Source organism: Oreochromis niloticus, linkage group LG10 (assembly GCF_001858045.2).
Source record: "Oreochromis niloticus isolate F11D_XX linkage group LG10, O_niloticus_UMD_NMBU, whole genome shotgun sequence".
In the NCBI taxonomy this organism is placed as follows: Eukaryota; Metazoa; Chordata; class Actinopteri; order Cichliformes; family Cichlidae; genus Oreochromis; species Oreochromis niloticus.
Window position 1 is genome coordinate 11,171,232 of NC_031975.2, and position 280,372 is coordinate 11,451,603.

At 40.2% G+C, this 280,372-nt stretch overlaps 22 protein-coding genes across 57 annotated transcripts; 13 read left to right on the forward strand and 9 right to left on the reverse strand.

Moving 5' to 3' along the window:
- The first annotated feature begins 477 nt into the window (after positions 1-477).
- srrt (serrate RNA effector molecule homolog (Arabidopsis)) lies at positions 478-8,861 on the forward strand. 2 transcript variants are annotated; one of them, XM_005472034.4, is made up of 20 exons: positions 478-633; positions 1,465-1,583; positions 1,800-1,928; positions 2,010-2,159; positions 2,289-2,477; positions 4,062-4,231; positions 4,402-4,583; positions 5,376-5,483; positions 5,574-5,730; positions 5,843-5,991; positions 6,112-6,173; positions 6,276-6,354; positions 6,477-6,668; positions 6,758-6,928; positions 7,058-7,211; positions 7,519-7,712; positions 7,901-8,057; positions 8,172-8,264; positions 8,367-8,480; positions 8,597-8,861. In XM_005472034.4, exons 2-19 carry the CDS (start codon positions 1,465-1,467, stop codon positions 8,471-8,473), a joined length of 2,562 nt encoding a protein of 853 aa, XP_005472091.1. In that variant the 5' UTR covers positions 478-633; the 3' UTR covers positions 8,474-8,480; positions 8,597-8,861. The 2 variants fall into 2 exon arrangements, with proteins under 2 accessions (XP_005472091.1, XP_005472088.1); XM_005472031.4 differs by having other exon boundaries at positions 8,367-8,469.
- An 86-nt stretch (positions 8,862-8,947) lies between these two features.
- mogat3b (monoacylglycerol O-acyltransferase 3b) lies at positions 8,948-13,898 on the reverse strand. Of its 3 annotated transcripts, XM_025911041.1 has the most exons (9): positions 13,752-13,898; positions 12,262-12,385; positions 11,745-11,835; positions 11,488-11,595; positions 11,014-11,084; positions 10,401-10,605; positions 9,914-10,088; positions 9,645-9,829; positions 8,948-9,561 (listed from the first exon to the last, which is right to left on the reverse strand). In XM_025911041.1, exons 3-9 carry the CDS (start codon positions 11,824-11,826, stop codon positions 9,407-9,409), a joined length of 981 nt encoding a protein of 326 aa, XP_025766826.1. In that variant the 5' UTR covers positions 11,827-11,835; positions 12,262-12,385; positions 13,752-13,898; the 3' UTR covers positions 8,948-9,406. The 3 variants fall into 3 exon arrangements, with proteins under 3 accessions (XP_025766826.1, XP_003456853.1, XP_025766827.1); XM_003456805.5 differs by lacking the exon at positions 13,752-13,898 and having other exon boundaries at positions 12,262-12,474; XM_025911042.1 differs by lacking the exons at positions 11,488-11,595; positions 12,262-12,385; positions 13,752-13,898 and having other exon boundaries at positions 11,014-11,086.
- Positions 13,899-14,049: 151 nt separating this feature from the next.
- Positions 14,050-42,441, forward strand: nyap1 (neuronal tyrosine phosphorylated phosphoinositide-3-kinase adaptor 1). Of its 8 annotated transcripts, none has more exons than XM_025911015.1 (8): positions 14,528-15,083; positions 21,951-21,980; positions 28,757-28,994; positions 35,752-36,122; positions 36,211-38,016; positions 38,113-38,355; positions 38,835-38,941; positions 39,555-42,441. In XM_025911015.1, the coding sequence occupies exons 3-8, from the start codon at positions 28,807-28,809 to the stop codon at positions 39,996-39,998; spliced, it is 3,159 nt and encodes a 1,052-aa protein (XP_025766800.1). In that variant the 5' UTR covers positions 14,528-15,083; positions 21,951-21,980; positions 28,757-28,806; the 3' UTR covers positions 39,999-42,441. The 8 variants fall into 8 exon arrangements, with proteins under 8 accessions (XP_025766796.1, XP_025766800.1, XP_025766798.1 ...); XM_025911013.1 differs by lacking the exon at positions 21,951-21,980 and adding an exon at positions 26,279-28,268; XM_025911012.1 differs by lacking the exon at positions 21,951-21,980 and adding an exon at positions 26,279-27,735 and having other exon boundaries at positions 28,173-28,994.
- Positions 42,442-43,824: 1,383 nt separating this feature from the next.
- Positions 43,825-54,737, forward strand: atp1b2b (ATPase Na+/K+ transporting subunit beta 2b). The gene is made up of 7 exons (XM_005472036.4): positions 43,825-44,324; positions 48,844-48,972; positions 49,065-49,172; positions 49,360-49,565; positions 49,770-49,829; positions 50,715-50,810; positions 50,992-54,737. Exons 1-7 carry the CDS (start codon positions 44,234-44,236, stop codon positions 51,157-51,159), a joined length of 858 nt encoding a protein of 285 aa, XP_005472093.1. The 5' UTR covers positions 43,825-44,233; the 3' UTR covers positions 51,160-54,737.
- A 702-nt stretch (positions 54,738-55,439) lies between these two features.
- Positions 55,440-59,389, reverse strand: gltpd2b (glycolipid transfer protein domain containing 2b). Its single transcript, XM_005472035.4, has 4 exons — positions 58,829-59,389; positions 57,294-57,352; positions 56,971-57,143; positions 55,440-56,855 (listed from the first exon to the last, which is right to left on the reverse strand). Exons 1-4 carry the CDS (start codon positions 58,896-58,898, stop codon positions 56,240-56,242), a joined length of 918 nt encoding a protein of 305 aa, XP_005472092.1. The 5' UTR covers positions 58,899-59,389; the 3' UTR covers positions 55,440-56,239.
- A 989-nt stretch (positions 59,390-60,378) lies between these two features.
- On the forward strand, positions 60,379-71,722 carry chrne (cholinergic receptor, nicotinic, epsilon). Its single transcript, XM_003456803.5, has 12 exons — positions 60,379-63,233; positions 67,556-67,689; positions 67,892-67,936; positions 68,063-68,172; positions 68,268-68,423; positions 68,526-68,626; positions 68,744-68,944; positions 69,365-69,479; positions 69,585-69,699; positions 69,790-69,997; positions 70,159-70,292; positions 70,422-71,722. Exons 1-12 carry the CDS (start codon positions 63,167-63,169, stop codon positions 70,656-70,658), a joined length of 1,623 nt encoding a protein of 540 aa, XP_003456851.2. The 5' UTR covers positions 60,379-63,166; the 3' UTR covers positions 70,659-71,722.
- A 360-nt stretch (positions 71,723-72,082) lies between these two features.
- Positions 72,083-92,901, forward strand: pld2 (phospholipase D2). Of its 6 annotated transcripts, none has more exons than XM_005472038.4 (25): positions 72,083-72,237; positions 76,278-76,438; positions 76,530-76,657; positions 77,505-77,519; positions 78,251-78,393; positions 78,540-78,633; positions 78,739-78,804; positions 79,695-79,753; positions 79,846-80,091; positions 80,187-80,330; positions 80,416-80,499; positions 80,635-80,713; positions 80,838-80,948; positions 81,066-81,275; positions 81,394-81,550; positions 81,676-81,791; positions 82,234-82,347; positions 85,488-85,592; positions 85,943-86,031; positions 86,966-87,079; positions 87,593-87,639; positions 87,818-87,952; positions 89,602-89,755; positions 89,983-90,100; positions 90,215-92,901. In XM_005472038.4, the coding sequence occupies exons 1-25, from the start codon at positions 72,143-72,145 to the stop codon at positions 90,437-90,439; spliced, it is 3,009 nt and encodes a 1,002-aa protein (XP_005472095.2). In that variant the 5' UTR covers positions 72,083-72,142; the 3' UTR covers positions 90,440-92,901. The 6 variants fall into 6 exon arrangements, with proteins under 6 accessions (XP_005472095.2, XP_005472096.2, XP_019219379.1 ...); XM_005472039.4 differs by having other exon boundaries at positions 72,092-72,237; positions 76,302-76,438; XM_019363835.2 differs by lacking the exon at positions 72,083-72,237 and adding an exon at positions 72,780-73,097 and having other exon boundaries at positions 76,302-76,438.
- Positions 92,902-93,581: 680 nt separating this feature from the next.
- mink1 (misshapen-like kinase 1) lies at positions 93,582-125,857 on the forward strand. Of its 4 annotated transcripts, none has more exons than XM_013265107.3 (32): positions 93,582-95,001; positions 100,204-100,269; positions 100,693-100,875; positions 100,964-101,074; positions 101,709-101,799; positions 101,893-102,023; positions 102,110-102,164; positions 104,895-104,973; positions 106,197-106,372; positions 106,479-106,548; positions 106,632-106,842; positions 109,186-109,287; positions 109,901-109,987; positions 112,546-112,722; positions 112,810-112,980; positions 113,260-113,526; positions 113,820-113,899; positions 114,016-114,119; positions 114,220-114,311; positions 114,610-114,633; positions 115,434-115,585; positions 115,699-115,816; positions 117,613-117,729; positions 117,996-118,107; positions 118,311-118,460; positions 118,543-118,686; positions 119,279-119,413; positions 119,549-119,649; positions 119,776-119,925; positions 120,001-120,160; positions 120,242-120,381; positions 120,642-125,857. In XM_013265107.3, exons 1-32 carry the CDS (start codon positions 94,945-94,947, stop codon positions 120,723-120,725), a joined length of 3,897 nt encoding a protein of 1,298 aa, XP_013120561.1. In that variant the 5' UTR covers positions 93,582-94,944; the 3' UTR covers positions 120,726-125,857. The 4 variants fall into 4 exon arrangements, with proteins under 4 accessions (XP_013120561.1, XP_013120560.1, XP_005472097.1 ...); XM_013265106.3 differs by having other exon boundaries at positions 93,583-95,001; positions 109,180-109,287; XM_005472040.4 differs by having other exon boundaries at positions 93,583-95,001; positions 109,180-109,287; positions 113,368-113,526.
- Positions 125,858-127,256: 1,399 nt separating this feature from the next.
- Positions 127,257-139,565, reverse strand: gnb2 (guanine nucleotide binding protein (G protein), beta polypeptide 2). Of its 2 annotated transcripts, none has more exons than XM_003456832.5 (10): positions 138,676-139,565; positions 136,895-136,974; positions 136,742-136,780; positions 136,131-136,237; positions 135,073-135,136; positions 134,682-134,844; positions 131,482-131,548; positions 131,175-131,376; positions 129,978-130,194; positions 127,257-128,307 (listed from the first exon to the last, which is right to left on the reverse strand). In XM_003456832.5, exons 2-10 carry the CDS (start codon positions 136,949-136,951, stop codon positions 128,201-128,203), a joined length of 1,023 nt encoding a protein of 340 aa, XP_003456880.1. In that variant the 5' UTR covers positions 136,952-136,974; positions 138,676-139,565; the 3' UTR covers positions 127,257-128,200. The 2 variants fall into 2 exon arrangements, with proteins under 2 accessions (XP_003456880.1, XP_005472103.1); XM_005472046.4 differs by having other exon boundaries at positions 136,895-136,977; positions 138,676-139,564.
- Positions 139,566-143,161: 3,596 nt separating this feature from the next.
- On the forward strand, positions 143,162-153,344 carry slc12a9 (solute carrier family 12 member 9). 5 transcript variants are annotated; one of them, XM_025911018.1, is made up of 14 exons: positions 143,162-143,444; positions 145,202-145,439; positions 145,550-145,684; positions 145,782-145,919; positions 146,042-146,344; positions 146,444-146,551; positions 148,179-148,290; positions 148,367-148,524; positions 148,610-148,692; positions 148,772-148,896; positions 149,940-150,132; positions 150,232-150,406; positions 151,412-151,558; positions 151,654-152,480. In XM_025911018.1, exons 2-14 carry the CDS (start codon positions 145,235-145,237, stop codon positions 152,478-152,480), a joined length of 2,709 nt encoding a protein of 902 aa, XP_025766803.1. In that variant the 5' UTR covers positions 143,162-143,444; positions 145,202-145,234. The 5 variants fall into 5 exon arrangements, with proteins under 5 accessions (XP_025766803.1, XP_005472099.1, XP_005472098.1 ...); XM_005472042.4 differs by having other exon boundaries at positions 143,163-143,454; XM_005472041.4 differs by lacking the exon at positions 143,162-143,444 and adding an exon at positions 143,750-144,050 and having other exon boundaries at positions 151,654-153,344.
- hsd20b2 (hydroxysteroid (20-beta) dehydrogenase 2) lies at positions 153,288-157,502 on the reverse strand. The gene is made up of 11 exons (NM_001279798.2): positions 157,260-157,502; positions 156,273-156,319; positions 155,670-155,745; positions 155,483-155,593; positions 155,324-155,391; positions 155,198-155,242; positions 155,063-155,097; positions 154,889-154,970; positions 154,708-154,773; positions 154,344-154,493; positions 153,288-154,259 (listed from the first exon to the last, which is right to left on the reverse strand). The coding sequence occupies exons 1-11, from the start codon at positions 157,408-157,410 to the stop codon at positions 154,146-154,148; spliced, it is 945 nt and encodes a 314-aa protein (NP_001266727.1). The 5' UTR covers positions 157,411-157,502; the 3' UTR covers positions 153,288-154,145.
- Positions 157,503-164,779: 7,277 nt separating this feature from the next.
- On the forward strand, positions 164,780-177,799 carry gucy2d (guanylate cyclase 2D, retinal). The gene is made up of 19 exons (XM_003456801.4): positions 164,780-165,095; positions 166,698-167,698; positions 167,972-168,273; positions 168,399-168,771; positions 168,857-168,941; positions 169,012-169,126; positions 169,274-169,393; positions 169,503-169,583; positions 169,754-169,930; positions 170,014-170,167; positions 170,272-170,421; positions 170,557-170,705; positions 170,787-170,950; positions 171,496-171,688; positions 173,132-173,306; positions 174,156-174,254; positions 174,898-174,992; positions 175,077-175,159; positions 175,320-177,799. The coding sequence occupies exons 2-19, from the start codon at positions 166,834-166,836 to the stop codon at positions 175,402-175,404; spliced, it is 3,465 nt and encodes a 1,154-aa protein (XP_003456849.1). The 5' UTR covers positions 164,780-165,095; positions 166,698-166,833; the 3' UTR covers positions 175,405-177,799.
- A 2,518-nt stretch (positions 177,800-180,317) lies between these two features.
- si:ch211-284e13.4 (insulin receptor substrate 1-B) lies at positions 180,318-201,265 on the forward strand. 7 transcript variants are annotated; one of them, XR_003221990.1, is made up of 4 exons: positions 180,318-181,037; positions 182,511-185,648; positions 187,725-197,030; positions 199,211-201,265. XR_003221990.1 is itself a non-coding variant. In XM_013265075.3 (3 exons), the coding sequence occupies exons 1-3, from the start codon at positions 180,689-180,691 to the stop codon at positions 187,730-187,732; spliced, it is 3,495 nt and encodes a 1,164-aa protein (XP_013120529.2). In that variant the 5' UTR covers positions 180,318-180,688; the 3' UTR covers positions 187,733-201,265. The 7 variants fall into 7 exon arrangements, 1 of the variants encoding a protein (XP_013120529.2); XR_003221994.1 differs by having other exon boundaries at positions 187,725-196,611; XR_003221991.1 differs by having other exon boundaries at positions 187,725-195,072; positions 196,482-201,265.
- A 1,733-nt stretch (positions 201,266-202,998) lies between these two features.
- On the forward strand, positions 202,999-209,569 carry slc25a15b (solute carrier family 25 member 15b). Of its 4 annotated transcripts, none has more exons than XM_003456799.5 (7): positions 202,999-203,392; positions 205,086-205,172; positions 205,510-205,768; positions 205,858-205,995; positions 206,138-206,313; positions 207,819-207,977; positions 208,105-209,569. In XM_003456799.5, exons 2-7 carry the CDS (start codon positions 205,118-205,120, stop codon positions 208,224-208,226), a joined length of 909 nt encoding a protein of 302 aa, XP_003456847.1. In that variant the 5' UTR covers positions 202,999-203,392; positions 205,086-205,117; the 3' UTR covers positions 208,227-209,569. The 4 variants fall into 4 exon arrangements, with proteins under 4 accessions (XP_003456847.1, XP_005472106.1, XP_025766829.1 ...); XM_005472049.4 differs by having other exon boundaries at positions 203,016-203,392; positions 205,082-205,172; XM_025911044.1 differs by lacking the exon at positions 202,999-203,392 and adding an exon at positions 203,416-204,453 and having other exon boundaries at positions 205,082-205,172.
- A 74-nt stretch (positions 209,570-209,643) lies between these two features.
- Positions 209,644-213,510, reverse strand: tm4sf21a (transmembrane 4 L six family member 21a). 2 transcript variants are annotated; one of them, XM_025911054.1, is made up of 5 exons: positions 213,218-213,509; positions 212,787-212,852; positions 210,211-210,350; positions 209,896-210,126; positions 209,644-209,790 (listed from the first exon to the last, which is right to left on the reverse strand). In XM_025911054.1, exons 1-4 carry the CDS (start codon positions 213,392-213,394, stop codon positions 209,928-209,930), a joined length of 582 nt encoding a protein of 193 aa, XP_025766839.1. In that variant the 5' UTR covers positions 213,395-213,509; the 3' UTR covers positions 209,644-209,790; positions 209,896-209,927. The 2 variants fall into 2 exon arrangements, with proteins under 2 accessions (XP_025766839.1, XP_025766840.1); XM_025911055.1 differs by lacking the exon at positions 209,644-209,790 and having other exon boundaries at positions 209,895-210,126; positions 213,218-213,510.
- A 2,873-nt stretch (positions 213,511-216,383) lies between these two features.
- On the reverse strand, positions 216,384-218,791 carry LOC106096671 (transmembrane 4 L6 family member 5). Its single transcript, XM_019363829.2, has 5 exons — positions 218,513-218,791; positions 218,234-218,299; positions 217,235-217,374; positions 216,930-217,150; positions 216,384-216,818 (listed from the first exon to the last, which is right to left on the reverse strand). The coding sequence occupies exons 1-4, from the start codon at positions 218,687-218,689 to the stop codon at positions 216,958-216,960; spliced, it is 576 nt and encodes a 191-aa protein (XP_019219374.1). The 5' UTR covers positions 218,690-218,791; the 3' UTR covers positions 216,384-216,818; positions 216,930-216,957.
- A 6,051-nt stretch (positions 218,792-224,842) lies between these two features.
- LOC100705800 (transmembrane 4 L6 family member 1) lies at positions 224,843-227,328 on the reverse strand. The gene is made up of 5 exons (XM_003456800.5): positions 227,112-227,328; positions 226,605-226,670; positions 225,486-225,622; positions 225,223-225,409; positions 224,843-225,129 (listed from the first exon to the last, which is right to left on the reverse strand). The coding sequence occupies exons 1-5, from the start codon at positions 227,286-227,288 to the stop codon at positions 225,121-225,123; spliced, it is 576 nt and encodes a 191-aa protein (XP_003456848.1). The 5' UTR covers positions 227,289-227,328; the 3' UTR covers positions 224,843-225,120.
- A 985-nt stretch (positions 227,329-228,313) lies between these two features.
- LOC102080194 (mannose-P-dolichol utilization defect 1 protein) lies at positions 228,314-233,684 on the forward strand. Its single transcript, XM_025911047.1, has 7 exons — positions 228,314-228,547; positions 228,782-228,847; positions 230,541-230,673; positions 230,901-230,986; positions 231,791-231,906; positions 232,026-232,136; positions 233,318-233,684. The coding sequence occupies exons 1-7, from the start codon at positions 228,457-228,459 to the stop codon at positions 233,438-233,440; spliced, it is 726 nt and encodes a 241-aa protein (XP_025766832.1). The 5' UTR covers positions 228,314-228,456; the 3' UTR covers positions 233,441-233,684.
- Positions 233,685-235,876: 2,192 nt separating this feature from the next.
- Positions 235,877-242,185, reverse strand: slc25a35 (solute carrier family 25 member 35). 2 transcript variants are annotated; one of them, XM_019363827.2, is made up of 6 exons: positions 241,642-242,185; positions 241,462-241,527; positions 241,230-241,382; positions 238,867-239,001; positions 238,414-238,612; positions 235,877-237,042 (listed from the first exon to the last, which is right to left on the reverse strand). In XM_019363827.2, the coding sequence occupies exons 1-5, from the start codon at positions 242,011-242,013 to the stop codon at positions 238,442-238,444; spliced, it is 897 nt and encodes a 298-aa protein (XP_019219372.1). In that variant the 5' UTR covers positions 242,014-242,185; the 3' UTR covers positions 235,877-237,042; positions 238,414-238,441. The 2 variants fall into 2 exon arrangements, with proteins under 2 accessions (XP_019219372.1, XP_003456846.1); XM_003456798.5 differs by having other exon boundaries at positions 235,877-238,612; positions 241,642-242,184.
- Positions 242,186-249,225: 7,040 nt separating this feature from the next.
- Positions 249,226-258,383, forward strand: grk1b (G protein-coupled receptor kinase 1 b). The gene is made up of 9 exons (XM_003456840.5): positions 249,226-249,560; positions 249,725-249,785; positions 253,611-254,323; positions 254,809-254,936; positions 255,027-255,184; positions 255,460-255,543; positions 255,842-255,966; positions 256,059-256,260; positions 256,392-258,383. The coding sequence occupies exons 3-9, from the start codon at positions 253,625-253,627 to the stop codon at positions 256,673-256,675; spliced, it is 1,680 nt and encodes a 559-aa protein (XP_003456888.1). The 5' UTR covers positions 249,226-249,560; positions 249,725-249,785; positions 253,611-253,624; the 3' UTR covers positions 256,676-258,383.
- Positions 258,384-260,933: 2,550 nt separating this feature from the next.
- On the forward strand, positions 260,934-266,069 carry LOC100692754 (claudin-15). The gene is made up of 5 exons (XM_003456835.5): positions 260,934-261,303; positions 264,201-264,365; positions 265,077-265,158; positions 265,272-265,382; positions 265,478-266,069. The coding sequence occupies exons 1-5, from the start codon at positions 261,087-261,089 to the stop codon at positions 265,575-265,577; spliced, it is 675 nt and encodes a 224-aa protein (XP_003456883.1). The 5' UTR covers positions 260,934-261,086; the 3' UTR covers positions 265,578-266,069.
- Positions 266,070-268,101: 2,032 nt separating this feature from the next.
- Positions 268,102-273,898, reverse strand: sat2b (spermidine/spermine N1-acetyltransferase family member 2b). Of its 2 annotated transcripts, XM_003456844.4 has the most exons (6): positions 273,739-273,897; positions 273,527-273,578; positions 270,263-270,346; positions 269,684-269,785; positions 269,542-269,582; positions 268,102-269,374 (listed from the first exon to the last, which is right to left on the reverse strand). In XM_003456844.4, exons 1-6 carry the CDS (start codon positions 273,799-273,801, stop codon positions 269,195-269,197), a joined length of 522 nt encoding a protein of 173 aa, XP_003456892.1. In that variant the 5' UTR covers positions 273,802-273,897; the 3' UTR covers positions 268,102-269,194. The 2 variants fall into 2 exon arrangements, with proteins under 2 accessions (XP_003456892.1, XP_013120565.1); XM_013265111.2 differs by lacking the exon at positions 270,263-270,346 and having other exon boundaries at positions 273,739-273,898.
- Positions 273,899-280,372: the final 6,474 nt, after the last annotated feature.

The window sequence follows — 280,372 nt, forward strand, 5'->3', positions numbered from 1 at the left end:
GGGAAGAACGCTGGTTTGAGCGCGGAGTCAAGGAGGCCATTTACGTGAAAAGGGAAAGACCATCTCTGAATCGAGGAGGAGGCCTAAGGGTACATCTTTCGCCATCTTACAATGCTGTGATTGCAGCCATTCCTCAACTCTCTGTGAATGGTACTCATGGCCATTGATCAGTGGTCTTTGATCAGTGGGTTTTGGTCAGTGATTGTTGATCAATGGTCATGGGAATTTGCATAATTATGATTAAGGAACTGACCTCACAGCCCATTGTTCCTTCAGTGGGCTGGTTTCAGTCATTATGCAAATGTACTGTTTATAAGGGTTGGGGAAACCTGCAGTCAGTTGAGACTGAAGAAGTCACTTGGATGAGTGACGAAACGTTTCTCCCACAAAACGCTACGTCCAGATGAACAGATTCAACTTTTGGAGATTTATTTTCCTGGACAACCAAAAAGAATGACACGCACGTAAACTCTACCAGGGCGGAGGTGATAAATTGTGGCTTACCCTCCAAACCAGTTGGTGGCGCTAATTCCATGTTTAGTTGTACACCATTTCCAAGCGAAGAACAAGAAGACGTGAAGGCTACGGAGAAAGAGGGGGACGAACGAGACCATCATACAAACTATTGTTAAGGTATTAGCGTAATTTATTGACTTTTCCTCAGTTATATCAGTTGGTCTGTTATTTAGAATAAGACAGGTCTGTAGAATTAGACCGACGGGTAATTCAGTTTATTTAATTTAATTTAATTTATTTCATTTTATTTTTAGCTAACTCACACAGCTAGCGTAGTGGCTAACGATACATGGCTGGATTATCGAGGGTCCTAACTCGCCCTGAAACACGAATTTACAGGTTTTGTTTCGACTGAAAGACTCAAACCTGTATGTCCGGATAGCTAATAATTTTGATCTCGTTTTTTTTGTAAATTTTGTACATCCTAGTCTGATGATATCAATGATAGCTATTATGCAAGACAAAGGAATCACTTTACGGCAAGTTACGCACGTCGTCTGTGACAGACCATCTGCATTTCCTTGTTCACGGTCCCCCTTGTTTGAATGACTGCCGTCACCAAAATCCTTTTGAATTAGAAGGTCAAATATTAATAGTCACTTGTTGTAAGTACCGTCCCGGTCTCCATGTGGCAACCGCACATACTGAATACAGACTAAAGGAAACAGTTTCCCTGGTTTATAATGAGAACAATCTTCAACGAGCACTTTGCGGACATGGTTTACTGACTTGTCACACTAAATCAATGCACATGTGTTTTGAGTTGTTGTGTTATATCATAGCAGTTTCTTCTTGGGAGATGTAAATCATAAACTTTGGCTTTGCACTTTGCACTTATCAGGTCTTAATATCAAAAGTAAAGCCTTCCTTAAAACGATTCTGCTTGTAGCCAGCTTAATAGTAATCACTGGATACTACACGTCATCTGGATTTTCTTTCTTCATGCAGATGGGAGACAGTGATGATGACCATGATCGCAGGAGAAGGGACAAATTCAGACGGGAGAGAAGTGACTATGACCGTTCAAGAGAGAGAGAGGACCGGCGCAGAGATGACTGGAATGACAGGTAAGAAAGAGAGACGCTATTGGGCACAAGCCAGATTCAGTGAAACCTGATACAGCCAAATCATATTCGGATGAACAGCTAAATGCTATTAAATGGTAGCTCTTTGCTGCTCTTACACTGAGTAAAGTGGATATTAAAGATAGACTTGTGTGTTTCTTACCTTTCTTTCTTTCCTCATGTTTTCTCTCCTTCCTCTGATTGTGATCATTGGCCCAGGGAGTGGGATAGAGGCAGGGAGCGGCGAAGTCGTGGAGAGTACCGGGATTATGATAGAGGTCGAAGGGAGAGATTTACCCCACCCAGACACGACATGAGTCCCCAGCAGAAACGCATGAGAAGAGACTGGTAGGATTTGCAATGTTACTAATTCACAATCTCTATAACCATCTCTTATTTTACTTAAAGCCCCTTATCCGTTCCTGGCAGGGATGACCATGGTGGAGACCCCTACCGTGGGGGGTATGACTTGGGTTATGGTGGTGGTGGAGGAGGGCCCAGCTATGGACCACCACAACATTGGGGCCATCCCGACATGCACCTCATGCAGCCTCATCAGGGCATCCCCATTCAGGCCAGGTAATTAATTTAAGTTCAGTTTTGAAGTTAAATGTTACTTTACATATCTTTAAAGATGTTTTTAATGTTGTTACCTCAGATATGTCTTTTTGCCAACTAGCTTCTTCCAACATCTCTCTCTTTCATTAGGCTTGGTAACATCCACGACTTGGACTTAGGTCCTCCCCCTCCAATAATGAAGAGCTTTAAGGAGTTTCTGCTGTCCTTAGATGATTCTGTGGATGAGACTGAGGCAGTCAAACGCTACAATGAGTACAAGATCGACTTCCGGCGGCAGCAGATGCAGGACTTCTTTTTGGCTCATAAAGATGAAGAGTGGTACGATCTTAGATGCCTTTCCTACATAAGCCCTTATCAAGAATATAATTTCTTTATTATAGTCGTAATAGAATTATTGCATTGACAGATCAATTAGCATTACTTAAGCTGTTATTTTCTGTTGTCCTCACCAAATGTGATTGGCTCTTTATTTCTTTATTGGCCTTTTAATCATTTTAGATTTAATTGCTATTTAAAGGCAAATATAATAGGCTGAGCCTGGTCCTTTTGGTGGGTTTATCTTAGAATTCTATTCAAAAATTCAGATGATGTTTTTATTTGTAATTGATGGCTAATGAAATTGGTACATTAAAACAAGGTGCATGTATATGCCATCTCCGTTATGTTCTTGTTAAACTCACAAATCAAAAGGAGTGGAAAGGCATTTGGTATGACAGTTTCACCCAGTACGAGGACCAGGCACACACAGTTAATTTATTTCTAATGACTGTTGCTACAGTACTTGTTCACAAAATAAGAAAATCAACCCAATTTCAACATTAGTTTATATTTGTTATAAATGTATTTTAGGAGTTTAAATTTTTTTATCCATAAATATCCATAGTTACACTTTTGTGTAACTGAATTGTTTAAAGTCATCATTTGGTGCAATAACGTGCTTTGACCAAAACGTCTGTGTTCTTTGGGTTGATTGTCTTATTTGGAGTAACACAAGATTCATAATTGTGTGCTGTCTCTTAATGCTTTGACACTTGTTTCACAGGTATCATGCAAAATTATTCTGTTTTGTCATAACCCATTTTTCTTCCCTTCATTTCAACTACCACGTTGACGACGATTTTTTTCAAGATGAGAAAAAGTGGAGTTCATCCGCAAGAATCGGTCTTAGACAGACAGGGCATGCACTGCGCACAATGCAGTTGCTCTTAGACACACAGTAACAGGGATTTTAGATAGACAGCCATGTCCGCACACGGAGAATTTTTTTCTTGTTTTATCCTTTTTCGACACAATTTTCTTTTTATATTCGGATCAAATCCCAAAACCGAATTTGTGTGCATACAGACACACCATTGGGGTGAAGTGGAGCGCACTTTCACAGAAGAGACCCCGCTCTCTGTATTTATTTGTTATTAAACTGGCAGAACAAAAGGTAACTGTAGTCCACTTAATGCTAACATTTTTAATGTGACATTTTGAATATGTAAATGTTTAATTTGATCATCTCTGTTGTGTTTTTTTTTTCCTGCCTTTTTTTTTCTTTCTTTTTTGGTGAGTTAATCTCAAATCTTCTAACATTGTGGAGTAATTGGCTATGAAGACCACAGTCAAAACTTGGAATTACAGAAAGATATAATAACTAGTGTATACTGAACACAAATTACATTCTTTTCATATGCTAGATTGCTTATTGAATTGGAGTTGTTTAACATTTAAAAAAAAACCTATTCAGAATATATATTCTGTTAAAAATGTGATTAGAAGAAACTGAAAAAAGTGTAAAATACACAGATGTAACGTAGGCTTGTAATATTTATTTGTTCTCTAACTTTTGCTTCCTGCTCATCCCAACCCCCATCATTCTCTCCCCAATCTGTTGTGGACGCCCAACTCTGGACACAGGTTCCGATCCAAGTACCACCCTGACGAGGCCAGACGACTTAAGGCAGAGGCCCAGAGGGCTCTGCACAACCGTCTGAATGTGTTCGTGTTCCTAATGGAGAATGGCTGGTTTGATAATGTCTCCCTGGACATTGAACAGACCCCAGCCATCATCAAAGTTCTGGATGCAGGTGAGGTCTCAAACAACTTAAAGAGCATTGTTGACCTGTGGAGTTTTCATTTGTATCTACAATTAAGTCTGCTTTTGCAATAAAAGCAAAAATGATGTGACCTAATTGCATGGATGGTACTTAGAAGAGTACTCCTATGGCTGAACCATAACGTTCTTTCTGCATTTCAGCTGTGATTAAAATGGAAGGGGGGACAGACCATGATCTTCGCATCTTGGACCTGCCATCTGAAGAGGAAGAAGACCGAGAGAAGTCAGCATCTATTTCCAGGGGCACTGAAGTTCCCAAGAGAGAAGACCTCAAAGCTTTGGGTAGTGACTGCAAACCAGTGGAGAAAGACAGAAATGAGAAGGTATGTGTGCTCTGTTAGACAGGCGGTAGAAATTTCATGAGGCTCTAGGGCTGTGCGATATGACCAAAATCTCATATCCCGATATAAGACATCTATCGTCCGATAACGATATAAATCACAAAAATGTAACATTTTCTGTAAATTCTGTGAATGTCGCGCAGCTCGACTTGCGTGAAGTGTTTCCAGCTGGGCGTCGCGTACCTGGAGTCGAGTGTTTTAACTGATGCATGAAACGATACATTTTTAGACATAGGTTGTAACGGCTGCCGTTTTCTTTGTGAGTATTTATTACACGGCGTGCTGCGGGGAAAAGCCTGTTCTAACGTTTGAGTCTAAGGTTTATTTTTTAGCACCTGACGGCTCTTTTTTGCTTCTCATCCGTAAATACTCTGCAAGTCTGCATCTTTCACGTGATTCAGTTTATTTTGAAAAGTCTCAACAGGATCTTGAGCTTTATTGTGAAAGGTTTATGTGGAAAATAAACAAGCGGACACGAGGTGGTTTTACCGTCGTTGTTGCTAACCACAACGCATAAAAACAAGTGCTTGTCCGGCTGTAGTGTGGTTATATTAAATATAAGAGAAAGAGAGAACTTTAGGAAATTAATTTAGCCACTACAGTGACCATCAAAATAATGAAAAAATATTGCCGTAAACAGTTTATTTTGCGACACCACGAAACAAACGATAGCGTAAAATGAAACGATAGACGTTTTTATATCGTCATCCGATATATATCGTTATATCGAACAGCCCTATGAGGCTCTGTTGATGACAATGAACTGTGCCACAGGAGGGTAGTGACTCAGCCAGCACAGAGAGAGCTGCCACAGCAGAAGGAGAGAATGTAAAAGAGGAGGCAGAGAAAGAACCAGCAAAAGAAATTCCTGAACCTAAGAAAGTAAGTGTTCCTTCTGATACTGAATTAGTTCTTACCAAGAGAAACAAATAAACTGAACTGGCCTGATTGTTTTTCAATTTGATTGTTTAGCCAAGAAGAAAGAGGAAGCGCAGCGGGGACAGCGATGATGAAGCCAGCGCTTCGGAGAGTGACTCGGACTCAGATTCAGACTCCAACTCTAACTGCTCTGACAAACCAGTGAAGAAGGAAGAGGAAGACAAGGATGAGGAGGAAGAGGAAGGTGAAGGTGAGAAATCATGCCTGTAGTGTCTGGTTATACATTTTCAGGAGTATAATATGTATCTTTCTGTAATTTAGCACTCATCAAATAAATCTCCCTTTCCTGTCTAATTATCCAGAGGAGAAACCTAAGGAGAACTCTGAGGAGGACAAGAAGGAAGAGAAAAAGCCCAAAGATGACTCTCCTAGACCACGGCCTCTCCACAGAACTTGCTCTCTGTTCATGAGAAGCATCGCTCCCACCATCTCCAAGGCTGAGATTATTGCTGTGAGTTGTATAAAAGAAGCGTACCTAACAGATCCAGATCTTTAAGTGCACTAAACAGATACGTGTCCTGGTTTAAACTGAGCATCTGTGTTCTTATTTGTTGTTTTTTTTCCTTCTCAGCTGTGTCGACGTTACCCTGGGTTTCTGCGTGTTTGCTTGTCTGATCCCCATCCAGAGCGCAGGTATGAAAAATGAAAACTTGGCATTATTTGCTACACTAAAGTGTAATTGGTTGGATTAGTGTAGTCACTCATGACTTTGACATGAAACCTGCGCCGTTTCAGGTTTTTCAGACGTTGCTGGGTGACTTTTGACCGTAGCGTCAACATCAAAGAAGTCTGTTGGAACCTTCAGAACATTCGGGTAAGTGCACCAATCATAAGTGTTGGCACTGCTATAACTTTGTGTTGCAGGTGGTTTTAGAGATGCAGAGATCTTCCAAATTTCAGCTGAGGCCTTTACCACTCTGTTTTTACCCTTCACAGCTGCGAGACTGTGAACTGGCACCGGGGGTGAACAGGGACCTGGCTCGGAGGGTGCGTAATGTTAATGGCATTACTCAGCACAAGCAGATTCTCCGCAATGACATCAAGCTGGCTGCCAAGCTCATTCATGCCTTGGATGAGAAAGGGGAACTTTGGAGCAACAAGTCCCAGGAAGAAGGGCAAAGCACTGAGGTATAGTACCTGTACCCATGGGATTTAACCAATTTTTCTCAAGTTATTTGACCATCATCATCATTTGTGGGGTTTTGTTATTTCCACAGTTGCCAGCTCAGAACCCCATCCTGAAGAATATTACCGATTACCTGATAGAGGAGGTGAGTGCTGAGGAGGAGGAGCTTCTGGGCTCCGGGAGTGGAATGGATTCTGAGGAGGGCATCAAGGAAGGAAACCCTGCAGAGATGACTGTTGAGAGGGATGACAAACTTGTCAAGGTCATTACTTTACCACACGTAGAACAGTTTAAGATATAATATCCATCTGATCTTCTCTTTTGAAAGTGGGTTTCTCCGTTTGTATCTTCACTGTGCTAGGCCCATCAATTTTGCCATGTGTTGTTTCAGGTTTTGGATCGTTTGATCTTGTACCTCCGTGTTGTGCACTCAGTTGACTACTACAACACCTGTGAATACCCCAGTGAGGATGAAATGCCCAACCGATGCGGCATGATTCATGTACGTGGACCCATTCCTCCAAACCGCATCACACATGGAGAAGGTCAGTGTTCTTCCCTTTTCATGTTACGCGACACAAAGGAGACCTCTGGGATGAAAAACTAAATGTTGATTCAGCTGTAGTGAAAATGAATCTTCCAACGTCCTGGAGTTGATGTGAATTTTAACTGTTGTGTTTGCTAGTTAAACATTTGCTATGTTTAGATTATTTTACCACCTATCATAAACAGTGCCTAAATATCAAATGTAGATACTGCAGATTACAAAAGCAAGTTTAAGTGGAGATTTTAAAGTTTTAGTGTTGATTCAGAATTTTAATAAGATGACATCACTGTATCCTCATTCAACAGTGCAACAGTGGGAGAAGATGATGGAGGAGAAGTTGGCTCCCTTGTTTAGTTTAAAAGAAGTCTTGTCTGAAGAAGAGGGGGTGAAGATGGGCCGCAAGGACCCTGAAGAAGAAGTGGAGAAGTTTGTGTCTGCCAACACACAAGAACTGGGAAAAGATAAATGGCTCTGCCCTCTAAGTGGAAAGAAATTTAAGGTTGGCACTTGGAAAGAAAAGTATTCGGGACTGTACAGCATGACCACAGTCAATGCATTTTATTAAACACAAAGGAGATATACCAGTAGTTTTTGTTAGAAGTTCTGTTGTAATTAAAACAAAAATAATAATCAAGAATTATTTTTGTATATTTTTTTTTAAATGTTTTATTTCAAATCAAATTCAAGGGTCCAGAGTTTGTACGGAAGCACATCCTGAACAAACATGGGGATAAAATTGAAGAAGTGAAAAAGGAGGTTGCTTTCTTCAACAATTTCCTGATGGATGCCAAGAGGCCATCACTGCCAGAGATGAAACTTCCTCCTCTTCCAGGCCCAAGCCAAGGTCAGTTTGAGATTTTTGTCTAATCAACCCGTAAACCCAGAATTACAGATATTTTTCAACAGAGATAAACAGAATCCTAGGAAAAAGATACACTGGGCCTGTTTCATCCCGCAGGTTTGCTCAGTCCTAGTATGCCGTTTCCTCCCCAAGGTCCTCAGGGTCCAATGGGCTTCGCACAGCCTCGTCCTCCTCTGATGGGCTACGGTGGTATGTTCTGAATTTACCTTTTTATACTTAAAGTGAGAATGTGCTTTCCAGTCAAGCCGCAACATTTTTTTTCTTTTTTCAAATTAAAATCATTTTCTGAAGCTGGTGGGCCTCCTTATCCACCCAACCAATATGGTGGAGGCAGAGGCAACTATGACAACTTCCGCGGACAAGGTGACTACCTGGGTAAGCCGCGCAACATCAGGTGAGACCGCTGTACGTGTCTTTATTTTGCTACAAACATTTTCTTTTTACTGCTCATGTGGAAGTTTGAAACTCCCTTTAAAAGATCGTTTCCACTGTTTTTCTGTTTGCATTGCCATCCATTGCAGAATGTCACGAGGTGACCCACGAAACATTATTGAGTACCGCGACCTGGATGCACCAGATGATATGGACTTCTTTTAGAAGGTTCACATTTAATTTCTTTGCTCTTTACCAGTGTTGTGTTCCGCCTGCTTCTTGGAGTAATGAGATTATTTCTTTTCTTAAAAGGCTTGTTTTGTAATTATTGTGCAACCAGAACTGCTGTAAACAGATTCATTAATAAAATTGTGATCAAATTACAATAATAAGTATTAAAATACTTGTGAAGTCGTTCTGATATAAAAAAAAAAGCAATCTGTGACAAAGTGCATCATCATTGTTTACTGGATCTTAAATAATACACAGCTTTTTTTGGGGGGGGGGGGTACAGTACAGTTGCATTTTGTTCACAATCAAAACAACACAATATCCAGTAAGATTTTTTTCTTTTGTTCATGAAAACTAGTGGGATTGTTTTAATAATGCAAACAACATAGGAAAAGTACGTCATATTATGAGATGGTAATTGAATCATTCCAAATATGTACAGCTTTCAGAAACACGTGAGAAATATTTTTTCAGTATGTTGTTAAAATTATTGCCAAACATGATTAAACCAATAATCCTCCAGTGTTTTCACTACAATGCGAATACAGCGGTGCCACATAAAGGCTTCACATCATAATTATTTAAAACATGTGATGAGGAGTTTTAAATACAGGCACGTTTTTATAGACTGATGATCACAGAAACCTTCAATGTTAATATAGGTCCATCACATCAGATCCATAGTGACTCCAAGTCGTATTTGGTGTAAACAGTTTATGTCAAAATATCTAAATTATCTGAAGCTTGTGATTTTCTGAAAGTCCGCAGCTGACCTTGTGTTCATGGAATAATTTGGAAAGGGCCTCCATGTAAAGTGTGTGATAATGGTCGACTTCCTCGTCTGTGGGCGTGACACGTTTTGGCACGGAGATTGGACTTCCCACTGAAAAGAGTACAGTGTGAGAATAAAATGGGCTCAGTACATAAAAGTGGTATTGGCTATTTAAAGAATAATAAAATACCCACCAACAGTCGTGATTGGAGTCCTGTAGGGTAGGAGAACAAAGCGCTCACCGACAAAGAGACACGGTGCAAAGCCCATGATTTTTTTAAACAAGTCCTGTAACCGGCGGCACAGACTGCCCTCTGCGAAAATCACCTGCTGGTAGAGCTCATTCTCCCCGAATGAATAAACGGGCACCAGATCAACACTGTGGAAGGTCAGAGTTCAGGTTTTTTCAGGTTTCAGTGTTTTACATATAAACATATTTTCTTTCTTAGTGTGTAATTCTCACCCAAACTCAAGGGCCACTCTGACAAATCCCTTTCTTTCCTTCATGACCACTGTGTTGAGTCCGGGAGAGGATGCCAGAGACTCAGCAGCGCCCCCTATCACAATTACCACTGCATTCCCTTTGCCGCTTTTTGAAAGGAGGTGGACCAGGCTTGGTTTGCTGACTGGGTAAAGTCCTTATCAGACAGAGTAAGAACGTCAGAAGTTCAGGTCAGGAACATAACGGGGACTTTTTTGTTAAGCTGTAATATGCAGGTCTACACTGTCAACAGGCTTTCAAATTCAGTTTGCATCAGTAACATGTAGGTATTCTTTATCTTCCATTTGCGTTCCACAAAGTAAAATCACATTTTTCTGCAGAACATGAACTGTATACTGTAGTATGATCAATAAACTGCTGTTGATGTGCGTTTTGGCCTAATGTAAAATGCTTCTCGGACTAAGAAGCGGAGTAGTTTAATCCCCTTGCTGAAACATGCTATAATTACCTGCGCTCATGATGTACTCCCTATAGAATGGTATCCTGAACAGGCCCGCCAGTATCGCCAGGCTGGCTCGCATCCCGGGAAATGCCTCGGCAAAGCCACAGCTCTCCGTGCTGAAGCAGGTAAAGGCTCCAGCACACATGATGCCATGTGGGTGAGAACCTAGGATGTAGTTTTTGTTTGGATTCAGCTCGCCTGTCTTGACCAGCTAAGAAAGAACATTGACACAAGAGGGTTAATGTTGGTGATCACGGATGTTGCTGCTGTTAAACAGCCAAGTCCATTTTCACTCATCTGACTGAGGCAAAGATTAGATGCAGTTTCATGTTAACTTGTTCTTGCAGGCTTTTTACTGGGTTCCCTGCGTGAGGGCCTCAAATATAATATGCTCTTTGCAAAGACTAATACCAGGATTTTAGGTTTTCAGTGCTTCAAGAGTGCACTGGAGGAAAAGTGTATCTTTCCGTACCCCAAAAACATCCCAACATGGAATTCAATTGGACATTTCACAGGGTTTTTTGAGATTTTTGAAAATATTATCTGTCCTGTACACAGTAAGCATCTGTGTGTTGCAAGCAAATATAAACAGATTTAAAGATCTTTGCCCAAAACTTACTTTAACAGGAAAGTAGTCTCTCATGTGCTCCCATACCTTCCACTTTCTCACAAACATCGTTCTTCTGCCCCCTGATGGAGACATTGAAAACCTTAGAAACACTGAGTGTCCCAGTTTCACAGTGCATGTTAGCAAAGCTAAATAGTATCCTGATGTGATCATTGGTATGCAAAAATTGTATACTAAATACAAAGAGTGATAAAAGCAATGGTAAAACTAAAATAAAGCTATTTATAAGCAGCAAACCCGTTTAATGTAGCCAGTATACATGCATATACTGTAAATCATAATTTTTGAGTGTGCTGTTACACACTTTAAAAGGTGGACCTTTTATTACTGTATAAACTGCATATTTTGTTTTTTGTATCATCATTATTTTGCCACTTCATTGGTGTGCACACCTGTTTGGAATTTCTACATAACACAGACTTGGACATGATTGTGTTATTTTCATGCATATTTAAATTTCTTTACCTCTTTCGGGTGTATGCCAGTCCATCACCAGCCATACAAAGTAGAGAGCAGACAGCGGCCACAGAGAGGTAAACATAAGATACACCATCAGTATAATACAAGCCACTCCTGGAGATGGATGTTTTTCATGCCATGTCGACCAGCATTGGAGTTGGGAAGGAGCAAGAGATTTATTTTAGGAGTTAGTGTATTAATTGCATTATTAATTGATGTTTGTTAGGAAATGATTAAAAAAGGATAGTATGGCAGCTTCTTACCCAAGAGGAGAAAGCTTAGCACCCACTGTAGAACACTTATTGACTCTAAAAACTCCTTCAGCTGAGTTTTTTCTCGAGTCATTCTTGCAACCTGGAGGCCAAACCATCATTTTTCAGCTATCAATAACATTTTAATGTGGACTCTCATTTAGTAAAGGTCATGACTGTAATGAATAGTATAGCTTATGGCCTTTGAAACGACAAAAGTGGCTTTATCCAAGATAATAAAATTTTAAATTGATGTCTTTATGACAGACAACAGATTTCATTGATGACCAGCACCTAAGCATGTACTCTTAAACTTCCTTTAGGGAAGAAAGAAGCTTGAAACCTTGGAAGGCATGCAGGAGCCTGATCAAATGACTCACTTATGAACAAGCTCACAGGCAAACTTACACACAAGGTTTTTTTAACCTGCTGAAAAGTGAAACTATTAGCAGTCCAGCCTAACAAACACTGCAAATCAAGAATCAAACAACTTTTATGCTGCAAAGTACCATAAAATGTTGTATTTTACCTTAGTAGAGTAAGTTCCAAAGTTAATATGAATGGATGCAGATTCGTTGCTTCCCCACAGATCAGCACTATGCACTTTGACCAGACCGTGTACAGCTGCTGATAACAACTCCACTCACCCAATACTGTGTGACACAAGTAACTTATGTCAGAGATAAACACAGCAAACGTTAATGGGATTTAATAAGATACTGCAGTTATTTAATCTTTGTACTTTTACATACAGTGAGTTAATTATTATTGTCCTTTTTGTCTTTGGTCTGGTGATCATCAGGATTACATGTCAGTCTCTTTAGCTGGTGTTATTTCTAGGAATCGTCTCATGCAGCTTCACAGCCACTTGACTTGTAAAATGCATAAAGCAGACTTCCCTATAAGTCTTCTCATGAGCTGATGCTGATTTTCCTGCTACTGTAAATGTCATGAATGTGTTTCTCTCCTAAATGTTGTTCTTGCTCACTGATTTACTGAGATCATTTCTACATGCTTGCCTGGTGATAAGGCTCTGTCCTGAAAGCTCAGCATTTCCTGCATGGTTCAAGAAAGTCAAGTGTTTCTGCCCTAAGCAACACTGAGAGATTTTTATTGTAAAGTAATAAGGAATAATCAACTGGTATAGCAACAATGAAATAGTCTGGCATATCGGATCAAATAAGGAAAGAGTGAGGCTTAGGTTCAGACTGATCAAGGACTTTTTTGAAAAACTGATATCAAAAGCGAGACATACAGAAATAAACCGCAGCACAGGCCTTGCCCTCCTCCTCCTGCACATTTGCTCCTGTCAATCAGAGATTTAATACTAAATCTTATTATAAAACATTTTGAAAAATTTGAATAAGGGGAGCAATTTTTAAAAATCTGACTTTCTCAAGTTTTCTCCATCAGTATCCATGAACAAAAACAACACGAATACGAAACACAAAGCAGACATTTGAAGTACTGTAGATATACTGCCACACCACTTCTCATAACACTAACCACCACTCAACTGCTCTGATCCTTAATCATATAAAGAGCTAAAGTCCCACCGGGTCCGTCTGTATTTCACTGACTTTATATATCCTGTGCAGTGGAGAAGTTTCTGTCATCTGCTACTGTACTGGACAGTCCAGGCTCAGCACCATGCCATTTAAACAGACAGAAAGATTTGATTATTTTGTTTCATGTCCTGTCTACTGCACATTAAAGGCTTGGATTTTCTTCTGGTTGGGCCTCTGAACCTATGCTGCGAATGTTGCAATATCACTGTTGACTAATAACAGTGATAATAATCTGTTAGTTATGGACACGACTTTTAAGGAATGTGTCAGGTGCAGCTGTACGGTCAGCATGCATGTGCATTTAAGTTAGATTAATCCTAAATGGGCTAACACCAGATTTTATCTCAGCAGATCATCTTTAGGCTCCAACAGCGATAGATGCATATGACATAAACGTCATATGCATTCCTTAAGTGACTTTGATCAATATTTAGAAAAGTTTTAATCAAACCTAAACATGGACTTTGGATTCACGGCTCCACTTGTGGCAGTCCAAAGATTCCACTGATACACATGATTACAGCGTGTTTCTCAAGAGGGAGCACTCCTAATCTCGATATCTGAAAGATTCACTTTTAACTCCAACCCAGTCACCCATATAGTCTCCCGTTGACTTTAGGGGGCGTGTCAGACTCACACAGGCCATGTGTTGGCTAGTTGGTCATGTGACACCCACCTTCAAAAAAAAAAGAAAAAAGAAAAAAGAAAATGCCAGTGTTTGATCATATCACCGGGAAATATGAAAGAAAATAGATTCTGAACTCAACAGTGGGTATTTTCACATTTAATATTATGATGTCCTCTAATATTGTTTGCTTTCACTGCATGGTCATCTGGAGGCAGTTAATACAAAATGTTAATATTCCTATGACGGCTTAGCCTACTTTGTGGTACTCAGCGCGGGCTTTTTGGCGAGCTTATTTTATACTTATTAGTATTTTATCCTCCATTACATCACCGCGATCCTCCTACAATGTTTTTATATGGCAGGCTGACTTTGTTTTTGCACATCGCAGCACTCTGGTGAAATAAAAGGGCTTTTTGTTGTTTGCATAAAAAGCCTTTAAAAAAAAAGTAAGGACATTTAATGAGTGTCCTGTTAATATGAGCAGTTTCTGTGGCTTTCACTTTCACTGAGAGATAAATAGCAGGATAACAGGAATCAGCGGCACATTGGATGTTTTTTTTTTCTCAAAACAACCACTGGGTTGCTCTCAGGAAGTACTGTATGAATATTAATATGGATGCAAATGCTCAGTGAGGATGCCCAGCGCTTGAACCAGCACAGCGCGCTGACATCTGCGCATTTTTTGTTTTGACGTTTTTTTTCTTCTTTCTGTTCATCCCCGCATTTGAGAGCGTGTTTCCTTTGCGGATGATTTTGAAAGAAACACAGACACAAGGATGGTGTCGGCTGGGGAGCATTTTAACGTCGCATTGAATTGCATATTGGTTTTCAATAAGATCTCGCACCGGCCAGTCTACAGCGATCCTCGGTAGTACAGTGCGCCGTTTATCCCCTCCAAAAATGGAAGACCTTTCACGTCAAGAAAAGGCGTCAGTCCGGTGATCGGCGTCTGAATATCTAATTTTTTATTTCCACGTCAATTGACACATCTGGGAAAGGATTCATTTCCCTTCGCTCCTGTTTACCAAGACAGCTGTGTCATCAACAACCGGCGTGGTTTTGTTGTTGTCTGATTTTTTTACGAGTCTGGGCAACTGGTTTAGGCGATCGGCACAGTCTACCTCTGCGCCAGCCGTAGACTCCACAGCTATCAAGGTAGGTATCACACCTTCATTTGTGTTTTGTTTTTGATCCATAAATCACAAAATCGTTTAGCCTACGTAGACAGCTGTCGTGGTTATGGTCTGCCTTATTAGCAAAGGAAAACATGGTATATTGCGGAGGGACGTCGGGCATTTTTTACGCGTAAATTTCACCGGAGTGCACGGGTGACAGCGAGCCGCTGTGTGTTCACTAGCCAAATTGTTCAACCTTGAAGCCTCGAAGCTCGCGTCATTCCATGCGAGGCCCGTATTTTAGCCCCAAACGTAAAAGATCCGTGCAGATATCGCCACATCGCCACGCAGTAATAACACACAGCTCGTGTACAGTCGTGACATGCCCGTATAAATATTTCACCAGAAAACAAGCCCGCATCAGCTGACTAGTGATGCTGAAGCATGCACGGCGCTGTTAATCAAAAATATCTACAGCACAGCGGTGACAGGGGCGGCAGTGTTTGGAGTCTTAATCTGCATGGCCGTGATGGGAAACATCTGCATGTTTACGGATTATACGAGTCCGTAAATGCAGCACGGTTGTGTGTTTTTGTGGGTGCGTGTGTGCGTTCGTGCGCGCGTGCGTGTGTGAATGGGCGGTAATACTCTGATTGTGAATATAGGGGTGACGTGTGTGTGTATGTGTGCGTTTGTTTGTGCGCATCCAGGTGAGGATGTGTTGGCGCGTCTTGGAGGTGCGGGAGAGAGAGAGAGGCAGGCGTCTGGATGGAGGGAGCCACATTACTAGATTTCTTTCTCTTTTCTTTTCTAAAGGGAAAGCCATCTGGTGATTAATACTCGATCAACTGCCGCAGTATTCTTCCTTAGATCCTCCATAAGACGATTCAAAAGCGTCGAGAAGTTGTGAATCGAACGCAAAATTAAGGCTAGTCAGCAATGTCTCCCCCCCTCAACCCATACCCCACCCGCCTTCCGGGCGTGACAGCCTCTAAAAATGAACAGCACTCCCGCTGAGAGATTTCTTCGTCACAGTCCACCCTAAAAAGAAGAAGGCAAGAAAAAAACCAAAAACAACAACAACTTGTAATTAGACTGCTTCAAAATATTATAGATAGGAAGCTCGTGTTGGAAGAAAATGGAATATCCACTGTGAATATCCATACAGTTTATTGTAGGTATATTCTGCCTGCCACAAAACAAATAAAAGCATTTAAAAAGGACAAAGCAGTGCCAACATGAATAATAAAGGCCTCCACTTTGAATGTGGAATTAATGTAATCATTTGCCTTTAAAGATGCTGGACCAGCAAGACTGAATACTTCACTGCTTGAAACTGAGACTGACACTATTTACTAGCTGGTCCCAGTTGACCTTGGAGCTTAATAAGACCAAAATCTTCCTATACGTTCATTTAAATCTAGCTTAGGTTAACAGATGCACATATCAGGCTCTGTTATGTGAGCATCTCTTGTGCAGTTTGGCTTAACCACTCCTAGCTACAGAGTGGATCGGGGTTGGGTGAGAGCAGCTGTGACTTTGGGGTCATTGAGTGGAGGCTATGAGCTACGCATGCTGTGCAGTGTGTTTTGCATGCAGAAGAAAACTGGTGCTCAGACCACCTGTCACTGACTGCCGGGCTCACCTAGTGATCTCAAAATGTGATTGTCCCAAAATGTGATTAAAAACAGGAAGTGGCAGCTCTGCGTTGCGGGCGCAGTCATTTTATTGTGGTATTAAAAGCAGGAAGTGGTGGGAATTAAATAGAGTGGGTTTCATTTCATGCCCTTCAATCCCAGAGAGGTTTATCCCACTAAATTAATATTTAGAGCTTTTAAAAAATACATGAAATATAGCAAGAGACTTGAAGAAGAAATGAAATTGAGCAGAGGTTATGGTTGTTATTTACTAATGGAAATAATTTAAAAAAAAGGAAGTCCCTAGTGTTTTTGATAAGGAAAGAAAGATTCTCACTGCATTTGAGCTTCTCTCCATCAAGAGGATGGAAATGCTCAGCTGCTCTAGCCCGCTGTGTGCATCATGTCTGATTTAAAAACGAATGAGAAATTACTGGATCCAGTGAGGATGAGGGATGGCCTATGCGTGGCCACAGAGGAGAGGGGACTAATAGGAAAGAAACACAGAGAGTGAGGGGACTGATGGAAGAGAGACAGACTTGGCAGATGCTGACATTTTAAGCCCATTTCTCTGGTGGAGTAGATACCCGTGTCTAGATGAGCACTAATGGGTTTTTTTTTTTTTTAACTGAAGCACCAAAACAGATTGTTTCCCTAGAGTTTGAATGTTAGCATGCTGTTAAAAGTAATACTATAGTGTAATGTGGGCAATGTTAGCATACAGTGCTATTTTTAAGGAAGAACATGAGACATATGGAATCAGAAATGATCACGATTGCCTCTGTTACAGACTGTGATCAATGTGAGTGACTGCAGACAGTTAAAAAAGCACATTTTGATCAACTCTTCCTCTTTATTTGGTGTATATTTAGTTTACATCTTTTCAGTGGGTTTCCCGGGTGAAGTCTGGCCACATTTGTACCTCTGTCGCTCATCTTCACTTCCCCCCATATATGTTCAAAAATGTAATGCTTGCAAAAGTGATGAAAAACCAAAAGAATACTACAGCTGAACATCATTTTTTTTCTCAAACGGCAGCAACATATGATGTTGATCCATGTTTAACTCATTTTTTAAGGTAAGCTAGTGAAATAATGCTACACGTTCACGTGTTCCTGCTTCTCAAACAGGTAGATTTTCAGCTTCTGTTTGTAAAATCTAACAGTAAAATTATGGTTTACACACATTTTTGAAAAACTGTGTGTAAACCACATTTTTGAAAAGATTTTTGCAGTGTTGTATCAGTTTAAATCCATGATATTAATTGTTACTGCCCATGCTCCTTTCTAAAATGACAGCATATCCTCTTTGTATTTTTACTGGCACTCCTGTGTGAGTTTACATCTGATGGAAATCTTTCACAAAGGGAGATTCAGATGCTTTGAGGAAAGTTTGTGATATTCTTTTGTGATTGTCTTGTATTATGGATATGCTAGAGGAGAGCTGTGGGTTTAAAAGAAAAGTCGTTAAGGCTTTATATGCTTATAAATCAGGAATCTTTAAAGGTGTATTTCTTTTTTGTCACATTGAAAAAATCCTGGTTTATAAATATATGACCCCTGATGAGGCTGATATTCTGTTTTTGTGTCCCATAACTGACAATACGGCGATTATCAGTTGTTAATGTGGCATCATTCTGGCCATAATGTCAGGCTGAGCTTGCTAAATAATGAGAACTCTAAGAGACCGATTAAAAAAATGTTCACAGCTGAAAGAGCAGAGGATATCCTGTGATAGGCCCTAGTAAGAATGTCTACACAACCCATAGGACACCACAAAAGGACCAGTCTGAGCCTTCTTTTTCTGCTAAGGTTTATTCCCCTTGTTTGTCCAAACTCAGACAGGAAGGTTAATGTTTTAAACTTGGAAAAAAGTCGCAAAGTCAACGCAATATTTTCATTTCCAGGTCCATATTTCTACTCTTGGATCTGGATTCCCTTTAAGATAGCTTTGTCCTGATTGGCTGCCCCTTTTAAACAGACAGTTCAGAACTGAAGGGAGTGGGACTTTTGTGCTTACAGCCAGAACCGTGTGCCTTAGATGGGATATCCCCTCTCTCTGACTTCTTGCAGAATAGAAAGTGTTTAGAGCTGTCTCAAGCCCGAGCTTGTGCCTCACCGGGATAACATACACCGACATATGCTGATCTCATTATTTCAAACTTTGGCCATGTTTATTATGATTTCCCCCGATGTAAAAGTATATGTTTATAAAAAAGAAGGAAACACATAACAGGTCCACTTTAATCTAAAGCTGTATAAAAACTGGTTCAGTTTTAAACCAGTATATCACCAGTGCCCATCAAACACTAAAGCCTATGCTTGTAGATCAGACTCACTTTTTCATGCAGCTACTTTAAGCAGACAGTGTATAGGAGTACATATAGGGCTAAAGGTAACGGTCTCTAGCGGCTTCTTGATTAAAGGGCATGCCATTTACAAACCATGTCCTGGATACAAACCCAGACCTGAACATTGTTCGATGACTGCCCCCCTTTGTCTTCTGCTTTTCCCCCCGCTTTACTCCAAGACTACACAGAAATAAAAGAAGAACCCTAAATTGATTCTCATTAGGCTTCTTCTTCTTCATCTTCATCTTCATCCCCCACTATGAATTCTTTCTTTTTTCTCAATAGAGAAGACTGAAATACTGGCCACTCTTCTTTTCTGTGTTGCTCTAAATACAGGCTCTGAAAAGCAAAACAAAAACACAGCAAAATATAATAGAATAATAGGCAGGCCCTGCACGCACTGAGGGAAGAGGTAGGGCTATTATTTTGCGCTGCAAATGACTCCTCGGTGCTTTATCTGGGACGTCCCTCTGCGTCCACTTTGTTGGATGCTGTTGCTTTGTGAGAGCTCTTCACATTAAAAGCTCATAGATGTCTGTCCCTTGTCTGACCGGAGGATGACTGAATGTATATGGGCAAATTAACCAATGAAAATTTAAATTAAATGCCCCATTTAAATGCTTTCTTTCTGGATTGTGAGTATCTTAGAGCATCCACTTTCACTGCAGTGTGTAGTCAAGAGTAATGATGTGTGGTAATGATTTCCTTGAGGCAACTCATCTTTGTTCATTTCCCCTCTGTTTTCTTCTCATTAAACCTTTCAAAGTCATTTGCATGGTACCATGCAAAATAAATAAAGTTAGAAGCCAGCAGTCACTCCTCTCTTGTTGGCGCCAGGCTCAAGCCACGTTAATCACCAGCCTCCTGTGTGCATCTGTGTCTTTGCAGCATCATAAATGAATGCAAACAAAATGCAGATGTTTTCATCAAAACATAAATATATTTACACATTTTTATGAGCCATTCAAATCTTTTTTTTTAAACCATTATTATTATTTGCCAAGAAGCTGTTAGCAAAGTCATTTCAGGGTCATTATGTTGGAACAGTAATTGGCAAAATCTGAAATTACAGGAGGGACACAATGCAGCTTTTCTTTTCTTTTCTTTTTTTTAAAATTATACATGTTTAGGCATGCATAAATGGACCAAAGTGGTCCATAGTGTTATGTTAATGCCCCCGGTCTCATTAATGTTTCACATTTATGCTAAAGACCTTCAAGAGACCTTCATTAATGTTTGCTAAACGATTAGGAGGCAGAAACGTGTTAATCGGGGCAGTTGTGTGATGCAAACAATCCAAAGCGTATCATGTTCCGCAAATATTGCTCCTCCGCATGTCGCTGTATTGTGTGAGTGAGCGGGTCTCAAACTGATGGGGAGACATAATGGTCTTAGGAGTGTCTCACAGTGATAATTTATTGTCTATGACATTGCCAAAGGTCACCGCAAACCAGCAAAAACTGAGAGCACAGCAGTGTTTGAAATCGGCGATCGCACATTCAGAAATGTAAATTCTAATTGTAGTGTAACTTAAATATGCTTTTTAAATGTCAGAGCAATTTTGCCTTGTCCTGTTAAAAAAAGAGAAAAGACTGCAGCTGCTCAGCTACTTGGCAGCAAAAGGAACTCCAGCTAATTGCACACAAAAATATGTTGGGGGGTCCCAAAAGCAATATGAGTTGTTGGGATTGGGGTAGGGATTGTACATCATGTGGGTTTTTTGATCTTTGCCCCAATCTGGGCCCATTTCTTTTGAGAATTAATTCATTTTTTAAAAGTCAGTATCTTAAACCCTGTAACGAGTTTAAACGCTTGAGTATTTTAATTCAAAATCCAGCTGGCACTCTTTCAGCTCACCACATTTGCTCACAGTTTTTTGCGCATTATTGTGCAAGAGAGCAAGACGTACAGCAGGTACATCAAAAGCTGACGTAGAGGACGTTAACCTGTCAAATGCTACACGCCTGTTTTTTAGACACGTATCTCACAATCATTTTGTTATAAGTAACATTTTTTTTTTCCATCTGCTTTTTCTGGCCATGTGTCCAACGCGACCACAACGCGAGTACGGCGTATGAAAGCACTGCCTCCATCGGGCCCCCTGCAGTGTGTAATCTACCATCACCTGCCATTTGCCCCAGTTATGGCCTTTTCATTTCATCACTGTCAGTACAGTGAGCAGCGGGAATGACAAGAATAGGAATTGCTCAAGTGAGACCCCCCTGCTGAAAGCCTGCCAATCATACCTGTATGGACAACACACCTGTACCTCTCTTTCATTTCAGTTTGCACTGCTTTGAAAAGCTCTCAGACATGCTTGACCTGATTCAACACCTTTAAAAAGTCCCTGTTGCGATTTTATTCACCTTATACAAAGACAGAAAAGAGCTGGCAGTTAAGTGTGTGTGTTTTTCTTTCTTTTCTTTCTTGTTTTTTTTTTTTTACCAGCTATTAACATCATGTAAAGTTTGTCATGTCTTAATGTGTTACAAAACCCTCTTCTCATGAGTTACTGTCCTGCTGTTGAAGACTATGGGGTGCATAACATGGTCCCTAAGAGACGTGATTTGTTTGTAATGAGATCAATGAGTGGGAGAGCTGTGTGTGTGGGCATGTGTGTGCTTATCCTGTACAGCCTACACTATGACTCGCTTATCGGGGGATTTTGAGCACGAAGAGTAGGCTGATTCAAATGTTGGAAGACCACTTGTGGCCTACCTGGCTTTGCTAATCACACCAACGCGGCCGTTGCTTCATCTGTCAATCAAACGAAGGCCGGTCTGACACGCAGGGTTTTTTTTTTTCAGTATGACTAACTGGGGGAGAGTTCTGATGCTTTCTTGTGTGTGGTGATGTTTTGATTTGATTTTTGAATAGAGGTCACCTCGGTCCTCATGCTTGTTTTTTTATTCTTCTGCAGCTATCTCTGGACATTGTTCTCCAGCCAGAGGCAAGTTTTTTCTCTTTGTTTTTTTTTTTTTTGCTTGTTTGAATGCGTTAGCTCTGGGAAGATGTGAGTCAAGCCCATAAACTGCTGTGAGGCAAATCATATGTGTAGCTTTTAGTGATGTTCAGCTGATCCTTTTTTGCTTTGGGCTATTTGAGTTTGCTTAATTGTTGCTGAATAGTTTATAAGGTTTGTCATGTTTGGGGAAGGGACATCCACAGAGCTGCAGATTATTTTGGTTTTGGCTGTTATAAAATAGATAAAACATGCAAATGGATATACTGAAAAACATGCCTTTCTACCTAACAGAGAAAGGCAAGATGCTCAAAACTGAGCATCTTGAGTTTTATCTACTTGGATATTTTCACGATAATTTTGTAAACTAGATATCTAAATATATGACTTTAAGCTGAAGAAACTAACAGGAAGACAATATTGCAGGGTAATCCACATCCGAAAATGAGTCAGATCTTGGGTAGAGAAGGATGCTGGCTCAGTGAAGCGTGTGCAGCTGCGGAGTGGAGCTCTTCCCCTCATGCACAAGTGGAAGCATTAAGGAGTTTTTTTTCTTCCCTCTTCCACAGTTCTTACTCTTGTCCCTGCGGCGCTATACCTCACAGTCTGGGTTTCAACGGCCAGATGAAAAGACAAACAAAACAGAGACTACATTTTTCTATATGATGTGAATTCCCTCGATTTTTTGTTAATGCAATCTTCGAAAGCCAGACTAACTTAAAGGGACCCTGCTCGTTTTTCAAATTGTAGCACATCTAGTGGCGGCACTCGTCAGCGTCCACATGCCGCTGCCGGAGAAAAGTCTGCTCTGAATTTTATCTCTGCGGTATGAGTTGATATTCCCACAACCCTTTATGCATGTGATAGAACAACAAGCTGCAGACCGAAGGAAAATCTGCCCAGTGTTGTGTAAAGGCTTGCGAATGTGCAAGCTGTTAAGTGTTCATGTATGCTAAGTGCAGTGGGTCACCTTGGTTACTGCAGATTCCAGCAGAAGATGATGAAGGCAAGGGCAAGCTGAGGTGGGAGCTGGAGATTGGGAGGTCATTGGCTCGCTGCCTCTTTTTGACCAGAAAGACATCGTTTGCAGCGACATTATTTCCATTTTTTTTTGCAGTTATTTCATTATTGACCAGCTGCGACTGGTCATGTTTTCTATCCACGATCCGTGCGTTGTGCGCTCTAACAATAGTGGAATTATTTCTTGGCAGAAAAGGTGCATACATTGAGCATCTCTGAACGTTTGTTGTGGCTCAGGGCTGTATCCTGATAGCACAGGGCACGGAGGAATCAGGGAACGCTTTTTGTGGGATATTTTTGGTAGCGCTCCATGAAAGATTTAGTGGTCACTCAGTTTGAACAACGCTGAGGAGGAGAACCCAAAGTGTGCGAAGCGCCCCGTTCACATACTTTTAAGTGAGTGTACATGTGTCTTCTGTGTGTTTAATGTTTTGAAGCAACGACTTTGTCGTTTGGTTTTTTACATCCCAGTTTTTCCTGATAGCTGCTTTGCGATTCTTTCATGCCCAAAACATGAGAAAGACATTTAAAATGTTTCTCTATCTCTTATGCACCAGCCTTCCATCCTTGTCCTGAAATGATACATGTTCCTCCTCCTCCTCCTCCTCCACCTCCTCCTCCTCCTGTCCATTCTCATCATCCACAGGCATCTCACTGCACAATGCAATATTGTAGAGAATTTAGCACACAACAGCAATGCATGCAGAGAAGCTGAAGGCACGCTTGAGCCTCTGTAACCCTCAGATGAAAGTGGTGACTTTGGTTTGAGAGAATTTGTCCCATCGTGCACAAACGCAAATTTGTGAGTCCCACAATGCACAGTCTCACACATTCACAGGTTTTACTTTAAGTGATTGTTTTGGTTTGAGGAAGGGTTACATTGATTTGTTTGTGTGTACGGGCCCACAAAGCAATAGGTGTCAATTGAAGTGTTTTCTAGCCTGCAGGTTAGCTGGCCAGAGTGTAAAAGGTCTTTGATTTTAAAGGCAGAAATATCTTTAAGTGTTTAAGAGCCGAAGTCAGGTCCTACACAGCGGGTGTTTGACTGAACCTGACATTAAACAAGTTTAACCCCGATTCTGGAGGAATAACACGTGCAAAGTATTTCTTGAGCTGATCATGAATCATTTATCAGTGCTCCAAATGGACATCTTCTCCTTCTGATCCCAAAACAGGCATCGCAGAATTTATGAATGTGACATTGTTCCCGCGTTCAGATGCGTTAAAGGTGGACAGCTTGTCATAAATTATTAAATGATTTGACTCACCAAATGTTTAGGACAGCATTTCCCACTGCAAGTTCAGTTTCTGTAAACAGAAAGCGTGAGAAAAATCTGGCCATTAATATATTTGCAAGCATGTTTGTACTTGCAAAAAGGCAACTTTTCGACAACTGACCATTCCTCGTCACTCTGCCACACACCGTCTCTGTATCACGTTAACTTTTTATATTTTTCTGCTGAAAATAACCAAATCTAACAAAATATTTCGAGAGATCTTTCATGGGAAGATCCAAAAACCTGCCAAAAAACCTTGCTAAATTAGACTAGCACAAAGACTGGAAGTGGGAAAACAGCAAGCCTTACTATGCTAAAAAAAAATGCCTCCCAGCACCTCTAAACACACTATATAAATAAATGTGATATAGTGTGTTAATTAGTGATCTTCAGAGGAAGTGGCTGGGGAATTTTGTTATCTTTGGACACAGCTCAGGCTTGCTTTTCCCCCACTTTCTGTCTTTTGAGATCCGATAACCAAAGTAAACTGGCTTGTGGCTTTACCTTGCAGACATTAGATTTGTATTTATCATCTCATCTGACTCTCTAAGCATTTTATAGTGGTCTAAAAATATGTGCAACGATATGATTTGGTGGAGTAATTTGTTAAATCCCTTTTCCCCTGCTTTGCAGGGAGTTTATAAAAATTGTTTAAAGTTATAATAACCTTTAAATGATCATGTAGTAGTCTTTTTTTCCCCCATAATTATGTATTTAGTACCCTAGTGCTACGCTGATGCTCTCGTGTCATGCTGTAATACATGCTGTAATATGTTTACTATAAATGAGTATTTCATTTGATTGTTAAAAAGCAGCTCTTCACCAGATGTTACCTTGTTAAGGAAAGTGCTCAACACAGGTCATCATTTACATTTGACATTAAATGAGCCTTGACTCTATCAGATTTAGATTTCCTATTCTCAGCCCTGCATGATAAGAAACTGAATAGACTTCTGTGCCTGGAGTTAAGTATTTCAGACTGAAGCAAAACATAGACATAAAAACAGCTCATATAAACTACTGCTATGATTTGGGCTGAAAGAAGTAATGAGCTGTTTCACCCAATAATGTGTATCCAGCCAATGTGAAAGTTGGCGTTTAACTGTAAAAACATTTGTGATGGCTATTTGAGAAGAAGGAGGTGGGATTTCACATCCCTCCTACTTTGGTGTTTAATTCTTTACAGTATTTAGTATATCAGCTGGTGTGTATATTCTCACCTTAAGTATTTTTTTTTATTAATCTTTGTCTCACTGAGAAAGAAAATGGTTCAAATCTGGCCTTATAGGATTTTAAATACTAAGCTTTATCATTTGAGTGTATTTGCCTGGATTAATATTAGCCCCTGTGTAGCTCAGTACAGATACTACTAAGATACATGCTGTGCTATTTAAGAAACATGTGATATTTATTGATCCTGAGAGACTCGGGTACAAATGAAGCTGCAGTGAAGTTTAACCCAGGGATCATCCTGTATGATGAGGCTGACGTCCTGCTTTGTGAATATTCAGCGGCTAAGGAAGAGATGCTGACAGTGTTGCTAGGAGACCACACACAGCGACTAGTGTGAGAGGCTTGATTTCACCTCCCTCCCCCATTCTTGTAGTCTGGCTGCCTTTCACTGTTTTTTTTTCTATCCTCTCTCCCTTGCACTTGCCTCCATTTGCACATTCCCTCCGCTCCCATGCTCCCTGTCTCTATCTTCCCCTCCGTCAGTCTGTCTGGGCAGTACGTTTTCCGCCTAATCATATTCGTCTTCTTCCCCGTGTTGCTATATCAGTGATTCTCTATTTTGTTGGCTTCCCCCATTTTTCACCGTGCCCCCTCCTCTCTCTCTCTCCCTTTCCCGCTGCCTCGGTGTCTCCTCCTCTCCTAGCTGTGTGTGTTTCAGGCTGCTCATTCTTCCACTGAACGTTTTGCTCCATCCTCACGCACTGCCTCCTCACCGCCTCTCTCTTCTTCTCCTCCTCTCCTCTGTTTGTTTCTCAGGCTGTGCTGTCCAGTTCAGGTGCTGAGATACCATACAGATGTGGGCTGGAATGGCTTTGGTATTCAGGAGAGACCAAACAAAGTGAAGGATATGTATAGCGCACTGTTTCCTAAATATCTGATAAAGTGAGCCAAACATTTGGTGTTGAGAAAATCCTGATTTTTCCCCCTGATTTTCTTACCTATTGTCACAGATTGATTTAAATTATTCAATTATTTGCTACAACATGTTAGCAACATGTTAACTATCCAGCCTCTGCAAACGCAAGCACATGTGTTTTGTAGAAATTTTGCCCTTTTATCAGAGGCTATGCCAGTGTGATGATGTGTCCGTCCACTCTGCAGTCTTGCTGTCTCACTCACAGCCAGGTAAAGCAACACTGCTGGACCGCTTGCTGAGGTGGAGACTGGAGGGCAGAGGGCTGCAGCACAAAGCCTTCCAGTGCTGTGAATCCAGTAGCAGCTACAGAAGGAAAGGTTTTAGACATGAGATACCACAAAATGTACACCCAGAGTGAATCCCCTGACTGCATAATGTTTCACTCATAACCTTTGTTACACTCATAAATCACACTGTAAATGTTTTACAATGTGATATTTTACATAGGTGATTATGATGTGCCTCGATAAATTCCCGTTTCTCGATAGTAGTCATATTGGCGGAGCTTTTTCAGTTACTGCTATACACATACACACATAGAGGGTGTTTGAAGGGTGTTATGGGGGCCTTGAATATGTGTGTGTGATGTTTGCTTATGTGCATGAATGAGTAGTTTGCAGCGTTGCATGCAGATTGAGTTACGTGAATCATGGCTCCATCTGCCTCCTGGTTTTAATGAGGAATTCAAGCGACTCCTGACCCTACAGATGCTCCTGAAACAACTTCCTAAACGCTCTCAGTTTATTTGGGTTAGAAAGTGACTGTGGGGATTAATAGCAGGCACCCTATATGAGCATATTGCATGCTTTATGTGGCTTGTAAAAACAATATTTTGTAGCCTGGTCTGATGACACAAACCTGCCTGTAGATATATAAGATGCTGGTCTCGGTTCTTTTAGCTTGGCTAATTGTACACCAACCCACAGGGTGTAATGTGACAATTGTGGGGCTGCCTACTCAGCTGCCAGATCCTAGAAACCAAAATCAAAGCTCCATTTAACAAAAGCCCAACCTACAGTCACAGCTCCCTAACCTAATTAACATTGAGTCAGCAAACACGGCAGCAGCAGTGGTCGAGGTTGTGGTCAGAGCTGTGGGGTACAAGAATAGCAGTAGCCACGCTGACACACTGGATGACACACTGGGCTGTGACAAAAGAATCACACACAGGTACACAGATCAACATGCCACCTGGCCCAGGTGACAGCGCCTGCTGCTCTCACTGTGTGCTTTTTCTCTTTATAGTAAGATATAGCTGAGCTACTTCACTGACAGTGAAAATGGTGTGCAGACGATGGTAAACTGCTTAAGTTATTGAAAATATCTGCAGAATTAGGAAAACAACAGCACAGCTGCAAAGTGTCAATATATACTTTTTGATGTATTTTCATGCTGTGAGAAGCATCATAGGACCTTAATTGTAAATCGGGTCTCATTAAACTGGATTCACATGTGTTCCACCACATTTGATTCATATTGCTTTGTGAGAATATCTGATAATGCGAACCATTAAAATTACTCACCAGCTACACTGCAAACAAGCTTAGCTTAATAATGCATGTCATGTAAAGTGGCTGATTCAATTTAGTTCCCCAGCAAAGCTGTTTAACTCATGCTGATGCCAGGGGCACCGACGATACCACTTGAGTGTCCACCATCAAAACACATTCTATTTCTATTTGTGGTGGAAAAACACTAGCATCGTGCATCAGCTGACATCTGCTCTTTTCTTAGCCAATTGCGTTACACACTCACGTTCTCCAACATGAAAACACTGTTGGACTCCCAGATATCTGCCCCACAACAAGCCTGACTTCACATGGAGGGAGCGTGAGTAGGAAGCTGTGCATGCACTACATATGACAAACCACATTACTTTCTGGCTAGTAGACAGGCTTAGATAGGCCATCCCAGGGCCTGCAGCCAAAGATGCTCTGCAGCTGATTTACCATGCTTACTCAAATATTCATAACTGGATAATGAAAATATAAATAGTTTTCATGTGATACACTAGAGGCAGGGGTAAACAATGCTGCAACCTCCATCATCATCATCATCATCATGCATCACCGTGTCTTCGCTATGACGGCTGCCAGGTAGAGTAATGGGCAGGACTGTTCACTATGACACAATGAGCGTGATAAGCAATGACTCCCTTACAACTTTTGCCAGTAATTTGGAGTTGATTATTTATGTTGCCACATCAAAAAAGTAATCACTGTCAATCTTGTCATCTGCATGCAGGCTGGAAAGTTATTAAACTTGTTGGGGTTTTTTTAAAAAATGATTAATGAGCTCCTGTTTTCTCTTGTCTAAAGGAGGGCTGCCTGTGACATACATTGCCATCCCCTGAGTCCTCTTCTATACCATGAGCTCTGGCTCTGCCCAGGATGTGGCAGTCGAGCATTTCCTGCGTGACATAGAGAGGCGAAGCAAGCGGCTACACTGCGCTGTGATAGGTTGCGAGGAGGAGCGATCCCACAGCGACATGAACCTGCTGTATCGTAAGAGCCGGTTGGACTGGAGGCAGAGAGACCAAGAGGGAAGTAAAAAGAGGTGAGTGGATTACAATAGGGTTCAGTTCAGTGGAAATATAAGCCTCTTAGCCAGTGTGAACGAGTTTAATTTTCAAAATCTTAATTCCAGGCACTGTTCGTGAAGTCAGAAGGGTTCACCTGGAAGTGAATCTCATAGATTTGCATAGCGGCAGTTCATGATGAAGTTAAAACGGTCTTTAGATGAGATAAATTAGTAGAGCTGAATTGCACAAGGCAAAAACGGGGCAAAAACACAGATAGAAATGAGAAAATTGAGTTATTGCGTAATTTCTGAATGCATACACTACAGTATTATAGTACATGGATACGAAATCAAATGGTTTTTGGCAGTAACATGTTACATAAATCTGGGCCATTCATTCTTTCACTGTTTTTTAAGAAGCAAGTGTGAGGATTTATAGGTTGACTAATGTACATTTCACGCACACGCCCCCTTCAAATTCTGCAGGCCTCCAGCTTTCAGAAGCAAAAGAGTAAACAAGGAATAAAGAAAAGAGATTTTAGAAAAAATTAATACATTTAAATTAGTGCTTTTTCTTAAGTACATAATTCTGCACATGGACGTCTCGTTAAAGATGGACACATTCACCGTGATGTCACCAATTAAATCTGAAGCCCCAGGTAGAGCATTTTGGCTAATCTGACAGAGAAACCAGTAACGCTGGTCACTGACTGGCACTTGTTGCTTTTTTTTCTCTCTTTTTTTTTTACACTGAATTAAAAAATGAGTTACAAAATTGACAGATAGAATAGAATAGGCTATGTTTTCTTTGAATGTTTGCTTTAAAATCTGTTTTTAAATCAACTATTGAGACCACAAATTGCTGAAAGCGTTGCAGAATAGTGTTCCTTCCCATAGACTTTAACCCAGTCACAGTTCTTTTTGTAAACAGAGCACTGAACACCTGCTGGCTATAAGAAAGAATACAAGTTTAACTCTTTATCCTACTAGGAATAACCCTTAAAGCTCTTTTCTGAACGGAGAGGTTTCTGTCATATTTCAGGCCTGCTTACAGAACAAAATGAATCAGACATTAGGGCATCAAATGTTGTCTTTATGGCAGGTAAGCGTTAAGGCCCTTTTGTATTGGTTTCATGATTGAGACGTGCAGGATAGGTAGATCTTTTATTTTCAGACTATGAGGTTACTGAATGCTTCTTCTGCAGCTGCTAGATTTCACTGTAGCATTGAGGACTTGCTGCTGAAAACTGTGCAGTGTGTGTTCAAGGCTATAATTTCTCCCCCCAGTATAACACAGTTAGCTGCTGATGCATCAGCTCCAGACTCTTTTTTTTTTAAACATCTTCCAGCAGAAAAGCAATCATAGTAAATCAAGCAAAGAAGTGCAATGTCAACAATATTTAAACTTTAGTCCCAGATAATTCTGTGATTTTTCAGCCCAGTATAAGTTGTTTATTATTTTTGTAGCATTGCAGTAGTATCAGAATTAAGATCAGATTTGTATTTAGATACAAGAAGAAAGAAGAGACTCAAATCCCCAAACAAGCAAATTAATTCAAGCACTTTTCAAAAGGGTCAAAACAGACCTAATGTCATCACACTCACATGACAGCATTGTGCTGAAAAGCCTGTGAGTGAGTGATCTTGTGTATCTGAGCATGTGGTTTGGGGGCAGAAGGAAGGATGTGCTGTTCAAATGTGAGTCACCTATAACTAACCGAATTCAGCACGGGGTTCGGGCTATTTGTGCTCGAGAGGAGAAGGAGAGCATCAAAGACAACAATTCAAGTTTGTTTAGATGTGCCGTCCACTGCTTTATGACTCACGGCGGTAATTGGAGGCCCTCGTGTTGGCAGCGGAGATCAACGCCATGGCAGCATCAAGCCAGTGAAGGTGTAGGGCAGCAAGTAGGACAACGGGACACGATGAGTGATGAAAGCAGAGCCGAGTGGGGCCAGAGGAGCAGAGGTGGAAGCGGGACATGACCGGTGATAATTACGAACAGGACAGGGTCAGGGATAAAACTGCACAGGGACAAAAGGGGTGAAAACCGAACGGACTTAAGGGAGGACAGCAACTGCAGACCTGGCTGGAGAGTGAAGGAGACGGAAAGAGAGGAGGGATAAAGGAAGCTGTGCACTGGCAGACAGTTTAACATCCCGAGGCTCCCAGTAGAGAAATCATATGAAGCGCAGGCGGCTGTGGAGATGCAAATGGTAAATAGGTGAATTTTAATATGAGTTTTAAAAATAGAGACAGTTCCTTATGACACAAGGCATATGAACAATTCCCAGTCGTGACAACTGTAAATAGTTTTTAATAAATTCTTGAGCTGATTTGGAAGTGTTAGTGGTCTGGTAGAGGGAAAGCCTGGCAACTCATAGGACGAGAGGAGGGGTACACACTGGACAGGTCGACAGTTGTTGGTTAAAGATATTTAAAAGTTGCTCTGAATAGACGACTCATTCATTTCTCTCAAAAAAGCACTTTGTTGTGTCTGTCAGCACGGCCTCATGATAGTAGAAAAACTTAAAAAACATAAAAGAAGAGGTGACTGTCTACAGTGACACGCACAGACAGAGACAGCTGTTGTCACCTTGTGGAAAATTCAAAGACTTTATTCACTATGTGGTTATTTAATGTCACAGAGGGAAGACATGTTTTATCCTTTAGTTGCTTTAGGGGTGTTTAAAACTCTCTCACATGCTAGTAAACAGCATGTGAGAGAGCTAGCTGCTAGTAAACAGCCCTGTAATAATATCATTAAGAGAATCAATAGACAACGACTGCCTTTCATTGCTTTGGTTAAACCACAAGGCACTTTCACTTTTTGTATAATTTTCTTCTGGTGACAGAAGAAGAATCGGATCACTTTGAAAGCACGCTGGTGACAACCCATAACTTAAGGCAATCAATTAAAGTGTCGCATACTGTGTCAGATATGTCACTGAGGTCCAACAGAATGAGGACAGACACACGCTTAGAGTTCAGCATTAACCCCTGACTTTAACGACAGACGACTTGACTGCTCTGATTTGCCTTCGAACCAGATCTGATGTTCTCAAAAATAACATTCTTCCAGGTCTAATTCAGGTGTTTAAACATAACCCGCTCTTAAACCTTGCCTCCAAATGAAAAGGTGAATTAGAAACAGGGCTATATGCTGCTACAGGGGTAGGATGATATGAACTGGATTTCTTCAGCGAACGCTTTATCGCCACAGTTATCGAAGCTTTTGGGAATATCTTGCACTCTGAGAAGGAGATGGAGGTAGTATTCAAGAGTCTGTTCGTACATTAATCTACCAAAGGTGTGGTTCAAAGGGCGAAGCAGATGACATCACCTGCTTCTTCTTCTTCTTCTTTCTAGTGCTTGCTGGGATCAAGACATTAAATTTATCTGCTGGCAATCATACCATTAAGAAAAAGCAGGACAGAGGATGTTATTACAGCATAAAGACTGTTTATGGAAATTGTTTTGACCAATATTTCTGTTAGTCTTGTATTCATGATAAAAAAAAAATCGCATTTGCACAGGAATCATATTGTGCCTTTAATTAACGAGAGCTCATTGTCCTGAAATGGCAAGCTTCATCTCATTCTCCAGTACAGATTTTCATTTAGTGAGGTTTAGAAGTGATGAAAGGCAGATTTTGTAACCTTTCGACAGAGCCGGGCTAAGAGTTTCTCCCTCTTTATAGTAAGATAAGCTAACCAGCTGCTGGCTGTAGCTTCATTTCTAAAATGCAGATATGAAGGTGGTATTGATCTCATTTAGCCCCCGCAGATTATGAGCTTAATGCGAAGCAGCAAGAAAGGTAAAGCAAATATAGAAGTGGGAGTCCTGATACTTTGTGAACCGCTGAGTCTGGTCTCATTTTGAAGCTGTTGGAAGCTCCTTCCTTTAGATGGAAATAAGAAAAAAAAACACACACACACTTCAGTCAAAAAGCGCAGCTCAGCCTCTTTTCTGGGCTTAATTTGGCCCTGTTGTATCTGTGTCGATTGTGAAGAGTTCTCCGCATGTCTCCGCAGGCATTCAAGGGGATAAAGATACATGTACAATGCGCTCTGTTCCTCTAACACACTTATATAAACACACACTGCCTCACACATGAAGAAGGAAAACAGAACCCTCTTTTTTCTCCACGAGCAGCCTCATTGCATTTTCTGCTGCTTGAAATGTTGAATGCAAATCGAAAGCCCCATTTGTCTCCTGTGCTTCACAGGGATTGAAACTGAACTAAAAGAAAGCGCTGCAAGGCCCATAGTTATATGTCACAATTAACTACTAGGCTGAATAATTTACAGTACTGTGCAAAAGTCTCAAGTGCACCTCCCTCCCCCTCCCACACACACAGTTCTTTATGTTTTGCTTCCAAGGAGCCAGAATTTCTTGTCATTTTGTTAATTCTTTAAGTGGTCTTGACCAATAGTTCTCCTGACTTTCTGACGGTCTTCCAAAGTTGTTTTTTGGACATTTTCTCCCTCTGTTTTTCTGTCCATTCCTTGTACCTGACCATTTTCAGAGGAATGTTTTCATTTGTCTTTTTTAAGGTCTGTGTTAAATGTCCCTTAACATGGACCTGCGAATCATTCAAGTATAAAAAGCTACCTAACCTAAGACATAAACCAAAGATTTGTCTGCACATGACATACAACTTTGGAATGAACCTATTTTAAATTGGGTCTTTAGGCACTTTGTTACTACCAGCCTGTTGCAGAAACACATAGTTTGTTCCCATTTCTTTAGCTGAATGTGTGAAAAATGTCAAATATAACACAGTTAGGCTTAAAATAGCATTTTTTTGCACCACAAGATGATTCCAGAAGAGTTAATCACTGAAAGCCTGGCACATCTTGGCATGGTGTGGTAAAAAACATGGTATGTTTTTGAGGAAACTAGACAAGTGGATGACAAAAGAAGAAGTGGCAGACCTGAAAATCATCTATGGCACTCAGTATCTGAAAGTCATGTCTCTAAAAAATAGAACAAATCCAGCAAAGACCTGACATAGCACCTGAGAGATACAGTACATCTGGCCCTTCAGTGGATCCATCTACTGTTCACTGAAACAATCAGAAGTGGTCTCCGTGGAATGGTGGCTGTCAAGAAGCAATTTTTAAGGAAAGGACACAGGAAACAAGGAGAAAAGGCTGAGATATTGGACACACGACTCAAATTGTGTGTCAAGTGACTGAAATATTGCATATTGGATATGCATCCATATTTAGTCATTTTTGGTTCAAATTATTTTTAATATGTACAGAGTTGGTCAGGAGAGAGTTAAAATAGTGAGATTCTACAGTCATTTGTAAAACATGGTGGAAGCACTGTCTTGGTTTGGAGCTGCCAGTGGTGCTGGAGATGCAGTCAAAAGATCCATGTTGATGCACATATGAACATACAAAAGTATCGTCAGATTGAGATTCACCATGCAATGCGTTCTGGAAAGCATCTGATTACGAGGAGCTTAATTTTTCAGTATGAAAGTAATAATAGTGCAATAAAAGCACATCTGAAAGAAAAAAAACACACAGTGGCACACAATCAGTCTCGGATTTGCCTCCACAGAGCTGGACCTCAATACTATTGAAGCAGTGTGGGAACAATTGGTGGGATCAAAACAAAGGGCAGCCAACGTCCCAAAAGAGCTTTGAATGTCCTACAAGAAGCCTGGAGAACTACTCTCGTAGACTACTTGAAGAAATGACAAGAAAGCTTTTGCCTATTTACATTTTACGTAGCAAAATATAAAGGAATGAGAGGTGCAACATCTGGTGATCTCAGACATTTAGACAAAATATGAATACAACCTTCTAAATATGCTCCTCGTTTTTTTGTGTGTTTTTTCTTCTGTGACATTAGACACACAAAATTCTATCACACGTGTGAATGTTTTTTCCTAGTGTCAGTGCTGTGGTTTTGCTCATGATGTTATTGACTAAAGCAAATACTTTTACTTCGATCACAGTTGGCCAAAGACTTATCTCGTGTTTCTCTGAGGAAGAAGAAGATGACTGAGACAGCTTTGCTTTTTACAGTGTAACTAGTGTTTTGTGTGAAGATGTGCTGTTCAGACTCGATCACAGACTGCAGAAAAACACTTGAATCCTGTTGTGGTAACTATATAAGAGACATATGGCATTTTTATACATGCCCTGCAAATATGTAAGTTACCCCAAAGAAAAAATGCTACTCCAACTACTGCCCACTTTAGTGAAATGCTGCTGTATTCTCTCAGATTTTGTTTTCTTTGTCAGTTTCATTTTTTTGCTGCAGTAGCTTGTGTCATTGATGATTTCAAAGAGCAAGTATCAAACACCAGAAAATCACAACTGTTCCCATGGTAACAGATGAAATGCTTCTAGTGATCCTGAGAGCAGAAAACAGATGTAGGTTGAATATATAAACATATTAAAAAAGAGAGAGATAAGCAAAAAATAAAAATAAAAATAAGGGAATTCCAGTGGCAGAGTGCACACGAGTACTTTGCTTATGACAAGGCAATTGGTTTCTAATTGAATGTGTCTGAAGGGTAAGCACACATTGAGGAATACAGATGTGAATGCAGAAAGGTAAAGGAGCCTCCAGGGTGTTTTTCTCAGCAGCAGACGCCCTGCAGGCATTTCTTTATTGCAAAGACGATGTCTGTAGACCAAAGAGAGAGTGAGGAAAAGGGGAGGTCAGTATAAGGAGTATTACATGACTGTTTTACATTTCTCTAAGATTTCTTCATGCTACAGTATCTTTCCTCTGTTAACACTTTCTTGACCTGGTTCCTTGATTCCAGCTCCACGCAAAATGACCCCTCAGCTACTGTTGGCAAAGTCAGAGACCTGGCTTCTTTCCGACGGCACTTCCGAATGGGTTTCATGACCATGCCTGCCTCCCAGGACCTGTCCCCTCACTCCTGTGCCTCTGCCATGGCGCCGCGCTCGCAGTCCTGCCACGCTGTCGGAGCCGGAGATACAAGTCTAGAGAACGGAGATTACTCAGACACCCAATCTCAACACGGCGGCCGCTGCCCTCCAGCCAAACCCAAACGCCACCCCAGTACTCGCCTGAGCTCCTCGTCTGCTGACAGCAGAGGACCTCCTCCTGAGACACCACCTCCCCCTCCACCCACTCACTCCCAGGCAAAACACTCAGAGAAGAAGAATGGTAGGAAATGTGTTTTCAGGTGCATATTTTACAGAGAAAATTATGTTTTCTTTTTAAATTGCTTTTTTTTTTTTTTTGTCCCCTGCAGCCATGAAGAAGTCTGACTCTGGAGAGATTGGAACAAAGAAGGTGCCTCCTTTAAAGCCCAAGAGAAGTCCCAGCACCCAGCTTTCCTTTGACCCTCTTCCTCCACGTGTGCCTCCTTCTGCCACATCAATGCCCTTTCAGGCATCAGACTCTCAGATTCAGACAGGAGATGGGGATGATGAGCCAGTCTATATTGAAATGGTGGGCCAAGTGTTCACCAGAGACAGTCAGACGGCCACACCCCACCCTGTAACCCCTGTGGCCACAACACCGGACTCTGACTCAGACCAGAGTGAGGCAATCTATGAGGAGATGAAATACCCAATGCAGGAGGACAGGGAGTCCCACAGACACCTCCCCTCCAAACACGAGAAACTGAAAACCTCTAAACACTTTCATGTGACACCTTCTTCTGCCAGCAGCTCCTCTTCGCTGCCACGCCCATCTTCTTCTTCCCCTTCCTATTCCAAACCCAAAGCTACTGTATCAATCTCCCATTCATCTCCTCTGCCTGCCTCTGCATCCTCCACCCCAGTGCCCCAGGTCCTCTCTGCCAGCCCCCACACGCCACGAGCTCCTACACCCTATCTGCTGCAAGGGAATAAATCGGAGCAAGAATCAAACACAAAGATCCCAGCGCCTTTCCCCAACCTTCTACAGCACCGGCCCCCGCTGCTCGCCTTCCCTCAGCCTGCAGCAGCCTCCAGCGGGGTCGGGGTGCAGAACAAGTCATCTGCTTCCACTAAAATGGGAACTCAGACATCAAGCGCAACAACGCAAGCGAGCACCTCTTCCTCTGCCTCTTCTAATATTCCTGTATCCCTGTCGGGCTCCAAGGAATCATCAGGAGGAAGTGCAGCGCAGCAGGACAAGCACAGCAGAGACTCCCAGTTAGGCCCAGCTCCTGGACTGAGAGCCAGGAGTCACTCCACGCCCCTTCCTCCTTCCTCTAAATCCACCTCCCCCTTTTCCCATCACCATCATCACCCTCACCATCGCCCCTCACACTACCATCACTATCGGAAGCCAGAAAGAGGAGATTCTCCTGCGCCGACCAAGAGCAGCTCCCAAGCTTCTAACCAGGCCACAGTCCAGACACAAACCTCAAGTACAGGCAAGGAGGGCAAGTCAGTTAGCTTCCTCCTGAAGTCTGATAAGGGTGAGAAGGATAAAGACAGGGACAAGGACAGAGACAGGGACCGAGACAGAGAAAGGGATAGGGGTAGAGGAGACAGGGACAAGGAAAGAGACAGAGACAAAGAGAGAGACAAGGACAGAGATAGAGACCGGGATAGAGATAAGGAAAAGGACAGGGAAAGAGACAGAGACAGAGAAAGGGATCGTGATAGGGAAGGAGGTCCACACTCTTTACAGTTGGACATCACTACCAGCACGAGCAGCCAAACGCCTCAAAGCAGCACCAGCTCAACCCCCACGCCATTATCCTCATCCCAGCGTCCTCACTCTCGCCCACACCTCCGTTCTCACACGCCTCACGGCCTTCCAGCATACAAGCCGCCCTCCTCGGACAGCCCCTTGCTATGGACCTACCCCTCCGGTGGCTTCAGGAGGCCCCCGGCTTATGAGAGCTTGAGAGGCAGCTCTCAGACTCCATCTCTGCAGCAGCCCTCGAGTCTTACTGGTATTGGTGAAGTTGCGTCCAAGAGCAATGGAGGGTCTGCATCCCTTCAGTCTAAAGTTGGCTTCATGCCTTGGGACAGCAGTGCCAGTTTATCTGCCGATGACGGGACTTACTGGCCTATGCAGAGGAAATTGTCCTTCAGTCACGGCAGCAGAGAGACAGAGAGTAAGTCAGAGGTTATTTTTTTTTTATTACAAAGTGCAAATGCCATTAAAAATAAGGTTCTGTCAATCCTGTATTCTTTTCCTTCCCCTCTTTCAGAGGATGAAGGGCGGGCATGGAACGGTAGTGCTGATGCCCTGTTAAGGACGGACAAGGAAGAGCTTGGAATAGGGTCTCGGGGAGGCCATTCGGGCATCCCAGTCCACTTCAGTGGGTCCACAAGCAGGGCTCTTGGACACAGTGAGTCACTGGCTGGTGTTGACAGCAGCCTAGGATTCAGAGCTCTGCCCAGGGTAGGGCTGCCTCTTCCCTGCCAGACCTTTCCTGCCTGTCGCAATGGAGGTAGGGAAACACCCTGTTTTTTTGTGTTTTTTTTTTAAACAAGCTTATATTTTAATTAAATTTAGTTATCAGGTCTAAACATTTAATATATTATAATTTATATAACAGGTAAGCCCCTTATTAAAAGGATATTATCAATTGTGAGCAGTCACATTTCTGGATTCGACTGCATCCTTTCTGTGGAATTTTGCGTTAACTGTCTTGGAATGTGCAAATATTTTGGAAAACAAATAATCCTGTTTTTATCTTATTTTGGTACCATTCGAAAAGACAATAATTGCTGAATCAGGAATAAACTCTAAAATAATAAATTTTTGGTAAGTAGACAGTAACTGTTTAGTACCTTAAATAATGCCCACCAAGTGTTCGTGTCGCAGATCAAAAGTCTAGCCACATAACATAGCTCTGTGTGCTGAAATGAAGTTCTATCCATCTGCTCCCATTACCAGGCACACAATGTAATGTTTGTTTCCTTACAGAAGTGGGGCGGCTGGGTCGCTCCTCCTCTGCTGCTGGAGTGAGACAGGTGGGTGGAGGAGACGTTCAGAGACAGAGCAGTCTACCAGCACGAGAAGCCCTGAATCAGGTGAATGCACTGTATTATATTCACAAAGCCTTAAAACTACAGTTTCTTTTACCGTCATCCCAGGTAGATTTGAGAGTGAACATTAATATTGTTCTCATTATTACTTCCCCTACTGCTAGAGACACAGCCCCTGCAGATCTATTTTTAGCTGGTAGATATGCCCACTGAGCAGAATAAGGTTCTGGCCTGCCTCAAAAAAAAAAAAAAATCCCAGAAAGGTATATGACGTAGGTTAGTGCTCAATCAGTAAATCAGAGGCCTTTGCGGGTTAGAGAACATGCTGTACTCTGTTTTGAGAGGTGAACTGCAGTCTTCTAGCAGCACATTTCACCCGGTTTCTGGCTCCATAGCAAGTGCTGACGCAGTTTGAGTGTGCTGCAGAGACTGTCTGCATGTGTCTGGTTGACCCTCCCTCAAACTGTAATAGATGCAGCAGGACTGCATCCTGGTGGCTGTCTGCAGGAACTGCAGTTTTTTTTTCCTACATGTGTGAGGACTGGCTGTTACTGGTAACACCACTGGAGTAATCATGTAGGTTTATAAATGAAAATATTATCATATGATAAATGACTAGATGAAGGCACTAACTTGACTTTTCCCCCTTTGCGTTCAGCTGCATAGTTTGGCCCAGCCTCAAGTACCCTGCAGTCCCAGCAGTCCCAGTGGTCCCGGTGTGTCACGGCAGCAGCAGCAGCAGCTTCAGCTTCACCACCAGCAGCTGCAGTTAAAGCAGCAGCTTCAGCAGCTTCAGCAACAGCACCACCTGCAGCTGCAGTTCCAACAGCTCGCCCAGTTGGCACAGGGACAACCTGTTGTCAGTGGGGGCACCACCCCATCCACATCGCAGACCCAGAGAGACGGAAAGCTGCTGGAAGTCATTGAGCGTAAGCGCTGCCTTTGCAAAGAAATCAAGGCACACAGGCGTCCTGACAAAAGCTTGTGCAAGCAGGACAGCATGCCCATCCTCCCTAGCTGGAGACGGACACCTGAACCTCGTAAGACTGGCACACCTCCCTGCCAGAGGCCACAGGCCGTTGTGTGGGACACAGCTATCTGACGCGGAAGTCAAGCCAGCGAGTACGGCACCAGAAGAGATGAGCTGAAGATGGCAGAATTATGAATGAGAGTAAAAATGGATATAGAAACTAGAAAATTCTTTAAATGGCTTTGGTGATATAATTACCACCAGGGAACGGGAAACTATGGACCAAGAACAAAACCCTTGATAGCATTTTTATTGTGTGATAAACTGATCTGTGAACAGTAACTGATGAATGGTACTGGAGACTCTGAACCCATCTGAGGGGAAAAAAAACAAAAAAATGCTTATCAAGAGGTGAAGAATAAGAAGTATTACAATCAAACTACATGAATTTCTTACAAATTGGATTTGTATCTGCTCTGTATTATGTAGTACACTATGTAAATGTGTTCTAATTGCCAATGTTTTTTGCCACAAAACACCAGTATTATTGCTACAAAAGGAAGACGCCAACTAACTAATAATTAGCGGGTTGTTTTCTGAAGTCGGTGTTGCCAAATTTCTTCCTGACTACTTGATACATAAATTGTGTATTTTCGCCAACAAGCAGGTGTCCAACACGCTTAAAAACTACTCTGTGGATGAGAAAAGGCAAGACTCATAGATAAGTTGCTGAAGTGTTTCTTGAAATTGTGAATGTATATGAGATGTCTTGGTATCAATAGATTGTCATTGTGGATGCAAATAATCATCACCGAGGAGTAAAAGCTACCTACTGTATCTGTTTGCATATTTGTAATGTAAATCTATTTACTTTCTCAACGTTTCTGCAATTTTATAGCAATATCCTCCCGACGCTGGAGCAACATAATTAAAACTTGTGTCAACTAGCCTACAATACATATCTAAGACTTGAAGAAGTCATATTTACTGTGTCATTCTCTGCATGTCATGATAGACATACAGTATTGTAAAAAAAAACAAAAACAAAAAAACCCCAACTGAAATAAAAAAATTAGTGTAGAGATGATCATGGCAAACTTTTACATACAGCAAATCTTCACTATGATAACGTGTGGTTGTATAAAAAGCTGAATATGTTGTTTGGGGGGAGTGGGGGTGGGGGTGGGTCCTCATTAGGAAAAAATTAATAAATAAATAGGTGACAGATGGCACATGCTGTGCAGTCCAGCCAAATATAGATACAGATCAATGGTACAAAAAAAATTTCATCGCTCATGCTTATCCACAGTTGCACATTAGTGATTGTTCCACCACACCGAAAAACAGGCACTCAACACCCATCAACACAGACTGTGCAATATGGTGCAACTGATAAGACTGTGAGTATTGATCACCTCAAACAGAATGCTGGAACAATCTGCACAAAACATTGTATACGCTTAGGACAAGTTAAACCCTAATGTACTGTAAATAGATATGTACAACTCTATTGAAAATGTAGCAATTATTTCCATTTTCATACTTGTAATCAATACATATTATGTAGCATATATTGTATAAACATAACTTTGTTCACTTGTTTTTTCTAAAAGAATTAAGTACTTTATCTGCTGCAGCCAGTCCATGCATTACTTATAGTTCTACTAATAAACAGTAAGCCCTCTAAAGAAAGGCACAGCCCAACAGTTGTTTATTTCAATTTATGCAAGACTCCCTTTAAGCTGTGTTATTGATTTATTTATGCCCTTTTTCTACATCCATTTTTATTTGTGTACAGATTTCAACAGCCCGTTGTCTTGACATCTTTGAATACTTGCTGCTATCTTGAACTACTGGTGTTGTTCACTCAACTATACAGTGTTACCATGAGAAACATTATTAATATAGTGCTTATTGTGAGATATTTGTTTTGGGTTTATTTTTATTTATTATTTTGGTTTTCTTTCTTTCTTTTGTTTTTCCTTTCTGAAAGCCACGTGAAATGAAGTTCGTACCTTAAAGAGTGAGCCCGTCTGTAATAGTATTAAGGCGCTTGAATGTCTCTTGGTTGTTGTCGTTTTTAATGATAGTAAGCACCAAACTGTACAGTACAGTACACCCAGTGAAAAGAAGACCTATCTAAGTGTTTGAGAGTCACTACTTGGCCTTTTTTTGTTTTAGCTCCACCTGCTCGTGTTTGAGGATCAGAGTCCGTTTTCAAGCAAACACAGGCCAGGCTGAAGGAAATGGGCAAGTGCAATGCATGCAGAGATTCCTTACACTGAAATGCTCCAATGATTCTTACTATTGTGCCCAATTTTGATTGCCGATACCAAGTAATCACCTTACTATGATTCCTTTTCACGGACTGATATGGAACCCTCGGTATCATTTCCAGAATAGTTTACAGAAGCTGTTGGTTTTGTGTGTCTTCTAAAAACAGTGGCCATTATATGAGTGCCATACTATATTGATATGGTAAGATACGGTGTACCTTGGAAATCACTGTAGTGCTATATTTGCATTGATATTGTCATTGAAAATAAATTTTATATAATGAACTTTACACAACAAACACATGTTGTTTTCATGTTTTCACGGCACATTCTGTTGTGTCTTCGTGCATGTGATAATCCAGTCAGCTCTTTAAGATAACACATACATGTGATAGCCATTTGACTCAGTAACCCGTGACGTGTCCTTTATCATTTGGATTTAACAGGGATTTCACATTTTAACCTCAGCCATGTGAAAATGAAAGCACACCCTGTTTCAGTTCTAAGGTTCCGTGTATCAGGACATTAAAAAATCATCTGGTCCTTACAAAGTTCTACAAGTATGTAAAAAGTGTGGACATACTGAGTGTGTCCACGTTTTTGACACTTGCTGTATAACTTCAGATGAAAAACACATGTTGCACAGTGTCATTATTTAATTTTTAACAAAATTAAGCTAAAATGTCAATCCAAAGCGAGTACCTTAGTACACCCTTACTGTTTCCATACTGATTATGAAGATAAGTAGCAGCCAGGTGCTGCTAATCGAATGCACTTCATTAACTAATCATGAGCAAGTGTGAGCACCTCTGTAAAAGCAGAGGTTTTGGTAGTTTGGAGCATTAAACCACAGGGCCTCTGGATGTCCTTTGACAGAGGAGACTAAAGTGGACATATTGGTTGTAATGCACTGCACTGTGCTTAGCAAAAACCAAACACAGCAAATCAGCAGCAACACCTCATACCAACTGTCAAGTATGGCGCTGAACAAGAGATGATTTGGCCTGTTCTCCAGTTACAGGACCTGGGCACCTTGCAGTTGTCGAGTTGACTATGAACTCATCTTTATAACAAAGTACTCTAGAGTCAAATGTGAGGTCATCGATCTGACAGCTAAAGCTCCAGATTCTAATAAGTTATACGGAAATATTTAGAACTGAAAGTGGGTGTCTGTATATTTTTCATGTGTAAACGATGTTAATTATGTATATATAGGGTTTAATGTAATTTTTATGTTAACCTTTCAAAAAGCCTCATTCTCATTTACTGCTGTTACTAAAAGGAAAAAAAACTGAATAAATAAATTCTCCAAGGCTTTCATGACATAACTTGATTCAAAAATAAATAAAAGCCTAATGCTTAATGGGACATAAATTAGCCACCTCAAGCGGACAGTGAATTCACCAACAGAGACACTTTACGGTCCATGAGGGATTATTAAAATTATTCTGTTGATTTTTCTTTGGATACGTGACGTCAAGAACCACTTAGCCAATAAAGGGATGCCCTAAGCCACCAAGCGATTTGCTCCGAGGCTTGTCTCTCGTGCATCAGGAGTGAGGATCCCGAGCAGGTGATTGGTCAGGCGGGTGGAGTAGGCGGGAGCTGCTGTGGATCAGGGCACGCGGGAGGAGGGTTAAGGCCTGCGCTGGCGCGTGCGTGTTAGGATATATGTGTGGAGAGCGGTGTGGCGCTTGTAGAGGGAGGCGGAGGGAGTGCTTTACCGCAGTATCACTACATTTCTGCACCACTCATCAAAACTCTGCGGCATGCAAACAAGAGCTGGGGGGGAGGGCAGTCACTAGGTCTGTTCTGAGTGTGAAACTGCTACCTCTTCTGTTGGCCTACCAGTCCTTCATATAATCTAGGCTACAGCAGTGCTTTTACTTTATTTATTTTCATGCGGGCTCGTTGAGTGTTTAAGTCGACTTCTTTAATGCCGGTCTTCTTTCTGTAGGAGCAGTGATACGGCAGGGCTCTCTCTCTCTCTCTCCTTCTCTCTCCATCCCTCTGTCAGGGCAAAGTGCTTCAGCCCGGCGCTCAGTGTCATCAGGGCGCTTTTAGTTGAGCTTTAAAGCAGTTCGTTAGAAAATGGCAAAGGATGGAGAAAAAAGCGATTGGAAGGAGTTTCTATGGAACCCGAGGACGAGGGAGTTTCTGGGCAGAACGGCGAGCAGCTGGGGTAAGTGCTGTCCAGCTACGGCAATGCAGCAAACAGGGTCCCTCGGCTCTGTAACAGGTCTCTGCCACAGTGGTTTCCCCCTAAAGGTTCGCTAAGATGCTGTACGAGAGAAGTGAGCGTGTGTAACCATGACATGAATTTCGACCCTGCTTGAAGTTAGGCGATCATTTCCTTCAGGCGATGAGATGGATGTCGCTGTCCACTACAGGTTGGTGCTGAAATCTGACTGCGGCACCGCTCCTGTGGAAGCCAGCGGAACCCCTCCACCCCCCCCAACTCCTGTCTACTTTATTAATTTAATGTATTTTTTCTGCAATGCTTTCCCTGCGCATTGCGCCCAGCATAAGGGTGGAGGCATTTGGTTTTATTTTACATTTGGATAAACCCGATTACAGCAGCATTGCTGAAAATAAAAAGGCTCCACTTTCTTGTAAAGTGCATGTAATCGATTCTTCTCTCCTGAAGAGTGATTTAGTTATAGCTATGACTTTCATTCTGCTGCAGAGGAGACTTTTTCTAGGAAAGCGGCTTACTGAAGTTGTACAGAGATTGGTTTGAATGCCCGTGGCTTCATCAAGTGTATGTGCAACATGATGTCATTTATTTTTCCCCTGAGATGTTGAGCGACGATCAGGTCAAATCCTCGTTTTAACACGGTAGTGTTGCCATATACTGACACCTTTTCTGCTATACAAAGACCCTGCAACTAGTTCAAAGATTCATGAGATGACAGGGCGCATATGGCTCTGTTCTAATGACATTGGAGCATGTTTAATCTGGGTAAAGCCGAGGGCTAAATGCTATTTGTATCACCTCCAACTCGACCCCTCCCAGTGTGTGTAAATCAGTAAGGGATTTAATGCTAATCTAATGAGTTCATTGGCTGGAGAGGAAGGTATCAAATTCAGCGTGCTCTGGCAAAGTAAAACATTTTTAGGAACTTGGATTCATTTTCACATTTTCACTGAAGATCTGAGCTCAGAGTCTTGAGTTTAGCACTCGAGGCTGAAACTGTGTTGAATGTAGTCTTTACTTCGAGTTTGAATTTTCTGATTATTTTTCATCAGTGCACATATATTATTCTTTCAGTGTGGGGTTGGGACTCATGGACTGTAGCTTCCTTAACTGGAATCCTCCCACAGTGTACAACTTAATCCAGCTCAATGTGCCCCAGGTGCTTTAAGGTCTGTTGGCCTTTTTAAGCTGTGCTCTCTGAGACTTGATAATTAGGCTATTTCTGGAGTTAGCCACTACATGTAGGTCTGCTAAACTTGGCTTTTCAGAGTAGCACTTTCTCATTCTCCTAGTGCTGTACATACTGTACCATTGCTTCCAACGTGCTGGCAACACGGCCTAATCTACTTGCAATACAGTTTCTATGCCCTTACAGCTTGAACTGAAGAGGGGTTTAAACCTAGGTTTCCAGTCTCTTTAAGACATGAATGTGTTTCTCACTCTGTAACTCTGCAGCACAATGCACATTCAAAGCATTAGATCAAAGACTTCTTTGAGGATGAGATGCAGAACACTTCCTTTTGTGTTCTGCTTTCTGTAAAGAGCTGTAATGATATGGAAATAGCCTTGATAAAGGAGAGCAGTGCTGCAAGTTTGTTGTTACACATGCCACAAGCTGACACAGTGAAACATGGTCAGACAACTAGCTCGGCTAATGAAGTGTTCTGGACCTCCCACTTCCAGAAACAGTGCACAATGCAACACAGGAAGAGAACCTCAAAGGGCCTCATGGTGAACAGAATCATGGTGCTGTTTGTTACTTTAACATTGTGTACGAGATAATTAGCAGTGTTTGCCGGCGAAAGAGCCACAGCTCAAAGCTATCCACGCTCTCGCCAGACCTTTTCATTTTTAGTTCAGAGGTGCGTTTGATCAGCAAGTTGCAAAGCAATTAAACAGCATGTCCTCCCAATTAATTGTGAAAGAAAAAGGGACACCTCCTGCCATTATTACCGAAGAAAGAACAGGGTAGTGGACCATCCGAGCCTGTCCTTTTGTTCTTTTCTTTCAACCGCCGTCTGCATACAAAACCAGTGTGAAACAGAGACGCCTCACTGTCCATCATCAGCATGGACTGAGAGGGCAGGCTATAAACCCAACACCCTGTTTGCCAGGGGGGGAAGCCACCTTGCCTGCACGGTTGATCCCGTCTGGATGTGCGTACATTCGTTCTCCCCCTGGGTGGTGTCATATTTGTGGTTAGCACAAAAATCCCCCCACCCCCTTGATGACAGAGACAAACACTTTGCCACTTTTGTTGGGTCACAGCTTCTCTCTTGCTGCATTGCCTCCAGGGTAGTTCATGGTCTGTGTATAATTAATAACTGAGCTTGTGTCTTTTCTGTGGTGTAGATGGGATGCTCATTGCCATCGCACTAAGGGATTTGTTTTTATTAGATTCTAAAACTTCAGGTACAGTCAGACGAAAAATGCACACACAAGCTGTACACACAAGCTGTAAATCATCAAGATACCCCTCTGCGATTGCCAGCCCCCCTCCATCTCCCCTTGACATTTTGCCAGTCTGGCAGCGCAGGGAGACAAATGCGATGCTGAGCCCACTGACTGAGGGAGTGAGCGCCACGCTGGGGGCCATCCAGCAGAGGTGCAGGGTCAAGGCACTCAGCTGCTTCCCAACAATGGCCTCAGGTGTCGATGCTTGAAATGGGGGATGCGTCACATACATGTTCTGTATGTGGACAGGAAGCAAACAGCTGCTTCAAATGTATCTGATGGTTCCAAGTTGGAAACATCGCCTCAGAAATAGTTTATGAATTTGTTGATCTCAAAAAATAAACAATGAAAAGATGCCAAGTTAGGATCTCCATCTGAAATCTCAGTATTTTTGTCACAAAAATGACAAAGTAAAGCATTAAAAACAAACATTATTCACATCCCTTCTTTGTATCAAATGTAATTATCATTATCAATATGCTCATACACAGTTATTAATAAACCTAGTCCCCTGACTCTGTGGCTCAGTCTCCGGGGCATCTTTATTTTCCCACTCCCTGTGTTGCCCTCTGTCATTCTTCCTTCCTTTCTGTGGACAGGACAGTTCTATAATGAATTTGGTCATCAGCCATGCACTCCTGCGTGGTTAGGTTCACTTTGTGTCATACTTATTTTTCAGTCCATGCAAAAACACAAAGAATTCAAGGATTAATGTGCAGCTTGTGTTTTGAGTTTATGTTGATAAAATAAAATAAAAACCTGCAGTGGGCAGGAATATGGAAGGAAAAGCTCTGCCTGATCTGTACTAACCACCTTCCACTGTACAGCCACTGGCATGTGTGCTAAAAATGAGTCAGTATTGAGTTATGGCTTCACATATGATTCAAACCCTGCTCTCCCCGGTGGATGTCTTCTGCTACACACATTGCACCACTGCTTCTTATATCCTACATGCACTTTGTGCTTTTTATGCTACCCTATACTGCATGCCTGTTATTCTTTTTAAAAGACCCGTGATTGGACACAGTCTCCTATTGTGGTTTAGATGATCTAAAGCCTTAAAATAGAGCCCTGGGGAGATGCAGGACTCTAGTTCTCTCTCAGACCACTTACATTACTTGCATTACAGTGAAAATGTGTTGCCTCCAGTTATTTTAACTTTAAACTATGATATTTTAAGCATTGCATCAAAAGGATGATTTGTTTCATGTGAGTGAGAGAGAAAGAGAGGCAGATGTTGCAGATGCAGTGAAGCAATTTAACGAGGATTAACTGAAATCCCGTGGACATGTTTGGTTACAGAGTGACGTAATAGACATGAACTACTTTCATCAATTCAGATGTGAGATTATTTGTACTTATTAAGTGTTTATGTGCTGCAATTATATGAAATGGACTTTGCTGAGGTGCAGATGGTAGTCTAATGGACTTTATGCATAATTCATAGATGTACTGTGGTGCATAGCAGACTAAATAATGTAATCATAGCAAAAAAAAATGCTTAAAGGTTATTGGGGTTTTTTGCACAGTGTATCAAACATACCTTTTCCATGCAATAAACACATAAACACAAATTATATTATGTTATATTTAGCCATCTATAGATGAAAACTTCTCAGCGATATCAATTTTGCTGCATGTGATCACATGATATTTCTTCAACATCAACTGTCCAAATCTGATGATAAAGAAATTGTTTTGTTTTTTTTACATGTAGGGCTACTTTCATGTCATTTTTTCCAGTTGCATTTACAAACTGTGTGTGTACTGTTTGCTTTTTTTAAGCTTTGATCGTTTAACAGTTTGTATGATATGATATGATATGATATGGTATAATATGATCCTTACTGTGTTTAAATTGATAGTTACCTGGAATTTAAAAGTACAACTTTAAAATGTAAAACTAGGAAATACCTTGAAACTCAGTTGAATATCAAGCAAAATGTATATGAGAATTAGCAGGGGAAAACGTTGTTTTGTAATATTTTAATTTTCCATTTTTATTACTATTGCTTATATTAATACGCCTCTATTTTCTCATTGTCTGCAGGCCTTATTTTTCTCTTCTATTTAATTTTCTACACCTGCCTCGCTGGCATGTTTGCTCTCACCATGTATGTCATGCTGCAGACCCTGGATGAACACACACCAACCTGGCAAGACAGGCTCTCCACACCAGGTGCAGAAACTATAGATACAAGTTGCATGAACACAGATCATGGTCTGTGCACTGTGTCATGTACTCCCTGCTGTCTCTCTTGTCACTCTCAGGCTTGGTGATTAGACCTCGGGCAGATGACACCTTTGAAATAGTCTATACTATAGAGGACACTGAGAGCTGGGACCTGTACGCCCAGGCACTGGACAAGTTCCTTCAACGTAAGTTTGGCTCTTGCCCTTTCTTATGTTGACTTGAAAACCTGTGGATTATCTACTAAGACAGAATGTTATGACATACACAGATAATCTCTTTATAGTTAGCTGATAGGAGAGCGTCTTGTACTGGGATCTTAGTTGATTATAAAGACAATTTCACCCCACACACACTCTCCTATTTTCCCTGCAGCCTACAATGATTCCCTCCAAGCCCAGAAAAATCACGAGTGCGCCCCAGACAAGTACTTCATCCAGGAGGACAGCGGTGAGGTGAAGAACAACCCGAAACGATCCTGTCAGTTCAACCGCACAGTCCTCCAAAACTGCTCTGGAATAGATGACCGTTACTATGGATACCGAGAAGGCCAGCCATGCATCATCATCAAGCTGAATCGGGTATGAAAGGAAAAGAGAGGGGAGTGAAAGGGATTGGTGTTGCTAGGAGACATGGAGTGACTGAGACAACCAAACTGGTCGGAAATGATAAAAAGAAAAAAGTCACTACCATAATTAAACTGACTGGTTTTTGCATTTATCATCATTCACTTATGTTAAATCGCCTAAAAATGAACAAAAATGTTTTCTTTCATTTCTCATCAGGTGATTGGTTTGCTGCCAGGAAAGGATAACCAGGCTCCGTATGTCACCTGTGCTGCAAAGGTAATCCTTTTTTGTCTTTCACAATCAGAGGCTTGACATAACAGTTTTATTCATAGCTATTGTGCCTCACGTCATCTGCAGTATTCCACCTGTCGTTTACCTCCATCTTCCTTTCTTGGCTATCACTGAATTTTTTTTCATTGTGTGTTTTTCATGCTGTCTTGTCAGTCACGCCAGTTGTTTTTATCGCTGCCCTTTTCTTTTCTCCATTGTGTTTCATTAACTTGTCCACTCTCAGAAATACAGAGTTGGCAAAGATCAATGGGTAAGAAAAAGTCCAGGACCTATGTTTGGTACAGTTTAGATCAGAGGTGTCAAACATAAAGCCTGTGGGCAAGAAGAGGTCTGCCAAAGGGCCCAGTTTAACCCACTGGGTGGTTTTACAAAGTGTGTAAAAATTGTGAGAATATGAGTAGAATTTTTGCACTTTTTACTCTATTTAGGATTATATCTCAAGACATATCTGTCTTCATATGACTTAGTCTGCCATATCACACTGACATAAGATAGTTTAGTCATTTTTACGATTTATGATGCCCGTGTTTGTAATAACGAAGTTGCTGAATGTAGAAAAAAGTATTGTTGAAATTGGCTTTAAAAATTTTTATTTACATAGGATTCTGCTTAACAGGTTATCTTAGTCACTATAAAATTTGACGCTGCGTTACCTTTCTCAAAGTTTGACTCCCCTGGTTTAGATTATATTTCTATATGATATATCTGTAGCAGTCGATCACATTGTTGTTTTGTATTTGCATTTTAGAACTAGATGGTAGATATGTAGGGGAAAGAAATTTAGAGAAAAGTAGACAAATGAAGCTCACCTCCACCTTATAAAGTGGAGATTCAAGCTATATAACTGATGAAGCCGTTTCACCCCCTCAGAAAGATGACGCTGATAAAATTGGAGAGTTGATTTACTTTCCTCCAAATGGCACAATCAACCCTATGTACTTCCCTTACTACGGCAAGAAAGCGCAGGTAAGAATGTGGTTTAAATTAAAATCTAATGTGCTGTAAATTAAAATCTAATGTGCTGTAAACATGATAGCAATAACTGTTAATAATTAATGTGTGTTTGTTTACAATTGTGCACACAGACCACGGAGTTAAACCTACTGGGTCCTCAGGTTTACGACGTCTTTGTTGATTGTTTTTGCAGGTGAACTACTCTCAGCCCTTGGTTGCAGTCAAGTTCCTCAACATTACTCACAATGAAGACGTGAACATTGAGTGCAAGATCAACGCCGAAAACATTCCCGTTGGAGGTGAAAGGGACAAGTTTGCCGGGCGAGTGTCTTTCAAGCTGAGGATCAACAGTAAAAACTAGGTTTACCCCCCTCCTCCGACCCCACCCTAACCCTAACCCCACCCCCACCAGCCTCATCCCCCAAAACATACGGTCTTCATTCTCAGCAACACTGCACATGCACAGAAAAAAAAAATCACAGTATTCACACCCTTTGTAGGATTTGTTTACACCCCCAACCCTTTCCAACCCCAACCCCACCCTCCACCCCACACCTCTCCACAGATTTTTGTGGGAAATTCTTTGTCAGGTCGCGTGGCGAGACGAGGCGAGAGCCAAAAGGGTGCTAATCCTGTCATTATTTCTGTGAGCATTCACACACAGGTTATTTTCCATCAGTTAGTTTGAGGTGATGTCTATTTATACTGCATGACAAACTAGGGGGCTATAAAGGATGTGGATGTGTGTTTCCAAAGTTTGCAAGGATCAGCAACTTTATCACTGTACTGCTGCTCCCCACCCCCCGCCACCCCGCTGCCTCCTCATAGAGTATCCCTCTAGATATGAAGATCCACAAATTACAATACCGAGCGTGTATATCTACAGTATTTATACAGCATAATAATAGTAATCTTACATCAGTGCGTCTATTTTGTTGCACTTTAAAAGAATATTCTGACAAACAGGATTGATGCAGAGATGATGCCATTTGCATGTGCGTATTGTCTTAGTATGCTACGAAGGCAGGAGACTCCTGTGTCCCACCTCTCTGCTTACATCTATAATAAGTTCAGCAACTGACCACCAGGAGGGACCACACCGTAATCTTTAAATCTCACGCGCAGTGTGGGGTTTTTTTCAAAATGTGATACAGTAAGATGATCCCCCCCAAAAAAGAAGGACATGAGGTACACAGTGCAGGTAAAGAAGAGTGAAGAGTGCAGGAGAGTGTGTGTTTTAGTTCATACTGTAGGTCGGGAAGTTGCATGCAATGTGCAATATTCATTAAGTGGCATACATTATGAATGCCCGTATCCATTCATCAGATGACTTCTATTAAATAATAATCATTTTGGATCATTTGATATTCACACTCATTGTGCGGCCTGAGAGTAGCTTGTGAAACAGATGATATATATATATATATTTATATATGGGGTGGTCATATAACACCTAAATTCTCAGTCGGTGACGGGGTAAACTGACCTCTAGCTTTGACTGCAGTCCAATAAGATAGCTGAATATCATATGAAAATGACAAAATAGACCTCTGTTCTGCACGAACACACAAACACACACAGACAAAATTCAATATCGCATTTTATTCCCAAAGTCAAACCAAGAGTTTCTTGCGTTTCAGTTTTTAATATTAATATTCAGTCGATGTTTAGAGGAGCTGTATTATTGAGTGTATTGCATCTATTTCACTTGTATCAGAAATAGATGACATTGTAAAAAAAATTGTATTGTTTTGCACAGAAAGTGCGCTTTTATTCTTTTCTTTTTTTGTGAAGCTGACTTGAGTTTATTAATGCATTTCCAGTTTTGAAGGAAAGTTGTTTGTTTTTTGTCATTAGTTTTTTTGGGTAGTTTTCTTTTTCCCCATTCATTCTCATTATCTTCACCTAAGGGATGCATCTGAGATACGAGAATGTATACTTTACCTCTTATTTTAAAAGACAGTCATCACTTGATTATTTTGAATGTTAGTTCAGTTTTGATTTGTAGGGCTATAGCAAATTAAAAACAACATGAAGATTTACTCCATTGACCACATAAGAAAGATATGTTTTTGTTAATTTGTTTCGATGTTGTTGTGTTCCCCGGTGTTGTATGAATCATACTGAAGGAAAACCCATCGTGATAACAAGACAACCAGTTTCAGCCTCCCAAAAAGTCAGGTATATTCCTGAGTTTAGTGCTTGAGCTGTTTACTAAGCATCCATTTATTGTGCTGCACAGGAACACACATCTTTAGGAAACACCCTTAAATTACTGGCTAGAGAAATCTGTGGAGTCACACTTTTAAACTCGGGCACGTTACCTCGGCACAGCTCCAAAACTGTTAGATCAGTTAGACTGTGATCCTGCCATGTCACTGCAGCAAATATAGAACACGAGCATCTGTTCACTCACATTAAGGTCTGGCTGATTATGATTTTTTTTTTTTTTTTTTTTTTTTTGGAAGGCTGTGTGTTTCTCTGTATGCCTGCAAATATCTTGCAGTGGTTTAAATAAGACTGCATCATCTGAGAGAAGATGAAGGCAAGCCCATTAGATCCAAGGTGATTATCTGATCTATATTTGAGAGGTCATTTATAATGGATGATCAGCTCTAACAGTAATTTTCGTGAGTCCGCCACCCAGTTTGCATGCATTTCTCCTCTTACATTCCTGCAACACTTACTTAATTTCAATGTAATCTCTTAATCTGGTCAGCTAATCCAGAGCAGGCACGCTGAACTTCTTTACCCCACTCTGTTGCTCCTCCTCCTCGTGTCAGGCGGCCCGGTTCAAGGTTTATTCATTTCTTATTTTGTTCACCACATTCACATTTCACTTTGTTTAGTTTGAATCACATCACAACAAATAAAAGTGTTCTGCTTCACTGGCTAATTAGACACTCTTGTTTCACTCACGCATGTGAAGATGACTTCTTCAACCAAAGATCTACATGACAGTTAAAATTGAATTTCCGCTTGTCTGACACATCCCCAGCAGTAGATCAGAGTAAGGATCCCATGCAGAGATGCTGTAGGATCCAGCTGGAGGGCTAAATACCCTGTGATAATAAAAAGGCCTCCTCTTATATAATAATAATAATAATACGCACAAAGGAACATGGTTCACCACGACATAACAGTGCCTCCTGGTGGACAGACAGTGTTGCTCCCCCAGTGTCACAGAATGTTATTTCCTGTTATCTCCATTTATCCGCTTTTTTTTCCTGTGATAATTTGGAAATGTCTTTGAAAAGCAATATATTTATTTCTTGTGTGGCTATATGAATATTTACTGGAAAGGTTGTAACACAATCAGAGCGACGTGCATCAGAAACAGTAAGGAACAAAAGGGAAAGACTGCATATTTGCCAGTGTGTGTTATTATGATGGAACCATTAAAAAAAACAATCGTTTTGTTTATAAAAGAGTATTTTGTTGTAAAGATGAGAGAATGCATTAGCCTGGAATATATCATGTGATAGGAGGTACTAGATAGATTTTCAGAATTGATTTTCAAGGAAACTTGAAGAGATATGGATTTGAGTTTTTTTTTTTCTTTTAATGTTTTTGTCATTTGAGTTTGTTTTACTGTTGTAAAACAAGCCTTCGATCAAAGCTTACAGTCAGAGTTCTGACAACACTTTATCCACTGCAAAGGTTGAAGAAAGCCAACTGTTGGTTTTTAAGTAGCGATAACTACATGAATAAATACAAAAAATCTTATTGCCCCTTAATGTTAAACTGTATTACTGCTTAAGACTGGTATTATAAGACAACAAGAAAGAAATTCAGTAAATTTGTTCAAATACTCTCTCCCTAACAGGTGATAAATATTCTGGATCTTTATTTTCTGCTCTAACTGTATGTATATTTTTGCTCATGTTTACTGCAAACCAAGATAGAGAAATGAATAAATGTTATTTAAGGGAACTCAAACTTCATTTCGTGCCTGCTTCTCGGTCATCTGTGTAAACTAATATAATCTCATTCTTCATAATCCTCACAGGCAACTGCACTGGTGGACACGGGTGTTAGTCTTTGCACACATACTGTTAAACAGACTGTTTCATTCATATATTACTGTTTAAAACAGTAATATATGAATGAAAAGAAACTAACTAGCAGAGATTATCTTGCTAAAGACATGATGATTATATACAAAATAATCTTGATTTTCACAAAAATATATAGATACCACATGCTGTGATTATGCCATCCATGTCACAGGTCACTTTGACTGTAAAAAAATGTGGATGCTTTCTAAATTGTACTTTTTTCCCCCTGTGGCAGTTGCTTTAAATAGTCTGCCACCAAGTGGTTGACAGGATTAAAGGTGAAGTGTACTTCCGCTTCCTGACCTTTACCTGGCTCCTGTCTCCTCTGCACTCCATGACTTTAAGCTCTGCCCCATTTTCTCCACCATCGCCCACTCACAAAGAAAGCATTTCATAAAAATGGAGACAGAGCCAGTGTTGGAGGTACTGCTGGGTTTAAAACAGTCTAATCAACACCAGCACTGCAGATGAGTCATACACATGCTATTCTCTCTGTTACACGTGTACTCTGTAATATAATACTGAATATTCTTTGATATTCTTCACTTGAAGGCTTTTCTAAACTGTAATACCAAATGTATTGTGACAGGAAAAGCCACTGCATTTGGATTCAGACAAAAAGTGTAGAGTGCGTATAGGTAAGAGTGACCAGATTATATTCACTGTGATGTTACTTCTAGCAGGGCACTGGAACCTCTGCTGGTTGGTTGGTGCACAACATAAAGAACATTTTATTGCCATTTAAATGTTTTTCCATTGCTGGATCACACGATGAGTAGAAATAATCAAATGAATTGTCTTTTTTAAAAATTAATTATTATGGACATGATACAAAAAAAAATTCACATGTATGTAAAAATAACAAATTCATACTCTACACACAGCATCACTGTGAAGCAGTAACTTTCTAATCCATTTGGTCCTGTGGAGATTTCAGGCCAACACGATGGTTACAAGGTAATTTACCGGAGGAATAACACCGCATAAGAGCAGTTCTTTTTAGTATAACAACTGCCAATTTTCAATTATCAATTACACATGCGCTATTAAAAAAATCGATTGTATTTTTGTAACTGTGCCCACATGCCTAAATAATGCACAGTCTAAACAACAAAGTTTGAGATAGTACCCCATAAAATCTGATGAGAAGCATCAAAATAAAGCTGAATGTCCCGTGTTGATTGTTGACACAGCACTTTGGTCCGTAGAAAAAAAAAAAGAGTTCTGCATGAAAAACAAGTCAATTCTTGTGTTGTAGAAAAGCTTGCATCTTATTTGTATCTAAATCCAATATATGATGCCAAAGATACAGAGCAGGAGCACAACCCAAAGAAGGGTAAAACAGCAGCAGTGGCCCTGTGTCCAGTCTGATTATCTCATTTTTTATGGCAAGTCCAGCATGCCATGTTCCTCCAGAGCTTTCTGTGTCCGGTCATAAACCTCTCCGATGGCCCGAGACACCCTGTGCAGCACTTTGCTCAGCTCCTCCTGGTTCTGCACGCACACCAGCCTGAAAAAGAAGCCCCGCTCTGGCAGGGCAATGAAGGCCAGCTCAGCGGCCTTGCGGACGTACCATGTATGGTGTTGAGCGAGGGTGCTCTTGTAGGCCTCACGACACAGGTCAGAGGGACTCCTGAGCCGTCCCTCCACTGGTGTCTCAGCCAGCTTCTCCAGGAAGAGCTTCAGCCAAAGCAGAGCGCGATGCAGGCGCAGTAGAGTCCGGCATCCAGAGTCTGTCTGGTGGTGGAAACTCACCAGCCCTTGATTCAGCTCCATCAAGATCATAGAGCGCACAGAGTGATAAGCACTGGTGTGCACCGAAGCCTTATTCTTTGTCCCACCACCCTGTGAGTTTACGGAGTTTATGGAATGTAGATCCGGGCCTACCTCTGCTTCAGGGTTCCCCTCAGCCGTCAGGGCCAGTTGGCGAATTATAGAAGTCTTACTTTCTATCTCTTTAGATATGAGTCCCACCATTGGCCCCAGAGAGTCCATGAACCTAGAAGAGTAACACAGAACAGGATAAAGCAGCTTACAGATTTCAGATAATCAGCAAACAACAAATAACTTTTCTTCCTGATGGCTGTAAACAAATCTTTATCTGAAAACCTTACTTGACAAGCTCGTCCCAGCTGGACAGATATGGCTGCAGCAGCACGTCAGAGTTGTAAGTTGGGGCATCCAGCAGGTGGGAGAGCAGAAGTGACACCTGGAAGGTCTGACCAGGGCACAGCTCAAGCTGGCTCTCAGCTCCATTGCCCACACTGCTGTTGGACAGCTGGTGAAGCTAATGGTGGGGGGGATGGGCAGTGCATGAATGTGGGGGCAATCAGCAGGGGACAAAGGAAGAAAGAAAGCACATGAGATTCATTAAAAAAAAGAAATCCACTTCGTAGTCTGCAAGTGATCTAATATCAGATTCAGGATGTACTCTTACCTTATTTAACTGATTATAACCCTTTACACAAGAATCCCAGTGGTAATCCAACCCCCCCTCTGAAGTGGACCATTGAAAAGACAAAAAAGACCAAGGGTTGCTGTTAGTTTTGGTTCACAGAGCAATATTGATATTGTTATCATTTAACCTTTCAAATAGTCACACAGCTTTAGCTTCGTTTATCTTTGCGTGTCGACAAACCCGCAAACTAAATAACTGTCTCTTCATGGCTCATGCTATTTTCAGCTAGTGTTTGTCTGCTGTTTCATGGTGAGCTACTACAATATGGTCGAGCTTTCAGTGCTTTCTTTAAAAAAAAAGAAAAAAAGAAGCAAAGTTGTGAGAGTGAACTAAAAGGATTAACCAATGAGCTGATACCCACTTCACAACTGTAGAGGAGAGGAGGAGCTGCTGGTGCAGGTAGTAATATTATGTAGGTTCATTAAACAATCCTTCTCATGCTTTCAATTTTTAAAATATTTTCTATTGCTATTAATATTTTGATTATTGCTGGCTGAAATGTAACATTCATGAAGCACTGTTATCTAACAGTTCTGTTATCTCATGGAAATGATTATAAGAAGGTGTCCTGGTATTCTGTATTACGTCATACTATATATCTCTGTATGTAAAGATCAACTTATCTACCTACCTATCATCTTAACTGATGTGCAAATTTCTAATGAAAGTTTGGCACTGTTCAGTTGATTTACAACAAGACCCTTACAGACACATTGTTGCCAGTGACAGTGGCAACAGCTGTGTTGAGGGTGCTGAGTGCTGCTGAGTGTTTGGTGTTTTTAAGGGAGCTGTGAGGTTGCTGTAAATCACAGAATCAGCAGCAGAAACATTCACAGGTTCATCCTCCAAACTGACCCATAAACATTCAGCTTATCGAGCTTCTGGTCAAAATACTGAAAACTAGTGAACAAGCAAATTCCATGAGTTCAGATTAAACACAGCACAGATTTACCTGCAACAGCAGAAATAACTCGACTATGAATTATTATAAATGGTCTCCATCCTGACTATAAAAATGCAGAAGTGACATTTCATTCTTTCAACTAAAAACCGGGGCCAATATTCTGAATTATAAATACAAACTAGACAAAGACAGATCACATGGACTGAGTTTGAGAAGGATCAGTAAGTGGCTCCTTAGCCCTTTAAAAAGGTCACAGTGGAGCCACTTACTGATTTCTTTTGACAATGAATCACTTTTACTTATTTTTAATGAGGCAAAAAGCTGTGACATTTTTAAGACTTACAGATTACAGGCCTTCAGACATCATAACCCTCCAGGAATCTTTACCAGTAAAAGAAGGTTATTTGTGAAGTAGCTTATTTGAAAAATAAGGGTAACTATTACATTACCATAAATAAATGTGTAATATTCAATTATTTTGTACATCAAGGCTCCTTGGTATCATGTGACATTGTTAATCTGGAACAAACAACACACTGATTGTTTAGAATAAGTAGTACAGCATGAGAATCAGAGACACACACTCGCACCCACACAGAGAGAAACTCACGTAGCCACAGCGAGCCAAGGAACAGCAGCAGGATAAGGATAGCTGCAGCAGCCTTGCCCTTTACACCCATACTGAAATCCAGTGTGGGGCCGTCCAGTCTGCCTCTTGTCCCTTTTTCTTTCCTTTATCTTTTAATTCCTCTGTGTTTCACATGAGTTCGGGTCCCCTGGCACTGGCTGTCACCGCAATTACTTTCTCCCAGACCACTGCCTCTGACCCCCCCCACCCCACCCTCCTCTCCAATCCTTCATACTCCTCCCCAAAACCTCAAACAAAACCTCCTGTCCACCATTATGGCCCCTATCAATCTTTAACTCTATTCTTGCTCTATTTTGAAACTGCCCTTTTCCCTAGTCACCCTCTCAAGCCCGAGGTTGCGATTTCTATCCAGCTTTTTCTGCGACTTTGTTTAAAATCTGTGTGGCTTCCCGTTCTGCCTTTGTGATTTCAGAGCTGCCTGTCTCTCGCGTTGCTCAACCCCAGGGTCCAGAGATCAGCTGAGTGTGGCCAGTAGCTGATAAAGCAGAGCCAACACAGGCTGTCCTCCTGTAACCTCCTTCCCCCCAGTGTCATCCGCTATATTCCTGGTCAGTTTGAGGAAACACTTGCTCCGTTGCCTCTCCTCCCATGACCACCACTTTCCCTCCTCCATCTTCTCTCTTCTCGCTCTCTTTATGACTAATTCATACACTCCATGACAGTATATCAATCATTAGGCAGTGTGTTAAAGTCATGATGACCAGGAGTATGTCACATATCTTTTGCATTTAATTTTGGTGGCTATGCAGACAGACATGTTAATAAATAATAATCCACACTTGCACTGGTCGAGATGCCAAAAGGAACAAAGATTTCCACACATGAAACTCTATTTGTAGAAAGATGTGACTCAAAAGGGAAGTGAATCTATTTTTTTTAAAGAAGGTGTTTCCTCTTTCCTGTCATCATGTTTTGCACAAAACCTAATTCATGCAAATATTATTTTTCGACTACTACTTGCAAATTATTAAACTTTTTGTTTAAATTAGTGATGTCTGAGCCATATTAGTAAAACATTCTGGACTGATGTGACTTATAAAAGGTGTTCTCGTCGTTATCGCCTCTGATAATGATAATTGTTGGAAGCTCAGAGGTTGGTCCTGCATCACTCTATCACACGAGGAGGTACAGACATTGAACGCCACACTCAAGCCTGGCTGGGTGTGCTCCTAAAGAGGGACTCAACAATGGTTCTTCTTCTGCGGAGGAGCGGGAAAAAAGTGAAAGCAGAGGCATTCATTCCTAGTTTGGGGCGGGGGTTGGTCACAGAGCTTTTATTCTCCGCAACCAATGGCTGATCTTGTCCAAGATAGGCAGCAACTGAGAAGGGAAGGCTAAATGCCTGGGAAACCTTGGGGCACATTCAGAAACCATTTGATACCACACAGAACAAAAAGCAGAGAATACCTTTATTGTCACTGTAGCATGTTAGTTGGACAATGAAATTAAGTGCAGTCTCAACAGTGCAAAGATCAGTCACAGCAGTCATAAAAAAGTATGCAAAACCCATAAACTATAAAAACTATATAAGAGATTAAAAAAACAGACAAAAGCAACCTTTCTCCAATCTCCCAGATTGCGAAACACTTTATCACACAGAGCACATTCATGTGGAAATTGCTGAATTAAGCAGCTCTGGGAGAAAAAGTCTTTTCAGTCTATTTGCCCCCTTTTTTATTTTTTTGTACTCTCTGTTATGGCGCGGTGGTGTCCAGGTGTGAGATGGATCTATTATGATATTATATGATATTAAATGAAAAAGAAAACACAGCTTGTATTTCCTATTAAACACTGAGATGCAATAACACACATTACAAAAGCATATAGCCACCTGGTGATGTGAACATGAAGCGATTCAGATTCAAACTGTGTTTCTCACAGTTTTTTATACCCGAAAGTTACGGGGGGAGGGGGCAAAGATAAAACCACACTGGATTTTCCAGTAAAGTTGCTGCACAGCATTACTGCTCTACTGAAAACCCCATCTGGATAATCAAAACATTTAACCACAGAGCTGGGATTACTCATGCTATCAAGTTTGGCGCTTGCTGAAATTGTTCCAAAGTTCCCAAACAAATTTCCCATTTCAACAGAGCAGAAACATCCTGAACTGGGTGAGAAAATATAATAACAGCAGTGTAGCCATTTAAAAGCACAGAAAGTTTTGTTTATTGATTCTTGGAGGATTGACCCCTAATGACTTGTAGGCTGAAGTTTCAGACTTCTCTATTGTCTTCTCTGCAACAAGGTTTCAGAGTTCTATTTGAATCCCAAAACAAAAGTTCAAATTCTGGAAGTGATTGAATATCTATGATTTGTTTCAGGCACTGTCTGTGTCATTTCATATTCAGATGAACCCCACAATATTTTGATCCCCCAGCTTCACTTGTAGTGGCTATATTTGAAACTCTAGTTGTAGTTGTTGGCTGTAGCTATAAAAACAGTTACACACACGTGTCTCACATGTCGCACTAACTGGCCTCCATGTGAGTTATTTTCTCATGCTAATCGGGTGGGCTTGAGAGCATAATGCTGTACTTTAGCAGTAGAGAAGAGGGTAACAAATATAAACACAGCACATTGCTCAGAGTGGTTGTAATGGGGAAACATTAACTAAACAGAACATATTTTGGGAGGCTGTAGCTGAGGAGATAAAGCAGACCATCTACTAATGTGAAGATTAGTGGTTTGATTCCTGCCTGCTCCAGTCTGCATGCCAAAGTATCCTTGGTCAAGGTACTGATCCCAAAGTTGCTCCTGTCAGTGTGAATGTGTTTATATGTTAGACAGAACGCACTTAGAAAGAAAGGTGCTTGTGTGAATGAGGCATGTAGAGTAGAAAAACACTGTATAAAAGCAGAAGGTTTATAACAATGAGGGGGGAAAACAGCTTTTTGTTATTAATGTGTAATGCATATATAGACAGGTGGAAAAAATGCAGGAAACCCACCATAAGTCATCTTAGTTAGGACACCTTCAGTGCTCTGTGGCATAGACTTTACATAGTACGGGGGCCATAAAATATAATTCATCATCATCAAGCCAGTCACTGAGCCCTGATGTCCTCTGGATAGGCCTCCCCTCGAACAGAAAGCTCCCATCAGGACAGAAAGATCACTCTGAACTTTGTATTGATTTGCTGTGACCCTTCCCTTTGACAGGACAAGTTGACTCCCACACAGTATAACAGAACCACTAGCAGGGTTCAAAGGTTTAATGGTTTTTTTTTCCTTTAATTTGACACCTGTTTGGATATAAAACAGCTCTGCTCTCCAGAATTTGAAGGCCCACAGCTCGAACCTTTCTGCCTCTGAGCTCTGAGTGCGAGACACACAATCTGCCTTCTGGAGGCTCCAGTTACCTTAAAGAAGCTCAACTCTATTTCCCCAATTGTATATTTAGAAGTACATCACATACTGTGCAACTCACATGGCACATTCCAAAAATCAGTCTGTTGCCCTTGCCACTGCAAAGAGACACTCCTTAGATTACTCACAGCCCTCATTATGACAGCAAATCTAGTCTCTGCATTTTAAATGAATTGCTAAAACAACCTGACAGGTCAGACTCTCAGGCTCCCTGGTTTCATGAGGTTTATGTGCAGCCCTCTAACCCCATTATTCTGCAGACACTATCTCACCGCTGAGGTCCTGCAACTGGGAAGGTTTACTGTAAGAATCAATACTCTGGACACGCAGAGGATGTGTGCACCACCAGTCACCTGTTCACCCTGCTACAACCTGTGGGATTTAGCCATTTCCTCAGTTTGAAACCACAATGTTAAAGATCTATGCAGGTCTAGTGAATGCAAAGATGAGTGACAGATTAAAGAGGAAACACCAACCACTAATCCCGTCAGTGACACTGGCCCTCTTGCTGTGCACTGACCATACGTTGATCCGACAACTGAAATTTCCTATCCCAATGATGCGAGTACTTCTGCTGTATAAGGTCTCGCTTACAGGTCTCATTGCTACCTTCAGAAATATCTGGAATATCCTAAACACTTCTAGTTTTTGTCTAATGTTGTAGTTTCTATCTAATGATGATGATGATTATTATTGTGGGTGCCTGGAGAGTGACTGGAAGTCCTGGTTTAGTGCTTTCAGCTGGTGTGTAATCTGAACCCCGGATAGTGACAGCCGTGGTGGGTGACAGTCAGGACGTTTGGTAGGGGGATTTAGAGCTCTTCATCTGCCTTCAGTCTCGCTGTCTTTCTTTTTCTCTTAGACTTTATACTTGAATATAGTGCAGCACAGTGCAGTGCAGTGCAGAGCAGCAGAGAGGTCCTGGAATACGATGGCAGTGCGTAGTCTTTGGATAGCTTTCGGAGTTGTAACTATTCTTGGGACTTTAGCGGGACTGGGTAAGTGACGCATTTGCAAACTTTTGGCACATCCTCGCTGACTGGCAGGAAAGTAATGTCTGTATTGACTGTGGCATGTCATGTGCACAGAGATAACCAGCTCTTCTTGTGGTGACTGGCAAGGTACAGAAAACTTGCTGTACTTTAGACCTCATGAAAACATGTAAAAAGTTGTAGAGGCAAACTAACACAGCTGTAAACTTGCATATATTGTTTTAAACTGGAAGCAGTAATTTTCCTTCTGCTGATATCATATCTGCAACTTCTCTAACAAGGATTTTGTAGACTGTCTAATTTGGCTTTTTTTGTGCACACTAGTGAACTAGAATATTTGCTTCCTTTATACTGTTGCACTGTGTTTTTGTGCATGGTATAAAAGGTTAACAACATACAAAGTATGACCGTCTATTCCATAACCATTAAGTATAATTGATGCAATTAGATGAAAACATAGTCAGTTAACAAATCAGAAGGAAAGTGGAACTTCCTGTATGATTTTTCATGACAGCGACAGTATGAGAGTGTGTAAGCTGTTCTTAATGGCCCAGATCAACTTTACTCCAGGGTTTTTACACTGTTTTTTTTTTTTTAACTAGTTGGTTGCTTTTCATTTTGTCATGTTGCTGTATGTTTTGCAGTTAGGCTTTTGGAGGCCTGTGATGTAAATGCATTAACCTGGAAAGCACTTTGGGCCAACTACTGTTGTTTAAAATCTGCTATATAAATAAAATGACATGACAATATGAGGTAAGAGGATGTCATAAAGCTGCAATGAAAGCAAGGAGATGATGGAAAGTTGAAAAACAAATACTTTGCTTATGGCATTATTGAAATCCATTTGTCCATTCAGGATCTAAAGGTATGGTGGTTTGTTCTTGTATTTGAGGGGGGAAAGGCTTCTTGAATCCAGTTATCTGGTGGAGATCGCATTCATTAACAAATTCCTCTCTGACCAAGTACAGGTATGTGCAAGTGTCAAGCTGAAATATGGATTCTCAGTTTTTGTATTGATACATTAAAGGGATAGAAATCAAAGATTAAAACGCTGGAAATATGACTTGTGATTGTGGAACATCACAGAAGAATTATAGAATCTCTTCATTCCTTGCACTTAAATAGAGGACTGTAGGAATTTTGAGATTAAACTGACACTGTTGTTACCATTCGATAGCAGATAACCAGATGAACTTATGATCTTGGTATGAGGTCATATGTAATCCAAGTGTGATATCAGGAATCTTTGCTCCACCTCGGGTGTTAGAGTGTTTATCTTCAGAACATGATGCGCTGGAATCCTCTTAGGAAGTAAGCTCATGGAACCAGACACCTCTTCTTGTTTCTCTTCTTTTCTAAATCACATTAAAAGATAACGCACACATGCACATGAGGAATGATTGTCAAAATGTCATTTTTTGTGTCTAAAAAAATAAATTACATTTTGACAGTAAACAGAATTTTGAATGTTGCTCATAGGACAGGAAGACACTATCAAGAGACATTAAGAACGGTATAGTGACTAAAATTCCTTGTACTGTTTTACTGTATGAATAGTGAAGGAGCTTTCTCACCCTTAATTTCAGAAAACCATGTGGGCCTTTTTTATATAGACATAGGATTAATGAACCATTGTCTCTCCTCGGCCACAAAATAAAATCTAAATCTCAGACGATGTTTTCTTTGGCCAGGCAGCACAGGAAGTATAACCTGGTACATCTAATGAAGCCTGGCTGCTATCAACACATCCCCACATGCTTCCTGAATGAAAATCAGCAGGTTTTCTCATGTGTTGGGATTTTCCATAATAAACCTTCCTACGCCACACTGAGAAAATATCCAAAGAAGAGGAAATATGTAGGCCAAAAAAAAGTGTGAGGCAGTCACTGAATGAGGCAGAAACCAAGGCTGCCTGATAGAAACAAACATTCCCCGAGATAAAAAGGATACCATGACTGCCCCTGCATACTTTCTTTTATACTCCCCTTAGAGCTCAGGCAGTATGTAAATGTGTAGTTACTCATCAGTTGCTACACAATGTCCATCTTCCCTGCATTTATGCCGTGTATTGTATTTGTGTGTTGCACAAATCAGATCAGACAGAAACTGTCGCTGTAGTCTTCTTTATTGTCCTCTTCATATTTTATTTTGCTCTGCATGCTTGACTCTCATCAGCGCTCAGATTTCTATCAGGATATTCCAGGTTAGGATGCATCGCTCAGGAGTTCTTGCAGAAAAAAAATAATCTAATTTTCAGGGATGTGGTGATTCTTGGTTTCACTAATTTGATGGCTTTTTGTTTACATGTGAAAACTCTGGTGCTCTTAGAGTTTGGATCATTATGGCCCTAAAGTATTGTTTGAAACTGTTTGCTGACTTTTGCATATACTATGGCTTTGTTATATCACTCAGCAAAGAATTACTTTTAAAATCCATCTGCAAGTTCAAAAAGCACTCAGTGGTTTGACTCTCATCAACATCTCCGACTTGCTCAGTGTCTATAACCCAACTAGACCTTCCAGGTCATCAGCTGCAGATCTTTTCCCAGAATAAGATCCAAGTATGCTGACGGTGCCTTTACTTATTGTGGTCCTGTTCTTTGGAACAAAACTACCAGCTGGCCTACAACTATGTCTACATTCAAAAATGAACATTAAAACCTTTTTATTCTCACATACTTACTGTGTTTGAGTGTTAATTTGTATTCTATACCTTGTAAAATGTTGGTTTTATTACCTCAAAACATTGTAGATCTACATAATTTTGTATCTTTTTAAACAGTAATCACATTGTGTTTATTTGGAATGAAATGTGCTATATAAAATGAAAATAATAATAAAATAATAAAACTAACACAGTTTTGAAAAGATAGATAGATAGATAGATAGATAGATAGATAGATAGATAGATAGATAGATAGATAGATAGATAGATAGATAGATAGATAGATAGATAGATAGATAGATAGATAGATAGATAGATAGATAGATAGATAGATAGGTACTGAATGCTGTCATCAAACACATATCCCTTCTATGGTCGCCTGCAGGCTCTGCCTCTAATTTCCAAACATCACTCTCCTGTCCCTCTGTCTGAGCTAACCTATTGTAGTGTCAACTACAGGAAATGATGAGGTCAAAAACTTGACACCATATATTTAACTCACCCTTCGACTGACTGATATTTAGAATTATACTGCATGCTGTGCAGCTCACGAGGCACACTTAAAAGTCAGACAACGTATAACTTTTGAAGCCATCCATTTACTCAGTACAGACACACTATGTTCTGCTTACTGTACCCAGATTGAGTTCTTATACCTAAAACTAAGCAAGATCAGCATAGTGTCTTTGTAGCTATCCATCATTAAAACAGCTTGTGATTAATAAGCTGGCATAATATACAGCATAAGGAATAACAAAATACCAGTTTTTGTTTTAATCAATGATGAAATTAGAGGGGAAAATTGCTTAGAAATTCAAATGGGGTACGGTCTGAGTTCGAACACAATTTGCTGCATATCACATCTCATATTTCACTGTTACATTTATTTATTCATCCTTCTTATATCCAGAGTCATCTATTAACCAAGCTCAATAAGTAGAAATTGACCAAGCCTTAAGAAAAAAAATCATATGGGTAAATTACTGTTCAAACTAAGTGACATATTTGTGCCTGACTGGGACACCCTGACCCAGGATCTCATGGGAGATGACATATTTACTGCTTTGCATTACTGTCACCATTTTTGCCTAAGGATAACACTGATGATTATTGTAGATGACCCGAGTTTGACTTAAAGTCCCAGTTGAGAATTTTTCATAGGCCGCTATGTAACGTGAGCTATGGATAGTGACAGCTGGGAGAGAAGAAGCAAGTGGTCGGAAATAACCTCCATTTAGTCTCTCCTAGTCTCTCTTGACCTTTGTTCAGATATATGGTCAGGAGCAGTACTCAAGGAGTACAATGTAATGGCAATGACGGTGGTTTTTAGCATAATCTTTGAACTCTGGAATTATAGATTGGCTAATCTCTAGAGGTTGTAGCCTATCTCAGCTGACATAGGGTGAGAGATTGCCATTTTATCGTAGAGCTATAAAAATAATATCTTCAGTGACAATAAAATAATATTTGTCCTTGTTAATATTATTGGAGAGTACTGATATGCAGATATCCAAACTTATGGGACTGTATTGTATGGACATCACAATGTAACAACAATACAAACAGAAATATTATAAAGTACTAAACCTTTTGCACAACAGTATCTTGTGTAATAATAACCAGATATATTCTTATGTAACTTTTTGATACTTTCCTTCATGCAGTGCAATGTAATCAGGAGACAGAGCTGATCGGGGACTTGTTCAAAAACTACAACAAGAATATACGTCCAGTATTACATCCTGAAGACAAATTGGGGGTTCAGATCAAGCTGACCCTCACTAATCTTATTTCCCTGGTAAAAGCTTCATTTTGCTACTTTTTGCAATAAATCATTTCCACATATTAAGAATGTATGAGCATTACTTAAGGGTGGAAACATATTCAAAAGCACTACGGTTAAAAAATGCGATTAATAATAATCTTTCTGGTGTGCATTTATCACAGCCACTATCACATGAGCCACACAGCTCAATCGATCTCTTCTCTCATTCCTACAGAATGAAAAGGAGGAGACTCTTACAACCAATGTGTGGATTGAGATTGTGAGTTGTATCTCTCTTCTTGGTTGTCATGTTCCTTTCTTTGTTTGAGAGTTTTGGTAAAAGGTATTTCTCCCTCGTCTTTGTCCAGCTTTTAATATCACTGCTGATCTTTTTCTCAAATCACAGCAATGGAATGATTACCGCCTTGCCTGGAATACATCTCAGTATTATGGCATTGAGGTTATTCGTGTCCCGTGCAAAACTGTCTGGCTTCCCGATATAGTTCTTGAAAACAAGTAAGGCAGGAACGAAAAGGAGCGCAATTCTGTCTCTTTTGTTTTTTGTGTTTTGGACAGTTTGTTTGTTAACCGGTTCTGGTCATTGTCCACAGCATTGATGGCAAATTTGATGTGGCCTACTACGCCAATGTGTTGATCAGCAGTGATGGTGGGATTTACTGGCTGCCTCCTGCTATCTATCGCAGCACGTGTGCCATTGAGATCACCTACTTCCCGTTTGATTATCAAAACTGCACACTTGCATTCAGGTGGGATTTATTCATCATTTGAAATCTACATGTATACTATATGTAAGTCTTTCTTTATGCATTTGTTTCTATTAAACTTTGGCTTGATTGCCACAACCATAGATCCCAGACTTACAGTGCCAATGAAGTGGATCTCACCTTGGCTGTTGGAGAAACAGGGGAGATTATTGAATGGGTGGACATCGACCCTGAGGCTTTCACGGGTACTGTAAATACACCATCCATCCATCCATCCATCCATCCATCCATTAGTCCACATTAACAATCATAATATTCAAGCTTACAATTCCCCTTCAGGTTTTTGCATTTACACCCTTTAGAGAACGGTGAGTGGGCCATTGTCCATCGTCCAGCCAGGAAGATGATCAACAGTCGGTATTCCCCAGATGACCTGGAGTATCAGGAGATCACGTTCAATCTGGTCATCCAAAGGAAGCCGCTGTTCTACATCATCAATGTTATCCTCCCCTGTTCCCTTATCTCGTCTCTGGTCGTACTGGCCTACTTCCTACCTGCACAAGGTCAGTGAGGTCAATGCTTTTGCTGTTGCACTATTACAGTTTGAAACAAGCCAGATGAACACATTTCTCTCATAATTTTCTGTATCCAGATGTAAAACGAAACAACAATGAACTTGATTTGCTCTCTGTATAATTTTAAAATAATTTGGACTTAGTCTTTTTATTGTGTTTGTCACTAACTAATAAAACCTAATCCCTAATTGCAAATTCAAAAATAACTGAACTACAGAACCTAAAGGTTTGATGTGGAAAGCATTCAGCTAAAGCTCTAAGACTGATGTTACTGTAATACAGCTGTCTTTTAAGTCTTAAATCATGAAATATTACAAAGCATTACTTGATGCCTGAAGTAGATGAAAGAGAAGAATGTCCTTTTTTTTGGTTTGGTCCAACTGGTCTAACTCTGCTGCTCCCTCACAGCTGGAGGACAGAAGCTGACCGTGTCCATCTCTGTTTTGCTGGCTCAGACTGTCTTCCTCTTTCTTATCGCTCAGAAGATCCCCGAGACCTCTCTGTCTGTCCCTCTAATTGGAAAGTGAGTCAGCATGTCCTCTCTGCTGACCCCTGCTGGTTTGTTTTGCTTCAATCCAAACAGTTTGAGCCTGCCCTCCAACAAAGATCTCTCTAATGTCTTCCCCAGGTACCTGATCTTTGTGATGTGTGTCACTACTCTCATTGCTACAAATCAAATTGTAGTGCTGAACTTCTCACTGCGCAGCCCCAGCACTCACACCATGTCCCAAACCCTCAAACATGTAAGTGCCCTCCACGGAGATGAGTAAACTTCTTTTTTAAAGAGTTATTTCAGTAAAGTGACTGTTGTTACCTTCTATTGCCTGCTGCAGCTGTTCTTGAAAATGGTTCCTCGCTTCTTGGGCATGTCTCCGCTGGTAGATGATAGTGAGGTGACAACAGAGGTAAATGGGGTGAGGGAGCGGCGGCGCAGCTCCTTTGGCCTCATGCAGAGAGCAGAGGAATATGTGCTCAAGCAGCCTCGCAGTGAAATGATGTTTGACAAGCAAAGAGAGAGGCATGGTCTCACGCGATCCATTGGTAAGACCGTTGATTACAGAGCAACACTCAGCACAGTCTTTAGCTCACATTTCAGCTCAAATACTTAAATATTTGAAAATCAAAGTATAAAATGTATCTGGTCTAATTAGTGCTGCTCACTGCATATTGTCATCTAACTCTCAGTGTCTTCCTCCCTCTAGTGGACAGTATAGATGTCAGCAGCACAGCTAACCTATATAAGAGTTTGGCCCAAGCTGCACCTGAGATTAAGCAATGTGTGGATGCCTGCAACTTCATTGCTGACAGTACAAGGCAACAAAATACCATTGGCTCTGTGAGTGTTTGTTTGTTTGTTTTTTGAACTCAACCTCAGTAATGTTTTAGATGAGTAATATTTTCCACTCAATCTTTATTTTAGGCTCACTTGAACTTAAGCTTTTGTTCACTTTCTTTCCAACTCAAGGAAATTGAAAGCTGGGTCTTGATCGGGAAAATGGTCGACAAGGTGTGTTTCTGGGCGGCTATTTCTCTATTCATCATCGGCACAGTGTGGATCTTCCTAACAGGACACTTCAACCGTGCCCCAGAATTACCATTTCCAGGAGAGAGTAAAAATATGCCCCAACTTAAAAAAGGGGGGGGGGAGAAATTTTCTCTGTTTAATGTTTTCAAAGTATATTTTGCCTCGTGCTGTTTATGATGACGAACGCAATGTTCACTGACCCCATGGTTAAGATTCAGGGCGGAGTAAAGTCTGTGTGTAATAACGACAAATCTTTCTGTTTCCATGCTTGTCAAGCACCTGAGCATCAACATTCAACGTTTCTTAACTTCTAAACTAAGTTGCCAGCATTTCTGTATTAAATCATCATTATTAAATCACAATTATTTGGTTAGTTTTGGGGTAGGAGAATTTAAGCAAGCCCAGACTTACAGCTTATGGATGCATTTTGAAAAAAAAATGTTAAAGGCACTGCACCACCATGCAAAGGGATTTAATTCTATTCCAGAAAATGACTTTTATGACTTTGTTTTGCATAACATGAAGCTACAGGCACTGTATGCTTTAACTAAAGAACCCATTTTACTTCCATGACCATCTACAAAACACTCAGAAAACATATCCCTGCGCACATATTATGTCTTATGGTCATTATCTATATATGTAACATGAGCCAACCAACTCTAAATCAAAGCCTTATTCTTCTTACTATGACTTATTTATTGGAACGTATTGCGTACAGTAGATGGCTCAGTGGGACACTGTTTGGAGTTAACTGTGCCAGGACTTCTTTTTTTAAATAAATGTTTTCGTTTATTACAAAGTGTGTATTTTAATCTTGAACTGAATGTCTAAGTAGGTGTATTATATGTTTATACGTCAGACAGTGTGAATCTCCAAAGTGTGGCTAAAACATAAAACTGTGATCATATTTTTTACAGTTATTTTGAGTGGTGTTACTCAGCTGATTCAATAAATGTGACAGAAATGGGCTAACAAATAAAAAAAAAGTCTAAACATGGTTGAGATTTCACACACTGAAGACTTGAATGGTCTATGTTTGTTTTTCTGTTCGTGTCCAGCTGTGTCCAACATACACAGTTGGGTATTTGAGGGAGATATTCTGTAATATAGTGTGTTTATGGCAAAAACACAGGAGAACTCACATCGAATACGTTTGGATCTGCCATCAGGTTGTATTCGTTTTATAATGTGTCTAATAATATTTAATAAAGTGGAATAAAATGTGAGGTTAAACCACATAGAAAGGTTTGACTGCTGTGTCACTGATGGACTGCTGTTTAAAAATCGAGTCAGACTTGTGGTTGAACGCCTCCATGTGGTGGAAAGTTGCACTAGGGATACTTTGTTAATAGCGCCACCTCACACCAATTTTGGGTGTTGTCTTTGATTTTTCTGAAAACATCAACCTGTCACATCACTGTTTAAACCAAGATTGTAAAAGAAAAGAAAAGAAAAATTTAAAAAAACCTCAGAAGGTGAAAACGAAACCTTTCACGCCTGTGTTTTTAATATCAAGTCCTAAAAGTATGTTTGCTTTAGATACAGCAAGTCTAAAGTTCAGCTGTTAGATCGTTACTGTTTTCTATCAGTGTGTGAAACTTCAGGTACAGTCATCTAAAACCTGCACCTGTTTCGAAAATCAGTCCGGAAAGCCTTTTATGCATTTCATTTCTCCAACCTGTCTTTCGGGGCTGTGGCTGAGGAAGCTGGTATCATGCAAACCACTCTCCAGATTTCGCTCACTTGCATGGGCGTGAGTCATCGACTCCTTTTTTATGTACTGGCAATATGAAAATGTCATACCTCCGTTCGTTTAATCTAATGTAGTCTTTATCTTCGAAAATAGAAATACAGATAAAACTAGAATGAAAGTTAAATCTGGTTGATTTTAGTTGATGCTCACGTAACGTGTACTTCCGGTGTCCCACTTCAACGTTAAAGTTTTTACATTTTTTATTCTAAATAAAATTGCACAAAACACATTGTTGGTTTGTCCTAAAAACGCGTTTTAGATGTAAATTTTGGTATCTCGTCGGATATTATTAAAATAGATATATAATCGGAAGTCTCCTGATACCTTACGTGATGAAAATGGCATACGTGCCACCGACTCCCTTCTCATGTATCTGCATTCCTGCGTATGTTTCCTTACAGGTATCAAGTCGGGACTTGTTCATGTCTGTGTTTGATTATTGTGGCAGTGCAAACGTCAGTAACATGAACTAAGTCCATGTATGCGCCTGCTATGTACACAGCCGCAAATACCGGAGGGGGAGGAAGTCATTGTTTGTTTTGTGTCATAATTCCGAACAGCACCGGGCTCTTTTCCATATAAGAATAAAAAGGCACATAGTAGGATTTACCTAATAACAGTGGCAAAGCAGCAGAAACCATTTCCACGTTATCTTTTCCCTCACGCTGTCCCATCGGGCAGCCAGTAATAATGTGGGTGGGACTAAAGCGTGCATCACCCACGGGTAACACTGATGAACTCTTCTCTGATACTCCGGCTGGGCTACAATGAAACATTTTTGTTACTTTGAATGACTCTTCGCTCTTCGCCCCGTGTGTGGAGCCGCCGTGAGCCGATCCGTAGCTTGAACTTAGCTGACAGTAAGTATATTTTCAGGCCTATGTCGGACGCATATTTCCATCCGTTGTGTTGTCGCAGTACTGCCGAGTGCGGATTGTCCAGCTGCAAACTCACAGGTAGCGATAAGGAATACACTGATCCTATTAGTGCCGCGCTTAAATGTATGTTTTGCTCCCAACAGGTGTCTTTATATGGGAAGTTTGTGAACTACACCGAGTCTCTTTGTGGATTGTGGCTGTAATAGGGAAACAGGGAAAGGGTGGAGACGACAAAACTTAGCCTTCAGCTTTTCCAGCCTGGAGTCCTAAATAGACTTTGCTGCTTATAGATGGCGACAAAATAAAAAAGTGATTTTCGTTCGTATAGATTAGGGTGTGTGCTTAAGAAAACTCTATCATCTAATAAGTCAGATGCAGTTATGTTTGTTTTATTCCTCTCTTTGTTTTTCTTTAAGACGTTTTTTTTTTTTTTTTTTTAAACACTGACTTTTTGCCCTAACGCTTTAAAAACGTGATCAGACGCACTATTCTGAGCCACAGCACAGTTTTGGGGGGAAATCCTGATGGCATCACCGCAGGGAAATGTTGACTCAGCGCTGTTGTTTCAGTCATGTTGAAGTTGATGACAAACAATTGTCTTCTGTCACTTGGTTGCATGTTTTAGAGTCGGTCCGTAGATTTCCCATACAAATTCATTTTAAAGATCACGTATGCAAAGCACAACTTCCCCTTAATCAAGGGAAGACCAGTTTTTAAATAGGTCAGCTGATGTTCAGGCTGAAGAGCTGATGAATGATATTTAAAGGAAAAATAAAATATGATGGGTATGCAAACAAGCGAACAGCTTTAAAAAAACAAAAGAAGGTCAGGTTGCACGTGAAGGTTTGTCAGAGGTACTCTGCTGCACCTGTACACACACCCAGCTGTGATGTCAGATTGTACATCATCATTGCAGGGTGTGGCATCCTTATCTCGTTGAGGCCATCAGTGAAAGCTGCATGGAATGAAGCTGCTATGTGAGGTGTGATTGTTTTTCTGATCGTCTCCTAACATCTCCCTTGTATCAGCCAGGTGTCATTGTTTGAGATAACCTCTGGGAGTCAGCAAAGTCAGGAATCTCCTTATCTATCCCCATATCCATAGATTTTCTTCCACTTGTTCATTCAATTTCTGGAAGCTGGAGCTTATTCCAGCTGGCACAGGGCCAACAGAGAGAGACAGACAGCCATTCGTAAACAAATTCACACATAACCGCAGTAACTGCATGCCTTTGGACTGTGGAATGAAACTGGAGTACCCAGGGAGAACATACAAACTCCACACAGAAAGTCTCCAACTACATGGCGGATTTGAAGTCACCTCCTGCCTTCTCATTATCCAAACAAACACGAAATATGTTTTAAATTCAACACAGCACTGCTATCAGTGTGTTTGATAGCATTTGTAATTGCTCCAGAGTTGGTACTTCTGAGAGATAAAAATTATCCATTGCACCCCACACATACACACAAACAAAGCCACATTGTTCTTGTCACATAGTGTGTGTTTAAAGGATTACGATCATTGGACTGTCGCTAATAGCTTACCTCTCAGCCAGTCATAGTATTCCGATCAATCTGGCTCATGTTTTATAAAACACAGTGTGGGTATAGTGTAGTATTTACCGTGAAAGTAACCCGAGCAAACAGTGTAGGCAAAGTTTGACTCAGACAGGCGAAATGCAGGGAAATCACGTTAAGTCAACACTTAACACTTCCGTGCTTCAAAATGTAAACAGATAACAGCAGCTAGTTGGGTTTGGTACTTAATGAGAACTATCTGTTTTGGTTTAGTTTTGATCATGTTTACCTCTGTACTGTGCGTCTTGCTTGCTTAGGGGCAAGTGTGAGCAAGTCTTTCTTATGAAAGTATAGCACCTAAAAGTGTGTGGGGAAAAACTGCTGTCTGTATTGGAACACACCAAAGAGCTCACATGTGAGTGCCTTAAAAAGATCCAGCTCCCAAAGTGGAAATAACCAAAAAAAAGTCAAAAGTACAAGGTGAAATAGCTAAAATGGCCTTAGCGTGGAGATTTTTTTCCCACAGCAATTAAAATGTCACTTGTGCTTTCTTGGGAAGCAAAGGTGGGGAAGATCAGTCCTAATGGGAATTAAATTCTAAACCAGATTGTTGTTAAGAGAAAAAAAAACTTATATGAATAAAACAAATACACAGTGGTGATTTATATTTAAAAAAATGGCTGTACAGATGACACATTTGGGATGAATACACTGTGGAAATGTGCAGATCTCTTCAGTATCAGTGCTTTAGTTTCATTACATCCGCAAAAAACAGGGAAGAATCTTGACCACAGAGTGCTGATTATTGCAGTCATCTGTTATGTTCCTTTCGTTTTCAATCTTAGTCTCCTTATTTGTAGATAGCCAGTTCACACCTGACACAGTAATTGTGACATGATCTTCAAGTATTATTCTTCCTGAACCCGTTTTTGCTATACATGGTCCTGTGTAGCTTGTAGTGGAAGTGGAAAGTCACGTTTCTGATAAAAAGAATATTAGAATGCAGATGCAGATCATGCTTCTTTCTTTCTTTCTTACCCTCGTTTCAAACGCTCTCTCCTTAACAGAGACAGGCTCCCTCCCTCCTTTTTCTTAAGCCTTGTTTTCCAGGAAACATTCAGCTATTCTACATTTACCAACATGCAACACAAAAGGTTTCACACACCCTTTTTTTTCTCCCAGTAACCGTGTCCTAAACTTATTATGTTTTGACATAAACGACTTGCCTAGCAGGTCGCTGCTGCCAAAAATTTCCAGTCTACTTTCTATTTTCAAGCAAGTGATATCTAAAACAGTCTGTTTTTACAGAAGTGATAATGGTGGTTGTCCTTGAATCCCCCCTGTTGAGCAATCATGATATGTCATCATTCTTGAGCATTAGATTCACTTCAAGGTCATGATCACACTGACGGATTTGGCTAAGCATCAAACACTTAAACTGCATCTCTCTGTCTGTTTTACAGCTGACATGTTTGTGGTTACAGGACTGCATTATTGCCTTTATTACTACTTTTCCTACAGAAAATCAGAAGTCAGATACTCTTGCTTTAAAATCCGATTTTGCTATGATCTATATCGTGAGAATGGCCACAGTTTCACATGTCTTCGATCTCTGGACTGTTTTCTTTTGTCTTCTCACCAGGGCATTTGATCATTTGTACAACAGAGCTATGGCCAGTCCAGAGGACGTGATCGAGCCGTTGGCAGAGAGCGCAGCTGCCCAAAGCCTTCTTAGACGACGCTTCTCACACGACTGCCACAATCTGACTAAAGACGAGCTAGATGGCCTCATGTCGCGCAGTGGTGAGAAACAACGAAAATAAATTCAGTTTAAGATAGAAGCTCCCCATTGAGAAACCATTTTTATTGATTGCTCCAATTTTTCAAATCGCAGAAGGACGTCCTTTCATCGTGGTGCATCGTCTTTCCGAAATAGAAGATGAGGGTATACCTTATTTCATCCCTGATGTTCCTGTTAAATGCAGACTGGACAACACAGAGAAGCACACTAGACGCTCCAGGGTACCTCCATAAACTTATGAAAATACCCTTTACATTGTTTTCTTTTGGGGATACTAATGAATCTTTATAGAAAGCTCTTGATGGGCCCAAAGTGAAAACACACACACTAATGCTTAATAAGTAACTGTTTACAACTGAGTAACAACATACAATCCCATTTTCAATTTTGACTCAGGACATGCTAGGGTTAAGTTTGACTACTTTGCCATGATGACGTTAAGTCATAGTTAAGCGAATGGAGCGATAAAATTACAAAAGAAACTTTATTGCTACTGAGCAGGCTGTTTCAGGGTTTTACAGTGTGCTGTCACTTTGGCCATAAAGGGATCAACATGGCCAGCAGCAGTACTCAGTGGCGATTAAATGGTGCTCACTTGGTAGTAAAGGGCTCAAAGTGTGACAAGAAAATACCCCCCACACCATTACACCTCTACCACCAGCAGCCTGAACCATGGATACAAGGCACCAGAGACAACAACCATGCCACGTTCAAAGTCATTTAAATCAAATTTCTTTCGCATTCAAAATGATTAACAGCAGGATTTCATTTGTGGTGAATTTTATTATGACTGTTGTTGAATGAGTCCTAAAGATAATATTTTATAGATCTGAAACCAACTATATGACCATGAAACAGTCATTCACATTCATTTCTACATAGTCATTTATATTAAGAAGCAGAAGTTCATGGGTATCTTAACAAGTGCTGATATGTAGACGCATTTCATGTCACATTATTTGTTAGTAACTACCTTTCACTCCTAAGTTTTAGTTGGGTGGCTCAGTCAGTTTGCATATACTTTCCATATTCTGGTATCCACATTCTCTGATTTTCTTTCTCCCACAGTCCAGAATGGTGAATGTAAGTAGAATTAGAAACTTGTTTCTACGTGTTTTAATCCAATCCACATGCTAAATTTCTTGCCTGATTTGCTTATATCCTCCAGAAACCCAAACTTTTTTTTTAATGCATTTTTAATCTTAGCTATTTGGGATTAGCTGATTATAAAAACTGTCCGCATGTGGAACCAGTGGGTTTATTTTACAGCACAGTAAAGTGTTTTCAGTGGGAGAAACGTTTAGTTACTCATCCAAGCGACTTCTTCACTGTCCAGATTAACAGAATCAACTTTTTGGAGTCATCTTTTTTATTTTTACAAAGTGTAAAACACTTTATGGAGTAGAATGAAGTAAAATGTGTGCAAAAGCCTAAATGTAATTTCTTCATATGAGGACATAGGGTCTCAGGAGGATATAAAACGAAAAAAAACTTTACGCTACTTCCTGGTTCATCTTTGATCTGAAGCACTTACAAAATGGCAATTAGAAAAGGACTTTGGGTGTCTTGTCTCTTATCTTCCATATAAGTGATTTAGAGATAAATCCATCTGTCTATTCAAATTGTGGTTTTCTGTCTTACTGGGAACTACGTTTAAGCTGTGGCTGGCAAAACACAGCCCAGTTGCTATGAAAACAAGAGCTAATAAGAAAAATTCTATTCCATTCAAGTCACTCAAATTTTTGGCATTTCGTGCCTCCCATTTTTCACCACCACACTTATGTTTATGTATGATATCAATGATGTCCCTCCAGGTTAGTATTGGGACCCTGTATACATTGCATCTAACACATGGCCAGTTCCACTGGACTATAAAGAGGAAGTACAAGAACTTTCAGGAGATGCATCGCGACCTTTACAAGCACAAGATGATGCTTCATTTACTGCCTATTGGAAGGTTGGTGTGCTGATCGATTTACCTCTGTGCAACTCGGCCTCTTTCTGTTAATGCAATTGAAATCTAAGTGATTGTTTGTTTTGAGCTTTTTTATGGCAGTTCTCTCAAGCGCTGAATGTTTTTGAATATTCAAATTTTCCTCACAGATTTGCAAAGGACAGGCAGCAGCTGAGAAATGAGTCGGAGGAAATGCCCAGCCTACATGGAACTGAGCGGGCCAGAAGAACCTCCAGCAAAGTGGTATATAAATCAGTCTTCCACACACTGAACATATTTTGAAGCATCACATAATTTTACAAGTAGCAGCTGGTAAGTAAATTGTAACTATGTGCTCTTCTAATGCAGAAATACCTTGAGGAGTACCTGAATTGTCTACTGGAGAACACATTCTGTAGAAATGATAGCAGCATGGTAAGCATGGGGGAATATTACATACACTACAGTGCAAAAGTCTTAAATCACCTCTCTTCTCTTTATATTTTGCTTTCAAGGAGCCAGACCTTGTCATTTTTTAAGATATTCTTTAAAAATGGCTGAATTTTCATACATTTTCAGTCCGGTCCTTGTACCTGACCATTTGTAGAGAAATGTCTTTTTGTTTGTTAAGACACTTAACGCATATCTATTCATCATTCAAGTACGAAAGAGGCACCTAACCCAAGGGATGAACCAGTGTTGTCTGCACATAACAGACAACTTAATGAATCAGTTTTAAATTGTGTCTTTAGGCAGCCTGTCATAAAAACACATAATTTAATCCACTTTCATAAAATGAATCTACCAAAAATGCCAAAGATGACATAGTTTGACAAGCATGAAATGGTGTTTTTGCAACAACAAAATGATTCCCAAAAAGCTATTAGTCTAAAACTTGGCACGACTGCAGAAAAATACCATCACATTTTGATCCACCATACAGTACCCATCTGGAAAGCCTCTAATTGGCAACAGCTTTATTTTTCAGTATGACAATGATCTCAAACACACTGCCAATGCAGCAAAAGCATACGTGGATAGAAAAACCCACAGTGGAACACTCTCAGTCATGAGTTGGACAAAATATGACCAAATATCGACTTTCAAGCTCGTTGGAATTGTACAAAATCTGATTTTCCTGATTTTATAGTGTACTCCCATGTATGTTTGGACAATTATAAATAAATTGTTGTACCTATTTCTAATGTTTCTAGCAAAATAGAAAGAAAAGGGAAGTGGCTCAAGACTTTTCAGTGTACCGTCTCGACATACAAAGTAAATCTCAAGTAAAATGACTGCATTTTGTGTTATATTTGGTTTTGCAGTTGGAGTTCCTCTCCATCAGTCCCCTCTCCTTTGTCTCTGATCTTGGACCCAAGGGCTTGTAAGCAAAACACTGAGCTCATGTGTATTTTAGTGGGAGTGAATAAGGGTATGGCTGATGTTCATTGCATAATATGTCTGATTTTGACTCAGGGAGGGATATATCTTGAAGAGGTCAGGGGGTCACCGAATCCAAGGCCTGAACTGTATAGGCCACCATCAGATCTGCTTCCGCTGGTCACGCCGCTGGCTGGTGGTGAAAGATTCTTTCCTGTTGTACATGAAACGAGATACTGGCAGCATCAACTTCGTGCTGCTGTTTGATCCAGAGTTTAACATGAAAGTGGGTCATGCTGACACAGGCACCAAATATGGAGTCTGCTTTGACAACTATACTCGGTAGGTCAGCTTTGTCTTCGTGTACTGTATGTACTGAGTTTTGCGAGTTTATGCTGTGTTTGTGATGCACGCATCGCCTTTGTGCTTTTAATCAGGAATTTGATTATCAAGTGCAACAGCTATAGACAAAGTCATTGGTGGAGTTATGAAATCAACCGTCTGGCAGAAACATGTGACTTTCTCAAATTGCAACGCTTCGATGGATTCGCTCCACCGCGGGAGAACACGCTCACTAAATGGTCAGTTATGTAGTCTGGCTCATATTTGTAATAATTCCAGTAATCTTTTAGGATTTGTCCTCAATTAACCTTTCATTATTTGAAGGTATGTGAATGGAAGTGGCTACTTCGCCGACCTGGCTGATGCTCTCGAACAAGCCAAGGAGGAGATTTTCATCACAGATTGGTGGTAGGTGTCAAAAATGTCTGGATTTGGTGATCAAAATCTTTATGTAACTATAATTTTTCAATATTTTAGTTAAACCTGGAAACGTATTTCCAATGCAGATAATCTGTGGGAGATTTTTTTTGTTTTTTTCCACAGGCTCAGCCCTGAATTGTTCCTAAAGAGACCAGCAACTAACAACTACTGGCGGCTCGATGAGATCCTCAAACGCAAAGCAGTAGGGAGTCTCTCTGTCTTGTTTTGTCACCATCTTGTTTTTTTTTTTCTTCTTTTTCAAAATGTATATAACTTGTAGAGGTTTTTTTTGAATAACATTACTTTATTTGAACCTCTTTCTGCAGGAAACGGGAGTCAAAGTTTGTGTATTGCTGTACAAAGAGGTGGAGATGGCACTTGGCATCAATAGTGAGCACAGCAAGAGGACTCTAATGAATATGCACCCAAACATCAAGGTCTTTCACTTCTCTGCACAATTTCTTGTACAGTAGTAGGAGAGGAGGGACATAAATAACTGTCAAAAGAGCCCTGAATGTACATTTTAACACCAGTTTTGCCCACTGATCCATCAGGTGATGCGGCATCCTGACCACATGTCTTCTGTGGTGTACCTATGGGCTCACCATGAGAAAATGGTGGCCATTGACCAAACAGTAGCCTTTGTAGGGGGACTTGACCTGGCTTTTGGGAGATGGGATGACAGCCAGTATCACCTAACTGACCTTGGTTTGACAGAGACGACCGACAGGGTAACTGAAGGCAAAACGAGGAACGATGTAGATGTAAGAATGTAGTATTTCTAGCCTATTTATCTATCACCGATTGAGCATGAACATGTTGACAACATTTATTGAAGCACTGTGAACCATACAGACTGTAATGGATGACTCTGTTATCCAGGGCAATGGTATGGCTGATGGCTCAAAAACATCTGAGCCAGATAAGCAAGGAGAGCAGGACCCACATGATTTGGCTGGTAACACTAAACTGTGGCTTGGCAAAGATTACAATAACTTTATCAAGAGAGACTGGGTCCAGCTGGATAGACCATTTGAAGGTACACTATCTAAATTTCTTTCAGCAGCTCACGCACACACATACACTGACAATGCCTGAACAGAGAGATGAAGGACTTATTTTGGGGGTTTTTTTGCTTCCTTTTCCCCTCTTTTATCTTGTCAGATAACATTGATCGTACTATTCCTCGCATGCCGTGGCGTGACCTGTCTGCAGCTTTTCATGGCAAAGCTGCCAGGGATGTAGCCCGCCACTTCATCCAGCGCTGGAATTTTACCAAGGTCAGACACAAAAGGAAGCTGTGTTAAACAGCAATAGTTTTAACATTGATCTTTATATATCTATATGTATATTGTAAACATCACTTTTGCTTTACAAATGAATCTATAGGTGTACAAGCTACAGGTTGGTTTAACATTTATACTATAAATATCCAAACTTGTGAAATTAAAACATTGGATTGAAAATAGGTGATCTTTACTAAAACATAGCTTAAAATAATCAGACTCCTGTATTGCTGACTTTGACCTTGTACCCTTTTGTTTTATGTTATCCTGTGTGGTAATATGACTAAGTGCTAAAAAAAAACCCCATCCCCAACCCTCATCCCTCATGTTTCCTTTAGAAGTATTGCTTAAAAACCTTTAAGCAATACTTTGGAAACATGAGTAACAGGAAAGTGACAAATCTGAAATTGATTCATTTTTTTTCTGTCCTCTTTAGATCTTCAAAATCAAGTACAAAGATGACTTCTACCCTTACCTTCTTCCCAAGTCTCATTCCACTGCTGACTCTCTGCCATTCACGGTGCCTGCGTCCATGAAAGCCAAAGTGCAGGTATGTATATTCACACACAGACTCATGATGACGTCAACATCTGTGTAAATATACCATTTTTAAAGTTTTAGTCTTTTTGCTCACAGATAGGCCCACATATGTGCTACTGTGGTCAGGGTATATTTTAGGTGCTTTAAGATTAAACAGTTCCGGGAATTCCCTGTGGGTAACTACCCACTTCCATGGTCCTCTGAGAAATGCATATTTTTTTTCCAATTTGCTTAAATCACCAGTAGTAACGTTAATGTGATGCGTGAGCCAGCTGGTAGTTTGCAGAGCTACAACAACAGGGGGACTCTGTATCTGGAGCTGTTTGCTTGTTGTGTGTTCCAGGTTGCTGACAACAGCACAGATGTGCAAATTCATGTTATGCAAATTAAATTGTGAATTTTGTTGTCTTTAAAGTAAAACAACATATCATTGCAACTGACCATTTTGTTTATATGCTGTCAATTATACAAGGAGCAAGTAATCTTTATCAGGTTAGTGGCTTTAACTCTTTCACTGTGCCTCCAACAACTGCTGATTATAGTCTCCAAAAGCATGAATAAATCAATCAATCATTAGTGCCCAGCATATTCTCACTTATTGCCAAGGATAGCACCCAGGAAAACATACTGGAACCACTTTGGTTGTTGTGGTCCTTTAACTTTGTTGTAATCCAAATTTAATTGATTATAATCACTTAATAAAGCCTAGACTTTTCCATTTGAGAGCAATGTGTTGTTTACACAGCCAGTGTTAGAGTCCTTCTTTAATGACTCTGCTTATGTTTACATAGGTTTTTCAGTTTTCCCTTGTGGTCCAAAGAGCACCTTTTTAGCCCTTTCATACATTGACGTCAAAACACTGACAGGTTAAGATGTGAGCCTTCATGCATATGATGTGACATGACGTTGCTAGATACAATTTTAAATTTAATATTATATTATTATATAATAGTTTTATTCACCACTGCTTACATATTTGCTGCAGAACTGTAGCTGGTTGTAAAACTATCCACAGTTCTGTTTCAGCAATACACTCATGTGCAAAAGAAAGTGTAACCTCTTTCATTTCTAATGTTTTCTGTAACAAGAGAAACTTCATCATTGCACAGTTATTTAAATGCAATCTCAGATGAACTTCAAAACATGACTTATTACACTGTCATTATTTAGTGAACAAAAATGAAGCCAAAATGAAAAGTGTGAAGTGTGAAAAACTAAGTACGATCTTACTGCTTCCATAGGAATTAAGAGGGGAAGTAGCAGCCATGTGCTGCTAATCAAATGCACTTCATTAACTAATCATCAGTAAGTGTGAGCACCTCCAGCAAGTTGTTGCTGCCCATTAATCTGGGAAAGTTTTTTAGGTCATTTCCTTACAATCTGAAGTCCATGTTTGTACAGTGACAAAGATTATTCACAAGTGGAAAATATTAAAGATAGCCACCAATCTTCCCAGGAGTGGATGTCCCAGCAAATTCCCTCCAGTGTCAGAGTGTGCAAACTCTACAGGCCTCTGTGAGCATGTTAAATGTTCAAGTTCTTGACAGTACAAGAAAAAGACTGAACAAATAAAGCTTGTTTGGAAATGTTGCTAGGAGAAAGACACTTCTCTCTAAAAAGGCAAATACATGGCAGCACAACTTAGATTTGCAAAGTTTCACTGTCATTTGGACAGACAAAACCAAAGTGCAGGTGTCTGGCCGCAATCCACAGCGACACATTTAGCATAAACCAAACATGGCAGATCAGACCACACACCTCATACTGTCACACCTCATTGTCATACATGGTGGTGGTGCGGTGATTATTTGGGCTCTTTCTGCAGGCTGGCTTGAACCAGATGATTTTTTTTTTTTATTATGTCTTATATGTAAAACCTTAGAACTAAAAGAGTGTGTACTTTCATTTGCACAGGACTGTAGGCTTCACACTAGAGCTTGATAGAAACTGGATTCTCCTGCACAGAAGGCCAACCTTGGATATGGGAAAACACAAAGACTTTGCCTCTAGCTCCCAGTGCTCATATGAAAGACTTTTTTGTGTCACACAGCTCCAAGCTATAATGACATGGTGTAAAGAAAGCTTTCAACATCACTGTTAAGACGGCAAGAAGAACTGAAAACATGTAGAGTGCACATTAATGAAATGTTGCTGTTGGTCATATGTATACTGTATTCTTATTGAATAATTATTTAAGACCTTAATTGCTGTAAACAAGCCAAGAATGAAAGACCTCCACTGACTTTCACATGAATTTATTCTTTTGTGCTGCCAGGTCAGATCTTACAGGAAATCAGATGGGTATTTCTGTGCTACAACAAAGAGACACTGTTCTAGTGTTGGAAATGCAGCTATTCAGTATTTGCTGGGTTTATTGTTTTTTTTTTGCTATGGCAGATGGTGGAACAAAAGTAAAGCCTGTAGAACAAAACTACTTCCAACATATTTATCCTGTTTAGTAAAGCCAGAGAAAACAAATGCACTGCCAAGGACAGAGTGGGATTACAAGTGGCAGCATCTCACTTGCAACAGGCTTCATAGGATCTATGGTCCAGAGAGACACCAGCATAAGCAGCACAACTAGCAGATATCCCCTTAACAGAATAATAGAATAATAATATATTGCTAAAGATGGTGCGTTAGCAACTTTGTGAAGATTCTGGTTTTGTTAGAATATTTCAAAAACAAAATGACAATATGTTAGAACTTTAATCAGTATTTTTAGCCAGTGTTACATGCTTGCACTTTAAAACTGCTCAATCAGTGAGTGTCCAGTAACAGACACTTCTATTGTGGATGGTGGCCTGTAACCATAACCCTTGCTCCCCATTATGTTGTAGCTTTCCTATCAGGTTTTGTAGCTGCTTTATTCAGGTTTCAGGGTCATTGCCTCAGATTACACAATCTGTCTTCAAACTTTAAGAGGTGCACTCCCTTTTTGTGCATCTGCTCCATTTCTCCAGTTAAGTGTCCTATTAAAATTCATAGAAATGGGAGAATTTACATGTGCAAGGTAATATGATATGTAAGTGTGATTGCAATGGTAATATCCACAGTAATAGTAAAATGACACCACTGAAAAGAGATGATAATATATGCATGATTTATAAGTATATCCAGTGCTAAGTTGAACTTTTGGGGTTTTCTCAGGTGCTGCGCTCTGCTGATCGTTGGTCAACTGGAACCTGTGAGAGCTCAATCCATAACGCCTACATCGACACCATCAAGAAGAGTGAACACTACATCTACATCGAGGTAATTAAGATTAACATTGTAGCATTTTACAGATAAATGTACATCTTTAAGCAGGCAGTGTATCACCCTGTCTAAACCATATTAAGGCTCGCTGTGCCTTAATATGGTTTAGACAGCAGTGATACAGTCAGGGCTCCCATTGGGACAAAATTTTCACCGTAATCTCAAATATGTTGCCCAAGAATAGGCTCTGATTTGGAAAAAAACAAATCTGTTTACCAGCATGCCTACCGTAATGACTTTTCCTGAATCTGAGTGTATCCGAAGCCCACTTTCTTCCTTGCCAGCTACCTGCTAGCTTTGGCCCTCACCTCATACTGAGCCACCATCTGCCTTGTCTCTGCCCTTAGAACCAGTTCTTCATCAGCTGTTCCGACAAGAAGACTGTCCATAATGGCATTGGTGATGCAATCGTGGATCGAATTCTGCGTGCCTACAGGTATGATTTGAGTGTGCTCGTTTTTTAATTTTTGTCTATTGTCTTTCAGAGGCGCTGTGTACAAAATGCATTCATTAAATATGTTTTGTACCAGATTTAGCTACTCGCTAATTTCCATCTGCAGTCCCTGGGCAGTTTAAGAAGCAGAAGTAGTTAAATTCTATCAGCTCAGACACACATACAACAGTTACAAGTTACAAGTGTTTCTTACTTGTTGGCTGGTGCCGGCAGCATCCCATGAAGGAGCAGTGGCCATCTTCAGCTAAAATACTCATTTTTAACTTGTAACGATGTGTCACAGTGGCTGTCAATCATTAGTGTACGCTCTGCCCATGCCCCGCCCCCTTGACACACACCCACAACACAAAATCAGGGTCAAAAGCTTTAAAGTGGAAAATAAAGACCTGAAACTGAAAAAAATTTAATTTGAAACAGAAAATAAAATTTGAAGCTGAAAAAAAGAAACTGTAAAAAAAAGTCATTTCCATGAAAACAAATAATTTATTCCAAGTTTTTGGTTTTTTTTGTTTTTTTTTATATCAAAAAGAATTTCAACCTCAAATCACCTTTTTGAAATGAGTAAAACTTTTGACCCTGATTTAGCTCCATACTTTATAATTCAGCAGAAACTTGTTCAGGGTCCTTGTATGCCATCAGATTTATCTTGCGCTTTTTTCCATATTGCATTGAAATCTTTAGAAAATTTGTGGCTTTAAAGCAGCAGTTTGTGAAAGAGGTTAAGACAAGACATGTAAGAACAGGGCACAGAAAATGAAAATATCAATGAGGTGCTGGTAAACTGGGTTACACAATTGAAACAAAATGTTTAGTTCAAAGAAATAACAAAACCAAATAGAAATATATTAGACCCCATCTTTTATCTGCATAGTACAATGTACAGTGTTGATGTTGTGCGTTTTGGGTTTTTTTTCAGAGAAAAGAAGAAGTACAGGGTGTATGTGGTGGTGCCTCTGCTTCCTGGATTTGAAGGAGACATCAGTACAGGAGGTGGAAATGCCATTCAAGCTATTCTGCACTTCACTTACAGGTGAGAGCCTTTTCCGCCCATTAGCACTCTGCACTCAGCCCACACACATCAGCAAGCACTACAACTTATGAAAGCCACTGTAAAAACAAGACTTCTCAGCTTTGTCTGGGGTAAAGACATATTTCTGATCGAGTAGAAATGTCGCTGATAGAAAGTGCATAAGACATGTCAATAAAACTGGTAATGGAAAGTTGGGTTAGCTACCATTCGTGTAAGGTTTCTATCAGTCAACTGGTCCAACTGGAATAGAGCATATCGAGTCATATTACAGATACATTGAGTGATGTTGCTTAATAAGCTATGTCAGCATGTTGTTATTGCCAGAATGCAGCATGGCCATGTTATGGTTTCACTATCATCCATCACATTTCCAAATCTGCCTTTGATGTTATGCCCAGAAGTGTACTCTCTGTATATGCTCTAGATATTTTTGGTTTATTTTGTGAGATTCCTAAATTATTCCCCTTACACTGGCTGACTTTCTTAATGTAAGGTTTTATTCTGTCATCCTAGGACCATGTGCCGAGGGGAGTTCTCCATCCTGTCGAGACTAAGCGAATGTAAGTTTTTTGTCACTTACCTGCTTTGTTAGACCTCGGAAATCAGCCTGACATCAGCCTTTGCTGCCTTGCTAACATGCATCTTTCCTTCTCCTCGAGTTTTTCCTTTAAATTGACTCTACTGGTCTTCATTTCACATCATCTCATGTAAATAATGCGATTCTGCTATTGCCTGCAGTGAAGGATCAGTGGACAGAGTACATCACACTGTGCGGATTGAGGACACATGCCCAGCTCTCCGAGTCACCTGTCACAGAGCTCATCTATGTTCACAGCAAGACCCTCATTGCTGATGACCGCTGCTATATCATTGGTGAGTCACCGCTGGGCATTCAAGGATGGATTATAATTCTGACCTTGAGTCATCACTGAGTTTCATGACAAAATGATGATGACAGAATACTGCCTGCAGCTTATATGTTTTTTCAATGTGTTTGTGGCATTCAGTGCAACAATAAAACTCAATCGATACATGTTATATGTAGTTTAGTAGCACCTATAACTGTAGAATATGGATATGAACAAATACAGTCATTTATAAACAAAAAGATTTAAAAAAAAAAATAAGAGGGTTACTTACTTCTTTATTTCATTGTTTAGCCTTACACTCTTTAAGATTTTAGACTTACTCCATATGAATATGCAGAAGTCTTTGTGGGAAGAACAGAAGGATTGCATTTGCTTAAATGTGCTCTGGAACCCACTGGCGATTGATGACTGTTTGCTTTGTATTACCTTTTAAAAAGATTTATCTGAATTCTTAAAGGTACAGTGAAGTTGTTTTTTGAGTTTGTTTAACAGAAAAAAAAGAATGTTATACTTAAGAATATACTTATAAATATTGATTAGTGTGTAAGTACGTTTTCCGACAAACTGATGCGTTCTCATAAACGTAATCCATTAAAAATGCATAGAAGTGGCCACTAATCTATGGAAGTTAACCGTGTTACCCCACCCTCTTGAATACAGTGGCTCAGATGAACATCGCCATCCCGCTTAATCGTGTTTTATGTATGTTGGTAGAGACGGCCACATACACAGTACGTCAAAGGTGGAGGAGAAGTAAACTCATAGGTGTGGAGGCAAATGTCATTTATGTCTGCACCTTTAGACTCAAGAAGGTATGAAGGATCGTACGTTTTTTTTATCTCCTGAACTGAAGTCAGTGCTCTAATAAAAAAACATGAATAAACAGTCGTATTCAATCTCAAAACTATTCCAGTTACTTACTGTCAGCAGATTAGACATGCGATCCTCCAATCTCTGGAGAGCTGATAACAAGCCAACTAAATGGCAACAACAGCTGGTTATGCTAACATTATGCTAGCTAATGTTAGGCTCGAGTGTCCCAAAGATAAAGAGTCTGAATACATTTTCACACTGTATGAAAGTATCCGAGGCCGAAAATGTTAGATCGACTTCAAAGAAAGTTTCACTAACAGCAGCTAACAGCGGCAAAAAAAGTTCAGGATGTCCTCAGCAACTCGCCTCAGAATCTCTGTCATCAGACAGATTTGAGCTTTACAGACTCATGCCGTCATATTGGACTCCTTTTCACAAAATTTTACAGCCTCCTCCAGAGTAAATAGACGTGAATGCATTGGAGATTAATCTGCTAAACATTGGATGGCTTCACAAATACAGCCAGCACTGAAATCTTAAATATTGAAAGTTTAAGGCATACATTTTTATTTGATGTTTCTCATTATATTCTGTACACCATAAAGGTTGTCAGCTATAGGTTCTATGTTTGGATTTTTTTGGGGGGGGGGGTGGCACTTAATACATCAAAAAAGATAAACAAAATGTTCCATAAAACAGAACTAGAGAAAAAAAGCAGCACTTATTTTAAGTATAGCTAAAATCTTTGCTGAGTACTTTTTTATTTTTTTTATTTTTTACATGAATCATGCCTCTTAATGGACAGATTGTAAATGCTTGTACTGTCCCTTTGTGCTCCAGGATCAGCCAACATAAATGACCGCAGCATGCTGGGCAACCGAGACAGTGAGTTGGCAGTATTTGTGGAAGATGAAGAGAGGGTCCCATCCATAATGGGAGGGGAGGAATACCAGGCAGGACCACTGACACTCGCTCTACGCAAAGAGTGCTTCAGGTCAGGGCAAAAACCTTTTGATGACTTTTTAGCAACTTACAGTTTAAAGTAGTGCTTGCTACCAGGTGTAAATGAGAACAAGAGAGACATATAAGTATAGGGTCTTCTTTTTACCAACAGACAAGCAAAAATATTTGCATGCATGGGAAACCTGTGCAGTTTTGTGATTGCTTAACCATATTGTTTCTGTTATTTGAATACTTTTGGCCTTTTCTCCGCTTTACCAGCGTTCTTGTTGGAGCTGCTTCAGACCCCAGTATCAATATTGATGATCCAATCAGTGATGAGTTCTTCTTCTTGGTTTGGAATGAGACAGCTAAAAAGAATGTCAACATTTATGACAAGGTGTGGATTGAACCAAAACTTTTTTTTTTTACATTTCTAATTGTATCAACATGTATTTTCACTTCTCTCACCACTTTTTGTTCTTCTTGGCTCTCTGGCCCTACTGTACCACAGGTGTTCAGGTGCCTGCCCTGCAACAAAGTCCGTAGCATGCAAGACCTGAAGGACTATTCGAATGTGGCTTGCCTCTGCGAGACAGACCCTAAGCAGGCCAAAGAGGAATTAAAGGCCATCCGAGGACTGCTGGTCCATTTCCCCTTAAAGTTCCTGTGTGAGGAAAACTTGCTGCCTCCACGGAACACTAAAGAAGGCATGGCTCCTTCAGAGCTGTGGACATAAGCAGCAGCTCAGCCAGGTTCAGACCACTACATGACAGTGCAACAAATGCTGTACTGCGGCCATCTTTCTTGTCGTTCTAGTTCACCTAATAGTCAGCACAGGACACAAAAGTAGTTATAGCACCAGCACTTGAATGGTGAGAGGTGGAGGTGGAGTGAGGTAGAGAGGTGTTACCCTCACCAAAATTTATTAATGATCCAGTTATGATTACTTTGTCTTTTTGACTGACAATGGGCTAATGTGACTGACGTAGCCACGGACATGCAAATTTTACAATGATCTGTCTATATTAGGTTGTGCTGACCAATTTGTTTGTGATGTCTGCTTTATAATGTGTTCAGTGCGATCTGATCTGCATGTCTGGCGGCGGTGCAGAGCACAGATAAATGAATGTATGAGTCAGGAGAGGATTGCAAGGTTGTATTAGAAATCAAGCATCTCACATGATCTGGGAACATAGTGTACATTTATTGGTGCACGATTTTTGGGTGGGTGGGTGTCTCTCTCTCTCTCTCTCTCTCTCTCTCTCTCTCTCTCTCTCTCTCTCACTCGCTCCCTCTGAGGCTTCACCTCTCACTGCAGTGCCAGAAAATCTGTCAGAACATTTGTGGTTGTTATGGTGACGGATATAAAGAGATGACTGGATTGTAGCTGAAATAAAGACTGGATAGGGCAGAATAGGGAGAGTGCTGATAAGAGGTACAACTTACTAAATCAGGATGGTGCACTGGGAAAATGGAAGCTAATATTCTGCTAGGGCTGCTGACCATTTCTGGATATATGATCAGGTGGCAAAACTGTGAGAGGGGAAAGAAAAGCAGAACAAGATAATTAAAGGGTGTTAGGTTGATTTCCTCCTAATTGTTGCATTTTTTTTTTAAGTCTCCATGACACCCTAGTGATTTTTTTTTTTTTCACCATGCTGTCGACAGTCCAGAACAGAACATTCCACTGCCCACTTGAGACCACTGAATATCTCAGCTATTTTTATGTTGCGTCCAGCATCTTTCATGTGTACCGTATGTTACATTTGCTCACAGACATAGCGGTTTGTGCAGGTGCACGCTCACTTGAGTTGTGACGTGATGTCGTTTTCACGTTCTCACTGATTGCCATTTTGGGGCATCACAGGGCTATTTTTTTGAAATGTCATTCCCTTGAGCTGTGACCAAGCCGTGACTGCTGTTGGGAAGTCTTTAAATGTGGATACATTTGTAGCATTGCTGGTGAAAATAGACAGGAAACCTTCCCTCTTTTGTGTCATTGCATTGACTGAGATATCATGTAATAATACAGCAGTAAGGTACAGTATGTGCCTTAGAAAAACAGGAATTGGATTCTAAGGGTTGATGGAAAACCAAGGCGAGGGGGAATGTACATTTTTCTGCAACTTTAGATTGTGCATTCAGGCAAAACTGTAACTCTTTTTCAACATTTGAGCGCTGGGCCAAGTTTTAATTACATGCACTTTCATCACAAGTTTTTTACAGGAACAAACAGCAGAAGGGGACATAAAGGCCAGTCTGTAAAACTTGTGAATGGGACTCTGTTTTATATTCCCAGCCTTGTGCTAGTGTTATGACTACTGTGTGTGTGTGTGTGTTCTGGGGGGGGGGTTGAGCCCTGGCACATGTTTCTTTTAAAAAGACCAGATAAAAGATGACCCGGAACAATGCAATGACAGCAAATCACAGTTAAGTGAATAATGCAGACTGTCGTATGAGCTTCTGACACACACCTATGAGTGAACAACATTACCTGGGCGGTTCCACTGCAAAGCTGTCTGTGAATGCGACAGGCGCCCCATGCGACCAAGTCTACATGAAGTGTCTCTCACAGGATTGTTGTTCAATTAAAGCATCTGTGTTTAGAAATATGAATACTTACCTATGTAAGATATTAAAAGACACTAGAAGCCCTTCCATATATGTATTTGCTACCCTCTTTCTTGCGGCCCAAAGTGGTTGTCTTAACTGGTGTTCCTTTTAAGTTCTGCAGAAATGCCTGTAATATACCGAAAAGTGACCTTATACTGTTTCTCTCATGAATTGTATTTTTAAAAGACCAATAATCAGCATTCCCAAACCACTTTTATGAATTTATTACTCATTGAAATGTGTTTGTGTTCGTCCCTGAGAGTCACTGTGTGAAACCTTGTCTCTGTAGATCAATGTCATCACCTTATAATTACCAATGTATAGGGTTACTAACACTCAGGGGTAGAGAGCGATGACGAATATTCTTAGTCTTGTTAGTGCAATTATGAGCAACTTGTATTTTACTCTGTTTTTTTTTTAACATGAACTTGTTTTTTGTGGCTCCGAATATCTACTCTATTTGAAAAATGGACTTTTTTCAGCCTTCTCTTGTATTACTTTTGTAAACGTTAGTGCTTTTTTAAAAAAGTAAAGACTGCATTCAAACTGGATTTAATATTTAAAAAAATAAAATTTTCAAATGTAGTGTATCAGCATGCATTTCTATTCTGTATGAAATCTTAATGCAACTAAAATGACTGTTTAGACGTGTCTATCACATGGCAAGAGAAACAGAAAAGGGGAAATGTTAATTGTTTATATCTAAACTACTTTTGTCACCATGGAAGCAATATCCTTTGTTAGCTGGATATCCTTTAAGCAAATAGTTACTCTGAGAGAGAGAGCATGTGCTTTACACAGGAAAATGGTATTCGTGGCATGAAAGCTTAATGTTCACTAAATGACTAATGCATTGTTCAGGTTATTGCCATACAGTCTGGGGTTTTTTTTCTTTTAATAACAGTCAGGTGCTTATCTAGAAAAGCTTTGGAACTGATTCATGCAGTATTGACAAGCACTATAAAGGTGAGCTTGCTCTAATGGAAAACTGACTATAGCAATCTCCAATCTGCTGGATGACGCACACATAAAACCAAGACGAGGAGAATATTTGTTAGATGTGGCCCTTATTACCAAAATCTGCATTGTTTATTCAGCAGTATTTTAGCCTTAAGCGTGTGTCCAGTGACCCAGAAGGCCAGAGCAGGACAGGTATGCCCAGGAATGATCTCAGCTGTGCAGCTCAAACAAGATAGAGGCAGCTGCGTAGGCTGAAGTCCACTGTAATTTCGGGTAATTTGTCCCTGATGAAGCACCGTAGCCAGTCGAGAAGAGAAAACACTTCAGGAGTGTTGCGTGCAGCCAATCGTCAGTACAAACCCAACAAGACTACATCTAGGCTGCGAGTGGGAGGGAGGAGTGGACTTGGGAAGCAAAACATGGCGAAATAACAAGTTTGGCGGCTATACCGCAGTTAGAAACTGCACCGATTCTGTCAGTGGCGGACTATGACTGCAAGTTCATAAAATCTGGACGCCGGAGATCGACAGCAGCGCTCAACTTTGAAGCGTCGAGTGCTCAGGCTTACAAGTATTACGGTGGCTGGCGACAACACAGTGCCTGCTCGTCTGCCCGTGTTTTCCCCCGGAAGGTTGGCAGTGCTAGGCGCGACTGTCAACACAGAAAATGGATGAAGAAGGAAAGGGAAAGTTTATTCTGGAAAAGACAATTTAGCTCGCTAGCTTAGCTGCGTTAGCCAGCCGGCCAGTTAAACATTAGATTAACCGCACACACCTGACTCGGTATTCGGATTATTTGTGCGCTCTGGACGAAACCCGGGGGGCGAATTTAAGTCGCGTTAACAAGTTTGACAACTGCAGCCGCAGGGAATCGCATTTGAAACGAGGCCCTTTTTTTCCATTTTTTTTTCCTCCCCACGCTCCTAATCTGTGACAAAATCCCGGGAGGTTTAAGGCCAGCGATGAGAGCCTGACGGTCGGTTCTGGTGCGGTGCGGACGGACCCGGGGACGCCATCACATCAGACGTTGCGTTCTCAGTAAAACAATCACTGCGCTGCTAAACCGTAAATAATAAAAAATAGCATACTTTATCAGTGTAAGTAGGAATGTTTCAGTGGTACACAACACCTGTCTGGTAGTTGTTTTTCTTCTCCCCCCTCGGTGACACGCATCGGTGTATCATATGTGAGATTAGCTGGGATGTTGGAGAGCAGGGGAGAAGCGGCGTCTTGTCAAAATGAACGCAGCAAGGTGTTCAACAACAGCGGAGGTGCTCTGCATTTGAAACCTGCCAGTTGTTAGATCGATATCAAATGGGCGGCTAACAGCGACGTTGACAGCCTGTCTAAAAAATCCTACTTTTTAAGTTGCATGCGATTTGATTAGCTGTCGCAGGCGGCATTTCTGTAAAACAAGTGCGAATAACATTTACAGCTTTCGGCCAGAGTTGACGTGAGCTAGCCAGCTGGGTGCGTCTGTCCGCTCTATCTGCGATGCATTTGCTAATCTAAGTGCTACAGCTCCTGCGTGTTGGACCGCCACTTTGCTGTATTTCCTCTGGGTTTAGGCCGTTATAAGCTCGCGTGATCGGCCGCTTAAATCCCCCTTAAGCACTTCTTGTCAAATAAGTGGCTAACTTATTAGCTAGCGTGATAAGTTTCGCCAGCTATGTCTGAAAACGCCCCCACAAGAAGCCTGGATGACATAGACCTCGCAGCTCTGAGGGTGAGTATTGTTATTACCAGATAAGTGAATTGTAAAATGATGGCAGACGGACTCATTAGATGTTATGTCATATGCCAGTTCGCCTCAGACACAAGCACGACCATTGAACACCCACGCGAAAAAAGTTAAGGTGGGATAAACATCAATCGGCCTGCGTTATAGGCAGTACAGTCTGTACACAAATCCTCCAAGTATATGTTGGGATTTCTCCCTTAAAGGACCACCTTACCCAGCCCTGACAATGTTAATTTGTAGGTTGAGGGGGAAGAAAAATAAGCACCAGTATCTATAAAACACTGGGCCACTGTGTGATTACATCATGTAATGGGAAGGCTGGTTTATTTAAACTACATTTTGTCTTCTGGTGGTATTTTCTTATGGAGGTTTATGACTCCATAAGAAAAAGGCACATCTTTCAATAACTGATAACATTCTAATATTGTAATATTGTTGATATAATGTAACATATCAGACTGTTTGTGAAGAAATTAGACCTGGAGTTTGTTCCTTTTGTATTTTAACTGGTGTCCCATTAAAGGTCCCAGTGTGAAAATCCTACATCCAACATTAGAAACTCTTTGAGAGGCAAGAAATCTGTCACGTCCCTTTTCACATTTCTCCCCATCACTATGGAAGCTGTCAAGAACATGCAGTATTTGATGTGGCAGTAAATCCACTTAAGACAGACCAGCTTTATGTGTGTGTGTATATATATATATATATATATATATATATATATATATATATATATATATGAAGAAGTGTTATAATGCATTCACTCAGTGCTTGTTTGAGAAGAATCTGTAATGTCTAATGTTTGACTGACTTTTGAATCCCCTTCTACAGTTAAAGTGATCAAAAGGCTACCCAATAACTCCAATTCAAACTATGTTTAAAATAATACCATTATTTTCTTGACAAAGTAAGAGGGTTTCATAAGATTCCCTCTGAAAAAGATGAGGAATTTCTAGTATTTCAGTGTAGCTCTCACATGGTAATGGGGCTAAACAGATCAGGATATTTTACCCAAATACTGATTGTTTGGGCAGGTTTGTCCTGTTTCCCTGACCTTCTTCTGAGGTTTCACCTAGAAATTTCACCTAAGCCTTCACTAACAACACAGGCAGATGTGACCTAGTTTCTAAAATTTGTAGTAATGATTTAATCTTGCAGTTCATTTAGTAATAATTTATTGTGTATTTAAATAGTGGATCTAGTAATTTAGGTAGCAGTTTGCTTATAAGAACAGTTGGGTAGGTGCAAAAAATGGCCCAGGGTTTGTTGCCCACCACAGCTGAGATGTGGAAATAAATAGTAGTTTGTTTGTGATTCTATCTATGGCTGGGTTTTCCACTGAAGAAAACTGACCGTGTGATGGCTGTGGCTCAGGTGGTAGAGCAGGTTGTCCATTAAATGCAGAGTTGGTTGTTTGATCCCTGGCTACATTTCCTTGGGCAAAACACTGACCCCCAATTGATCTCAATAGCATGACAGCTCTGCTACTATTGATTAATGAGTGAAACAGAACCTGTAAAGATGTGTCTTAGAGAATTTATACTTAATGCTGCACTAGGGAATAGTGATTAAGCAGGTCAATGACTAGTCATTTATTTTTAAGGTTAAGTTACTGGTGTGTTTGAACAGGGTAAACAATATTAATTTACCTAATTTTTTTCACATCTTAGAAGTTGCGCCACCAAAATCTACATGATAAGCCATCAGAATAAATAAGTGTCAAATTGTTTTTGTAGTTTTCTCAAATGACAGTTATATTTTGATATTTTGTTTACTGTCATTGTAACTCATTATCACTCATATATTTTAATTTGTCTAAAAGGGACATTGCACTATTATAAACATGAGCGTGAAACCCATTTAATGTAAATATGCCAGATTTAGCTCTATAGGCTAATTTTCCTCTGCAATCCATGGCAGGTTGATAGCACTGATCAACATTAAAAGAAAATCATCTGTGTGTGGAAAAACAAACAGAGCCATGTAACATACTGAACAGACATTAAGTACCACTTATTGTATAAAACTCAGAACAAAAAACAAAAGTAGATGCATCACAAAAACATAGAAGTATGCGTCAGATTATGACGGCGTGTTTATTTATTCTTGAGCGTTAACAGTCGTGTTTTCCTCCCCAATAAAGCTTTTTCAGGGTATGTTTAATTCAATATTTTTGCGTCAGTTTTTTACTGGCTAGCATTCTCCTTGTTACCTGCCTCGCGTTACAGCATATCTCTGGTGCTACCATCACTTCTTGAAAAACGTGATAGTGTGAAACTATTGGCAGGACAGTGAACTGCGTCATCCACATCTGCGCATATTTGTGGGTTTTGTACTTGAGGCTATGAAAAACAAACACAAAGGGACCTCACTCTTAGATTTTTTTAAAAAAGGGTTTGAAATTATTAAATGGGCTTTAAAAAAAATCAATGGCTCAATCACAGCATTTTAGCAGAAATTTGCTACACAGTACAGAAGGAGTCCAGCATTACATAACAACAGTTCACTGCAAACAGGCATCAACAAATTATTTATGCAGAAACACTTACATTGCCAATAGCAGGGGATAAAAGCAAGCGGGCCAACTGCACAACTGTATCGATTACAGGTGACATAATAAGTTACATATTTAAATGGTGAATGGACTGGTTCTTATGTAGGGCTTTTCTACTCTGCCTGAGCACTCAAAGCAATTTATACCGCTTGCCAACATTCACACAAATTCATACAAGTGCTTTATTCTATGTTTTTTAAATGTTTTCTATACAACACTCACACTCTGCTCAATGAATTGGAGCGGAACTTGGGGTTAGCATCTTGGCTAAGGCATGATTTGGCATGCAGACTGGAGCAGCCAAGAATCAAACTACCAACCTTCCTCTTAGTAAATGACCTGCTCAGCCTCCTGAGCAGCAGCCACTAGCCAATATGTAGAAATTTTAAATGAAATTGAGGTATTTTGTTACATTGCTACAGCCAAAAAGTCAATCATCTTAGCCAGCAACAACAATGATAATAATAAAGTTTATTTGTATAGGACTTGTTACAATGTTACAGGTAACATGTGCTTCCCGAAAATGAAGAATAGACTTTAGAACGATAACAATACAAAAATAGACTAAATTAAAATAAGCCGTGCAAGACTCAATTGTCAGTAAGGTAAAAGTGTAATAAAATAGCTGAAATATTGATAAAAGCTCTAGAAATGCTTGATTTGCACTTTTTTAAAAGGTTAAAACAAATCGCCTTGAGTCGACTGTTGTTGTGATTTGGTGCTATATAAATTGAATTGAATTGAATCTATATCCATTGCCTGTAATTTTTGTTATTCTTATTTTACACACATTTGATGTATATTCCAATTTAATAACAATAAAATTGTTCCCTGATTCTAATCGCTGAAGGCATGCGATGAGTTTTGATTATGATGATTGCTGCAGGTCTGTAACCACATCTTTTTCTTTTCTTAGAAAGACATCACCTCTTAGCAGTGTTGGTGTCATTGCAGGAAATAGTTTTCCTTCCTCTTTAACCATCACCACTATATTTTACAGTGCGTGCTGTTAAACCCAGCTTACCGTCTTTACTATTTGGCCCAATTATGTGCGTTAGTCACTGAGGTTCCCCTCCTTGTACCTGGGTACAGCCACATGGTTACAACCTCCCCCTTCTAGCCAAGTTTTACTGACACTTTGCTTGTTTTGCATTCACTGCAGACACTTTAATTGACTTTTTGCTGGTGGTGCTACTCTTTGAACATCACTGTACCCTTCCCCCTTCCATCATATCTTTCCTCTCATCCCACTCTGTGCTTACGTGGGTGAAGATGCCGTCTCTGCCTCGCCACCCACTCTATCGTTGCGTTATTGCCTTTAATACCATGGGGATTTATTCCCCCCCCTCCTGTTTTGCGTTACCATTTCCCCACTTTTCTGTCCTCTATACTTAACATGTTTATCTCATCATATAACCATGTGTATTGAATCTTTGGTCATTTCCCCGATATACTGCCAAGTTTTCCCAATCATGCTGTTCTTTATCGTAATTCCTTGTCCTAAAGGAAAATCTTCTCCTCCCTGTTGAAGGCGTAAAAACCCCATCATTGGAAATGGATGAAAGCAGGATAGGTCATGGTGTACATTCTAAACCCAAAGCAGCAGTCTCACCACCCACACATCTTCTTAAAGCCATATTGAAATTGCATGAAAGTGGAACTGCTTGTCATTTCCCTTGTCTCTTGGGGGGGAGGGGGGGAGGGGGTTGCATAATTGAGTCAAAGCAACCTACTCATTATTAGTGTCGGTGAAATATGTGTTCGTGGTACTGAAACACAGAATGAACAGATGAAGAAAAAGGCAGAAGTTTTATGTCAGTATTGTCAGAATCTGTCTTTGTATATCTAATCTAGTATCAATATTTAGTGTCTCTGAGTGTCTGCTTCCCCCGTGTAAAGTTTTGTGGGTGGCAGAGAACACTGAGTTTAGATCTTTTGTATGGAAATATGTAATTGTGATATTGTCTCCGGTGTACACAGTGGAAGCCACTGGGATTGCTGTTATTTGTTTTTGTCTGTGGTCTCTGTTCTGCACAAGCCCATGTGCTTTATGTGGTTTTATGACACTGTTCTTAAGGGGTATAGATCTGTAGCTACGCTTACATCTAATGATAGTACACAACTTCTGAAATTGCAGTGATAAAAAAAAAATTACACAGATCTTTCTTTGTCTTCAGCGGGGCCTCAGCATTGTTTGGTTTTCAGCCTCGTGTTAATTTAGCCTTTATGCTAATATAACCGCTGGTTGATTGCAGCTGTTTCAAGAACAGGTGAAGTTTAGCGGGGTGCTAGTATTTAAGGGTTAGTCTTTACCGAAGAAGTACGAGCGCAGCAACATGAAATGCAACCTGCACTTGGGGTCGGCATTGAAGTGTAAATGTGGAGGATTCAAAGAAGAACAAAGCAAGCATCACCCACTTAAAAACAAAAATAAATGTGGTGTGCTTTGAGTGCAGTCATTGTAATTTTGCCTTTTCCCAAATGTTGAAAGAGAAAAGTGAATTAGGTTTGTTTTTATTGAAATGCTTTCTGTCTTTAGTATGTCAAGCTGATGTGGATTAAATGTCTGATGTATCTTAATTTGCTCTGCCTGTCTACTGTAAGACATTTTAAACTCCTGCTGTCTCCACTAGGATCCAGCAGGAATCTTCGAGCTGGTCGAGGTCGTTGGCAATGGCACATATGGACAGGTGTACAAGGTGAGCCATGATGCCCTTGTGACATATGAGTAATGCACGAATTCTAATGGAGAATAAAAAATTCAGTGCCTGAATTATCACTTGTGCATTGCGTGAGCATTTTGGATTGTTGCTGCAAAGCCTCCTTCAGTGTCTGTTCTTTAAACGTTCTGTACATTAACTTCTTAGATTACAGCAGATTTAGCCCACTGCCATGTCAGTGAAAATTTCAGCTATCAGGCTGTTAAATTTAAAGTGGCAGTGACGGGAAGATAAGGCACTCTAGTAAAAAGAAATGTAAATTAAGAACAGGAAAATGATGTGAAGAAGCAATTAGCCACACTTAATGGAACAAATTCAAAGAGTTCCAGGAAGATAGAATCTAAGATTCACTTTAAATTTTACTGATTAGTGTTACAATGATTCAACTTGCTTTTTGTTCAGGGACGTCACGTGAAGACGGGCCAGCTGGCTGCCATCAAGGTGATGGATGTTACAGAGGAGGAAGAAGAGGAGATCAAGGCTGAAATAAACATGCTGAAAAAATACAGCCACCACCGCAACATAGCCACATACTACGGTGCCTTTGTCAAGAAGAGTCCGCCGGGACACGACGACCAGCTTTGGGTCTGTCTGCCACTGTGTCGGGGCTGATGGTTTAATGGTTGCAAGCCTCATTAATTGTTCTAAGTGAGATGTGTTTGTTTCCTCATAGCTGGTGATGGAGTTTTGTGGGGCGGGGTCAGTGACCGACCTGGTGAAAAACACTAAGGGCAGCTCTCTAAAGGAGGACTGGATTGCTTACATCTGCAGAGAGATCCTAAGGGTGAGAAATCAAGACGCCATGTTTAGCCACAATGCCAAAGGGTTGACAGACCACACTCCTCCACATACTAGTGAAGTTTTGTCACTTGCACAGTTGTCACTTTATTGTAGTGTCAAAGTCTGTCCAGAGACAGATGGACCAATAAACACTTGGGAAAGTACTTAAAATCACCTATGCGCTGGTTCCCACAGAAGTACATTCCTCCCTGACTAGATTTTTTTGTCAAGATAAGGCACACACGTAGGCAAACTCAAGGTGAAAACAAAGCCAGCTGTGGTAGCAGGGCAGGTGAATACTACTAATTACAGCTTTTATACAGTACGCAGGGTTGTACTACACCATTTCACAACCTCAAATCCAACTGCTAAGCCTCATGTGTGACTGTAATTTTGCACATTTGTGATGTTATCACATTTTTAAGAGCAGTCCAAAGATGTGTGGATAACACAGAAAGCCGATAAACTGCTCAACGCTGCTATTGTGTTTGTGCTTGTCAGAGCAGGTATCTACAAGGCCACATTTTGCCAGGCTGACACACACACACACTTTCTGTTTTTGCCACTAACGTGTGTGCAGCAGAGCTCGTTACATACTGACCTTTTTTTTTTTTTTTGTCTTGTTTTTATATGAACAGGGTCTCTCTCACCTCCATGCCCATAAAGTTATCCACAGAGACATCAAGGGCCAGAACGTTCTGCTAACAGAGAATGCAGAGGTCAAACTGGGTATGTTAGTTTTGATAGTGTGCATTACTAACGCAGACCCAGTCTCGGACCCTTTTCTGACTCTTATTTCTCGTTTCTTTTTTTCGCTTTCAGTCGATTTTGGGGTCAGCGCCCAGTTGGACAGGACAGTTGGGCGAAGAAACACCTTTATTGGCACACCGTACTGGATGGCACCTGAGGTCATTGCCTGCGATGAGAATCCTGACTCCACCTATGACTACAGGGTAACACCAGCCACAGTATTGTTTATGTGCAGTATGTTGTAAGAACAAAGCACAAGGCTGACCCTGGGCCCCTGTGTATTTTGCAGAGTGATATTTGGTCCTTGGGAATCACAGCTATTGAGATGGCCGAAGGAGCTCCTCGTAAGTGTCTTCGTAACCTTTGCAAGCTATTTTTTTTAACCTGTTTTTGTTAAATAGTGCATATTAACATAGCAACAGATAACTCATAATTTCAAAGCCCATTCTACAAGACGTCATGAATGAGCCTGTCTTGCATATGCAGCCCTGTTGTCTGTATCTTCAGATGGACGGCTGACTCACTGTAATCAAGGTAGTGAAGTTGTGAGCTGCCAGTTGGCTTGTGGAGGCTGCTTGTACAGATCTCTCCAGTTTGCTTAGCAGGGAGCTTTGTCTGCATGGAAATTTGGTGTTAAATGCAAAGAAACTAAGAAAAATCTCACTGAGGAGTAGCAGCTAAAAAGTTTGGTAAAGAAGGTGTCGAACAGTAGCTCAACACAAGTAGCTTATAGTGGCTAGTGCGCTCCTACATTTGATAAGTGGGTGGTTGTTTTCAAACTGATATATGTGCAGAGTTTGAGAGTAGAAGGCTCGAGTCATTCACTGGCTGGTGTGGTTTTGTGACACCATTCAGTATGAAGCCTACAGAAAACTGGTGTGTAAATTTGAACCCTTGAGTGAAATGTTGACATCACAACGAGTCCCTTTAGACCAGGGGTGGGCAATTCCAGGCCCCGAGGGCCGGTGTCCCTGCAGGTTTTAGATCTCACCTTGGGTCAACACACCTGAATCACACGATTAGTTCGTTACCAGGCCTCTGGAGAACATCAGGACATGTTGAGGAGCTAATTTAGCCATTTAAATCAGCTGTGTTGGTTCGAGGACACATGTAAAACCTGCAGGGACACCGGCCCTCGGTGCCCACCCCTGCTTTAGACCCTTCTGAAAGTTCAGAAAGCTCCTGCAGATCATGATGTTGCTGCTGTGAATGACACGCGGCACACAGACCAACTGTCAAGCTAGTGTTGTACCGTGATAAATTATGCAGCATGTACTGACTGTATCAGGCTGATAACTGAAGTTTGGTTTCCACTAATAAAGCGATCAGCTAGCCTCTATTTTTAAAAATGGTTGCTTTTGATAGTAATGCTGAAACTGTTTGTCAGTTGATTTTTATTTATATTTAAGTTGAAGTATAGTTTGTATAGTTAGTGTATATTGTCAAATACTAGAATTTCATACTCAGTACTGATACCCAGGAAAATGCATATAGATACTTGATACAAATTTCAAAACCACGAGAAGCATTTCTTTTAATGAAGGTTAAAACAATGCAAATGATAAGATCAATAACATTGTGAGTAAGTTGTCTGCTGTAGTGTTAAAAAAAAAAAAAAAAAAAAAAGGAACAACATAACTGTGTGTTGTATATCGAATAGAGATTAAGTAGGTTAACAATTATGCTAACTGTTTAAAACTTCAGTATTGTTGAAACAGGACCTTTACTGGCCGCTTGATATTCCTCCTGAAATGTTGTTTGGTGCTGTGAGCGTCAGCTGTTCAGCTGTTAGTGAGAGGAGGGGCTGTGTGCCTGCCTGTCTGCAGCAGTGCTGTGTGAAGTTTTGTGTCGACTGGAGGAGGCAATGATGGCACTATTTATAGCAATGCAAATGAGTATGTAATAGTAATGTTGAGTATTGATTAGTATAATTGGTGTCAATTTAATATACTTTTAAAAAAAATATAATATTGCCAACCCTAAATGCAAGACGGGTTTTATGAATCTGCTAACACCTGCTTAAAAGTGTAATAAAAGCATAATAACGATGCTAAAGCCCACACTGGCCTTGGCTCTCTTTGTTATATTCTATAACAACATGATGGGCATTATAGTCAGTTATTAGTTCTGAATGTTGAATTTGCTCTTTATTACCATAATCAATATTCTTCCAAGTAAACATTATTCTTAATTAGGTTAAATAGTCACAGTAGTAGTTAAATATCTGCACTTGGTGTTTTTATTTCTGTACTGATCACATGACCTAAATTTACTGGGAATTCATCCATCATCAACAGGGTTGGCGAGGATTCTGTATGATATTTGTCACAGTTTCACTGGGATGGTTTTATTGTGCCGGTTCTAGTAATGTGCTCACGATCCTTGCAGGGTGAATCAAAGCATTGGTTGCACAGTATGCTCACTCCTTGCTCATCTTTAGCTCTTTTTTTTTTTTTTTACCTCCTAAAGGTAATTGTTTGAGTGTAGAGCTTTTGGACTGTCTGTAGTAGAACACTGAAGGGGACAGGGGCAGGTAACTGTTTGCACAAAATAATTTCTACTCCCGGGATTTTTAGAAAAGTGCCAGCATTGTGTCAGTGGGTGAGCCATTTCTTTAGTGCGTGTTATATGGAGCACGTTCTCACTGTGATTCCTGTGGTTTGCGCATACTTTAAAATGCTGAAATGAAAATTTCCTCTTTCCTGCCTCAGTCACGTTGGATATGTCCTAAAGACTGTGTTACAAAAGCCTATTTACTGTGAAAGTCTAAAGCTAACCAGTCAGGTTTAGCTACCTACCTACGCTGGGAACACAATGACTCACAGTCCTTGTTCTTACATTCAGTGTAACAATAAGCCTGAGGCACTGGGAAAGATTGGATAACAGCAGCTGTAACCATGTTTGAGGATGCAGAAAACATGTATAATGGTGGCATGTGTTATTCACAAACTGCCACATGTGGAAGTGGATGATACTCTAACATTACCCTCATTCTGATGTGCTCTTTCTTTTGTAAATCGGCTCACAGCATGGACCAAAAGATTTAACTCCAGTAATCTCCTTTATTTCTTTAGCCTTGTGTGACATGCACCCAATGAGAGCCCTCTTCCTGATCCCCAGGAACCCCCCTCCAAAACTTAAATCGAAGAAGTGGTGAGTTATCAGCCTTATCAGTGCCTTATATCAAAGTGTTTGAAAAGCCTTTTTTTTTTTTTCTTAGCACGTGTTGGATTGTGCATTCAATAAACACTGTTCTAGCATATTTCCATCTGTGTAATAAACTGGTAGCAGACTGCCTCACTGCAGACTTTGTAATTGTTATCACTTTGCATTAAATTGAAATAATAATTCAATAATTTATGAACTACAGCCAACAAATAAACGTAGTCTATTGTGATGGCAAAAAAGTGGGTCAATGCAGGAAGGCACGGTTTACATGCGATGTAGTAGTGTAGTCACTTTGCGTATCAGGTTACTGCTGTATGTGATGTGTGGATGGTAGAAAAAATTGCAGGACGATGTCCAGTTTCCAAAATGTTGTGCATCAGGTTAAATTGAGTCCATTTGCGATAGCTGCTTCTCCCTCAGATTTCAAAGCATTAAAGGTCGTGCACTTGTTCCCCTTATGAGCCAGATTTGATTGCTTGCAATTTGTCATATTTTCTCCTACCCGCTACTTTTCCTGCTAGTCGTTAATGGACCCACTTAGTAGGGCTTATCCTCACACAGGATTAAAAATGCAATGTTTCTTCCACAGTTTTTATAATTGTCATGGAAAAAAAAGCTGCTGCCAATGTTCTACCGATAGTTGAGTATTTAAAAAATAAGTAGGGGACAGAGCCAGGTGCATGATCAGGTGAATACAATGGACATTAATGACCTCATACACATACCAGTAATTACACAGTTACTATACTGTGCTGCATTGCATTAAATTTTATTTAAAAGTGATCATGTGGTTTATGGTCCTATTTTAATAAAACTCAGTGAGAAGACCAGCAGGTAGTAAAATCGTTAATCAGATTGTTTGTTTATGTCCTTATTTTTATTTATTTATTTTTTTACTGGTTAACCACAGCGACTAGCCCCCCCATCAGTGAAAGTAATTTTTGAAAAGGCAATAGTCACACAATGGTGCAAGCATTAACTGCAAAACTTAACAGCTTAGTTCACATTGGACTAACAGAGGAACATTTCTAAAAAGGTCTTTTATTTCTAAAATACTGATTAAAAAGTATTCCTACCCCGCTATATGTGAAAAGATCCGCTTGAATTTCTCATTGTTGTTGAATCTGTATTCTGTGCAGTACTGGTCCAACTATCAGCTTGCCTCCTGCTCAAGTTTTCTTATCTTCTAACCTTCCTCGTCCTGCCAGGTCCAAGAAATTTATTGACTTTATAGAGAGCTGCCTTGTGAAGACATATCCCAGCCGGCCATCCACGGAGCAGCTGCTCAAGCATTCCTTCATCAGGGATCAGCCCACTGAACGCCAGGTCCGAATTCAACTCAAAGACCATATTGACCGTACACGCAAAAAAAGGGGAGAGAAGGGTAAGCAAGTGTAGCACCAGCTTTGTAGAGTGTTCACACGTGGTCAGCATAAACATTCATATTAGAGTGACTTGAATTCATTTTAGTTTTTCAATTTTTTTCACAGAAGAAACAGAGTACGAGTACAGTGGTAGTGATGAAGAGGAGGACAATCGTGGAGATGACAGAGAGTCAAGGTAATTTTAACATTTCTGTCACAGGACACTTTTTGACTTGTTTGAGTTTTTTTTCACCCATATCTTAATTTTTTGGTCTTCAGTTCAATCCTCAATGTGCCGGGTGAGTCCACCTTGCGGCGGGACTTCCAGCGTCTGCAGCAGGAGAACAAAGAGCGCTCGGAGGCTCACAAGAGGCAGCAGGCCCAACTGGCAGCTCAGCGCCGGGACCCCGAGGAGCACAAGAGGCAACTGTTGCATGACCGACAGAAACGCATCGAAGAACAGAAGGAACAGCGTCGCAGACTTGAAGAGGTAAAATTGAACCTTTTTTAACATTAAGAGATATACGCTTATTCGTTTCGTTGGCAGTAATTGGAATGATACCCTCTGTGCTAAATCTGGATGTCAGAACAGGAAGCTTGGCCTCTCTAAACTTAAAAAAAAGATTTGTATACAGTAAAACATTTGCTACATTGTGACTGTAGAGGGTTAGTTACGGCTCAGACCCGTCCCTAAAGTAAGCTGAGACTTTATCTATTCCAGAAGTTGGGAAATGATTGTGTCATAACGGCTAAATCATTAAAAATCATTAAATATAACCTATAACAAAACAACTTGAAGAAAAAAATACAAACACAATGAAATAAAATACAATGACGTCAAAGAAACTGCTTGGTGTCACTTTTACACTTTAGGTTTTGTATAGATTAGACAAGCACATTCAGAATCCCTGGTAGGTGTGTTTTTGAGCATTTGCCAGTCATTATGCTAATCTGGTTAATTACTAGCTTAAGCTTCATGCTTATCCCACAAACATGAGTCTTATAGCAAAAGAGCAGGTGGGCATTTTCGCCCAGCTGTCACTGGGGGCTGCTGGATCTGGGTTCGCTGTTTTGCCACGACTAAAACTAGTCATTAATGTTTATCTTTTGTAGTTTATTTATTGATGCACGCAGTTTTCTAAAGCTGATAACCAGCCATTCTTTTAGGAAGATGGCCTTCTAAAGTGAATAAAGCATTAATTTTAAAATAGTCATGATGCAAAATATTTACTGCAGCTTGTCGTGGGCTTGTTCGAGACAAGAATCATTTCCTGTGACTGAGAATTGAACTTTTAAATGGATTCCACCTTAGATAAGAACGAGGAAACACTGATTTGGAGGCCTGTGTTTTTAGAAGTGCTTGTTCTTTTCTTAGATATTAATATTGTGTTTACCCCACATTTGCACAACTGCTTTGCTGCTTATCGTCAGATTTGAGTTGAGCACATGTAAGAGTAACAATGTTTAAATAGTTTAGATGTTGAAATTGGCCAGTGAGACAGACACATCAGTACACTCACCTCCAGCTCCTTAAAAACACAACAGTGAGTTATTCTATCGCTAAACATTTGCTGATCTGAAATTGTAGACTAGAAGAAGGTATTCTGAAGCGATGGAGTTTACAAAATGTATCGTCATTACGTTTTTTTTCTTCTCAATTTGGAATCGATGATTGCTCAATTACATTAGTGATAGTGACCCAAGATCGAGTGCTCTACACTAACCTTACCTCAGCACCGAGGGCTGCTTGTGTTATTTAATAATGTAAGAAAACCATTTATGTGTGATGAGTGGAAGAGGATGAATGAATGGATTTTTTGCAGTAGAGTGTAATAAAGAAATGAAGCAAAAAAATATTAATGACCACACATTTCCAGATCTGAATCACTGGAAATGAAATGCTCTTATGCTTTTTCTTTCAGTACCTTCATTCACAATGTTTCAGCCCTGAACAGTCTTTCACTTAACACTGTATATTTTTAGAAGTACAGCATTGTACTTCTAACAGTAGCTGACATAGTGTTGATATATCCACCCCTTCAAAGCTTACAGACAATAAATTGTATGAAAACGTTGTCTTTGTTGCACGGCATCTGAACTTCCTTTGAAGCTGACACACAGTCAGGATTTGACAGGATGTTATGTTAGACATTATTAATGAAAAGGCTGAGCATGTTGCTAAATACTTTGAAAGACATGCCTGCATAACCCAGTGAATTAGAGATGAGGTGGGGGGGACTGCAAACCGTGAAATCTTTGGGGAGTTCAGTAGGATTTGATGGAGGCACATGTTAGCGCACCTATACTGCTTTTGTTGCTGTAATCGTTGTGCAGCATTGGTAAGGGGTTTTAACTACAGTGAGGGTGGGCTCTAATGAACCTTCACCTCCATGTCTATCTTATTTACCTCTTTTGTCCACCGCTAAAGTGTCAGCGATGACTGAGTGTACGAGTGCGTTTGAGTGCCGCTGCCAAGTCGCAGGGCTCTCGTTTCCCCACAAAGAACAAATCTTTGTGTTTCAGTCTCCGTTTAGAAAAAGGCAGATAAAAAGCGCCCCCAGTCAAAAGTGAAAAACTGTCACTTCAAGTTTGAATCAAAGCAGTACACTCAAAAGATGATTAGGATGCATTAGGTGTGTGTGTGTTTGTGAGAATGACTCACAGCTTTCTTTCTCTGCCCTGTACTTGTGCAGCCCCCCCCCCCCCCCCCCCCCCCCCCCCCCTCATATCTTTGCAGGGGAGAATTTTCTTAACAGCAGGCTAATTTCTCTGTGCAGCCACATCCTCTGTGCTCATTACTCTTTTTCCTGTCACCCTTCTCTCCCAGCAACAGAGAAAACAGGGAGAGATGGTGAGGCAGCAAGAAAAGGGTCCCCATCGGAGACTTGACGATATGAGACGGGAGGAAGATAGGAGGCTGGCAGAGAGGGAGCAGGTAACCAACCACAGGAGGAGTGGGATTGCAGTCAGCCAATCGGAGCAAAGTGTAGGCGTGTCCAGCGGCAACACTGCGCAGGTTGCTCTGGTGGTGAAATTCCAGGAGTAGGTTGCCATAGCAGCAAGGGTCTAAATTAGTGTATTTACTCAGAGATGAGTTTTCTGTGGGTGAGCTCTCTGCGCCTCTTATGCTGTTTCCAGTCTACCCTCAGTAAAACAAGAGTCTGGCATCATGGCACAGTCACCTTTTAGTGCCAAATACCCCCTTTTTAAAATATCAGCCTGGTACCTTAGATCAGTCACAGTGTCCTGATAAATATTTACATTCACTGACATTCATTTTAAATTTAGACACTTCTCACGGTCTGCGTTTAGTGCTGACAGTATGTTTTATTGGTCATTTGATTTGTCTCTGTTGCAGCTTCTTAACATGGGTGGTGATTGTTTTGAGACTAAAATTGTTGATTTTAGTCCATGCAACACATGGTTTCTGTTACTGGATTGACATTACATAACTCTGCTTCTATGTTCTTTCCCCTCCCCCAATCATGCTCTCATTCCTCCTTCATCACCTCAATGTTTATCATTCCTCCCTTGTTACCTTTCCTCAGGAGTTTATCAGGCATAAGTTAGAAGAGGAGCAGCGGCAGTTAGAAATCCTCCAACAGCAGTTGCTTCAGGAGCAAGCGCTGTTAATGGTAACTAGTCCTTATTACTCCTTAATCATTTCCTCTTCAAACTGCAGAGACTTGCACATTCATCTCCTGGTTCTAATATATTGTCCGAAAAGGAGGGCAGCTGATCTTTTTTCCAAACCAAACACTGCAGTGTTGCAAGCCTGCTTGTGTTTGAGTTTAGATGCTTTCTAAATGGAATAAAAGTCAGAGATGAGATGTTTTTTTTTTCTCAATCAGAATATAAAAGCTCAGCTTGAGTTTGTAAGATCCTACATGTGGAGCACCTTGATGTAAATAAGCGGTTCATTTTCCAGAATATGGATGTAGCTCCCACAACATTCCGTGTTATTTAAAAGACATGCGGTGACCTAGATTTTGGGGGCAGTTTTCATTGTATAATGATATCTTGCGCACACTGAAGGGTAGAATTGCTGCACTCGTGGCATCTTTGTTTCCGCGTGCACCTGTGGAGCGTAGGAGTTGCTGTCATCAAGACTGAAGTCTTTGTTTCTGTTTTGTAGAGTGGGAAAAATAACCCCATCCTTTTTACTTTAGGCATCAGGGAATTTCAAATGCTTTCTCACATCTTGCACAGAGCTCCTGTGGGTATGTACGTCTATACAGGGAACCAGAGCACAAGGCTGAAAACGAGTGCGCTATCCTTCCTCCGGGTTTGGCATAAAAGGGGCATTTATTTGTGCAGCACGTAATTGCCCTACAGTGCAGTGAGACAAAATATTCAGGTGTATGGGCCTTGTGGGCCAAATTTCTGTGGATCACAGTATTCACTTCCAATACATCCAGTTTGTTCAGTAAATGTAAGCCTACCTCGAGCTCACAATTGGAGTACATCAGCAAGTAGTGACCAGCATTCCTCTCTCGCTATTTTAAATTAAGTCTAGGTGGAACATTAACCCATCCTGCAGTAGGAATGTTTCTGTAGTGCCTTAAAAAAAGTTGTGAAAAACTGTGTCTGTTAACCAAAACCATTAGTCACAAGGTCATAACCCTAACTTCTTGAAATCTGTGACAGCTGCAGGATGTTTCCAGTCAGCCAAATTACACTGTAAGAAGGGATTCACATTGACAGCTACATGGATGTGAACAACTCTGAATCATTTTGGATTTGAAATTTCAAAGTTGATTCAAAATCGTTGATACAATTATTGAAGAACATATTCTAACTAAAGTGATAATGGACAAACGGTCACAATTGTACAAGTTTTCATGAAAGCGCTGAGTTATCAGGAAGGAAGAAGTGAACTCAGCGAATTGTAGAGCCTCCTTTAGCAACAGCAACCTCCATCAGATTGTTTCTGTTGCTGCTTTAGATTTAAACAGTCAAGAAAATGAACTTGGGACCAAACCTCCTACAAAGCTATTTTTGTTTCATCAATATGTTTTGAAAAAGTTTATTCAACATGCCCCGAATACCTCCGCTGGGTTAAGATCAGGACTTTTAAGGAATTTTATTCTTTTCAAACATTCAAATGATGCCTCACAGGTAGGATGAGGTTTTGGTTTTGGCCTTTTCTCATAAATACAGACTTGTGCGTTTTTGTCAAAAAGTGGCATTCAGAACAGCTAATAAATGAAAATGAAACAGAGCAATTTCAGTACAGTTTGAGTAATCAATGTAGAGAAATATTACACTCCCAACTATACATGAGCAGAGAAACCCCCTGCTGTCCACATCATCCAAAACAAGCTGATTTTGAAAACGTTGCCAGTTTGCGAATGTTTAATTCTTATGTTTTGGTTCCTTATCTTGTTATGTGATAAACTCCTGAACAAATAGTTCATATAGACAGTATTTTTTTCTTATAACAGGATTGTTATAATATTGCATAATGTTACAATCCATTCCTCTGTGCAAACTTCTACATAAGACGTGTAAACAACAAAGTTCGGAGCAACTGTACAAATTGTTTGCATTACCTTTAGAAGGCTTTATTTTCTTCCACTGCTGCAAGAAAGCTGTAAATTCGTCACTGTCTTAATTTTTTAAAAGGCCTCTTGGCCTGTAGTGTACATGTATTCGCTTGACAAAAGAAAATTATGGTTAAAACTGCTCTCACTCAATGCAGCATCAGCTGGCCTGTAAATGTAGTGCTCGGTTGCCTGTAAGGACTCCGTTACTCACTCTCGGTTGAAAGAAAACTGTGAAGTTTAGCCTATGTTGTAGTGACTCATGGTAGAAAGTCTCATTTTAACCTCCAAAGCTTTGACTTCTCTCTTATTTCATGTTTTCTTCTGAATGCACTGGCCATCAAAAGGGTTGGAGACCCATGCCTACAACTCAATGAAAAACCAATAAGTCAGATGACTCAGTTTTGCACTAACATACGGCACAAAAGCATTTAGCTACAGACATGATCAATATTCTTTTCATGTGGGCTGGTAATTGACTGAAATAGGAGCACTTGGATATGTTAAAGCCCTCAACATGTGTTGTCTCTGGTTGAAATCAGGTCCGGTGTATTATCATTGCATCTGCTGTAATCTGCAGATTTGATTTGTGCTTTTGTGTCCAGTGTGAGGCAAGCAATGTCTTAAGTGCAGTGTTTCTCTCTGCTCAGGAATATAAACGCAAGCAGCTCGAGGAACAGCGTCAGTCCGAGCGGCTGCAGAGACAGCTGCAACAGGAACATGCCTACCTGGTGTCCCTGCAACAACAGCAGCAAGAAAAGAAACCTCAGCTTTACCACTACAACAAAAACCTGGAGCCCAACAACAAACCGACTTGGGCCCGCGAGGTACCAGCATTCCGGCATTTTAATCATTAGACAGTAAAAGCAGCGAACACTACAGAGTAAATTCTCCTCTCGCACGCCTTATTTCAGGTGGAGGAGAGGAGTAAGCTCAACAGACAGGGCTCACCCAAAATCTGCACTACTGTCTCCGACACTGCCATCCAGTCACGCTCTGACTCAATCAGCCAGTCAGGAGCGGTCCAGTCTGCGCAGACCCCACCGATGCAAAGGCCTGTTGAACCCCAAGGAGGGCAGGGCAAGGTGGGTGTTTCTGAGAGTTTGAAATAATAATCTGCCCTTAATTGGAGCAGATACAATTGCTTTATACCTTCCTACTTCTTATTCCTCTGCTGTTTTCAACTTAATTTTTTTCTACTATCTTATTTATGCCTTCCTTTTTTTTTCTTTTCCCTCCCCAAATCACCTTGAACTACAAATGTGACCATTCACCCTCTCTGCGCCTGCCTTCCTTTGTCGCTCTTCTTTCCACTCTGCTGCGCTTCCCTCCCGGTGTGCTGCTGCTGCTCCTGTCCCCTGCAGTTCCAGATGGCTCACTTGGTTCCTCTGAAGCCTTATGCTGCCCCTGTCCCTCGCTCTCAGTCACTCTGTGACCAGCCCACTAAGACCATGTCCGCCTTCCCTACCCAGGATCCTTCCCTGACCCCCACACCCCGCCCTATCCACTCCAGAGAGCTGGTGCGTCAGAATTCAGACCCCACTTCTGAAACCCAGGCACCACAGGCACACCAAATCAGAGAGGATCGTGGCCCGTGGATCCGCCTGCCGGATGTAGAACTTCCACCCAAGGTGAGATTCAGCAGCTGTAGTTGGCGTCCAACCTAAGTTTGAACTTTTTTGTTATCTCAGCTGTTCACTGGGCTGCAGCTATTAAAGAGACTTTAAATGCGTACCTCATAGAGAAGCTGGTGGTAGTACGTGGAGCTCATTTGCTTATATCTAGGGAAGACTCGACCAACTAGGAATAAATTTGCATGATAAAAGCTGTTGTGCATCTTCGAGTGGTTGGTCTACATTTCTACAGTCTTCATGAAAGTTGTTGTTGCCTGGAAAATGTAAGACTTTGCCATTTTTTTTCTTAGATTCCACAGAGGACGGCGTCTATCGCCACAGCTCTCAACACCAACCTAACCTCTGGTATAAGGCACCCAGTAAGAGCCAGGTACTGAAGACATGCTTTGATCTGAGATTTCTTTAATTTAGTGCCTTTTTAATAGGATAAACAGCTATGACAACTTGAGTTAATTGATTTTTATCCTCACTGTAACCTCGTGGCAGCAATCCAGATCTCAGTCGCAATGATCGCTGGGAGAGAGGAGACAGCATGAGCATCATATCCAATCTTCCCCAGACGGGCAGTTTAGAGAGGCATCGCATCCTCAGTGAGTTCCCATCTCCCCAGTGCCATTTCTCAGCAGACTGTCTTTGCAGTAAGTGTATTTTCAGAAGCATAACTACTCTCTGTGACGTTGTTATTTTCAGGTTCCTCCAAAATGGATTCGCCCATTCTCTCCCACGATCCTCGTCACAAGCCAGGAGAATCTCGAACCTCCTCCCGGCCTGGGCGTCCTGCTGTGAGTGGCTGTTTCCTCACTGTGCCGACTTGTAAAGCCAGCTTTAACAGAACTCAAAGGGGTGCCCGCCACAGACAAGCATCTGTAAAATAAAAAACACACTAACACGCTGTGCTTACGCTTAGTTTTAACTTAAATGCACCTGTTCTGTAAATGAATTAATAGAAAACTAACTCGAGGATTTCTCCTCACTTCAACTTTACTCCTGAGCCAGTACTGATATATCGCCTCATGCTGCTCCTTTTCTTTCTTTCTTTTTTAAATCCCTGTTTTTTTTAACTTTACCTTAAATGCGCAGAGTTACAAGAGAGCTATAGGGGAGGTTAGTATCAATGTCTCTTCTGTGCTTGTGATGCTCCTGCATGACTTGGTATTTGCATTTACTGTCAGTGTCTGTATAGAATTAATGGCATGCCCTACACTGCCTGCTTTCATCACGTAAATCTCATTTTATTCTTGGAATAAAATGAACTTCTTTCTATAAAATCCTTTCTAAGGACTTTGCATGTATTCTGTTGCAGTTTGAACACCTTTCACTAAACACCTGCATCCATTATGAGTCATTTGCATTGCTGCTGTTTTTCAGCTCATCATCCCGATGCCTGCCTTACCAGCTGTCTTTGTATTGTCTTGTTTATCAGTAGTACAGGAAGTGTTTCCCATAGAATTAGATTTATGTGTGGCAGCAGCAGTTTTCGTTTTGGGAAGGTGTGCTTGTGTTTTGAGCACAAAACGAAGCACACACGCGTTTCAAGATTTATTATTAAATATTATTGTTTATTAGGCTAATGTTCCTATGTGAGATCTGATTTCAATGGGCTTGGACCATCTCAGACCGCAGCTTCGACAGCTCTGTAGGCTCGTCGAGTGACCCTCACTCACATGCTCCGCTCTTGAGATCCAGCTCGCACTGGATCTCACCAGCTCCAGTCCAACATGGTGAAGTTGAAGTCTGACTGGGCAAACGCCACTGCAACAGCGACCTGGTCTGTGTGCCAGTAGGAAAAAATGATATACCAAATAAAGGCAGTATATGGGAAACACTTACATACTGTGTAATGCTGTCGTGTTAGCTGCTATTTTCTTTGATAGCTGAGATTATGTGCAATCCTGTCTGCGCAGGATCATGGCCTCTTTGCCAAGGAGCGTGCCGAGGAGCCGCCAAGACCTCCGGTCAAAGCCAACGATTACTCGTCCTCTTCGGAAAGCAGCGAGAGTAGTGAAGAAAGTGAAAGCGGCGAGGGAGCAGAGGAGGAAGAAAGCCCCACAGATCGGTAATACTTACAATTCAGGGATCAGCAAATAGTTTCTGTTTGTGAGCTTTGCTTTTAAAAGAAGAGTAACCTGCTTGTGTAAAATCAGCATCCTACATCCTTTTTGATTTCAGCCACAGAGATGCAGACACTGATTCAGTCAACACCATGGTGGTTCATGAAGATGAGGGCGAGGCAGGAGAAGGAGAGCAAGCTGGAGGCTATGGGGATCAGACCATGCTGGTACAGAGGGTGAGTCATCTGTATATGTAATGATGCTTAAAATGCATTGAGTTCACGGAGAAATCAACACAGTTTCTGTCACAGAATATTGTAAAGCAGGAAGACAAGAGCCTCTGGTCCACTTCAACGGTGTTATACTTTTTTATATATACAGTGTATACAAATAAAGAAGACATTATGTAATGTGGAGTCATTGTACATGCACAAATAAATATGGTGGCAGCTTTCAGATTTCATCAATGCACTGAAAGCAAAGAAGATTCCACATTTTGCACCAGTGCTTAACAAGCACTCGCAAGTGAATCAGAAACCGGAACACGTACAGCACTGTGTGGCGTATCAGTGGACTGCGAGGTTGTGAAACCACAGCTTCTGTATTGCACAGCTGTTGTTAGTAACTTTAATTATTCTTTTCTTTTAACTCCTTTTATTTTAGTGTCTATGTTGCCTGAAGACAGACTTTAGCCAGCCCGAGTTAGATTGTCAAATGTCTTGATTGTTTTTGAGAGACAGCCATGACAGCATATGTCTTCCAGCTGGCTCATAATGAATTGTCACTTTTAACGAAGTGCAGTAGTTTTGTGTTGTGTTTTGAAGCCTCGAGGGTAGCGTTTCTATAGTCTCCATTTCGGTTAAAAAAAAAAAAAAGAAAAGGAAAAAAAGGATGTGATGAGGAGGAAGGGAGGGATGACTTGAGTGAAATGAGTCTATCCCAGATAATTCTCCTTTTTGAGACATAGTGGAACAAAGATTTACAAACTAGACTTAATTTTTTATTCAGTATGACCCAAAACAGCTCATCGTTAACTCATGAGGAAGGCTTACAGAGGTCCAGATAATGCTGATTTCACATATGCTTCTGTAGGACAGAAGGTCTTTTTGCAACCACAATTATCACCATCTGGTAGCCTTCAGAATGAATGCAGGGTTAAGGAACTTCTGCATTGGCTTCATTTTTCTGACCTGGAAGCTGCGTCCATGTTTTATACCGTCTGAGGGATACTAATGATCACCAGGGAAATATATGGTGCTATTAAATAGTCTGCCATTAGTGCTAAAATGACATACATAACACACTGAGCACACAGAGGAAGAATGTTGATTGGTTTTACGTATACAGTGCGAATGCTTTCCGTTTTTAATGCAAATCCTAAAACCATTTCCAGTGTCAGCACCACATCCCTCTGCGACACATTAGAACAGTGACAGTCCTCCAGCCTGGCTGGGCACGTCAAATATTATCTTGACAGGATCACATTTTATAGCAGCGTGCAGATGAGATCCTTCATTCATTCATTTATTCCCAAGTATGTGCAAGATATCGGTTTTGAGGACATATAGGGTTTAATTTATCATAAACTTGTGAAAAGGTTTATGATAAATTTGTATTTAATGAGTAGCTTTTATGTAATTTGCATGTGCATGTAGGTTCCTGTCAGTTTAGACTTTTGTTTTCTTTGTTGCTCATTTTTCCTTAATGTGGCTTTAAAACAGCTTGTGCATGTTCAGTTTTTCCTGAAAGAAATTCGACTGGGAAAGCATCCAGTGGTTGTGCATGACAGAACCTTTACAAGTCAGATAATGATTTTGGGGTCGTTCAGATAATGGAGACAGAAAACTGCACAAGGTCCATTACTGATCGTTACAGTGTTAAACATTTAAAGTAACTTTTCAAAGTCAGAGTCACTGTTTATGTGCTAAATGTTTCTGAGTAATTGGTGCAGCAGATTATCCTAATCTGAGTCTGTCATATCATTATGTAATATTTAATAATTCTGTGTGTTTGTTTTTATTTCATCTGAAAGACCCCAGAGAAGCGCAGCCATAACGGATACACTAACTTGCCAGATGTGGTGCAGCCCTCTCACTCCCCCACTGACTCAGCCACTCACTCCTCTCCTGGGAAGGACTCTGTTTACGATGTAAGTGTTACTGATGCTAAGTATATCAGCCCTAAATTCCTCCTCCCCCCCCTCCCTCCCGATGTGTTCCACATTTACCATCAGATCAGTCACGAAGTTCACCCATAACTGAATGCATTTACAATTACCAGTAGTGCAGCTCTTAAAGCTGTTTTGATGCCACATAAGGACTTAAAACACTTGGAGATGGAAGAAAAATACATTTTCAGAAGAAATGTAGACTTAAACAAGAATATACAACTAACACACACATCCTGTTCTCCCAGTATCAGTCCAGAGGTTTGGTTAAGGCATCTGGCAAATCCTCTTTCACTACCTTTGTGGATCTGGGAATGTACCAGTCACCAGGAGGTACAGGCGATAACATATCTGTCAGTGGTGAGTGAAATATTCACTACCTTAACCTTGTTTTTGCATTAGAATACTTTTCCTTTATGTACAAAAATAAGTCTGATGACTTGATAATGGATGTAATGTTGATTTAAAATAGGATTATTGAAACATTAGTATATATGTATTTTGTACTGGTTTGTGTTTTCCCTCTTCAAATAAGCCATTCCCATTGCTGCTTCTATGTGTAGGCTCCAGGTTTGATCAGCTGAAGATGGAAGTGAGGAAAGGATCCATGGTGAATGTCAATCCCACCAACACACGCCCTCCTAATGACACACCAGAGATTCGCAAGTATAAGAAGAGGTTCAACTCTGAGATCCTGTGTGCTGCACTTTGGGGTAAGAACCGATTTATTAATGAAAAAATATCAATGCAAAATGCAAACACCCTTACTGAATTGTTTGTGTGGTGTGTCTTTAGGTGTGAACCTTTTGGTAGGCACGGAGAATGGTTTGAAGCTACTGGATCGTAGTGGTCAGGGCAAGGTGTACCCCCTCATCAACTCACGCAGGTTCCAGCAGATGGACGTCCTGGAGGGCCTCAACCTGCTCATCACCATATCAGGTCACAACTGCTGCCCACTGCTGTTGCTGCAGCTGGTTAAGTTTGTCTGTCCTTTGGTCGTGAGATGATAAGCAAGCCTCTTTCTACATTTGAAAAATAATAACAAAAGGTGGCTGTTATCCCCTACAAAGCTGTCTCTCGCTGCTTTTTTATTCACTCACTGTACTGACAGCTGTGTCATATGTTGTGAATCCCCTCTGCTGTGTCAAAAACAATGACCTTCAACTTTAATTTCATTTCTGTGAGGCCAAAGTCAAAAAAGGCAAGTAGATTGAGAGAAGACTGTGTTGCTGTGGCTGAAAAACATGTGCATTTATAATTGTGCCATTAGTGTCGCAATTAAAAATCATACCTTCGCTTCCATCATCCCTTCTAGAGGGATTAGTATGTACAGCAGGAAAGGGACATTTAAGTTGGACGGTAATATCATGGGGAAAAAAATAATATTTTCATATGAAATCCATTTTTGCCATTTCCCGACCTTTAATTGCAGGATAAAAAATAATGTAACCACATTATATAAATGCACTTAAATAATTACTATAATGTAGTCAGATTTATAATTGATCTTTCTCTTTGTGCATCTATTAAGGCAAGAAAAACAAAGTGCGTGTCTACTACCTGGCATGGCTGAGGAATAAGATCCTCCACAATGATCCTGAGGTAGAAAAGAAGCAGGGTTGGACCACAGTGGGAGAGATGGAGGGCTGTGTACACTACAAAGTGGGTGAGTGACAGATGATGGCTTTTTATCCCTGGTGTTTATTAAACTCCCGAGAAATTGGTGATGAATGCATTTGGCACAGTAAATTATTAATTACAAGTGTCTGATGTCAGATGGCCTTGTGCTTGTTCTGTCTAGTGAAATACGAGAGGATAAAGTTCCTGGTGATTGCTTTGAAGAATGCGGTGGAAGTTTATGCTTGGGCGCCCAAACCTTATCACAAATTCATGGCCTTCAAGGTAAGTCTCCCCTTTCGTATGAGCTGGATTAGTTATGCAAGGGCAGTCAACCAGAAGCGGCTTCAAGTTGATTATCTTCTCATTCTCTCTTTCTGCGTCCTATCACCCTCCACCCCTTTAAACCAGTCTTTTTCAGATTTGCCACACAGGCCTGTCTTGGTCGACTTGACAGTGGAGGAAGGCCAGAGGTTGAAGGTCATCTATGGATCTTGCGCTGGCTTCCACGCCATCGATGTGGACTCTGGAAACAACTATGATATTTATATTCCCGTTCACGTAAGTTTTATGGCAACGATTTGTAATATATAAAGCAGACAGTAGCTCATCCCTCCGGGTTTCTATCTCAAACAGATCCAGAGCCAAGTGACACCACACGCAATCGTGTTCCTGCCCAGCTCAGACGGCATGGAGATGCTGCTGTGCTACGAGGACGAGGGCGTCTACGTCAACACATATGGGCGCATAATAAAGGACGTTGTCCTGCAGTGGGGCGAGATGCCTACATCTGTTGGTACGGGTCAAACCAAGCAGCACTGAATTGTAAAGACCGTAACTGGTTAATCCGGTCCTAACCTTACACTGTGCTCTACAGCTCATATCTGCTCAAACCAGATCATGGGTTGGGGAGAAAAGGCCATTGAGATCCGCTCTGTGGAGACTGGCCACTTGGACGGTGTTTTTATGCACAAAAGAGCTCAGCGGCTGAAGTTCCTTTGCGAGAGAAATGACAAGGTAAACATAGAAACACTTGTAGAAGGCCAACTCTGCCTTTTGTGTCTGCATGCAAAGTATAAACACAGAGCCTGCAGCTGATTAGCTTAGCTTAGCCACTGATTGCAGAGGTGTGCAGCTACCCTGAAAGAAAGTAATCTCTTCACCAGAACCCCAAAGCTCATGAGATACACAAAGAGCTATTTATATGTGAATCGGTGCAGCTTGATGGTAACATCTTTAAAAGGAATAACATGCATCTCGATTGTGTCTATCCTCAGGTGTTTTTCGCATCAGTGCGGTCTGGAGGCAGCAGCCAGGTGTACTTCATGACGTTGAACAGAAACTGCATCATGAACTGGTGAAAGGACCCCAGCAGGGATCGAAGAAGGAAGTGCATCCGAAATTTGCGCTAACGCATGCACCAAATGTGAACATCACTCTCTTTTCTCTCCAGCAAGCACACACTCAAGCACTCATAGTCCAAAGAGGCGCGCACACACACACATAGCACACACACCACACACACACACATACATACAAAAACAATCTTAAAATCCATTCCAACTTACACTCCTTAAGATGCAGTTTCAACCGTGACCCCCTGAAAACATTCTCCCTCGAGGATACCGTGAAAAACAGCCGATGAGCTTCATATGTTGATACCATCTATTAATTTGTACTGTATATATTCTTGTCTTGATTTCCTTTTCTTTGTGGACCCGTGTTCAGTCGTAAATATTTAGTTCCTAATTGTGAAGTATGTTAACATTCCTTGATGGTTCTCCAGTACTTTTGAGGAAGGCATTATTTACTAATAGTATATATCAAAATGAAGCTGTAAATAGATAGCACCTTAGACTTGGATCCGAATCATTTGCAGGCCTCTTGCATAGCCGACGTGAGACGATAAACACTTGCAACGGCTCGTGGCCCCCGGTTATTTTGAGGCTTCTACAGATTCAGGGAGGCTCAAAGAATTATTACAAACATATTACAAAGGGACAAAGTCCGGCGAAGTAGCTTGTTTAAATTTTTTTTTCTTCTTCTTTTTTTAAAATCTACAGTAGACAGTTAGAAGAACTCTTACTTTGTTTCTCTGACTAAACCAAATTATGGTTCAGTTCTTAATCACTGGCAAGTAAACCTAAAATCCTTCAATAACAGAATAAATTCACTTTGAATGATCAATCAGAAGTCTCCATACTATACGGTACTCAGAAGGAGTACAGTGAAAACTTCCTGCTTTGCCTTTTTGTAGTTTAGGCGAAACCATCAATTGTATGTCTCATCAGGCTTGTATCTAAACTTTTTTGTTTCCATAGATTTTCAAAACTACACAAATTTGATATTTATATGTAGTGATTCTGTATTGGTATTAGCCTACTGGTATTTTTAATTTTACTGTAATTACGTTGCCATTATATTGCAATATATACTATTCTCGTGGAGTGTTTTGAGCAGGGGAGTTCATATATTTGGCTAGCAGTGTTGGAGTATGACGGCAACTCTGAAGGGGAGAGAGAGGGGACGGGAGATTTGTCAGGAGGAGGAGGATGTTAGTGAGACACGGGAGGAGGGTTTGCCACCTTCCTACCACTCTGATCTACTCTACTGTATTATATTTTAGTTCTTAGACTATTTTGTTAGTGTGGATTTTTTTTCGTGAGAAGTGTTTGTCCAGGCAATTGCGGTAGAACAGCCCTCTGTGTGTGATAGAAGTCATATTTGTCCTGGGCCAGTAGAAAGATTTGATTAACGGGGACTCTGCTGTATCACAGAGGGCTCCATCTCATCAGGCACTTTGGAGAGCACAGCTGAAACTCACGAGACTTAATATATTTTATATCTGTACATTCTGCCAAAGTTCACCGTATATATTTTGCAGCAGAGGTTTGAAGCAAGGCCAAAGGGAAAGAGGAGCTTATGGATGCTGACCAAGAAACTATTCCTACAGATCACTAACCGATATTTTGCTTTCAATATACCAATCCAAAATGTGAGCTAGTGGTGTTATGGTATGATTCTCTGTTTCCTTTGCATAGATTAGATTTTGTTAATAGCGCACAGGAATTTTTAAGGGGATTTAGACTTCAGGAAGCTGCTGAAGCGAGAGGTTGGTTGTTCCTCTACACCAAACACTACGGTACAAGCATGAGGCAGCCTTATCAGGAAGAGGCTTGATGAATGGAGCTTTTTGTTCAGTGAGTCACTTGGTTCACTGCACTGCCAGAGGTGGACGTTTAGCGTGGTTGCCGTGAAAATGTCCTGTTTTTTCAACAACTTATACATCAGAGCTATTATGTAAATATTATAAGAATCATAAACTGAATCTTAGCCAGTGATCTGTAGGAAGGTTAAAGCCTGCTCTTTAAGCTAAGGAGATATATTTTATTCATTAAAAAACGAAGAAAGCTATCAAGACTGCAGTGTACATTCAGGACAGAGCGTTTAATCGAAAGTTCTATAAATAGGTGGTTAATTTTCTGAGAGGTTGCGATAAATGGGGATGGAAAGCACCTTCAGCAAACATAAATTTATAAGTATATCTCGCGCAGATACTTTGATGTGCATGTAAGCCATTGAAATAGATTATATAGTACTGTATCAAAGTTGTTTTCCCCTTAAGCGAATGTGTTTTTATTCCTAAGTATCTTTTATGTGCCATGACCTACTTTTCAAACGTCTACAACTACAATCGTCCAGGAGCTCTGGCACTCGTGCTTTTTATGATCAAATCCTTATTTTTTATCAATCTGCCATGTTTACAGTTAAAGCAGTGCCTTGGACTCGGGAAGGTGAGATGCTTTTTGGAAGGGTTGTGAGCCCGCTCCCCAACCCTGTATGCCCGCCCCCTCGCTCCCACCCCCAAAAATCTCTTTACTGAAATCACATGAAGAAGAGGCACAATTATATTTGCTCCCCCGTCAAGATTAATGTCCTGTGCCAGTTAAGTGCACTTAAGTAAAATCCATATTATCTCTTAAATGGACTTGAAATGCTTTTTCTCTTTTCTTTGTTCCTTCTTTCTTTCTGTTTTATTTTTTGGGCAACATATATTCTAACTTCAAATAATCAGCAGACAAGAATCTATTGAGAGAATTGCAATAACAGATAAGTTAATATATGTCCAGTTAATCCAGTGTAACATGTTGAGGATCTACTCACAGCAGGAGCCAGCATAGAGTAAAGCCATGAGTATGTAGAGGAACAAAACAAAACTTAATGTGCACACATCAAGTTAAACTGTGTGTGTATGTGTGTGTATGTGTGTGAGTGATGTCTGCTCCTAAAAATGTAGGTTCATTCTGCACAGGTGATCTAAGCGCTTCTTTAACATGTTGATTGTGTAATGTTGTAGTGGGGAGAGTAGCGTGACTTATTCTGAGAAGCCTATTTTATAAAATATGTAAATGAGTCTATATTGAGAAATAAAAAGTGAATGTACATCTATAAGACAGATTTGTATTTATATGAAAGTGTGTACCGCTCTATTAATCTAAGCACAATGTATTTTAAGGCCGAGAGATCAAAGCTATACCCGAGTCTAACGGAGAGATGGGATATTTTATTTGCCCCCCTCCCCCAAATATTCCCCTCTTTCATTCTGTCATTTGTTAAACTAGTCCGGGTGTAATTAGGAGTTGTTATAGCCAAGCAGGAGACAACTGTGTGTGTATGTGGACAGTCTTGAAAATCTATCCAGACAGAAACATACATGTCTGTTGTTAGCAGGGGAGTCGGATGTGGCTGGGATACAGACACTTGAGGTGACTCGCAGCCTGTTGATGGATCTGCCCTCTGGTGTAAATGGCCTACAGGGGGATGACAGGCTGATAATATTCTCAGGAGATGATCGCAGTGATCATGAAGACTGAACTACACTGATGTTAGGAGCCCAATAGTCTGTGGTGTGGGGTCATCGGCTCTTCACACACCACAAACGAGCCAATAATCTTTAGTTTTCATAAAGTATAAAAAGTAATTCCACTGATTTTACACGTCAGAGTCTGTTTTTGGTGTCAGTAGGTGCTTCGTGTGATGTCGGGTCGCGCTGCTCGGGGCTGAAGGCCAACAAAAATTCTTGCATGAGACAACATTTTTGCACACCTGAATCTTTAACTGAAATTGCAGTGTGTGATTGTGGGAACCTCAGTGTACAGGATGGTGGATGCATGCCTGGAAATAAAAAGATCTCTATTAATTCTGAAGTGTCAAACATGAATCTGCCTACTTCACACGTATAGCATGACGGACACCTTATGAAAAAGATGAAAATCATCCGAATTGTAGGAGAGCTCAAGCTTGAGTGTGTGCAAAGCTTTGATGTGTGAAATCAGTGCGTTTCCCCTCTTTTAAACATATAACTTCCATAATGTACTCCATTCGCAGTCACATGAAATATCCTGCATACAAAAAAAATGATCACTTCCATGTAAACAAAAGCAAAAAGCCATAGCATCACACTTAACTCTCGTCATTTTAACTGCATGGTTTGTGCTGGCAGGTTTTCTGGAGAGCACTGCAGCTAAATTATTAACCATGAAAGCCTTTTGACAAACGTTTGTCGCCAACCCGACCGAGAGCGTCACTCCCAAACACTCAGCTTGTTGCCTCATTTCGTGCAGCAGAAATTCTAATGGTGTTGCGGTCTGGAAGACGGAGGAGTGGTTATGGTTGTTGATTTCCCTAAATGCACCTTAAGATGTGAAAGTGCTATTTCATTTTGTGCCAACGGCCATTAAAAGACCTGAACCTCACAGCTCATTAGTTTCCTGGGAAGATTTGCGTCAGTCTGGCCGTAAGCTTGGACAGATTTGACCGCTGAATTTGTGTGATTTGACTCTTGAGGTGTAGGTGTGGAGGATTGTCCTTCTTTCTTTCTTCCTTTTTTAATTTAAAGCAATACAAGCGTTTGAAGAGTTTCAAAATTGTCCATGCGAGTGTGACTTGCAGGTCGTGATTCTCCAGTGGCCTTCGGCAGACTTAACATAGGCTGGTTTGTGTGTCATTCTGTGCTTTCGCTTTTGTTTGTAATCACACATACACAAAAAAAAATGTCGGTTTAACACAATCACATGCTGGGACGCTTGATGTAATCCAAAAACTGCCTTTATGAACTCTTACGTATCGATAAATGGCTGATAGATAATCATCTCATGATGCACTCTTCTCTTATAACTTATATTTCTAATCAATCCCGTGTGACTGGATTAGCAGCTGTAGTTGGGGAGTGAGGCCAAAACATGGGGAGCTCTACATCGACGTGGCTCTTTGGACAGAAACACAATATCTCCTGTTCTTTTTCAATAACTTTTTGGTTTGTTTTTTAGAAAGACATCTTTGCAGTGTTTTAGTGTGCGCGCGCGTCTGTGTTCCTTGTGAGAGATTAACTCCAGATTGTATTTCATAGACTAAACTTTAAACTTTCAAGATTGTGTTGAATGAATTCATGTCTTAATACAGATTGTTTGAAAAATAAAATACCTTGATCGCATTTGAGTCTGTTTGAATTGTTTTTCTTTGCACCGCAACAAATGCCCATTAGTGAATTATATTATTATCGCAGCGAGGGCTGCAGTTGACATCGGTTTCGTATAACACAACAGCAGTGAACAGAGTGAGATGTACTTCAGTGTTCAGCCACATCATGGTGCTGAAAGTCTGCCTGGACTTCATGTTCCTGTCACTCCTCCTTTGTTACTATGAAGCAACTGTGAAGGGTCCACTTAACAAAAGGCAGTACTCAGTCTTCATAGCCTAACTTGTAAATAAATTTAACAAATTTTCTTCAAGATTTGTTTTTGGTGCACAGTCCTCATTTTCTGAGTCAGAGATGCAGAATGAGCTGCAGCACCCCCCGGTGTCTAAAGACAAAAACATCCGCCAGACATGTAATTCACTGTTTCTACCTAAAGTCTGTTAACAAGGAGTTAGTGGAAAAGATATGACGTGCATCGGCATTCAACATAAAATTTCTTTGGAGACTGAAGGTTCAGGTTGCTGCCACATATGTCTAATTAAGCAAATAACCAAGTTTGCTGTGTGCCAGCTTTGACTTTTAACACTACACTTACTGACCACGCTATTAGCTACACCTCACTTTTTGCCTTCAAAGCTACTTTACTTCTTGGCATAGATTCCACAAGATGCAGGAAACAGATTTTGGTTCTTACTGACATGATAGCGTCACACAGCTGCTGTAGATTTGTCCATGATGTGAATCTCCGTTTCACCACATCCCCACGGTGCTCTGTTGGACTGAGATCTGGTGACTGTGGAGGCCGTTTGCATCCAGTGAACTTATTTTCATGTGCGTGATGATTTGAGCTTTGTGACATGGGTCTGTCATCCTGCTGGATGCAGGCATTAGAAGATTATACACTGTCATCATAAAGGGACGGACACGGTCTGCAACAATACTCAGGTAGGCTGTGGTGTTTAAATGATGCTTGGTTTTTATTAAGGGGTCCAACTGTGCCAGGAAACTCTCCCCCACACCATTACACCACCAGCAGCAGCCTGAAAGGATGTATCCATGGTTTTGTTATTTGATAGGACTAAATTCCGACCCGACTATCTGAATGTCGCAGCAGAAATCAAGACTCGTCACACCAGGGGACTTATTTCGAATCTTGACCATACCTAAATGAGTTCCTGCCATATGATTGGCTGATTAGATATTTGTTTTACCTAATATATCTAATAAAGAGGGAGGGGACTGTATATTCCAATAACCCATGTATGTCTATATCGGTGCTACTTTCAAATCATGGGTGCTCTGTAAGTAAAAACCTGAGGTTGCATAATGAGAATACCTCACAATATGCATTTACTACTCATTTAAAAGCGTCACAGTTTTAGAAACAGTACTTTAAAAGAAAAACACAATAAAAGGCAGGAGAGGCAGTTATTTATTAATAATATGTACAATTATAGTAATGTCCAGATAATACATTGACGAAGTCAAAGTTTGATTGTTGGCTCCTACTCAGTAAGACGTGCTTTTCCTTCTCAACTTCTCTTAATCTCAGGTTGTTTTGGATTCATTTAACTGTCTCAGTATCCTCTGTTAATAAGTGTATTTGAGGCACACAGGGAGAACAGGAATAAAATAAGTGTGTAAAATTGAAGAAAAAAAAAAACTGGGTGAAGACGGTGACTGTGTGACGATGTGAAACGGATGAACATCAGAGTTGGTATCTTCATTCAGCTCAATCAACTGTTCATCGGTCAATTTTTTTCTTACTTTCTTTATGTAAATGGACTCAGGTGGTTCCGCCTTCACGCCACCACTGCTGAGATACGTATGGTAAAGAGACCGAAACAACAAAGAAAAATGAGTCTGAAGTGTATTTCGGGCAAAGTCATAAGACGAAAATATCGGGTAACATTCGCTCCACTGCTTAACGCGAGAAGCAGTATGTCTCATGATAAGCATGTGTGAGAATGAGTGCGTCAGATAGTGTTGATGGGATTTGTGTTTTCGGCTGAACAGCTGAATATTCGGCTGTATTTGGTCATATTTTGACCTGTTATGTGCATGTGTGTGTTGCACTGTGGCCTTGCTGCTGTGCACTTTAATCGGCGGTAGGTAGTGTGGGCATGTGTTTAGGTCTTGTTATCTTGTCCTGCATACAATACATATATGTCTGTGTGTGTGTGTGTGTGTGTGTGTGTGTGTGTGTAAGCTCATATCTAAGTCATATATATTATGTACAGTATAATGTTGCGGTTCGTCTGTGGAATCTTACATACAGTGAGAGTACAGGGTGCAAACTGTGTCCCAAGATAAGAGCGGTGTCTGTTGGACGTGTGGGTCGCTGTTTATGTGCATGGCTCAGTTCCAGATCTTGAGGAAGCTGTCCCAGGACCCGGTGCACACCGCCATGCCGTCATCCGTCACGCCCAGACAGCTCACGCGATTGTCATGGCCTGCCAGGACTCCTGCGGGAGGGCCGAAAAAAAACAAAAGCCAACTTGTCATTGTGCAATGCACTTCTTCAAAAATCAAACAGTGAGCATACTGTTAACTTAAGATCGATGCTACGGTTTGTATCCCCGTTTCTTAAGTGTGCAGACATAAAGATTTTGTTTTTCAAAAGGAATCTTTAAAATCTAAATGTGACCTCATTTTTATTTATTTAGTTTTGATGCAATCAGCGGCCAAACAGACTCACGATGTTCTTTCTACAATGGAAACAAATCATTGTTTGGAAAGTTTGTCCCAACACTTGTACTAAAATTCCCACTACTGTAATGACTGTGCTTAAGGCAGACTGTGCTGCTCTTCCATCATTGAAGTTACTGTCAATTCTTTTTATGCTTTCATATCTTTTTGTTTTTGTGGTAGGATGAACAACTGACCCACCAGCATGTGTGCAGTATACACTCTAGATCTGCTTCCTGCAATATATAACGCCACATCCTGGAGTAAATAATTATACTTCCTGTGGTACAGTACTGTCCTAATAATGCCTTGACTTTGTAGTGATACAGATAAAAGGGCTTCTGAAGGACTTTTTTCTATTAATTTTCAAAGCTGAACTTAAGTTGTAAGTTTAGCCATTTCTGAATCTGTGAAAAAGGCATAATTTTCACTTATTTAAACGATTTAAGGTTATTCTCTGCTTTTGATCTTCTTAAATGTGTTTTGATTAGCAGTACACAGTAGTACACATGACACATCTTGTATAAAATACTTTAGTTGCTGACCTGGCAACAGAGAAAAATGAGAAGTAAAATAGTGATTGTTTCCATAGACGCATGCAAAAATAAAAAGTCGTGACCAGAGTTATTACAGTTTGGCATTTTAGAATTAGTTTTTATTGTTATTTCATTTTGAGTTTTTGTTTTTTAGTTTAGTTTGTTAGTTTCCTGGGGGGAATTTTGTGTTTGGTTTCATTGTTTGAAAATGTTTCGTTTTAGTTTAGTTCTTTTTGTTTTAGGGTCCTAAACAGTGGTAAATTTGAGACTTTTTAATTACTATTGTAGGGAGGACATATGTCAGAGGTAAAACCAGTAATGTTTTTTAAATCTAGTTTTAGTTGAATTTTAGTTAGCTATAATAACCTTGGTCTTGATACATGGCATGCAGCTTAATTTCCTCTAAAAAAAAAAACCCCAAAACACAAATAAAGAATTATATTTTTTGCAACGACAACTCAGTTTAGAGGCAATTTTAGTCGCACTACATTTTTTATTCAGATTGTGTTTTCTATGTTTTTGATTGAACTCTTACAGCTGAAGCTCAGATAGGAGTTTGGTGGAAAGAGGCTCTAACCAGAAAAAATAAAAATTACAACCAATTTGTTATTTCTGTATTTGAAATCATTGTTATCAGCAGTACTTGTACACCAAGCGCCCCTCTCATTTAAACTGAACATTGTATGAACCTATTTGTTGTTTCCAGGTATCAGAAAACTCCTCACCTACATACAATCATCCCTCTGCAGTGCAAAAATTAATCACTAAACTAAGCTTTTATTTTAGCGGTGAAAAATCAAAAGAAAGAATACTACAAAAACACGTGTGGTGTAACTGATAGATAATCACTTCATCTTCACCTTAGCTTGAAGATGAACCTTCCCTTTTCTCTGTTCTCTTGCTCCACCCACCTGCTCTGTCTCCTTTCATGGCATCCCATATGTTGCAGTTGAAGTCGTCATAACCAGCCAGCAGCAAGCGCCCGGAGCGGGAGAAAGCCACAGAGGTGATGCCACAGATGATGTTGTCATGGCAGTAGAGGCCTAGCTCCTGGTCTGCGCGGAGGTCAAACAGCCTGCAGGTGGCATCGTCAGAGCCTGTGGCGAAGGCGCTGCCATTGGGAAAGAACTGGGGAGGAGAAAGTGAGGATGACTCTTTTATTTATTATTTATTTATAATTTTAATTATAAACAAATAAATAAATATAGTTACAACATAAGCTGCTATAGAGAGTTCCTGCCTTTCCTAAATTCCTTAATACAGACAACTGGATGTGATCAGTGGCAGAGATCATCACCAGGCTTTAATACCGAATCTGTCCACCTGCCACACTGTCAGATGGCCTGTGCCATCAACCCAGACTCCCAACTGGAGATCGTCTCCTGAGATGATCAGGATGTTCAGATATGGTGTTAATTGATAATCTTGTTAATCCTGCAGCGCGCTTCCCATTTAAATCCCTCCCAAAGCTGGTGGCTGGAGACAGAGTGTGACGTCACCAAGACAAATCCTGGAGCTGATGCTGCTGATGACGTGTTAGACAGTACGCAGGAGCGCCAGAGTGCCACTTAAGGCCACAGATTAGTTTATAACAGTGCCAGGAATTCAGAAACTCATGATGTGTCTGAGAATAAACGTCTAAAATGGTGTCTGAAGCATACTAACTCCATCCATTCTTTAATCCATGATGTGGGTTAAGCTAAAAAAAACCTACATGTTATGCTCCTGCTGACCTTGTGTGTGTTGTAGGGGTTGCTCATGCTCTCGCCTCACACCTTAACCCCTGATTTTGAATGTAGTAAATTGAAATAAAAGTCCTGCTGTCTTTTAAAACTCTAAACTGCATTTTGAGACGCTGCTTTTGAGCGACCTTCCAATACTACATTTCCCACAATGCAACTCGAAAGCATCTTTCATCTTTCATTAGGTCTCCTCTGCCCGTCCACATCAGTCAAACTCATGCTGTGATGCAGCTTTATAAAACTCCACGGCCAGAGCACTCCGAAACAAGAGCTCTAAACTGCACTTGTAAAATATATAATCCGCAATTTTAAGAAGAATAAAAGCACTTGGGCCTACAAGGGCGCCCGGTCCCTGAGGACACTCACACAGACAGCGTTGATGTCCGATTCGTGGCCCGTGAAGGTCTGCCGGCACATGCTGTCCCTGATGTCCCACAGTTTGATTGAAGCGTCGCAGGCTCCCGACACGAAGGTGCGCTGGTCGGGCGAAAGGGACAGACTCATGACATCACCGGTGTGGCCCGAGAACACTGTGGTCTGCTGACTCGTCTCAATATCCCACAGTGCACTGGGCAAAAAAAGCAACAAAAAAAAAAAAGCACAGGGTTAGTCATTGGAAAGCAGGAAAATGATGCTTAGGCTGCACATGTGTGTGTTGATCTGTGTGACTCACCATGTGGTGTCTCCTGAGCTCGTGATGATTTGATTGTCATCAATGAAACGGCAACATGACAGGTAACCTGAGAGAACGGAACGCACAAACACGCCGATGATGTCAGTGACACTTTCATGTCAGAGATGACGCATTTTACATTACATTACTACTGTACATGAGAAGAATGTAACAAGTAAATATGACTATAAAGTTATTGTGAGTGTACATACAGAGCTACATGTTGTCTCTGCTCCACTAAACCTACTCGTTCGTTTAGCTGCTGCGCATGATATTTTATGATCTATTTTGTTGACATATTTTACATGATTACTACTTTAAAGCCTTCTTTTTCAAGCATCTTTTTGGGATCATTTTTTACATTTCTTTGAAGCTGCAATGATAGATGGATTACCGCATCAGCAAAGTGGGCAGATGACCAGGATTTTGGAGCCATTGGAGACCTTTGACCTTACTTATAGTATAGGTATTAAATTATTATTTTTAAAATATTGGAGTCTTGGCCTTCCCAAAACCTCGATCTAAACCTTTGTGGACTATGTTATTTTTTTTTATTAGTCCTTTATTCATCCAGGTAAAAATCTAATTGAAATTAAAAATCTAATTTCCAAGAGAGCCGTGTCATCATGGCAACAAAAGTAAAAAAAATACATGTACCACATAAGTACATAACATTTAAAACAAATACAATATCCCGTACAAACGTGAAAAATATGCAATAACAGATCAATTAAGAGTGAAGGAAAAACCTCCAGTTTAAATGAACTTTACCAATTCTGCCAAGGAGAGTGCTAAAATATCCCGACAGAATTATGCCAGAAGCTTGTCGGTGGCTACAAAAAGCATCTGGCTGAGTTGTAACTTGCTAAAAGACATTTAACCAAATATTAGCAGGTGGTGTTGTGTATACTGGATTATAGAAACACCAAAATAAAATCAAAGTTTTGCAATCAATTCTTATTTTTAAGTCATTAAATATATGTGCTGTAAAAAAAAATAATTCCAACCTGGTAAAAGAACAGTTCAATGAACTCATGAAAATCTCAAACTTCATATCAATGATGAGTGCAAGAAACCGTAAGTTTAAAGTTGTGTATGTAGTGTAGTTCTAAGGTGCCTTTTATTAGTGTGTGAGCAAGCTATGTGTGCTCATGAAACGCACGTCAGAGTGTACTCTTTCCATGAGCAAACACGTGGGCATGTGGCATGTTTGCATCCTGCATCTGTGGTCATAATAATCTATCCACGACTGCAATAAAAAGAAGCTTTTCCATAGGTTCAATAGGAAAGACCTGTTTTCATGTGGTGCCTGTATGTCTGGGTGTCTGTGCTATTCCTGCTGTTGTATTCCTTTTATTACTCCTGATTTCCCACACTGTCAAACTCTACTCATCATTATTTCCATCATCATCAGGCTGATTCTTGTAACCTTCTTACCTGCCTTCTTTAAGCCAATCAGTCTCTGTTGTCTATTCTTTAACTGTGACTTATTATGCTTTTCACTGTTCCTTTGTTATATACATATAATTACATAACATAGAAACATAGAATTATACCATTTCATATTAAAGATGAACATACATTCAAAAAAATAAAAAACTCAATGCCCTGTTTCAGACACTTTTTTCTATTCTTGTCTTCTGTATGATGTCAGTAAAGAGGGAAAAAGTTCTGGCTTTAAGCACAGCAGCCCCACCCACCTGCTGTTCAAACTGAAGAGGCAGCCAATCAGAAGACAGCTGGCTTTAAAGCAGGAAGAAGGCTGCTAAAATTCTTGGCTTCAGACAGTGGATGAGCTGAGAAGTGCTGGGATAAATGAGGCTTATTTTGAACTGTGAATTGTGCAAAGCTGCTCTAGAAGTAGTAAAAATATGGAGGGTTTTTTGGAGATTGGCTGCTTTTTTACTTATTTTCAGTCCAGTCCCTGTACCTGACCATTTTCAGAGGAATGTTTTTATTTGCCCTGTAACACTGGCCTATGAATCATTCAAAGAAGAAAAAGGCATCTAACTCAAGGGATGAACCAGTGTTGTGTCAACACATAACATTAATCCCTCTACTGTTCACTGAAGCCTCATCTGAATGGTCTCAGTGGAAGGGTGGCTGTCAAGAAGAGGTATGCCAAACAGGTCTTTACACAAGAAGTGGACTGAAAAGCAGTGGCAACACATCTTATGAAGTGATGGATCCAAATTTGAAATCTTTTGGTTAAATACCAAAGGAGTTCAAGAGAGAGGTACATCAGTGATTATCTACGACCATCTGTAAAGCATGGTGAAGGCTGTGATGGTTTGGGATGACATTTCAGCCAGTGGTGTCGGGGAAAGTTGATTAAAATTATGAATGCAGAAAAGTACCACCAGATTTTGATCCACCATGCAATACCTTCTGGCAAGCATCTGATTATCCAATTAGCAAATGCTTCCTTTTTCAGCATGACAGTGGCCCCAAACACATTGTCAATGCAGTAAAGACATAACTGGGTAGAACAAACACATCTTTAGATCACTGTCAGTCATGGATCGGCCTCCCCAGAGCCTGGACCTCAACATTATTGAAGCAGTGAAGGATCATTGTGACAGAAAATGGAACAAAAGGCAGAAACATTCAAAGAAGAGCATTGGAAAGTTCTTCAAGAAGCTACTATTCCTGACGACTTCCTGCCTAAGAGAGTTCAGAATATGCCAAAGAATAAAAGCAGTCATACCAAATTTTGACTTTCAAGCTCGTTACAATTATGCAAACCTAGTTTTTGCTAACATACTGTATTTACATGTATGTTTGCACATTTCAATAAATCATCTACATCACGTTTTTCTTGAAAATATAAAATCAAAAATAAAAGTGTAAAAATTAAGTGTATGTTTTGATTTTTTTTAACAGAAATCGAAAACTCTACAAGTACTAAATGTGTGTTCTGCTTCTACTCGTGGCACTAGCCATCTAAAACAAAGTATAGATTGTGTAAACGTAATAACATACAGAATCTACAGTGTCACAAATCAGAGTTGCACAGACAGGAGTTAATATCTCAGCTCATTAAGACTGCAGTTAATTAACCATGTAAATGAAGTCTTCATTGTTTAGAGGTTTGGGAGTGGAGCTTTCCCACAGGGGCGTACACTCGTCTGAAACATCTCATCAGTTTTACTCATGAGAGGATTTTAACATAGTTAGCTTAGGGCGCCATGTTCTCTCACCTGTATGGCCAGGTAGTTCCCTGCTGACCCTGACATTGCCCTCGCGTGTCTTCAAACAGTAGATGGAGCAAATGTTGTCGAGGCCTCCGCAGGCCACGTAGTTCCCCGAGGGAGCGTACGCACAGGTCATTACCCAGGAGGAGCGCAGGGGGATGGCGTGTATCTAAGAAAAGAGAGGTAGTTTAAAGAGCATAAAATGGGCAGGTATTAACACGACGATGCCACTGTGACTCTTACAATCAGTCACAGTAACACTGAGAAAGAAGCCATTATGAAAAGTCAGCAGCACTTCTACAGGAGGAAGACGTTAGTCCACTTTCATTTCAAGTTCAGACAAGTCTTCCAGCTGGAGACATGCCGTGTTTTTTGTTTGTCTTTTTGCTGGTTTTACCTTGTTAGTTGTGTAGCTGTCCCAGACAATCAGTTTTCCATCTTGAGAGGCACTAACCAGAAGCCTGCAGACACAAAAGGGGGAAAAAAACAGAAACTTTTTGAGTAATACAGGATCTCTTTAATTTTGGCATTTGAGTCCTGTTATCACACTGTGCTCCAAACCTGTTGAAACATGCTTTTGCTCTGTCAAAACCCTGTAGCCTGAGATGATTCTGTGAGTTCAAGGTGAAGAATCAGTTGTTTTGTTTGCCTCAGCCAGAAATGTTCATGGTTAATGCCTGAAGTCAGCAAACGATTTCACAGAACTAAAATGAAAATGTCATGCTTGCGCTTTTGTATAGTGCCGTTTTGAGCTGAATGCTAACGTGAGCCTGCTAACAAGCTCACTATGACTACTTGGCTTGTTCATTCAACATTTACTAATTAGCGCTGGCAATTTGCACATACGAGCGGAAAATCAAGCATTACATCTTCACCAAATGTGCTACAGTTCATCCCGAGCAGGTATGTCCCATGTGTCATTACAATCCACTCAATAGCTGTCGAGGCATTCGTTGAATCATGAAAGACAAAGAGTGCAGCATATTTTCACAGCATTACAAACAGGAATTATTTATTATGGGACTTACGTCTTTTTATCCTTTGGAAAACTGGGTAATGCAGTAGTCTAAAAGCTCCATCACACAGTCAATGAACTGAAATTAATTCCCAGGATGCACACATGTGGCCATAACCTGGTATCTAAAGCCTATTTACACCACTTGCAAATTTTCTGTGGGTCAGATGTGGCCCATATGAGGTGGATCTGTGGTTCAACTGAGGTGGGGAGACTCACATTGAGTCTAAATGCACAGAAAAATGCAGATGTGTTTAGGCCAAACATTTATTTATATCTGGCTTTTTCTATTCTAGCTAATACAGATAGGAAGTGGCTACCTGACGTGGCTTTGATGGCCGATTACACTCAACCATTTTAGGTGGAACTTTAATCTATCGTATACAAAGAAAAATTAAACCAAGAAGCAATCAAAAGCATTAGAAATAGTATAGACTCACCTAGAGTCTGTACCCCAGTGCATGGCATAGATCTTGGCCAGGTGGCCACGGAGGGTGCGTCTTGTCCGCATCTGGATCCGCCCCACAGGATCCAGACCAGCAGTTATCTAAGTTAGTGAAGTTAGTAAGTTAGCATCCTTTTGATCGTTAACTGGATGTGTGATAAAACGTTTGGCAGAAAAGTTTTGCTAAAAAGTAACAATACAGTAGCTATCAAACACTGAAGACAAGACTGGCACAGAAATATCTAATATCACATGTCAAATATGACAATATGAATAATGCATCTGTAAAACTAAATTCAGAAATTATTGATGATTTATACTACTGCTGGTTCAACAAATGGCCATCATCTATTATTTCTAAATCGTGCTACAAAAAGAAAAGGTCACTCCTCTGTGCAGGTGAAACCTGGAGACATGCTGAGTCTAGCAGGGATGGATTTTTTGTCCTATAGAGTAACATTTGATCAAAAACAATTAAAAAAATAGCTTTCTTGCTTTCTCCACTGTGCTCAATATCATGTTATTAAGTATAGAGGTCCATATTGACGCCAGGTTAACCCATCCCCAGGTGACTGACATACATCTTACACATTCAGTAGCTCTCACCTGTGTCAGGGTTGAATCTCCACATGCTTTCCTGGCGTCCTAATGGTTATGAAGTCACAGGGAAGGAAAAAAAGAGGACACCGCTAGTAAATAACAAATTTCCAGTATTTTATTCAATGGTAAAAGTGTTCACAGCAGATACACATCACTCACTCGTATCTGGTTCCGAAGCTGCTCGGCCTCCTGACGAAGCTGTTCCAGCTCACTCATTTTGAAACTGTCCAAGCTGTCACCTGCTGGATGGGGTACGACTTTAAATATCACACTCTATTATCAAATAAATCTAAATGAAATGAATATCAGTGCATATTAAGTTCTATTGGGATTATCGTATTTTTATACTTCCTAACCTACTAATCCAGAGGTCTACTTTCATCAATAATTGAACGCTACTTGCATTTGGGGAAATAAAATAATCAAATAAAATCCCAATTTTAATCTCTGAGGTTTACTGAACCCACAGTGAGGGAAAAAAAATACAACTTGTAATCTGTTTATGGCTGTACAACCACCCATCCTGGTTTAACTGAGGAGAATAATCTGCAATGACTAAGCTGCTATCAAAAAACCGGCATTGCTATCAGGCACCAGATACTGAGTGAATGCTCAGTATCTGGTGCCTGGTAGCAATGCTCATACAAGTCCAACTTTGCACTAATGCAGGACAGAGCAATCCTTCATTTGAGCCGCTCACTGTGTTTAAACAAACACTTCACGCTCAAGAACAGGGGAGTCCCTAATTTTCTAAATTACCCAGGTACACAAAAACTGTTCATCTCTATGTCGTGCTTTCCAGCGGCGTGCACTACAGTATTTCCTGTTCCTCACGGGAAAAGAGTTGCACATTCAAATATTCTCCCAAACAGGTGGCCAATAGATTTGCATATGTGAAGCTATTCAAATTCAAGATAAAAACCCCACAGATACCATGCATACAGTAGCCTACACTGTGCAAGGAAGAGCAATTAGCTACAGTAGACCACTGTTCCCTGGAGGGACCTGCGACCAGATGGATCACACAGCACTAATGGAAGCCAAAAGGGGTGCATCGTGGGTCTCAGTCTCCTGGCACAGCTGCTCATTTAGCCAATCAGGAGAATAGATGCTGCAGGAGAGGAGGATGAGGAGGAGGGAGGTAGAGAAGGGGGTGTGGGGAGGGGGATCATATATCAGGCCATGGGTCCTGCCAGATGCTCAGATGCATGTTTTTGCTGCTTCTGAGCATCAACTGGAGGACACGCAGATTTGTGCTGAAGTCAGTGGGTAAAGAGTAGCAGAGAGTGAGGACACACATATCACACTGCCGCACTGATGATGCATGGCCTAGCAGCGACACGACCCTTGCTGCTAGGCCATGCTCTTTATAAAAGGTTAATAAGGCAGGTCCTCGGTGTCCCCAGCACTTCTGGCACTCCACCAACCTCCGAGAGCATGTGGTAGAACAAAAACGCAAAGATGCCAGGAGTGCCTGGCCCCACCCCTTTGATTGCACATCTGATGTGGAGCTGCTCTAACATGGCATGGCTAAAATCTGCCTCCAACCACTGCATGCCGGCCAGAGTGGATGTTTGATGGCAGAGGATGTGAACGCATGGCCTAAGAGCCTCCCCAATGAAATACAGTCAGCACTGAGGAGAAAGCGGGTACAGGCCAGTCTCAAAGGATGCACTCGAGAGAGATTTTTATTTAGCTGTCTAGATTGAGAGATTTACATAATTCAAAAAAGGCCCTACCCTAGCTACATCACCTCACATATTGATCAGCACAGTCATAAAGGCCTTCATCAAATCTCATTTTAGACACCGAGCTCCTAAAAATGCGGATGTAGCTAATCGTATTTGGTCAAAATGATGCCATACGCACACCATCACCCAGCCACACACACTACAGGCTGACCTATCTGCTGTCACAGCGTTTGGATAATGGGTGGCTACCTGTTAATTCTCCCGATGATTTTCCTGCCCTTTTTTCCTCCCCCTGCTGTAAAGAAAAATAAAAAAAAAGAAAGAAAGAAAAACTGAAAGCAACGTCCCCCCCTCAAAAAAAAAGGAAAAAAAAGACAAATCCCGCGGAGGATTTAACTACAAGTCTTTTTCAGTCATTAAAAATCAAGTTCACAGGAGATCCACTTTAAAAGTTCCGTGTGTCACGATCAGCCTGTTTCCAAACCCTTCAGTAAACAGGCAACCGGAGGAGGGCTGCACACATTTCCATTTCTCTGCTTTAGCGGAGCTCCTGAGGAAAAAACACACACACAAGATGATATCTGCTGCTACCGAGCTGCTGTTTCCTCTCCGGATCGTTTCCACTTTTCACACACGACAACCTAACAAAAACATCTTCGTCCAATACGGCGTAAACAGACGGAATTGGCCCCAGCTCTTTCCCCGGCCCGCATCAGGGATCGTCCATTAAACACTATTCTCAGTCCGTTTTACTCCGAGTCTTCGTGACGTTATCCTCGTTTCCTTCCTCTCTTTGGTTTCCTCCTCCCTCTGCCGATACTTCATCAGGATAGACGCCTCCAAGTCGGCAGTGAATTACAGAGTAAAATCCGGAAAGTGTATCAAATAGAAATTATCAATAAATTAATTAATTTAAATTTTAAAAAAGGAAGAAGAAGCGTTTAGAATTCCAGCCTTCACGCTAGATTTTGTGTTTTCCTTTTTCAGACAGTAACCAGAGGCGGCCCTCGCCGCTTGGGCAGTATCCACACGGTTCCTGTTTTTTCTTTTTTCTTTTCTTTCCTGAATATAATCATTCAGTAACAGGGTGCCGGATCACGCGGTGAGCGCTTGCAGGATCCTCAAATCCGGGCATGAAGAAGTCAACCACACCCATCTTTTAAATACCCGTAAATCCAATGTCCCCCGCCTCCTCCTTCCTGTGCAGACCACTACTCGGGGGATCCTGTGCTCACATGGACAGTTATCGTCTCACCAGACACAGGTTGATTACATTTATAAAAATCTACAGCATATGATTGATGATCGTTTTACAGAAAATATGAAAAGTCTAATTTCACGTGACATTGAGACGATTTCAGTGAGATGAAGATATTGTAATGCATGTTTGAAAAAAAGAAAGAAGATTTAGCAGATTTAAACAATCACTGAATCGCGTGGAAGCTGCATTAGTTCTCGGATCTATCCCATAAATCTATGAGTGCACCAAACTGAGGATGTGTCCGTAAAGCCCCTCTCCTCTGATAAACATGTCCTGTTTATCGTGCTGTTTCCTGATGAGCATTTCTGCTTCAGCTGGATGTTTGACCTTCACCGTGCAGGATGATGTGTGTGCAGTTTTTCACCTTTGTCCCCTGATGAATGCACAAACATGAATCTATGATATTACAACTTAGTGGGATCAAGAATGACTATAACCATCCACCCTCACAAGGGAACTTTTTGTGGATAAAACTCATTGAGAGTAAGTTTTTTGCGGAGAAATGATAAAATGAACGAAATGCAGGTTGCAGAGAAGTAACAAAAAGCTTTTAGCGCTTAAGTGTGGATTTTCTTAGTTAAAGTAATCGTATTACTTCGAATTTACTTCTGGAATATTTAAGATCTTAAGCAAATGTTGAAAGTATTACACTTAAAATAACACAATATTAATATTAATGCAATATTATGTCAGGAAGGGCCAAACCATTATAAACAAAAATGCAAATGGTTCTGTGTAAAAATCTTCAGACATCCCCAGTTTCATTATATTTAGCTAGGAAATGGGAAATAGGTGCAGAGATTTATTGAAACATGTTCAAATACAATATATCAGGCAAAAAAAGAGTTTGTACAATTCTAACGAGCTTAAAAGTCAATATTTGATAGGACCACCTTTATTCTTCAACACAGCCTGAACTGTGTAGGCAGCTTGTAATTTCTCTAAATAGTCTTCAGGAGGAGTTATGGTCTGGACTCTGGGGAGGCCAGTCCATGACTTATATGTGCCAGTGTGTGTTTTTCTTTCTAGGTATGCATTTACTGCATTGGTGTGTGTTTTGGGATCATTGTGATGCTGAAAAATAATGTAGGTAAGCAATTAAAGTGTATTTATATATCATCAAAACCAAAGTACTTTACAAGAAAAAAAGTAAAATAAAAATAAATAAATGGGTTCCTTAAAATTCGTGGTCAACATGTTCACACTGTTTTCCCATCATACTCATCCAGTTAGCTGCTTCTCTCTGAGCCTGGAGTTTTTGCTTCCCACTGTCACAAAGTGCTTCTTCACAGAGGACTGTGTCATTATTGGGGTTTCTCTCTAATACTGTAGGGTCATTACCTTAAATATAAAGTCCCCCGAGGCGACTGTTGGTTTGAATTTGTGCTATATAAATAAAAATGAATTGAAATTAAACTGAATTATTAGATAAAACAACACAACAGCAACCTGTCCTCCAGCAACAGTTCCATTTCAGCTGTTTCCAAAGTGGTATTTCATCCACTCAGATTTAAAGACAGCCATAGCTGATGCATTTCTGTTTATGTAAGGACAGAAAATTTATCAAAGACTTTAAATACAAACAGTGCTACTTTTTTTACTTCTTTAATGCACAGTGAGCCAGTGCAAGACTGTAACACTGCCGTAAGATGGGGTAGTTTATAGGTGAGCAAGAGACTAACTCTAATATAGAGTGCATTACAGCTGATAATCATGCTCATACCTTCCAGAATTGACAGTTTTAAAAGAGATTTGAGTATTTGTTTAGATTGTTCCGATAGGGCAACATGGCAACAGCGTTGTTAGCATTGTTCTCTCCAGGTAGTCCTCCTACAGTGCGAAGACATGCTAGTGGGGTTAGGTTAAGTGGTGACTGATTCTAAATTGCCCATAGGTGTGAATGTCAGTGTGAGTGGTTTTTACCCTGCGATCTAATAAAGGTAGTTACTTTGTAAATCAGAGGCTTTCCAGATGACACTGAATGGTGAACCAAAATCTGACATTATTTTTCTGAGTTCACATTCCCATCAATTTTGACAAGATCCCCAACACCGCTGGCTTAAATGCAGCCCCAAACCATGAGAGAGCCTCCACCATGTTTTAGAGATGGCTGTGCATGCTTATTGTTGCACCTCTCTCCTGACCTCGTCTGTATATACTGATGATAAGCTGAAGCCAGAAGTTTCAGATTAGGATTCATCACTCCGTGAGACATGTTGCCACTGATTTTTCAGTCCCGCTCTTGAGTAATTAGGCATACCTGAGCTTTTCTCTGTGTTTTCCTTCGTTAATGGCTTCTTGACAGCCACTCTCACTCACCCTTCTAATGATCTTTTGGATACTTTTCACCTGATGAGGCTGTCCTAGGCCTGTCTTTTGTCTTCTTCCTGTTCAATTTTCTCAGATTTTAGTAAGAACACGTTGTACCCCATGCCAAGATATACAAAGCCTTTGACTAATAGTTCTTTGAGAATCACATTGGTTGGTGCAAAAATACTATTTTATGCCTATCAAACTGCGTTATCTTTGGCATTTAAAAAAATAGATTCAGCTGAAGAAGCTTGAATAAACTGTGTGCTTTTGCACAAGGCTGATAGTAACAAAGTCCCAAAAGATATTCAAAATAGGTTCTTTGCTAAGTGTTGTTTTGAGTAAACACAACACTGGCTCATCCTTTGAGCTTGAATGATTCAAAGGTCAATGTTAAGTGGCTTAATAAACAACTGAAAATGAGTGAAAAAGCTCCACTGTCCAAAAAGAAAACAATCTTTAAAAGACCTTCAAAAAACCCGGAGAACCAATCAATACCGTTTTTTAAAATAAATTACAAGACAGACTCCTTGGAAGCAAAAACGAAAGACATGAGGGGCAGCTCAGGACTTTTGCACAGTACTGCATGCACTAGAGCCTTCTGCAAACATCTGATCAGATGTTGATACAGCAGCAGTGCTTCCGAGGGCACATGCTGCATGACATTTCACAGTCTGCAGGCTACGCACCCACCGACATGATGCAACTCCCATACAAACGTTCTCGATTACATCGAGAAATGGTTTGTTTTCCTGGAGTTAAATGGATGGAGATGAACAGACTGATTTTCGTTGGGTTTTATTATTATTTTTATTTAATCAAGAAAAAACGCCATTATTTGGCAGGTTTAGTCGGTGCCTATGTTTGATCAGTAAGTCCTATTTGATATTTGGTGACCCCTGGAGGGAAGAAATGGCATTGCACTCCAGGATACAGCTCGACCTATACTGTGTGCTAAATAAGCCTGGTGCTCATACAGTACTCAGTACAGGCTGCTCAGAATAGACTGCGATCCAGAGTCATCACCTGCACTGTTCTACACTTATTTAAAGTGACTTATAAAGCCCTGGCGAGGCCACCAGTCCGGTCTACGTTGGGGGCGTGGTTTTCTCTGACAAGCAGTACCTTTGCTCATATTTGTAATGTTTTGCCCTCCCCTGTAGGCAGTCACATGAGCAGTGTCAGCTCTCCCGTGACACTTTTGAACAAATAACAGGGGGAACGAGGCGTGCCGCGGTTGTTGTGTTATTATTGGGCAGCACATCTTTCGCAGCATCCAACTCTAGGGGAAGCTCATCTCGGTCAGCCAGCCCATTGCTTCCACATTTGTGAGTCTACTGCGCATCTGACCCGAGAGACACAACTGACACAGGCTCAACCAAACACCCAGCTTCCAAACCAACAAAAGGAGTTCACAAGCAGGAAGTGGTTGAAAGTGTGCCGAGAGGTTCCGAGAGGTAAGGTTGACTGCGCTCGGTGTTTTAGCTGGGGGTGGGGGGGAAAGCACACATCACATCACGGGGCGCGTTTCGTGGCAAACATGTTTGATGTTGCCGATTGAATGACACAGTTCAGATCAGCTGTGTTGTTTGCATTATGGCGGGATCAGCCGGCCCGAACTTCCTGACTGTCGAGCTTGGGGAGAAATTTACCCAAAATGCACCAGCACACACATAGTTAAGCTTTTACCCCGATTTACCCTTTTCTGGAGATGTAAAGTTTTTATGCTCCAGTTGCTCCACCCTCTTCCAACGTACATGTGACGGAAGCGGTGATTTATTTTACCCTACCTACATGTTTATAAAAATAGGGTCCGAGGACCCAGGAGGGCCTATAATTCCCGATGGACTGAATCGTCGTTTTCGTCATCATCATCGTTATCATCGTAAACATCAGCACAGTGCGTCACTAACAGCATCTTGCAGCGCATGAGCCACAATGCCCGTTTCAGCATCAACTAGAATACAGGAACTCACAAACTGATGCGTGTGGCTATCTCCGAATGCTTAACTTCCCTTTTATAACCACCAAGAAGTCGTTTGTCATGATGGGGGTAAGCGTATGTAATTTACGAAAGACTTGCAACTGTGAGAAAAAACAAAAATAAACAAATAACAGCTGACAAGCTCTGTGAATTCAAGTGCCTCTCGGATGCTTTCTTTAGTTTATGTCTCAAATGAGAGGAAAACATCAGATGACCTCATATGAGCAGGTGACACCAATATGTGTTTGCCCTTTTTTGTTGTTATCCTTGAGAAATAGATCTAAATTAACTGTCTAATAACTAATCCAATATTTAACAGAATCATTGACATAAATCACTTGCTAGCTGGAACCCTCTATAATAATTTGGAGAAAATGTACCTGGCATGTTCAGTCAAGCTCTGTTGTGTATGACTTAGGTGGCAGTCTGGGTTTCCTATCATGTGATTTCTGTAGCTGAGCTAATAGCTTTCAGAGAGCTGCTCTGGCGGTTCAGTGATGAAAAATATCTCCTTGAGGAAGAATTACAAAGTGAATGCTGAGAGGAACAAAACACGCAAGGCCACCTGGTTGCTGCTCAGCTGAGGTGGCTGCTTTTTTCTCTCTCTCCTGCATGTAAAAACAGACAAGCAGCTGTGAATCAGGTGACTACAAATACCGACCTGAAGTGTGAGCAGGAACTTCATTATGAAGTGTGCTGTAAACTTGGCCTGCAGGTTCCTTCTGCAGCGTGTGAGCGTTTGATCGTGATGATAAAGAAAAAACGAAAGTACTTACTTTTAAACCAGCTAATTCTCAGCTGGTGAAGAGTAACCCCTCAATCAGGGCCTGTAAGTATTTATAAGACGTTGTAGGGCATGTGCTGTTGTTTCACATGATGATCACTTGTTTTTAGGAGGCACTGAAAGGGGCGAGGAGGCAAACTCTCAGCGTGATTTCAAAACTGTGTGAAAATGGAGTTCCTGTTGACCATGCCACGCCCTTTAGCCTGCGGGCTTTCATATATCCAAGTCAAACTGTGGGTAACAGGAGAATGGGAGATAAATTGGGCTTAACAAATGACAGCAATCTGTGTTGTGCACAAAGCAGACAGACAAGGTAGAAGTGACTCAGGCCATCAACTCCAAGTTCAGCTGCTGCCTACCTGAAGCAGATTAAACTCTGTAGTACTGGTTCAAAATGTTTTTAAAACTGTCTCCATTGGTTTCTTTTTTTCCACAGGAGCAGACTAAGCTGAACCTCTTCTCTGCAGCCATGTCAAACGAACGCACCCCCCTGATCACCTCAGGGGTGTGCGGTCTGAATGTGACTGCAGCGGTATGTGGCACGGATACGGACCCCGCCCAAGAATCCAGCTCCGGGACGGCAAATCAGAGTCCTCGAAAACTGAACACGTTTTTCGGTGTTATGGTGCCAACCGTCCTCTCAATGTTCAGCATTGTGCTGTTTCTGAGAACAGGTGAGAGGCGCGTGTTTGAACAGATAAATAAAAGTCATGCTTGGCATGTTTTTAATGGCTCACGTCATTGTGCTGTAGTGACTCACGTGGTGTCATCTCCCTCTTTGCAGGGTTTGTGGTTGGTCATGCGGGCCTGTTGCAGGCTCTTTTGATGGTGGTTGTAGCCTACACCATCATATCTCTTACGATACTGTCCATCTGTGCTATTTCCACCAATGGTGCGATACAGGGCGGTGGAGCGTATTGTATCCTTACAGACCAAACTGTTTCAAACTTTTTTTTTTAATGCATTCTTTGCCACAGTTTCAGGTGAACTGTAAGCCTTAACAAAAACACGATCAGACATGATAAGCCGGTCTCTGGGGCCCGAGTTTGGAGGGAGTATTGGTTTAATGTTCTTCCTAGCAAAAATCTTTGCATGTGGAGGCTATGTTCTAGGTCTTGTAGAAGCCATACTTGATGTATTCGGTTTGGATCCCGGTAAGGTTCTACTCGTATTTTGTTTCACTATATATTTTTTTTTCCATTAAATGATCTACTTCATTTACTTCATCCCGTCCTGCATAAGTTTTCTGCCTGATTTTTTTATTTTTTATTTTTAGAGTCCTCTGTGTCCACGGGGGTGCGGGTGCTTCCCCAGGGTTACTGGTACACAGTGTTGTATTCTTCAGTAATCCTTCTGCTGTGTCTGCTTGTGTGTCTGGTGGGCGCCCACATCTACTCCCGCACCGCCTTCGTCATCCTGCTGGTGGTCACTGTATCGCTGCTGTCTGTCTTCATCAGTTCTGTAGCAGTCAAACCTCAAGAATTCATCATTACCCACCACGGATCCCGCAACCAGACCCTCCGTTACAACGCCAGCTACACGGGTTTCAGCGCCACCACACTGAAGAACAACCTGGGCCGTAAGTATAGATGGGCCACAAGTGTTAATGCTTGTAAGGACAGGGCAGCATCTATTTAAGGTCTTGCTGAGGTTCCTCTTTTTTTCCCTTTCTCTCTAGCTGGTTACTCGTTGGACTACAGCACCAACTCTGTCATGTCTTTTGCCACCGTGTTTGCTGTCATGTTCACCAGCTGCACAGGAATCATGGCTGGAGCCAACATGTCAGGTGAAAATTTGTTGCGGGTGACAGTGCTACTAGCAATATTTTTAAGCACTTTCCTTTTTCTTGAACATTTACTTGTTTTTGATTATTTGAACGGCATTTCAGAGGCAGATATTGCAGTTTCTACCAAAATCTAGTGGTAGATTTAAAAGCAGGACTTTCACTTCCTGTTATCGTTTCTTATATTATCTTGCATTACCACAATACCCAAAAGATCTCTGTGACTGTTTTCTCAAGGTCTCCTCATGGTGCATTATGTACTGCGCAGAGGTCTTGAGTCATCCCTCATTTCTTTATATTTTGTGAGGAAAAAAATTGAAATGCATGGAGTGATTTATTGGAAAGTGCAAAGATGCATGAAAATATGAGAGGAAAAGACAAAAACCGACTAACAAGCCTGAAAGTCAATATTTGGTGTGTTCAACTTTAGTCTTTAATGGACCCTGGACTCTTAGGTAGCTTTATTGACATTTCTTTAAGTAGTCTTCACTAATAGTTCTCTAGGCTTCTTGAAATACATTCAAAACTCTTCTTTGGATGTTGGCTTCTTTTTGTTCCATTTTCTGTCAAGATGCCTCGATTGATCATGACTGATCGTGCTCCACTGTGTGGTTTTTCTGTCCAGGTGGGTTTTTACTGCATTGGCAGTGTGTTTGCAAACTGATGACATTCATAATTTCATCAATTTTAGCATGGTCTCTGACACCACTGACTGAAATGGAGTGCAGAACCTTGACAGAGCCCCCACTGTGTTTCACAGATGGCTGTAAATACCCCTGACCACCTCTGTACATATTTCCTTTTCTTTTAAGAATTCCTTGATAGCCATCCTTTCACAGAGATTGTTTCTGATGAAGCTTCAGTGAACAGTTTATGGATCAACTGAAGGACGAGATTTATGTCTCAGTTCTCTGACAGACCTTAGATGGACCTTTTCTCGTTTCTTAAGGGCATGACTTTCAGATAATGTTCTCCTACTGTGGATATTTTTTAAGGCCTGGAAACAAGTGGACAAGTAGAGGTTTGTTCTCCACTTGTCCAGTTTCCAAAAAGTTTTTAAGGACACACTGCACACTAAGCTGAGACGTGTCAAGTTTTCAGCTGATAGCTCTTTGGGAATCATGTAAATAATAAAAAAATACTTTTTTGTATCTATCAAACTTTATCTTTTCTAAAGAAAAGGCAACAAATGATGTGTTTTTGCAACACGCTGCTAGTAACAAAGTGCCTAAAGGTACAATTTAAAATTGGTTCTTTGCTAAGTTGTCTGTTTTGTGTAAACGCAACAGTGGTTCATCCCTTGAGTTAGGTGTCTTTTTTTTAAATGCTCGACTGATTCATAGGTCAGTGTGAAGTGGCTTATGAAAGACATTCTTCTGGAGATGGTCAGGTGCAATTACTGGAGTGGAAATGAGCGAAGAAGCAGCCAATTCAAAACTTCAAAAGCTCTTTCGAAAGCCTGGAGAACTTTTCCTTAAGACATAATAGTCTCTCTCCTTATGAGAGAAGTATAAAGAATCGGTGGTGGCTCAAGACCTTTGCACAATACCGTATGAACATGCAAAAATTGGTCTCATGTACATAAACATGCACTTCATGACAGCAGCTCTTACTCCACTCATCTCTGCAGGGGAGCTGAAGAATCCGAGTGTTGCAATCCCTAAAGGCACCATCATAGCCGTCAGTTACACTTTCATCGTCTACGTCCTGCTCTTCTTCATGATCAGCGCCACCTGCGACAGGTCTGAAATGGCTTATCAAATATAAATGACATACAAATAAGAAGTTTGAGTTATGATAACAAACATATTTCTTTAGGACCTTGTTGATTCAAGATTATGGCTTCTTGCAACGGATCAACTTATGGCCACCATTTGTCACTATTGGGATATACTGTGCCTCACTGTCTGCAGCGATGTGTGCCATGATCGGAGCGTCCCGTATCCTGCATGCTCTTGCTCTGGATCACCTCTTTGGTGAGGCTCAAGATCATTTAAAAATTTTTTTATTTTTATACTTCTTATGGAATTAATTATGAAATTTTAATGGTTTTCCTCAAAGGCTTGCCGTTAGCCCCAGCTGCCATCACATCAGCTTCAGGAAATCCTTGGGTGGCAGTGCTGTTCACCTGGGGCCTGACACAGGTGAGTTCCTGGAGCCCGCAGGTCCCTGTTTTTAAAATTGGAACTGGTTGACTAACCTGTAGTTTGTCGCTTGTTGCAGTGCGTGGTGTTTGCAGGGGAGCTCAATGCGATAGCAGGTCTGGTGACTGTTTTCTACTTACTTGCCTACGCTGCAGTTGACTTGGCCTGTTTGGCGCTTGAGTGGGCATCAGCTCCAAATTTCAGGTAATGAACACAGACTGTATATTAAAGATGGCTGAAGCCTCTGGGTTAAAAAAATTGAGCCAATTGACAAATGCTTTAAACAGAGGTTAACTCGTATGGATCCAAAACCTTACTTCCTTCATGATTAAACACTTTTAAACACTTAAACTTTTGACTTTATGTGCAAGTTAGCATAGTGTTCATGTTATAAAATGTAGCCCTGTTTATTGTAAAATAGGAGATAAAGCACTATATGTGTAAAATGTTGCTACCACACTATTGTGCTGTGCCCAGTGCCACACCTTGCTTGTGATGTCAAGTTTCAAAACATGCACATGTTAATGACTAAAATGCTTATCTTATGCTTAAGGTTTTAAATTCTGCAAAATATCTTAAGTAGAGTCGTAATAAATACTGATCAACCAGAAGTGAAAGAACAATAAGAAACTTGTGTGGTGTCTGCTGACCTCTGTCAGTGGCAACTCATTCTTGACATTGTGAAACCTACAATGTCGTCACATTAACAGACAACAACAAGCTTCATCATATTAGCTTGAATGCAGCAGGAAGATAAGGTGCAGTGAAGCTGCAGCAATAATGTGTTACTGCATTAGCTGATTTTGGTCATAATCTGAATGGTTTCCAGCAAAAGTGGAAAACATTTTAGGTTCTCAAATGTGAGAATTTGTTGCTTTTCTGTATTATTGTGAGGTTATTGTTTAATTGTTTGGAGTCTATGTTGACAAGAAAGATGTGATGGTAATTTTTCAAAAACGTCTGACATTTTCATAAACCAAATGGTTAATAGATTTGATTGTGACCGCAAAGCAGTTGAAAGCACTTAGTAACAGGCCTGTAAATATCACAGCCCGAGAGCATTTTAGTCTGTGCCTACATTTAACATGGTGCTATGGTACCATGAAAGCGTAATCAATTACGAAATTACGAAAAATCATAAGAAAACACTTGTTCTGTGACACTACAAAAGCTAAACATATATTGCCATATAAGTGATATTCATCCGCTCCTGCTCTTCATGTCTTGTCTGTGTGTGTGTTTAACAGACCAACCTTCCAGCTCTTTTCCTGGCACACCTGCCTGCTGGGGATTGTGAGCTGTTTGGCCATGATGTTCATCATCAATCCCGTGTACTCCTCGGGCAGCATCGTGCTCCTCCTACTGCTGCTGCTTTTCCTCCACTACAGATCGCCCACTAGCAGCTGGGGCTACATCAGCCAGGCTCTCATTTTCCACCAGGTTATCTGGACACAGTCACTCGCACTCACACACACAAAGTCCAGCATGCACTACAGTTTCTCAATAGTCTCGCTTCTCTTCGTCTGCTCTGGTTTTTAGGTGCGCAAGTATCTGCTGATGCTGGATGTGAGGAAAGACCACGTGAAGTTCTGGAGGCCGCAGGTGTTGTTGATGGTGGCCAACCCCCGCTCTTCCAGCCAGCTCATCCTGTTTGTAAATCAGCTGAAGAAGGGAGGACTGTATGTGCTGGGTCATGTGCAGCTGGGAGATCTGGGTAATGCTCATTAGGTGGCGTGTTATGGCTGTCTGCAGCTAACAGTATTAAATTACTCTTATCTTTGTGGTTTTGCTTATGACTTAACTGAAGCTGCTGCTGCTGCTGCTGTTGTTTGAAGGCCTCAGATACTCACATTCAGTATCAGTTTTGCACTGTTTGGGTTCTGTGACTAATTCGTACCAAAGCATTTTGTTACCTGTAGTGCTGAAACATTGTGTATTTATAGCTAAAACCTACCTTTTGATGTCCTGTGCCTGGAAAGCCTGACGCTATGAATCAACTTGCAGTCATCTGTAAGTTATAGGATGCGCATGCTCTCTGACAGGCCTACCTGACCACATGTACCATCATGAAAAGTTTCCTCGTGGGGTCTTAATGTGCAGGAGCTTTTGCACTTGACTTTTTTCCTGTGGCACAGTAGCTTCAAACTGAGGATTCAGATAGATAATCAGCTCCTTATTGATTTGGCCTTCCAGAACTGTATTTCATTTTATTCAATCCTTAATCCATACTGCCATAATCCACCATCCTGCTGGGGCCTTTCTTTGTGGAGTCTGCATGTTCTTGTGTTTGTGTGGGTTAGGTTAGCTAATCATTAGCTAAAATGATTATTCTAAATTGCCCATAGGTGCAAATGTGAGTGTGAATGGTTGTCTGTCTCTATATGTTAGCCCTGCGATAGCCTGGGGACCTGTCCAGGCTTCGACTCATCCTGTGGCATCTTGGATAGGCTCCAGCCGAGTTGCTCCAGATGTTTATTTGAGTGTGGATGTGTGTGAATATCAGATAGAAAGCACTTAGACATAGAAAAACATGCTTTTATTAATGGGTAAATGAAACATGTTGCATAAAGCGCTTTGAGTGCTTGAGCAGGACAGTGCTGTATAAGAACCAGTCCATTTACCACTCACCACTATTTCCTTGATGAAATTACATCTATTAAATGAAGCTCTCAACTTAGTTTTGGTGAATGCATTTTTTTCTGTCTGCTCTGTGTTTTAGACACCTTGCCTTCAGATCCAGTCCAGCAGCAGTACAACTTTTGGATGAGCCTAGTTGATAAACTTGGGGTGAAGGCCTTTGTTGACCTGACACTCTCTCCTACCGTCAGACAGGGAACTCAGCATCTTCTTCGCATCACAGGCCTAGGTAAGCTCATTTTTGTCTCCTCGCTTTTCTGATGATTACATTCAGTTCAGAGTGTGACGTTACTTTATGTACTGAATCCTACATTCCTCTAAAAGGTGGCATGAAGCCCAACATGCTGATTTTGGGGTTCTATGACAGCTGCACTCCTGAGGACTTCCTCCTGCAGGACTCTGCCTTCTGCGACACAGCAGTGGAACGAGGCGGCGAGGATGAATTTAATTTTGGGGTCGACCTGCCTTCACTGCAGGCTCATTTCCCCCCCGTCCGGGATGCGGAGAGCCCGCGGTGGCTCGCACCAGAGGAATACGTTGGGATAATTTCTGACGCCATTAAAATGAACAAGAGCGTGTGCCTGGGTCGGTATTTCTTCCAGTTAGAAGGAGAAGATAAAGACAGCAAGGTCGACGGCTCGGAGCGGATTATAGACGTGTGGCCGCTCAACCTGCTCCAGCCGGGCTGCCGTGATTACGAGGACGTGTGCAGCCTCTTTCTGCTGCAGATGGCCTGCGTACTCAACATGTCCAGCAAATGGCGGCACGCAAAAATGAGAATTTTCCTCAACGTGGGAACCGCTTCCAGCGACCAGGGCTGGATGGTCAATGAAGAGACCTTTCGAGAGCTGCTGAGGAAGCTGAGGATCAGGGCGTCGATAAAGATCGTGCCGTGGGACTCCGTGGTGCAGCACCACACTCCCACCGCAGAGCCAGCACAAGCTCCGTCCGAGAGCTTCTTGTCAGCAGTGAACCGCATGTTGATGGAGCACAGCTCGCAAGCTACCGTTCGCTTCCTGTATTTACCTCAACCTCCTTCACACCGCAGCCAGTCGCAGGCGTTTCTAGCTCAGCTGGAAGCAGTGACCAATGGATTAGGTCCAACGCTTCTAATTCACGGCGTCACCCCAGTCACGTACACTGACCTCTGAGCATGTGCGGTGATGACTTTTTGTTCATGCTGTACGACTTGTCATTGAAATAGTGTCTTATCTCATTGTTCACTTAAATGCGGGTAGCAACGATGGTGAAGTAGTACTTGAGGTCTTTCATTTAAATATGATATTTCCTTATTTTTATATACTTGAACTATTGAACTGGCTTCAACTGAACCAGGAATTGGGAGAATACTTTGCTTTTGTTGATACGACCTTCAATTTTTGCATTATCTTCAGGCCTGTTCTAACAAAAAAAGGCCAAAGGCTCTTCGTAACAAACGCACGCGTTGTCTTAAGCTGCGCAGGTTGCCCAGGGCATTACATATAGAATATATCTGCCTATAATTCCAGGGATGAAATGCTGAGCTTTGGATTAACAAAAACAAGGCAAGTAGAGTGCAGAATAAATTCCTCTAGTTCAGTTTCTAAATGGCATCGTGTTCTTTTCGTTTGTACTGTTTTTTGCTGCCTACTTTCGTTCCTTCGCTCTCATGTTTCTGCTGGTTGCTGGACCAAGAGATCCAAAGACATCTTTTTGTTTGGAACCCTGTTTCATTCAGATTTTTATTTATTAGGTTTTTTTTCATGTCCTTATGCCAATCCATGAATTTTTTTTCCCAGTGATATAAAGGGAATTGTTATAGACTTGACATTAGAATGATAAATTTGTTGCCATTATTTGTGTTTATTTAAAAAAAAAAAAAAAGTTGATTGGACTTGGTGCTAGCAGTACAGACTCTAAAAGTACTTCAGAAAGGGTTATTCTGTTACGTTGGATGTGATAAATAATGATAACAATAACGCTGAACAAATTTATTTCATATAATCATATTTCAGTCTTTCATGTTGAGGAAGATATTTCAGACCACTCAAGACAAACAACAAGTTTTCATCACATTTTTACAAAATATTTAAGTAACCATGAAATGTCACAACACACTGAGTTTGTCGTCACTGCTGAAAAAGCATCAGCGTGTTCTTGTTTGTGCTTGATGAGAACACTTTTGGACTCTTGTACACTAATATCACTGAAATTACTGCCATGGGCACTGTCTGTTGTCATCTTTGGAGCCGTTACGTAAATTAATATTTTTGTTGTAACCACTTATGTGTTCAAACCACAGAATGTAATAAAAACAGATCAAATCTACATATCTGCCAGTTGTATTATGATTCTTTTTTTCTCAACGCCTTCAGTGCAACTTTCATTCTCACTACTCTTACTGCAGAAAACATTTACTCCACCCACGTTAACCTTTTCATTGTTTTTATACAGTGCTGTAGTTTCTCCACATACTTCACAGCTAAAGATAGAAGTTGTTGTGTTGACGCACTTTTCATCTGAATCTCATTATATTTGTATGAAAGAGCAAAGCCAATCGCACTCTATCAGTGGTAGCAGTGAAATAACCCTTTGATTGAAAGCAAACCAAGCCCCATACAAAGTCATGTAGATCACTCTATTCTGATGCTCGGTCGTCTTGACCGTGTCTACATGCCTAAGTTAAAACGGTAAAACCAGTTTGGTGTCTAAGTGTTAAAACGGGTGAATGAGTTTTATTAATCACAGAGTTGAAGTAATTGCGTGACGTTTGAGTGATAATTTTCTCCTGCGGAAAACAAAACAACTTCAATATCAGTGCAGCTGGAGTCCCATGACTACTCCCCCTTTTCACCGGTCCAATCGTTTTTCTTGCATGAGCTTCGTAGTTTCCTAATGAGGAACGTTGACATCCGAAGACGGTCCGGCAAGAGTATTGTGAGAAGCGCGTTCTGTAGGTTGTTGGAAAAGTGACATGTTAACGTATTGGAGGGGATCATTTCTAAGCGATAACAGTTTAGCGCTTTATAACTGACCTGGACTGCGTGTGATAGACAGCCAGTGGTGCAGCTGGAGTGACCCACGGTGTTCAAAGCCTCACGAGCAAACGCTGTAGCGCTCTTCATGAAGCTGTTCACTTTCACATTTTTTGTCATGTTGGTGGACACCAGGAAGGGAGCCACACACTGAGGAGCGATTAAGGGAGTTTGGCTAATGTCTAAAAAGTGCATGACACCAAAAACCCAAAAAAATCTTAGCCTGAAAACACACGGTTTTCCATATGTTTATCAGTTGTAGTTCACTAGAAATAAGCTTCAGAGTAAATGAGGTAAAATCAAAACCTAAATCTCAAATTAGCTTGGTGAGTCAGAATTAGGCCAGAATTTGGCCACACTTTACCTGGACAGTAATTCCCTTTGACTTGTACTCTGCATGGAGACACTGAGAGAAGTATGTTACAAAAGTCTGGAATAAAGAAGAAAACAGACAAACCAACAACAACAACCACCAGTGAGAAAACATTACAGTGTCAGCGTATATCTGAAATAATGAGTGCAAGTACGTCATACTGAAACAGCACCTTGGTGGCAGAGTAAAGCGTCAGCAAAGGCTGTGGATGGACACCTGTCATAGATGAGATGTTGATGATCAGCCCCTTTCCTCTGGGTCAAAGATGGAAGGCAGACATCCATTACATCATCCCATACCGTTACTACCTAATAATCACTTTAAACTTGAATGTTTCTGCCTTTACCTTTTAACCATGTCTGGGAGAACCAGTCTGGTCATCTGAATTGAGACAACATAAACTCATTTAGATATCCATCAGTGCTTATTTATAGGAGAAAGCTGTGAAAATTACTCAGAAATACCCACAAAGACCTCTCACCTGAGGGACTGATAGTATGTTACAGTTGATCACCTGAGTGATTTTCTGGTCAGAACAAACACAGAAGAAATATATCAAACAGTTCATTAGCTTTAGAAAATAACATTAAAAAACGACAAAGTGTACCTGTTCAGCATCTGGTGTTTCGAGGAAATAGGCAAAACAGTCAGTAGTGGTCATTCCCACATTGTTAACTATGTGGCATAAGGACACGCAAAATTAGCATCTTCAATAAGTAAGTATGTTAGAAAAAAGCAAGTTGGAAAGTAGGTGGGTATGTATTACCCAGAATTCCAATCTGCAGGCCTTGTAGTTTCTTGGCTATGGCAGGGTAGATACTGTAGCCATGTGTGAAGTCCACGGGGATGGTCTGAGTCTTTCTTCCATACACACCCTCTGACGAAAACAAACAATATATTTTTGATTATTTTGTCTCAATATTCGCAGAAAGTAGTATTTTCCTTGAACTCACCGATTTCTCTGGCAACAGTTTTAAGTTTGTTATCACATCTGCTTATTAAAACAATATCCAGGCCTCTTCGTGCCAGCTGGAGGAGAAATAGAGGCAGAGTTTGTGGCTGTCATACAACAAGGAGACAAAGTCAAGTCAAATTGTTTTTTAATTCTGAACTTGAAAAAACTAAAAGTGGAGTCATTGCAGTCGGAGTTTCAAATGTGAAATGGACCGAGACATTTCTTGCTCTTGGAGTTTACTATCAACAATTTTATTAACTGTGAAACCTCATTTATAAGCTAGCTGTAAAATTGTTATTTTTCACATTGTGTGAACAAAAATATATTTGCAAGAATGATTATCACATCAACAGTACTTTATGAGGCAATATTCATTGCTGCATGACTACACACTACCTAAAACTCCATCATAATAACGCAGCTACATCATAAGATACTGAAATTCACAACTGTCTGTTTTCCGTAAAAAGAAGTGAGAAAAGTAACAAAAGAAAGTCTCGGCTACAAAATAGCTGCGTGTGTGTGTGTGTGTGTGTGTGTGTGTGTGTGTGTGTGTGTGTGTATGGGAGAGAGAGATTGTTAAGGGGAGCTGATGACTCACCTCAGTGGCATAAGCTTTACCAATACCAGATGTGGCACCGGTGACAACTGCACAGAGGAGAAAGCAGAAAAACGTCAGATCAGTTTTATTTCTTTCTACACTCCTGTCAAACATAGCAGAAGTTGTAAACATGGATTTGTTGTGGACAAAGATAATGTGCTGTCTTTTCCTTATATAAAAATACATTTTTAAATGTGGATTCAAAGCAGAAACATCCATTATTTCTGATCAGCAGTACGGCACAACCACCATTACTGTGAATGTAGTGATAACTAACTAGTAAGATGTAACTAATACAAGAGTAAAAGTTGCAAGTGGAATGTAAGAATGTGATTTAAGAATATTCAGCCTTTATTTAAATGAACAGAGTGCTGCAGCAGGCCTCTAGTTCTCTGACAGTTTGCTCCAAATATGTGGAGCATTAAAATTAAACCCTTCTTCTCCTTGTTTAGTTTGTGCTCTGGGGATAGAAACACCTGTCCCAGATGAGCTTAGAGATTTGTGTGGTGGCTGTAGCTCAGGTGGCAGAGCAGGTCAGCCACTATAACCCCATGTTTGCCTACTGGTGGTGGTCAGAGGGCCCGGTGGCGCCTGTGTCCGGCAGCCTCGCCTCTGTCAGTGCGCCCCAGGGCAGCTGTGGCTACTATGTAGCTTGCTATCGCCAGTGTGTGAATGTGTGTGTGACTGGGTGAATGACTGAATGTAGTGTAAAGCGCTTTGGGGTCCTATGGACTAGAAAAGCGCTATACAAATGCAGGCCATTTACCATTTTGGTAAACATAGCAGCAGATAAGACATATATTTTGACTGTAAACCAGTCAGTTCTATATAACCCAAAGACACTTTAATGATCTGAGAGCTGGCATGATAAAAATCATAAGAAAAGAGGTACCATGTCCAGGGCCTTACAGTCCTAACCCTAAAACCTCCACAGCTGGCACTGTTACATTTGAAGATTACACTGTAATTCCTCTTCTTTAACCTTACCTGCCCATTGTCCGTATGTCCTCAAGTCCACTTGCCATTTTGATGATAAAACAAACTCTCTAAATACACACCAACATCTCCAAGTGAGTTTCAGAAGGTAGAAAGCCACAGTCATTCCTCCAATGATGGCCAGTAGGTCAGCAAATGACATCTTGTTGCAGAGCTCCTTTGTTTCCAGCTCAGAGTACAAAATGCCAAAGAAGTGGCTCAACTGCCAAACTTTAGGCAGTGAAAACTGTTTATCTATAACGCTCCTCCTCCTCCTCCACATTACTCCACCCCTGATTGAATGCTGCTGTCATGAAAGGTGACCCTGCTGGACACATATGGCACTAAACCTCCACTACAGACCACTTTTTTGAAGCACACCCTTAATACTAAGCTTTTGAGTCTTTACAGAGTTGTACACTATAATTTCACAATGATATTATTAAGAGTTTGTTCAAGTAACATAAAAACATCAAGTTGCAATTGATCGTAAGCATGCTAAACGACAAGGGAAAGGGAAACTGTCACGTCCGATGGCACAAAATGCAACGTTTTTTGTTAAGATGTCTTTCAAACATGCTCCAGCTGTAGTGTTTCTGTTTTTAATTTTCTGTCTTCAAGCCCAAGCTTACTTTCTCCAATATACAGCTCTTTCTGTCACCCGAGTCCTGTATGGTACGTATAAATGTCAGGATTTCCCTTTAACATGCTGCAGGATGCAGCAGGTTCTAACAACGATCACATCTGAATCTAATCGTCAAAAGCCTGGAAGTACGACTCATCAAATGGTGTCAGTGCAGATAAAAGCAATAACGTAGTTGTGACAGCTGCTGACAGCTGATAAATCTCAGCTGCAGTTACAATCTGTCAGCTTTTATTGTCAGTAGAAACAGTCCCATCCATTCATGCAAAAACCAACGTCTGTACACTGATAAACTCAAAATGCTCTCGATAAATGAGCAACAATACATGTGATAGCCCATAGATGCTACACAAGCATATTTAGAGCTGTGATCAAGCTAAGCTGCTATCATTAAAATGATAAAAATTTAACTGGGTCATTTGCAGTGTTCAGAGCCATAATGGCTCCCCATGGCAAAATAAAGTATGTTTTGTGTAAAAATGGGTCAAGTCGTATTTCTACAAGTGTGTCTTACATTACTAACCCCTCTCTACCATAAAAAACTACTATATGCATTCAAGATGACTTATTTTCCCACTTTCACACTAAGTTTTAGCAGAAATAGCATAAACTACTGTGTCCCCGATCAGGTTTGCTCAGGTTCAGTTACCAACATGTGAAAAATTCAATTAAACTTGTGTGTTGTTTATATGAGGGTAAAGTTTAGCCCCATATAAACAACACACACGCTACAGATGATTCAGTATTGTGTAGAACCACTTTTCGCAACATCAAGTTTAAATCAATGTTTTATGTGTGACTTTATTGGTGTCTTACATCAGTGTGGGTTAATTTTGTTTGCTTTGTTGCTTCAGTTTGTTTAGGCTTGTGGGGATTCATTTATGGGCAGCTCTCTTAAGGTCCTGCTGCAGCATTTCAGTTAGGTTGGGATCTGCAAAACAAGCCAAAATCATCACCCCTCCACCACCATGTTTGACAGTCGGTGTGACATGTTTTGACTGATATGCTGTGTATGGTTTTCTCCAAATGTGGTGCCACGCACTGTGGCCAAACATCTCCACACTGGTCTTGAGGACATTGTTCCAGAAGTCTTGAGGTTTGTTCAGATGAAACTTTGGAAACCTAAGCTGTGCTGCCATGCTCGGTTTTCTTTTAGAGAGAAGAGGCTTTCTCCTTGCAACACTTCCAAACAAGCCCTACTTGTTCAGTGTTTTTCTAACTGTATTGTCATGAACTTTAACATTTAACATGCTATCTGAGATGTAGCTCTTGTGTTTTTGAATTTACCTGAGCATTTCACAATCTGATCTTGGGGTTAATTTTCAAAACTTTTGTTTTTATAGAGGTAAATGTAAGATACTTGCTAATAGTTCTAACAGCAATCTGGAAGTATAGTAGCAAAACTGAGGGATGGTTAAAGTTCATATGTACTATAATAACCAAATGGTATTTCAGATTGACCAAAAGTTATGTCGGACAATGCTCAGGATTTTCTATGAGTGTGTTGTGGCCAGTGCTATCCTCTGTGCTGTTGCATGCTGGGGCAGCAGGTTGAGGTTTGCTGATGCCAACACACTAAATAAACTGATCCGCAAGGCCAGTAATGTTGTGGGAATGGAGCTGGACTCCCTTAGGGTGGTGTCTGAGAGGCGGAAGTTGTCCCAGATGAGACAATGGTGGATAATACCTCCCACCCACTCCATGATGTGCCAGCTAGTCACAGGAGCACGTTCAGCGAGAGACTGAGATTACCAAAAAGCCCCACTGAACAACACAGGAAATGATTCCTGCCTGTGGCCATCTCCCTGTACAACTCCTCCATCTAATACACTGTAAACACTGCAATAGTTACACCCTTTTGCACAGACTTTACAGTAAAATAGCAAATGACAAAGTCCACAGTTTAGAGTCAAATGTCAGTCATATATATTCTCACCTCTGTAATATTCTTGTCAATATTATTGATGTTTATAATAGAGCAATTTGTATCTATTAGTGCTATTTCTTAAATTTGTAATTCTGTAACATATTGTATGATTTAATTAGTTTAGTCTGTTACTGTCTTGCAGCAACTGTAACCCACATAATTTCCTTGAGGATTAATAAATTATTCTGATTCTGAAGTAACATAAAATAAAATCACAACATAATGTCTCACCAACAAGAACTGCAAATTAACTATAGGTTTACATCTGTACTGTATTAAAAAAAAAAAAAAGCAGAAAAAAGCAACATCCAGTCTTTTATTTCTCTGATAAACTTATATTTTAAGGCTCTTAAAGTTAATTTTAGTAAAGTGGACCATAAAAGGGTAAACATGTTGTTTACCCAAACACCACATTCCAATCTGTGCAACAAAAATTACACATCTGACTGTCACAGCAAACATTGTTGTGAAAATGCAGATATTTCATTTCAAATCTGGTATTATTCAGGTATTTATGGCAAATTATTTCAACAAAATCACAAAAAGTCATATAACCAGTTTAATGTTGGACTCGATAAGAACTATTTTCCCCTAAAACAAGGATATTTCAGACATTTAGGTTTATCTAGATCAATAAACCTTTTTCAACCTATATAATAAACTGATAAGTGGACAGTAATAACAGAAAAGAAAGCAGTATTTGTCTTTCAAGCTTTCAAAGTATCGATATGCAACTAATTCTGTTGTGTCGCTTTGAAAAAACTACAAGTAACCAGCAGAGGGCGCTGCAGTATCTTTACAGGTCATTGCTGCTTTTGACAGATACAGTAATTTAAGTTAGAGAGCTGCTGGGACTACCTGATGTCAATATTCTGCTATTTAATATATGACTTAGCTTATGAACAATTTATACTTGACCCAAGAGTAAATGTTAAAACTTAAAAAACAAAATAAAAAAAATAAAAATCACGTAATAACAACAACAATAATAATAGACTTTTGTATTTATATCACTGTGTGTGTTCATCTTCTACATGTATTTCTCACTGAGGACAGTGTGTTCAGACAGTCACAGGAGGTTTCCTGTTACCTAACACACATTTTACGTGACGTTCTCAAATGCTGTTCAAGCATTCCCTGCCTCATAGCTCAAATCCTCTGACCCTGAAAAGACTAAGTGATGTCACTTGCAGAGGCTGCCAAATGAATTCAGCAATTAAGTAAGGTCACATAAGAGGCAAATCTCTAACCTTTTCTACTGCTCCTCCCACAGGTCCTCCCAGAGTATGAATAATTAACTGTGACAAACTGCTTCACTAGAGAAAGTAAATAATTCCGAGAAACACTTAGAAACTGTCAGATCACACCACAGCTTTGCGAACCACGTGACCGCAAATGTGCCAGTATCATACTGTCAGCTTAAGACTTGCATGTTTGCTTAAGACTAAAAAATACTGAGTCAGTTCCAAATGTGTCCTGTTGACCTTTTATACCCTCTCAACATGAGTAAAATTGTGTGTTAGGCTCCAAATAAAGAGTGTTAGGACTAAAATTAATCAGGAAGTTAGTGATCAGAAGTGCTGATGCCCTTCTGTCAGCACTGTGCAGCGTTGCAGCTTCTGTTGTAGGCCAAGCAGGTTCTTCGCTCAACCGGGCTGACCGTGTGTCTGACCTTGCTTTGAAGTGATCTCTGTCAGTGCTGTTGGCCATGTCACTAAGAGGCTTGCAGGGAGCCAGTTTAGCACAGCCTCACCTGACTAATCTAATTACAGAACAAACGTATCCTCACACTTGCATATGGGAGAGACCACCGACACAGTAGTCGCCCTCTGCAGAGGGTGATGTGTTTGAGCATCACTTTTGGGCGTCTTTGTTTTGTTGAAACTATGTTTAAAATGTGATGTTTTCCTTCCTCCTTATTGGTTTAAAAATCCAGCTGCAGGGCTGCAGTGAACTGTACATACTGCGTGCGCTTAAGAGCCCTTGCAGATTGTGAGTGGCTTACCACAGATAACATTCAGATATTTTAAGCTTTGTGCACCAGTTCACCCAGGACATCTCCCTGTTTAAACATGTATTGTGCTCATGCTGATCTTTTGACTCTAACTACTATATCAGGCATATATTTCAAATTTTGTGGTGGCTTGCACGGACAGTATGACGCAAAACTGTATGAAAAAAGTGCCTCAGTCAAACAGAAAGTAGTGTTTGCTCGAGTTATTTGCTGTTTTAACAGGTGAGGTTCTACTTATTTAAGAAAAATCTCAGGTGTAATTAATGATAATATTTTTAAAAAATTACAGGTACGTTTTAGCATTATTAACAGACTAGGTTTCACAGGCTGTTAAAGCCGATGTAATTAAACCTCTACTTAATAAAGGCTGCATTCAGTCCAAGTGTTTCAGCCACTTATCGACCTAAATCCTGCCCCAGTATAGCTGAAATCCTTTAAAAAGTGGTTGCAAACCAGTTTTGTTACCAAATGGTCGTTTGAATTGTTTCTGTCAGAGAAACAGTTTAAACAGAACTGGTGAAAGTTTACAATCTTCTCAAAGACTGACGGACAAGAGAATCATTTTATTTGATGCCAGTGATCCCAATGATTTATTACTGAAATTGGAAAGTATCATTGGGTTTATAGGAAGCACACTATGCTGCTTTCTGTCATATTGACAGTTTGTTTGAGTAGATGATGAGTCAGTAGTCCAAAAGTTCATGTGTTTGGTTATAGCAGAAGTTTGGAGTCCTTGGTAACATAAAACAGCTCTTTGGGACCACCTTCTTTCATCTGTGCAATAATATCTAATTTAAGAACACCCTGTCTCAGAGTGATGCCAGTGAGTCCGTGCATTTTAAATTCTTTTGTAATTCCTTACTATCAACCTGCTCCTATATATCTCTGAGATGCTCTGACTGGTCAGCAGTGCTATAGTGAAGTTGCTGAACTGACTTCCAAAAATTCAAAAAATTGGTGTAAAATCCTTCTGCTCAAATTTAAAACCCTGAATGACCAGGTTCTTCAAGACCTCACATATCCATATTATCCTAACAGAGCACTTGTTGGTCTTACAATTTCCAAAAGTAGAATGGGAAGCAGAGCTCAGCTATCTGATCAGCATGTAACCAGCTCCCTGCCTGAGTTCAGGAGGCAAACATCCTCCCTTCTTTTAAGATTTCTTTTTGATGAAACTTATAGTTAATGACGCAGAACCATCCGTTGGCTCACTCCATATAAATGTAGCTATTTCATGTTATTAACATGTACTCGTGGCATACACTATAAATGCCACTGTGCTAATTTGTACAGTGCACTCACTTGATCCAAAGAAGGACATTCAAAGTATTTCAATTGATTGCATTTCACTTATTGCAAGCTAATTGAAAGGTTTAGTTGCTTATACTGACTTACCTGCACATTTCTCCTGCCTACAGAGCAGTGCAGTTGTGCAAACTTGTTTCATTTAATTTACTGAATTTGTGCTGTTTTTTCTAATTTTGTAATACTTCTGCACTAGCAAATGCAAATGCAAAAAAAAAAAAAAACAACTCACGGGGCTCATGATCATTATTTCAGCTGTGTTGTGTTTAGACCTCTTGTGGCTGCATAATGTTGCTTTCAGTGTGTGTTACTGTAATATCTGCTAAACGGAGGTTGTATGAAGTGTAAATAACTTTTGCTTGGATGTACCATATTAACTTCAAATGACTTATCCTACTCGAGCACTGCAAACTCAAAATAAACAAATTAGTGTAGTTCACCCCTCTTAAGTTAACGTAACTTAATGTTTTTCGAGGCAACAGTGTAAAGGAAAAGGTTTGTGTTCTGTCCTCTTTCTCTCTGTCTGTCTTGTCTCTTTCCTCACTCTCCATCTGCAAGTACATCTGGATCTGGAGCTGCATGAGCTGCATGTTCCTGCATGTTCCTGATATGAGTTTGATGGCTGTACAGTACCACCCTGATGGGTTTTTCACTCCACTTTAAGCTTGCCACCAACATTTAACTTGGTGATTGTGAGAGTTTGTGAAATGCACAAAGGTAATATTTCCTCTTTCCTTTGACATTATTGTAATGTCACATGTATCCAAGTGGTATGGTATAAATAAAACAGAGCTGAACTGAATGTATGAAGAGGATAATGCAAGGCAGCAGGGTTATACGGAGCTACAGACACAGCTGCCTTTGTTAGACTCGAGTCCCAAGAGGTCAGTAGCAATTCTATAATTTAAAGTGGGCATCAATGATAAAAGAGCCAGTTGCATTAAAGCCAAAGTTTCTCACCAAGGTCATGCTAAGGTGTGCACGATGAGCAAAGATGGAAAACAACTCTCTGTCTGAAAGTGAATGTTTCACCGAACACAGATGTAATGTGGATATTTGAGCGAGTGACGCGTTGCTGTTCTGGTAACAAGATGTCTCATTAATTTTGCCCTCAAACCAGCAAATGTATGAGGAGTACTGCACGGGATATTATACCTCCTCTTGTCTTTTTGCTTTCCTAATACCTAAGACTGATTTAATATACTTATATAATCTGAGCATCTCTTGGTCATGCTCACTGTGAAGCACTATTTTCTCACCAGTTCATCCTGGCTCTGATTGGGCCGACCGTCCATCAGTCCTTAAAATACTTAAGGACCGATGGATGGCTTAGGTTGTTTTACAACTAATTTGTGAATGTGATAATTTCTAGGTTACATCAGCACCTCAGTTAGCACACAGTGCAAAATACAGTGGATATGCTTCTACTCCCACCCCCCGCACACTCTCTTTCCACACCGTGGATTAAAAGCTAAGGAAGGTTAAGAAGTCAAAGCTTGCCAGTCCTTCTCACTCTTCCATTTCTTTCTTCCATTTACTTGTTACCTGTCCCCAGCTCTCTGCCAATCTATTTTTAGCCAATCCAAACTCTGGATCAGAGCTGCGCTTCTTCTCACGCACCATCCCGTTACTCGGTGCTTTCAGATTGGTCCCAATCCAAGACAGGGACAGGAAGAACGAAAGCGAGGCTAAGCTACTGGAAATGTGGATATATTTAATTTTCAGTGTTGTCTTTGGGAACTTTAGGTACAAGTGGAGATAGCTGATTTTATTTATTTATTTGTTTACTTTTTACTTCACGTGACTTTTGGATTACATATGGTAGTTTTTTTCAACAAAGGACCACCGGTATCTGCTCCTGCTGGGTGCTTTAGTATTCTTAATCCACCTGGAGCTCGGATGGTGCTGAAGGACAAACTGCAACCCTGACATGGCTCCTTTGTAGAAAAACTGCTCCAGGTCAGAATTTATTTTCTTGTAACATTTATTTTATTGAATTCTCTTCTATAGGTCGGTCACTATTAATGAAAGCAATGTGTTCATCAGCCACTTCTGTATAGGTGAGGCCACTGACATTTCAAGGACTGACTTTTCTCTTGTAAACTAGATCTGTCTTTGACTTTGAAACAGACTTTTGGGGTATTTAACTCAATAAAATGATGCATTTTTCAGTGGCATATTAGAACAAGCTTAGTGCATTCTAGTCCCTGCTCCTCTTAAGATATTAGCAAGTGATAAGCCCAAGTCAGTATTAGCCACTTTCAGGAGCCTTGATGGTTGCTACTCATGTGCTTTAACTTAGCTTTAGGACAGGCTAAGAAACACTGAAAGTTGTAGGTGGTTTAATCCCCAGTTTTAAATTTAACATTTGTTTATCAAGAAATCTAATTTAGAAGATTTTTAACTTCTCTGTGATCTACCTTTATTTTTATTTATTTATTTATTTATTTTACAAGTAATCTTGTAACTTTCGGCATTTAAAGCCTAAAGCATGAAATAATTCCCCAAAAATTATGTTTTTGAAGCTGGAGTGTTTCTTAAATCTTCTGACAAAAACAGACAACACATAAAAAAATAAAATAAAAATATTTTGCATGCATGTCTGAGCTTTAATTTGAAGATTTTTTTCTACATTCATCCTTTATTGTGGAATTTATTGCTTATATTAACATATAAATGGATAAGGGTTAAAATCACACTGTAAAGGTCTCAAAAACTCATGTATAAAGTATGACACACTTGACATCACAGGGTTAAGATGCTGACTGAAGCTTTTATATTCATGTTCCCATATATATTTAATATATGTATATAAAAAGTATGTATGGGAACATTTCCAAACTGTTTGCTAACCCCACCAGAAGCAGCTGCTGAGGCCTTTTGCTCTGCTGTCAGTGCTCACTTACTACCACTAAAAATGTGAATTATCAAATTGCAATATATATTGAATTTCCAGTTGTGTTAATACTTGCATAGGATACTTTAAAATTAATTTCAATAAATTCAGTTTGTATTGGCCAGAAATTCAAGTTAAACTTTAGAAAATAGCTTATGTGTCTCTTAAAGGTGAAACCGAATCATCTATGTACGGCCTGCTAAGCTACATTTTGCACTTTAAAATTTTTTGTTGTTGTTGTTTTTTTCAGTTTAAGAGTTTTCTAGAAGCTGATTTGAGGAAGTGGGATTCCAGAGAAAGCAAGAAATGAAAGACTTTGGAAGGGAAAAGGAAGCTAGACTAAATAAAGAGATGGCCAGATTTAGCTCCGTGTTATCTGCCATTTGAACTGCATGGCCTGGGCCGAGCTAATCAGCTTGTTACACACATGCCATTAATTCTCAGAGGAACAGGACAGGGACACTGGGCACCATTTCATCACCGAAGCAGATGGATAACTGATTAGATTCAACATTACATTCTGTTAAATAAAACATCGCAGTGGGATGTGAGGCTAGCTTATGTGTTGATGGATGCATTTTAAAAACGCAGGACCCAAACACAGATCAGATCAAATGTCGTTCTACAACATTTCTCATTCTTTCCACCTTTTTTTTCGTTGGCAGTGATGGCTTGGAGTCGTGCTGTCACCTGTCCAGCTTTGGACTAGAGGGAGACATTCCCATTTACAGAGAAACTCTCACGCTAAACAGCCACCACTAGCCTTCTGTGTGTGAAGCATCGAAACAGCTGCGTGAGAAAATGGCACAACACATAGACCCCTGCTGTCTGCACAACCTCTCCTACCACCCGCGATGGCAGCACAACTTTATAAAAGGGAAGAGAAAAAAACATATATGGACAGACACTTTCAGCGGATGTAGTCGATTTGAATCTTTATCAGCATCGTCATCATTGTCAAAAAGGTCATTATCATCCAGACCACAGTTGCTATCATCTGCCCTGCAACACACCAGGAGCTGGTGGAGGAACTGGTTTCTTTTGCCCTTTCTCATAGTCTCATTTTTCCCCCATCAAGCCTCTGCAACCACTTTCACAATGGCTCTAGTTGGACCCTGGACATGTGACCTATTATACTCAAAAGCCCTCCCTGACTTGGCTGCCAGCCTTGCCATCAACCGCATAAACAAGAACACCTACCTCAATAAAGGGTACTGGTATGACTACAAGCTGATCAATGAGGACTGCCAGTCATCCCGTGCCCTGGCTCGCTTCGCTGGGCTCAAAGGTTATGCAGCTGCTTACCTGGGCCCAGCCAACCCAGGCTACTGCTCCTCAGCTGCTTTGTACGCCAAAGAGTGGGATCTTGGGCATCTTTCCTGGGCCTGCCTCAAACCCAACATGAATAAAGGACATATGTATCCTACTTTCATGAGGCCACTGCCACTCTCCTCTCATGTACTTTTTACAGTGTTGCGATATTTTCGGTGGGCCCACGTGGCCATAATCTCAGAGGAGTCAGACGTGTGGGAAGCCACAGGGCATGAGCTGGCCTCTTCACTTAGGGCCCTCGGCCTGCCTGTTAAACCGGTAGTCACAATGGAGAACAACAAAGAAGGCCCTCGGGCAGCTTTGACAAAAGTGCGGGAGACAGACCGGGTCAGAGGTGAGTTGCTAAGAAAACACAGTTCAACTTAGACAAAACTAACCCTGTGATGTCTAAATTATCATCAGCAATGACAGGCATAGCTCTAACCACTAAGACTGTGATGTGATCTCTGAATATTATTTTTTTCCTTTAATTTCCAAAACATAGGGTTGGGGTTCAGGTTAGGGTAGAGTAACTAAGCTAATCAGACCTCACAGAGTTACAAAGCCTGCACATGCTATATTTCACATGAACTGGGATTATAAACTGTCTTTAAACCTTACTTTCTAGTGGTCATCATGTGCATGCCCTCAGTCCTGATTGGTGGCCATGCCCAGTACCAACTTCTGACAACAGCCTTGGCTATGCGCATGATTGATCGTGGCTATGTGTTCATTCCCTACGATACCCTTCTCTACTCACTACCCTACAATGATGCACCCTACTATATGTTGGGCAATGACACCAAGCTCCGGAAAGCCTATGATGGAGTTTTAACTATCACCATGGACTCTGGTGAACGCAATTTCTATGAGGCCTTCAAACAAGCTCAGGACAGCTACGAAATACGTACCAGCACTCCCCCAGAGCAGGTGAGAACATCTAATAAGAATCTAGTTCATTAAGAAATGACAGAAAGTAAAAGACAAATCTCAAAGGATAGGAAAAAGACACAAATCTGAAGTTTAAATGGCTCCTGTGCTGTCCCTTCTTTAAGGTTTCTCCATTCTTTGGCACCATCTACAACATGATGTACTACACAGCTATGGCTGCTGAGCAGGCCCGCGCCAGTGAAGGCCGCTGGGTAACTGGTCGGATCCTGGCCGATGGCGAGGGTGGCTTTGAGTTCGAAGGATTCAATCAGCCCCTGAGGGCTGGCAGGAACGGTGAAGGCATGCAAGCTCAATACGTGGTCCTGGACTACAGCGGCATCGGCAACACCCTGTACTCCACTCATTCGCTTCATGCTTCTCACACGGACAGCAAGAGCGGGGGCTTGAAATATCTCGGCCGTTCAATCCATTTTGCAGGGAGCACTCCCAGCAAAGACTCAACCTGTTGGTTTAGCCCATACTTTGCCTGTACTGGAGGTGATTGTTCTTGTAGTGCCATTGCTAAAAACACATTTAAAAATAAGCCAGTGCATTCAAACTGTCTTTGTGGTTCTCTCCCAAGGCATAAGTTCGGCTGCTGTCTTCTTCCTTTTCCTGATGTTCATTTCGTTGATTGGATTTTTAGTAAACATCTTTCTTCGCTACAGGTATGTATCTGATTTTGTTCAGGCTTGTGTAGCTTACAAAATATGTAATGATTGTTTTCGGTCTTTTCAGGAGAGATGGCAAAGTTGGGTTCAGCTTTGGAGGTGGTGGCCACAGTGGTGGATCGACAAAGGTGGTGCTGACCCTTGATGACCTGGTCTTCATCAATACCCAAGTCAGCAAGCGGGTGAGTTCTGTGCTGAATCAATACTGCTTTCTTTGGCTTCTCTCTGAAATGCATGCACTACATACCTACAGTAGTATGGACTGTATGAAAGCTGCACATTGTTTACTCTGAGCTTACACATCCTCTTTGAACCCTGTGTGTGAGCAGAAGCTAAATGATGATAGTATAGCGAAAAGCCAGGGGGATATGAAGACGCCTCACCACTCAGTGTCCGGCCGTAGCTACTTAGCCTCCACGCCAGACAGCTCGAATGTTGCTGTTTTTGAGGTGAGAGTCAGATGTTCACATTCAGTAAACTTCAGTAAAGTGTTTAGAAGCTGAAGCCTTTCTGATGTTATTGGTGTCACAAATAATTTATTGTTTGTTTAAATGTCAGGGTGACTGGGTTTGGCTGAAGAAATGTCCCGCTGGATCAGTATCATGCGTCTATAACAACACTGAGAGTGTCTTTGTCAAGGTAAATGAAAATATGAGGGAAGGGCAGAAAAGGTCTATATATGTTTTTTAATGGATAACTGAATCTTAACTGTAGCCAGAAACCATTTGGTCATCTGAATTTGCCTTATCACCCTGGTCACAAAAGTTACAGTGAACTGATATCTAATATTGCCACTGTTTGCTTCTCAGCTCAGAGAAATGAGGCACGAGAACCTCAATCTGTTACTGGGGCTGTTCTTCGACTCTGGGATCTTTGGCGTTGTGATTGAGCACTGCACCAGGGGCAGCTTGGAGGATTTGCTCAGCAATGAAGAAGTGCGTCTCGACTGGATGTTCAAGTCTTCCTTGTTAATGGATCTGATCCGGGTAAGAGATTTATAAGGTGATCTGTCAGTGTTTCATTTCTTATTTTACCATGTTTGTCACACATTTCTACAAACTGTCATCAGGGTATGAAGTACCTGCACCATCGTGATATCATCCACGGTCGACTCAAATCCCGTAACTGTGTGGTAGATGGGCGTTTTGTGCTGAAGGTGACAGATTACGGGTTCAATGATATTTGGATTGCCCAAAATATTGACACAGATGAAAAGCCAGAGGGTGAGTGCATGCACATGCACGTGCACGTAATAATTATTATTGTAATTTTTGTTTGCATGTATCATTTTTTACTAACTGTGCACTTTGTTTTGCTAAAAAAAAAGATCTACTTTGGACGGCTCCTGAGCTGCTGCGAAGTTCTAGTCAGAGGAGGAGGGGAACTTTTGCAGGTGATGTCTACAGTTTCTCCATTGTTTGCCAGGAGGTCGTCTCTCGCTCTGCACCTTTCTGCATGTTGGACATGCCTCCAAAAGGTAAGTAATATGCCACTACTTTTAGTACTTTTCATTAACAGTTTCAATCACAGTTAGCTGACAAGACTGGTTAAACTAAATCTTGCACTAATGTTTCTGCCTGGGCGGGTTTTTTGTTTGTGTGTATGATGACAGAGATTATCAACAAGGTCAAGGAGCCTCCGCCTTTGTGTCGGCCTGTCATATCAGTGGAGGAGGCCCCGGTGGACGTGATACAGGTCATGAAACAGGCCTGGAGCGAAGAACCAGAGCGGAGGCCGACCTTTGATGATATCTTCAAACAGGTATAAATACATGTTTGTATGTTTTCACATGTTAGTCTGTAGCTAGGTGGACACAGCTGAGTCTTTCTCTCCATGTGACAGTTCAAGAGCATCACCAAGGGAAAGAAAACCAACATCATTGACTCCATGCTGCGCATGTTGGAACAGTACTCCTCCAACTTAGAGGATCTGATCAGAGAGAGGACGGAGGAGCTGGAGGTGGAGAGGCAGAAGACTGACAATCTGGTGGCTCAGATGTTGCCCAAGTGAGTTTCCATCAGCTTTTGTTAACACATGAAAGACATGACAGGATTGACTCCATAGCCATAGGTATTGAGTTTTGAACATGATTACCTTCTGGGGTTGGCAGATTAGTCAATACCTCAAGCTGTTGCTGGATCAGTGCTTGGTTCAGAGGCTTGCTGCACCCTGTAGAAGCAATTTGAGATAAATTTGTGGAGTTAAACAGAAATATCTCAGGTGTATTCCAGTTATTCTCTGATTTGTTGAAACATTAATAAATGTACCATAGGCAATGCTCAGAAACTATGAGATGAGAATTTTTTCAGTTGTCTCATTAAACTAAAAGCTGAATTTACTTTAGTCATATAGTTATACAAGAACATATACAACAGCGGCAGATCTGTATTAAACTGTTGACTCCATATTGATATGTAGTTCTTGCACGTTTTTAGAAATAAGAACTAAAGCTGAATGTCTGTATGTCCTGAACATTTCATATGTCTCAAGTTTTTGTGAGAGAAGTTGTTTTCATATATGCATCTTTTCCAATTATCCAATTCTCCTTTAGGTCTGTGGCCCAGGCACTGAAGACAGGCAAGCCTGTCAAACCAGAGCATTTCAATGAGATCACTCTGTACTTCAGTGACATTGTGGGCTTCTCCACCATTTCATCTCTTAGCGAACCCATTGAGGTGGTCAACCTACTCAATGACCTCTACTCACTTTTTGATGCTATCATTCTGCTGCATGATGTCTACAAGGTGAATGTTGAAATACCAGCACATGACATAAATGTCACCCAGATAGCTGCACTCAGGCTGAGCCTTTGCTCCACCACCCATGGTTCATTTCCCCATGTTACATGCCATTGCACTCTATTGCTGCTTCCTTCATCTGTCCTGGCAAACAAAATGAAATATATATTTTGTATTTTATATTATATAACAGTATTATATAGAATATATTTATGTGATGACCAATCAAAGTTCACTAGAAACGACATAGATTTAACTGATAACTGATGTGTTATTGTAGCCATGTCATTTCTTTCCTGTAGCTCCTTTGTTATTCCTTTATTGTCATCCTTTTGGGAAAAAATTACGAGCTACCCAGAGATATGTAATCATCATTATCAAAGACACACCTTCTCATTTAATGGTTTTTCTTTATTTAGATGACTATTTACATTGTAGATTCTGACTGAAGGCATCAAAACTATGAATGAACACATATGAATTACGTAGTAAAGAAAAGAAAAGTGTGATATAAGTTAAAACGTGTTTTATATTTTGGATTCTTCAAAATAGACATGCCTTGCTTACTTTGATTACTGTTCCCAGAGATGCTGAGGACTTGTTGCCCCTCTTGCCGTCACTCTGCAGTCCATCTCATCCCAAACCATCTTGATTGGGTTTAGGTCGGGCGACTGTGGAGGTCAGGCCATCTGGCAGCTATTTCTCCATAAAGGCCTGATTCGTGCAGTCTCCTCTGAGCAGTTGATGTAGAGATGTGCCTGCTACTTGAACTCTGTGTGGCATTTATCTGGGCTCTAATCTGAGGTGCTGGTGACTCGGATGAATTTATCCTCAACAGCAGAGGTCTTCCTTTTCTGGAACTGTCATCATTTGAGCCAGTTTCGTCGTAGTGTTTGATGGTTTTTGTGACTGCACTTGAGGACACATTCAAAGTTTTAGCAATTTTCTGAACTGACTGACCTTCAGTTCTTAAAATAATGGACTGTCGTTTCGCTTTACGTAGCTGGTTGGTTCTTACCTTAATATGAATTCCAACAGTTGTCAGCTGTGTACTTCTGCACAACACAACTGATGGTCCCAACCCCATTAAGAAGGCAAGATATTAACAAATGAACCCTGACAAGGCACACCTGTGAGGTGAAAACCATTTCAGGTGACTACATCATGAAGCTGACTGAGAGAAGGCCAAGGGTTTGCAGCGCTGTTGGCAAAGCAAAGAGTGGCTACTTTGAGGAATCTAAAATATAAGACATATTTAGAGTTACTTATCATTTTGTCTTTGTGACATAATTCCATATATCTTGCTTCATATATTTGATGTCTTCAGTATGTGTCTACAATGTAGAAAGTTGCAAAAATAAAGAAAAAACACTGAATGAGAGGGTGTGTCCAAACTTTTGACTTCTATGATATCAGTTTGTGTTCAACTCTCCTCTTTTTCTCTTCTAGGTGGAAACTATTGGAGATGCCTACATGGTAGCCTCAGGGGTCCCCAACAGGAATGGCAATCGTCATGCAGCTGAAATGGCCAACATGTCTCTTGACATCCTCCACTGCATTGGGACCTTCAAGGCGAGGCACATGCCTGATCTCAAAATCAGAATACGTGTTGGCCTGCACAGTGGTAAATAATGTGTTCATCCTTTCTGTGCTGTGACAAACCCTGAATGTGTGATTTAAGCTTTAAGCTTCTCGCGAAGATCCCTAACTGGAGATGCTGTGAAATTTAATTCAATTCAATTTTATTTATACAGCGCCAAATCACAACAACAGACGCCTCAAGGCGCTTTATGTTTTTAAGGTAGACCCTACAATAATACATACAGAGGGAAAAAAAACAACAATCATATAACCCTCTATGAGCAAGCAATCTGGCGACAGTGGGAGGGAAAAACTCCTTTTTAACAGGTAGAAACCTCCGTCAGAACCAGGCTCATGGAGGGGCGTCCATCTGCTGCGACCGGTTGGGATGAGAGAAGGAAGACAGGATAAAAGAAAAAATTATTTAAAAAAAATTATAAATTATAAAAAATTCTGGGTTTAGAATTTAATCTGAAGAAAAAGGTCCATAATGATCTATCCACACACCTGTTTATAAAAGTCAAATACATGCGTAAAAAGTAAAACAATGCAAATTAAATCCAAAGTGAATTCAGAGGAATAGGACCACAGGGACTAAAGCTGCAATGACGAGGAGGCATTTTTACCTCCTTTATCTGTGTCTGGAGCTTATTCCTGGAAGAGTGAAACACTATCCACTTAGAGTGCTGTCATCCAATTAACACACTGCATACTCTGGACTTCTGACTCTATACTGTGACTTTCTTTATGTGCACAGATGCTATATTTTCATATATTGGGTTGAAACTGTAGAGAAAAAGTCTTGAAAGCATACCAGTATAAAGAATATTTTATGATGTAAGGTATTGTTATGGAGGAAGTCTTTGTAACCTATGTGTACTGTTGTCTGCAGGCCCAGTTGTAGCAGGAGTAGTCGGCCTTACGATGCCTCGGTACTGTCTGTTTGGAGACACTGTCAACACAGCATCTCGAATGGAGTCCACAGGGTTGCGTGAGTGTCTTGTGCATGATTGTATGAATCACATGTTTCTTTCTTTTGCTCTCCTTTTCCTTTTTTCTAATGCTGGAATAGTGGGAGGGAGGTCAGGTGTCTTTCGGTTTGTGTGCATGCTGCTTGAAGCTAAAAAGGGCTTTGAGTGAGGAGTCCTTCCTAATCCTTTAAGGCTATCAGCAGAATTAGAGGCCAATTTAAAGTTTCGGAATAAATGGCGTCAATGACCAAGTTTTTCTTGGCAACCTTCTACAAGGTGCACACATTTAGTAAATGCCCTGTAATTAAAAAAAGTAAAAAGAAAAGGAAATGAAAAAACCCTCTCATTTAATAGTGTTCTCAGTAAATAATTGTAATTAAAAAATTGTAATGAAAAACATTCACATTCAACTGATCTGTGGTAGTTTCAGTCACACTTAATCTAAAATAACAGGTATTTGCTACATGATTATACTGATTTTTTTAATATGAAGGGTAATGGGTAATATGCTGCCACCAAGTGGCTTAACCTCAGAAGGACAGTCTGTTTTCTGCCCAGTCTTGTAGACTTAGTCATTTTAAACCCGTGAATCCTCCAAGCCCAAGATTTTATATTAAACTGTGTATCTGTGCCAAAGCTAAGGTTTCGCCTGTATTTGCATAGCTTACAGAATCCATGTCAACCAAAGCACAGTTGATGTCCTGAAGAGCTTGAACCTCGGATATAAAATTGATGTCAGAGGCCTGACAGAGCTAAAGGTAAATAAAATGAAAAATGGACACCTGCTGAAGCATTAGATATGTGCTCTTAGCAACCGATTGCTGATGATTGTTTATTTGTAGGGAAAAGGTATTGAGACCACTTATTGGTTGGTGGGTAAGGAGGATTTCACCAAACCTCTGCCTGATCCTCGAGACCTTCCAGGGTAAGAGAATGGTTCTGTCATTTACACATGTTAGTAAATGTGATTTGTCCGACTGAATCCGTTTTGATCATTTTAAAGAAAAAGTTACTGCAATCAAAGTTGCTTGTTGTTTTCTTTGTTCCAATTTACGGTGCATAAAAAGGTGTGTTTCCTATTACAGGGGAAGCACTCATGTGATCAGTTTAGAAGAGATACCCGCCGACAGAAGACAAAAATTCCTGGATCGACAGAAGAAGACAAACTAGCCCGTGGTTTATCATTGGAAAGTGATCAGAGGTAGAGCATTGACTGAAAAGTTGAACATGCAATATCTGACAGCAACTACACACAAGACTAAAGAAAATGTCTATATTAATCACATCAATCAATCCTTTGCTCTTGTATGAAAAAAGTAGGTGAAACTGTCTGTGCTCTATATGTTTATTGGATGTTTTATACCAAAAATAGACAAAAGTGACACTGCAGATCCAAAATGTGTAGGTTTATAGAACAGCACATTTTGCCTAACAGAACGGAGTAACGATGAAAGTGTCTACAAATATGATTACAGTATTATGTGTAATGCTGGTGTGCTGTACTGTATGTATTTGTACTGAACCACGTGCTTTATAGAGATTCTGGAGGGATGCTGTCATAAACACCTTAATGGTGGAAGCTATTACTGCCTGATTATTCATCTCAGCTATAATGGTGTCTACACTGGACTCACTTTAGAGGCATTAACCCTGTCACAACAACACAGAATGAAAACATTAATACATTTTTATAGCAATTTCAGCTGCAAACCTGGATAGTACATTTAGAGCTCAGGTCGAGGGTAGCTCTGATTTTGCTTTTGTAGCGGCAGTGCTGTTTACAGATGATGAAAGAAGCCATGCCACCCAAAAGTGATCAAAATCTACATATATATATTAAAACATGGTGGATTTGATATTTTATAGTTTTATTAAAATATATCTAAAAAATAAACACAATTCCTCTTTGGCCACTTGGTCTTTAAACATTTGATTTACATCTGTGGCCTGTTTGTTTCTAGCTGGATATTAGCAATATGCAGTGCTTAACAAATTTATTTATGCAAGTAAGAATAAATATTTTTAGAAATCTGACAAAAACTCATTTAAAACAAAAAATTCTGATCTGAACTGAAATGACTCAACCACTAAAATTATTCTTTTCTGTTTGTGAATGTAAGTAAATGACTGTAATTCGTCATATTAATCAAAAAATTAATATTTTTGTGTTTGCTTTTTTTAAATTTTGAAAACAGTAAATTTAAAATTCATCAAAAACACCACTTAATAACAAATACTTCTTTATCCTATTCTTCTTTGTCATGCACATCTGCGTTATGCTTCTCTCGCTGTAATACTTTCTTTTCTTTGTGAGACTACATTAACCGTGTGTTCTTTCTAATTAAATGTGTACTGCTTTACACTATGTTGACATTTTCTATCAAAACATAAAAGATGTAAGGCCCAAACCATTTGTCACTAACAGTGCACTAACACTGCATGCAGCCTATTACTGAAACACGCTGCATGCATGACTGAACGTGCTGTGTGTTCAACGGGGTCTTAACAAGACAGTAATAGGAAGACCTTATTTAATACAGTATGTGTGTTCTGCACTGATGCACAGAACGTTTGAATCAATTGACTGAAATGATCTCTAATAACATGCTTCAGCAGACTTGGATTTTTCACGTGTATCGCCATCTTCTGCAGGAAAATGTCTGAATTTTTGTTTGGGAACTCTCCAAACAGCAGCAGTATCTAAAGTTCCTCTGAGATTGCATGTCCACCTCCGATGCCCACCCCTAGGGAATCCTGTTTTACAGAACAAATCGCAGATGCATGTGAAGAGGAAAATAGGAAAACAGGAGGGTGGAGTCCTCTGAGTCACTTGTTTTTGGCTTGGGGATGTATATACTGTACATGTGTACATAGTTATTTTTTCTTCGTACCCTGCAGGGTTAGGGGATTTTTGAAATTTTTCCTGCTCGAGTTCCCTAAACCCCTGACACAACAGGAGATATCAACAAAACATGAGGGTTTTATCACGGTGTATTCAAAAAGCCAGCAGCCACATTGTTCTCTCACTCTGTGTCGCCCTGCTAATTGTCTGCCACGGCACTGATATTGAAGCAACAATAGGCAGACAATGTGAGGATGTGATTTTCCTCTAAAAGCAGTTTTCAGGCTGCAGGCAGCTGGCTGCTGGCCACTTTTAACCTACAGCAGTTTGTCGCAGCAGCTCAGCATATGGACAAAAAAACAGAGGTCTGATGACTTGATTATCAGGTTGCTTGTGGTGTAGTCTTTCACACCATTAAGTGTTTAGCACCCTTTCCAGGCGTGATTAAACCCCAGATGAAGACAACCTGGAAGGTCCCGAATCAAGAGGACGAACATGGGGAAAGTGGTCTGAATATTTCTTTCTTTTGTGTAATTCTGTGGTAGGCCTATAGGTAAGACCTACTCTTTTTTTTCTTTTCTTTTCTTTTCTTTTCTTTTCTTTTTTTTTTTTTAGATTTTTAAACAATTTGCCAAACACATAGATCTCATCAATATTGAATGCACTGTATTGTTCATTTTCAAAGTGATATAACTGTGTTTCTGTAAATAAAATGTGTTTTAGTGAAGACTGTGTCTTCTTATGTTTGTCTGCCTACTGCTGAGTGTGTCGGGGCTATTTTCCCAGATGCCCTGACGCTGCACTGCAATATGCTTTTGAAATGAACCAATAAAATTCAGTAAAAAACAGTAAATCATAATATAAATCACAGGTAGGTTGAAGCTGTGAAATCTGTTCATGCATGTTTTAAGGGTATAAGGTTTGAAGCAGTGCTGATGGAGCATACTTAAACTATGAGCTACATTACAACTACGCTTATTTAAGAAAATGCAGCAGCTCAGTGTGAGTCGTGAAACTCCCCACTTTGCTGAGCCAATGATGCTAACAAGCTTTGAGCTTACTTGGGCTGGTGTGACTCTGCTTTATTCTGTAGTGGAACAATCAAATGAAAATGTAAGGAAGGCTTTACATAATGCAACTTCTGTGCAATACCCTGCACATCGTAAACAAATTTAAGAACAGACTGTGTCTGCACCGCTACCAGGAATTGTCCCTGAGGACAATGACAGCTCAAAAGCAATTCTTTCTACTGCCACTAACAAGGGCTGCTATGAGGACATGTTGACAGGTTGCTGTGCCAAACCTTTTTTGGCACTTTTTGGTGCAATCACACCCCTCAGATTTAACTACAGACTATCATCTACAGCATGAGACAGAATCTTTCTGAACTGCTATTTATTATAGTTGATTTGCTGCTTGGATAGAAATCAGTTTATGCTTTATACATTAGTATTTCTGCATTATCTCCGTATTTATGGATCATAATAATAATTATATAAAAACTACCTTAAATCCGCATTCACAAGCTTATCACAACCCTATTGTGTGAAATCCTGGTTCTGTTTAAGTGTGTTTGTTGCTCGCAGCAGATAAGACTGTTAAACAGCAATAGGGCAATATGATGTAGCCTGCAGATGAGTGTATCTGACTTGTGTTTATTATCTTCAAATTCAACCACAACATTTCGCAACTGATCGCCAAGGCAACCAATTTTATCAGTAGTTCCAGAAATATGTGATTATTATTAATAATTTGTTTTTCTTTTCTTTTTTTCTTACATGTTTTTGTTATTAAAAATAACTGGAATTGAAAAGAACGAATTAATTGGGCTAACTCGGTTTTCTAAACGTGTAAAAAAAAAAGTAACGATTTTCTAGCTATTTTTATAAAAATTGCATTTTGCCAGCAGATTCCGTGGACTCAAGAGCGGACTCTGCATAAAATACGCACATATGAATTTAATGGCTGCTTGACATTCGACTACCCCCAAAATGTATTTGGCCTATGGCTGCGTATCCCCGACCTCTCAAGCAGCACGTTCTGCAGTTGTTTTCCTCGTGTCTTTGTACAGTCAACTGGGTAAAATCTGCTGGAAAATTGTGGAACAATACGATATAAGCTGGCCGACCGTCCACAACGCCACGCACCAAGTGTCCGTGGCCTGAACACCGCGTTCCTCTGTGCACCCCAGCAGCCCCGAAGCACCCCTGGCATTTGACTGGCACCGGCTTGGAGGTGTCAGTCTAACGGATGCAAGTCAAGTCAGCCACAGAGAGGCGGGGGAGAGCGGAAACAGAGCAGGTTGTCTTTCACAATACAACTCACATTAGTACAGTCGATGCATTTGTCACAATACTCTGTCTTCTTGAACCAGCAGGATATTAGAATCCATATAATGCAGCTGTGAATACACTGCAGTGTTGACTGCTCCTGTAACTTCACGTTACTCTTTCTCAAACGATGATTGGTGAGCTGTGTTGAGGTCATTATTTAGAAAAAGAAACTGAAATTCAGCTTTTAAAAATTTAAAATCTGTAATGTTTAAATGCATATTGAAATTTACTAATTTAAATAACTTTACGTTTATGTTAATACGACAAGCACATGCCACTTGATTAACAATAAAAACTTCTATATGCCCACATATCAGCACAAATCCCTTTGCTTACACTGGTCATATTAGATCATAAGATCCTTCTCTTACCATCTTTATTATGGTACTACTGCAAAGCCAACGGCAAATTTTGTGTAAAACCAGCCCAGAGAGGGAAAAATAATAATCTTAGCAAGGCACTGGGAGTAGGCTCTTCTCTCTTAAATTTAACCAACTGAACTAAAGTGAATTTGAATTTAAAATCAGCAAAGCGTTACATTAGTTTCTTACAGAGAAATGTAACAGTAATGTGTTACATTTCACTGTGTTACTGCATTACCACCAAAACTGTGGGGGAGTAAAGGTTAGAACAATTAGAATGCACAGCAAAGTTACTGAAATCACTAAATGTGATGCTGGATGAGGCAGTACAACTCTAATGTTCAACATTTGGAAACAGTGTACAAACCCAAGACTTATTAAAAATGCTGGCCACACTTATCGTTTTACGTTATCATTTCAAGAGAAGTGATAAAAATGTCCGAATTAAGCGGCTCCGGTTGTAGCTCCCCCCTTCTTCAATTCCTAAGGCTTTTATTTCGAAAGTCTTTACCGGGGGTGTCGTTATTATCCTGCCTAATCTGACAGTGGTGAATACAGAGTGGCTATGGGCAACCTCAGACAGGTGGAGGAGACGTCCTTAAGCAGCTGAACCGCACCGTGGTTGGACTTGGGGACTGGGCTGGGCTGCGGGACGAGCGGCGGTGGACGCTGTGCACGCTCGGTGCGCGGATCCTCCTGCGGCTGCTGGATTCACAATATGATACCAAACCCAAAACATGCTTTGGCTTGGCTGATTCTCCCCATCCTGCGCCTCCTCACACATGCTGGACACTTAAACGTGAACGCGGGGAGGACGAGGCATGTAGTTGGGATGGATAAATGAGGAATACGCATGGACATTATTTTTCCCCCCGAGAATAATTGTTTATAATAACCATCGCTCGCCTGCTTTGGCAATGGAGAACCAAGCAGCCGAGCCGCAGAACTATGAAGATGTACAGAAAAGCGGGTATCTCCGCAAGCATAAATCAATGCACCGGCGATTTTTCGTGCTGAGGGCGGCCTCGGAGCATGGTCCCGCTCGACTTGAGTACTACGAGAACGAGAAGAAATTCCGCAGTAAATCACCTGTGCCCAAAAAAGTCCTGAACCTGGAGACTTGCTTCAACATCAACAAGCGGGCAGATTCGAAGAACAAGCACATGATAGTGCTTTATACCCGCAGCGAGAGCTTTGCCATCGCCGCAGACAGCGAGGAGGTCCAAAATGAGTGGTACCAAGCAATGCTGGACCTCCAGGGCAACTGTAAGATATGAAAAGTGTGATGTGATTTCTTCTGTCTGTTTCTGCATCAGGCCTATCCTGCCGTAGGCTATTTGTTCTCCATACACTATTTTGGCTCGGCCATCCTGGTGTCTCTCTGCATATCACCGGCTCGAATTATTTGAATATTTTCTTTGATTTTCTTTAACTGTAGGTTTTTGTGTTTTAATTGTACCCATATAGTGTAAGCAATGCAGTTTGGAGGGTGATGTATTTTAACCAAGAGGCAGGTGGATCCTATTGAACGGTTTAGACCGACACGCTATGGGCGGCATGTGCTGTGTGTTTGTGCAGCACAATCTCAATAAGCAGTGCTTTAATACAGTCACAACCTGCGGATTATTATCCGTCAGCAAAAACATAATTGGATGCGTTAAACAGCATCCGCCTGTAAAAACACGAGATGATCCCTTCTTGTGACCAAAATGCAGCCCGTTTTCATACGACGGTGTGCTTCTGCATGGCGCAGTGGGCATATAGCAACCATCCAAGGGATGCATCATATAGTAGCAGCCTATCGCGGTGCACTCCGCTGGAGCCCGTGTTTTTGTTTTTCTGCACAGCTCCGACTGCCGTTCGCCTAACCTACATTTGTGTTACGCGGTGCTGCTGCTGGTAGGGAGGAGATGGCATCGTTAGTGCGCTCTGCGCTGGAAATTGTGTTTCTGTTGGTTATCCTCGTGTTTACGTTGTTATCCTTATGCCGGAGCTGAGCACCACCACCACCCACCCTCCCTGCCTGTTCTGCCTTTGCATTTCAGTTATTTGAGACTGATGGGCTTGCCCAGCTCTAATATGTTGTTGTGGAACCCTTAACAGATACACATTAGAGAACAGAAGACCCCCATTTTGTTCAGGGTATGGCTCAGGCACAGTCACAATAAAACAATGTTTATTTTAATTTTAATGTGCAGCTGATCGTAATTAGGCGAGAGTCTGGCAAAAAAAGACAGAGAGATAGATTGAAGCACATTAATATATTACATCTTATATTAATTTCTAAGGAGTTCATTCCTGATATTTTCTCTTTCTCTGGTGGATTGGAGCAAACCAGCAGATTGTTTGTTGTTTACTGAAAATAACACTGATTGGGGGGGGGGGTCTGCAATTTGTCATTTGATTGGCACTGAGCAGAATTACAATGTCTTGTATCACAGTTGAGCATGATGCGTTTTAGTGGATGCTTTCTATAGCTTTTAAGGCTTAATTAATTATGAGCTGTAGCTTAAAAGTGATGGTGATGAATTGGCTGCAGCAGAGCTGTTTGGCAGTATTCTTGCATATGGCAATTTACTTACGATAGAGTAACAAAGCATTACTTATTACTGTCATTTTGGCTTTCGTTAGTATTTCAGCAGGCTATGTTTGAATTAAACCCCTCTTTTTTTTCTTGTATGTATGTCTGTAATCATTAAATCCCCTAATTGTTTTATTTATTCTTTACTGTTTTTCTAGGTAAAACCCCTGAAGACTATGGAAGCAGTGGAGAGTGTAGCTCTCCATCTCCTGTTCCAACCTTCAAGGAAGTGTGGCAGGTCAAGGTTTGGCCTAAAGGTCTTGGACATGCCAGGAATTTAGTAGGCATCTACCGGCTGTGCCTAACTGACAAGACAGTCAACTTTGTCAAGCTCAACTCTGATGTGGCCTCTGTAGTGTTGCAGCTGATGAATGTCCGCAGATGTGGTCATTCAGAGAATTTTTTCTTCATTGAGGTGGGGCGCTCAGCAATTACCGGCCCCGGAGAGTTCTGGATGCAGGTGGATGACTCCGTGGTGGCTCAGAACATGCACGAGACCCTGCTGGAGGCCATGAAGGCCCTTAGTGAGGAGTTCCGTCAGCGCAGTAAATCTCAGTCTGTGGGAACCTCATGTGGAGGTGGTACTGCTTCAAATCCTATCAGTGTCCCAAGCCGTCGTCATCACCCAAATCTGCCACCGAGCCAGGTGGGCTTCTCGAGACGGGCACGCACGGAGACCCCTGGAACAGGAGGCAGCAGCACGAGCACATCACCTACATCGCGCCACGGGTTTCCAAGGGCGCGAACAGCCAGCATCGGAGCCAGGTCAGAGGAGAGTGGAGCAAGTGCCAAAGGGACGTGGGCCAGCTCCAGCCCAAGTCTCAATGGATCCTGCTCAACTACCCCAACACTGAGACCCAAGCCCACCCGGGCCCCAACCCCTGCTAAGATTACCCTCAGCCTTGCACGTTACACACCTAACCCTGCTCCTTCCCCTGCGCCGAGTCTGTCCTCCAGCTCTGGTCATGGCTCAGAGTGCGGACTAGTGGGGGCAGCGGTGGGAGGCATGACGATCTGCTCCTACCCTCGTGTATCACAAAGAGTTTCTGTTTCAGGTTCACCGAGCGACTATGGATCCTCAGATGAGTACGGCTCCAGTCCCGGCGAGCACTCTCTGCTCCTGTCAGGACATCACGTACACGGAGAAGGCTCCTCCAGCTATATCGTCATGGGACAGCGAGAGAGTCTGCTTGGTTCCCATCATCGCTCCAAAGGCAGACGGATACTGCGCCGTTCATCCAGTCGTGAATCAGAGGCAGAACGCAGACTGCTCAGTAAGAGGGCTTCCCTGCCTTTGGCGTCCCACGAGCGGCTGACTCCACATAGAAAAGATGAAGATGATGAGGACGATGAAGAATACGCCATCATGTCGCAGAGCGCTAACAGACAGCGAGCTGATTTGCACCATGATTCAGGCAGACTGAGAGTTGGGGGTGGGCAACTTGATGTAGTAGGGGAGAATAGGAAGAGGTCTGACAAAAGCGGGGGAGAAGTGGACAGAGGAGCAGCTGTGGATAGTGGCTACATGTCAATGTTGCCTGGAGTGACGTCTCCTCCTGTTTCACTTTCTCTCTCAATAGGTATTTCTGACGCCGGTGCTAAACCCGGGGCAGATGACGAATACATGGCCATGACCCCCAACAACAGTGTGTCCCCCCCTCAGCATATCCGCCAGCCCAGTTCTGAGGGCTACATGGTCATGTCTCCCAATAGCAGCAGCTCCACAGACCTGCATGGACTAGGCATGTGGGATAGCAGGGGCAACATGGAGAGCCGGGCTGCCAGTGACTACATGAACATCTCACCAGTCAGCAGCCGCTCTGCTTGCAGCACACCGCCTTCCCATCCTGAGCAGCACCAACTTCAACCAAAAATGTTCAACTCCTACTTCTCACTGCCACGAGCTTATCAACACACTCTCTATACTCGCTTTGAGGACGACTTGAACAAAGGAGAAGGAAAAAAAGAAGGCAGTGGGCACGATAGTGCTGGACGGGGAGGAGGAGTTGGATATAGCAAGAGAAACAAAATTGCAATGGGCGCTGCTGGAAGCTGCCAACTTTCCATGTCTTCCTCTTCTTTCTCCTCCAGCTCTGCCAGCAGTGAAAGCCTCGAAGACAAGTCCATATCAGTGGGGAGAGGGTTAAGTTTATTAAGAACCGGAGCAGAATACAAGAGTGCAGGAACAAGCACGAAAGATGGGCGTCACCATCAAAAACGTGCATCGAGCAGTAAGAGTCCAAAGCAGCAAAGACGTGGTCGTCCCCTCAGTGTGTCTTCAGACATTACTAAAGCAAACACGCTGCCCAGGGTTAAAGAGAATCTGCCGCCATCAGTGTCTCAGAATGTTGGTGAGTATGTCAGTATTGTCTTCAAGGAAGACAGTAAATATGGCGAAGGACGATGTGCAGGTTCCGAACGTCCTGTGATCCATGGAACGCTCCGACCCGTGAATCAACCGCTCCTCTGCCATGATAATCCTGCTAACCTTCCCCGCAGCTTCTCTGCACCATTGTCCACCTCTGCTGAGTACGTCAGCATGGATTTAGGGAAATCCTCAACACCAGTGACTCATGTTAGATCCACGTTCAGCACCCAACAGGGCCCACCAGCTGTTGCCCCCAAGGCCCGACACGAGCACGGCACGTCCTCTCCTCTGGCCGCAGAGGGCAACCTGGGCTACAGAACAAAAATAAAGACAGCAGCAGTGCTGACAGAAGTCCCGCCTCCATTTACGGACAGCAAAGCCTCAGATCCCAGCACTTCAGCACGACCTGCCATCCACTCTGGTCAACCCTTACCTGTGGAGCAGGAGACAGGTTTGGGCTTTTCCCCAGTGAAGTCCTTCCAGTCTCCGGAGCGGAGCAGCAGACTGGTCCGAGGTGACCAGCAGGGACGCCTAAGCCACTGCCCAGAGACATTTAATTCACCCCCCTCACTACCACGCCACGCATCCTCTTCTACCTCCCTCTTCCCAGAGGGCAGCCAGGCAGCGAGCCATCGGCATGGTTTGGACTGCTCACTGTGGGAGAGCGGGCAGGCTGCTAGTATGTCTGCCACACCTCCACCTCAAGCCTCCACCTCATCTGGAGAACAAGGCCTTAATTATATTGACCTTGACTTGGCCATTAAGGAGAGCCCTCAAGCTGGAGTGGAGCACACCTCTTCTGCCTACAACATGGGAGGAAGTGCTATGGGTAGCAGTGCTGGCTCCAGCCTCAACACTTACGCCAGTATTGATTTCTATAAATCGGAAGAATTGAGAGCACACCAGAACAGTAGAAAAGATGGTCAAGGTAAGCGCTACAAAGCCAGTTCATGTTGAATTATGTATTACTTGTTGAGTGATAAGTTGTGATTAGCTCTTTAGTGTTAAGAAAATGTGTAAATATTCTGCGGATACATTTATAATTCTTTTTATATCATGGCTGGAGATTTCTGTTTTGTCAGTTTTGGCCTCACGGCTGCAGGACCATGTGTGGTCGACACTGCAGTTGTTTCCTTCGATTTCGAGAATAATTCAAATCTGGAAATGATTTTTGATGTGATTTCTGAAACTGAGGAGGAAAATATCTACTTACTGTCAATCAAATAGTTAAAAACAATCCCGATCATTTAAGCAAAAAGGCCAAAACTGTACTTCTCTTGATCTCTATTAAGAAAATAAATATCGTAACATCAGAGTAATATAAGCCATTTAATTATCAAAAGATTAGATCAGCCCTAATCTTTGATGTTTAAAGAGAGCGAGAAGAATAGATTATTGTTTTTAAATAGGCAAAAACACAAGTTAAAATATGATTCCTGATAATATTTGTCTAGCGAAAACTTTTTCATGTGACGTGCATAATCCACAGACAGAGCTCATGTCTGGGTCTTAGTCACTCTTTCTCCTTTCATCTTTTACTGATGTGTACCTTGGCTTCAAGCTGGTGGGCAGCGCCATATTTCCAGTCTGTGGGTTGCCTGTAGAGTCTCTTATTATCACAAGTGGGTGTTCAGAGAGCAGAGCCAATTGATTTGTCTGCTGGTAATGAGCCATTTCACATAAATGGAGGTAGAGGGGACAGAACGCAAGCAAGGTGTTTATATTTATGTGTGGGTGTCCTGTTGGCTGTTGCATTTCACATGGCAGCTTCGAGGTTTCCCTCACATTGCTCAGATGACAGTTATTAAACGGTTAGTGACTGAATATGATTTTTGATGGATGTACATTTTTGACATGCACATGTCACGAACTAAACTGTTAAAGGCTGCATGTGATGAATAAAAAATAGATAAAAAGGTTAATATTAATATTTCTGAGAGGGCCAATCACATGCGCGCATTTTATTTATTCAGATAAAGAGCATTTATCCAATGCTATGAAAATGTCTGAACATGCAGCATGTGATCATTATAAACTGGCAGCCAATTTTAATTCGGGATGGTTTGGTTTTCCATTTAAGGCAAAAAAAGGAAATTAAACCTCAATTAATCATCAATTAAAACAATATTAAACTGTAATGAGTAATAATTAAAACACATGGGCTCCAATCCTATTTGTATGAAAGCTATAGTACAGCAAGCGCACACAGTCTATATAATATACTGTGTTCACCTAAAGATTTTAAGAAATTAAGCAAAAGCTCGTCTTGATCAGCTGAATGGTAAAACAGAAATCCAGTGCACAAAGCTGCAAGCATACCTGGGTAGAGACGGCCAGAGTGTTGAGGCGGCAGACAGACATTTGACACTAATGATGCACGGTGCAAGTGGTTAGACTGACTCATAGCTTTTCAAACCGCACTTTCATTTATTTGCGCTCCTTTCCGAGCTTATCTTGATTAAGTATATGCGGTCGCGCCGCGAGATTATTCTTTAATGAATTTATTTCGCGGGATCCTTTTCTGTAGGTCACAAGCGATAAACCCAAGATGTTTGCTTGTCGGTGCCCCTGACTTCATTTTCCTGACAGGATCAGAGTCAGGGCAGTGACTTCTTGTTGCTCAGGTGGATCATAAAGGGAAGAAACATATGAAAATACCTGGAGCTGATAAAGCTTGACACAGAGACACATAATATTGACATCTGCAACAGCGTGCATGAAACCAATCAGAAAATCCTTTTAGAAAGATATCTAGGGTCATGTGATATTTACCCAACCAGCCAGCAGGAGCTCTAGATTAAACAAAAGCAATATGCTTTGGTGAATAGCTGCCTTGCTTTCTGTAACATTTTCTGTGTGGAGACTTAAATCTGATTCACTTTGATTATTACGTAAATTGTGGTGAGTATATATACTTTAAAAATAAAGCACAATAAGGAGCGATAAAAACAAAGCTATGGTATATAATTGAGGCTCACGCCTATCTTTGATTCTTTCCTCCCAGACTGTTGATCTCCATCTTCGTCTTGGATCTTAGAGTGACAGTCCGTCAGGGGACGGGTGGCAGCCCGATCTGTTGCCACAACAGAACTGTACACTGGAGTCTGAACACTGAAACCCTGGAAAACTCATCCCCATCCCGTCTGCTGTTTTCTGTCAACCAAATGTGTGCCAAACACACCACACACACAGACACACACATACACACACATATACACAACACACAGTCACAGGGTAAGGAAAAAATGTCTTTTTTTTAAACCTTGTTTTTAATAATAATAAAAAAAGAACATCTGATCATCATTTAACTTCATATAGATAAAGGATGACAGTTAGGTGTGTAATGGTGTGAGCTCACAGGTGGCCATTATGACATTCATGGACAGCCTGTTCTTCTTTTTGCCTACTTGATCTATATTGTCATGTTACTAACGCTCGTATTTCAAAAACACTTTCAGGGAATCTCAAAAATGTCCTTATTTGCTTTTAATTGATGTTTGAGCCAGTCTATTGGAATCTTGTGTCTCAAGATTTCAAGTGGCAGCTGCTATAATGTAACAATCTCAGCTGAGTTTTAATGAGTGTTAATTATTGGATCCTGTGGTTTTTGCCTTTGTATTACTATTTATGCTACACCATCCTTTGTCCATGTAAGTTAAAGGATCATCAAACTGAGAAGGAAAGCGCAGTTTGGCAGAGGGCTCATACACGTACACGCCCTGCCACTGTAAATGTATTTGATTTATCATACACAGTTGCAAAAAAAAAGGCTTTACACTTATTGATCGCTGGTTTTGTGCTACCGAAGGACTTCAAAATGTGCTTCTTTCTGGGGTGGTGGATGGAATTGGCAACGGATTTGCGCTATAGAAATGAAAACACAGTTTCCTGTCAGTTTTTTGCAGACAATAGGGAAGTGGTTGTGTGAAAATCCCACATAGCTTATGCAATCTTTGTGAAATGCATTAGAGTGTAAAGTCTGTGTTTTTTCACACAGAATTCAGCTTTATCCCCAAAGCTGCACATGTGCACTCACACAGGATATATGTTTATGTAGCCGCATAAACTTAACATGTCCCATCATGCCATGTGGTTCATTTTCAAAATGTAGCCATTGTTAAAGCCTAGTGAAAGCTCCTCGGTGGTATTTTGAGATATTTAATGGATTTGCTTATACAATATGTGGTGTTCAGGGTTTGATAGGAAACTCATGATCCCCTTCATCCTTATTCCCAAACCTAAGTGACAGTTTAATAACCTTCAGTAGCTGCAGCTGGCATAAGAAAAGTAATTTCACTGGACTCATATATGCTGTATTTGTTTTACAGCATAAATCCAGCAGAAGAAGTCACATGAAAGCCTTCGCTGTCATGCAGGCATTTTATGAAAGTGATTGATGTCACAATTATACAGAAAAAAAACTGACATAGATGCTCAATAATCAATTCATTAACCATGAATGAGCGAAAGATTTAATTAAAATGACCAGATTGACCTAATATTCTTGCTTGTCTGCTTTGGCATAGAAGAAAAAATGTCAGACTTAGTTTAAAAACAACAGATATACCAAATTTTGCCCAAATTATGAATATTCCATTCTAGCTCTTCTTTATATTTAACTGAGAAGAATGGCTACGTAAGCAGTTATTACACATGAACCGAGCACACGCGACAGCTTTCTAATGAATCTGAGCGCTCAAATTATCCCCCAATTCCACTTGATAACCGCAGCCAGCTGAAAATAGTAAGGCAAATCAAAATGTAAGCCATCTTTGTAACTAGTGTATAAAAAAAAATCAGTAAATATCTTAGGAGAAGAATGAATTTTGGAGTCCCTAACAGTCCCTTCATGTTTTTATGAGGACAGATCATATACAATATTACAAGGCTGTGTGAATAAAAAAACAAAGAATGCAATGATTTGCAGTTCTCATAAACCCAAATTTTAACTCACATTAGAATATAGGAAAAATATCAAGTGTTTAAATGGAGAAAAAGTACTATTTTAATTAAAATAGCAGCTCATTTTGAATTTTATAGTGGCAACGCATCAAATTCCAAATGAGCTAATGTTTTTCATGAAATAGTAAAACATCTGATACGTTTTCTAAGCCTTACTGTGAATAAAATTTGGGTTTATGAGTTTTACAAGTCGTTGAATGCTTTTTTTTATTTACATTCTGCATTTTGAACGATTGTGTAGCACAAAATCATTGGAAACGTCAAAGTGTAAACACTTTTTGCAACTGAGCTTTTCTATTAGAACTGTATATTATACTATAGTGTATACTATAGTATAGAATAACAGAAACTATAGTACGTGCTGTACTTGTTCTCATTTGCATAACAGTTAACACAATTCTTATATAAAGTAACACATTACAATGGTATACAAAATATACAGTATACATATATTGATTAATACTATTTAGCCTAGATATATATATATATACATATATATATATATATAAATATATATAGTATTTTATAAAGTGCCTCATTTTTGATTGTAGCTGTTTTTACACAGGTAATCTTATGAAGGGTTGTGAAAATGGGAAAAAAACAACAACAACAAAAAAACAAGTGTTATTTCTTGCCTGAGTCTAATCTGTGCATTTGTTGATCGAGAGAGAAAAAGCTGGGAACTTACATTGCTGTCATTCAACCATAATCAAATTGCCTTACTGTGTTTGGAATCAGAAACATGTAAAACAATCTCATGCTCTTTTTTGCAGTGCCTAACACTTCAGCCACAATGTAAGCACACACCCTCGCTCGTGTGTTTGGCTTTATCAAGCTGTGGTTTGGCCAAAAAAAAAAGAAAGAAAAGAAAAACCAAAAAGAAAAAAAACAATGAAAGGAAAACTCACCTTTTCATCTTAGTGTATTCACACATTGGGATGTGTCCACTTCTGCCCCAACTCTCCTCTTTTTTTACTCTTGCCCTCCACCAACCAGCCACTTATTCATGCTGGAGACTTTAATGTAAACTCATACTTAATCTCTTTTATAATTTAACTTCCCCTGTCTCTGCACTGAGAAGAAATTAAAACAGCTGCTTGGTTTGAACCCTTCTTCCCCCCCAAAAAAGAAAAAATAAATCATGAGATGAAGGGTGAAGCCAATCCTGCTGGCTGGCTGCTTATCTGGGCTAAAACAGTATTAACACACTTATCTATTGTTCAGATATTTTTTGGGATGTGGATTCAGATCCCAGAAGGTGTGAATAGTACTACTTCTCTGTCACGCTTTATTTTCTCTCTCAAACACGAGGTCTAAACTATGAAACAGTGCCATTCCTGCTCCCACACATGACTTTCTCATTTATCCCATTTGTAATTTGCTGCTGTCAGAGCAATTGCCAAAAAGGTCTTAAAAAAAACTCTTCAAAGATCATAGATGTGACTTAAGATGAATCACTTTTCATGAGACAGCCATTGGGCCAAAAAAAAGAAGAAAAAAAAGGAAAATGGTTGTTAAAATTCAAATGAAGTCAAAGTTTGTGATACGCAAGTTTTTTCTGAAGGTTGTGTGATTTATAGTTAATGACTGCTTGCATACTGGATCCAGTACCATACTGGCAAGTTGAGCCTTGTTGGTGATACTGAATATTGAATAAGGATGTGTTGTTAGCAGATATAAAAAGAAAGGGTCAACTCTATGTTGTGTTGCAATGCCGACCTCCCGCAGTAACTACACTGTCCGGGGCTCTGGCTTGCTTTTACAGGGTACAAACAAAGATGGCTTTCTTGATGTTGTATTTTTGACACTGGTAGATTTTCCCACATTTAGAAACTTTGATTTGTCACTAAGCGTATGATTGTGGCACTGCTGCTTGCGCGCTGTTAGACCCGAAGACAAATGCGTGTGTTTTAATCCTGTAGGTAAAAACTTCCACGTAGTTTACCGCCCTCCCTCCAGATGTTCCTCACCGACTGACCCAGCCCTCGACTCACATCTGAAAGGACACAAGTGCCTGGCTGTGAATACTCGTGTTTGGCCGTTAATCAGTTGTCATTGTCAGTGCGTAGAAGAAACAATTAAAGTCTTCCTCACATTTTTTTTAATGTTTAGTTCGAGGTGTGCGACCTTTTTTTTGTAGCAGACTTGTCTGTGGTGCCAAAGTTTTATGTGTTAAGGACCTCTGTCACCAAGGTAACACAAAGGTTGAATCAGTTTTCTTTTTTTTACAAATTAGTCAGCCACTTATCAGTCTGTTTTTAATCCTGATGGGTAAAAATATTTATATATCGATTCAGCACTGCCCACTACTTCTAGCGTTTTTGGCCAATACCGAGAACTTTAACAAATCCATACAAACACTTTTGACTTGTTCCACTTTTATAACTTGTGTTACTCTTTTGGTTGTGGTGATCTTTTATAATCTCTTTGTTATTCCTTCAGCGCAGCTCGTCTAATTGGGGATTACCGAGATTCTCTGACTGTACCTCATAATCTCATGTCCGAGCAGACGCAACAGTTGGTGGCAAAGCCCCTCGCAGAGTCTGAGAATGGTTCCTGAGGAACACGTAAATAAAAGCTGTAGATTGCGGTAAATATTTGTGTATTCAAAACTACGTCAGCAGCAGTCAGCGGCAACTATTCCACTCTCATGACACACAGCGGTAGTTACGAAATGTTTCTCATCTGCCAATCATCTGCAATCTGCCAAGTATTCTGTTTTGGTGAATTACGGAGACTCGTGTTGTCTTTTCTGGATATTTTATAAGAACATGCTGATGAAAAGGAGGCACAGAAATTGCTCAACAGAACTCTAAGTGTGGGAAATGATGCTGTATGTACAATCAGGATAGCGATTATAATTACAATGGAAGAGCATTGTATGTATTTTAAATCTATTGATACTACTTTGATAATGATGTAAAATGTACAAAGGCTGAACAGGAACTATAGGTATGTAAAGTATACTGTGTATAGAGGAGTTTGCTCCAGGGGTGGGATGGGCATGGGGTTCATTCTGTTCATGGCGAAATTGTTTAAAACAGAATATTGATGATTCTTGTCTGTGATGTAGACAACGTCAATGTTTTTTTGTTTTTTTGATAAAAAACAAAGTTATATGGAAAAAAATCTGAAAAATGTGTCTTTTATTGACCGTGTGTCTGAAGGTAAATATCAAAATTTGACGAGTTGTTGTGGTCAACTGAGTCTAGACTGAGTTTTAAAGGATAAGACGGTGGACAGAGGGTGTGTGTATTTAATCCCGGGTGACTCAGTTTAAACAGATGGTATTTTGGCACCAATTAAGTTCATATAGGTAAATAACAAAACTACAGTGCTTTCCGTTATTCGGCTTCTCTAAGAAGGAAAAGAGGGGGAAATGACTGATACAACTGCTAATGCACATTAACAGCTAAATATCTCAAAAATGTTCAATATCAGTTCAAAGTTCCTCCGTGGAGCCTTTGCCTTTACGAAAAAATACAACAGAGATAAAGAAAAAATTTGATTTCATATGTTTAATTTAAACAGGAAATCCAACTTAAAGCAAATAATTGTTTGTTGCAGTTTCTGTCAGAGCTCCACAGGTTGTTAATGTTTGATGTAGACGCATGAAACAGCCAGTAGAGGGCGCATGATGATAAGAACTTGAATTGGCCAGTTGTTTTTTTACAGCCGTAAAAGGCTGATGGGGTATTGACGTCACGCTGACAGTCCGGCAGGCAGCGTGGACACCTAGGTTTGGGAAAGCGATGTGATACCAAGGGTACATCTACTAACAATCTAGGATGAGTTTGAATCTCAGTGACCTCAAGGTCAAAGGTCAAGTTCTCTGAAAATCTTTTGAACACATAACTCAAAAAGGAAGTCACATAGGATTTCCAAAATCTTGTGCAATAACTGCAATAACTTGAGAACAAGTCAAAGCATGATTTTGAAACTGATGCTATAGCTGTGTATGCTGGTAGGCTGAGGGGTAGCACTGACAGTTGCCAGTGTTTTTGTGCCGTTTTGTGGTCAACATAATAGTCCTGCCACCTTACAGCTTACAGGCCTTCTGTGTGGAGTTTGCATGTTCTCCTTGTACCTGTGTGGACTTCTTTTTATAGCCCCAAAACATACATGTTAGGCTAATTTGTGAATTGAAAATGGCCATGGATGTGAGGTCAATAGCATCAAGTGCTGTGTGAGAATGTGTGGTTAAAATGTGTGACTTATAGTTAAAAATGCTTTGAGTGGTCAGTAAGACCAGAAAAACACATTACATTAGATTATTATATACATGGCAATCTTTAAATAGCCAAAAACGTAATTCAGCATCATCATCATCATCATGTACAAATCAAATGTAGGATTTAAAAAGTTTCCAGTTTATCAAATTGCACTTACTGAGCAGTTCTTAGCTTTGAAAATAATGTCTCATCTTCCTCTCCTGTGCTCTTTCTTAGATCTTGCTCCATCTCTCAGTGTCGTACGTAAGCGTTTCCTATTCTCTCCCTGGCAAATACACCTGCAGGCATTTAGCTAGCAGACGCATTTTATCACAAATGTTTGTCACAAAGTGTTGCTGAGAGCTAAATATACATATTAGTACATACCCGTCCTGTTTGTCCAGCTGTTTGAAAAAAAGAAAGAAAACTTTATTTACAAATGCCCCATGAACGCACCACAGGGATGAGAAGGAAAGAAGGGTGTTTGGAGCGTGTAAGGAGGGCTGTGGGAGGTCGTTATTTTCTCACTTGCTCAGTGCTATCAGTGGAACCAACGCCAGACTGCAGCATACGACAAATGAGCTAATTTGTCAGTAATACTTTGTCAGCATTAATCTGCTTATGAGACTTAAATGCTCATTAATTGAAGGTGTGCTGGCCCACTTCAACCCCTGAGCTAGAGATGAGGTTTAAACAATACAATTCAATGCAAGCTTGTGTTTAATGGAGACTTTGTAATATTATGCTTGGGGAAGGGAAGGGACTCCTCTAATGATACAACAGGCATAAGGCAATTATAGAGTTAAGAGCCCAGATCTGCAAGAGCAGCTGTGATTGAGAACACAGTGTTCTGAGACATTCTTTGTTTGGATTTTGTACGATTCTTTTGTAGCCAAAAGTGTTTTTCTCTGCTAGATGGTTTTCTGAATCTCTAACATGGTGTGGGAGATTTATTTCTCACTTGCAAAAGATAAGTGTACAGTGACTTCTAATTGGAGTTTGGACAGATTGAGAAACAAGCAAAAGTGCAAAAGTTGAGGGGCTTAGTTAGCCTATTCATCATGGAATAAAACAAATTCTCTCCTGATTGTCACTTTGATACACAGCTATCTTGAGTTATGTAACTTTATTTAAAGGACACTGTGACCATTTGGGATCTAGTGTGCACTGTGAGAGGAGGTAAGTTACCTACTTCGTCTGCATGCTTGTTCCTCATAAGCTGTTAAAGCCAGTGTTAAAGTAAATGAGGACTTTGTATTAACTCGATTTCAATATCTGACTGCCAATGACTAAGGAAGGACACAAGGCTGCAAATGTGTTGTTTTATTAGAATGGAACCAGCGACTTATTGACACATCGAAACACATGTGGAAATGCAGTATGAGAGTTTGCACAATTCTATCAAGCTTGCAAGTCAATATTTGGTATGTCTGACTGACCGAAAGTGACTGATCGTGTGCTATTGTATTTTTCTATCCAGGTATAGTTTTCCTTCATTGGCATTGTGTTTGGAATCATTATTAAGCTGGAGAATCAAGCTGTTGCCAGTGAGACATTTTCCAGATAGTGGTACTGTTGTACTCCTCTCATGACCTCCTTCATATTGAAATTTTAATTTATCACTCCATTGGACATGTTGTCACAGATTTTCAGTACAGTTCTTGTGTAATTTGGCACACCTAAGCCTTTTCCCCCTGTTTCCATTCATCAAAAATTGCCTCTTGACAGCCACCCTTTCTGATAAGGCTTCAGTGAACAGCAAACAGACTGGCCAGAGGTCAGGTCTAGGTGGATTGTTTCACCTTAATGACATTACAATTTCAGATGGTATCTATCTATCTATTGTAGGGATGTTTAGCTTATTTTAGAGTTTAGACATGTAGGAACGTGTGGGTGTTGTTGTGTGCCTTGTATCAGAGCTTTGTTCGTAAGACTCATCAATTGTGCTGTGGGAGAATCTGATACAAAGTCTAACACCAGGAGACCACTTTTGGGAAATGGGGAGTCACAGTATGAAAACATTATGGTGAAAGATTTTGTTTAGTTTTATCTGCCGTAGGGCAGATAAAAAAGGGGGTTTGTAGGGATGTTTAGCTTATTTTAGAGTTTAGACATGTAGGAATGTTTAGTTTGCTTTAGAGTTTAGAAATGTGTTAAGATAGAATCTAGAATTATTGTAGAGACACTGACACTGCCCTCAATGTAATAAAGGCCTGATTGTGTCATGAGCTTAGAAGTAGATTTGTAACTGGATAACTGTGGTCTGGAAGGGAGATGGGTTCTTATGACCTCTAGGGAGTCACGTACATAGAGACACACACCCACAGTGTTTTAACTGATATACTCCCGCACCTATATGCACACTCACTCACGTGCACGCAACATCCCACACAGATGACACTATATTGGAACATCGTCACATTCGTAGGACACATGGCAGGGAACTGACAGATCATCCAGAGGCCGTTAAAGGCCTCTCACAGTTGCCTCACACACTGTGGTCACAGGGGCCTACGGATGTTGGCTTAACCACCTGTTCGCCTGTGACCGTTGAACTTAAATCTGACATTCCAATATGGCGTCCGCAGTACCGACATTCACCACAGGCAGAGGAAGGCATTGCAGAGACTATTGAAGGGCTGTTAAAGGTGGGGGTGTTGGAGCCTTCCACGTCTCAATGGAACACGCCTATTTTGCCAGTGGAAAAGCATGGCACAGGTAAATATCGTATGGCTCATGATCTGCGGGCCATTAATGCTATTTTGAAAACTAAAACTGTGCCAGTTCCTAATCCATTTACTGCATTGACAAATCTCTCCCCAGATCAGCGTTGGTTTACATGCATTGACCTGGCAAATGCCTTCTTTTGCTTACCTTTGCACCACTCTCTGCGTGATGTGTTTTCTTTCTCTTACAGGGGTCAACAGTTAAGGTATACTCGGTTGCCACAGGGATTTGCTCTGTCACCGGGGATTTTTAACCAGGTGTTGAAGCAGACGTTGGAACCATGCGTGATGCCGGCTGGCTGCACTCTGGTTCAATATGTTGATGACCTCCTGATTGCCGCTCCCACGGCAGACGCTTGCTTTCAGGCCACCATGACCGTGCTCAGGAGACTGGCAGACGCGGGCTTTAAAGTGAGTAAAGACAAATTACAGTTGGTGAGACCACAGGTGACTTTTTTAGGGAGAGAGGTGAAACAGCATATGGTGGGGATGATGGCTGCTCATAGAAGTGCCATTCTCTCCCACCCGCGGCCGGAGACTGTGAAAGAGATGCTTTCCTTTTTAGGTCTCACAGGCTACAGCCGGCAGTACATTCCGGACTATGTGGGCCGCACTAAGCCTTTGCGTGACTTGGTGAAGCAGCATGGAATGAGAGACCTGACTGCTAAGTTGAACTGGACTACTGAAGCTGAACAATGCTTTATTTCTCTGAAACAGGACCTTTCTTGAGCAGTAGATTTAGCTGTGCCAGATTACAATAGGGACTTCTTTTTGGATGTTTCTGAAACAAAAGGGGTGGTGAATGGCGTTTTGTTTCAGAAAAAAGGGCGAGGTAGACAGGTTTTGATGTACATCAGTGTATGCTTAGACAACATGGAGAAAAGGCACCCTACATGCACTCAGCATGTAGCTGGAGTGGCAAAGGCCATCCAGAAAGTAGCACATATAGTTAGAGGACACCCACTGAGAGTTTTAATAACACACAGTGTTTTGGCTTATGTTAACTCACAGGCCTTCACCATGACCCCACTTAGACAACAGAGGTTCAGCAAAGTGCTGGAGGCCCCAAATTTGACTTTTACACATGAAGGGATAAACATGGCAGACCAAATGGGGTCAGGGGAACCGCACGACTGCGCTCAGGCGGTCTGGAAAGAAGAGAAGACAAGACCAGATCTCAAAGCGGAAGCCATGGAAGGAGCAGAGGATCTCTTCACAGATGGCTGCTGCTTTAGGGACGAGAAGGAGGGGCTCAAGGCAGGCTATGCAGTGGTAAGTAAGAGAGGGGAGCAGCTGGAGGTGAACAAAGCAGCAAAGTTGGAAGGGCAGCAGTCAGCGCAGAGAGCAGAGGTGATTGCACTGATTGAAGCCCTTAAATATGCTCAAGGAAAGAAGATAAACATTTACACTGATTCAGCCTATGCCTTTGGAGCTGCACATGTGGAGCTGGGTCAGTGGAAGAGAGCTGGATTCCTCACTACCAATCAACAACCAATCAAACATGAGAAGGAGATGAAGGTGCTGGAAGGACCCCTGGAGGTGGCAACAATAAAGTGCAAGGGCCACGACGATTCGGCCACCTGGGTTGCTCGAGGTAATCGAGCAGCAGATGAAGCAGCCAAAAAAGTGGTTGGTTACACAGGGATCAGACAAATGGTAAGTATGGGAATGGATTGGGAAGAAAATCCAGGGCTGGAACGCGAAGAGATCATAAAAGAACAGGAGAAGGCCTCTCCAGAAGAAAAGTCACTCTGGAAGGAGAGAGGAGCCATAAAGGCAAGCAACATTTGGAGGGGGCCAGATGGAAGACCAGTGTTGACGGCAGATATGGCAGAGAAAAAGATCAGAGAAGCTCATGGTCTTGGGCATGTGGGTGTGGCCCAGATGGAGAGGAATCTCTGTCATTGGTGGCACCCATTCCTAAAGGACATGTTGAGGGAGCATGTGCGAACCTGCCTTATCTGTGGCCAACACAATCCTAAACCTACAGTGAAACCAGAGATGGGTAAGTTTCCCCTGGTCCAGAGGCCGGGGCAGGAAATAGTGATTGATTACACAGACATGGTGACACCAGCGAGGGGCTTCAGATACCTGCTGGTATGTGTGGATAGTTTGACAGGGTGGCCAGAGGCGTGGCCAGCCCGGAGAGAAGACAGCGCAACAGTCATTAAGTGTTTGATAAATCATTACATTCCCTGGCATGGATTCCCAGAGAGAATTAGATCAGATAATGGGACACATTTTAAGAATAAACATTTGCAGGAAGTGGAATCCATGCTAGGGTTGCAACACAGGTTTGGGACCATTTATCATCCACAGTCTCAAGGTAAGGTTGAGCGAATGAATCAAAACTTAAAAAATAAATTGGCTAAGATCTTTGCACAGACCAAAATGGATTGGATTGAGGCGTTGCCAATAGCCTTCATGAGCATTAGATGCTCAGTAAATCAGTCTACCGGGTTCACTCCTTATGACCTGTTCACCGGGAGACAATTTCCTGGACCCACCGCAGGGATACCAGCCTTAAGACAAGAAATGCCTACATTTGAACATTTAAAGCAGTTTAAAGCACTAAAAGCTCTTGTCTTAAGTTTTACATCACAGGTGACTGCAGGCCAAGGACAGGAGCAGACGGTGCCAGAGGCGAAGTGGGTGTGGCTGAAGGTTTACAAACGGAAGTGGAACGAGCCCAGGTGGACAGGCAGTTCAGCTGAAGGGGAAAGGTGAAACCTGGTACCACTGGAGCCAGTGTGCTGTAGCTGAAGAGCCTAAGCGGTCGGAGAGGCTCTTGGCAAAAGAAAAGAGGGGGAACTCGGCTGAGACCCCTCACATGGATCCCAGCCCAGGGACAGAATAAATCCCTGATCCATGCAACGACTGAAGGGTAGTCTACCCCGGAAGTCGAAGAAAGAAGAGCAACAGAGGATCGCACAACCCAGAAGATAAAGGTGGTTTTATAAAAACAAGTGAAAAGGGAAAACTATATTGGATAAAAAGGGATAAGATAAAAAAAACAAAACAAAAACAAGATGGGGTTATGGGGAAATTGGAAAGAAATGGTAGTGTTAGGAGTGATGACTGTTGTTATTGTAACTGTGATTTTTCTTCTAAGCGAATTGCCCAGAGACAGACTTGAATCCACTCCGGCGACTCCACCATCACAGGCCACGGCGAAGCGAACCAAACGCAGTGAAACAGGTAAATCAGATGAGTGTTTGGATTATTATGGCGGTATAGAGTTGGACTACGTTAAAGGGTCCACTACCTCGTATACATTCGACCTCTGTGCTGTCATTAAATGTAAATGCTTAAACAGTTCATGGCGGGGATATGATGTCTGGGTAGGTTACAATCCAATGGTAGATATAGAGTGTAATAATCAGAAGCTTGGCTACCCCTATCACACTTATTGGAAGGGCCCGTGTGACTACTGGTCTACCATAGTGGAGTATTCTGGCACGTGGCGCCCCTATAAGGACACCACGTGGCAGAAGCTTGGGTTTCAGCGGGACTTCTCAGCTGGGCAGAACCCGTTGACCCTGTCACTGAATAGTTGGCTTGACACTGTGTGGCCCACTCGATCCGTGGTGTACTTAGTCATAGGAGTAGACGTCTCAGGGAAGGACCCATACGGTCTGGTTAAAATTAATTTTAGAGATTTTGCACCTGATGTGGCTGAAATAACTGTATCAACACCTCCCCCACCATTGCCACTTTCTGAATCGGGCCCACAAATAATTGAGGTAGATTATACAAGACTAAAACCTAAACAGCTCATTTCAATGGCCACTGGCTACCGTGAAAGCAATTTATGGCTAGACTGGCTTATCCAAAATGCTAGGGAACAGAATGTTTCAGATTGCGTGGCGTGCGCAGCTGCCCGCCCACATCTTTTCACAGAACCGGCTCCTTTACATCCCGAAGACCAGTGGGGATTTGAGTGCATGCTCAGACTCACTAGAGAAGCGGTTTCTGAAGGTAATTGTACTACATTAGCAAGTTTGTTTCCACCAATAGGTAATGATACTGTACTTGGTCCCTTCACGCCAAGAAGAGCCAACTACACGTGTTTTAACTTTACTGTATCTTTCCCTGACAGACATGAGCATGAGGCCGGGGAGATTAACGCTGATTGGTGCACTGTGACGTACCTGGCCAGAGGAAAGTTATCAAGAGACACCGGCACCGAAATAGGCCTGTGGGCACGTGCTGGTTTGTATTATTATTGTGGTGGGTAAAGATTGTATGTTAGAATTCCTAGTGGGACTTCTGGGCTCTGTGCCATGGTACATTTAGGTGCACCTCTTGTTTTAGTAGGTGAAAAGAGGGTGCGGCTGGCTAAGCCCGGCACTGCTCAACTGACAGCCAGGCGGAGACGTCATGTGTTGGCCAAACGGTCACCAGGATCGTTTGACCTTACAATAGGATCACTAACATACAGAGATGCTATTGGGGTTCCTAGGGGTGTCCCTAAATGAATTTAAGGTAGCGGACCAAATTGCTGGAGGATTTGAAAATTGTCCAATGATTTCTGCATTCTTTCCAGTAACTCCTGGCAAGAATGTGGATCGTATTAATTATGTGCACTTTAATGTCCTGAGACTGGCGAACCTTACCAGGGACGCGGTTAAAGGGCTTGCTGAACAGTTGGGTCCGACATCTTTAATGGCAGTACAAATCGGATGGCGTTAGATATGTTTTTGGGAGAAAAAGGGGGCGTTTGCACTATGTTTGGGGATATGTATTGTACTTTTATTCCAAATAACACAGTTCCCGATGGCTCTGTGACCCGAGTTCTGGAAGGCCTAAGGACGTTGTCCACCACAATGTATGGGGATTCGGGATTGGATAACCTGCTGGAGGCATGGATGATTTCTGTCTTTGGGCAATGGAAAGGTTTCATTATGTCAATTATGGTTTCTTTGTCTGTTTTTACTGCAATATTAGTGACGTGTGGGTGTTGTTGTGTGCCTTGTATCAGAGCTTTGTTCGTAAGACTCATCAATTGTGCTGTGGGAGAATCTGATACAAAGTCTAACACCAGGAGACCACTTTTGGGAAATGGGGAGTCACAGTATGAAAACATTATGGTGAAAGATTTTGTTTAGTTTTATCTGCCGTAGGGCAGATAAAAAAGGGGGTTTGTAGGGATGTTTAGCTTATTTTAGAGTTTAGACATGTAGGAATGGTTAGTTTGCTTTAGAGTTTGGAAATGTGTTAAGATAGAATCTAGAATTATTTTAGAGACACTGACACTGCCCTCAATGTAATAAAGGCCTGATTGTGTCATGAGCTTAGAAGTAGATTTGTAACTGGATAACTGTGGTCTGGAAGGGAGATGGGTTCTTATGACCTCTAGGGAGTCACGTACATAGAGACACACACCCACAGTGTTTTAACTGATATACTCCCACACCTATATGCACACTCACTCACGTGCACGCATATACCAGGTATGCACACACAGTCACTCACGAGCACTCACATAGACACGCGGGAACGCGCACATGTAGGCATTCACGTGCTCGCACACACACAAGTAAAGGAGGTAAACATAGCACTTGGTTTTATGGCACCTCGTAGAGGGATTAGAAGGGGGTGTCACTTATACAAAACTGCATGTAACAGACAAAGGGGTTGAGATCTGCAGAGAAAGTCCGGGGTTCTGTACATCTCCCTTCTAGAAGGTATAATCAATAAGTGTGTATTAATAAAGGTATTGTTAATTGACTACTGAGTCCCGGTGTTCTATCTATCTATCTATCTATCTATCTATCTATCTATAAAATGCACACAACTTCATACAACTAATGAAAGGGGAACAAATGATAAGTTTCAATGACAGTCTGCAAGTATCAGAGTACCTAAAGAAACAAACTAAAATCCGTTATTTCCTAAGTTGGCTGTTACACAACACTGGTTCATCCCTTATTGCTTTTGCTTGCTTGAAAAAAAAACTTTGACAGACCTCGAGAAAGCCTGGTGAAGTATTGCTCAAGAACCCTTCAAAAAATACAAGAAACTCCGGCTCATTGGAAGAAAAATACAGAGAAATGATGGGTGTTTTAATATTTTCGCATAGCACTGTATATACAAAAATAATAATACAAAAATAATTTCAACATATATAGAAATAAAAACCAAAAACAATCTGTTCAATACTCGGCAGCTCGATGGGGTGTTTAAGTTTATTTTGAAAAACACGAAAGCATGTGAACCGGAAGCTTTACCGGTTCTTCTTGTGCCATGCGGCTCCGTGTCAAAGATCTCGAGAAAACTAAGAGGACCACTCAGTATCGCTGACGGCTTCTGCATCTTGACATCTATTTAACATTTACGACTATATAATAACCATGTAACGCTACAATGTAAATTTTAAAAAGTCCAATTACATTACAGCTCTTGCAAATTCTGGTTAGTAAGACTGCTAATTTTCTGAGCAGAGTCGTTGGGCGACGGCAAGTTTCGTCCCTGGAATTTAGAGCAGAGAGGGCGCTCTCAACTTTTCATTTTCTCCTCCAATGACACAACCTCTGTACTCTCCTCATCACCTCCCAGGATCGTTGATGGGCAATGCATCGATCATTGTGCAGACAGTGAGGACAGGCGCTGCAAATGAGATAGCATTAAGATACACGTTGAACGGTGGCCTGCTGGAGTAAATTAGCATGATGCTAGCTTTGGTTAGCAGCTCCCTGAATTAACGTATGTCTGACACATAGACATCCAGGTTAACCTCACCTACAGATTTTACCTCGAAGCTCTCCAGTAAGGTTGGTATTCTGAAATTACCGCACTCCGTCTGTCTGTTCAGCTCTCAGAGTGAACCCACGCTGTAAGGTCATTAAAGCAGTAAGTTGTTTTGATAATTTCAGCGAACTTGTTGGATTTTCGTGATGTTAACAACCTAAGTTATCTCTCATACCTGTTGGACTTTTTGCTCTACCCGTGGCATACAGCATACATGTGTCATTTTGTTTTAAAGAAGCGGGGGAAAACACATGTTTAATTTATGCCACAAAAATAACATTTACCAGCCTCTGCTGGTAACGTGTAAGCTGAGATAGGCCAGTGATAGTAACATTGGAGCCATGTTTCATCAGCTGGGGAAGAGTCACCACCGTGTCCTTAAAAGTGGGAATAGATAGTTTAGTAGAAGAGAGGGCAGCTGTGAACCACTCATTCAGTTATAAATGAGCTCTGAGGTTTTAGATTGGCACGCATCGAGACCACACAAGGCTTAAAAGACAGGACTGAACTTGCTTTTGGTAAACCGCAGGTAAAGTCTGCTTTTCTTCTCCACAGGATCCACTTTTTTGAGCTTTTCTTAATTCAAATGTAATGATTTTGTCCACATAGAAACCAATTCTGAGGGCTATTGTTATTAATTGCATGCATGTAGTCTCAGCTAACCCACTGTTGAATGAGCACTATGTTTTAACGTCAAATGCAGACGGGATGGCAGTGCTGTAAGAGAGCTGCAACCCAAGCAGGACACTTTTGGAGCCAGTGACCCGTGGCAAACCAACCAAGCTAATCTAACCTTGACTTTTCTGGTCATTGATTCTAGTGGTCAACAATTTCCTTTGTGGATAATAATTCTAGTAGTCAAATTATAGAAGGAAATTAAATAAAGTTAGTAGGACAAGGTTGAAATGATTTGGATGTGTGCCAAGGACATGCCAGACAAAGGATGTTGAATATAGAGCAACCAAGCGGGAATGAAAGAGGAAGACCTTAGAGGAGACTCATGGATGTAGTGAAGGAGGGATAAGGTGAGGTGGAGGTACATGCACACAGCGTGGAGAAGAAGATCATTTGGATTTTAGAAAAGGTATGCCTATGTAGCACTGAAGTTTGCAGTTGTGCAGATATGGGCTTTATTTTACTGCTTGATATTGTCTAACAGTCTACAGGCAAACTGGATATTTCTTTCACTTTGCATTGTTTTATGTCCCTTGTGTAAAAGATGTCTGTGTAATGTGAGCAAGATGTTAAATCAATGCATAAATATTGTTAGCTGGCTTGGTAGAAGAGAGTACTGTTTGACTGTTTTGGCATTGGGTTTTTCAAATCACAGGTGCTTTATAGAAGGATAGAACTTTGAGAAGGATTTTACCTTTTAAACATACCGTCAGATATGCATCTTTATAGCTGTATAGGAGTTTTGGGGGGGGAAAGTTTTATTTTACGCCCCAAAGTGCAAAATCGGATCATGTGTGCACTATTTTTAACATGCAAGCTCATAGAAAGATCTACCAGCATCTTCACATTTTATTTATTTTCACATTTTGAGCAGTTCTGGTAGAAATTGCAACTAATTTAGTGTACTAGTAATGAACCCAGCTGGTCTTTTCTCTCCGGGGGATCTAATCCACACATATTTACCGTGTGAGGGGAACAATGAACTGATTGTATTTTTTACTAAAGCACACCGTTTATAGGTTTCTATTTTTTCCCAGGTAGCTGAGAGGAGGGGAGACCTTTTCTGACCTACCATGGCTCCACATCCAGTAGTCCAGGCCATCATTGATCTCTCTGCAGGAGCCACAGGTAAATTGAGTAGCCTGTCACTTAAAACTCTTTACAGTAGCCAGCATACACATGTGCACATGCAGTCTTTAATATCTATGAAGTAATCCTGTTGCTTTTTACTGCTGACAAAACCTCACCACCTATGTCAGACTGAAGGATGTTTTGATGACTCCTGTCTTTTTCTGGCTCATTTGTTTCAGTGTTTCTGTTTCTCGCCTGAGCCCGCTATGATGCTAATCTCTTCACGGCACATGTTGGCTGGCTTTTGTGAAAAGTTTGCCTTTCCTGTAGCAACTGTCTGTATGTGCCGGTTCACATCTGTTATTTACTGTTTTTGTACTTTCGTCCTCCCCAGGGGGAGCTGCGTGCGTCTTCAGCGGGCAACCTCTAGACACAGTAAAGGTCAAAATGCAGACCTTTCCTAAGCTGTACCGCGGTTTCATCCACTGCTTCGTGTCTACCTACAAACAAGTGGGTCTGCGTGGGCTCTACCAGGGCACTACTCCGGCGCTGATGGCCAATATCGCCGAAAACGCCGTGCTCTTCATGAGTTACGGCTTCTGTCAGCAGGTCATCCGCTTCACAGCCGGCCTGCACAGCGAGGCTGTGCTGAGGTAGCTGTTCTTTATGTTAGCACAAAGCCAGCCCTGAGTTTGTGTGTGTCTGATCTCTAACCGCCTGCTGGTCTTTCTGTCTCTGTTAGTGACGTGCAGAAAGCCTGTGCTGGCTCAGTAGCGTCCATCTTCTCATCGCTGGTGCTCTGCCCCACTGAGCTTGTCAAGTGCCGACTACAAGCCATGCATGAAATGGCATCATCAGGCAAGATTGCCAGTAGCCAGAAGTAAGTAAATTGCCTAACAACAGGGGCAGGTGTTTCTCAAGTGCAGTTTGGTAATTTGCAGTTCTTTTTAAATATTCATCTAATAAAAAGCTATTTTACTGTCTCGTGTACTGACCAACCTTTCCCTCTGCTCTGTCTGAAGCACTGTGTGGTCAGTGGTGAAATTCATCATAAGGAATGAGGGACCACTGGGCTTCTTCCAGGGTCTGACCACCACTATAGCCAGAGAGGTCCCCGGTTACTTCTGCTTCTTCGGTGCCTACGAACTCTGCCGCACAACTTTTGCAGACTACATGAAATGTGGCAAGGATGACATAGGTACTCCTATAAATGTTTCCCTATGTTATTATTATTAATAATAATAATGATGATGCATTTTATTTAAGAAAGCGCCTTTCAAAACACTCAAGGACACTGTACACAAGCAATAACAACAACAAACATAACAATTTACAAAATAATAAGGATAAAACATTGAGCTAATAAATAAAATAAAGTAGCAGGATGGAAAAATTTATGTAGAATAGGCTGATGTGAATAGGTGAGTTTTAAGTCTGGACTTAAAGAGAGGGAGGGAAGTGATGTTTCTTATCTCAGGAGGAAGGGAGACGGGGGGCAGAGCAACAGAAAGCCCTGCGCCCCATGGTGGCTAGCCGGGGGGAAGGGACGGAAAGAGAAAGAGAGGAGGAGGATCTGAGACACCGAGAAGGAATGGTGATTTGAACCAGGTCAGAGAGGTATGAAGGCGAGAGATGATGGATAGCCTTCAATGTGTACAAAAGTATCTTGAAATTGATGCCAGTGAAGCTGCTGCAGGGCAGGGGTGATGTGATGCATAGAAGGGGTCCAGGTGATAATACGAGCAGCAGAGTTCTGGACACGTTGAAACTTATGGATAGATTTTTGACTAAGACCAAAAAGAAGAGAGTTGTAGTAATCGATCCGGGAAGTGACCAGGTTATGAAGAAGAATGGCAGTGGCATGTCGGGAGAGAAAAGGACGGCGTTCTGGTAAAACGTGGATGTTAAATAAAGTGACAAAAGAATAGACACAAATTATATACTTTATTAACTTACATATGTTATTAAATGTTACTTCTTATAATATAATGTGCTTATATTTGACTTGTGAAGTGAAGAAAATTTTAATACAGTCCACATCTTTGAACCAGATTTCTGCCTGTCACCTTCGATATATTGACGGAAGTGATGAAATTAATTACTACCCTACTTTCAATGTCATCAAACTACAAATATGTCTCTGTTAGGATATTTCTGTCAGTACATTTCCATTAGTACACCATGTAAACTGCATACCTGCTTGGTGCATACATGTTAAAGGTGTTGCAAGTCAAACAGAGTAGGCTGCATGCTCAGTTACAGCAGTTACAACATTTGACTGTGGCTGCTGGAATAACTCCCTTTTCTTTTTCAGCTTTCTGTTGTACATTTGCTGGCATGCTTGGAAAAACTGTCCTGTTACATGACTCTGTTTCGATTGCTTCACATTTGAATCTATAATATTTTCATATACAGAGGAGTTAATGGTTGACTTAATGACTGTAACCTACCTAGGTCATGTGGCGGTATATCAAGCCCAAATCATCACCCCTCCTCCACCGTGCTTGACGGTTGTTATGACGTTGGTCAACTTTGGTCTCCTCAGGCTATTGGTCCAGACGTAGTTCAGTCAGATGCATTTTTGATAACCTATGATCTTTTTATATAGAGCACGTTTTCTCCTGGCAGCCCTTCAAAGCAAGCATTCTTTTTTTTATTGCACTGTCAGTAACTCTAATATTTAACATGCTGTGTATCTTGAAGGTGTGGCTCCAATTGTGTTCAGCGGGGGTTTTGGAGGGGCGTGTCTGTGGCTGGTGGTCTACCCTATGGATTGCGTCAAATCTCGTATTCAAGTCATGTCTATGATGGGCAAACAGGCGGGCTTTTTCAAGACCTTCATGACCATCACTCGCACTGAAGGTAAGCAGATGAAGGGTTTTATAATATTTTCCATAACATGTTTAGAAAAGGAGTCTTGGTCCAAAAGACTAAAGCTTTCAGCAGTTTCAGTTTTCAGACTGTAAGCTCGGCTGTTTCTTGTGTTTAGGTGTGAGGGCGCTCTACTCTGGTCTTACCCCCACCATGATCCGCACCTTCCCTGCTAATGGAGCTCTGTTTCTGGGTTACGAGGCCAGCCGGAAGCTCATGATGAAGCAGTTTGACAGCTAAAACGGTCCACATCCTTAACACAAATGAAGAAACGGCGAACTGAAAGTGAAGTATTATAGCCAAATGACCTTATACGTGGGCTCTGAAAACTGCCACACTCCATCTCCTTTGAGACTGAAGCAACTCGCTTTTGACTCAGCGTTTACATCACAGTATTACTCTGGTTCTTACATAGAATAATTTTATAGTTTTTTAATACTTCGGTGGGAAAAATACAGTCACCTGCCACTTTGTTAGGTACACCTGTTCTGCCGCTCATTAACCAGCCAATCACATTCATAGTTCAGCATCAGAATGGGGAAGGCGCGTGATTTTGGTAAGTGTGAACATGGTGTGGTTGTTGGAGTATTTCAGAAACTGAGCTGATCTGCTGGGATTTCAGTAGCAGGAACTAGCAAGGTGTACCTAATAAAATGTCTAAGCATAGCACAGTATTGAGCAAACAGCCTCTTTATGAGGAACTGCCAGCACTTCCGTTTATTATTTTACCTCTACCTCAACAAGGTCATCGTCACACGTAACGATTCTTTCACACGGGATCGGTTACCTGATTAAAGAGGAGAGTTGTTGTGAAAGCCCCCTGTGGTCATACAAGCAACACTCGGGGCTCTTATCCACTCCACATGCACTACTTGAAGGCACAAATACATTCCTGTCTCTTCAAGTTGTGCAGAGACATGAATAAAATGACTCTTTTAGGTTTTGAGATTATATTTAGGGCAAAACTTAATATGACTATGTAAAGATAATAAAGTGGCATATGCTATTTCATTAAATTTTATTAACTCATTATAGAATCATTGGCAGCAATGTGGACACCTTAATTTGGGATCTCACCTGGGTTTGTCTGTCTGGGTAGTTTTGCTCATAAATTCTGCTGCTTTCAGAAGGAACATCGATTTGTTTTAAATCATAGGCTGATTATTCTTTGTCATGGTTGCCATACTGTACTCCACTCTGTGCTGTGATTCTTCAGTATGTTGAGACCCAGCATTAATCTTTTTTTGTGTGTGTAACCTTTGCCTGATTATGTGCCATTTCCCATATGTTTTCCCCTTTCAATGCTGAGTTTGCAGTTCAGAATTCTCAATCCTGTTCTCTTCAGTTTTATACAGAAGTGTAGATATTTTATCCTGGAAATGCTAACAAAAGATGGAGAACTGTTTGTACATCAAACCTGATATTTATTGTACTAATGCAGCCTACATTAAAAGTAAGATTTATTTTATTTTCCTTTGACTGTAATTACTGTATTACTTTGACTGTAAAGCACAATTATTCAAACGTCACATACAACAAAATGCAGTACTGAAACTGTAGCTGCAGTGCTTTAAACCAGTTTATTTAAAACTGGCCATCTAATTGGTGTAAATCATTTCTACTGTTAAACTCACTGTTGTGCATTTTAATATTTAAGTTTTCTGTTAATATATGAAGTATTAAATACATAAAAAGTTATTTTGTTAAACAGTACAACTTCAAAGAGAATGTTTTATGCAGATGCAGACATGAAGTTTATCGTCATTCATCCAGCAGGGGGCGCCCATCAACTGTCAGAAACTCTCTGTGAATTAAAGAATACATAAAAAAATAACCACATAATAATCCAGAGAGGAGAGGTGAAGTGTGGATTGTCTCTACATGCATCTGAGAAGTAAATCATTTTTACCTTTTTTAAATGTTTTTTATTTATACATTTTTTTAGGCGATCTGAGCTTCCTTATTGCAGGTTCCACACAGACAGCCGAAGAGACCGTTGATCATCTGTATGGCACAGAGGATCACCTGCAGGCAGCTTGTGGCCAGCAGAGTGCCGAACAGTCCAAGGTTAAACTGCACAATGTTCTTAGGCTCTGTGCACAAGCTCCATAATTTATCGTTCTGCAGGTAGTTGTTGTCACTGTGCAAGACAGAAGATTTATAAATGACTAAGAGTTGAGAAACATATCAAATGTGTCACGAGGAAGTCACTCCTGTGCTTTACCCTGTGAGTTCTTTAAAAGGCGTTGTCCAGACCAGTACGGTTTTGCAGAGAGGCCCATTCTGCAAGCCAAGTACTGCAACAATTATACTGTACAGGCCTCCTGCAACACCCACTGCAGCAAATGCAATTGATAAGAACATCTGCAGAGAGAGTAAATGATAAAGGTCAAATGCAATCATGATACAGTTTAAAGACACATTTTTTTCCATCCTGTTGATAAATGAAACATTTAGGTAGCTGTAGGTGCTCACTAAGCATCTGGTGACATTTTTCTTTCAGTGTTTGCTTTTCCCATAAACTGTAGATTCATTCAAGTTTAACTACAAGCCAAACCAAACATACTAAAACAGGTCTGTCTCCCTCCACAGAGTTTGTTTTGCTAGTGTTTATTTCACTCTGTATGTAAGCATGATACCTTAAAAGGTTTGAAATGAATTCTGATAAAACTTAGCGTGAGGTCATGTTAGCAAACCATTAAAATTTGGCTTTAAGGTCTTCAAGGTCGACTTAATGTTTTATTGGCTGAAAATTAGGGGAAAGCTTTATAATTCAGAAACCACCATTCTTACAATTGTGTTGTGTATTGTCAGCATATAGAAAGTACAGTATAAAGATTTAAAATATTTCACGTTTGACCTCTGACCTCTCCTTCAAGGTCATTATATTGATATGAAGGTCAAAGTGATAGTAATCGTATAAATACATAAGTTGAATACGTGTCCATGTTCGTGAACATGGACGTGATCAGAAATGTTTTTAATTAATATTTATTGCTAAAACTTTTAATGAAATAAATGCTACATTTGTAATCTATCCAGGTTAAAAATAATTATAGTCAAAATTATCTAAAAAAAGAACAAGCTTATAACACTTGTAACAAGGCAGATGACAAAAGCTTGCACCTTTCACTTGTTTTAAATGTGCAAAGAAAACAAAATGAATATATATAAAAATACAATACTGTTTCCCTTAAATGTAAATATTACCCAGAGAGCAAGTTAACTTGGGTGCTACTGGTTGGTGCTGTGTTAGGTCACCTTTTTAATTTCTGGAGCAGACTCACATTTCACAGTGTAATTGTAGCTTAACTTTAGAAACAACGGTTCATTAACAGGACTACTTTACGTTTTGATTTTATGAAAATCTATTAATAAAATCTGTTAGTCTATTATAATATTAAAATCTCTCAACCGGTCGCAGCAGATGGCCCCGCCCCTCCCTGAGCCTGGCTCTGCCGGAGCTTTCTTCCTGTTAAAAGGGAGTTTTTCCTTCCCACTGTCGCCAAAGTGCTTGCTCATAGGGGGTCATATGATTGTTGTTTTATTTTCTCTGTATGTATTATTGTAGGGTCTACCTTACAATATAAAGCGCCTTGAGGCGACTGTTGTTGTGATTTGGCACTATATAAATAAAACTGAATTGAATTGAATTATATGGGTCAGTCCATTCAGTGCCAACATGGTAACATTGTCTAAAAAGTATCTCAGCTGAAACTGGACTTGTTAAACTATTAAAAAAATACACTGGTCAGGCTCAGGATATTATAATATAATAATTTTGTCTAAATTGTATTGTATTGACAAGGGTTGCAGCAACCGATTATTTTAGTAATCGAATATTTTATCGATTATTCCATCAATTGATTATTAAGTGTAACTGGATAAGAAATACTTTTGTCTTATTAATGAGCAATAAAAAATATTCAAAAGAAAAAACAGAGGTATCTTAAAATGAACTGCTCATTTTCCATTTTAGAAATTGCAACATTTTTAATCATTTAAAAAAATAAAATTTCAAAAAATTAAACCCTCCCGTAGTATTCAGATTAAATTTTTTAAAGGAAAACATTTCTTAATGCAAAAATAAATAAATGATCTCAAGTATAGTAAAGCCAAATAAAATAAGCTATGCTTACAATTTAAACTAGGGCATAAAGTAAAATTACCTATAATGTTTAAGTGAATATGTGAGTTTGTGTCTGTACGCTGTTAAAGGAGCTTGTGGTGGTTGTTCTGAAGAAAAGTGAGCATGTCAGCATTGCGAAGTTTGCCCTGCAGTTTGATGCAAAATTTTGTGCTCCTTAAAATAAGATGTTATGATTGTGTAGATGTTAATAATTAATGTTAATAATAATTAAATATCCAACCTAACAGCCCTACATCAGTGCCACAATGTTTTATTGACCCAGAGGTTTTATGGCGATTACAAAAAAAAAGCGCTCCTGTTTTGGATGCTAGAAACATGTTTTTATGATGAAGTTATTCAAATTACCTGATGAGTTGCTGCAGCCGTAGCATTTTTATACAAAATTATACATTTTATATGACCCATTATTATACAAAATACATTATTTTAGTCACGATGACTCAAACGGTACCACATCCCAGGAATGATCCACATAAGTTGCAGTGAGAGTGAGAGTCCAAAGAGTTTTCCTGACATTTACAGAATTCAAATCTCCTTTCAGTCGAGATGTGTGTGCATATGCATATTGATACTTTACATTTAATGTGTTAATCATTAAACTTCAAGCCTCTCTAACCTGAAGCATCTTACTGTACTCATGTCTGACTCACCCCACAGCGATTTCCACAGCAACCCTCTTTGCCAGTTAAATGAATGTACAGTGCTGGTAGCAACACCTGTAGAAGGACAAAGGAGGTGATAGGACATAATATTCAGTCTGACATTAGGGGAATAAAAGACTCTGTAAACATACAAACATGAGCCTTCATTCATGTTTTAAGAAACAGTGCGCACCAATGAATTCTGACTTTTGCACCCTGCTCACGCCCAGTTTAGATGATTCTCATGCGAGTGTCAAACACACTGAAACAAATCTTTAAACAATAAACTAATTCTCAGAAAACACATGGATTTAATTCAGATATACAGTCTAAAACTGTGTGCATGTGTAAAGGTATATTTTTTTCTGAGACTCCAAATTTTCATAAAAGAAATCAGCTCTATCCTTTAGTAACACACTGAAAAACAGAGGACCACTCACCAGTATGCCCCCTCCAATGAGTCCCCCCATGTATTTCACCTCCTCGGTAATATGTCCGTCTTTGGCATAGCTGACGTCCCCATCAGGGAAGAACAGCACGATGTTACAGATGATAGATATGACTACTAGTGGGTACAGAGTAATAGCAATGCAGCGGGAACATTTTCCAGTGCACATGTCTGCAGATGGAGAAAGTTACTAACTTGGTAGCAAAGTTTGAGCTCAGATACTAATCGCCCTTTATAGAAAGAGGCTCCACTCCAAAGTGACTGGGGATTCATACTGGGAAGATAAATTCATAAGTGGGAGGGAGGTTAGGGTGTGGGAGGTGTGGTGACAGGGCAATAGCAAAGGAAAAAAGGGTCTGGGACAGGCTGTGGAAGTGTGTCTGACTCATGCTTGCTCTGTTCGCCAGTTGGTGTCGGCATGATAAGATAACGCCAAATTTCTGTTAATTTCTGTTGGTCACCTTAGTGACACATGGTGGTACTAATGATGTCACAACTAATGAGCTGAGTGGTCACACCTCCAAGACTGTTTTTAGGATTAAATACAACTGAGTTTCTTGTATGTTGTCGGAATGTAAAACAGCCAAGATTATTGGTGTCAGAGACAAATTTAAAACCAGTGTAAGACATCCTGGGGATATGCTGTATTGCATGATCAAAGCACAGCTGGACTTTGCTTTGCTGCTGCTATAGCGACACACAAAGTGGAAGAAAGATCAATATGTCACTGACACGGTCTCTTTGTGGTTGGTTAAACACTCATCAAACATTCTGGCGAGCTGAAATTTAAAATGAAAGAGAATAAGAAGAGCTCCTCCTGCCCAAAACGTGGTCTCCAAACAACACAGAGTGAATCAGGGTTACTGAACCCTTGTAAAAAGTTGTAATTATAAGCTCTGGTTTTACCTCCCTCACCTGAAGAACAGTAATGTTTGTGTGTCGTAGATTGTATTTTGACTGATTATTCTTTTTAGAAGCAGAAGAGAAGCATCAGAAATACATCAAATCATATTAATGCACAATATATTGGTATGTGAAGTGATGAAGCCCTCATCTGTAAACAGGATTTCTCTCTGTGTCACTTTTGATGACTTATCATAAAAAAATCTGATGAAGACAACAACTACACTACTTTACAATGTCATCAAATTATAGATGTGTCTCGGTTTGGATGTTTCTGTCAGTAAATTACACCAGGTACACTGCATACCCGCTAAGAAAACTAGTAGTCCCTAGTTTTTTGCAGGAATCTGAAAAACTGTTATTTTCTATATGACTTTATCCGTCTCTCACAATATTAATGTAAAGAGGAGCCACTCTTCTTTAGCTTATTGATGTTTACAGGCATTCGTTTATGCACAACTCTTTTTTTTAAGGCTAATAACGTTTCCAACACCTCAATTCTTTTTCTTTTTTTGGCCATTTTGTTGTACATTTGCTGGCATGCTTGGAATAATAGTCCTGTTGCATGGCTGGGTTTCAGCCGAGCTTTAGACAGATGGCCTCATGTTTGACTTTAGAATACTTTGGTATACAGAGGAGTTAATGGCCGACTTGATGATCGCAAGGTGCCAAAGTCCATGTGGCAGCACAAAAAAAATCATCACCCCTCCTCCACTGTTATTGACAGTTGGCAGAGGTATTTGTGTTGATACGTTGTGTTTGCCATCCATCCATTTTCTGTCACTTATCTGGGTTTTGGTCGCTGGGGCAGCAGTTTCAGCAGAGAAACCCAGACTTCCCTCACCACAGCCACCTTCTCTCAACCAGGGGGCCACAGATCAGTACAGCATTCTCCTCACTGTAAATGCCACCCCGATCCATCTGTCATTCTTGTGTTCACTTGTGAACAACACCCTGGGATACTTAACTCTTCCACTTGGGCCAGTAACTGGTCCCTGACCCAGAGTGGGCACTTCACTCTCTTCTGGCTGAGAACCACAGTCTCGGACTTGGAGGTGCTCATTTTTCTCTAATTTAATTTTCTCTTTGATCATAGGTGAGGGTTCCAGGTAATCTCCCATAGGAAACCCTAATAGGGGGAAATTGCCCTGAACAACATACGTCCTGGGATCACTGGGGGACACAAACCCCTCCTTGATAAGTTGGCGATTCATGGAGGGGATGTTGTGTTTGATTTTCACCCAATGTGGGGCTGTGCAATATGGTTAACCATCTCCACATTACAGTTCTAAACCATACTGTAACATTCTTTATAGAAAAAAGAGACTTTCTCTGTCTTTTGTCCTTTCTCCCTCCTCTCAACCCCAGACAGTCACAGCAGATGGCCGCCCTTCCCTGAACCTGGTTCTGGTGGACGTTTCTTCCTATTAAAAGCCCAAAAGGTTGAATCTGTTCATCTGGATGTAGCGTGTTCAGTGGGAGAAACGTTTCGTCATTCAACCAAGTGACTTCTTCAGTCTCAGCTGACTGCAGGTTTCCCCAACCCTATAAACAGCACATTTGCACAGTGACTGAAACAAGCCAACTGAAAGAACGATGGGCTGTGAGATCAGTTCCTTGATCATTAATGTGCATGGCATAGTTGTTGATCAATGGTCATCACAACCATGAGGGGACTGTTGTTATGATTTGGGGCTATATAAATAAAATTGAATTGAAATGAACTAAGCTCAATTTAATTGAATGGAATTCAAATGTTAGTGTACTTACCCTGCTCGAGAGGAGAATTCTTATGAAAGCGCCCTCTGGTGGTGTTTAAAAATCATACCAATCCACTTCACATGCGCCACTTGTAGGTCATTGCTTAAACACTATGTAAAGATAGTAAAGTGGCATATACTATTTAATTTTAACTTACTTAAAACCTGGTGTAGCAACTAAAATAATATTTTCATTATGGAATCACTGGCAGCTATGTGTCCACCTCAGTTTGGGATCACATCTTGGCTTGTCTGGGCAGTTCTGCCTATAAATTCTGCTTGCCACATTGCACTCCACTCTCTGCAGTGGTTCTCCAGTCCCCAACATTAATGTTTTTCACTTTTCTTGTGTAACCTTTTTATTTCTCATGCGCGTCAGTGAAACCAAAACTGCCTGATTGTGTGTCATTTTATCTAGGACTGACAAACAATTTGAGATAACACTTAAATATTTGTATATCAAGGCTGGTATTTATTATAATAATAAAAAAGACATTTGTCATGTATTTTATTTTGCTCTGAAGGTTATTACATTAATTAGTAATATAGTACACTACTAATGTGATATTAGTCATAGTCATTGAGTGTAAAACACAATTATTCAAAAGATATACTTTTTAGAATTTTTTTTTACAAAATACAACAAAATGCAATAGTAAAACTTTAGCTGCAACGTGTCAAACCAGATTATTTAAAACTGGCCATCTAATTAGTGTAACTCATTTCTAATGTTGTGGATTTATTATTACTAAAAAAAAGATTGCACAACGAGAAATTTACATTTTCTGTAATATGTGAAGCATGAAATACAAAAAAATTCTTTTTTTTTTTAAACAGCATAAAATCAAAGAGAATATTTTATGCAGATACAGACAAGAATTTTATCCTCATTCATCCAGCAGGGGGCGACCATCAACTGTCAGGAACGGTCTGTAGATTAAGGAATAAATAAATAAAAAGTATACAGATAAGAGAAGTTAAGTCTGTATTCTCTCTATATAAATCTGAGAAGCAAATCATTTCAGGTGTAATTATTTTTACCTATTATTCTTTTAAGGAGAACTCGGTTTCAAAGCACTTCTTTGTTGCAGGTTCCACACAGACAGCCGAAGAGCCCGTTGATCATCTGTATGGCACAGAGGATCACCTGCAGGCAGCTTGTGGCCAGCAGAGTGCCGAACAGTCCAAGGTTAAACTGCACAATGTTCTTAGGCTCTGTGCACAAGCTCCATAATTTATCGTTCTGCAGGTAGTTGTTGTCACTGTGCAAGACAGGAGATTTATAAATGACTAAGAGTTGAGAAACATATCAAATGTGTCACGAGGAAGTCACTCCTGTGCTTTACCCTGTGAGTTCTTTAAAAGGCGTTGTCCAGACCAGTACGGTTTTGCAGAGAGGCCCATTCTGCAGACCAAGTGCTGCAACGATTAAACTGTACAGGGCACCAGCAACACCCACTGCAGCAAATGCAATTGATAAGAACATCTGCAGAGATAGTAAATAATAAAGGTCAAATGCAATCATGATACAGTTTAAAGACACAACTCCCCCCCATGCTGTTGATAAATGAAACACACTTAGGGAGGGACAAGCACTCTGTTTAGTTTACCCATAGACTACAGATTACCTTAAGATTAAGTACAGGCTAAACCAAACATATCAAAAACAGGTTTGCTGGTACTGTGTTAAGTCACCTTTTCTATTTCTGTCGCAGGCTTAATTTCTACAATGCAATCACAACTGAACTCTATCAACAAAAAGGCCTTCCCTGGACTGCTGTACATTTCAAGTTTTGGTTTTTATTAAAATGCATTTCTGTACCACTCTGTACCAGCCCAAAAACATTTCAGTGAGCCTTTCCCTGTGTCTTCAACCTTTAAACATTCTCTCGAGATCAAGAAAGGAGACTCTTGCAAACAGCATGATGTCTAATTAAATTAGGATGACATCTAAGTAAATTAGGAACCTACAAAGACGTCCTGTTGTGGCTTACAAATTGTAGCAAATTTCTTCTTTTTGGCTTCACTTGAATTTAGCCTCAGTACAAAAGTCGAGAAAATAAAGACTGAACTATATAAGGAATTTTTATAAATTAATCGTTACTTTTGGCCAGTTTCTATGACACACATTTGAGTGAGCTTGTGGAATATACTTTAACATTTCAGGTCAATAGCAATTTGTATTTCCACTGATCCTACTGATGTTATGTTTAACTATTTTCTGACAATTTGCAGAGTTCAAATTCTTTCAGTGAAGATTGCATATGATGCATTAATCATTAAGCTTAATCAAGCCTCCCTAATCGACCACTTGAAACATCTTATTGTACTCATGTCTGACTCACCCCACAGCGATTTCCACAGCAGCCCTGTTTACCAGTTAAATGAATGTACAATGCTGGTAGCAACACCTGTAGAAGGACAAAGGAGGTTATATGACATAATATTCAGTCTGACATCAGTGGAATATTTCAAAAGACTGTAAACATGCAAACATGAGCCTTCGTTCATGTTTTGAGAAGCATTGTGCGCCAAGTGCATTCTGACTTTTGAACCTTGTAAATATACAGAATAGAACTGTTTAGTTTCTGTGACAGAGTGAAAAATAAAAAAAGACCACTCACCATTACACCCCCTCCAATGAGTCCCCCCATGTATTTCACCTCCGCGGTAATATGTCCATCTTTGGCATAGGTGACGTCCCCATCAGGGAAGAACAGCACGATGTTACAGATGATAGATATGACTACTAGTGGGTACAGAGTAACAGCAACAAAACGGGAACATTTTCCAGTGCACATGTCTGCAGATGGAGAAAGTTACTAACTTGGTAGCAAAGTTTGAGCTCAGATGATTCTTGCTTGTCGAAAGAGGCTCCACTTAAGAGGCCTGCCCTCCCTCCCACCAGTGGGAGGGAGGGCAGGCGTGGTGAAAACCAGTGACAAGAAAGATATGGGATAGGCTGCGGAAGCATGTGTGACTCACACTGTGGAATTATAGAGACACAAGCCTTGTGTTGTTCACTCGCTGGCATGATTAGATAACGACGTTGTTTGGTCAACTTTATAACTAGACTCTGGTCCCCTTATTGACACATGTTGGCTCTGAGCATGTCACTGCTAAGAAATAAGCTGCATGATCAGAGCCCCAAAATGCTTATTGGGATTAAATACAAGCAGGTTTCTTGTACATTGCTTGAATGCACAACTAGATTAGTGTGAGACACATGTTTATATGTCAGAACCCAGCTCAAAGTATGTGACAAGAAATATGGAGCCCACACATAGACTTAGACTAACGATACCCAAAAATGGCTTAAAATAAAATACTGATACAAAAGAATAGTGTGAATGGTTGTCAGCATATCAGTGTATGTCTGGATGAATAGAGAGTGTATGAGTGAGAATGTGCCAAAAAAATAAATAAATTGTCAGTCAATGAGCATCCACGAAGAAGGATCTCCATTGAGACTGTGTCAGCTCCCAAACAGACAAAAAACAAACTAAAAACCAGCAACAAACAACTTAAACATAAAAAATCACAAAGAAAGAACAATACAGTATCCACATCTGAACCAAAGAGTAAAACAGTGAAATGTGGATTATTAAATATTAGGTCTCTCTCCTCCAAGTCTCTGTTAGTACATGACTTAATAATTGATCAACAAATCGATTTACTCTGCCTTACAGAAACCTGGTTGCAGCAGGATGATTATGTTAGTTTAAATGAATCAACACCCCCGAGTCATTCTAACTACCAGAAACCTCGAAGCACAGGCCGAGGGGGCGGTGTGGCAGCAATGTTTCACACCAGCCTATTTATCAACGAAAGACCAAGACAGACTTTTAATTCATTTGAAAGCCTGATGCTTAGCCTCGTCCACCCCAGCTGTAAAACTCAGAAACCAGTCTTACTTCTTATCATCTATCGTCCACCTGGGCCTTACACAGAGTTTCTGTCTGATTTCTCAGACTTTTTATCTGATTTAGTGCTCAGCTCAGATAAAATAATTATTGTGGGTGATTTTAACATCCATGTAGATGCTAAGAATGACAGACTCAACATGGCATTTAATCTGTTATTAGACTCAATTGGCTTCTCTCAAAATGTAAAAGAACCCACCCACCACTTTAATCACACCCTAGATCTTGTTTTAACATATGGCATAGAAACTGAAGATTTAACAGTGTTTCCTGAAAACCCTCTGCTGTCTGATCATTTCCTGATAACATTTACATTTACAATAATTGATTACACAGCAGTGGAGAGTAGACTTTATCAAAGTAGATGTCTTTCTGAAAGTGCTGTAACTAAGTTTAAGAATATAATCCACCCACTGTTATCATCTTCAATGCCCTGTACCAACATAGAGCAGAGCAGCTATCTGAACGCTACTCCAACAGAGGTCGATCATCTTGTTAATAATTTTACCTCCTCACTACGTACGACTCTGGATACTGTAGCTCCGGTGAAAACTAAGGTCTCAAATCAGAAGTACCTGACTCCGTGGTATAATTCTCAAACACGTAGCCTAAAGCAGATAACTCGTAAGCTGGAGAGGAAATGGCGTGTCACAAATTTCGAAGATGATCATTTAGCCTGGAGAAATAGTTTGTTGCTTTATAAGAAAGCCCTCCGCAAAGCCAGAACATCTTACTATTCATCACTGATTGAAGAAAATAAGAACAACCCCAGGTTTCTCTTCAGCACTGTAGCCAGGCTGACAAAAAGTCAGCTCTACTGAGCCAACCATCCCTTTAACGTTAACTAGTAATGACTTCATGAACTTCTTCACAAATACAATTGTAATCATTAGAGAAAAAATTACCAATAATCATCCCACAAGATGTAATATTATCTACAGTTGCTCTCAGTACCATTGATATTCATTTAGACTCTTTTTCTCCAATTGATCTTTCTGAGTTAACTTCAATAATTACTTCCTCCAAACCATCAACGTGTCTTTTAGACCCCATTCCTACAAAACTGCTCAAAGTCCTGCCATTAATTAATGCTTCAATCTTAAATATGATCAACCTATCTCTAATAATCGGCTATGTACCACAGGCCTTGAAGGTGGCTGTAGTTAAACCTTTACTTAAAAAGCCATCTCTAGACCCAGCAGTCTTAGCTAATTATAGGCCAATCTCCAACCTTCCTTTCATATCAAACATCCTTGAAAGAGTAGTTGTCAAACAGCTAACAGATCATCTGCAGAGGAATGGCTTATTTGAAGCGTTTCAGTCAGGTTTCAGAGCTCATCACAGCACAGAAACAGCTTTAGTGAAGGTTACAAATGATCTTCTTATGGCCTCTGACAGTGGACTCATCTCTGTGCTTGTCCTGCTAGACCTCAGTGCAGCGTTCGATACTGTTGACCATAATAATCTATTAGCGCGATTAGAGCACGCTGTAGGCATTACAGGCACTGTGCTGCAGTGGTTTGTATCATATCTATCTAATAGACTCCAATTTGTTCATGTAAATGGAGAGTCCTCGTCACACACTAAGGTCAATTATGGTGTTCCACAGGGTTCGGTGCTAGGACAAATGCTGTTTACATTATACATGCTTCCCTTAGGCAGCATCATTAGAAGACATAGCATACATTTTCACTGCTATGCTGATGACACCCAGCTCTATCTGTCCATGAAGCCAGGTAACACACACCAATTAGTTAAACTGCAGGAATGTCTTAAAGACATAAAGACCTGGATGGCCGCTAACTTTCTGCTTCTTAGTTCAGATAAAATTGAGGTTATTGTACTCGGCCCTGAAAATCTTAGAAATATGGTATCTAAGCAGATTCTTACTCTGGATGGCATTACCTTGGCCTCCAGTAACACTGTGAAGAACCTTGGAGTCATTTTTGACCAGGACATGTCCTTCAACGCACATATTAAACAAATATGTAAGACTGCTTTCTTCCATTTGCGCAACATCTCTAAAATTAGAAATATCCTGTCTCTTAGTGACGCTGAAAAACTAGTTCATGCATTTATTATTTCCAGCCTGGACTACTGTAATTCATTATTATCAGGATGTCCTAAAACCTCCCTGAAAAGTCTTCAGCTAATCCAAAATGCTGCAGCAAGAGTACTGACAGGGACTAGAAAGAGAGAGCAGATTTCTCCTGTTTTGGCTTCCCTTCATTGGCTTCCTGTTAAATCCAGAATTGAATTCATAATCCTGCTCCTCACATACAAGGTCTTAAATAATCAGGCCCCATCTTATCTTAATGACCTTGTAGTACCATATCACCCTATTAGAGCACTTCGCTCTCGCACTGCAGGCCTACTTGTTGTTCCTAGAGTATTTAAAAGTAGAATGGGAGGGAGAGCCTTCAGTTTTCAGGCCCCTCTTATGTGGAATCAGCTTCCAGTTTGGATTCGGGAGACAGACACTATCTCTACTTTTAAGATTAGGCTTAAAACTTTCCTTTTTGCTAAAGCATATAGTTAGGGCCGGACCATGTGACCCTGAATCCTCCCTTAGTTGTGCTGCAATAGACATAGGCTGCCGGGGATTCCCATGATGCATTGAGTTTTTCCTTTCCAGTCACGTTTCTCACTCACTATGTGTTAATAGACCTCTCTGCATTGAATCATATCTGTTATTAATCTCTGTCTCTCTTCCACAGCATGTCTTTCATCCTGTCTTCCTTCTCTCACCCCAACTGGTCGCAGCAGATGGCCCCGCCCCTCCCTGAGCCTGGTTCTGCTGGAGGTTTCTTCCTGTTAAAAGGGAGTTTTTCCTTCCCACTGTCGCCAAAGTGCTTGCTCATAGGGGTTCATATTGTTGGGTTTTTTGCTGTATGTATTATTGTACGATCTACTGTGCAATATAAAGCGCCTTGAGGCGACTGTTGTTGTGATTTGGCGCTATATAAATAAAATTGAACTGAATTGAACTGAACTGAATTGAATTGAAGAGAGGAGCAGAAAAAGAGATATTCTGGCAGGGCTTTTTATAGTGTACCTGAGTCTGAACTGCTCAGGTGTTCTGCCTCTAAATTTGGGACTGCTCCAACCACCAGTTACATGAAAAAGATAGACACAGGGCAAATGGGGCTCATCTGCAAAGTAATCTTGACCTTGAAAGATTTTGAAGTAAGTTACGTAAACGCTTGTTTGTATTACTTCGTAAGGTTTCACTTAGTGCTCTGCGTCTTCCACTTGCATAGACAAATTTGGCTAGTTGTCTCTTTGGACTTGCCTTTGGAGGAAATTTGTGATTTCATTAGTCTCAGGCTTGGTCATTTGCGATGAGATCCTATTCTTTGAACTATATTTGCTTAGTAATGGTTTTTAGAGATGTCTTAATATTCTCAGAGTGTTGAATATGACTAGACCAGTTGTCTGTGTTTCTCTGCTATGAGTGGTGTTTTTTCTTTTATTCTTCTGTCCATTGTAAGTTTTTTATTGTCTTTATTATTAACAGAAAAAAACCCACCACTGAATAAAGCCAGGCTGTTGTGTGACCTTGTGGATGATATCCATGTTGGGGTTCACTGGGGTTCAGTCTGCTTTGCCTATCCATAGCATAGAGGTGATTTGGGGAAATGATTTGGCTGGAAATCGGGTCTTGGTTGAAAATTGGTTACCCATTAAGTCTGCTATTCTGAATGACTCAGATGGGTGTGTAGAAGTCTGTCAGAGAATACAGGGTTAAGCCCTAATGACTTTTATGGTCTTTAAACAAAAGGTATGAGGACCTTTAGCTGTGGGACAAGCGGTTATCAGATGAATCACCTGTGAAATTGATAGACTGTGTTAATGGTTTGCGGCAGATTCTATATGGCAGGTCAGTTGATAAAACAGAACCTAAAAAAGCCTCAGGTCAGGATGAAACATTTGTGTGACCAGAACTCTGAGAAGTCTCAAGTGGGTGCAAGGGTGACCAGGAGACCAAATTCTGGCTCTGCTGAAATTTGCAGGGTCGTCATTTCAAACAAAATTTGATGGGTCATATGCTAAAGTGCAGCAAGTGTCAGAATAGAATTGTCTGATTGCTACTCCAGACCACAGAAAACCCCCCAACTTTACGACTTGTTAAACATGTCAAAACCATATAATGTCTGTGCTTTATCTCTGTGTATGCCAGGCTCTGTAGATTCTCCTTCCTCAGCAATGGATCCAGCTTTGATTGCTAATAGTGTGACCGTGCATTCAGACAGGTTTTTTTTATGTTCTTTATTGTGCTTTTTTATTTATATAAGAGCCCCCAAAGTCTATGTGTGATCTATCTTTTCTTGTAACATACACATATTAAAAACGAGTGAGTTTCTTTTGTTGTTGGGATGTATAACAGCCACCGCTTCTTAGTGTGAGAGACCAGTGTAAGATAATAATCTCATACATCAACATTGTTATTGCATGCTCAACACACAGCTTTGTTTTGCCGCTGCTATAGCAACACACCAAGGGAAAGAGAGATCAATATGACAACCACAGGAAAACAGTGATAAAATATATATATACTTTAGTAATTTCTAGGCTTAAATGTCTCTGCAGTTACATTGGGCATCAAGCATATCAAAGGCATACATATTAGTATATATCAGTACATTAGTATATTATCTAGGCACTGTACTGACAACGAGAGAGAGAGAAACCTATGCTGAAGAAAACATGTTTGGTGTCTGGGCAACACTTAGGGTGAGGCAAGATTACTCAGCTGCCATAAAGGTTATCATGAGACCTGAAGTTCCCTTCCTCACCTTCCTCACACACAGCAATGTTTTGAGTGCTGTGGATTGTATTTTGATTGATTATTCTTTTTAGAAAAACCGTGAAGTTTGTTAATGCATCTGGAATATGAAGTCGCATTTATACACGATAGATAGACAGAATAAAGTTTGTGTGGAGTGAAACAAAGAGGTGCACTCTCAAATATCACTGCAGTTGTATTAGTATATTTTTTAGTGACTGTAATGACAAAACACAAGACAAATGTGTAGCTGTGGATCAGAAGCATTTATTTTCAAGCAGTTTATTTCTATCTGACTCTATGATTAGCGTGAATCATTTGTAACACTGTGCACACTAATGTAATGTATCAGCAGCCTGAAGCATCTTAAAATACCCCAAATTATGAAAATATCTCATCAGAGGGAACAATACTTTTAGAGCAAGCATACACTACAGATGTACTGAAGGCAGGAACACTTCTTTTAGACTTCTCTTCAGATGTGGTGTAAATGCAAACAGTCGAAAGCCTCCTGATCAGAAACTTATGCATGCTGTAATTTGAAAGAACAAACATCAATAAAATGAGGGAGCCGCTGGTGAGTATAACTTATGTGAAACATCAATGTGTGGTCTTTGTACCTCACCTCTTTTTTCTCACAGGTTCCAAACAGAGTGCCAGCGAGGCCATTGATTATCTGCATGGCACAGAGCAACCCCTGCAGGCAGCTGGCTATGAGCAGAGTCATAAACAGCGCAGTATTGAACAGGACCACATTCTTTGGCTCTCTGCACTTCGCCCATGACTTATAGTCAGTCAGGTAGGTCATATTGCTGTGTGAAGAAAAGAGGCTTATGAGCAACCAGAACCTTTAACAAGTGTCTTTGGAAAACTGCTTCTGCTTGTCACCTGCTTTGGAAAAGTCTCTGCCAATCACCGGTTTCAGTTTTGCATAGGGGGCCATTTGTTAAGCCAAGAAATGCTGCAATGAAGCTGTACACGGCACCCGCTGCACCCAGAGCAGCAAACAGAATAGACAGGAACATCTGCCAGAGTTAAACGACAATGACAGGTCATAAAAACATTTCTATTGCAGATTAAGATATTTGGTATTAACAGTGAATTCTGAGCAGCTTTTAATATTTCACCTTTGTTCTTCTAAGATTTGTGTGAAACTATTATTAATGAGTTTAAGAAAGAAAATCCAAATAGCTGTCCAATGTCCTTTCTAGCTCCCATCCTGTCACAAACTACAGACTGATGTCCCAACATACCTCTATTATTAAAACAAGATAATAGTTTCTATTCAAGATTCACAGTTGTGTATGCATGTGCATGTCATAATGGTATTTTGTTTTGCTTATCTGTCATTGCATTGTTCTAATCTCTATGCAAATCTTTCGTTAAGTTTATTGTTTAATTTGGCATATTGTGTAAACATCAGAAGGCTTTTGTAAGCTAAAAAAAAGAAGAAATTAGTTGAGTTAGTATTTGTGGTAATTTGCTGTCTTATCTCACATGAACACATATTGTGTAATAGTGATACAACACCATACATATTTCTTCTTTTTGGAAGTGTCTCTCAGCTTGGTCGCCCACCCGTAAACACTTACGTGTGAACTGAATATATCTGCTTTAATGTCCTTCCTCATACTGCCATCCTACCAGTATGTCTTGTAGCAAAGCAGTCGCACCACATGATGCTACCGCCGCCGTGCTTCACCTCCAGGCCGGTGCCTTTTGAGTTCCAAGTATCCAAGTGTTCCAAGTAGTACAATCATTTTTCTTCGAACACGATGATGTTGATAGCGCCCCCATGTATACTTGCAAACTGTCCCCTGTTGTTGTTTTGTTTGTTGCAGTTTTTGCTTAAACACCTTTAAGGTTTTGTGAATACAGGACACTTTTTATCCTTTATATAGAGACTTTTGCAGTTCTTCCTGAACTTGCAAGTAGTCATTTAACTACAATTCCTTTACCAGTTACTGAGATGTACCTGTCACCAGAAATGTGTTCAAAGTTACTCACCCCTAAGCGATTTGCGCAGCACCCATGCTCTCCAGTCAAGTGAATGGAAAGTGCTGACATGAGAACCTGTGGTGGTACACCATAAGTTAAACTACTCTGCATGCATCATCAACAAGAAACCAGTTCAACAGCACTTAAAAGGTTAGTTAAGTTCAGCCACTCTAAGCCTTTAAATAGCACCAAATTTTCAGTAAGATTTGAAGAGCTTCTAGATTAAACAAATTCCAGGTTGTTGGTTGTTGTTGTTTTTTTCTCTTTTAACCAACAAACAAAATATGTACTCGGAGTAAACTAGTCTTTAAAACCAGTTAACATTTATATTCTGTTCAAATTTAGGTTTTACAGGATATTTTAGAGTTTACACCATCTATCAGACCATCTATTAGATATAATAATAATAATAATAATAATAATAATAATAATAATAATAATAATAGTGATGATAATGATGATGAAGACTTGGCTCCCACCCTTACAATCCAGCACATAAAAGAAGTGAAAACTCACCAATAAACCTCCTCCAATGAGTCCCCCCATGTACATGACCTCTCCAGTGATGTGCTGTTCTTTCACATACTTGGCGTTGAGGTCAGGGAAGAACAGCACGATGTTGCAGATGATGGACAGAAGCACCATCGGGTACAGAGTATAGGCAATGATACGCGAGCATTTTCCAGTACACATGTTGTCACAGAGAAAACTAACCAACTGTGATTAAAGACTTTCTGTTCATCACATTTTAGTGCACATCCTTCCTGTTTTGGTTTTTTTTTGGTCTTCTTTTTTTGAGAGGAAAGACGTCCTACATGAACCTGAAAAAAAAAAAGTTTGAAGTGTATTTGCATTGGTGGCTTAATTTTATTAAAAATAGGGAGCTAGTAGAGTAGTTTTGAGCCAAAACTGAACTTATTTATCAAACATCCATCCCCTGTGAAAATCGCAGGTTTCTTAATGGTGGCTGTGTCATAATGATGATGGTTCAATGGTAGGGTTGCTCAAAGTATCCGCTCTGGGGAAAACAAAAGGCCTAATTAAACCTGGGCATAAAACCTCTGGAAATGTGTGATCATTTATATAAAACCTACAGTCTTTATCTGTTTCAGTGATCTGTTAAACTCACATTTTGTTGATTTAGTTATCAAATTTTCACCAGTGGGAGACTTCCTACTTTTGATACCAAAAATTGCTACAAAGACTCAACAAAGAGCAAAAATAAAAACTACTACTCGGAAGTCTCAGAACCAGACTTCATTTAGGCCTGTTCTCTATCTGATTTCCTCCCCCGACAAAAAAAATGGGCTACTCTTAAGCGAGAACACCCTGGGATGAAAACCAGCTATGATTGTAGTCTGGTTTTTTTTTCTATCATACTTGCAGAGTTTTGCTGGGCTTTCTCTTAATCGGAATTCCAGATGTGTGGGAGGCTACAAGCAGGATTTGTGACGTCACATGTTTTGGTCAACCCTCCAGTACACCCGCAGATAATGCCCTCTCCTACGAAGACACTGTTGTAGCTCAGCTATGAAATGAAAAATGTGAAGTTTGTTTCAGAGCTTTTAGCAGAGGACGAGAAGTAGATGTCAGTTAAGTACTTTGCACACAACTAAATTCAGTTGAACATAACTGTGCAGTTCTCCAGAAACATCCCATAATTATGTAACCTCTTTACCATTACAACAAAGAATACAAAAGCTGGATTACTTTTTTTTTTTTTCTCTTGGAAACTGTGGTTTTATCTCAGAGGTCAAACGTCTGGCTCTTTATCCTCTTTGGACTCCACTGTAAACACTGGGAAACCTTTGGACCACTCCCCCTGTTGCTGATGATCATTCCGGGCTACGGCTGAGCCACCATGGCCACGTCAACCATCAAAGAGTTTCTTGTAACTTATTTAATGCCAGAAAAATGCTACTACGAGCTCTTCCTGAACTTTCACTTTCACGGTGAGGCTTCTGGCTGACACTTTGAACCGACCGGGTGAAATGGAAACTTCATTTTTCCACATGCTCTATATGAGTGATAGCGGGGGCGGGGCGGGGCGGAGGGTGCGTGGGGACGACTGAAAGTAAAGATGTTTTTTTTTTGTTTTGCTTTTTGCCACCTACAGTGCAAACTTATTTGGAGGTCTGACATTGAGGTGCATCTTCATTGTCTGAGAGTTTTCTTTTGTGTTACAGTGCCATGCCTAAAGTTCGTACTAAACAAAATTGCCGGATTCTGGATCATACTGGACACATTCCTGGGTAAGAAGCCTGATTTAATCATGTGTTTCAAAGCAGATCACTGTATCAGTGACCAACGAGGTTCAATAACAGGGCAGTTTCACATTTAAGAAACAAAACAAGAAAAGACATACTAACATAATCACATTTTTCCTTCCTCTAACCTCCCTTTACACGATAATCATGATGGATAATAATCAAATCATCATAACATTTTGTAAGACTCCCTCAGTACTGGTGCAGATAACATCTGGCCAAGCGGTTAAGCCACCGCATTAGCATGTCGTCTTCATGCAGAATGCAGATACAAATGTCGGCGGGAAACGGATTCATGTCACAGCACAATGCACATAAATATTTGCGTATTTATGTGGTTATTATGAACCATGTGGCTTTTTTTAGGGGGGCAGTTCCAAAAATTCTAAATTTGTCACAGGCAGCTCCCAGCACAGATGAGCCAATCAGAATTGCAGGACATTTTCAGTCCCACCCATCAATTTAGAAATAATCCATGCACAAAATTCTTACACATAAAACACTGCCCTGATGCAAAATGTAAATCTAGCTGAACAAATAGTTCCAGTATACTTTTTAAAATGCATATGCCTTTTGAATACCAAAATGACATCTTTATCTACTCTCCCAACTTTTTAAAACTAATTCGCATGTTTAATATAAGCCAAAATAAGTTGAGTAAATCTACTTTTTTCTTTGCTTGTTTGTTTTTAGTTTTGATTTTGTTGACATAGGTCCATTTTAGTTAACATCAACATATTTTAAAGAAGAGTATTTGTGTCCCAGAACGCATGTGCAACCTTCTTACTGTAACCTCTTCAGTCTGGGAAATGAAGAGTATAAATAGACACGATCAAGCCCACGTCCAAACACCATGGGTACACCAAAGTTCAGTGCCAGTATTTTTCTAGTCTTTTGTGACCACACTGAGTGTGTCTTTTTAACCAATACAACCCTGTTACTCATATTACCAAAAAAAGACAAAATATTTTCAGTTTCCTTCCTTTATTTATAGAACTACATTTATCCTTGACTTTCACAGGTCAGTGCATTCCACTTGTGTGGTCCTGGGGATTTTTAAGATTTTAGACTTTCAGGTTTTAATATTCTCTTTGATTCCTAGTTTGTTTAATGTTTATGTTTGGTTTGTGTGTTTTCAGCACATTTAGTCTAGAGTTTAATTTCTCCCTCATTGATCCGTCCTCTTCCCCTCGATTAGTTATCTCACCGAGTTAGTTGTTCCTTATGTTTTGTTTTTAGTTTTGCCTTCCTTGTCTCCTCCTGTGTGATCTGGATCAGTTGTGTCCCCCCACGTGTCTCCTCTCTGTCTCAATCACCTCTCTGTGTATTTATACACAGAGAGGTGATTGTCCTTTATCAGAGTTTCTGTTCACTTCCCCCTAGTGTGTTTGTTCAAGCTTTATGATTCAGTAGTGTTTCGTTTTGAGTTTCCCCATTTTGACTTCGTGTTTTGTGTACATGATGACCTGCAAACAGTCGATAAGCGGCTCATTTTTTGTTTAACTCAGTTTACCTCTCTGCGTCTGCATTTTGGCCCAATTTTAGAATGACCCTGACTGACTCAGATGTTTGACTTGCAAAGAGTGCTTTATGTATTTTTCATGTTGGTCCAGATATGGACCATTAATTTGTCCTCTAATGACCAAATCTCACCTGATTCCCTGTTGTTTCCATGCAGCACAACTGCCTCAGCTGATAAAGATATTATGGGGAGGAAGTGCAGAGGGTCTGAGTCTTAGCGCCTTCTTCTTGCAGCTTTATGCTTTCTCATGTCCTGTTGTATACGCTATGGCCAACAACTTCCCTCTCTTGTAAGTAAGCTGATCCACAGATCACACTGTTCGTAGTATTCCCCATTCATGTCATGCTTTACACCACTCAAGTTCAAATTCTCAGTCTGTTCATCATACATGACTCACTTGCTCAAACCCTGTGTAGGCACACCCCAAATCCTCTCAACTTAAAACAGTGGGTGACTTTATTTTTACCTTTTTTTTCTGAGCTACCTTAAATGTATTTTACTTGAACTGTTCAACAGTGCCTGGGCTGATAGGCTCTTCACGCTGGCCCAGACAGTGGCGATCGTCTTCCTCATCCTCCACTATCGCGGTGATACGGTCCGAGGTGAGCACACGCATCTGCAGATTTTGCAAAGGCAGAGTGCAAAGAGCAGTCCAACATGACATACTTTCACCGAGGCAGGCAGGTCCCTCCACACTAATACAAATAATTAAGTGGTTTGTGATATTTTCAAGACAGCGTCCCCCAGTTTTTACTTTTTCAATTTGATACTGAGTTTTGGAGATTTAACACACTGTTGCTTTTTTTGGCCCCATTTCTCAGGGGTAAAAAAATAATTAAAACAATCCCAGATCTGGATTGATTCCAGGAGTTAATCAGTGTTGGGCTAAGGAGGAGTATTTACAGCAGCGGGATAAGCCATGATATTTATGACTTGAATGTGAAACTAGTGGAAATCTCCCGCACTTTGCTGCTTCTTCACAGAAATGAACTTTGAGTGACACTTTAAGGAATCCGCTGCAGTCATGCAGGGTCTGAATGCAGTAAAGAACCTCTGTGTGTTTTTTGTGGTCATGCAGAATCAGCCAGATTGTCCAAGTGTTATATTTGGAGCTGTTATATCTGAACATGGAAAAAACAACACAGTGATGTAGTGATTGTAGGTTTGAACAAAGTCCCTCAAAGATAGGGTGGCTGTGCTTTCAAATAGCGCCACCTTGTGGTGTTGCTATATTCTTCGTTGGAAGCGTACTCACATTTCTCTAAAACACACTGACAAAGAGTTGTTTAAATTTGTGTAAAAATAATTAACTAATTAATTTTGTTGGCTATTAATCTTGTGAGGTTAATAGTTCAGTTCAGTCCAGTCTACATCTTATATAATTGTGGTTTCTGTTTCTGTTGCAGGAGTTCTGCTCCTCTTTGCTCTCAGTGGTGTAATGCTCCTCCTGCGCTCCTATGCAGCAGCAGCAGTCATCTCAGTGATACAGGCCTCCAGTTTGGCAGCTTTCATTGCAAGCAAGGTAGCAACTTATCAACTTGCCTCATTTCTGAGCTGTTGTATGATAAATGTGATTATTGAACTGTAATTTTTCTTTTTTAAGTGCACGGTGAACATATTTAGTGGATTTGTTATTTACAGGTTCTCCAGGCTACAACAAACTATCACAACGGCCACACGGGTCAACTATCCACTCAGTCAGTGTTGCTTTCATTTGCAGGGTCTCTGGGTGTGGCCTTTGTTTCTTTACAGGTATGCAGTTAAGAACTAGAAAAAGTTGAATTTCCTGCGAAAATGCTGTGTGGATGCTGTAACACTGAAGCTGTCTGCTGAAAATAACTGAAAAACATGATAAAGTGCAAAAATCGTATGGCATTGAGGAAACTGAAAATTCTGCTGAAAATAGGAGTAGAAGCATAAATTTTTGCTGAAAAGTGGTGAAAAGCAAAAAATTCTACTGAAAGGGGATAAAGAAGCTGAGACATGTACTGAAAAGAGGTGAAAAAAAAAATGTCACCATGACCAGGATTCAAACCTGGCCCTCCTGGTCTCAATGCCGCTACTCATCTCACTGAGACAAACTATTTCTCACCAAAACAGAGATTGAGAAAATGACAAGTCTGCTAAATGAGCAGAAGCTGCTGAGCTTTGTGCACAGAAGTGAAAAAGCTGAAAAATTTGCAGAAAACAGGTGAATCAGCAGAATTTCTGCTGAAATGAGCACAAGCTGCTGCGAATTGTGCTTATAAGAGGTGGAAAGACTGAAAATTCTGCAGAAAAGAGGTGAATCAGCAGAATTTCTGCTGAAAAGAGGTAAAGAAGAAGAAAATTCTGCAGAAAAGAGGTGAATCAGCAGAATTTCTGCTGAAAAGAGGTAAAGAAGCAGATAATTCTGCAGAAAAGAGGTGAATCAGCTGCTGAAAACAGCTGAAAAAGCTGGGATTTGTGCTGAAAAGAGGTGAAAAAGCTGAAATTTGTGTTTAAAAGAGTTAAAAAAGTTTAACTGTGATCTGAAAAAACTGCTGCCATAAGCGGGATTTGAACCCGGGCCTCCCAGTCTGAGAACGGATGCTCATCTCACTGAGCTAAAACACAGCTCAGCCCGGCGAGCAGAAATAAGTGACCACATTGATAATGTGTTCCATTCATTTCAATGGGCAAAAATATTGCAAATAAAATTCAATATCTCAAACAGTATAGAAGATATGAGCACCAAAAGTCATAGCCATCATTAGCAGAAAGAGCAGAATTTTTAAAGTTTGAATGGCGAAAATCGGATAAAAACTGTGGGACTAGTGCCACGGTGACAAACGTACGGAAGCAACTAGAATAATGCTTACAGCATCCACACAATTACTAGCAGACATGTGTGTACAACCGCATAGTTGTGGTTATACTAACTGGAACAACTTGAAACTTTTTTTTTTTTATAGGAAACTGGAAACTCTCCTGTGAGTTTGTCACACATACTGTCAGCCTGTCTCAGCTGTGTCCTCCTGGCTCAGATCCTCTGCTACAAGGCCGGCGCTGTCGGCACCACAAAGAAGACAGCGTAGAGCACGGTGATGATGCTGCCTGTTATTATATTGTGCCTGAGGTTGGCCTGTCAAGTACAGAGCCAAAGTAGCAGTAAATGTTTACAGATTTTTCCTTTTTAATATGTCCAAATGCCACTGTCACGTGTTTTGTGTGAAATCTTATGTCTGTTTTAGGTTATTGTGTCCTAAGGGGATAAAAATACTTGACCATCCCTGGTTGACCACCAGGGATTCAAATAAAATTACTTTATTCTCACAGAAACAATTTTCACTGTGTCTGCAACTATGACAAAATATTTTTAAGTAATCTGGCAGCTCTGTGTCTGTTGAGCCATTTCAAATTTGCATCAACATCAAACTAAAGTTTACGAGATTAAACTCGCTGAGTAAACCGTAAACCCTTTCAAAGTGGGCTGCAGAGAACAAATACAGGAGCTTTTGCTGGAATATCACTTATTAGTCCCTACTTTCAGATTACAGGAATATTCATATAGTCATACTTTTTTTTTTTACTTTTTTTTTTTTACAAAATAGAAAAGCATTACTTTTGTGATAGCTTTTGCTCTTCCTGTTGGTATGACATATTGATCATATTTTCATTATTTTGTATTGTAATTTGAGTGTCTCTAAGAATATTTACCCTTTTACCCGAGGCACAGTAAGCTCACAGTCAGAGTGCTCAAGTTCATATCTGCAGGATATTTACGGTCTAGTGTATTCAGAAAGATTTACTAGTTAGTTTTTTTTCCTAGTGAAAAGTTAGCACAGACATTGTGAAAATGAAGTCATACTGTCAAGAGATTTATTCTAAAGACACTTCTTCAGCTAAGAGTCTAAGGGTAGAAACACACAGACGCTGTGGTTTTCACTTGTATACAAGGGCGGTCACAGAATGCTCACACCAGAGTGGGGGCCCTGTGATGCGCGCTCTGTTCTTGCACTTGTCTTTATTTATATACAAAAGTAATACAACAGTGAATACGTCTATTCATAGGCAGAGGAATGTTAGTGCGTAGGGAGTGAAGATAAGAGTGGTTCAGATGTATGCGTGTGTTGTGAGATTCAGAAGGACGCGGCCCCTCTTCTTGTTAGAGAGCGCAGATAAAAGTGTCCAGCTCTCTTCTTCCTGCTTGTTCAGCTATTATCGCTGTGAGAAAGAATTTATAAAACAGTCTTGTAGTGGACAACAGTCTAAGTCATCAGAGGTCAACATACAGTATTCTATCATATGCAAACTTATATCATTAAAAGCTTATACTGACTACTAAGTACAATTTTCCATTGACACATACCTATACAAGTCACACTGTTATGATTAACTATAGAGTAGTGCAATCTAACTTGATCTTCAGGTATTTTTAGCCACCAGTGTTTGTGTTTGTTCAGGCAGTTATTTCCTAATTCTACTATTTTGGAAGAGAACACAAAAATCTATTATATAAACCATTTAATAACTATTATTTATGAGGTTCCTTATTTCAGTATGGATTTAAATATAGTGCGAGTTGAATTTTATTTAAACACTTGAGCCACTCATCCTTTTTTATATTTTTACCTCCAAGGAGGAAGACTTTCTTTTTGCTGAGGTATCCGAAACTACACAAGGACTGGACTGAAAATCAGTGGCAGCAGGTCTTATGAAGAGATGAAATCAAATTCTATATTCTATTTAGTTCAAATCATCAGTATATATGGACGAGGTTAGAATTGTACAAACTCTATTTTTGCTTTTTACACTGGATTTTCATTTTCGCCAGCAAAATATGAAGAAATAAGGGTTGGCATGAACTTTTGCACAGTATTGTGTAACTGTGAAATATTGGCCAACTGTTTTTCTCAGTAATTTTTTTTAAAGTGTACAGTATTAAAGGCACGTCACCTTCAATCACCCTTATGCCGAAGGCGCTTTTCATATGTGTACACATAATTATCTCTACTTCCTGCAGTAGGAGTCACGTTGCAGCTTGACACAGGTGATTTTCAGGACTATGATATCAGGCATTCACAGAACAGTTAACCTTAACTTCCAGTTTGAGGTGCAACTAACATCCAGTCATGCACAAAGAAAGTCACGCGGAAAAAAATATCCAGTAATAAGTACCGTAACATTACCAATTAGAAAACGTTAGCATGCTTCTTCATAAGTCCTCTTAAGTCACCTGCCAAGCAGGGCAATGTTGTCATTTAAGAAATTTTGTCCAGCACTTTCTGTTCTCTACCAGCTGATGGGAAACTTCATCACTTCACCAGTTCTTCAATGTAGCGGTGGGAAGACGGCCTCATGACTTCATTTCTTTAAAGGAAAAGAAACTCCAGCTCGCTGCTGCGCAACGGTGGAAAATCTTGAAAATGAAATAAATGTACTACAAGACATATGCAGTAAAGTTTGAGAATAACACACAGGAAATGTTACATTTTCAACACTGTTGAACAAAGCGAGTAACCACCACACTGTTGGACAATAAAAGTCTGAGTTTATTTGCTCTTCACTTCCATTTCACATATCAAAGAACCACGTTGGAAAATTATTTTCTAACATTCATGAAATGGAACCAAGCTGCTCCATGAAATGACCGATCACACTTCAACTTTTAGAACTGTCATGAGGTTTAAACGTTGGCAAATATCGTATAATAGAAACACCAAGAAATGAGCTGAAAGATTTCCAAACAAAAGTGTTGATACAAAAATGCGTTTTTTTGCATTTATAGTGTTTGAGCATCAAATCGCTCCCTTTCCAAGGCCTCTGTATCAATTCTAAAGTTTTTATTCCTAAAACTATCCACTAATCTTTCTATTTACTGAGACTGTAGAGAAAAGTCCAAATACAGGTTTGCATTCAAACAGCTCAGTTTGCTGTAATCTGACTTTATCATAACTAAAAGCTAAGGTAGTGAACTGCAGTGCACTAAAATCGAGCTGGATTGGTAATTGTTAATGGTACAACTTTTGGCACAACTTTTGTTTAACAGAAGTCACTGAAGTGACAGATGTGGAAGAATCCCTGTTCCCTTTGGGCTCCATGCAAAGACCACAGTACCATTATATTTTGATCCACCCTAAAATTGTTCCATCAGTATTTGAATATGCCGTACTGCTGCCTAGTACACCTATCAATACTACCTTAACAATTAAAATAAAAAAAAAATCATGTTCCCTTACACAAAAAAAACTCCATAAGGAACCATATACAAAGAACAAATGAGCATAATTATATCAAGAAAAAGTTCTTTTCTTTTAAAGTTCAAACCTTCATAATATTAAATAAACTTAAATAACAGTTTCCTGCCTTCTGTCACAAACTTCAGGGAACTCTCTTTGTAGAGCTACAGTACATTTGTTACATGTATCATGACAGTCACATTGCGCTGTTGCATTCAAAGGTGGTCGGGAATAACTAATAATGCTCGTATAAATAAATTCATGGGCATCCTACACTTATTAAGCAAGCATCAAAATCACAGGTTGGGCAGCAGTTTTGTGGAATTTCAAAATGTTACCAACAGTTTCCATTTCATGGTAATCTGACTGTTGGGCTCAATTATAAACGCTTCATAGAACCAAACCTCAAGCAGATGGACAGTCCACTCAGGCAGTGGACGAGCTGATAAACGTCACGTCTGTAACATATTAAAATAGACTGTTTTTATTCTTAAAGGTTTATTAAGGCACACTATTCACTAACTAGCTTTTTGCTTAACCAGGACTTTTTAGCAGAGCAGCAGTAAGGTTTCTAACTCACGGAATAATTAATTGAATGTTCGAATGTTTTGTCAACTTTAAACGTCACAAATAAATTAATATGACAGTGAAATACTTTAACCCGCACTTGCACAGTCAACAAATGTACCAGTGCAGTTATAGAATAAAACTCCAATAAATCCATTCACATTTAGAAAAAAGGGGGCCGTCCCCATCAATGTCTAAACACAATACTTTTTATGAAATGTGTCATGTATGGGAATGAAAAATGTGCAGTTTTTTGTTGTTGTCATTTGTCTAATTTAATAGAGGGAGCCGCTTTGATGTGTATGATAAGAGTAACGGCTCCTGTTATTGTACAGTACCACATGCTGACGTTGGCTTTCACATCCTGTTTTTTTGGCAGATCCACTGGATCAGCTGTATACTCGCTTTGGCCTAAAATATTTCATTTTAGTGGAGTTTTCTTTCTTCACCCAAAGAGGAAATCAGTCTGCTGCAGAAGTCATTTTGAAACAAAGCCTTTGTCCTAGAGTTACCTTTAACCACATTACATATTTATCCTTTTGTAAGGCTGGAAAAGGCTGTTTCACAGTAAATATATTCTAGAATGCATTTGACCTACTCAAACTCAAGACTCAATTATATACAGTTCAAAAAACTTGAGCCTGGCATGTTTGCAGTCTTTAGAAAGTTTAGGAAACTCTACATAGACCTAAAAAAAGTTTAAAGAAGTTTTGATTTTGCAACCAACTGACTCACTGGCGAGTGAGTTATCAACCGGTTCTCATTGGCTTTAATGAGTCAAAGGCAAAGTTGCTTGAGGGAAATTGCTAAAGGCCAAAATGATGAACTATGTTGCTACAGTACAGAATACTCTTCATCACCTGAAAACAAGCACAAGGCTGCTGCAGGGAATTTGTATCACAATCAGATTTTGCTAATTCCCAGACACACAGAATAAAAATAGGACATTGACCTCGTATCCTCAGCACACGGGAGTTTAAGAGCTATAGAAAAGTTGCAGTGTTGAATTTCCTCTGGAGGACATACAGCATACTGTATGGTTCTACGCGACAAGTGCAGTTAATAAATCCTTCAGCAGCTCAATAATTTAACATTTTTACCTTCATTCTTGACACATTTGACTCTAAAGTGTTTTTTTAACTGGAGTGTAAAACATTACCTTTGCTCTAGAACACCTTCAAGTTTTTCCATTCACCTGATAATCATAAACTCATTAAATGATGATTCATTTAACCTTCTGCACTCAGAATGTAATGAGTTACCCATTTTCCAGTGTCTTTATCCCAGGTGTTATCTGAACGGCTGGTAGAATTTGCGCAGTTCATCCCAGAAAAACAACGAAAGAATGGTGTGTGGACCGAGTCGGAAATAAGACGCTCCCAGGCCTTTGTAAAGCCCCGTCAATCCCTCCTTCTTCAGGGTTTTGGAAAAGCAGTCAGTAAATCCTTTATAGAGCTGACCCTAAAAAACAAGAGAATGGTTGTTCTTGTTCTAGACCCACCCCCCCTTGTTCTTTTGTTCAAGCAATTTTCCTTGTCTAAATCTGGAGCTTGATACCAAGTGAAGCCAGTTCACCAACAATTTCTCCCACACAAATGGGAGATGACACAATGAGGGATTCACAGAGGATGAATACAATGAAAACATATCAACTACACCATGAGCTAGGATCTTCCCTTCACTTCATACTTCCCCAATCTGGCCCCTGTGCTCACCTTGCCCAGATGATCCACGGGCTGGTTGTAGAGCCGCGTGCTCACCACATCAAAAGGAGTCATAGCCAGCACCACCACCACACTACTGATCATGCCGGCGCTGAGGGCCACCAGCCAGCTGTTCGCTGGAAACACCTTGGCAACGGAAGAAAATAATATTACAGGATGGACAGGTTTAGAGAGCCTGCACACGTAGGCCTGCGGTTGCAGTAGAAGTAGAGGAATAAGTCATTATCAAGGTAGCAGCACGTGTGCAGCCACTTCTAATTTTAACTCCTCATAATTGCACGGTCACGTGCAGCGAAACAGAGGAAGGAGGCTCTATTATTAGTGAGGTCATTCCATCTCAAGTTACCGTGCACCTTCCGATTCACCTGCTAATAGAGCCCAAAGTTTGGATATATGAAATTTTATTTGTTTAACACATATTGTAATTTTAAAAAAAATCGCCTTAATCGTGTCGTGTATCGTGTAGCATACATGAGGTAACGAGAAGCAATTAACACCTCACGACCAGCTCCCGATCATCAATCGTATGGTCGCAAGAAAATCAAACCTGTTTGAAATTCTGTCTGCCCTCGTGAGGGTGTCAATGCAGCCTCTCACACTGTGCACGCACAAACAGAAATGGAAGTAGAACGACGGAGTAGCGCGGCAGTGCAACGTGTGATCTGGACATAAGCGATGGAGGCACAACTTGTAGAACTTTGGCAAGCTCGTCCAAGCCTTTTCGATGTGGCCTCACAAAATTATCACGACCGCACCAACCGTGAAAAGAGTTGGATGGACACTGCTGCTCAGTTGCAGCCGCCTGGTCAATGTTTATTATTTGCAATTTAGCAAAGTTGCATCGTGACCTATGAACTTCTCACCCCTGCGATTCAATCGTACAATTTGAGCAGGAGCTGAATAACGCGACTGAAAAAAATCACACAGTGTATGCCCAGCATAAGTAATCGTGTATTTTAGGACACAAAGTAATATAAAAATGCTGTTTTCTTGGACACAAAAGAGGAAATTTGCTTCATGGTATAAACATCACTGTCAATACAACATGTCTAAGTACAGTTTTGGGGAACTGTGCGGTCCCCAGTAGCTTCAACACTCCTTGCTTTATCCGCTAAAGCTTTTCTGGGCTTCTGGACTCCCAAAAGAAATCCCCTTATTTGGTATTTGTTGATGATGGAAGAGAGAGCTGTCTAATGCAAAGTGTCAGCCCGGTTGTAGCACAACCCATATGATGGAGGGAGCTTTGCACATCTTGCAATGTTTTGACTCAAAATCTAGCATGTCAGCATTTTTTTTTTTTAACTCTACAGCAATAATTTTATCTCTTCTATTTTTTGACAAATCCAAAACTGCATGTACCGCTTCAGTTCCCACCATCTGTTTGAAATCATTAGCCAATTTGTCCATCCTTATGAAGCACACTGTGAAAGACAGAAAGCATGACTCACTGAGGAGGACAGGAAAGAAAGAATATATTGCCCAATGACCACTATAACACCCAAAAATAGTCATAGTCTGAACTCTCATAGAAGTTCAACTATCCCTCTTGATTGTGTACATGTTTCCAGTTTTTTCCATTTTTAGTTATTTTATTCTGGCACAGTTAGTGTGAAGCACCCACAATTTTGCTGTACATGTACAATGCCAACAAAGGGCAATTTTATTCTTTTCTATTCTAAATACAAAGTTATTCTTCTCTGGTTTAATAAAGCTAATTATGCATGAGGTAATGGCTGAGATGATGGGAGGTATGTTCAAGTCCACCTCCATCCTTACTCACACAACCAACCAGTTAGGACAGCGTAAAGTAAGTCGGCCTAACCAAGGAAGTAGTAAATTAAAAGTATACACAAATGTAAGAATTTTTTTTATATATAAATTGTTTGGGAATTTCTTATTAAGGAACTCCTTTTTTAAACTAGAGCTGGGTCACTGATTTACATCATACAGAGTGATGCTCTAGTTACGTAAGCCTCGTGTTTTCAACAGGGGGCCAATAAAAGGTGTCGAATTTCTAGTCCAGAGGAGTGCAGTACAGAGCGCTTTGTCAGTGTTACAGTGAGCGCTTTAGGAGCCTGTAAACAGCTACTGGCTGTAAATCACCTTCTCAAGCCTCTAGTTCTGATTTGGTCTTGTAATTAGACAAGAATGCAAACAAGAAGTGTTCAGAGGTGTTACCCAACCGACACTCTCACTATACAAGCAGACTCTAAAAAACAGTCATGTTTATTTTAAACAGTGTGGACATATGGAAAATACGCACACATGGTGGAGTAGTGATGAAACAAAACTCCCTCTGTGAGCCGCCTTCTACCTCATTTTCATGTCAAAAGCAAATCGAGCCACACACCAACCTGCAGGTCAATGACGAGCTCCTTGGAGGAGGAGAAGGTGGAGAGCTGAGCGGCCGACCCCACGCTGACCCTCGGCACTGCGGCACTAGAGCCCCTCCACAGTCCCAGAATGCCATGATTTCTGTAGATGGCAACCAGGGCGTGGGTCATCCCCTGTGGTGAAGAGGAGCAGCATTTTAGGACACTGTTGATGCTTCCCACTCATATTCGCACATTCACTTTTTTAGGTTACCTGGTGCTTGTACTGATGACCAACCGCGATAGAGGAGGTGGCCTGGCTCTGCAGGTGAGTCTTCACCTGTCAGTGGAGACAATTTAAGTTTATCATTGACCACAGTTGAAAGTCACAGCTCACTTTAAGGTCACGCCTGATAACTTTTCACAAGGCAAGCGGGCAAAGCCAGCTACTGACCAAGTATATGGGGCTGCCCATCACAGCTCCCACCACTCCAGCCACAGCCCCTGCTACTGTGGTTTTGACAGCGTTGACCCTTCCATTGGTGTGGATGTAACCCGAGGACTCTATGATGGCGTACGACCCGAGCCTGACTCCATTCATAAAAAACTGATACCACAGCCCGGGGACTAATCCTTTCTGTAATCCCACCAGTCCTTCCACTTTGCCGATAGTATAAAAAGCGTGGAAGACGTTGCGATAATAAACGTGATAGGATCCGCGGCTCTTTAGCTCTCCCTGAAGCTGCATGCGAGTTTTGACGACCTCCAGCGGGTTGGTGAACACACAGGCTCCGCATGCCGCCACTCCGCTCAGCACGAAATCCATCACGACAGACCGACCGAGCGACGACCGGCGGGACGACAGATGCACGCTTCAGACCGGCCTCCAGTCTGTCCCGTCCTTCACATCCCTGGACTTTTACTAAGCAGCTACCCCCTCCCACATACAGCACACCCGTACAAACCACGACAGCTGAGTACACATAGGAGAAGACATAGGAGTACTTCAATGCGCCTCGTAATCTCAAAATTTCGATACACGAAATAAGAAAAATCGCTCATATGCTGAAGGCAGCAACAAACAGACATATCCAACTGCGGAATTTAGAGAATTTCAACTTATGCGTGATTTCATTTTATTTTTCTGTTCCGTGAAATCATATTCACTCGTGCTACCATTTTTTTAATACACGACAACACCCATTTGGAGATTTATAAATGCGCAGTGAAATTAAAATAAAATTAATGGACATTAAAAAAATATAAACAGAATGCTGTTAAATACCATATTGGTTACCACCATACTAGTTAAATATCTATCCATCAATTGGATTTTTGTTGCCTTTAAATTTCATCGTACACTTTTTCTGGCCCTTAAACATCTCATGTTAGAGATTGGTACTGGTGCGTGCTACGTAGTTCATGTAACGCGTCTCTGCTCAGCCAATGAATTTTGTCCTGATTCTTTGTGCTCGGTTAACAACAGTCACAATAGACAGATAGAAGTGATTGGATTAACGATTGCTGGCGCTAGATTGGATCGACCAGATGACCAGTTCACCCATTGTTTTGAATTACCTGATGTGACAATTTTTGGATAAATCCTATTAGAGCTACTTGCGTCCAGCCATAATTAAAAGGAAAAAATAGGAACTATTACCTAAGACAGTGTTTCCCAACCTTTTGGAGCCACAGCAGATATTTCACATTAGAAAAATCGCACGGCACACCACCAAACAAAAATGTCACAAAAAGCATATTGATCATTTTTCCCCGTATATAGCGGAATTGGCTCGGTTTGTCCCCACAGTATACCTTTTTGCTTTCTTCTGACCACTACTCATGCAAGGGCCTTCATCTGGGTTGGAATTTTCTCCAGGACCCAGATCAGACTGACTACTTTTTCCAACTTTATCTATTGCTATTACGCACTGCGTCGTCTCACAGCATGACTTTTTAATTCTTCGTCTTCATCTGTTTTACTGCAAGTTGCCAACCCATTTAATTAGAGAATGTGTTTTTCCACTGCCCTCTAGTGGAAGAGAATGTAATTGTTCTGCCCGTTACTCACGCCGATTGCTTTCAGTACTAATTCAAGTGGAACCAGATAATCTTCCACGGCACACCTCATCATTTCGCGGCAACGTGGTTGTGAAACACTGACCTAATACACTACAGTTAATTTCAGAATTTTTTGTTCAATATTTTGTTAAAGCATCAATTACTCTTTTCTTTTTAATTAGTATGATGCTACAAGCTTGGCAGTTTCTCCCATTCTTCTTTGCAGAACCTCTCAAGCTCCATCATGTGTGATGGGGAGTGTTGTTCCACAGCTATTTTGAGATCTCTCCAAAGATGTTCAGTCGGGTTCAAATCTGGGCTCTGGTTGCAAAGCCACTCCTTTGTTATTATTTCTGTGTACTTAAGGTGGTTTGAAGATGACCTTTCACCCACTCTGTGGTCTTTTTCCTCACCCTTGACATTTTTCTCACAGTCCCTGTGGCCAAAAAAAATAAAAAACATACCCACAGCATGATGCTGCCATCACTGTAGATGGAGATGTGGTGTTGGGATGAAACTAGTTCATGCATTTATTACTTCCAGGTTGGACTACTGCAATTCATTATTATCAGGATGTCCAAAAAACTCGCTGAAAAGCCTTCAGCTAATCCAAAATGCTGCAGCAAGAGTACTGACAGGGACTAGAAAGAGAGAGCAGATTTCTCCTGTTTTGGCTTCTCTTCATTGGCTTCCTGTTAAATCCAGAATTGAATTCAAAATCCTGCTCCTCACATACAAGGTCTTAAATAATCAGGCCCCATCTTATCTTAATGACCCTATAGTACCATGTCACCCTATTAGAGCACTTCGCTCTCACACTGCAGGCTTGCTTGTTGTTCCTAGAGTATTTAAAAGTAGAATGGGAGGGAGAGCCTTCAGTTTTCAGGCCCCTCTTATGTGGAATCAGCTTCCAGTTTGGATTCGGGAGACAGACACTATCTCTACTTTTAAGATTAGGCTTAAAACTTTCCTTTTTGCTAAAGCATATAGTTAGGGCCGGACCAGGTGACCCTGAATCCTCCCTTAGTTGTGTTGCAATAGACGTAGGCTGCCGGGGGATTCCCATGATGCATTGAGTTTTTCCTTTCCAGTCACGTGTCTCACTCACTATGTGTTAATAGACCTCTCTGCATTGAATCATATCTGTTATTAATCTCTGTCTCTCTTCCACAGCATGTCTTTCATCCTGTCTTCCTTCTCTCACCCCAACTGGTCGCAGCAGATGGCCCCGCCCCTCCCTGAGCCTGGTTCTGCTGGAGGTTTCTTCCTGTTAAAAGGGAGTTTTTCCTTCCCACTGTCGCCAAAGTGCTTGCTCATAGGGGGTCATGTGATTGTTGGGTTTTTCTCTGTATCTACTGTACAATATAAAGCGCCTTGAGGTGACTTTTGTTGTGATTTGGCGCTATATAAATAAAATTGAATTGAATTGAATTGAATGTTGGCCAGGAAAAAGAATTTGATCCTTGTTTCATCAGACCAGATTTTGTTTCTCGTGGTCTGAGAGTCCATCAGTTGCCTTGTGTGTCCTTTTGTAAGGTTCTCCACAGAGCAATGCTGGAGCTCTGTGAGAGTGACCATGAGGTGCGTAGCTGCCTCCCCAATACAGGTCCTTCTTAAAGTCAAAGTCAGCTTTACTGTCAAAAACCACATGTACAGGTCTTACACAAGAATTTGAAATTTTAGTGCTCCCACAGGCCTCAGTGTTACACTAAAACAGCAGAAATCAATCTCAGAGCAATCTACCTCCATTGCTCAGATTGGCTGGGAGGCCAGCTCTAGAAAAGATCCTAGTGGTTCCAAATTTCTTTCATTTGTGGATGATAGAGGTTACTGTGCTCAATGGGACCTTCAGTGCTGCAGAATTTATTTATTTTTTCCATATATTTCCCCAGATTAATGCCTCTATACAATCTTGTCTCTGAGGTCTACAGACAATTCCTTGGACGTCATGGCTTGGTTGGTGCTCTAACATACACTGTCAACTATGGGACCCTATATAGACAGGTATGTGCCTTACCAACTAATGTTCAACCAACTGAATTTACCACAAGTGGACTCCAGTCGGCTTGTAGAAATAACTGTCAGATGATCAGTGGAAACAGGATATACCTGACAGGGCTCTAGACTAACTTTTTGCCACGGTTGCACCGGACAAAAGTTAGGCGCACTCAAATCGCTTAACAGTTTTACATGTGCACTTTTTTGGGGGGGAAATTGCTGTCCATACAGACAATATTCATTGGTAAATGATTAACTAACAATCTTGTACTTAAAGTGCTTTCTCACTCTTTGGCAATATTGTAGAAAATGTTAAACTTAATCATCATCTCGGCCTCCTCTGACGACCTGTTTGCTGCTGCCTGCTGCTGAAAGGCAGTGGGGAGAGGGGACAGTTGGGCCATGCATTTATTGCAGCATATAATGTGTTTTCTGGATACACTGTGCTTTTTCAGCGTTGAAAGATTGATGGCTCCGTGTCAGAGCACTGCCTATGAATTTCAGACAGATCAGGCCTTAACTTAACAAAAAAGTTATCAATAGTTCTTTTCATCTTTTCTTATTACCCACAGCTACATCCACTTCTGTCGGGCCTAGGCTACTCACTAGGGCTGGGTATCATCACTGATTTCTATAATCCATTCGATTCTATAGTCCTCCTGATTCGATTCAATTTTGCCTCAGACAGTCAGAAATATTATAATTCTGATCATTTATCAGTACTGATACATGTGAGACTTCATCAGAATTGTGAACATCACAGCAGATGCCTTTGTGTCAAAGTAACTGAGAATAAAACACAGAAAAACATGAAGGAGATTTCCCTGGCCTGGATTTTTATAGCAGATAACCTTAAAAATATTCTGCAATATTTTGCAATTTTGTATAATTTTAAAAAGTTTAAATTTCTTCAGTATTGAACAGCAGAAATTAGGCTTTCTTGTCCGAGGTCATTTAAGTAAAAAAAAAAAGAAAAGAAAAAGACAGTCGACAGCGCTGTAAACAACGGTAGACTGGTGGGTAATAAGCCAATGAATAATGCAGAAAACACAGATTTGAGACGGGAAACTGTTCTTGAAGTACACAGAGAGAGAGAGAGAGAGCTGTGCATGAAGTGTGATTTTTATCGTGGTGAAAGCAAAACAGCAAAAGTAAAAGGGAATTCATGATGACATTTATCAAATGTGAAGCGTAGTTTGCTGCTTCTTTTGCTGCTGGCTCGGCGAATTTTGGTTGGAGAGAGACAAAACCTGCAGCTCAGATTCTAGCGCAAAAAAGACGTAAACACAGCGCGGACCCGACGAATCAGAATCGGTGAGCTCCGACGGCGTGTCCGTCTACGTCCCATCGGGTGAGAAAGCCGAGAAAGAGAAAGCTGATTCTGATGTGTCGGGTCCGCGCTCTTTGTGTGGAATCCGTGTACCTGCTCTCATTTGCTGTTTGGTGGTTGTTGAAATAGTTTTGTGAGAATCTGGCGTTTCTGGCAAAACACAGTTATATTTAAAAGTCGATTCAGGATTTAATGAATCGATATCGCTTTATTCAATCTACTCACCTCTCTCTTCCACCTGCACTTTCAACTGGACCACGGCCAATCAGAGCGGTCCCGCCCCTGACTATCTCTGATTGGTTTAGTCCACGACAGGGGCATAATGTGTGTCTGTTGTTGACCACACAGAGAGTTGCAGAGATTTTTTATTTATTTTTTTGTTACCTGAACAAGATTTTTTTTAGTCGCACCATTGAAAAGTTTGGTCGCATTTGCGACCAAATTAGTCGCACTCTAGAGCCCTCCCTGAGTATCATGGCAAAGGCTGTGAACAGTTGTATACATGTTATATTATTTGCAATACATTTGTAAGAACTTCAAGCAAACCTTTTTGACTTTATCTTAATGCTTTTTCAAATAGTGTCTATCACTAAGGTCATTGCTCTGGTTAATACCCATGTCTTCAGAACTCAGGTTTACCATACTATAATACATCAGACACACCAAACTAAAAGGTTTCCATCCATTCTAAATGTACTCTATATTTTCAAAAGTACTTGCTTGTCCGCCTTTGCATGCATATAAACTTGAGTGGCATCCCATTCTTAATCTGCAGGGTTTAATAAGATGTGGCCCATCCTTTGCAGCCAGACAGACATGTGGCATCCTGTCATGGTACCCCCAGTGGAATTCACTAAAGTCCTGAGAGTGACCCATTTTTTTCCACAAATGCTTGCAGAAGCACTCTGCATCCCTAGGTAACTGATGGAAGTGATTGGAACTCCTGAATTTAAGCATTTGGATGTGTAAGTGAACATTTTTGGCAATGTATTTAATGACATTAAAGGAAGTAAATCCTCTTTTGAGTTACATGTTTACATTTTAGAATTTTTGCAGTAAACATAGATTTACCTTTCTGTTAAGGACACTGACCTCACTGTAAAATGTGTGTCATTGAATTAAAGTTAGATAAGGAAACACCAGGTAACCAGGGCAGCTCCACTGATCTCAATTAGAGATTACTGCGTGAGATAGAACAGCGACTTCCACTGCTGTTTTTAATCACATCTCTGTTTAATCAGATGAAGAACACTTACAGCTCAGCTGCGTGAGGATCACGAATATTTTAACAGCTCAAAAGTGTGTGTACTGCAAATATAATGGGATCTTAACACAAAATTAATTAAATGGTCTTATTGTAGTTGAATATATTGTAGTTGATAAAATTGTCTTGTGACAGAACAACGGAAGAATGAGCATAAAACCCAAATAAGAGGGATGTTTTTCCAGATGATTATCATTTCTGTGACATCACCTTTGATTTCACAAATGAAAACAAAGTGGTCAGATCCTCTAGACTGTCACGGTCTTTGGACTAATTTGATTAACCTCCCCGTCTGGGTCGGTGGGTTTGTTTTTCATCACAGAGCTGGATTAGACGTGACAGCAAAAACAGTTTCACCTCAACCCCTTTTAAATAGGATTTGTGCCGAGGGCCTTTTGATGCACAGCGTAAGATTTAAAACAGCCAAACAGACTCACAATTTCTGTTACTACTATTATTTCTTTATTTAGCTGCTTATTCTGTATAGGCGTACAGAACTAGTGCTGTGGTGGCTGCACTATGCCACCACATCAGATCGTGAACTGTAAAAATTCCTCTCTGCTTATCTTATCAAATAAAGGGATAAAGGGCCACTCTCATATAATGCAAAAAATTGAAAATTAAAAAATTAAGCTTTTAGAAGGCTGAATACATTTATTTCTTCTTGGCACAAAGATCAATATTGTAACAGTTTTTATATTGACATTAAATACTTTTGTAATAAGAGAAATGCAATTGCTTGCAGTCCCATAATGTGTCAAGTGTAGTTGAGTAAATTTACTTGTTGGCTAGAGCATTTACCTTTAAAGAATGAATTGTGTCACATTTAATTTTAAAATCAACATTACAAGAATAGTATTACAACACACAACTATGTACACTGACTTTTCTGCTCAATCAAAGCCCATTTTCCCAACAGCTACGCTGTGCAAGCAACTCATTGTTTATTCTGTTGTTTCTGTCCTCTTTAGGTAGATGATCTAAATCCTTCTTCTCCATTTCCTCAACAACCTCCCAAATCCTATCACCTGCCATGTGCCCACATAATCTCTTTCTCACCTGTTCAAGCAAATTAAAATGCTTCTGCAAAGGTCTGAATTCACATACATAATGAGTATAAATGCCATTTACCCATGAAGCTAAAGTCCTACAGAAATAACATTCCTCAAAGTTTTCATTAACAAATGCTGCGGTGTTTTGCTCTCGCATAAACCCTGAGGAGATAATCCATTTTATTTCTCTTCAACCTGCTTCTTCTGCCAATCAATACACCATGTTGCCGTGAAATTTGTAACGATGTTATTCTCTAATTCTCATTGGTATGATTCACATATGACAATGTACCTTGGACAAGGAAAATAGGACAGTTATAAATAACAATACAGTCTGAGATACTCACCCCAATACTCACCAGTGGCTTCTGCCAAGTTGCTCACTCCAATAATGTCAGGGTGTAATCCTCACCACCAAGGAGGATTTCAGGTGCAAAGTAAACCTTAACCTGAAACACTGACCTGTCCAACACATCACACTGTGACGAGAAGAGGAGAGAGCAAGTTTATTCAAGACACCGACAGGCCAGAGCTGTACATTAGTGCTCATATTCTAATTAATAGAAGGCAAACAGGTAAAATAGTAGGAAAATATATGTTGGATGCCATTCAATTGGATTTAATTTGCTGGCCTCAAGCTCTGATTTAATTTGCTGCTTTAAAACAAGGTAAGTTGGAGTTCATCTGTACCTAGGTATAAAATAAAATCTTTTTTTTACATAATTATTGTGCATTTTTTGAATGTGACAATAATTATTGCTTTTAACACAAAACGTAGCCTAATCAGATTTGCCCTACTGTCACATGATGCATTAAAATTACTTTCTTCCAGTTGTTTGCCTCTACGAGCTAAGTTGCAGTGTACATCTGTGTCGGTTCAAGAAATTTACCAGGTAAGCATCAAATATTTGTGACATCAATACAGCTTTTGACCAAATGTGAAATACTCTCATGACTTCCTCTCCCGCCTCCAGGGGCGTAATTTCCAGGGGGTTTAGGGGGGGTTATGACCCCCCTCCACCAATAATCAGACCCAACCAATATAACCCTCCCAATAAAATTATGAATTATCTTGCATAAATAGGCTGTTGATTTTCTTTACTCATTTCAGTTATTACCAGCAAAATAGTTGGATGTTTAATCATCTTGGAATTTACCCAGATTTATTTATTTATTTAGACAGAGATCTTGACCCCGCCCCAATGTTCAGCACAAAGTTACGCCGATGCCTGTCTCTGAGTTATCATGTTAATATATGTGTTTTTGCAGTACATTATAAAGTCAGTGCTGGTGACACTGAAGCATAAAAATAATTAAAACCTGAAAAGTAATTATAAATACCACCGAAAGAGCTACATTCAAAATTAAATGGGTCAGCAATAGCATTCAGTGGCTATACAGAATCAACAGATAAAAATCTGTATTGGCACCATCAGGGTTTCTTCCTTATATGCATAGCTATGTATATTTGCTTAACAGAGCTGTTTAAGAGCAAGGAGGTCATGTATATGTAAATCCCCGGTATCAACAACCAAGATTAATTCGATTATGGCGGGTGTTGATACCTACGACACAGCCAGCAGTATCACAACAGTGTTACAGTATTTGTGAAGTGTACCAGGTCAAGCCAAATCCAGTCATCCCTTTTTTATTTCCTGTCCCATTTAGCTGCAGGGGCAATATTTTCCTAGTTTTTTTTATATATTTCAGTAGAAAAAAAACGTCCAACGTCACAGTTTAATGAATTAATCTTATCTTTAGTCTTTGAGGGTGAACAATCAAAGGGTTTTGGACGAACACTTAGCAATAGAGGAAGCTTAATTCAAAGAACAAATAAATCGCTTGAACTGTAGAGTAAATAAATGTAATAAATTTAGAGCTCAGTTTATTGACAAGCTGATATTACTGATCGATGTTAGTTATCTGCCGCCGATGTACTGTTATCAGCATTTATGATAGCCGTTGAATAAAAAATAATAAAGGAAGAAAGGGAAGAAGAAACATGCTTCAACCGTGTTATGGGTGTTGATGTTTTATAGTTTGTCCACCACAGAACATAAATGTTTGCAACGCCACAAGCATAACAATGAGTTAATCTGAGCAGCCAGTCAGAGCATAAATGAGTAAATAAATAAGAACCCATACCAAATGTTAGCAAAATCTGTTTTTGCTTCATGTGTGTGAAAGAAAACCGGTGTAGAATATTGGATTTTTAAATCACCAAATATCTGTGTCGTTCTCAAAACTCTTATTTCACTTTGGCATAGATTTATTCATTGATTTATTACAAAGGAGTAAAAAATCTATTGAATGTTTGGAATAATAATGTCATACTTTTAATATGAAATTTTAATATCTGCATCCGTAAAGCATATTTTGCAGTTCATGTTACCCCTAACATAAATCTACACCATCTACATCACTCTATAATATATAGAGATTTATGTCTATATAAAATGCAGGTCCCCTAAATCCTTTGCCTGTGTGACTGTATCGTCATGCAGCTGTAGCACCCGAAGTTTAGCAGTGTCAGAAGTCCTCATCATTCACTTTTGTCATTTGAACAGCAGGGTGCAGCATATAACAGCATTTTAATATTTTCACCATCAATGATTCTTACCTACATACAACATACCTAAATGGATATAGAAACAGATAATAGATTTTTAGGATCATTGTTTAGCGTTTACTTAAATTTAAGATGGCACACAGCTACTCCGACACTACCCCGGCAGCTTACAAAGGAATAAGATAACTTATTCTGATTCACTTCAACCTTATCGTGATGAGCTACTCACGCCCTGCATCACGATGCCGCCATTATATCTTTATTAGATAAGAATGTTGTTGCAATGTTTTTATCCAGTTAAAATTTTATGACATAGTTCATGTGCTGCAAAAACAGTTCATCTTTGTTTTCACCAGTTGAGCTGCTTGATATATCCAAGCTTGTTTATTGCAACCTTCAGGCACTGATAGACTGTTTTTTGAAAATTTTTGATAGTACATGATGACCATTTTATGATACCATACCTTGTATCATGATTTGTGTGTGTCGTGCAAATAAACAGAAATGTTACCCAGTGTTTATTAACACTTAAGTGTTAACTCTGGCTATTTTTCCCCCCTATTTTACTGTGCTTCCGTGTAATAGAGAGAGTTTTCTTTATCCGTCTCATTAAAGAATTTATGCTTGACCTTTTCTCCAAGCTCACTTCATTTGTTTAGTTGCCTTTAATTAGCCAGTGCCACATAGCAGAGTAATGACTGACACTGAAATTGGGCAAATAATTTTTAGAAGGGCAAGTTCATGGCTTTGACATTTACTTAATTTATTTACAACCGCAAATCCCCAAAAGTAGGGATGCTAACAAAAATTTATAAAAAACAAACAAACAACAGAATTTAATAATTTTTAAATCTTGTAAACCCATACTTTATTCACAGTAGACCATAAAAAACACTGAGTGCTTAAACTCAAGCATTTTACTATTTCAAGAAAAATATGGGCTCATTTTGAATTTCATGGCAGCAACACATCTTTAAAAAGTTGGTACTAAAAAGAAACAGCTGACTAAACACTGAAAAACTAATTAAGTTAACTGGCAACAGGTCAGTAACTTGATTGGATATAAAAAGCACATCTTAGGCAGAGTTTTTCAGAAGTAAAGATGGGCATAGGTTCACAGATTTGCAAAAGACTACAGATTGTGTAACAATTTCAGAATAATGTTCCTCAATGAAAAACTGTGAAGATTCAAAATCTAGAGATATCGCTGTATGCCAGGAACAAGGCCAAAAACAAATATTGGATTACTGTGATCTGCAGGCCCTTAACAGCATTGCATTTAAAAAAAAAGGCATTACCACTGACTGGGCTCAGAAACACTTTCAGAAATCACTTTCTGTGAACACACTTCACTATTCCATCCACAGATACAAGTTAAAGCTCCATCACTCAAAAAAGAAGCCATTTGTGAACATGATCCAGAAAAGTAACCTTCTTCTCTGAGCCAATGCTAATTTCAAATGGACCAAGGAAAATGCAAAACTGTTCTGTGGGCAGAGAAATTGAAATTTGAAATTCTCTTTTGGAAAACATGGATTCCACATTCTCTGGAGTAAACAGGGGAGGCACCATCCAGCTTGTATTCAGCTCTCAGTTTAAAGGCGAGCACTTCTGATGGTCTGGGGTGCATTAGTGCTTATGGAATTAACAGCCTGAAAATCTGGAAAGGCACCATTAGTGCTGAACAACAAATGCTTCCATCCAAACGGTGTCCTTTCAGGGGAAGGTCTTGCATATTTCAGTAGGACAGTCCTAAACTGCATACTGCATCTATTACAGCATTACAATAGAGATGTGCCATCAAATCTATATCTGCCTCAGTTTTTTTTTCTTAAACTGTACATTTTCTCAGTTTAAACATTTGATGTTTTATTTGGTCTATTTCGAATGCATATTGGTTTATGAATGTATGAAAATCATTGCATTGTTTTATTTGTATTTTAAACATTGTTGCAACTTGCAATATGGGTTCTATTTTTTGTCAGAATATTTATTTAAAATTGTACAGAATTGTAATATAGTCTAGTGAATGATATGGGAGTTTTCAAGACAGTGTTACAAAAGAGACTGATCTTCATTAGCTACCCCTTCAATGTATTAAAATCTTATTACCAGCACTTTTAATAACATTTTTGTTTTCATTTGCCAGACAAAGGTGTAGCCATGGACATCGGTGGCTTGGAGACTGTAGTGGCAAACTCTGCCTATGTGTCAGCCCGTGGCAGCATGGATGGAGCTTCAGCAGCTGCACTGCGTGACAAAAAGATGCGTGCCAGACTGAAACTCCCACATATCAGAAATTGTGAACACATGAAAGCAACACTAGACACCACCTTTGACAGCATGTGTGTCAAGCAACCCATCGGCAAGCGTCTCTTCCAGCAATATCTGGAGAGTGATGCAACCCATAAAAATGCTGGAGAGCTGTGGAAAGACATTGAAGAATATATCGTGTGCCAAGAGAAGGACAGACTGCAGAAGGCTCAAAAGATAGTCAATAAATACTATCAATCAGCTTCAAAGAATTTTTGCACTTTCCTAGAGGAGAAGGCCATCATTCGAGTTAAAGAAGACCTCAAGAATGTCCGTGGTGACTTATTTAAGGAGAGTGAACAACAGCTGCTCAAGCACTTGGAAAAAGTGGCTGTAGATGGCTTTAAGAACAGCATGTACTTCCTGCGTTTTGCTCAATTCAAATGGATGGAGAGCCAGCCGTTTGATGAAGAGTGGTTTATGGACTTCCGGGTACTGGGTAAAGGAGGTTTTGGCGAAGTGTTTGCTTGTCAGGCAAAGGCAACAGGCAAAATGTATGCCAACAAGAAGCTAGACAAAAAGAGGCTGAAGAAACGCAAAGGCTATGAGGTAAAATGCTAAGACTTCACAAAGCGGCTCATTGTGTCAAGAAAGCATTCAGAGTTGTAATGAACATATACAGCTAGACATGTGTTTTCAGCAATGGTTGATTTGCTCTCAGCACAGGCTGCACATGCACATAGCTTTATGTACTTTACCTGCAATCTTAAAGTTTTGAGATCAGAAATCAGAATCAGAAAGTTAACCTTCAAAGCGTCCTTTGAAGTATACAAAAGCCATTATGAATAGTATTTGTTACTTCTCTAGGTTTCCTGGAGTAGTAAGACAGAATGTCATATAAGGGGAAAAAAGGGCAATGAATCTCTCTGGCTTACATGGACCTGTGTATAACAATCTATTATTAATTTCTAGAAGTAAAATAGGCTAATACAAATTATCTGTTTGGTTTGACATTGGATGTAGGGCCTCCTGACATTGCACATTCTTGGTTTTGTTGCGTTAATCATGTTTGCTAATGTTTGATTTCTCTTTAGGGAGCAATTGTGGAGAAGCGCATCCTTGCAAAAGTTCACAGTCGGTTCATTGTGACGCTGGCTTATGCCTTCCAGACCAAGACAGACCTTTGCCTGGTTATGACCATCATGAATGGTGGTGATTTAAGGTGCTAGATCAAAATCAGTTACAGCAAAGATATTCACACATCAACCTAAACACTATGACTAAAAAGTCAATATTATTTCCTTTCTTGCAGGTTTCACATGTACAACGTCGACGAAAAAAATCCTGGTTTTGATGAGAAGAGAGCATGTTTCTATACAGCTCAGATCATCTGTGGGCTGGAACACCTTCATCAGCACAGAATCGTATACAGAGATCTGAAGCCAGAAAATGTACTTCTTGATGATGCAGGTAAGGAATTAAGTCTGCAACACTTAATCTGTTTTCCATTTGTCTGTTTATATTGTCAATTCACTGCCAAAATCTTTTAATTTCTGTCCAAACCTGTCCTGAGATTAGGGTTGTTTTTTTTGTTGTTTTGTTTTTTAAAGACAAATCACATGCAGGTAGTGCCCAATCACAAAGCCCTAAATGACCAGCGTGTCTTACTGTAGTAGGTAAATGATGTCCAAATTCTTTGTTCGGTGTCCATATGCTACTGCTGTAATCAAAGCCTTTTTACTTAGGACATGTCCGCCTGTCAGATTTGGGTCTGGCTGTTGAACTTCCACCAGGAAAAGATACAACTTCTGGATATGCTGGGACTCCAGGTAAGTCATTTAACTCCTGTTATACCTGAAGATAAAGTTGCACTTATCAGCCTCCTTAGATACACCTTTGATATCAATTTTAAAATCTTATGTTCCCTTGTTCTCGGGTTTGTGCATTCACAAACTTGGGTGAATGCCCATCTGCCCACATAAGCCTTTCAGGGCTGAGGGGTAAAAACTATCATATTGGAGAAAAAAGTGTAGCCTTTAGGTTAATGCTGCCAGCTCAAACATCTTTACCAACATGAAGACTGCATTTCTGGACTTGTGTGTGAAACTGTGTTACATGTTAATACAGGTTTCATGGCACCAGAGCTGCTTCAGAAGAAGCAGTATGATTACTCTGTGGACTACTTTACTCTGGGAGTCACGGTGTATGAGATGATTGCTGCCAAAGGACCTTTTAGAGTACGAGGAGAAAAGGTGCTTTACATACATCCTCTCTTCTCCTGCTTGTCCTTCTCGACTGTCGGTTCTCTCTGCCTAATAAAACATATATAATGTTGTTTCTTCAGGTTGAGAATGAAGAGGTAACTCGCAGAATTCTAAATGATCCAGTTTCTTACACACCAAAATTCAGCAAAGAATGCAAGGACATCTGCGAGGGCCTGATGGAGAAGGACCCGACTAAACGACTGGGCTTCAAAAATAACGAGTGCGCAGAGCTCAAGAATCAGCCATTTTTCAAAAACATTAACTGGGGACGTCTAGAAGCAGGTGATGAAAAAATATCATCGACAAGCACACATATTTCCCAATTACATGTCTATTAAAAAACAAAAACTTAAAAAAGAAAACGATGCAACAAAAAGATGCTCATTCGTTTATCTTGTGTGTTTCATCTAAAGGAATGGTACCGCCTCCATTTGTCCCCGATCCTAAAATGGTCTATGCCAAAAATATTGATGATGTGGGTGCCTTCAGCACAATCAAAGGTGTGGTCCTGGATGACAAGGACGCCGAGTTCTACAATGACTTTGCGTCTGGCAACGTCCCAGTACCCTGGCAGGAGGAAATGATTGAGACAGGTGTGTTTGGAGAGCTGAATATCTGGGGAGAGAAGGGGAAGTTGCCCAATGACCTTGACCCTAATTATGTGGAAGCCAAAGGGGGGGGATGTGTGCTGCTTTGAATTTAGATGGAAGCGAAACAGATATACTTCTAATTTTTAAGATCAGTAATTTGTACAACAATCTGTTATTGATGTATTTAATTTATATTATATTGTTATTATTTATGTAGAATTTGCATGCAAATATTTTATCTACTTATAATGTAATATCTATAGTATTTATAGAATATATAGAAAAGTACAGCATGGTGAAATAACACAGCTGAAATATAATGTTGTCAAAACATATGTATGTTGCACTAATTGCATTGGTAAGATTTTTATGCAGTAATTATAGAAAAGCTAACTGTATAGAAATCACATGCAGTGTAATCTGTATTGACACTGTAGTAATATGTTTTTATTCTTTATGTATTTATTATTAAGAAACAGGATTTAAGTAATTATTACAGGAAACATTTTAGATGGAAGAGTTAAAAGCAATCAATAAAACCTTCGGAAGGGAAAATGTTGGTTCTTTTCATTTGTAACTTTCTGGCCTGCATTTGAATTTATATGAATATATATGGTGACAATGACAGTAAATATAGCAAATGTCCAGCTTGTGCTTATGACAAAATGGGGAAGAGCCAAAAAAATTACTTTATTTGCCAATGTGAATGGGACACCAAATCTTCCATCCATCAGTGTCTTTGGACTGTGGGAGGGAAGCCGGAGCATCCAGAGTGAACCCATCTAGTCAGAGGTAGAAGTTGCAAACTCCACATAGAATGGCCCCAGCCTACAATCAAACCCAGGACCTTCCTTCTCTAGGTTACAGTGTTAACCAACACAACAGTACTGCCCGAGACCAAATCAGCAGATTAAATTTCATTACACGTTTACCAGCTGCAGCAAAACTGTGTTGACATTTCACTGATTATTTACTGGCTTCTCCAAAGTGGGCTTGTTCTTACTGAGAAAAAGAAAGACAAGGATTTTCTAGAATAGTTGAAAAAAATGAATGACTCACTGTCGGTCAGGACAGTGTGTTACTGTCTTGAGTGGAACACGTTTCTTACTGATGCTGACCTTAATTACACCATTCAGCGTAATTATTGAAATAAATTATTAACCATCTGATAATGATGAAAATCATGATACAAATTTGATGACTTGTTCCCCGAACAAACCTGCAATAAATCTGTTTTCTTTTTGATGTTTTAACCAAACCCTACATCAACAGATTATCAATTATTTTATCTACATTTCTGAAACTCGAATGATTTTTTCTGTTGCATTTACCTTGATTAACGCAGGATAAGAATAATTGATTTTCCTTCAAATGAAAATCCATGCTTATCCAACCAGTTAACCAAACTCGCATGTTTTTGGTCAAGAGGACACCGAAGAAGATGAAGAAGAAAAAAAACAAAACACAAAACACAGAGAGAACATGCAAATGCTAACAGTTAATGCAGCTTACCATTTAGTGAGGACAAGTAACTATCAAAAATGCAAAAAAAACAATTGTTTGTGAACAATTCAATATAAAAGACAAAGACCAGAAGTACTGAGAGAGTGCAGATCTCCACCAGAGCCGCTCATTGTCTGGGCAGTACTTTTTAGGCAATAGTACTGTATTTGTATCTTAGTTTTTCTTTGTTCTTTATAAACTCTTTCACTATGTTACATTAAAATTTCACAAATGGAACATTCTATTCTTTTGTACAACATTGAAAACTATGTTATTGAGAAGGTATAAATTAAAAACCACTGCCATAACTTTCCTTTCTAATTAAGCCTCATGAAAAGTTCTTGTTTCATTAAAAAACAAAAAACAAACAAACAGGTATGTATTTCAATATGTTCAGCTTTGGTTACTTCAACTATGTGATATTTTACAAGATAATTGGAAATTCATGTATTATTAATTGTTTATCAATTGTTGTTCTATTTTGCAATGTAATGCTCTTGAAATGGATTGCGTGTTACCTTAACATGCAAATTTTCCACAATTTTTGCAATCAGTTTTGGAATATACGTACTTCAGAGGAAATTTAGCCTTGTACAGAGAAAGAAATTTAAAATCAATCACCCTGTAACTTTAATTTTACATAGCAAATGTTGCTTGACAGGACGATGAACCTACCACTATGTTGGAAGTTTTGTGTTGTCATTAGTTTAGCAAGTAATCAACAAACAAGCGCACCCACACGCAGACACACATGCTGTCTGGTTATGGTGATTGCCTGTGGAAAAAAAGAATAATGTGCGAGAGAGAGAGAGAGAGAAAGAGAGAGATAGGGAAATGTGGAGTACCGTACTAGTAAAACCAGTACTGACGCAGTTACTTCATCAAAATTTTGGTACCTTCAACACACAAAACCTGACCGAGGTTTAAATATGCTGCATTGTTAAATGGCTTTTGCTGAATTTACTACATTACCAAACCACATGCGAATCATTCTCTAAAATTGAAACAGAGGATATTTTCAAAAGTTTTGTTCAGTTAAGTAATATTTTCAATTATGAAAGTCATTTAAATAGACAACCAAATAAAATCACTTCAGATAGTCTCAAGCTACACATGCGAATTTTGTGCAGAAGCTACTGTTACAGTCACATCTTCTATGTAAAATTTCTTTATAAATGAATTTACTTCCTTACTCACTAATTTACTCGAAGCAAAGCAAACCGTTTCAGAGCAAATTCATCCATATGTCAGTATATTACTAATAGTAGATGGTGGCTGGCACAGTCAGCTATGGAGAAGCATGGAACAATCTATGCAATTCAGCTTATTAATTACAGGTCAATTAATCATTAGATAACCACAATGTACCTGATAAAAATCACCACACACCCATACACACGTCAGAAACAGTGACTGTGCTTTGATTTTGGCTATATTTAGATGTAAAATAATCATCCAGAAATAAAGTTAAGGAATGTCTCATTTACACCTTATCAGCAGTTTTGTCATTAACTGAATGACTGCGCTGCTCCCCATTGACTGCTTCTTTATGACATTTACAGATCTCTCCTATGAACGGTGTGGAATAGGAAACCCTCCCTAGAAGCTAACTTGGATTTAAATACATTGCTCCAAATGTTGTTTCACTGTCAAAGTTGAAAGCCAGGGGTACAAAAGCATGGCACATATCCAGTAATTACAGCTGAAACGTGAAAGGGATATGCAACGCTTGCAGTAAATTAACTTGCTATAACTAGGTGAAATTTAACACCTTCACTTAAAATTGTTGAAATAATAAAAATAAAATTGTATCTTGAATTATTTTGTCTTGAATAAGAAAATGAAGGGGTTAGAGTTAGGGTTGATTTTAAACATCAAGTCCAGCTACTTCTGATTTGTTTAATTCAGTTCAATTTTCCCTTTAAGCAAAGAGGTCAGTGCGGACACAAGTAAATCAGTATTTAAATTTATAGAGAGGAGGGCAGGGAGATAAAACATTAACAAAAGATTAAAAGTGTAATTCCTCTTCAGTACTGTAAGTATATGACAGTACTTTGAACTATGCTTTTGATTGCTGGCGGCAAAAGAGAATTCTCATTTGATAAGATACAGACTTTCAGGGGTGATTTGAAGTTTCTTAGAAACTAAGAATTGCTTGAGTCAAAGATGGTAAACATCACCATTCATTCTGAGAAGCCACATTCAGGGACAGTCGGGGAGATTTGCAAGTGCAAAAAATTAATTTAAAACAAACATACATTTCATACATATATTATACAGTACAGATAAATTCTGGACTTTTTTACATTTCCATACATTTCTTCCTCATGTGTAGACACTAATGAATTACAATGTTGAGTTGTAGCAGCCAGGCCTTTGCGCAGGTTCTTTTAGGTGACAGATCTGGACTTTTTCAAGCTAACGTTTCAACAGAACAGACATTGTTGGATTGATATGCTGTATCACTTTAAAAAAGTATTTACAAATGTTAGGAATTTAAACGGGTCTTTTTTCCTGCTGCAGACTTGTTAATGTTTAACTAGTGCTGCAAAAAGATACTTTTCTGTCCTTTATAAATCACCTAAGCAGCTTCAAGTGTTTGCTTTACTGTTAATTCATCAAAATTAAAAGTTACCAACTCCTCAGAAACAGGACACAGACAGAAGGACAAGATTAGGAGATTAACAAAAAACTGTAACTGTAACTGCTGCAAAACATTATTCTTAATAATACGAACAGTTAATGTTTTATGAACACGCTCCTTGTTTACTTACATTTCAACTTGCAACTTGCCTACCATGTGTAATGTCATGTCTTTGGGGTGGGATTAGCACACTTATATTGTAGCTACAGGCTATAAATCAATGCGGATATAGTCCAGGTACCAGTTCATGAGAAAAAATATCCCGAGTCAGTTCTCACACTCCCAAAATGTGTATCAGATACTGAAGTTGCAACTAGAGCTCCTCCAATTATTATTACTTCTGCTAATTATTAATAAAAATTACTGCCAAGATGAACACGCTCATTGAAGTCGTAGCACTTTTTCTAAGTTTTGTTAGTTGGATATTGACTCTTATAACACTAGAAGATCAGCACTGGAGGGATTCCAGTCAAGACGGGAGTGTTATATTAACTTCTAATCTCTATGAGAACCTATGGATGTCTTGTGCAAGTGACTCAACGGGGAACTATAACTGTCGTAACTTTCCATCCCTTTTTGCTCTTCCAGGTAAGTAAAGTTTTAATTTTTTAAATAATTTAATTAGGTAATCCCAATTACTTGGGATTATATGCATAGCTTGCATATTCTCATATATGTATTTTTATTCTCTTGATGATTTAGCAAATTTTACAATCATACTGAAAGAAATGCTTTAAACCTAATATGAAATAATAATCAAATAATCTTCATAAAAAGCCAAAAAAAAAAAAATCCAATATCTGCCACAGGCTGTAATCTGAAGGGGTGACAGAAAAAATAAACAGCATCTGTCCAATCTAAACAAACTTTTTGCCAAATTTCTCATGTAAGTTTATTTTTGTCACGTGTATACGCAATGTTCAAAACCATTTTAGGGTTGGTGGTACTTCACTCCATTACAGAACAAGTAAAACTTGTTTTTAGCAATGCTCAAAGATAACATGCTCATTTTAGGCAATTTAGTTTAAAACTGTTTGGAAGAGAGTACATTTTGAAGTTAAATGCTTCTTTTATTCATTACCAAACACTGGGATTCTAAAAGACTAATACTGAGTCCGTCTGGTTTACAGACAGGCAAGCAGGCTTGACTGAGGGTCATAATGCAACTATGCATCCCCATTACCTATTTCCACAGCTGTTACCATCCTCCCTTGTAGAGAGAGTGAAATGAGGAGCCAAAGCATGGCTTGAATCCCATCAATAAATAGTTAATAACATTGGCACAGGAGTTAAAGCAAATGGCAAAAGGTGACATGTAGCTTTAAGTCTACAGACATTGGTAAGCACCTCTCTGTGGTCCCGTAAGTTGGGTAACATTTTGAGTCTTTGAAAAGTTTGAATAGAACTCAGAATAAAGGGAATGTTAAGTGGGTGAGCTGGAATTAATCACTAATTTGTACTTTTTGTAGTATCTTAGTGGGAAAATTTTCTGACACATTGAGGCTGGGCCGCTAACAACTTCAAGATTGCGTGGGAACATAGTTTGGAGATGAACGTTTACGTCTATTTTTCATTATAAACCCAATAGTGGAAGCTTTTGCTTTATTTCTGGGCTTTCACAGTTAGATAAAGATCAGGGTCACCCTTCCAAATCGATACTGGAAGGAATTTACAGTGGATGGTAAGGTTATCTCACCCCATCAACAATGAAAACCTCTAAATGTCCTACGCAACTGACTCTACAGGAGTTAATTATTGCCGTGATTTCCCATCTTTGCTTGCGCTTAGTGGTATGCGGTCAACACATAAATGTTCTTGTTTTGTTTTTTAAGTTTTATTAAGTTAAGTACTTATTATTAATCAATTAAGTATTCATCTGGCTTAGCTACTCAAGCCCAAGACTTTCCAAGTAAGATTTTATCTTAAACCATCTTAAACTATGTTGTAAAAATCAGCTCTTGTAACAGAGCACATTAAAAAATCATTAATAACAAATAATTAAACAGTCTGACCTTAAATGATACACAACGGTAATAAAGGTTGATCCTTTTTATGAATGTTTTCATCAACATTTTACTTGTTCAGGGTGTGTCTGTCGTTTACTTGTCTGGAAATTTCTACTGTACTAAGTACTGGTGAACTGAGTAACTGCAATAGAAAATCCAGAAAAAAACAAATGCAATAAAAACTTTGACTGACTTATAATTAATTAATGCCCATTCAGCAATTAGCATCTACTTTGGTTTGTATTTCTTAAGTCACTGTTTAAGAATCAAGTTATACGATGTGCCATATAAATATTCACCATATCAAAGTGATCCAAAGAGAAAGAGTTTTGTAGTACTCAAACAGTTATCAGTCTTGCCTACAATCCTGAGGCACACATTTCTATACTATATATTCTGGTTGATTGTGTCGCGGGTTCAAAATATTGGGGATGGATACAGGAGGAAAACCAAAATAACAACACTGGCTGGGTCAAGTCAAACGATGATTTTAATGAACACACGTGTGGGAGATGAACACTGCACGCAGACAGCATAAGATCTCTCACCGAAAACCACACAACAATAGTTTTTATGAAAATCAGGGTATTGGAACGCCCCCTCATGCGTAAAGTAGGTACAATACAATCAATGTTGACAACTTTTAACACATTAAAAGAACATCTTCTTCTTCCCGAGGCCAGATCCTTCCCGGTAATCTTCTAACTCTGCTTATCCCCTGGAACAAACAGTCTCTCCTGCAAGCATAATCAAACAGCTACAAGGCTTTGCAGATTGTTATTTAAATATTTGAACTCTCCCCTACACATGAGTTTAACTACTGCTTGTGTGTGTGCGTGTGTGCCTCGACCTCAGCATTCACTCTGTCTATAAGGACAGAGGCCAACTCTTCATGTGTGCAATAACCTAACTGAAACCATACATGTAATATGTTGAATAAATGTTCTAATCAAATGCCACTACTCAAAGCTTAATAAAAAAATATAAATGAATAAAGGATCATGATGAATAACATGGTATATGTGTTTTGTAAGCATGTGCGGCCTTCTACGCTCTGAAAAATGAACCAAGATGGGCTGTCCAGCCCGGTCACAAGATCCGCCTAGACCTGAAAGGATAAACATTTCCTGTTCTCTGAAACAACAGATGCTTTTACAATATGCTGACTATTTTATCAGTTGTGAAATGTGGAATAATTTACATTGAAAATATTTGTGGTCTGCCTGAACTTAATCAACTCATATCATTGTGTCTGTCCTGTGAGATTCAAGGTGGAGCCTCTCACTGACATTTTAAACAAATGAAAATATGAGGGCAAGAATTTTTTATATGAAGCTTAATAGAAACAAACAAAAAAAGCTTTTTCTAAAGTTCTTACCAACTTACTGCTTAAATCTTTGTTTCTTATTTATATATAATCATACGGTACACAAACTTATAAATCAATATGTTATTCTGTCTTTTATTGTTTGCACACAGGATACATTCAGGCCTCCCGAGCACTGATGATTACTTCAATTGTGTTTGGGTCGTTTGGCCTGGTGGCTACGCTTGTAGGAATGAAGTGCTCGAAAATAGGTGGTGAAAACTATGTTCTAAAGGGGAAGATTGCTGCAGTCGGAGGAGTGTTTTTTTTACTGCAAGGTAAAGACTTGGGGGTGGATGCAAGATCTATGAAAAAAAGGAATGAAAAAAACCCTTTCATTTAAAACAAGCATTTTAGTGTTTGCTTGTGAAACTTTTTGCCTGATTATTTGAACCAGACTTACAACTTGAGAAATGCAACCTAGCCTCCATGAAGTCATGTGACAGATTTAAGACAGTTCACACTCCCAACTGAAACCTTTGCACAAAACACCTGGTTAAATATAAACACGCCTGGTTCTTCGATTTCTACTTTTCAGAAGACAAGCTATCATATCACCTTTATATAATGGTTTACTAGTTCAAAAGGTTATCCTTACGCTAACAAACCTGCTGATATAGGACCGTCATTAATAAGTTTATGCATTTCAACAGCACTATTGGTTACCCCATTTAAAAAACAGTGTGTGAACCCAGTGATAGGATCATCTCATTGACCAAAAAGTATTTTCCCCTGTATTTTAAAAAGCTATATTTCATATATACCTTTTTCATTTAACAACATACTTTTAATTTACATAATTGATATAGTTTGCTGAACTACACCTTTTTTTTCAAGTTTTTTAAAAAGGAATAGTCCTTTAAAAAATCTTATGCAATATTTAGATGGTATCTTTGTTGCACAACTGGCCTAATGTTTTTCAACTTGACTTTTTTTTTATAAAGATATGTGCACTATTTGTGAATTTAACTTGTTTTTGCATTTTGTAGGGCTTTGCACCATGATTGCCGTGTCTTGGTACGCAGCAAACATCACCCAGCAGTTCTTTGACATTCTCTACCAAGGGACAAAGTAAGTCAATATAATCTGCATCAGCTGAAAGCACATAACATAGATTAAAAATTGTTATTATTAAATAAATATTACAATCAAAATGTTATATAAATAAATATTATTGTTTGCAGGTATGAGCTTGGAGAGGCGCTTTATATTGGCTGGGCTTCAGCTACGCTTGCCATTTGTGGAGGCTCGTGCCTGCTGTGTTCCTGCGGAATTATGACTGACAATGAAAAAATGTGAGTAACTGTTGCTGAAAAGTTTAATTCGCCAGACATTGTATAACAGGTGTATAATTAATATAATAAAATTAAACGTGCCTTTTGTATTTTAGACCGTATCCAGTCCAACCATCCTCCAGAGGACACGTGCTATCAACTGTGGCACCCTCTCAGTCTGTACCAAGCAACTATGACAGAAACGCATATGTCTAAGAAGTTAATGTGTAGACAGAAAAGTCAGCGGATTCAGAATCTTTCTGGAAGAGACAATGACAGAGGATTTCTTTAAATCACCCTGCCGTTCTTTGTTCAGCTGAGACACCTGAGTTAGAAAACACACAAACACTGCAGATTTTCTTTAACTCGCGTGGGCAGCCATGAAACGCAGGATCTGCGTCTCATCTCTGTCTGCGTTTTTTATTTATACTTTTCTGTGTGTCTGTATGTGTGTGTGTGTGTGTGTGTGTGTAAAGATAGAGTTATTCTCAGAACTCAGAGCTGAGGTTCCCTTTTTCTAAGTCTGTATCTTCCAAAACAGAAAGAGGAAGCTGTAAGTTGTTTATCACAGAAGAGTCACGTAGACGTGCTTAATGATCAATAAAAGGATACATTTCATGTTAGCTGATCACAAAATACACGATTTTCCTTTGACAGACAATGATGAGTAAAAAAAAAAAAAAATCTGGTAGCATTTATACTGGAAAACACTAATTCTGAATAGAATTTTGTTGATTATTGGCTTTATGATATCAATCGTTAAATTACGTGTTTTTAATCCTTTAACTACATGTCTGCTGTACATGAACTTGTAATTATTTTGTATTTATATTGTAAAAATCCCCTTATTATTCTAAAAACATAACTACTTAGTTACATTTCAGTCATGACTTACATAATGAAAACTGTGACAATACAGGGAGTGCAGAATTATTAGGCAAATGAGTATTTTGTCCACATCATCCTCTTCATGCATGTTGTCTTACTCCAAGCTGTATAGGCTGGAAAGCCTACTACCAATTAAGCATATTAGGTGATGTGCATCTCTGTAATGAGAAGGGGTGTGGTCTAATGACATCAACACCCTATATCAGGTGTGCATAATTATTAGGCAACTTCCTTTCCTTTGGCAAAATGGGTCAAAAGAAGGACTTGACAGGCTCAGAAAAGTCAAAAATAGTGAGATATCTTGCAGAGGGATGCAGCAGTCTTAAAATTGCAAAGCTTCTGAAGCGTGATCATCGAACAATCAAGCGTTTCATTCAAAATAGTCAACAGGGTCGCAAGAAGCGTGTGGAAAAACCAAGGCGCAAAATAACTGCCCATGAACTGAGAAAAGTCAAGCGTGCAGCTGCCAAGATGCCACTTGCCACCAGTTTGGCCATATTTCAGAGCTGCAACATCACTGGAGTGCCCAAAAGCACAAGGTGTGCAATACTCAGAGACATGGCCAAGGTAAGAAAGGCTGAAAGACGACCACCACTGAACAAGACACACAAGCTGAAATGTCAAGACTGGGCCAAGAAATATCTCAAGACTGATTTTTCTAAGGTTTTATGGACTGATGAAATGAGAGTGAGTCTTGATGGGCCAGATGGATGGGCCCGGGGCTGGATTGGTAAAGGGCAGAGAGCTCCAGTCCGACTCAGACGCCAGCAAGGTGGAGGTGGAGTACTGGTTTGGGCTGGTATCATCAAAGATGAGCTTGTGGGGCCTTTTCGGGTTGAGGATGGAGTCAAGCTCAACTCCCAGTCCTACTGCCAGTTTCTGGAAGACACCTTCTTCAAGCAGTGGTACAGGAAGAAGTCTGCATCCTTCAAGAAAAACATGATTTTCATGCAGGACAATGCTCCATCACACGCGTCCAAGTACTCCACAGCGTGGCTGGCAAGAAAGGGTATAAAAGAAGAAAAACTAATGACATGGCCTCCTTGTTCACCTGATCTGAACCCCATTGAGAACCTGTGGTCCATCATCAAATGTGAGATTTACAAGGAGGGAAAACAGTACACCTCTCTGAACAGCGTCTGGGAGGCTGTGGTTGCTGCTGCACGCAATGTTGATGGTGAACAGATCAAAACAGTGACAGGATCCATGGATGGCAGGCTTTTGAGTGTCCTTGCAAAGAAAGGTGGCTATATTGGTCGCTGATTTGTTTTGGTTTTGTTTTTGAATGTCAGAAATGTATATTTGTGAATGTGGAGATGTTATATTGGTTTCACTGGTAAAAATAAATAATTGAAATGGGTATATATTTGTTTTTTGTTAAGTTGCCTAATAATTATGCACAGTAATAGTCACCTGCACACACAGATATCCCCCTCAAATAGCTAAAACTAAAAACAAACTAAAAACTACTTCCAAAAACATTCAGCTTTGATATTAATGAGTTTTTTGGGTTCATTGAGAACATGGTTGTTGTTCAATAATAAAATTATTCCTCAAAAATACAACTTGCCTAATAATTCTGCACTCCCTGTATAATATCAATTACGGTCATAGGTTCCAGGACAAAATCTGTTACAGTAAGTAAATTTTGATGCAAAAGTCGCACTGCAAACTAAGCACACAGTTGGTATATTTTGTTTTCTAATGGTCCCATGCATTATCACAATAACAGGACGTGTGGTTTCATCCAGTGGGGTTTTTGTGTTTTGGGTTTGTTTGTTTTTTTGCAGCAGCCACTTGAGTAAAAGGAATGAAACAAACATAAGCACAGAGTAGCTTGGCACATAAAGTCTATATTTTCACGTCACTTTGTTGATTTTATTTTGATTTTACACATTTCTCAAGATTTTTGCATGTTTTTTTACACAGATATTTACCAGTTCACAGTAATCGAATGCCCTAAATTATGAGAATGTTAATAAGTTTATGATTTCTGCTAGTGATGCTCAGTGGTGTTTAGCACTGGTGACGTTGTTGTCATTATTAACTACTTTGCACAGTCAAATAAAGGGACATTCACAGAACTTGCTTGCACAGCAGCTTTTCATTTGAATGTTTAACTCAACAAAGAAAAAGCTCAGAGCTCAAATCTTGTCATATAACCCACTTAATAACAGTACTTTCTCAGGGCCCACTTTATTCTTTAATGCCCATTTTAGTTTGGCGACACATTGTGTTTTACATTCTCACATAATATAGATTCAACACTTTAAAAATGCCATTTTCCAGGAACAAAAAGTCACCTTTGGAGTATCTCACAGTTGCAACCTGCTGGAAAGCTGTGATGTCACATCTGGGATTTGGTTTACCCAATGAGAGTCAAGTAACAGTTTGCTGATTGGTGATAAATAATTTAAATGTAAGGAAGAGTTTAAAATATAACATTTATAGCATAAAGTCATATAGAGCACTTTGGAAATTCCTGTTGACAGAGTTTTGGTTTTGAGGCTCATTCTTAACAGGTTGTTTCAATATCTCTTCCTTTTCATTACTTAATTGGTCACAGTAGCTGCATCACTGTAAGAGTGAAAGTAATCCACTGGGTTTTCAGTTCCTCAGAAATGTACATGAAAACATAAAAATGTACTGAAACATTGATTTATGCTACTCAGGCCAAAGTGTTTTCTTTAGCAGGGGTGTGTTTTTATGGGACTTTGAGGGATACTATATCAAGTCTATAGAAGAAGAAATCAAAAGGGATGGCCGTATCACTTCAAAAATACTAAATTCACGTGTATTTCACATCCTTTGCCCCCTGTAAATTAATTTGTTACATCAAGGACACACACAAGATATAATTAAGGCTGTTTTATGGAGAAAAACAACAACAATGTTTTAAAACAAGCACCATTTTGCACAGAAAAGTAAAGAGCATAGTTTTCTTGTCAATCTTTAGGCGCTTCATTTGCTAAATTGTCCAGGTTCTGTCCATCAAAGCGGATAGCATGCCAGCCTTCAGTGACAGTGAGGTCCTGAGCTCCTTTAGCAGCATAAAAGTCTCGAGAGGGAGTGTTCCAGTTTAACACGGACAACTGCAGCCGCACACACTGCTTCTTTTTCCCAATCTGAGCAAATAAAAAAATAGTCCTGCGCTTAATCATGCACTATTACCTCGCTATAACACAAAACAGCTGAAATTAACCAAAACAGAAGAAAAAAATCAAAAGCGTCCAAATGCAACAAATCAATTTAAAAAATATGTTTTTCCATACAGCTACAAAAACAGTCTTACCTCTGCAACTTTGCTCAATAAAGCTGTACCAATGCCATTTCCTACAGAGGAAATCATTATAAACATGATAAGGTAACAAATACATCTAGATTGTTATATATATATATATATATATATATTTATACCACAAGAGATATTGTACCTCTGAATTCTGACATCACATACAGGTCCTCCAAATATACTGCTCGCCCCTTCCATGTACTGTAAGTGTAAAAGTAAAGGGCGTACCCGATGACTGTGAATCCTATATGAACAAAAAGAGGCAAATATTTCAAAGGGAAGTAAACATTACGACAAATATCATGGAAAAACCTCTTTCTTCCTTATACTAAACTACACTTTTATGTGGACTGCTAATGTAAAAGACCGCTATTGCTAATAAGGACTTAAGATATAAAATTTAAACTAAAATAATCTAATGCTGACTGTGCAGCTGTGGTGACGTGAGCTAGGAAGTTCCTAATTACATAGCAGCATTGCTTTGTCTGAGCAAGGTTTATGTTTGTTTCTAACATGTGAAAGAACAACGCTTATCTTAATTTTAGAAGGATTAGCCTCATCTGCCACTGTTGATTTATGAGGTAACACTTGTTTAGTCATAATTTGTCAGACATGTATATCTAAACAGCAAGGCCAGAAGCCTTTTATTATACTGATAAGATCAAGTGTGGCAGACAAGGAAGACTACAATAAAAACAAAAGGCCATGATTGAACATTTACCCTCATTAGACTTATGCTCTTCCGGTACTTCTGCAACGAGGCATTCAAAGAAGGGGTTCTGGCAGAAACCATCGCGCTCTAGCTCTAAATTGCACAAGAAAAAGTTATCCATATAGACATGTTTAATCTCTATTTTAACAGCAATAAAAAGCTCTCAAACAAGAAGAAACATCAAAAACATACATGTGAGAAACTGAATTCTCTTTAAAATTGTCTCTTCAATAATAGTTAGTGACACTGACATCAATTATTTTGAGTAGGAGAAGCATCAGGGTCTCTATTAAGCCAGTTGTGAATGACAGTCCTCTACTGTAAATTTTTCTATTAGCAGGCTTTTACTTAAAAGGATGCTTTTGTGTCAAGCCTGGGGTCACAGTGTGTCGTCGACTTATGAGCACTATAGAAAAACACAAGATATCAAAAGTTCACCAACCTGGATGTATTTGTTTTTCTAAAGACACTTAGTAATCCAGCTATCTTTATCTTATAATAAAAGAGAGATTGGATGTATTTCAAAAAAGCTGCATGACAGTTGATAGGGAAAAGTACACGAAGAATTGCAGATATACACTTATATCTAAGGGACCTAATCCTAATCTCCTTCAGTTAATCATTGTTGGACTAATAACCACTCCTTCTCACTGAGCTGCAGTTATTGTTTCAGCTAATAACTGCATCTAATGTATGAATTATATAGTTATATATAAATTCATCATTCAAGGCAGCTAAAACACATTTTTAAATACCAACTTAACTAAAGGTACAGAAGGTCATTCCATTTTTTTACGTTATTTAACAGCAAAAAAAAAAAAGAAGAAGAAAAAGAATGTTGTACTCATGAATAAATACTGTTATCTTCTAACGAACTAATGTTTGCTGGAAGATTAATTCCAAGTTCAATTCTAAACTTTAAATTCATCAGCTAAAAATACATCAGAACAGGTTTGGTGAAGCCACCATGTTGCCCAACCATCTTGAATACAGTGACTGGCAAGGAAATTCTTTAAGACCAGCCCCTGTTTATCATAGGGAAAGTGTTATTTTTAGGACACTCTAACCTAACGTTAGCTGGTATAATGTTAGTTGTTTTTTTTTGTTTGTTTGTTTTTAGGTGTTCACCTACTGTGGAGGCAAGTTTCAAAATCAAGACATGATCATACCTATAGTTTTTGTTTTTTTTTATCAGAGAAAGGAAAGAGACAACACTACCAGCATCTCAGAGGCATTTCAGAGGCTAACAGCAGCATCAACTGCTCTACAACTCAACTCTCACTGTCATCGGACAAATGTTTCAGTCACTCATTGACTCATCTTGAACTCCTTTCACCAAGTTCTACAGCCTTCTCCAGCATAAATAAATGTGGAAACATATTGACAGTTGAGGTAAACAACAGAGATGAACTACAGCAAGAGTTGTTTGTCCTACAGTGACCACCATAGCTAGGATTTTGCACTTGAACTGGGCAGCATATGAAAACAGAACTCAACTGACTGAAATCTGCTATCTATTGACATCTAGTGGTGAGCTGTACCTTTAAAACGTTAAATTCTGCCAGGTTCTATGTCATTAATCTCTCTGGTATGGCTTCATGAGAAAGGTCATATGGGACCATAAACATGACACATGACAGTTACTGTCATTTGCATTATTGTTGTGTGTAGGGCTGCCACAAACGACTATTTTGATAGTCGACTAGTCACCGATTATTTTTGCAATTAGTCGACTAATCAGATCTAATCACATTGAATGTACAGCTTATTGCACCAGCATGCGTCTGCTCTTATATAACTATCATTAGCTTACAGCTTGAAGTGTTTAAGGTATGTGCTAACTAAAAATAAAGACAAGATGATAGTTTATTACACTTTTAATGAAATTTGCAGATTGTTTCAATGAAGTTTAATAAACTCAGCCGTCTGCTCCTTGCTATCTAAAATATAACAGGACACCGGAGTATATTCTCGAGCATCTCACACTTCTAATAATCAGTTGTCTGCTTGACGTTTATTCATCTGTGCAAAAACTATAACTTTATTTCTCAGCCAAACCAATTTACTCAGGAACAAATAAAATACTAAAAAAAAGCCAAACAATAACATTTTTAAGTTATCTAAGTGACTTATATTACATGTTTAACCTGAGTAGCGAAAGATGGCGGTGAGCTTGAAAACGATTTGCTGGGAGTCCGGTGTTCTGACCGACTCTAATGAGCCTAGAAACCCGGCTCGCTATCGAGCTGGTGGGTAACAGACGTCTCCGAAAACGTCGGAGCGCTTTTGAAAATATGTGGTGTCTTGATAAACTGACCAGATATTTGAGGTTTACACAGCTACATTCTCACCTGAAAATATGTTAAACGTTTATTTTGTGACCGAGAAAGAATAATAAGAGTAATATTAAAACTAACTAGCTGCCGCCATTGTTGACAACTGCGCTGGGCCGCGCTATGAATTCTGGGACACAGTTTCTTCTTCTTCGGGGTTTAACGGCAGCTGGCATCCTTGTACATGCAGTGCTGCCATCTTCTGTTTCAGTCCGTTATTACACTCTTAAATATTACTACTTACTCCTGCGTCTTTTGGGATCTTACAAAGCTTCAAACGACGTAATCGTGACTAGTCGACTAATCGTGGCAGCCCTAGTTGTGTGTCCCTAAACTGTTGAGGCAACAAATGAAAATAAAAGTTTCCTCTACAACAATCTCAGAAAACCTTCTTTCATATTCTGCCATAAACAATTTAACTGTTCTCTCTCTTTTTGTTATTTGTGTTGTTTGATGTGTGGACATACTGCAAATCAATTCCCCATTGGGGACAATGAAGTTACCATTGACCTCTGACTATATAATTATAAAAAGAATAAATACACAACTTTCATATTTATGTTTCAATGATTTTAAAGTGTTTACTTTTTAATAGTGGGGTTTATAATGATGATTGATTATGATAATCTGATTGTTGGGAGTTTAACCCTTGCCAGTTAATAGTGTTGCTATTAACTGTTAATAGGTGCACAGGTGAACTTATTAACTGTAAATATGGCTGCACTCCATTAAAGGACTGTGGGCTGACTCACTTCCAGCTGCCAGTCATTATATAAGGATAAACTAGGCTAGTTATTAACAATGATTCATCATATTATATTAAATATGCTTTTGCAGTCGGTTTAAAAACTCATCATTAAAAGTTATACAGAAAAAAACGGTATGCTTTTAGACAAAAAAATCTTTACTTTCCGTAACATTTAACTAATGGGAGAATTACCTTCATGCGAAATCTTCACTTGGTCAGGCATCTTTTCATAAATCGCCAAATCCTGAAAAACGCCGTTTTACTGTTATGTCAACTGAGAAACACACTGAGGAGAATCATTAGGAAACAAAATCTAACATTTCAGATATCGCGCTAACGTTTAACAGAGCCCTGTAGAAGTACTGTGAAGTGGGAAAAACAGAGATAAGTTAACTATAATTCACCATTATCATCCTCGATATGTCTTTGCAGTCTTCTTTCGCAGCACACCGTATTTTGAAATTCATATCTACAGTAATTGCAGATTTTCAGGGGGGGTTTGCCAGAGTTTTCAGCTCTTTAGCTACACGCTAAAAAAAAAAAAAAAAAGTCTGTACAGGAAGCGGCTACCCTTTGATACTTCCGCCTTCAAAATAAAGGTCAAAATAATTTCGAACTTTAAAAAAGATATTATTATTATTGTTGTTGTTGTTGTTGTTGTTGTTGTCGTCATCATCATTATTATTATTATTACCGTTTTGTATGCCTTTCGATTTGGATAAGGCAATAACGCTTTATATGAGCCCCATTTTACAACTACCAACAACAAAATTTCGCACAATTAAGAGCACTTACGTGCATTTAAAATAGTACAAGTACAAAGTACAAAAATATCTGCCTGCTCCTTTTCAAACAAACCGCACACAAAGACAGTAAAAAGTAAACCTCCAAAGTAAAAGTTGCAGTAAACTTAAAGTGCTGAACCACATAAACGAGCAAATTGCTTAAATATGAGCAAATTTCATAAGTTCGTGCTTATATTTTTGTTTGTTTGTTTTTTAGGGTCCTTAGTCATTTTGCTTGAATATCATTTTTAAATCTTGGATGTGTAATCTAAATAAACATTTAATTAGTACCTATTTAAAGGTACTAATTAAATGTATGGTACAGGGTATGATGACTGCTATTTAAAGCAGTCATCATACCCTGCAGAATTAGAGACAGAGCAGCCGGGCTATGTAAAAAGTGTAAGGGGGCGTGTTCACGGTCACGTCCAGTGGGTGTGTGGGCAGAGACGCTCCACCACGAGTTACTACTGAGCAGACTCTGGCTCCAAAAGTGGAACATGGCAGCTCCCACAAGCCGGATATTTTGGCTTCATTTTTGCACAATGGAAGGAAGTGCTGTCGCATCGTTCATCTTTTATACAGTAATTGGTTAGGACCAATCAGCCAAACAGCAATCTTCTCCTTAAGAAATGTCAAAAATATACAAAACAATATATATAACTTCATAAGTCAACAAAAATAAAATCCAGAAATGTCGCTTTTTAGATTCATGATTCTTTTGGTTGCATCATAAAGATGTTTCAAGTTCAAGTTTATACACTTAACCTTAAGTTCGTGTCTTTCATGTCTGTTTAACAAAAAACCCCATTCAGAAATCTCTCTTCTATATGATGGTTCACAAGTTCAGATTTGCCATTTTTTACAGTGTCTATGTATATGTGTGTGTATATATGTGTGTGTAAATGTTTATGCGTGTGTGAGGGGTTAGGGTTTGATATACATTCTACTGTAAGGTTGTAAATGTATTTTCTTCACCCTAAAATTTCTTTTGAAATGTATTTTGGTCTGAAACTAATAAAGATCACACTAAAGTGATGGTTCATCATAGAAAGGAAGGCCTTCTCTGAATGAGACAAACTCAGAATCTGTGTCTTTCTTTTCTTGTTTAGAGACTTCAGGAACTTAATTTTTTCCATATATGATGATGATGATGAATGAATTATGATCACATGCAAAAGATACCGTTTGTATGTTTAATAACATGAAATATTATTTCACATAACTTCGTACTTGTATAAGTGTTTAAAGTCAGTGACAGGTACTCAGACATAAGGGTGCTCTCTGCTGCCCTCTAGACCCAACAGACTGTCAAAACACTTTATTTGTATCTAATTATCATGCAGTTATAAGCATGGTAATTGTATAAATTGTGTGTAAAAATATCTCTTTAAATACACTTACAAGGGAAATTGCAATGTTTTCTGTTACTGTCTGATATGAATTGAATCTATGTACTATGTAGAGTACAGATCAGAGTAACATGCACTACTGTAAGTGAAAGGCACTCTTGAGTTAAGAACACAGTATGGTATTTATTCCTCCCTCAGCTCCTTCCTCTCAGCTTGGCACCTATTCAGACACTCTTTGCACAGGAAGCTTTCTTTGACTAGTGTTACGGGTTCGAAATTGAGGATGAGAGTAAAACAATGACAGTCCAGAAGAGGTGGTTCAAACAATTGACTTTAATGAATGCACGCAGCGTGGAGAGGTGCAAACTGCCAAACAGTTGTACATCTCTGCCCAAAATACACTCTAGATTGCTTTTATAACATCAGGGTATTGTAACGCCCCTTCTTGCGTTTACAAGCACATAATTTGCATGTACAGAACATTCATGTATTTTAAGAATTAAATGCAACATAGAGGTTCCTCCTTGTGGCATACTCTTCCGAATATGGTGATGACCTAAGGCCTTTGAGGTCACCATGGACTGGACATCCTTCCGTCACCTGTAACTAAGCAAACTCAAATGCAACAAGAAGCTGAATACATTCAGGCCTTTGCTCAGCTACTATTTTACTATACCAATATACTCAGCATATGAGTTATGATACATATATATTTAACTCAATCATTTTAAAGTAGTTATAACTGCACCTGTAATAAAAATGTTAATATTTGATTATAATAACCCCTATAATATAAATTATAACATAATGCCAGCAGCTTCAATAAACACTTTGATGAAATGATAATTCCTGCAATGATAAGATGATGGTTATGTAAAATAATCCCTGTAATTCTACAATTCCCTCTCTTGACGTCTTCCAAAGACGTCACTACACCATTCCCAGGTCCACTACCTTCGCTCTGACCCTCTCTAGCCGCCCCCTGACTCAGCAAATCCGACAACAACCTCATGTCCTCTAGGTGGTCCAGCAATAAAACACCAGCTCCCACTTGAAAACACTTCATGCTTAAGTGGTCTCTGCTCCTTTTCTGGGTCCCTCTCTAGTGGAAATCTTCTCCTGTAAGGGATAGCAAACAAACAACCTTTCTCTGCTACACCTTACTAACTTACTGTGTTCATCTCAGGTTCCTGTCATTATTCAAAGTTGGTTCCCAATATCATATCAGGCAAAATCACAAACCCTACTGCCACGTCTGCTTTGTTAAGCTCTTCAGTTAGACTCTGTACCGGTTTGCCAATCTGTGTGTACATGTCTCTACACTTTTAATGTCTAAATTCACATCTGGATGTATGTGCACTTGTATGTCTATCTGCATCTATGAGTCAATCATTTTTCAGATATAAGGCGTTAATGTGAGAAATGTTTCCTGACTATTAACTCCTGATACTCGAGGAACTTTCCTGTTTGCCGAACTTCCTAGGTTTGGCCTTTTACACTTTTACTAAAGAAATTTTAACAGAGCCCAAAGACATTTTTATTTTGCTCCTGCGCTTGACAGGTTAAGCGAAGTTATTTTTTGTTTTGTTTTGAAATTTTTCCCTTCTGTGTGTGTGTGTGTACATAAGTAAGAATATAATAATCAACCTAAGATCCCTGGTTTGCAAATGATTTTCTGCCCCCGCTGCAGGGCAACATCATGTGGTGGTGAGTCTATGTTGGCTAGTTTAATGCAGATATATAACAGTTGCTTGATTGCATGGACCACGGAGAGTTGCACAGTTTTAATGTATTTGGAGAGTTCAATACACAGTTTAAACATAGGTTACTCACATTTCTAGCCTGATTGTTTCCCAATAAAAGTGAAATCAAACATTGCATTTGATTTCACTTATATATTATCATGTTCTGGGCTCTATCCATTATATTAACTTTATTTAATCTCCATACTCTTTATGTGTGTGAGCAACGCTTTTAGTCTTATTAAACACAACCCAAGTAAAATGCACACCATCCCCATGTCAGCCTAAATCTCCGCTAAAAAGCACACTTCAAAGTTTTCTATCTGGATTTATGCCTCCTTTGGCTTCAAGCCTATACATAACATGCAAAGGTTACTGTTAATGCCAGTTAAACAAGTTTCCATTATCTACGACATTTTATTTCACCCGGCTCACCTTCACACATTTCCTGTTCACTTATTGCATATTTATCTTTAACACCTTTTACCTCAGGAGTTGCTAAGCAGAAACAAAGCAACCTGTGTTCCACCTTTACCCTGTAAAATAAACCCCTGTCATGATTGTGTCTGTAAGCATGTTTTGCATTCATTCATTACACTCCACGCCATTCCTGCAAGTTAGGAGCTGTAAAGTTGAAAGCTGCATCAAGTCCAGGCCTTTGGCCTGGCCTATATTTAAATCATGTGTGTTTGTAAGCGTGCGTGCAATTAACCTGCTATGTTCTCATCTTCCCTCAACATGTATCACCTGGACACTCTCACCAGTGAAGCTTAAAACCTGTTTGGACGGAACATCAACTCTAAACAAGCACAGTTACGCATTGTGTATAAAATGAACTCAACCTGTAAATAGAGACATCACTGTTATGACCAACATCGACCTCTGCACAGCTCAGACGCCAGTTGCAAGAGCTCTCTAACATTAGAATCATCAACTGTGACTTATATAGTGTTATTTCGGTACTTTATACTTCACACATTTTCAACGTTGTTTATATGGGGAGTTCCTCTTTTTGTGTCTATATTTATTAATATGCCTTGTGCACTACAGCTTCCTGTTTTTCAGTCTGGCTGAGCACTTGTTTATGAGTATAAACTGGCCTCTACAAGCCTTCATTAGCAGATACACATTACAAATGCTTCATATATACAGAGAAAAACCCAATAATCCACATTTCACTATTTTGTTCTTTGGTTCAGATTTGGATTCTGTATTGTTCTTTATTTGTTATTATTTATATTCAGATTGTTTTTTTTGGTTTTTTTTTGCTAGTCTTGGTTTGTTGTTGTCTGTTTGGGAGCTGACATAGTCTCTATAAACAAACTTCTTTTGGTGGAGTAGCATCAGGAGAGAAGCTCCGGAGAGGCATATAACAAAAGAGATCTCCTCAACGTGTTGTATATTTTCAATGTTTCCTTATTATTTTGTCATAAAATAAATCAACCAAATAACTTAAGCTGTGTGACAGCACCTTGCGTTTACGCCGGGCTGTGAGCTGCCCTGAAGCTACACCCCCTTTTACCCCATTTACTTTCTCAATCTTAGTTTAAACTATTCCTGACCTTCTCCTTCTCTCGTCTGATCATCTCAAGTACGTCCTGTACCAAATTTGCTTCCTCTTTTCAAGCCCCACATTTAATTACAAGCTCAAACATATTTGCCCTATATTGCTGTCTCGACGTGTTTCCTGTCAACTTAACAGAGTTATTCTCAAAACTCAAAGCTGAAGTTCCCCTTTTCTAAGTCTGTATGTTCTACAAGAGAGCAAGTCGGTAAACAAGTTTATCATCACAAAGGTTACTAGGTAAAGGTCACGTAGACATTTGCTTAGTAACCCTAAAAGAGCACATTTCATGTAGCTAATCGCATATATTAACACCCCCCTTTTTGTGACACATCTCATGTGTTACAAACTCAAAATCCTTCACTCAGGTTAGGCAATTAAAAGAAAAGTTTAGTCCTATCACATTATGTATAAATGCTCCATAACTTCAAACCTGTGTTTAAGGAATGAAATCAAATTAATCATCATGTCAAATCCTTTCATGGCTCCATCCACAGCCTGCATCCTTGAAACGTCCTGGAAACAAAAGCCTGTGTGTTAACCAGAACATCACCTTTTATACTCACTTTCTCCACTGATGATCCAACCTGTGTTATAACCCAAAATAAACTTACACAGAACAGTTATTAATCATGTGTCCCCTCCGTTCATGGTAACTTAAGTTACATCAATGTTTCCCTTTTAGCATTTAGCATTCTATAATGTAATAACATAATCCAACCCCAATAAATAATTTTCTCAACGCACACATCAATATCCCAAAATCAACATCCCCAGATTTAAGTCTCCCACTTGTCCTGTTTGTCAACCTTTTATTTATTTCCCCTCTTGGTCCCATCACTCACATTCACTCCCATGCATTCACACATGATATTTTTTGCTGATCTGCAGCCCTCTGCGCACGTCATCAGATGCTCCACATCAGCAAAATGAGCTCAATCATTTGTTTTATTTCGTTTTCCTTTTTAGGAAAATAGTTCTCTATACTTTTGACTGGATTGAATCGATCAATCCATTTTAGACACAGACTTGCCGCCAATCAGTCTCTGATTGTAATCAATTATAATTCTGTAATGCCCACCTGATTTTCGTACTTGGTAATTTTGTCAACGCCGTCCGTTCACTCTCTTCCAGGCCTGCTTAGAACAAAAATGAAAAAAAAGAGAGCTGATTATTAGCTCATCAAAGTACAAAACAAAGTCACCTGACAGGTTTTTTCCTGAGTGCACTTACTACTGCAAAAATTTTTGGGGCCCCTCTCAGACATATCCATGTCTTAATCAACCACCCTCTCTGGAAATAAAACAACAGCCTCAAAAATCTGAAACAATCCTAAATTTCACCCGTTCAACACACCGAAAACCTCGCCAAAAGCTACACCGTTTCGTACACAACAATAACCCCGGTTAAGCACTTTACCATACTCAGATTCAGCCTAACACCTTACAACAATGTGTCAACACTAATTTATAAACCTCCTAATCAAATTTGCACCTCTGAACAATCTACCCCTCCTTTAAGGCCTCAATCACACCCACACAGCAAGCTCCTTTGTCCACATTCACACGAGCTCTCAAACTTTTTCCATACTCAGC

What these genes read in the sequence shown, in the direction of transcription:
- srrt (XM_005472031.4), top strand. Translation starts at nt 1,465, where the DNA reads ATGGGAGACAGTGATGATGACCATGATCGCAGGAGAAGGGACAAATTC. An exon ending in AGAAAGACAGAAATGAGAAG is followed by an intron (nt 4,584 to 5,375) that starts GTATGTGTGCTC and finishes ACTGTGCCACAG; the next exon opens with GAGGGTAGTGACTCAGCCAG. An exon ending in TAAGTGGAAAGAAATTTAAG is followed by an intron (nt 7,713 to 7,900) that starts GTTGGCACTTGG and finishes ATCAAATTCAAG; the next exon opens with GGTCCAGAGTTTGTACGGAA.
- mogat3b (XM_025911041.1), bottom strand. Translation starts at nt 11,826, where the DNA reads ATGACTCGAGAAAAAACTCAGCTGAAGGAGTTTTTAGAGTCAATAAGT. An exon ending in GCTAAGCTTTCTCCTCTTGG is followed by an intron (nt 11,596 to 11,744) that starts GTAAGAAGCTGC and finishes ATCCATCTCCAG; the next exon opens with GAGTGGCTTGTATTATACTG. An exon ending in GACTCCAATCACGACTGTTG is followed by an intron (nt 9,562 to 9,644) that starts GTGGGTATTTTA and finishes TACTCTTTTCAG; the next exon opens with TGGGAAGTCCAATCTCCGTG.
- nyap1 (XM_025911011.1), top strand. Translation starts at nt 28,807, where the DNA reads ATGAGCTCTGGCTCTGCCCAGGATGTGGCAGTCGAGCATTTCCTGCGT. An exon ending in CGGCAGCAGAGAGACAGAGA is followed by an intron (nt 38,017 to 38,112) that starts GTAAGTCAGAGG and finishes CCCCTCTTTCAG; the next exon opens with AGGATGAAGGGCGGGCATGG. An exon ending in TCCTGCCTGTCGCAATGGAG is followed by an intron (nt 38,356 to 38,834) that starts GTAGGGAAACAC and finishes GTTTCCTTACAG; the next exon opens with AAGTGGGGCGGCTGGGTCGC.
- atp1b2b (XM_005472036.4), top strand. Translation starts at nt 44,234, where the DNA reads ATGGCAAAGGATGGAGAAAAAAGCGATTGGAAGGAGTTTCTATGGAAC. An exon ending in AGACAGGCTCTCCACACCAG is followed by an intron (nt 48,973 to 49,064) that starts GTGCAGAAACTA and finishes TGTCACTCTCAG; the next exon opens with GCTTGGTGATTAGACCTCGG. An exon ending in ATGTCACCTGTGCTGCAAAG is followed by an intron (nt 49,830 to 50,714) that starts GTAATCCTTTTT and finishes TCACCCCCTCAG; the next exon opens with AAAGATGACGCTGATAAAAT.
- gltpd2b (XM_005472035.4), bottom strand. Translation starts at nt 58,898, where the DNA reads ATGGGTGTAAAGGGCAAGGCTGCTGCAGCTATCCTTATCCTGCTGCTG. An exon ending in GTTATAATCAGTTAAATAAG is followed by an intron (nt 57,144 to 57,293) that starts GTAAGAGTACAT and finishes CCCCACCATTAG; the next exon opens with CTTCACCAGCTGTCCAACAG. An exon ending in AGCTGGGACGAGCTTGTCAA is followed by an intron (nt 56,856 to 56,970) that starts GTAAGGTTTTCA and finishes TTACTCTTCTAG; the next exon opens with GTTCATGGACTCTCTGGGGC.
- chrne (XM_003456803.5), top strand. Translation starts at nt 63,167, where the DNA reads ATGGCAGTGCGTAGTCTTTGGATAGCTTTCGGAGTTGTAACTATTCTT. An exon ending in TCACTAATCTTATTTCCCTG is followed by an intron (nt 67,690 to 67,891) that starts GTAAAAGCTTCA and finishes TCATTCCTACAG; the next exon opens with AATGAAAAGGAGGAGACTCT. An exon ending in TGGTCTCACGCGATCCATTG is followed by an intron (nt 69,998 to 70,158) that starts GTAAGACCGTTG and finishes TCCTCCCTCTAG; the next exon opens with TGGACAGTATAGATGTCAGC.
- pld2 (XM_005472038.4), top strand. Translation starts at nt 72,143, where the DNA reads ATGCATTTCATTTCTCCAACCTGTCTTTCGGGGCTGTGGCTGAGGAAG. An exon ending in CCATGAAAGCCAAAGTGCAG is followed by an intron (nt 82,348 to 85,487) that starts GTATGTATATTC and finishes GGGTTTTCTCAG; the next exon opens with GTGCTGCGCTCTGCTGATCG. An exon ending in ATGTCAACATTTATGACAAG is followed by an intron (nt 90,101 to 90,214) that starts GTGTGGATTGAA and finishes ACTGTACCACAG; the next exon opens with GTGTTCAGGTGCCTGCCCTG.
- mink1 (XM_013265106.3), top strand. Translation starts at nt 94,945, where the DNA reads ATGTCTGAAAACGCCCCCACAAGAAGCCTGGATGACATAGACCTCGCA. An exon ending in AACCGACTTGGGCCCGCGAG is followed by an intron (nt 112,723 to 112,809) that starts GTACCAGCATTC and finishes GCCTTATTTCAG; the next exon opens with GTGGAGGAGAGGAGTAAGCT. An exon ending in GGAAGGACTCTGTTTACGAT is followed by an intron (nt 117,730 to 117,995) that starts GTAAGTGTTACT and finishes CTGTTCTCCCAG; the next exon opens with TATCAGTCCAGAGGTTTGGT.
- gnb2 (XM_003456832.5), bottom strand. Translation starts at nt 136,951, where the DNA reads ATGAGTGAGCTGGAACAGCTTCGTCAGGAGGCCGAGCAGCTTCGGAAC. An exon ending in GAGATTCAACCCTGACACAG is followed by an intron (nt 136,238 to 136,741) that starts GTGAGAGCTACT and finishes TCACTAACTTAG; the next exon opens with ATAACTGCTGGTCTGGATCC. An exon ending in ACAGCTACACAACTAACAAG is followed by an intron (nt 134,845 to 135,072) that starts GTAAAACCAGCA and finishes CTCTTTTCTTAG; the next exon opens with ATACACGCCATCCCCCTGCG.
- slc12a9 (XM_005472041.4), top strand. Translation starts at nt 144,000, where the DNA reads ATGCTTAACTTCCCTTTTATAACCACCAAGAAGTCGTTTGTCATGATG. An exon ending in TGTGCTGTTTCTGAGAACAG is followed by an intron (nt 145,440 to 145,549) that starts GTGAGAGGCGCG and finishes CCCTCTTTGCAG; the next exon opens with GGTTTGTGGTTGGTCATGCG. An exon ending in ACAGGGCGGTGGAGCGTATT is followed by an intron (nt 145,685 to 145,781) that starts GTATCCTTACAG and finishes AAACACGATCAG; the next exon opens with ACATGATAAGCCGGTCTCTG.
- hsd20b2 (NM_001279798.2), bottom strand. Translation starts at nt 157,410, where the DNA reads ATGTCATTTGCTGACCTACTGGCCATCATTGGAGGAATGACTGTGGCT. An exon ending in GTAAAGCTTATGCCACTGAG is followed by an intron (nt 155,746 to 156,272) that starts GTGAGTCATCAG and finishes TTTCTCCTCCAG; the next exon opens with CTGGCACGAAGAGGCCTGGA. An exon ending in CTCCCAGACATGGTTAAAAG is followed by an intron (nt 154,971 to 155,062) that starts GTAAAGGCAGAA and finishes TCTTTGACCCAG; the next exon opens with AGGAAAGGGGCTGATCATCA.
- gucy2d (XM_003456801.4), top strand. Translation starts at nt 166,834, where the DNA reads ATGGCACAACACATAGACCCCTGCTGTCTGCACAACCTCTCCTACCAC. An exon ending in CCAGCACTCCCCCAGAGCAG is followed by an intron (nt 168,274 to 168,398) that starts GTGAGAACATCT and finishes CCCTTCTTTAAG; the next exon opens with GTTTCTCCATTCTTTGGCAC. An exon ending in ACGTGTTGGCCTGCACAGTG is followed by an intron (nt 173,307 to 174,155) that starts GTAAATAATGTG and finishes TGTTGTCTGCAG; the next exon opens with GCCCAGTTGTAGCAGGAGTA.
- si:ch211-284e13.4 (XM_013265075.3), top strand. Translation starts at nt 180,689, where the DNA reads ATGGAGAACCAAGCAGCCGAGCCGCAGAACTATGAAGATGTACAGAAA. An exon ending in GCTGGACCTCCAGGGCAACT is followed by an intron (nt 181,038 to 182,510) that starts GTAAGATATGAA and finishes CTGTTTTTCTAG; the next exon opens with GTAAAACCCCTGAAGACTAT.
- slc25a15b (XM_003456799.5), top strand. Translation starts at nt 205,118, where the DNA reads ATGGCTCCACATCCAGTAGTCCAGGCCATCATTGATCTCTCTGCAGGA. An exon ending in ATGTGGCAAGGATGACATAG is followed by an intron (nt 206,314 to 207,818) that starts GTACTCCTATAA and finishes TGTATCTTGAAG; the next exon opens with GTGTGGCTCCAATTGTGTTC. An exon ending in GACCATCACTCGCACTGAAG is followed by an intron (nt 207,978 to 208,104) that starts GTAAGCAGATGA and finishes TCTTGTGTTTAG; the next exon opens with GTGTGAGGGCGCTCTACTCT.
- tm4sf21a (XM_025911054.1), bottom strand. Translation starts at nt 213,394, where the DNA reads ATGTGCACTGGAAAATGTTCCCGCTGCATTGCTATTACTCTGTACCCA. An exon ending in TCATTGGAGGGGGCATACTG is followed by an intron (nt 212,853 to 213,217) that starts GTGAGTGGTCCT and finishes GTCCTTCTACAG; the next exon opens with GTGTTGCTACCAGCACTGTA. An exon ending in GCTGTGGAAATCGCTGTGGG is followed by an intron (nt 210,351 to 212,786) that starts GTGAGTCAGACA and finishes CTCTCTCTGCAG; the next exon opens with ATGTTCTTATCAATTGCATT.
- LOC106096671 (XM_019363829.2), bottom strand. Translation starts at nt 218,689, where the DNA reads ATGTGCACTGGAAAATGTTCCCGTTTTGTTGCTGTTACTCTGTACCCA. An exon ending in TCATTGGAGGGGGTGTAATG is followed by an intron (nt 218,300 to 218,512) that starts GTGAGTGGTCTT and finishes GTCCTTCTACAG; the next exon opens with GTGTTGCTACCAGCATTGTA. An exon ending in CCTTTTAAAGAACTCACAGG is followed by an intron (nt 217,151 to 217,234) that starts GTAAAGCACAGG and finishes TGTCTTGCACAG; the next exon opens with TGACAACAACTACCTGCAGA.
- LOC100705800 (XM_003456800.5), bottom strand. Translation starts at nt 227,288, where the DNA reads ATGTGTACTGGAAAATGCTCGCGTATCATTGCCTATACTCTGTACCCG. An exon ending in GCTGCGCAAATCGCTTAGGG is followed by an intron (nt 225,623 to 226,604) that starts GTGAGTAACTTT and finishes TAACTCTGGCAG; the next exon opens with ATGTTCCTGTCTATTCTGTT. An exon ending in CAGAGACTTTTCCAAAGCAG is followed by an intron (nt 225,410 to 225,485) that starts GTGACAAGCAGA and finishes TTCTTCACACAG; the next exon opens with CAATATGACCTACCTGACTG.
- LOC102080194 (XM_025911047.1), top strand. Translation starts at nt 228,457, where the DNA reads ATGGCCACGTCAACCATCAAAGAGTTTCTTGTAACTTATTTAATGCCA. An exon ending in CCTGAACTTTCACTTTCACG is followed by an intron (nt 228,548 to 228,781) that starts GTGAGGCTTCTG and finishes TTTGTGTTACAG; the next exon opens with TGCCATGCCTAAAGTTCGTA. An exon ending in TCGCGGTGATACGGTCCGAG is followed by an intron (nt 230,987 to 231,790) that starts GTGAGCACACGC and finishes TTTCTGTTGCAG; the next exon opens with GAGTTCTGCTCCTCTTTGCT.
- slc25a35 (XM_019363827.2), bottom strand. Translation starts at nt 242,013, where the DNA reads ATGGATTTCGTGCTGAGCGGAGTGGCGGCATGCGGAGCCTGTGTGTTC. An exon ending in TGGGCAGCCCCATATACTTG is followed by an intron (nt 241,528 to 241,641) that starts GTCAGTAGCTGG and finishes CTCCACTGACAG; the next exon opens with GTGAAGACTCACCTGCAGAG. An exon ending in GTCATCAGTACAAGCACCAG is followed by an intron (nt 241,383 to 241,461) that starts GTAACCTAAAAA and finishes TCTTCACCACAG; the next exon opens with GGGATGACCCACGCCCTGGT.
- grk1b (XM_003456840.5), top strand. Translation starts at nt 253,625, where the DNA reads ATGGACATCGGTGGCTTGGAGACTGTAGTGGCAAACTCTGCCTATGTG. An exon ending in ATGAATGGTGGTGATTTAAG is followed by an intron (nt 254,937 to 255,026) that starts GTGCTAGATCAA and finishes CCTTTCTTGCAG; the next exon opens with GTTTCACATGTACAACGTCG. An exon ending in TGTACTTCTTGATGATGCAG is followed by an intron (nt 255,185 to 255,459) that starts GTAAGGAATTAA and finishes CTTTTTACTTAG; the next exon opens with GACATGTCCGCCTGTCAGAT.
- LOC100692754 (XM_003456835.5), top strand. Translation starts at nt 261,087, where the DNA reads ATGAACACGCTCATTGAAGTCGTAGCACTTTTTCTAAGTTTTGTTAGT. An exon ending in ATTCTCTACCAAGGGACAAA is followed by an intron (nt 265,159 to 265,271) that starts GTAAGTCAATAT and finishes TATTGTTTGCAG; the next exon opens with GTATGAGCTTGGAGAGGCGC. An exon ending in ATGACTGACAATGAAAAAAT is followed by an intron (nt 265,383 to 265,477) that starts GTGAGTAACTGT and finishes TTTGTATTTTAG; the next exon opens with ACCGTATCCAGTCCAACCAT.
- sat2b (XM_003456844.4), bottom strand. Translation starts at nt 273,801, where the DNA reads ATGAATTTCAAAATACGGTGTGCTGCGAAAGAAGACTGCAAAGACATA. An exon ending in AGAGCATAAGTCTAATGAGG is followed by an intron (nt 269,786 to 270,262) that starts GTAAATGTTCAA and finishes TTGTTCATATAG; the next exon opens with GATTCACAGTCATCGGGTAC. An exon ending in TATTGAGCAAAGTTGCAGAG is followed by an intron (nt 269,375 to 269,541) that starts GTAAGACTGTTT and finishes TTATTTGCTCAG; the next exon opens with ATTGGGAAAAAGAAGCAGTG.